This window comes from Betta splendens, chromosome 2 (assembly GCF_900634795.4).
Source record: "Betta splendens chromosome 2, fBetSpl5.4, whole genome shotgun sequence".
Classification (NCBI taxonomy): domain Eukaryota; kingdom Metazoa; phylum Chordata; class Actinopteri; order Anabantiformes; family Osphronemidae; genus Betta; species Betta splendens.
The window spans coordinates 8957519-9201311 of NC_040882.2; the positions used below are offsets into that span (position 1 = coordinate 8957519).

Below are 243793 nucleotides of genomic sequence, written 5' to 3' on the forward strand. Positions count from 1 at the left end.
AACAACCTTATCCATCCAGCTCTAATCTCCCCTCTGTCTGATAATCAAATGTCAGGCTACATTTGAAAAAGCTATCTGAGCAGGCGGGGTGTATAACACATGAACAGAGGGGATAATAGGAAAAGTTTGAAGTTTGTGGGGGGGCAGAGAGAGAAAATAAACAGGCAAGAGAATGAGGCCCAGCTGCTTATGACTACATTGGTCAGTTTCCTTTTACAGAGATGTGAATAATCCAAATCATATGGTCCTCTATTGTCTTGGACCTCAGAGGAAGAAGAAAGAAGTCATAGCCTCCATTGTTTAATCAACCTTTACCCAACTGAGTCACAGAAACAGTCGTATAAATCAGGATTTCTGCGGCTCTTTGTCCATTTAGTCTGTCTAAAGTAAACACCAGCTATCGTTATCACTGCAGCCTCTAAAGCTACACTCATTTATTTCTCCCTTCTGTGCTCCAGTCCTCCCTTCAGTCTCTAAATTGAAGAATTAATAATCCCCATGGCTGTTTTTTTGTGCATTGTGCACTGACAGAGCATTTTGTCTGGCCGGGAAGAAGAATGCAACTTTTCACCACGACATCAATGGCCGCTTTGGTGAAAGGGCTTCGTAATGATTGTCGGTTCCATTCACGCAGTCGTGTCATGTTGCAGCCAACTGGAAATGTTATTTCCATGTCTCTCCATGGCTTTGTGCTTCCAGGTTGCGGCTGCTTTTGCTTTTTTTTTTTTTTTTTTCAGAAACACCGCATAATTATCTCTGTTGTAATATGCTTTACGCCAGCGCCGCGGCGTCGGCGCCGCACCAGGCCGGACTTCCCCTGCTACCGAGGTAGCGGGGAGAGAAATGGCTCAGCTGGTGATAAGCAGTGTGTCAAGAAGTTTCCCGCAGCCCGAGGCGCACAGGGCAGGAGGAAGCGCCGCAACGCCTCCCCTTTTCTCCTCCACGGAGAGTTTCACTATGATGGGGGATATTTCTTTACGCTCGCCCGGAGGGGCCGAGGCCTCGCTCTGCCCTCTAACATACACTCCCACTCAATCTCCCTTCATCCCGTATGTATGAGTGTATGCATGTGAGAAATGGAGTCAGTGAGCGTGGGTGGGAAACGGTGTCTACGTGTGAGTAACCCTGCAAGCATGCGAGCATGTCTGTTTGGGAGACCAGCAGCTCCGCTTGCCTTCTCCCTGCACCCAGCCCCCGTGTGATAACTCCTTTCACAAAAAAGCCTATTAGAGAAATAGGGGCTCATGCCAACATTTATTTCTGCATAACCTCACACGCTAATATTTTTGCCCTTCTGTGTTTCATGGAGAAAACATCTCCCTTCAGGGCACAGGAATGGTGGGCAAAAAAAAGGTGGTGAAAGCCAAAGTACCGCTCGATATTTCTGCTTTCTTTCGTCCCTTGTTATGCTTTTTAGCCAGATTGATCCGAGCCCCGTAGCGCTCTCGTGGGTTGCTTCCGTTTTTTTTTGCCCGTGTGATTAAGCGCGGCGGTGTGAGCGAGCGAGCGCGGCATAGATTTTTGCATGTTTTCACGGTGCCGCGCGAGGGGTTTGGGTGCCGGGCGCCGGAGGGGCCGTGGAGGTGGTGGGGGGGGGGGCTCAGCATTTCAGTCAGGGTTTGGAAATCTGCGTGACAGCTGGGATTAGTGCGGCGGCGGCGGCGCAGAAAAGCGAGGCCGTGTGTTACCTGAAGGACGCGGGGCCCAGACTTCTGATCATGGACGCACACCCAGGCGAATGAAGACGCACGATAACACGTGTTTTTAACGGGCTTCGCCTTTATAACGCAGAAAAAAAAAAGTGCTTGGTCAGCTCGGCTTGGGCTGGAGTCTGGCTTGCAACCTTTGCCAGCTGGAGATTTTCCCTCAGCGGGTTCAGTCAGCGTTCGAGCAATGTAACGTAGCCAAAGCTCTGCTGCAGCAATCAAATCCTCAGCCTTATGCAGGCGCTCCATGTCTGAGGTGGCACTTTAATTCAGGATTTCATTTCAGGGGGAGTCCGGCCGCGTGCCAAATAGCTCTTACCTACAGGCTGCCAGCCGATTGATGTGAACTAAATGTAATAAAGGCTAGATGAAATATCAGGCCCATATCTCTAATGCAATCTGCCATCACCAAGCCCCAGGATGCTACGTAGTGATATACCAAGAGCCGGGGAGAGACGGAGAGGAGTAAGATGGAGATGATTTTCCCTCCCTCTTTTCTTTATTTCTGTTTCCCTCTCTCTCTTTGGCCTCATCATTCTCTATTCTCCCTTTCTTGATCCTACAACCCCCCCCCCCCCCCGCGTTCTTTCATTCCGCCTCTCATCTAGCCCAAGGAGGACGCGCTTTATTTTAACACACTTGAATTATGGAACAGGCGGAATCGCATACAGGCGCACCGCACAAACACACCAACACACCAACACACCCCATAAAACTGTAGTCATTCAGAAAAATCCAATTCTTTCCACCTTTGTGGGTTTTATTTTCTCACTTTTATTTGGTTATTTGTTATTGGATGTGGCCTGAGGTGGGAAGATTTAATGATATAACTTTATAACTTCACACACACAGAGCTTAGAGTCCCCTTGGCCTGTGACATGCCTCATCACAGTATTGAAAGGCGTCTGGCAGCACATACCAGCAGCTCTCCTGTGTGATATCATCCCCATGCCCGAAGGGGATGCCAAGAGGTGTGAGATCAATGTCCGTATTCTGCCTGTAATGGGAAATCAATAGATGATCAGCAGTGCCAGTGAGATAGAAACGGGGGTGATGGGGGGGACACAGACAGATGTGTTGCCAGAGGTCAAGAGCAAAGGCAGTTGTTCAGCTGTTTAGGGCAAGCTCATGGTCATCAGGGTCCAGTAGGCATGACTATTAAAGCTGCTGGTGCTGTAATGAATTTATAATAAGTAACAGGTGATAAGTAATAAGTGTAAAAACCCGTGCTAGCGCGATTACACGTTATGGTTTGGCCTCAGTAGCAGTTCTTCTCTGTATGTGAGGTTCCCCAGGCTGCGGACTTGTTAGCAGTGTGAAGTGGAGGATTTAAATGTGGGTAAAATCTCCATCGCACACATGCTGTACCGTATGTGGATAGAGGTTGATTAAGCCGCTTCCAGCCGGGGGCAGTGGGGTCACCGACCTAGCTCGGATAGCAGCGTCAGATCGATGCCACGCCAGAGGGTCTGGCTGTGGTCAGCGGTCTGGCCCCAGTCATCTGTAAGTATGAATGCGTGATGGGCAGCAGGAGGTAAGGCCTGAGACGACAGAACGCAGAGCCGTTTGTTTTTCGGCCTGGATTGGAGATGGCAGGAGCTGCGGATCTGCAGGGACTTTGCTCGCAGCATCTAGTTAATATTTCAGAGGCACTTACGGTTTATTAGAGTCCCTTTTGAGGGCGCGTGTGTGTGGAAGCGTGAGTATCTGGGTGTGTATCTAGTGTACGCCCTGCGCCTTACTTAATTTGTGCATCAGTCTCTGTCATTAAGATGAACAGAAGTGAAGTGGCAGAGGGTTTCTTCATTGTTTACCAAGATTGAGATCTTGTGGGTTCTTGTGTTTCTAGTGGGGAACATGGGGGAAACAAAGGAACACAAGAGGATGAAATTATTGCAGCATAAGGCATCGTGTGTCTGAATGCAGCCAAGTCCTGTTTGGTGATAGTGGAGGACAGCTGTTGTTCTTTTATTGGCATAAACAAACTAAATCAGATGACTGGGATGCACCCACAGCGAATTACGCTCTAATTTACTGTGCAGTTTTAACACGCGCAACGAGTGCTTTGTGTTTTTTGTATTCGGTTAAGTAAATGAAACACCATACCCCAGACTAGTAGTCACACACACACAGGCAGGTAAAAAAGATTGTAACAGGGCTTTGAAGTATGAACATCACTGAGTTAAAGGACCAGTGTTTGTAGGACGGCTAACTAACAAGAGATTAACACACAGCGTGTGCATGTGCAGTGCCGCCATGTTTCTGTGGGGGAGACACTGACGTGCGCAGGAAACACCCGTGGTCCCCTGCAAACGGCAAAGGTGTGAGAGGCAATTAGTTTCTGGCAGAGGGGTGGAGTGATATATGAGCGCGGAGGAAGAGAGGACATGTCTGGACTGGTGCTCAATTACAGGCCCTCATGGGTTTTTAGTTTCCTTAACCCCTCTCCCTTTGCTCCAGCTAGTCTCTATGGGGGAAATGGGGGGGGGGGGGGGGGGGGGGGGGGGGGGGGCACTGGGCAGACAGACTGCCAGACAGACAGAAAGATGGTGTCAGACACAGACAGAGTTTGGATCCAGAAAAACCCTAATGGAACCTGGAACCTGGGGGGGGGGCTTTATGCTTGAATGTGTGTCTGAGAGGCATGCCATGCAAATGTGTGTCTTCCCTGGTGCGGGTTTGTGCACGTGCAAATGATTTGTGTGTGTGTGTGTGTGTGTGTGTGTGTGTGTGTGTGTGTGTGTGTGTGTGTGTGTGTGTGTGTGTGTGTGTGTGTGTGTGTGTGTGTGTGCAATGTCCTGGAATGCGTTCAAGTGTGCGCTTGAGAGAGACAGACAGTGGGCTCTCACACGTCAGGCCCTCATGCATGTATTCATCAGAGCCCAGGGAGAGGCTGAGCGAACAGGTCAATAATCACATCTGAGGAACACTCACTCACTGACGCTAATCCATGACAGGAGAGAGCGAGACGGAGCGAAGGAGAGAGAGGGAGTGTAGAGCCCCACTCCAAAATCAATTAAAACCTAATTAGGCTCTCAGCTCTTTTACAGGCCTTTTATCCTTGGTGTTGGCGATACGACACTGTGTGTTTGTCCGTATCTGCTTGTACTCGAGTGCGTGTCTGCGCGCATTTGTTGGCACTGCCGGAGTGTGTGCGTTGCCTCTGAGCGTGTGTCAGTTACAGCCCTAAACAGGCGTGCTTAGGAGTAGCCGTGGCTCTCGCTGGCTCACCGTCGGAGCTCGCCACTAAAGCCCCCGCGATCGCCTCTGTAATGCGGGATTACAAGCAAGACATGTATAAGAGAATTGGACAGGAGCTCCTCCACTCGCTTGCACCACGTGCTTTTGGATGGATTTTCCTCATCCCCCAACTATCACATACCCAAACTCCTTGAATGCACCAGGGGGCTGTAGCATTTTAATGCTCACATACCTTCTTTTAAGGAGAATGGCATGTGTTTTTGAATAATTTTATATATTTGGTTTCATGCTGGTGCACAGCAATTTATGTCTGCATTTTCATAAACTCAGATTTGAGGAGGACATAAAATTAGGTATTACTTTTTCACCTTTAGATCGGAGTGTAAAGACACACATGCAACACCTGCTTTCTTAAAGTGAGATGGAATCGGCTGCTGTAGTTTATGTTTCTTGAAGAATAATCAAGCACAGCAGACTGTGGTGGTGCAGGCGTTGATGTGGTGACATGACGGGCTCATTGCAGCATTTTCACACTTTGATCCTCACCTGTGCGTGTACCACCCTGACCCAGATTAATGTGGTCGAGATTATCCCTCCATCAGCAGTCTTAGCTTGGATGCTTTGCATGGGAATCAATACGCTGCAGCAATGAGATAACCCCCCCAAAAAAGAGGCTTAGCGACTTTATTTAATCCAGGTTTTATTCCAAGGTGGGAGTACAAAGGCAGTCTTAGTGCTTAGGAACCACAGAGAAACACAGCCTGATGCTGACTGGTAAATCTCACCGTGACTGAATACTTTTGAAATACTTTGAGGAAAGAGTACAAAAAAATTGTTTGTCATTCGTCAGCAAGATGCCGACTTTACAAGAGGTGGAAAACCCAGAGAGCATCAAAGAGCCAGTCAGTAATTAGTGAGACAACAGAACCCCTGTTTTCTATTATTTGTTTGTTTTTGATTTGTTTTTTGACAGTTGCGTGTTTCGTTCACAAGCTAATTAAGACCAGCGTGCATGACTCGGTGCATCATGGGAGGTTTCCCTCCACGTAGCTGCGAGGCTCCTGCGGCGATGCAGTTTGTTACGCAGGCAATCACAATATGGGGGGGGGGGGGGCTGACGAGACTCTTGTTAGCATCATAGGCAAAGAGTGAGCGATGGATATTTTGGAGAAGAACGTTACAAGGATATTATTCCCTGTTGCGAAAGTTGAAATGCAACAAAAAGCATGAAAACCGGCAGATATACACACAAAGGCATGTCCACATAGTAAAGTGAGTAAAGATTATATTTAGCCTTTTTCGTGCCTAAACCTGTACTTAAGAACTGAGAGAGCGACAAACAAGAATTAAGAAATTCCAGTGTTGTCACAACTCTAAATGATTACCTTAAAATATGGCATCAGCCCCCAAGTACGGTCTGGCTCCTTTTTAATGATACCAACAATGCTACAGTGTCAATTATTTTGGGTCGTGCATAGAAGGACTGTGTTTTACAGTAAATACCAGCCTCCTTCACTCACTCGGAGGCCTTAAATACTCATAACATTGGAAGAACTCTCCGTGGAGCCGGCGTTGAGAGAGCCAGATTGCATTTCCACACATGCCGAGCAATTTCAGCGCAATAGAGTGTAAGATCTATTTAATCCTTCTGATAATAATGCAAATGTGCTTTAGGTTTAAAATAAACAAAAATCATTTCACTAGGCTCCTTCCTCTTTCTCGCCCGGTCTGTGCATGACGTGGACCTATCGGGCACAATTTGACTTGGCAAAATCAATGTTCATGTCTGTGAATACTTTCTTAGACAAACAATGACAAATTAGATCCTCCCCCGTGTGGTGCACCCAAATTAGCACATCAAACATCACCCGCAGGCAGCGAGGTGTGTGTCGCCTCTTTGTGAGTCTGTGCACTGCTGCATGTGTTTAGCAGCGTTGGAGGAATGAGACACAGGGCTATATGCGGATCAGCCAGGTGGACTCTTGCTCTCTCTCTGTCTCTCTGTCTCTCGCTTTCACAGACCTGCTAGTTAGGTATTCGCTTTTATTGCTCAGGGTCAGTTGGAAAGGTCAAGGGTCACAGTGCGGCGAGATCTAAAGCATGTGGTGTCTTCGGGTTTATTTATTCTAGTTTTGCTCTCTTACCCCGCCTCACACCCCCAAAGCTGTTAAATGCCCCCCCCCAGGCCACACGGCTTTATGTTTTCACGAGCTCCTCTTTCTATTTTTACACTTCATTAATGAACCCATTCAACTGTCTGTTGGCCTGCATCTTGCTCAGATGTCTTCTGTTTGATGCTTTCCTTCAGTTTGATGCCACAGGAATCTTGGGATGAACCAACGCCAACAAATTGCTATGAAGTCTTGCAGCAGAAATATTAGCTTAGCTTGTAGCCCCATGATTTCCATCTCTAACCATCTACTGCACAATGGCACTCAATATTTATTGTTGTTCTCCTCTTTCCAACCTTCAGGTACGACTTCATCGAGATCCGCGATGGAACCTCCGACAACGCCGACGTTCTGGGTCGACACTGCAGCAACATCGCGCCAGCGCCGATCATTTCGTCGGGCTCCTCCCTTCAGATCCGATTCGTCTCCGACTACGCCCACCAGGGGGCAGGCTTTTCTCTGCGCTATGAGATCTTCAAAACAGGTGAGCAGGCCCCATTAGGGTCATGGGACAACAAGGTCGCGTGTGATTGGTTGGTTTGTGTTCGGTCTACTTGCATAATGGTGGCAGCCAGTGTGATTTAACACTTGCTTTTACATCAGCAGCACAGCTAGCCAGGGTCTGTTTCTGATTATTGTGCAACCTGTATGGGAACATTACTGGACACCGAATCAAACGTTAGGCTCCGCTCTACATTTATGATTTTGTCACGTTAATCGTCCGAAACGTGCGATCACTCACCCCAACGCTCTCACAATGCTTTATATCTGCAGAGGCAAGCGCGTAAACAAAACTTGGAGAGAAGGGAAAAACAGACTAAACTACTTTCAAGCTGCCTGGAAGCATGTGAGGAATGCTTGTTTAATTGAAAGGATCTGCTTCCTCTGGAGAGACGAGGGCTGGGGAAGTGGGAGGCGGTGGTGGGATGATGGCGGGAGCTCCGAGGCAACTTGGAGTTGGACTTAAGGTTAAAGGTTTACGAGCAGAGGCGGATGCGGGGAGACTGATAGGGATGAGTTTGTGGCGAAATAGAATGTTTGTCGAGGTCGTCGAAGTGCGCGAGGTGCAGTGCACTGTGCAGGTGATGCTGAGTTGTGTGTGTTTGTAGGGGGAGAGGTGAAACGGTCAGGTGGCCTTGAGGCAGCTTAAGGATTTATGCCCAAATTAGTTATCCGCTGATTGTCTTCGCAGCGTCGACAACATTCTCGCAAGCCGGCGTTCATTTGAATTCAGATTGAAAAACGAAAACCCAATTTTGAGAACGAGCCGCAGATAAAAGTCGAAGCCTGGGTTTTTGGAGAAGAACAAACAAGCATTCTTTGTTAATTGGAAGGGAAATAATGCATGAGCAGCACAGCACGTTGGAGAGACATCACTGATTTTTGTTTGAAATGAATGTGACCCAGATTTGACGTTCATCTTCGTTACCAAGGCCACCAGCTCGAACCCCGACAATGTATTAGTGCAGATTGCATCTGTTTCACACACACAGACGCGCACGCGTGTGCAGACGGATTGAAGGCTGGCGGATGGGGGATGCGGTTGCCATGGCTTTAACAAGATCCCAGTATAAATTCAGGGGGTATAAGAGATTGTGTCACTGTGTGAGCACATGTAGGTGTCTGCTCGCAACATGTGTGGGTGGTTCCACTCAGCGTGTTCTGTGAGATCCTGTCTGTCTATCTGTCTGTCTGTATATATGTATGAGGAGGTGGACTGATGGGTGTTTGTGTGTGTGCAAGAGAGAGAGAGAGAGTGAGACACCGATGAAGAGAGACACCGATGGGAAAATGATTGGGGTGAAGTGAGATACAATGACACACGGGGGGCTGAGTCACAGAGTGAAAATGTATTCAGGATGCGTGATTGGGGCCATGTGTTAATTATGGCATTTCCAGCGCCTGCACGCTCTCTCGTCATAGCTGTTTGTCCTGGGCCGACAACTTCTGACGGGAACGCCGAGGTCCGAGCTGAGATGTGTTTATTTAGCAGAGTGGAAGTAATTACACCGCCATTACTTTGTGTCCCATAATAGAATCTAGTTGCATTTGTGTGAACATGATATTGCTTCATTTAAGCAGATTTGGATTTGGATTTCTGTTTGGATATGTGTAGGAGGGGTCTATTTGTGTGTGTGTGTGTGTGTGTGTGTGTGTGTGTGTGTGTGTGTGTGTGTGTGTGTGTGTGTGTGTGTGTGTGTGTGTGTGTGTGCTTAAAGGGGTGGCTCCCAGTAGAGATAGAAATCTCAGCCCACAGCTGGGAGATGTTTGTGTGTGCATGTGTCAGCTTCCTTCTCATCTTGAACACACCACAGCTTACAGTGCAGGCTGACCCCACCACACGGCCAGACAGTGTGTGTCTGCTGTGGGCTGTGTCTGTCTGTCTGTCTGTCTGTCTGTCTGTCTGTCTGTCTGTCTGTCTGTCTGTCTGTCTGTCTGTCTGTCTGTCCATAGGCACTTGGGTTATTTCTCACTACTATGATCTAATGGTACTGTAGCTTGTTTTTGTTTTGTTCATTCAACCCTATTACATAAGCAGTGACTGTAACAACTCCGGGGGGTTTGGAGTTGGACGAGCAATCTGTTTGTGTCACTGTGTGCGTCAGTGTGTGTTACAGCGCGTGCATAACGGAGTACAGTGCAGCGAAAGCTAATTATTTCCAGTAAGTAGGAGCAGACGCTGACCTTTGCCTCCACATCCATCCTGATGCTGCTCCACCCTTCAGCGCAACTCCAGAGGGGTTGCGAGGGTGCGTGATTGCCCCAAAACAACATCCCTCCACCTGCCCACCCGACCCACCCCCCATATGCACACACCCGCCTTAATCCTTCCGTACAGTCAAAGTGCACGGCTCCCATCCTCCCCCTTATTGTTGTGGCCTACTTTGCTCCTGCCCATGCGTGCTTAACCCTTCATTCGCCACCCCCCTCCCCCAATACCCCCCATCATACACTTTCCCTTACACGCGGTCACGTGCTGCTGACTCTGTTACCACGGCTACAGGGGGAAGACTTGCCAGCGAAGCCCCAGACTTGCCCGCTCCCCAAAGCCCACCACTAATGCAGCAGGGGGCAAACAACGTCGCAGCCAATCCTCAGTGAAGACGAGGCCGCGTGCACCCCAGGGCCGCGCTCCCCTTCGTGGTCGGTGGTGACCTCTACCGAGGCATCTGTGGGGTCGCGGTTGGAGCACAGCCTAGGGCACAGACTCCTCCCGAGCGCCAGTCATTACATTAGTCCCGTGTGTGTGTCCGACGCCATTGTGTTGATCGCAGGCCGACCCTCGCATCAGCGTCGCCTGTTACTGTATGGCTGATTGCCACGTGGTGTTTGTTCCCGAAACAGCCGCGTCTTCCCAACGTTGAAATTAAACTCGAGCAATTAACTGGCGAAGGTGAATTAAATTCATGAATAAATAAACTGTGTGCAACGCGTGTTAAAGACTGATCAGTGATGAGGAAAACATTCAGTCCCGCATCCCAGAATGAAATAATGGGGCACGATCAGCAGCCGCGTGAATGAGGTGCGTGAAACGTTGGAGCCGCTTGATCATTTTGATCGCGAACGGCGGGAGGCTTGTTGACGTGTGCTTTTCTGTGCTCGAGATTTGAAAAACTCCATGATTGCATTCCTTTCCACAGCACACAACGGCGGCGTCAGCGTGATACATGACTGAGGAGGAGCGTTGCACTCTAAATAAAGCCGCTCCAGACTGCGTCTCTCTGGATCTATGAAAGTGTCGAGTTGTGGCGCGCCGGGAATGTTGCTTTTCTTTACTTGGATCCTCTTGTTGTTTGCGATGTTGTTGTTTTTGTTTCTGCGGGGTTCCCCCATCACCCCCCCACAGCCCCACCCCCCTGCATTTGGTAGCACGCCGCCCATCACGCATGCATGCAGACCCCCCCCCACCTCCCAGTCGCCTCAGGAGAGACTTCCTTCAATGGCGGTGAGCTCAAACAGGGGTTACATGAGAGACCTGTGTGCGTCTGTGTACGAGGAACAGATGCATGTCAGAGCGATGCAGGCAGGTAGGGAGCAACGGGGGGGGGGATTGATGTGCCGCAGACACTTGCAGGAGCAGGGGTGAGCCCTCAGCTAAAGTGGCGTGCCGAGGACGGGGGCAGACAGACTGAGACAGCTGGAAGAGTGAATGAGCACAGACTCTGCACATCGCGGCTGAGGAACGAGGGATGAGGGAAGATGACGGGGGGGGGGGGTGCCCCGACACAACATGTGGAGCTGCTACTACAAGAGGCACTCATGTGCGAGTGTGTAGTGGTTTCTACCCAGCAACTCATCCCCTTACCCTGCTGCGTCACACACGCACACACACACACACACACACGCGCGTGCCATGACCTCCCCCTTGTTGCCAGCAGACAGCTCTTGCCAAATGGCAGCTCGCGGCGCGTCGCAGGCACCAACCAGGGGCCGAGACACGGGCCGACGGATGACGGAGGGAGGCGGCGAGGGGGACTTGTTTTCGGCGTGTTCACGTACTGTGAGCTAATGGGCGCTAACGAAAGAAGGAAGGTACTCATGCATACGAGCGCGCCGCACGCAAGTCTGAGGGCGCACGGGGCGCACGGTGTCGGCACGTGGCACAAAAACACCAGAGTGGTGGGTTTGGAGGCGATGGAGTCATGCTGTGATCGGATTGAAGGTTTGGGCAGCAGGACCGCAGACTGCTGCACTGTGACCCAGTAAGAAACAAGGCCACTGTGTTACTGGGTCTCACACATGCAGGGAAGCTGTCACACACCTTCAAAAACACACACACACACACACACACACACACACACACACACACACACACACACACACACACACACACACACACACAAAGAGGGGACACATACTGAGAGACAAGATATGCCAGCAGCAAAAGACACTCATGTGAGTAGCTTGAGAACATAAAAAGACATTCATGCAAAAACACACATACTGACACATGCCTCTTCCATGCTGCATAGTTGATTTACTGCTAATGGATGTGTCAATATGCACGTTGTGGCTTATGGATTCTGAGCATTTATGTGCGTTACAGTTTCCCTCCACAATCATCCACAAAAACACATTTAACAGAGGGGTGAGGTCAGCGGTTGTGGGGATAAGGAGATATCGCCCACAGCTTGCTGTAAATTACCATCATATTTCAACATATGCCTGTGTGTGTGTGTGTGTGTGTGTGTGTGTGTGTGTGTGTGTGTGTGTGTGTGTGTGTGTGTGTGTGTGTGTGTGTGTGTGTGTGTGTGTGCTCGCCTGTAGGCTCTGAGCATGAAAGCAGATGATCCATGGTAGTCAACATAAGAGGTTGTGTGCTGCTTTTAACATGTGGGGGAAGAGCCATACATTTGTGTCACAGCATCCACATTCAGTACACTGATACGTGTGCATTATATATGTGGTATGTGAGTAAACACTCTCTCTATTTATACATATGGTGTATATATAGACTTATAGCAAGGGGGAATGAAATATTTAAAATGGCTGTCATCACATTAAAGAAATGTAATATTAAAATGAAGAATGGGAAGCTGCTGGAGAAGCGGAACAACAAAGCATGAGAATCGCAGACAGTGCGTGTCTCCTGGCCCCCCCCCCCCTCTCTTCTTGCTGATTGGGGTCAGTTCTCTGCCATTAACCAAGTGTAGACAAGGGAGGGCCAGAGCAGCCAGTCGACCCCTCCACTTTTATAGGGCTGTCTGATAATAAGGACTGGTGCCTCGAAGGAATGCTGCCGAAGGAATGTGCCGTGCACACGTCTGTGCTCCTAAAAGCCGCTTTTATGAATATGTATCTGGTTATCAAACGCTGGCCGACACTTCCCCGAGACGGCGCAGTGCCGCTGGATGCGACCCCACTTTCCAACGTAGGCTTCTCCCGAGAGGCTCTTTAACCTGACCTTCCCTTCTGCTTTCCCGCACAGTCGAGGATGGGAAAGTCCCGAGCATGTACGTTTGTCAGTGTTCAGTGTCTCGGCAAAAGGAGAACGTAGGTTCGTACAGCAGGTTAGCGCTGTACAAGTCATTTCAGCCGTAGTGGAGCAGGAAAAAAAACGAGCGTCCAGAGCAAGTGCACTTATAAATAGCCACTGGATGAGCAGCGATTTGTGCTCTCTGTTGGTTCGGAAAGTCGCTACAGGCATGTCTGACATGGGGCATTAGGCAAAGATCAAAGATGAAGATGTTTATAGGCTTCATGTAAAGATAGGCATGTCCGAGGAGAATGGATGGAGGTTTGTGAATGACACCGTGTGTGTGTGTGTGTGTGTGTGTGTGTGTGTGTGTGTGTGTGTGTGTGTGTGTGTGTGTGTGTGTGTGTGTGTGTGTGTGTGTGTGTGTGTGTGTGTGTGTGTGTGTGTGTGTGTGTGCGGTGCTCTCATTGATGTGCCGGTCCATAAACACTTGGCCGTGACTCGGGCTCCCTCGCCGCAGCGCGGAGCGGTGGCTGATGGGTAGGCGATCCGAGGCACACAGCTGCCGCCTCTCAAGGTGAGCCGCCCAGGGCACATAAATCTGCATGGGCAATGAGGAGCCGCCGCAAAGGGCCCACTTAGAACCATTACACAGCGTTTGTGGAGCGTGCGGGCATGAGAGGCGGCGGGAGACGGGCGGAATGCAAAAAACGGATCGAGAGCGGGAGGATTTATTTGGAGAACGCGAGACGCGCACGTCCGGGCTCGTCGGACCCCACGGAACGTCTGAATCCCGCTCACGTGAGCCACGAGATGAGCCATTAGCCTGCTCGCGTGGCGTGATACGACGTTGGGCACGTCTGCTCGAGCGCTCGCTCACCGCGTGCTCCTCCTCCTCCGGTGGTCATGAGCCATGTGTGTTTGTTTGCCCCCACCGCCACCGCGGCGTGCTGTCAGTGACGAATGACTCTCCGAAACACCCTCTGCAAGTCATATGAGATATCCCCGTGTGATCGATTGCTTGTGCCTGTATCTTCGCCTAATATGACGCTTCATTCCTCTCTAAATATCCTCTCATCCCCCGTCTCCGCGCAGGGTCGGAGTTCTGCTTCCGCAACTTCACCAGCCCCACCGGCATGATCGAGTCGCCGGGCTTCCCGGACAAGTACCCCCACAATCTGGAGTGCTCCTACATGATCATCGCGCCGCCCCACATGGACATCACCCTCACGTTCCTGACCTTCGACCTGGAGAACGACCCCCTGCTGGTGGGGGAGGGCGACTGCAAGTACGACTGGCTGGACGTGTGGGACGGCCTGCCACAAGGTGAGAGGCGGCGCGCGCACAGGGAAAATTGATGTTTCTGTACACACACACACACACACACACACACACCAGTCCTCTATTTCCCGAGCAGCCGACATTCTCTTTGATGTAAGCAGCATTGCCTCAGAAGCCTTTACATAGAAGAAACATCATTTCACACAGGAATCCGAAAGTGCCCCGACACCCCCGAGGAGCAGGCCTTTCCCATGCCCCTCTTGCCTCTCCATAACAACACCCTTCATCACCCCCTTCACGTAGTCCCTCTCCTCCCTCCTTATCACCTAGCACTTCCTTCCTCTCCACAGCGAGTGAGAGTGACGACCGTGATGAATATCTCTTCGTACCAGTAGGCGTTGCTCAGCGTTTTGAAGTGAGGCCTATCGGCTGATCTGAGGAAGTACCATGGACAAACATTTGGAGATAGAATCAGAAGCCTTGATAGTGGCCAACACAGGGTTTGTAGCTGTAGCACTTATGTAAACCAACATTAGTAGGTGATTGATTCATGTTCCACTTTGTTCTTTTCCCCTCTCCTTTCCTCATCTTTGCCCTCTTTTTTAAGCATATGAAGCCGAGAACCGGGGATTTGCTCTAATTGTTCCGTTTTCATTTGCTAAAAAAGGGATGCAAGTAGACTTAAAATTCCAAATATAGCCTTGAATGCGGGAGCTTTGATAGCTAAAAACAGTTTATACCATTCAAACGTGACAATTAGGAGGAAATTAACGTATAACCCAGTTCCAGTGAGCCGAGTCCTGGGGCATGAAAAACGGGACGTGGAAACAAGAAGGGTGAAGGATTTGGTGTCTGGCGACGGAGCTACTCCCGAGACTACCGTAATCCCTGCTGGTGTGCGTGTGCGTTGATGTGTGTGTGCCGTGCTGCAGCTGATCCCAGTGCAGCTCGCATTAAGGCAGGGATTCCAGTGCCCCTGCTGGGCCCTGGCTGAGACACACACGGCAGATGGAGGGATGGACAAGAGGGAGATGTTAGAGGAATGACGGCAGGAAGAGGGTTGGAGGGGGGTGGGGGGTGTGGGTGGGGGGCACGCTGTGACTCATTAGACAACACTTACTGAAGTAGTCACTGAAAACCTGTCTTGTCCCTGGTGGTATTTCTAATAGAAATGACAGACTCGCTGGCAGAGAGACAACATCATATACAGTGGCAACAGAACAGAAGTATGACAGGAGAACAGCTTTTACCACAAACCTCAACACAACACGCGTGTTCATGCTCATGCTTGTGCGTCCGTGTCTGCAGTGGCGCCTCTGATTGGCCGGTACTGCGGGACCAAGATCCCGCCGGAGATCCAGTCGTCGTCGGGGCTGCTGTCCCTCTCCTTCCACACCGACATGGCCGTGGCCAAAGACGGCTTCTCGGCTCGCTACAACATGACGCACAAAGAGGTCACCGACTGTGAGTGTCGCGTAACCTGGACAGAGGATGCATTTGTACTGTGGGATGTGTTGCTGTGTTTGTGTCTATGTGTCCATCATCTCCCTTTCCTCACCTGCTGCTCCTTTTAGCCTCTCAATCTTTTCAGCCGTGCTGCTTTAATACTATTTCAATCACACCTCTCTCTCTCCTCTCTCCTGAGAGCATGATTCCTCAGAAGCAGACTCCTACTATTTTCCTTCAGAATATAAATTAACTTGACTTTAATTTAGCGCTGCTCACCTGTTGGGCTCCTTTCTGTCTCCCGGTAACCGTTTTCTGTCTGTATTTACTTTTCTGTCACTGTCTTCAACCTCTATAATAGGCTGCATGGATTATCTCATTTTGCCCTTTCCTCTTTTTTCTCTTCTATACAGTAGTCCATTCTCTGTCTCTACCGTGAACCCACAATAACAGACATAACGTTAACGCTCTGCTTTCTCCATTTTACAGCGTTCCACTGCAGCATGGCGCTCGGGATGGAGTCGGGGAAGATCAGCGACGACCAGATCAGCGCTTCCACGTCCTTCTACGACAACCGCTGGCTGCCGCGGCAGGCCCGCCTCAACAACGACGACAACGCCTGGACCCCCTCCGAGGACAGCAACAAGGAGTACATACAGGTGCCGCCTCCTTGACGCCGGGCGCATTTTTGTGCCGATGGTAGATTTCTCCATCCTGCTTCAACCTGGTTGAAAAGAAGACGAGGCAAAATGAACATATAAAAGCAATAACATAAAGACAAGTCTGGATTTGCATTACTGTTATTTACCAAGAAGATAAAATGTGGGGGATTAGTCTCAGTGATGCTGCTGCAGCGAGATGATGCATTGGCCAAAGCAACAGCACCTCGTGTACTGTAAGGAAACGGAGAACTGTAAACCGATGATAAGAAAGTGCTGCTGCACTCTCAATCTTTCTCGTGTCAGGAGCACACACACACACAAGCACGCACGCATGCACAAGTGCAGCAGAGAGGGGCAAAAAGCCCTTGATTGATGAAGGTGCTCTTCAGGATTGCATCCCCAACGCGGTGCCATTGATCTTTGCCTCCGCCGTTCCGCCCCTCGCACGCGTCAGTGCAGGGACCCGCGTATGGGTCTGCTGTCTGCATCGGCTCTGGGCGCCGTGATCCCCTCTAGCATCAACAGCCGCTCTATCCGTTTGTAATCTGCTCCGTTCCTGTTCCTTATTCAGGTCGACCTGCAGTTCCTCAAGGTTTTGACGGGCATCGCCACCCAGGGAGCGGTTTCCAAGGAGACTCAGAAATCCTACTATGTCACCACCTTCAAACTGGAGGTCAGCACCAACGGGGAGGACTGGATGGTGTACCGACACGGCAAGAACCACAGGGTAAGGTTCAAATACGCCCGCGCACACATGAAATGAGTCGGGACGAAACGGTGCATTCAAATGAACACACTATAAAGAGAGACAACGTGATGTAACAGTCAGAAAACACCCTGCAAGCGTCCCACAGCCATTTCCTTCAGTCAACCCCACTTCCAACCTTTACGCGGCCATCATGACACGTTCACCAACAACGGGAGCTGTTGTGTGCGACCAGCAGCCGTGTCAGCGAACGCAGCATTCCTGAGGGAGTCGTTCCCCTTTTAGGACTGTTTATGGACCTCGCTCATGACCCCTGTCATGAGGTGGAGAAGGAGGGAATGGGAAGGAGAGATGGTGATAGAGGAAAAAAAGAAAAAAGAGGAGGGGACGCTGACAAACAAGAACAATGGAGTCCTTTATGTGTCCTTATCTGGGCTTGCTATTCATCATCTCCCTCACACCAGCGCACACACAAACAGACACCTGGGGTTGTGAAACTCCTGGAGTCGCACCAGATGCAGCCTGAGCGGGTTTGGGAAGCCCTGTTTGGTGTAGTCCTCTAGGAGATTACGTACAGCTGTGAATGTACAGCTGTGGCGTCGGGTCCTCAGACTGCAGGGGATTCAAGCGCGGTCCCCCATATGTAGGTTAAGGCCGGCGTGGATTTCAAGCAAATATCGTAGAGAGACAAGGGCGGGGAGTTAATCCACGCACACTTCTAGTGCCCTCGCACACGGGAGCCCCCCCCTTCTGTGTGCCAGTGATTGGTTTGGGTGGGGCCAGTGGGGGGTATAGGATGTGGAGATTATTGAGCAAACCGGGGATTAGATTTAAAATGTCAACATCTGTGCAATTTATTAGACCCCCAGAGATCCCCTCTGTTCTCTCCACATACTCATCCACACAGAATCACAGACGCCCCCCCCCCCCATCTCTTTTTTTTTTTAAATAACCTCTGGCTGCTCTCTCTGTCTGCACTGCTGTGCGTTTGTGTGCATATGCATATGATGTGCGTGCCGCTCTGTCTGTACCATGTAATCTGAGTCCACTAAATTGTTTGGGCATAAAAAAAAAAGTGTTCAGACATGGATGCAGACAGATGCATTAACGGGCATCTGGGAGAGATGTTGCTTGTTCTAAGAGGGCTCGAAAATTTAAATTGGCTATGTTACAATGCACAAAGTCCAGGAGGACGATCAATAAGTGAAAAGAGCAGATTCGTGGTACGCAGCGTTCTTTTGAAGGCCGTGCTCTATATCGAAAGATTCAGTATGATTTCCTCAAAGCCCCACTCAAACTGGGAAATATTCATAGGAACTGACACACAAGATCAGCAGATATGTATGGACATGACTTGAACAAATGATTAAACATAACATTTGTTTTTAATGGTCATGAAGAATAGATGACAACGTTTACTTCACGCATGGATGAGGCTTTTAAAGTTATACTGAAAGTCCACAGGGATTTGTTGTGCATCCGCGGTCTCTGATGTATAATATAGAGGCAGAGCATCTCAGATTACTCAGATTAAATCTTTCTCTTTGTATTTTTGCCGACCACAGACAGTGACGGATGAACGGGATTCACAACCTGCAGTTACGGCTCGGGCCTCGTCTGACTTTATAATACTGAAACTGAATGGGTTTTAACTGCACTCATCGCTCTCCTCGCCAGCCGGCCAGGTTCCACTGCGGTCCCCGTGGGCTGCAGCCGAAGCTTCCATGACTGTTAATCCACCAGTCATGTCGTACAAACTCCCAGTTAGCCCCGTCCTAAACCCCCACCCCCCCACCCCCAAAGAGCCTTTAAGTGGTTAAGCTCAGTTCTTGTCAGGGGGTCCCATAATGACTGGGATTTGGTTCTTCTAATTGTCATTTAACAGTGAGCCTGAAGCTAACGTGGCTCTGGGAAAACGTGGCTCTGCACTGTTTAATACGCGTGTAGGAGGAAACTTGAGCCACGCGTGTTTCTCGTTGTATTAGATGCGAGTCACCTGTGTGTAAAAGACCCGGTTTAGAAAGGAGAGATCGGATCGCAGCAAACTGGCCCTGTGCACATGTATGGGCTTTTTTTTTTTTGGACACACTTTCACTTCACCTCATTACTTCATTCAGCTACAGACACGCGTGCACCCGAACAACACGAAACACACTCTGTGTCATCTGTCTTTGTGGAAAAATCCCATCAGCCCTAGCGCTAAGCAAGCGTTGTGTTAGCAAAAAGCTCTGTGAGGTTTCGCTAAATCTCCTCAACACACACACACACACACACTCACAACCACCAAATAACCTGGGAGAAGAAAAGCCCACACAGCGTTTTGGTGCTGCTCCTCCATCACTGTGTCAAACACTAAAAGGCTTTGTTTTTATCACACTCATTCTTCACACTAATACAGACATAACTCACATGTGCACAAAGACACGACGAGTAACAGTGGTACAAAATGTACGTCCTGTAGGTGTTTCAGCCTTAGCGCGCACACACACACACACTGCTTGTCCTTCTTGGAGCCAGTAGAAAAGAGCGGCCAGCTGGAACCAGTTCCTACTGTCAACATCTTCATACTGAGAGCAGGGGGGGTGATGTCTGAAGATGGGGAAGGAGGAGTGTAATGGACAAAGAACGAGACCGGGATCGACAGATGAAAAAAAAAATGTCTGGCAAAGGAATAATGTCTTGCACAGAGCCCCCAACATCTCCCCGTGGTGCCGTCAGCATGAAGGAAAACACTGGCAGAGGATGAAGACGTGTGGCGGAGAGCGGAACGGCGAGCGATTCGCTGCACGACCACTCACGCATCCAGACAGAGCAGTCGTCCAAGGTGCACGGCGGTTCTCTTTACTGGTCTCCATTTGCTGGTTTGCTTGGCTGGAATCTTTTCAGCGGAATGTTAACAATGCGTTACACACGCGGTGACCTGGTTCTGTAAAAAGGCCATCAATACTTAAAGAGCCTCCGTGCCCGTGTCCTGCCAGTGTCCACAGGAATGACCCTCAGTCTTACGCCGCGTGTGTACGGGGCGGTCTAGACTTCAAACGGGGGCTTCGTTATATTTTCATGACCCTCCGCACCAGGAGACGCAACATGACAACGTTAATTATTCAGCCCACCTCACATACGTGTCACGTGGTGGTGATGGGGGGGGCTCAGACACAGACACATAGGCCAGACGGGCGTTTAAAAGCATGCCAGTCGTCAGGCAGATTAGAGAGGTGGGCCAGATAACACACACACACACACACACACACACACACACACACACACACACACACACACACACACACGCTAGCTGCAGTTTGTCTATCCTCAATTGAAGGAAACCAGATTTCACTTAATGGTCCCCCAAGCAAGCTCATTCACCGTCAGCTAGTCACAGTGTAACCACACTATCAACACGTCGGTCAATGAGCAACCATCTGCCTCACCAAGGCCGTTGACCTTTAACCTGGGGGAGTAATGGGTCGGGGTCAAACCGGCGACCTTCCAGGTACCGCGACAATAGGTGGCGGGAGGTGAAGGCGATAGAACAACTTCTCATTGTCCCGGTCTGAGTCCCCCTCCATTCATCTTCAGCCCGCTCACATCCAGGAGACAAATGGAAGGAGCTACTTAAGAACCGATCTTTATTGAACAAATGGTTATTTTTATTTGTGTGCGTGATTCTCTGCTTTTATCCAGAGTAGACAATATTATAATGCTCCAGCTAATGGCCTTTTAGTCACGCGGGACGTTTTGTGCAGCACAACTTTTCTGGGAAGTTGTAATCGACTTTATAAACATTTTATACTACCACTAGTTATAGGTCTATGTATTCATAGTTTTCATTTTGAAAATCGTGACGTTTGTCAGTTAATGCACTTACAGCAAACGATAACTAGCAGGAGGCACTTTATAAAAGAAATAGTGAGAAAATCCCCTGTAGTTTTATTGTGTTTTACCTGATTATGAGAGCAGCACTTGAACGGACGACTTCCCGTTTCAGTGAATCTCTCTCTCTGTGTTTCACCACTCCCTGCATTCCTCGGCTCAGCTCTTTATTAAGTCATATCTGCCGCCGTTCATCCAAGCGTTTCGTCCGCTCTCCTCCTCCTCGCGGCCTGTTCTCACAGGGACTCCTCCCTCCCCACAGTCATTCCGCTTCATCTTCCCCCCGGCCCCCGCTGCGCAACATTCAGGAGTGGGGAGCATCGCATTAACTGTGATGCAGACCCTCTCTCTCTCCTGCCCGGCTCTGGGCGAGCGAGCGCGGGTGTCTCCATAACCCCCATAAGAGCCCACATCCACTGTTTGGCCTTGTCGGTAAACACGGCGGCCGTCTGTTCTCGATCCAGCCGCAGATACAGCGGGGACGGCCCCGCTTATCTGCTCAAACACTCACGCTGCTTTGTATTACCGTGTCAGCTCCACTTGATTAAATCAGGCCGTGCCAAAAATCAAATAAAACCCCTCGAGTCGGATTTTGAAGTCATATCATTTATATTCCCACTGGTTATGGAATTTCTGGAATATGTTTAGAGGCCTGTGCCAGAGGAGGGGAATTTTACAAATGGGTCACTTTACAATAGGATGGCGGCGTAATGGTTTCCACCTCTGAATGACACGCGACTGTTTATCACTTATGAACAACATTTTCGGAGGAGAAAAAAAGAAAACCCGCATAGGGGCGGTTTTCCACACATGATGGCGTGAATCTTCAGTTCAGAGGCTGTGATGGCATCCGCGGGTCGGCAGCGGCTCCTCTATCAGCCGACCCAGACAGACAGACAGGCCGGGGGTCTGTTAAGCGTCACTCGGTCCGTTATCTGTGTGTGTTTGCGTGCGGGCTCCTGTGGTTTCCTGTGTCTTTGTGTGTGTGGTTGTAGCTTCTAGCCACCGAGAGGAGGAAACACACGGGGGTGAGGGAGGACGCGTGCAAGGAAACCAACTGTATCGTCCTGAAGGTGTGAAGCCACAGACAGGGATGTGGAGGAAACCCTTTATAACTACAAACTATAAATGTGGGTCATGTCAGTCATTAAGCTTCCCCATCCCACACTCCTGCACATAATGGGATTCTTTTTTGCTGAAATCATGTAACTCGATCACCTCCGTCACCTCTGACCTCCGACCCCTGCGGCCCCGTCCCGCTGCTTGCAGGCACACGGAAGGAAGGGAGTGTTCACGGAGAAGCCAAGGTTGATGCGTTTGGCCGGACACCCCAGGAAGCGAATTTTCACTCGCATCCTGCCAACCTGGGCAGACTTCCTGCGTCTGATGGCCCATCGTGTTCGGCCATGTCGGGTCATGCCTCCCACGGCTTCCTACGGCCACCAGCATAGAGGAGACGAGTGAGCACCGAAGGCAGAGAGAGAGAGAGAGAGAGAGAGAGCTTCATCCATCGTCAGGTTTTCCCAGAATTCCAGTGCCAAACCTTTGACCCCAAAACACATCGACAGCTGCGATGGCTGACACCGGATCCGTGTTTGGGTTGTCTCCGCTTTGTCCGGTTCGCCACTGTGTGTGTGTAGCCAAGCGTCGCTGCGCCCTGTGGGTGGGTGTGGGGTAAAGGGTCGAGCGAGTGTGTGGGAAAAAGAGGGAGGGAGCGCCGGGCACTCCTCCAGGCACCGCGTCACCGCGCCTTCTCCTCGTCTCTCCCCAGGTCTTCCACGCAAACACCGACCCGTCCGAGGTGGTCCTGAACCGGGTCCCGCAGCCCGTCCTGGCCCGCTTCGTCCGCATCCGGCCCCAGTCTTGGAAGAACGGCATCGCCCTGCGCTTCGAGCTCTACGGATGCCAGATTACAGGTGCGAAATCCAAGAGAAAACCCAAACTCTTAATATTTTTAGCTTAGAAAAATATATTTATATATATGATGAAAACCAGGAACACACACACTTGCATATGTGTATGTACAGTAGGCTCTCTCCCACTCTCCCCTGGCTGTGTCTTAAACATAGCAAGCCTCAGGCTAATTAAAGGAAACTTTCTGTCCTTCCCACCAGCACCGTCTCCCTCTCTCTCTCTTTCGACACCCGCTTCTTCTCTGCGCTGGCTGTTTTCTGTCTCCAACTCCCCCAGCGCTACCTCTCATAGTTCGAGGGAGCGTTTCAGCGGGCCCTCTCTTCTTTGTGAGCCCTTCCACGCTGGGAAATGAGCGCCGGTCGAGCATTCGCGGCTCCTCGTTCGCTCTTACATCACGAGCCGTGATTCTCTGTCGCAGCTATTAGTTGTTATCGCGAAAGGTGCATCCACACACGGGCGCTTTCTAAATATAGCGGCTGACCTCAGAAGCACATGCTCCGTGTGAAACGTACACACACACACACACACACACGCACACACACACACACACACACACTCACACACTCTATCCTTTTATTCATTATTTACGACCTCGGCTTCTGCAGTGACATAACAGCATGAAACTTTGATCTGTGTTCTCTTAAACCGTCAGCAAAACTAACATCTTCCCATCTCCCTTCCTCCTGCCCTCTCTCACTTCCTCCGTGTCTCTCCCCACCTCCACCCCCCCTCCCCATAGTCTCTCACTCCTACGCCTCTCCATCTTTGCCTCTCCTGCTGTTTGTCTCCGTAGGAGTCGCATCTCTACATCATGCTCTCCTTCTCCCAGTCTCCCTGAACTGTCATCTTCTCATTTGCCCCCCCCCACACACACACACACACTCATTCTTCTCCTCTTCTTACCATCCCAGCTCCTCTTATTATTCCTTTTTATACCCTTAATCCTCATTCCTCACTCTCACACATTCCCCCAGCAGGTTACTCTCAACACTACTCAGCCATCCGTATCCCGATGGCTCCCGTTTACAAGTGCTTTTACGTACCAAACATTTGCTCCGTGAGCGAGTGAACATAAAATATGTGCAGCCTGCTGAACAGACCAGCTGTTGTATGGGATAGAACGACACAATACAGTGAACAACATATTTAAAGGCACTTAAATATTTGTGGGAGATGTGAAGTGCATGAATGCGAGGCAGGGATGTGTGCCCATTCAGCAGCAGACGCAACATATGCCGTTATCTCACTAATGGCAGCCTAATTGCATATTGGACATGAAGCAGTAGTGCTGTGCTGCACGTCTCCTCTCCCTCCCTCCCTCTCCTGTCTCTCACCTCTCCCTCCCTCGCTTGTTCCAGTCTAATGCTTGTTCGTATAGTCTTAATGCTTAGTAGCCAGTATTGCAATCCTGCGGTGCGGCTTAATAGCTCCCAGGTGGGAACGCGTGTAACCGTGCGAGTGTACGTTAGGTCGCTGCAGAAACGTCTCCATCAGCTCCGCTCCACCCCCGAGGTGAGGCTTGAATTAATCTTTGGCCCCCTCTGCGTTCCGCTCCAGATGCTCCGTGTTCAGACCTGCAGGGCCTGCTGTCCGGACTGCTGCCCGATGCCCAGATCTCCGCCTCCTCCAGCAGGGACATGGTGTGGAGCCCCGGGACGGCCCGTCTGGTGGCCAGTCGCTCTGGCTGGTTCCCCGCCCCCGCGCAGCCGCTGGCTGGAGAGGAGTGGCTACAGGTGCACCGGGGTTCTTTAATTGCATTAGTTAATGCTGCACACGGACCTGTGTTCGTGTGGTTCATCACAGTGCTTTAATGCCGTCTAATCCCTCCAGGTGGACCTGGGTTTACCCAAGACGGTGCGCGGCGTGATCACCCAGGGAGCGAGGGGAGGCGACGCAGGGAGCGGAGCCACCGCGGATAACCGGGCTTTTGTTAGGAAGTACAAAGTAGCGCACAGCGTCAATGGAAGAGACTGGAATTTCATCATGGACAGCAAGACCAGCCTGCCCAAGGTGAGCCAGGGCAGAGGGAGCGTAGCAGCGTCCCCACGCAGCCGCGCAGCCTTTCATTTGTGCGTTGTGTGCGTTGTGCGCAGATCTTCGAGGGGAACACGCACTACGACACGCCAGAGCTGCGTCACTTCGACGAGACGGTGGCCCAGTACGTCAGGCTGTACCCAGAGAGGTGGTCCCCGGCGGGGATCGGGATGAGGGTGGAGATCCTCGGCTGCGACCATCCCGGTAGGACATGATATGGATCATTTTTATATTTTGACGTCCATTGGGTTCCAGGTTGAACAGTGGCTGTCCCATCAGGACAGCGAGTGTGCAGTGAAAAACAATTGCTGCTGTGTATGTCTCACAGTTTTAGTTTTAGGTGGCACAGTGAAACCTTGACCCCGGAGGTTTGTGAGTTTGGATTCAGCTCTGGTGTTGTTTGACCTTGAGCATGCGTGCTGTGGTGCGATCGCTGCGTTAGCATCTGCAGGGAGGGAACAGGGCTCGGTTTACAGGCACGTGTGCCTGCAGAGGGAGCGGTAGGTTGTTCACTTTCTCGTTCGGTCTGTTATCCAGATGTGGGGCAGCGCTGCACACACACACACACACACACACACACACACACACACACAGACACACAGACACAGACACACACACACACACACACACACACACACACACACACACACACACACACACACACACATTCACCAGTCATGACTGATTACCACTCCCTCTGTGCATGGACAGGATGACTGGGCACACACGCACGCACACACACACACACACACACACACACACACACACACACACACACACCAAACAAACCACAAGAGAGTTCTACCAAGCGTTTACTCTACACTACACACACATCATGTCTCATGACTTCATTGAGGTGATTTACTGTGTTTCTCTGCGTTTGAATGGAGACAAAGTGCGCGGCTCCCTAGTTCATAGGAAATATGAAGAGTAGCACATCATCACGATCACCTTTTGCACTTGTCCAGACAAATTAAAACACGCTTTAGGACACACGGATAAAACGCTGCTTTTACAACATAACTGACAGTGATTAATGTGTACTGTCAGAGCACTTCCAGCCCACACCTGAGGTGGTTGTAGTCATTCAACACTGTTCAAACTAGCTGCTCACAACATCTACTATGCACATTGTTGTGTTTCACAAATGTTGCATTTATTATTATTGTATAGAAATAGTGCCCACACATGAGTTTATCTGTATCTATAGGAAAAGGAGCTTCTGAGGGTCACACATTGTTCACAGCCGTCCAAAACTCAGCAGGAATACTGGACTGCTGCTGACATCCTGTAAATCATTCTCTTCCTCCTCCACCCAAAATAGTCCCTTCTTTCTGTCTGTCCACCACTTTGAATGTCTTCACTGTTCTCGTCTCATTGTGTTTTTTTGCCCAGTGCATCTTGAACATAGCAGCAGCTGCTACAATGAAGCAGTTTAAGGTCTCTCCCCCAGCCTCCACACGGCTGCAGTTTTTTCTCATCCCACCCTGAGGCCCAGTGCGTGGGTCTGTAAATGTTTTTGTTCTTTTTTCATTTCCATGCCTCCTTCCCGCTCCTCACTTCCTCCTCTGTTACTCATCACTCGCACCTCTTTTCCACCGCTGTCGGTCCTGACTCCTTCTGTTTCCACTGTTTCATGCTCAGATGTCTCTCTCTCTCTTTCTCTCTCTCTCTCTCTCTCTCTCATACACACACACACACACACACACACACACACACACACACACACACACACACACACACACACACACACACACACACACACACACACACACACACACTGAGTGGCATGCTCCAAATATGAAAAATGGATGAGCTCAGGTAGGAAATTTTAGATACTGATGTGTAAAAATGCAAAATACCACCTCCTCCTTCTTCATTGTAGAGTCGTTCCAGTCGTAGGAGGACTGCAGAGTTCTCGGATGCACTGACACACCCTTTTTTTGGCAACATCCAGTAGATTTACAGTGGCTTTCTGCTTCCTTCCAGGTGCCAGTAAATCAGTTAATGTAGCAGAATGAACTACAAAGTGATTTTAAACAACCAGTGCGTGCGTGCGTGCGTGCGTGCGTGCGTGCGTGCGTGCGTGCGTGCGTGCGTGCGTGCGTGTGTGTGTGTGTTGTGGGGAGAGAGAGAGGGAATGAGAGACGGGGAGAGAGATCTGAGCACTCAGCATCACCCGACAGAATATAAAACAATGGCTGCTTGTCTTTCCCATCATGTCCCTTTGGTGTGTGTGTGTGTGTGTGTGTGTGTGTGTGTGTGTGTGTGTGTGTGTGTGTGTGTGTGTGTGTGTGCGCCTAGGACTGCCAAGCAGAGATTTACAGAAAGGCTTTCTACATAATTGAAAGATTTTTTTCTCCTCTCTGACATTTTGCTGAGTCAGGTTCTTTGGGAGTGAGCAGTGTCTTTCATATAGACGAGGCCGGCCCCACCTCCAGCGCGTGTGTTTTGGGGCATCTGGATGCTGAATAACGAGCATGCAGACACTCTGACCCCTCCGTATGTGTGTCTGCGCGTGTTAGGATGCGCAGCTGCATCGTGTACATTAGTGCGTCTCTCCATTATCTGTGCCGGCAGTTCCCCCAGGTCCGGTTCTAAGTGTCGGTGTCTCATCCTGTGCATGATTACGACTTGCATCATCACCTGCAGCAATAGACGCGTTATGTAAGGCAACACTGTGCTGCAGAGGGACCTTCCCTGCATTACAGGCCGGCTGCTGCACATACACAAGCCTGTGTGTGTATATTTGGCCCAGTCCTCGCAAACATCAAGGACGGGGCTTGGAGCAAGGTGGGCAGGCCGTATGCAGTCACACATATTTTCTCTCTGTCCAATATAAACATGTGCACGCACACAAATGTAAAAAGCTGGTCCCATTGCCCCTGACACTCCTGTCACACCCTGGAAAGGTCAACACATTTACACTGTGACAAGGCCTGACCTTTGAAAGCAGAGAGCGCTCGGGAGCTGGATTGAATCTTAATGGACTGGACTGTGTGTTTATATGTGTTTAGTTGTACTCACAAAGTGAGAGCGTGTGGGTCTGTCAGGCACCCACACAATGTTTAGGTGGTATGTTTTAACCTCTGGAATACGAGGTTAGACTACAATATGAAGGCAGCTAAAGGGGAAATGAATACGAACGAGCACGAGGGACGGAAGAATAAGTGAAGTGAGGACGGCACTTTTAGTCACTTACTGTAAAACTTGGGAGGAGAAGAGATTTGAGGAAGAAAGCTTGCTGGTGTTTTTTTTTTTTGCCCTCACCTTCCTGGTGGGCCGGCGCCGATAAGAGTCTCATTAGGTACTTAATGACTGGCATAAAGGACATGACATTAACGCTGGGTTAATGTCAGAAGCCATCACCAGCTGTGGCCGGCCCTTTCATGTCTGCCATTTCTCCAGCTGCGGCGCCGCCGCGCTCATTTCCACAGGAAGTTCCTTTAAGCCGATCAATTGCGTATCACGCCGAGTTTTTCGCCACTAATGCCTTTCGTATTCTGAAAATGGTAACGGTGGCCGCGCGGAGAGAGGAAAATGAACTGTAGGCGACTCTAGAATCAGAATCAGAGTTTAATGGCCAAGTCTAGTGTCGATAACAGCAGCAGAAATCCATACGAGTGTTTTGTACGGTAGATGTGTGCTCTTTGTGTTTCTCCTGCAGCTGATGAGCTCCGTCTGACATGAGATCATCAGATATCGGAGCCTCAGTGTTGTTTGGATAGGATTAAACCAGACGAAGCCGGGAGAGCTGACAAAGGAATATGAAATGCAATATGCTTAAAGAGCCGCATACGCGTTTAAATGATTGCTGATGTCAAATTAGAGCCGTGTGTTTGACTCCAGCGTGCTGAAATGTGACAATAACAAGTCACCGAGGTCGGTAATGATTTTTGTCGCCATGCGTATACAGACCCAAACTAAGAGAAGAGCGGCGAACGCCTTCTGTTCCCATGATAATTCACATGAAGCTTTGTTTGAGACGTGACCCAAACCTCTCTCCAACTCCCAAAACACACCCGGGTTCACTCATCTGCTCCTAATAACACGGGCTTTTCCCCACTTCACATTCCAAACTGCAGGCTGCTCCGCATGTGTGTGTTTGTGCTCACATGTGACGTCTTTTAATGAGCTAACTGTTAGCTTGTTTATTGCCTGGCGTGTTGTTAGTCTTTCCCTGTGATATATGTGCGTTCAAATACGCCACAATGGCCGACAGAAGATTGGACAGACTCCGTGTTTGTGCGTCCACGCCTCGAGTGGAGTGCACACGGTAGCTCACACACGCATCCACCGAGTGGGAGGCCGTGTGTGTGTGTGTGTGTGTGTGTGTGTGTGTGTGTGTGTGTGTGTGTGTGTGTGTGTCCTCCCTGACAGCCAGTGAGCAGTCCCAGAGTGTGATCACCCCGTTCAAGGTCGAGGGGAGTTTGTTGGACGCGTCCATCCATCAGCCTGCGTCTGTGTGCTGCATATCTGAGCCCGTGTGTGTGTCTTAGGCAGATACTGACGCCTGAGCTTCCAGACACAGCGTGACAGGGGCCCTCTAGGGTGCGCCGGGGCTATCGGTGGCTGCCGCCGCCTGTTTGCGGGGCGATCAAAGCGGGAGACGGGGTCCAGAGCCGCTTCCCTTACACTGGTGGTTCTAATGTGCACTTGAATTCCCCGTGCAGCTCTCGTTTGAGGATTGGAGCTTTGTTTCTTCTCTGATCTGAGTTCCTGGTGTGTTTGTGTTTCTGTAGAAACCTCCACGCCTGCAGACACCGTCGCTCCAACGGTGCCCGAGGACGCAGAAACGACCACGGTCCCCATAACGACCACAGGTGAGACCACACAACAGGGTGTGTTCTGTTCAATAGTGTGACATCACAGACTTCCTGCGGACTCAACTGACATGGCTGTGACTTCTTCCCTCCGCCTCTGCAGCAGCTACGTCCCCACCGGCAGTCAGCGCGTGTGACTTCGACCACGGCCTGTGCGGCTGGACCCACGACCCCAGCGCCCCTCTCTACTGGTCCCTGCACAGCCACGGTGAGCCTCCCCCATCGGTCATGCGATGCCGCCGCTGCTGTCGAGTTATCACTGTGATTCACGGCCGCTCCCGCGGAGCCTCTGTTTTCCTCCGAGGAGCCGGCTGTGGGCGTGATGGACAGTGACCCGCAACAAAGGGTGTAACGTTGAGATCTGGACGATTTCCCGAATCTCGGGTTTCAGCATCATGTTTGCGGCAAAGCCTTTACGCGTGACCCTGATCGCATCACGTTTGTGTGCTCCGCTTCAGTGAGTCTAGACAAAACGCTGTTTCGAGTCCTTTTCCTCAATTTAATTAAGATTTATTTAATTTAGGTATTTCTGAGCAAACTAGAGTGAAAGCGAACCGGGAAACAGACACAGAGAGGCTGAGGTATCACACGCGGCAGCTCTCTGTCTGCTCTGCCTGTGCGTCAAAATGTGTGACATGTCGGCAGGGAAGGGGTTAAGACCCAGGAGCTCCAATTAAGTGTGGAGCAGGAGATCCCAAAAGTGAGGCCGTATTCCCAGGGTCCCTTATTGCCCCTCCATTACTCGAGGCACATCCCAGTTGACGCCGTGCAGACTCCCATCTACTTAGACTCTCCTTGAAGAAATAATTATTCACTCTCCTTTCATACATAGCTGCGGATCACAAGTGCAGCTTCGGGTGAGTTATTAGGAGGCTGCCTGCTGGCTTTAAGCGGGGACTGTTTATAATTTTGCAAGGAACGAGATTGGTTGTCAGCTCGTCTCCTCCAAGCGGCCAGCGTTCCTCCACATGGAGAGAATTAAGCAGGGCTTGAGCGAAAGCGTCGACGCGCTCTCTGTTGTCAAGTACGTAACCTCACCTGGGTCGGGTTCAGCAGAAATCCTCCCGGCGCGTGACCCGTTCGGGTCGCCGCGGCCTCTGGCGGGGGGCCCTTCAAAGCGGCCTCTTTCATCGCGGCCGGACGGCGAAGGGCTGCACAGATTAGTCAGGTTGTGGCTTTCATGTATGCAGTATCATTTCCAGCTGTTTTGACACGCCACGCCAGCCTTTGATTTCTCCCGCAGAGGTCAAAGGTCGGGAATCTCAGCCGGCGCGGGATCATTATTTCACCGCTATCGCGTCACGGTTTAATCCTCTATAGGATTCCTCCTTCTCGTGTGACCCGGGGAACCCCGATCTCCTCACCTCCCGACCCCGGACCCGTAATAAAGCACAGAGGCATTACCAGCCACCGCACACTGTCACATTATTTGGCCTAATAAACCCCTGAAGTAAAAATGTGCTAACCAGGCATCATAGATCGTATCCTTGTTTGCTTCTCACTGCGGGAGACCGCTGCGAAATGGATTAATAATGCTCTGTTGTGCTGTGCATGGCGAGGCTGTGTCGATTATGAGCTGTCTGGCGAACAAGAGGCACAACAATGGGGGGTTCGCTGCAAGACGCCGCGCTCAGACACGAGGCAGATGGAGGAATCGGCAGCGCTCGCATTAAAATGAGTGATAAAGCGCCACGCGGAGGCACAAATACGCTTCGCTCGCAGGCGCGCGGACGCACGCGGGCGGCCGCAGGACGAGTGTGTGGACTCGCTCCGAGGGGCCGGGGGGACGAAACTGTCGCGCGGCGTCTGAAGTGTCACACGCACAGACCGACAGAGGGGAGCTGTCAAAGCGGGACGGAGGGTCGTCCCCGCAGACGCCGCCTGTCTGATCGGAGGGAGAGACGGCGCAGACGGACACGGGCGCAGCGAAAGGTTATCAGTCCAGTCGTTTCTGAGACGTGAGCAAAGCTGCGTTAAGAAAAACACACACACACACACACACACACACACGTGGTGATTTAATCCGTACTGGACGTTCTCCCATTAGACCCACTTGAGAAAGGCTTGACCGGGCGCCTCACAGGGTCCCTCATCATCTCACACATCATCTTACTTCCTCACAACACTTAGTGTCCACATCCACTTTTCAAAACATCCTTTCGTGTAAACAACTAAAGCGGCGTGCATTTATTGCCCATGTTTCCGCCAAGTCATTTACCTTGATAGGAGCGAGGAGGAATGGGCCCCGAGGGTTCTGGCTGGAGTTCTCGCCGCGCTGCGTGTGCGACTGACCTTCTGGCTGGACCCATTCTCCGGCGTGTTTATATTCGTCGTGTCCCCATTGTTTCGGCGCGGCCATTGTGCCGCGGGGATGCCGTTCCTGTTAACAAGCGCCGATCATGTTGGAAATGTCTCCCTGTGAGAAAACCCATTCTCCTCATGCGCTCGTGTGAATGCGCGCGTGTAAATCTTTGGGTTTGTGTGAGAGTGATGATGAATGACGATAGCCTTGACTGTGCACACGCACAGTGTGTTTACGTGCTCATTTAGCGCCCAACCAAGTCAGTTTAGCAGCTTCCGTTCTTTCAAAGAGCCCAGGTTGGTTTTCTATTGCCCCGAGGGCAGAAATGAAAACCCATTAACGCAGACTTTATTCACTTTCATTCTCCCGTAGCAAGCAGCAAACTCGAGGTTAAAACCAAAGCTTCGCAGCCTCTCATCTTGACGCGTCTCCCTCTCCTCCAGAGCTCAACAGCTACCTGTACGTGGACGCCAGCCTGAAGATGGAGCAGCAGCGGGCCCGGCTCGTGAGCCCCGTGGTGCCGGCGGAAACCGGGCCGCTGTGCCTCCTCTTCTCCTACCAGCTCTCGGGGGAGGCCCAAGGTCACCTGAAGGTCCTGCTGCGGGACGCTCACAACCAGGAGACCCTCATTTGGACGCTGAAGGACGATCAGGGCCCCGTGTGGAAGGAGGGTCGCACCATCCTGCCTCGCTCCCCTAAAGACTTCCAGGTAGTAATGCATGTCTGTTATCAAGCCCACGTAGCCGGAGATAAACTCTCTGTCACCTTAGGCCAGGTTTGACTTCAAAAGAAGCAAAACTAAGCCATGTTGTCTCTATTGGCCTCACTGTTTGGGGACGTGTGTGCATTTGTCAGAGACATCACAAGCAGTTAGCGCTGCAACTTTGAAATCACATGCGCCACATTAACTTTTTATCCTCTGTCTCCTCCTCCTCCGCCTGCTTGGCCCCGTTCTCCGTTTGCCTCCACCCCCCCGTCATCCTGCCCTCCGTCTTCCTCTTCCTCCTCGTCTTCTCATTCCACCGTTCCCTCCTCTTCCTCCCCTTCCTCCCGCCCCCGTTTCGGCTGCCGCAGGTTGTCATGGAGGGGTTCTTTGTGCACGGCACCAGAGGGCACATCTGGATCGACAACATCCACATGAGCTCCAGCACCCCTCTGAAGGAGTGTACACGTAAGTCCCACATGCACACACCCACTGTACTGTACACACACACACGTCCTTGCATTTTCCGAGACAACTCTTTGACTGACTTTGACATCAGTTTGACAAAAATTGTCTGGAAAAGTATTGAAAAATAAACAAATGCACACACACACACACACACACACACATAGACACACACAGAGACAAGGAGATGCATCAGTTTGACCCACCAGCTTCCTCATATCCTCTGTCAACACTATCTCCTTATCGCTCCCTCCATCAATCTGCCGTTCCCTCTATTTCCCTTTCACCTCCTTCATTTTAAGCCTCAAGGTCCTTGAGTAGCGACACACATAATGTGATAAACACACATAGAAACCTCCCAGTCCTCCCCGCATCCACTCATCCTCCCATCCCAGTTCAAGAGACAGCCTCTCCCACAAAGAGCCCACCGAATTCTTAGATGAAAGAAGGAAGGCGAGGGAGGGACAGCATTTACTCCTCTACAACAAAAAGAAAAGAAGAATGGGAAAAAACTAGGCCATAAACGCCCCGTGGGCCCCGGCGATGCTAATCTATGTTTCATTAGATTCCTCTTCTTCTCTTCCTCTCTCGCGCTCACTCCTATGTCGTATTTGTAAACAGAGCCCTTCCCGAGCCGTCAAAGGGAATTACTAGACAGGCTGTTTCCCAAGCAAGTTTGTGGGCGCCTGGTGTTAGCACAGCCTCAGCATCGCAGCCTCCTTAATCTGGCCCGAGCAGCAGCTTTGGAGAGGGTCTTAAACAGATCAGAGACCGGGCCGGGGGTTCGGAGCCAAAAACCTGCCTTCATGGCTTCTGACCGGCGTCCAGTGGGCTTTAGAGCTGGACCACAGTGTTTTAGGAGAGTGTGTGTGTGTGTGTCTGTGTTATTTTTAGTGTTTATACCTCTTGGTGTCAGATCAACTATTTTTGTGCGTGTGTGTGTGTGTGTGAGTCATGAGTCTTGAGTGAGTCAAAGCAGCCCAGCATTCGGAAGGTAGCGATGACAGCTGAGCCCCCTCCTTCCCCCCATGCTGCTGTGTTTCCTCCCACATCTCCTTTGCCGCTCCCAGAGCATGCTGGGACGTTCCTTATCACCCAAAGCAGTGGAGTTTTTTTCACAGTACGTTGGCGTTGGCGCCACAAGGCGCCAAGTCCCGAGTCACTTTCTCTCTTTCTTCCGTCCTTAACCACCCACTTCTCCCCCCTCCCACACACACACACTACAGTCTAACCCACACCGACATGAGACGCACACCCCGGGTTCTTTGTGTTTGCATTCCAGGGCAATCAAAGTGATGGTTCTGCTCTGTGCGTTTGCAGCAAACCAAAAAACCCCCTCAGCCCACTCCGGTTCAACTGGACGCCACAGATAAACAACTTGAAATACGTGAACTTTGCAATCGCGGACGCACACTCTCACACGTAGGCTGTGCACTCTCAGCGCAGCCCATCTCGAGTCCCAAACTCCCACAATGTACTCTGTTTGAAACTGCATTCAAGCAAAGGAGCTGGGTAAATGCCATAATTCACGTGAGCCATCAGAGGAATTAACTTAAATTTCCTCAGGAGGACTTTGATAGTGTTGTGACATTTCTGTGACATTTGGCTGACTTTTACCTCATATTTAAAGTTATCTAACAGCCCCTCCTCTCTCTCCTCCCTCTCCCCGTCCCCCATGTCCCCCACTCTCTCTCTCTGTCCTCCCAGAACCCTTCGCGGCGTTTTCACCAGAAAGTCCAGGTGAGTCTCACTCGGTGTGATGTCACTTCCTCTCTGGTCTTGCTCCCTTCCCCGTTGGTATGCAGTAGCCTGGGGTTTTTTTGCTTGGTGCCACTAAGTGGTCTGAACCGCTACTCAATCAGCCCCCATCAGCCCCTCGCACCGAGGCTGAGTCTGCTACAGCTGTGTGAATACACACGCATTAAACCAAAGCAGCAGCAAACAAAACCTCTCCCCAGCTAACGTCTGATTTATACAATTTAGCAAACTTGGAAAGTAGATTATTTCCTTGCGCTTTAGTTTTTACCTAGTCCGTCTCAGAGGAAACAAATGATTAGTCTCAACAGGGCAAAGGCAAGCGAAATCGCACACGTCACGGAGTCGGATATTTGAAAATAGCTACGTATTCTCATTTCTAGGCTGCCTGACAGCCTGGAGGCTTTTAAATAACTGTCTGCCTCATGAAAAATATTTAGCGCATCCTGGGGGACTCCATGAGACTGATGTTATTGTTTTGGCATCTCATAATGTCTTCCAATAAGATGAAAAAGTTGGAGGTTTCAGCACGAAACACAATGTGTGTGTGTGTGCGCGCGCGTGCTTTTCCACTCCTCCGTCTTCACACACGCTTGCACACAGTCTCTAACCTTTGACAAACACGAGCGAACACACACATTAATATCACCACACACACACGCACACACACAGCAGCGTCCCCAGTGAGAAGCAATCAGATAGAGTGACTGAGCAGCAGCGAGCACGGTGTCGCTCTCCTCTCCCTAACTCGGTTCTGTCTAATGAGTGTGGGCCGTGTGAAGTAGCAGGAGCACGCACCATTTCCCTCTGTAATTATGTGACACGGTCCAAAAATCAGGATGTATTCAGCTGTGCTTTACTTTGCCTAGTGCAATGTGACATTCCCTCGGTTTCGCAGCTCTCGTCAGGTTTTAATGATACATGTGGACTCTATTTTGTAGTTTTCTTATGTCTTTCGGGGTTGGTTTTTGTGTAGCAGCCTTGGATAGTGATGTAGAGGCTTCTTGGAAGGTGCTTAGTTGGTTCTTACCAAGAATTTGAGACGGGGGGTTCAAGCCAGGGGCAGCGGTATAGAGGATCTGAGGAGATAGTCTCCAAGGAGACAGGACTTGGCTTGAGGTGGAGAGGACTGGCCAGGAGGCTGATGCATGAGAAAAAAGAAAATGAAAAAGAGAACAGAGAACGGGATAAATTATGTACTCAAAACAAATCTGCCAAGTCGAGCCAGCTAAATAACAAATCCCAATCCAATATGGGCTCAGCGAGAGCTCTGGAACATTGGATTCCCATGTGGCGTCTGACTGATTCTTGCATGGTTCTGAGACTTTATCAGGGGGCTGTTGTGTGACTTCCTGTGCCAGTGCAAAAGAGGAAGAGGAAGCTTCTAATTCAATGTGTGTGGGTGCTTTTATAACTAATTATTTTGGCTTTCGTTTCACACCAAGTCATTCCACTGGAGCTTTGAAAAAAAATAAACAATTTTATTACATTTGATTGGATCAACCATTGGACAGGTTTCAAACCCAATCTTTCGATGGTCTTGGTGTGAAAATTTGTCCTCCAATTGATGCATTTTATATTCCTTTATTCTGTTTTTTTGGCCTTGGAGATTTATTTTGTTTCTTGCAACTGGCATGCTTGTGCATGCTCATACGAGGCGCACGCCTGCTGTTCATATGATGCAGATCAATAGGGATAGAAAATAGAGAATTCAATGTAGAACATAACCAAGTTCCACTCCTCTCTTTTCCCACTGGCCAATTACTCTGTATCTCTTCACCAGGGGGAGGCGTTCCTGTGCCTCCCTTGCCCATCCACTGGTATTACATAATGGCCGCCGGAGGCGCCCTCCTTCTCCTGGCTGTGGCCATCTTGGTCAGAGCCCTCTGTTGCTGCCGACAACACCTGGCCACCAAGAAGAGCCAGCTGTCAGTGACCTATCACAGCTCCTCGCAGTGTTTCCAGTATTCTAACTGGTCCTCCAGTATGGCTACCCCAGGGGTGGAGCCTGTCCTGACAGTGAGGTTGGACAGCCGGGACAGACATCGTACCCTCTGCTGAACGAAGCACTTAGCGGCATTGTGTTCGGCAGAGCGGGACGCCCACTTGTGATTTCGGTGGCGGAGTGTGTCGTGATGCTGCAGGATTGACCCAACATCCACTCCTTCCTTTAGTTTACAGTTACCAGGGTGATGGTGACACAGACCTAAACTGCCAAGAGGAAATTTGTAAAGAAGCACTGTGCTCTCTGCCTCCGATGGACGTGGCTTTGGTAGCTGTTTTCATCTTTGTTCCATTAAGGAGTTTGCTGTTGACATTTCACACTACGCTGCTCCTGGTGAGAGGACTGAAGAGTTATTTATCTGAACAGCCTGTTTCAGACCATTGAGTGCCGTCTGGCTCCTCGTAACCCCAACGGTCCTCTTGGAATGACCCCAGCACGGACAAGCACCCAGACATGTGTGGGCTGGGAGGAGGAGGAGGAGGTTAAGCCAGTTCTGTTGCAAGAGCCAGCCAGAGATGCCAAACCACAGGCTAAAACAAGACCCCAGAGACATAAGGAGCGTTGCAGCGTTGAGACAGAGAGGAGAAAACTGTTAGGCTGAGAGGCGTTCAGTGTGCGCTAGCTGTGGAAAGGATCTGGCAAGCCCCAGAAAATAAAGCTCTCGGTATCTCTGTAATAACAACACGAGATCGCCGCGATACGAGCCGCGCTAATCGCGAGGGAGACTAAATCCTTCCATTGTCCTTTTCAACGGAGCATGTGCACCTTTAAAAACAAAGGAATGCAAATCCATCATACTTAAAGTCCTGCATCGCAGATGGAGATAACCGGCTCGATTGATTGAACGCCTGCGTCTTCTGCTGATAAAGCCATCAGCGGCTGATGGATGCAGCCTTCCTCAGTGTTTAGTGTTTCATCTTGATTCTCTGTCGTAATAAAGCACGTCGTTCCACTCCCGCTTTATGTTTCGTGCCCCCTCCCAGTCCCGCTGTTCCTGTGCCGGCGTGGCCCAGATGACAGCCGCGGTGAGCCGAGGCCTTGTAGTGTTTTCAGTGTGAATATCTGCTTGTTGTTTTTCGGGGGGGGCGTTGTAAATAGACACAGCTGTCTGCCGTCACCACTTCGTTCTAGACTTAGACTCCTACAAATCCCACAATGCTGCTGTACCAGCTGGAAGCCATACGCGCGGTGCTCCGCTGCAAGTCTGCGGGATCCAGCGCGTAATAAGAACCAGAACAGTGCCGCCGCTATCGATGATCTGTCCTTCGGTGCCATAAGACGCCGCTAATGGCTGTTAGCAAAAGCATATTACACATATCGCACATGTAAAAGCCTATTTTAACTCGAAGACTCTCAAAACGCGAGACACAAATTGGCATCAATCATCCTCTAATCAGTCCGTACAGAGGAGCCAAGGCTTGACAGGAGCTCAGTTAATGCCCTGGATTGAACGAAATTGAGGGTTTCGCTCCGTGGCTTAACAGGTTGCGAATCCGCGGTGTGTCACAGCGGCAGAAATCCATCAGCTGCTCGCCCCACAGCCCGGCAGAACCCACCTCCATTTGTTGCCACAATTTAGAAGCTGCACTTTTCTCTCCGGAGTGTAAAATGTGTTTTTCTGGCACAGCCTCACAATGTGCTTTTAAATCAACATGGGGAGGGGGGACTGGTCACCCTGCTCGCTCCATCTCCACACCATTACGCTCCAAGCCCCTAATAGTTGTAATTAGTTAATGGACAGATAACATTTATTAAGGCTGCGCTAAGCACTTTTTCCCTCCCATCCGCCGCACCTCCGTCGCCCAATCCGCTGCCAACTCGAGTTGCCCTGGAAACAGCATTAATAACGCCATTGGCCGTCCAAGACCTCCAGATCTATACCCGCCGCGGTGCCAAGCAGCTACTCCCACTCCTGAACGCCTGCCAAGAGCCGAGAGCGCAAACACACTCGCACACACGACGCGCGGGAAGCGAAGAAGAAAAACCCTCGCCTAAAGTCCACTCGAGCTTCGGGGCCGCGGCAGCGCGCTAGTTTGAGCCGCACTCGTAATCTTCCCGTTCGCTCGCACACTTCTCGGCCCTCGGCCCACGCCTCCTGGCACTGGCAGCGAGGCGGAGGAGCCCCACTTCCCAACTGTTGACTTGCGTTGCCACTGGCGCATCCCTCCCGACAGTAACGGTGTCTATGATTTAACCAGTGATGATCACGGGTGATGTTAATGATCTGATGATATGTTTGCATTTTTACCCACATGGAATGAACAGTCTTATACCATCAGTATCTTATGTGATGACTGTGTGTGAAGAATGTAAAATAATGAGCTTTCTCTATAAATAAAGTCATATTTTTCTATTATTACACGGCCTGTGTGTGTGAATGGGTGTCGGGAGGATTCATTAATGCACAGTTGTGTGATTGGCTGAACAAGCTTGACGCTTACAGGCAGTGTTTCCTGTTCCTCTCTCCGGCAGTTAAAACGCCTAATGAGTTCGGAGACGGACGCCTCGTCAGCGGCAGAGACCCGTTGGGTGGAGGTAAGGCGCCCGCAACAGCCGCCATCCGTCGCCCTTTGTCGCTTTCGTGTCAACCCATCACATCTTTGCGTTCCCCACCCCCCCCCCCCCTCCCCCCCCCCCCCAACCCCACCCCCCCCCCCACCCCCCCCCCCCCCCCCCCCCCCCCCCCGTCACAGTGTTGCAGTTCCCCGAGTGGAACACGGCCTCCCCGTCGTCCGAGCCGCCGGTGACGCGCGTCTCGGAGAAGGACAACTCGTGGCTGTACACGCTGGACCCCATCCTGGTCACCATCATCGTCATGAGCTCGCTGGGCGTGCTGCTGGGCGCCGTCTGCACCGGCCTCCTCCTCTACTGCCCGTGCTCCATCGGCAGCCTGTCGTCGCGCTCCTCCACCACGCTGGAGAACTACAACTTCGAGCTGTACGACGGCCTCAAGCACAAGGTCAAGCTGAACCAGCAGCGCTGCTGCACGGAGGCGTGAGGCAGGGCGGCGAGCGGGACGCGGCCCGCTTTAATGAAAACCGCGCACCGTTTCATTTCCTTCAGTTCACTTTAGTGTCAGTTCGCTTCCTCGACGCCGCAGGTCCCCGGACGCGCGGGCTATGAGAAAGCCGCTCATAAGCTCGAATGAGACCTTGTTTCCTGTGCGGGAACACGGCGGCGTCCCGTGTTCGGCCGCTCGCGTGGCGGGGGCGCAGTTTCGCCGGGATGCCGGGCCTCAAAAACGAATATCTACACATATCAGCTATGACGTCCTGCTCCACCAAAGGAGAACTGTTTATAAATGCATCATAGATTCGTGCGAGCTCTAGTTTTAAACCTGGCTAATGTAAGCTACACTTATTGAGTCACAGCACATCGTGTGTGGACGGTGGTAGGTTAGGAACGTGCGTAGAAAGCGTCTTTTTTGCTCACACGTGAACACAGTGGCCTCTAACTTAGCTCCCTTTGTGTTTTTTCCTCCATCGCTGTCCATCAGCCTCCGTTATCCTGGAAAGTTCCTGAAAGTCTGTGGTATTTTTAGTCACCGCTGTCCCTTGAGTTTGTCTTTCTGCTCGGCCACTTTCTTTCTCTTTAATGTTTTCGTTCTGGCATATCGCCACTCTGTGACGGCAGATAAGTACAGTAGAGAGAATAGAGGGTGTATGTGTGTGTGTGTAGAGGTGGGGAGGGCGGGGGGCACGTTGTCACGTTCTCTTAACGCTGGGCAGAGTTATTGTTCGGCGTGGCTGTTGCTGGTTCCTGTCAAACAGAAGGTCACGTTTACATCGTGGCCAACGGGGAAAAGGTCAAGGACCTTTGGTCGGTGCAACCTATGGATTGCTGTTAAAGAGCAGACACTGAAAACTGCTAAGGGAAGAGAAACAGAGTGACAGAGCGGGCGAGAGACTAAGACAGAGCACTAAAAATCCCCAGTCTCTCTCTCTCTCTCCTTCGTACTCTCCGTCCTTCCAGGAGGACAAAAACCAAACGGGATCAAAAAAAAAAAAAAAAAAGCGAACGCCGAGCCAGGCACAGCTCCTCACTCCACTGACTGTGTGCCCAGATACAAACAAGCCTTAAAAGCAAAGTGTCCGCTGACGCGTTGCCAAAGGGACGCGAGGCGACACCGAGACCGGGGAGGAGGCATCCACCTTCCCCTCGTTTTACATGTGGACCTCATAAGCCATTGTTTAAAGGACCTACCCCACACTCCACCTTCACCGCGGCCGGCGGGCTAACGGCGGCCTGTCTCCCAAACTTTATCTCTGAATAGACTCATAAGCCACGAGAAGGAGCGGGTGAGACCCTCCCACACAACATACACACTTCACTTGTGTAGAAGAAATACACACCCTCACTTTCAGCTCCCACACACACACACGGAGGCCTGAGAGACTCGAATACACAGCCACTATTAAATCACTACACACACTTGTACACACACTCGCCGTCCCTCTGCGCCGAGGGCCGCTTCTCTGGCCCCCACTGACTCTTTTCAAAGTGCCTTGGAGCCTCGGGGGTCCAGCTTGCCTTTGGAGCCGGAATCAGACTCTTAATTTGACACTGACAGGGACAGTCGCAGCGCCCCCTTCTGCCTGGGAGGACCCAACACACACGAGGAAAAGGACCGCCTCCTCCTTTTTCGCACTGTTCGGACTGCTGTTGTTTGTTTTAAAGGGGTCTTTGTACAGAAATGCTCTTTTTATGATCGTTATTATAATTATTGTTATGATTATTTAATAAAGGATTTATACCATAAGTGCGGAAACAGCTGTTGGGAGTTTCTCACGGTGTCAGAACATCTTTGAGAAGAGATGGAACAAAAAAAAACTCCCTGTCCAAATATCCACAAACTTCATCTGAGTCAAACTTTCACTTTTAATTGCTGAAAGAATCCACACAGGGTTTCACACACACACACACAAGTTTTCCCTCATCTGTCACATACACACACACGTACATAATGTTGTGTTGCCAGTCTGCTACACTTGGCCTCTAATCTCCACATGATGTCCCATTAGTCCAGACCTCTGGTGGCCCTCATTTAAGAGCTCCAACATCAAAGCTTTGAAATGCCCGGCGTCTTAGCCACGCGCACACACACGCACAAACACACACACACACACACATACAAGACACATGCAATTACTCCGCTTCTCTTTACAGCTTGCTGAGTCTCCCACACAAGGTTCCATTTATCCACACAAGCCTTCCTCACCTAAATGTGAGTCCTGTTAGCACACACAGCACAGTTTCACATCCACAACGTGATTCCCTTGTACTCTTTGGGGTCTTGTGGCTGTTTGCGGTAAGGCGGCCCATCTGGTCCATAAAGGTGCCCGGGCAGAGCTTTCCGTGGCATGGAAGGAAAACGAGCGCGCTGACGTTAATGCATTCCTCAGTTTATGAGCGCCGCCGCCACGCGTTTTTCTGTCATCGGAGTTTGTTTAATAAAGCAACGTTGAACACAAGTTTGAGCTGGTGTGAGCCCGGTTCCACGCGCGTGTCGCGGCTGCGCCGCGGCGGCGGTGGCTGTTAGCGCGCTGAGGTCCGTGACACAGCCAGCCAATTATTGTATGCAGGGGGGGGGGAGAAGAAAACAGACAATCCCCAGTCCGCCGGAGGAGTGCGATGCCATCTGCTCACAGGTTTGATTGATCCCGGCAGAACAGTCACGACCACATCACACAAATGAACGCCGACAGGAAATTGCCAAAGGAGCCAGATTGTCATTGTTCCATACCGCCTCTTGTTTTTACAACCAAATTATTCCTAATTTCTTTTCCCCGTGAGTGTGTGTTGCCCAAATGTTGTGTTTTTTTTATCAGTCTGTAACGGCGCACCGCAGGGGCCCTTTTCCTTTAGCTGTCAGATCAGAGGGTTCTTTTGCCTCTGAAGCCGAGGCGGCCTTCAAAGACAAAGCGTTGGCGCCCTGTAAGTGGATAGGCCAGATTGTGGAGGGGGCTCATTTGAGGGTCGCACAACAGGAAGTGGCTAAAACACACGGCTAATTAATCAGGGGATTATGTAATCGCGATGGAAGATGGGGACAAACATGCAGCATGTTCTTCATCACAACTAAAAAGGAAACTTTGCCTGGTTTTCTAACTTCATCGTTTATTATGTCCTTGGCCTGTGACGTGCGCTAGCGACGTTTAGCTTCACGCGAGCGTCAAGCGCGTGCTGCTACACTGGTAATAAAGATAAGAAAACACAAGTCCCGACTTTGACTATTCCAAAAACCCTGTTCCAGTGACAGCTTGAAGAATTGAAGCACCTGGAGACTAAACTTTACGCGGGCTTTCAACAGGATCCAAGCGCTGTCGCAAACACTCGCGCTTCCATCTTTAAATATGTTTCATGCACACACACACACACGCACCGCACTGGGCACCCGCGCCCCAGCGGCCTTCCCGGGAAGGGGGCCCGCGTAATCTTGTCGGCCTGCCAGCGGTTCAAAGCACCTATATGGGTCAGAGCGGGGGGTGGGGGGTGGGAAGGGGCTCCGTGGCGACGCGCCTGCCAATGACGGCAGGCCCGGTGACGACGCATGCCAAAGCCTTGCATAAACAGCAGGCAGACCATCGCGCTCCCTTCCTCCGTGACACGATCATCAGCCAGAGGATACGGCCTACGAAAAACAAACACGCGGAGGAAGTGATTTGAATGAGAAATGGGTCAGGCTTCTTGTCATTGTGAAGCAGCACAGACAAAATTAACATGATTACATGATTGGAGGTCCTGGTCGGACCCCAAAACACTCTTCTGATGCTTTCGCGACCCCTGGCTCTACGTTGGGAGCCACCTGTTGCCTCCACTTGAGGAAACCAGTCATTCGTCATGGTGGGAGGCCTCTCGCACCAAGTGCTAACCATCTGTCTGGAGTGATTTAAGCTACTCGTTTTGTATCTACGGCCCCTGTTGTTTTGATGATCTATTACTCTGACATGAATATGATATATGTTTACTAGAATGTTTTGGAGCTTTATTTTGAATTTTGTGGTCAGTGTTTGTGTCAGTCTGGCCACAATATCCTTTTTTTGGCCCGTTTCTCTATGTAGAGTTTTTTATACTAAAATTTAGCATGTTCTAATTTACTCACATTCAAATAAATCAACCTAATACCATGTTTCATTTAACTTAAAATCCACTTTTAAACACTCAGCCAGCAATCATGCCTCTAAAACCGAGGAGGAGAGGGTGATAATTGCTCTGGTGTCTTAAGGATGAAGGGGAATCTGATGAGTTTCAGCGCTTTTAACACAACCCAGTTCTCAAAACAGATCAAATGTGTTGCGCGGAACCTTAATCACTATGAACTCCTGAACCGCGGAGGGAGAGAAACGCGGCTAAAAATGTATCTGTCAATCAGGAGCGAGGTAAAGCAGAGCCGCCGGTGGAGCCATCGTGCTTGACAGGTTGTCAGGATTCGAGCGCTCTTGGACAAAACATCTTAAAGCTTCTGTAATAATCTGTTCGATGCTGGCACCGTGGACAATTCTTTACTCCCAATCTGTCAAACGCTTTCAGCGAGACATGAGTTGCCAAGCCTGTTATTATCCGAACAAGCGTGTCAATAATAGAATGAAAAACAAAGTTGTATTTCATGAAAAGTGTTAATCAATTAACGACGAGAAAGGCTCGTTTTTTTTTTGTTTTGTTTTGTTTTTGTTTTGTTTTTTTTTTTTTTTAGAATGCAGCTGGAGCAAATTTCAGAAAGGAGCCAATAAACAGCTGCGCTCATCATGATTCACGTTTGCTGTCATTAAAGTGGATGGAAGGCAGAAAGGGAGAAATGGAAAAATCATCTGTCTGCCGCGTGAGGCTGCTGCTCTGCTTCAGTTTGTCAAGTAATTGAAATGGCCTCCTCATAGCTTTCTTTTCAAATTAGGCCTCTTTCATTATGTATTCCATTGAGGCAATAATCGAATTCAATTGCACTTTGAGACCCATCTGTTCCAAAATAAGTGATGATTCCACCCCTCCACAAAAAAAGGCACAGAATGAAGTAAAAACTCCAAAGAGATTTGCGCACAAATCTTTTTATTTGAATCGAATTAGCTCCACGAGCAGCGTGCGTTTAGGAAGCGGCTTTGTAGGAGCGGCCGCCTCATTCCGCCTTTGATGAGGCTGATGTCGGGAGAAACGCGGCGGTAAATCAAAAGGTAACAAAGGGAAGAATGGGAAGTCGTCGCCGTCTTAAAAAAGCTGCGCTGCAGATTAAAATCTGTCACTTGTTCATTTGCATAAAATGTTCTTTATTTGACGAAGACAAAGAGCAGATTCGGGGAGAGGAGCTGTGTGTATGTTGAGCGAGACCTTGACCTGCTGATTCAGTCGGTGACCTCCTGAGATGGAACCATTTGTCTTCAATCCAAATCTATCTTTCTCTCCACCTGGCACCACCTTCAACCAGAACCCCCACAGAAACACATCAGAGCTCAGAGACTTGAACCGACGTCTGGTTCTGGGATAAATAGATCCTGTGTTATAAATCCCACATTTACACCTACAGGTCAATTTAGTGGACGTTTGTCACGTAAGCGAGAAGCAGTGCGCCGGATTTCCGTTTTGTTGTTTTCCCTTTCCTCTGTTTACGCGAGCTGATTGTAAGCAGCGATGTGGCGGTGGAGACGGTGCCAGCGAGGCTGGTGTGAATGTGCAGCTTGAAGAGACGAGGTCTCTGTGTTTGGTTAATGTGGGCTGAGGCTCCGTGTATATCCTCAAATCCTCTGAGTGGGTCGCTGTTGTTGGTGCGGGTTATATTTTATGCCTTGTAGGAGGCAGGAATAGCAGAGCGTGTGTGTGTGTGTGTGTGTGTGTGTGTGTGTGTGTGTGTGTGTGTGTGTGTGTGTGTGTGTGTGTGTGTGTGTGTGTGTGTGTGTGTGTGGCGACATCCTTCCCTCTGTGATAGCGCAGCGCTCTGAGTAACTGCACTCAGGAGAGAGCGGATTTACAGCCTCATTCAACTGTGCTGAGCTCCAGTTAAACATCATTCAAGGCACCAACTTAGCAGTCGCTCTGTATTTTTCACCATCGCACCACACACACACACACACACACACATGCACACACATGCACCGACACCTTTTTTTTTTTTCAATGATGCAGACACACAAAGACGACGTCACACAGATTCATGGGACATTTGCAGCGCGGCGTTTTGGAGCTTTATCTCACTCCTCGCGGTTTTACCTGCGCTGTATTGTTTTTCACCTGAATTATTATATCGCAGAGGTGAATCTCGTGGCTGCACAGACCTGAAACCCACACGCTCCCACAGGCTTAAGCGCTCACTCACTATTTATACAGGGGTTTTAGAGTCAGAGAGAAATACGCCGTATCCATATGAAACGAAGGCCCCGCGTGCAGTGGGGGGAGGGGGGGGCTCCGCTCGCTTATCAGTCGCTCTCAAGCTACAGTTTGGGCCCTTGGAGACGTAACAGCATCAGGCCACTGGGACACGAGCCGAGTCGAGTAAACACGCGGCGGTGGAGTGAGCAGGCTGCACAAAAGGGGCCTCGCTCCCACGACCGTGAGCCCAGACACACGACCCAGCGTCGCAGTCTGTGCGTGCAGACGCCAACGAGCGACATCTGAATCCAGGGACGACTATCACATCATTAATAATAATCCCCATTTCTGAAACTGTTTGGACTTGGCGTCATCGTGGGATTATTTGTAACAGTAATAACCCTCAGGGGGTGGAACCGGGGGAGCGAGCGCCACCTGAACTCGGCCCTGAACGCACCTGGGGGCGGAGGAGGCGACAACAACGGTGGACTACGTATTAAACACTGCATTCTTAGTGGTGCTGAGAGTGTTGGGTGTTTTTGTAGCTGTACTTGTTAGTTAATCGTCTCTAACCATATTTGACTAGAGTCACTAGTTTCATATGGCTCTGTGTTTCCTCCTAAGCCTTCATGAAGTTCTGCATCTCACCATCACTGAAGTGGCTGCAGAGCAACAGCAACCCAATAGAAATGCTATGGGTTCATGTTTGTATTTGTACTTTAAAATAAATGTCTATGAATGAATACATTGTTGTTGTTGTTGTTGTTAATTTAACTGAACTGCAATATTTCTCAAATGTAAAAGTATTTAATGCCATAAAGTAAAGTTTATTTTGATCAACAAATTAGGTTGTGTAAAAAATAAACAACACTGTAGTTGTTGGTGTCCTCATAGTGTAAAACTCTAGTGTAAAAATGAACTCTAAGTGTTTGATGGACACTGCTAAAGTTACTGTACGCTGCAGCTTAACGTCGCGCGTGGGTGGCTGGCTGACCGCTGTCTCCATCACCTGTCGTTGTCATGGCAACCAGGCCAGTCGCGGGGACAGCGTGGGGGCGCCCTGGGCCCAGAGCGAGGTCGAGCTCGTACCTGCGACGTCTCCGCATCGAGCCGGTCGCCTCCCGGGTTCACGCAGAGGGCGCAGATTATGCGCGCAGACAAACACTTCCGCTCCACTCGTCACCGGCGTTCTCCAGCCGTTTGGGCCCCAGATAGGAATTTGTGTTGAATATTTTAATGGATGTGAGTCAGGAATCGTCCTGAAGCCTCATCTGGTGACACTGACTAAAAGGTTGCCAGTAACAAAACAGCTAACATATGGTGTGTGTGTGTGTGTGTGTGTGTGTGTGTGTGTGTGTGTGTGTGGTGGGGGGGGGGGCAATGCTTCCTGACACACTGTGTTCTGTTGTTTGCTACCAGGCTGGCTGGTAGCGAGCCAACATCTGGTGCTGGAAAGTAGCCTTTGACACAAAACACACATCACTGACAGCAGCATCAGTTCTTCATCAGCAAGAAAGCGCCCGCGGTGTTCTCACGCCCCCCCCCCATCCTAATTAGTAACCCAGCTCTATTTAACACCACCTGTGAGGACTCCTCTTCCTACTCCTCCTCCTCCTCCTCCTCCTGGAGGCGCCCCCCGCATACGATCAGCACGCGCCCATGATGGATGGCCTTCGTGCTCTCACTGATGCCCAGAAAGCGTTAATCCGTCTCCTTCCAGCCCGGAGGAAAGGGAGGCTCTTAAAGCTGACACTGTCCCCCTCCTGGCGAGCAGCCCCACAGCGCTGAGTCAAAGCCCCCCCCCCTCGTGTCGGGTCATTTACATCCATCCATCTCATCATTCCTCATCTTCACCATTTGTGCTTCACCACGGTTCTTTCTGTGCATCCTGCGTGTTCTGTAGTGTCACCGGGCTCGGGCCCGCTTGAATCAGACCCAGAAACCGGCATGAATCCCCTCCTCGCTCGTCCAGCGCGGCCAGCTTTGATCAAGAGAGAGCGTCAGAGGCTCCGAAGGTCAAACGCATCGACCCCACGACATTAGCAGGAGGAAACAAGGCGCTGGGTTCACTCATCACAATATTGTACCGTGAGTTCTGAGAGGCCACGTGCGTTGACGTGTTTTTTGCACCGGAGTCTGCGGCTTAAACAACAAAGTCCGCGTCTCTGCTGCTCAAAGTGTTTCCATCTCGGTGTGTTTGATGCCTGATAGCTTTCCGGCCCATTGGCCCTGGAGTGTGGGCTCAGTGTCTGCGCCGCCGCGTCCGTCTGTGACAGATTCGCCCACGCGCTTATCGATAGCGTTTATTATCTGGCGCGCGCCGTCTGTTTGTCTTCCCGTCTCCCCCCCCCTTTCCGCCCCCCCGCCTCTCGGCCCTCTCCCGCTCCCCGGCCTTCTCGCCCCGATCCGCCGCTCCGTGGCACCGAGCCGCTTTGTGTTTGTCAAGAGCGGTCTGACGGGAGATCCTATCGCTCCTTCTCCAGCAGGGAGACGTGTGGTGGTGGTGGTGGTGGTGGTGTGTGTGTGGTGGTGGTGGGGGGGGGGTTCGAGACACGATGGGACCAGTGGACAGCTCGCTTTAACGGGGCTTGAGCTCAAGGTCGAGGTCGAGGCCTGTGACCTGGCCAGACGTCTCGGTGTGCGCTTGTGTTCCAGGAAATGATCCGGTTTCATTTAAATATCCCTCTAATTTATTTCCTGGGGTCTGGATTGTGTGTGTTTTTTTATATAAATAGGAGCTGCGAGGTGATGGGAAGTGCTCCATTCACACAGCCGCTGCTCCGGCAGCGCAGGTAGCAGAGGTCGCCTGCCGCTGAGCCGGTGGAAGGAGCTGAACGCTGGAAGCCCGGGCCGTCAGCGCGCACGGCATCCAGCAGGGGCCAAGGCTTTATTGATCGCGCTTAGCGCTAATGAGATTGGACACAGCAGTCCCAACACCACCAGTTCAGTCTTTCCCACTAAATCAGCGGCTTAGATTGCGGCGCACATCTGTCTTATCCCCTCCCCGGCACTTTCCGGCGAACAAAGAAGGAGAAAAAAAAAAAAAAGGTGGGATTGTGGAAAAGCAAAGACGCACCTAAAGGACTTATAGGGCTCCGGCTGAGTCTGTGTGCTGAGGTAGAGGCTGCCACAAAAGGGGAGAGAGATGAGGGTTGTGATGGGCAGCCCGTCACATCCAGCCGGGGACAAAGGAGCAGGGTGACGAGCAGCTGACGGACACAAGGTCCATTTCCACTCGCACAAAGGAAGCGGGGAGATGAAGCAGATTAGCGCCTCTTTATGCCCATTGTGGAGCCTCTAAATGATAAGATTTAGCCCTTTTCCCATCTCAGCCCGTGTGTGTGAGTATGCGTGTGCTTACAGAAGACATCAAAGCTTGTTTTAATACACCCTCCATCACTACTTCCCCCTTTATCTCTTTTCATATGCACATTATGCTGTTTTATTTTCATGTGGAGTATTTTAATCATTAGTACAGAAAGGACTTTCAAGTCAATGTCCCCTTTTCAGCTAAACCCAAATTTAAAGTTTGATGGAAAAATATTTTTCAAATCCCCATCACTGTATTTTCTCTTTTTTTTAGTGAATGATGCACATTCACACCGTGCTGCCATGATGGTGTTAATTCAACGGCTTTCATAAGGCAGAAAAATAACACCCAGCTCGGAATCAGCAGCACAGCGCTACAAACCGATGCTGTGTTATCTCCGGGAGTAGATCTGAGTGTGTGGTCGCGGAGGCTTTGTTAACTGTGCGGTTCCTTCCTCCAGCCACATCTTTGTATTTAGCGCCATCTACTGGTCATCTTTGTATACTACTGGCTTGCGCTGTTTGCTTTAAATTGTACGCGTGTGGTGAATCAGCCTACAGATTAGACTATTATTCTAAATATACACAAGTAATGACGTAATGAGTGAAGTAATGCAAATGATTTAGGTTATCTACCCCTTTGAAAGTAAAAGTGAATTCACTAAAGTTTAGTTAGTGTAGTTCAGTTCCATGCTAATAGCATGACTGTGCAATTTGAATAAATTTAAAGCAACATTTCAATATTTTGATTTGTCTACGTAAAATAATATAGTAGATAGTATCAGAATTTAACTTAAAAGTAACTTAAGATATTGATATAGTATAATAGAATTTTAAATATAGAGAACTATGTCAATGTTGTGAGTTACTAAACCATTGTTTGCGTGGTTGAACTTTCCCCCATTGCCGCGTGTCCTTCACTGACCGGCCTGTGGGGGGCGCTGACGTTCCGGGCTCCAACCCAAACACTGCTGCGTGGAAGTGTCGATCGCCGAGTCATGGATAGCGGCGGTCAACAAGGGCGGTCACTTCAGCGGCGTCAGTGTGCACAGTCATCTGGAGCTGTTGGCGCCCCGTGTAACGTCGCTCAGACACAGATGGCAGCCGCGGCAACGCTGCGTTAGCGACACAGCTGCGTGTAGCCGAGCTAGCGGAGCTAACGGCTAGCGGGTGTTAGCAGGCGTAGCTTCGCGTGAGTTCAACTTGACAGCGGTATCAGGTAAGGGCGCAGGTGTAGTTCAACGCTAAAACGCAAGGCTAACAGCCTTGTGTTTATGGCCTGGACAGTACGTCGCCTTATTTGTGTCACTCGTGTGTTGTTTTGAGACCTAGTTTACACATATGTTGGTATATTTATCTAGCCAGGACCTACAGTAATGTCACAAACGAACCATGACTCAGCTAAATTTCTCAACCGGCTTCACCATGCCATAAAGGCGTGAGAGGAGTCGATTTGTTTGTGGAACATAGATTTGTTTTTTGTGCAGTGTTTGTCCCCTTTACTCGTTTCTAACGTTGTTTTCCTGATCTCGTCGCCTTCGTATCCAGCTGCAGCCATGGTGTTCATCCAGAGCTACTGCGAGTCCAACGCCTCCATCTCCCACACCTGGGTGGACGACGGCATCGCCCCCTGCTTCTTCTTCACGCTGGTGCCCACCACCCTGCTCGCCATGTGCTTCTTCCTCGGCGCCCTCCACTGCGTCTTCTACCAGAAGTTCGGCACGGCCATGGAGCCCAAGTTCGTGCCCCGCACGCGCCTCTATGGCTTCCAGCAGCTCGTCTCCGTCCTGCTCCTGGTCCAGTTCGCGAGCGGGGCCGTGTGGCGAGCTGCCAGCGGAGGGGAGCTGCCCGGCTATGTGGTGCTGTACGGCTGCTTCTCAGCGCTGAGCTGGGCCTGCGCCATAGGCCTCCTCAGGGTGGAGAGACGGAGGGTCCTAGTGATGGACCGGACGAGGGGCCACAGCGCGGTGCTGCTGCTGTTCTGGGCCGTGGCATTCGCCGCTGAGAACCTGGCGTTCGTCTCCTGGTACAGTCCTCACTGGTGGTGGAGTTTGGAGAACAACCAGCAGCAGGTGAGACGCGTGCATTTAGAGATAGTCACTGTGTGGAACCATTTCAGTTAGTGAGTAATTAACTGTTTTTAACTTTAATGTTGATGGTTTAAGTGATCAAGCTCTTGTTACGTCTCTCTGCCTGTTCATAATTCAAACGTTCAGACATTGTGTTGGAGATACGGTGGGTGTGTCTATGAGTCACTCCGTTTGATCCCATCCAACCTGTTCTGGCAAGAAATTTGGACAGACAATCTGCAAATCATACAACACGGCAGGCTGAATGAAAAGAACGTTTTTGCTGAGTCATTGCATGACTAGCCAGCTTTCAGGGTCTTGCTCCTCCTACACGCAGCCCCTTGCAACTTTGTTGTTATATAGTTGTGCAATTAGGAGTCTTTTAGTCTTATCAAACCTCTTTAAAGCACAAAACTAAATGTCAGGTGATTAGGTTACAATGACCAGATACCTTAGTCTAATTAATGTGGCCATTATATCATATAAAGCTGTGTTAGCAATGAATGAGCATTAAATGAACTCCTCTCCACTGATCCGTGCTGTTAAACTGTGATGTCGAGCCCGTATTGATCTGTTTTTAATTGCCTGTTAACCTCATCAGGTGCTGTTCGCCCTGTGGCTGATGCGCTACATCGGCACCGGGCTGCTCTTCTTCATTGGTCTCAAAGCCCCCGGGTTGCCACGGAAACCATACATGCTCCTCATCAACGAAGATGAGCGGGATGTGGAGAACAGTGGACAGGTAGTGCCGGAGAAACGGGTTGTGGGCAGTTGTAGCATGATGTCTACTCAAAAACACAAATTTATGTCAGGTGTTGAACACATATTTCTGTCCGTGTGTGTCAGAGTCTGCTGGGCAGCGCTGAAGAGAACCAGTCTACCTGGACCGGTTTCAGACAGAAGGTCCGTCTGCTTATTCCCTATATATGGCCACAAGGCAACCTCCCTCTCCAGCTGCTGGTGCTCTTCTGTTTGGGACTAGTCGGAGTCGAGAGGGCTATTAATGTGTTTGTACCTATTTACTACAAGAACATTGGTGAGTGACACGTTCTATTTTTACATTCCTAATAAAACAACGCTCATATGCTTGTGACTTTTAATTGTATTCCTTTGCTTCCGTCCCGTTCGCAGTGAATGAGCTGACTGACGGCAGCAGCTGGCACACGCTGGCCACCACCGTGTCTGTGTACGTGCTGCTCAAGTTCCTGCAGGGTGGAGGCGCAGGTGAGACCCGTGTGCGGTACTAGAGGTTTAAAACGCTGCTTCACCGCCTCACTTCCGATCGCTCGCGTCTTTGCCTTTTCCCAGGTGCCTCGGGGTTCATCAGCAACGTGCGCACCTTCCTGTGGATCAAAGTGCAGCAGTACACCGACCGCGTGGTTCAGGTGCGCCTGTTCGCACACCTGCACTCCCTCTCCCTGCGCTGGCACCTCAGCAGGAAGACGGGGGACGTGCTGAGGAGCATCGACCGTGGCACCTCCTCTATTAACAGCTTGCTGAGGTGAGATGATCCTGGGGGACAAATTCACAGGAACTTGACTTTCTAATAGACTGTAGCTATGCAAATGTATGTCTTCATTTATTCAGTAGTTTTATTTTCAAGCGAAAACTGATCGATATGTTTTTCCGCAGCTATATTGTGTTCAGCATCTTCCCAACCATTGCCGATATTGTCATTTCCATCATTTACTTCATCACTAATTTCAATGCCTGGTTTGGCCTTATCGTCTTTGTCTGCATGGCTTTATACCTCAGTAAGTAGCGCACTCTGTTCCTCTGAATTACATTTGTAACTTGTTTCATTAAACATATTCCAAGGCATTATGTGTCATTTTCCTTGAAAGACATCTGATTGCCTGTTAATGCTTTCACCAGGTCTGACCATCATTATCACTGAGTGGAGAACCAAATACAGACGACAAATGAATGAGCAGGACAACAAAGCTAAGTCCAAGGCTGTGGACTCCTTGTTAAACTTTGAGACGGTGCGATAACAATTAGTTGTCATGCTTACAGTGCTGCAAGTCCAGGATGCATACAAAAGTCAAACTTGGTCCCACTTATGTTTTTTTTCTTAATAGGTAAAATACTACAATGCAGAGAACTATGAGGTCGGCCGTTTTGAGGATGCTATCTTAAAATATCAGGTAAGTTAGAATAGAGAGAATGAAGAAGGGATTTTCTGCTGCGGTCTTAATGAATCTGCCTGCTCCTTTTAAATAAGAATGTCCTATGGCGTTTTCCTGTTTCTAGGTGGCCGAGTGGAAGACAAATGCGAGCCTGGCCTTTCTCAACCAGACACAGAACATCATTATCGGCTCAGGGCTTCTGGCCGGCTCTCTTCTCTGTGCCTACTTTGTGACAGAGGGAAAATTCCAGGTACTAGTCACATCATCACATTTGTAATATTTGATGCTGACCAAGCTGTGATGATGATCAGATTAAAAATAATGTTCTCAAATCCTAGGTTGGAGATTATGTTCTGTTTGGTACCTACATAATTCAGCTGTACACCCCCCTCAACTGGTTTGGGACATACTACAGGTAAAAAAGAAAAAGCAGCAGAAGCTTGGGTTTTCCTTTAAACCATTTGTTGTCATTTACTGACTCTTACAGTATTCTATATGCAGGGCCATCCAGAGGTCTTTCATTGACATGGAAAGCATGTTTAAAATATTTGAAGAACAGGAAGAGGTACATTTGAATCCGGCACTTTCACATCTAGCCCGCTATGACGGTCTGCATTTTAAATTGTCTCTGTTTGTGCTAATGCAGGTGAAGGATGAAGTAAATGCAGGGAATCTTCTGTACCAACAGGGAAAAGTGGAGTTTGAGAATGTTTACTTTAGCTACACAAGTGGGTGAGTTCCTGTTTAATTTAGCAACCTGGGCACGAGTATAAATGATAGATAAAGCTGGCAACTGAGTTTTAGCTACAGATCAGAGTTTTATAAGCCTCAGTATTTACATTCCTTTGTTTTCTACAGCAAGGAGATTCTTCAGGATGTTTCCTTCACTGTACTGCCAGGACAGACTGTCGCCTTGGTAGGACAGACTTCAGACCTCCGCCCACTGATACTACTTGTATTAATGCACTCTCTGTTTAAGCTGTATCAATGTTATTAATTGGTTTCCTCAGGTGGGTCCGTCGGGCTCTGGAAAGAGCACCATTATTCGACTGCTCTTCCGTTTCTATGACGTTCAGGGAGGTTGCATTCGAATCGATGGTCAGGATATATCTAAAGTAAGTGCTCTCAAGCAACAACCACAGTAACAACGTACAAAGCTTTTAATGTGTTTAAAGTTACACTCTGGATGCACTTTGGCTTTGTTATCCTTCATTAGGTGAAGCAGACTTCTCTACGATCTCATATCGGAGTCGTCCCCCAAGATACCGTCCTTTTCAATGACACCATCCAAAACAACATTCGCTACGGCCGCATCTCTGCTAGCGATACGGAGGTGGAGGAGGCAGCCATAGCTGCAGATATCCACGACAAAATATTGAACTTTCCTGATGGTAATGCATTTTCCTTCATTGGCCATTGCTTTATCTGTGTAGGTGGAGTAGAATACTTGGTCTTAATACTGTTTGTCGCTGGCAGGTTACGATACGCAGGTGGGTGAAAGAGGCCTGAAGCTGAGTGGAGGAGAGAAGCAGAGGGTGGCCATCGCCAGAACTATTCTAAAAGCACCACAGCTCATCCTGCTGGATGAGGTGAGATTAGTTTTAATAAAGGAGCAGTTTCACAAGCAGTGTTTTCACCCAGATGTGAACATATGGCTTTTGATGCATGAGAGTGTCAGCTTGCTCTGCTTTTACTTCAGAGGCTTTCATAAGTGTAGTGGGTATCCATTATTTAGCATTGACTAGTTAAACTAGTGCAGTTATTTACATGTTTATAACACGATGTCTTTCTCCAGGCCACATCTGCTCTAGACACACAAACTGAACGCAACATCCAGGCCTCTTTGACTAAAGTCTGTGCCAATCGAACAACAGTTGTTGTAGCTCACAGGTAAGAGATGCATGTCCTTGCACCCATTTTTTTGTTTTACTGTTAATTGGGCAAGTTAATTGATCTGATTAGCGCTTTAACCCTTGCCAACCCACAGGTTGTCCACCATAATCGGATCAGACCAGATTCTAGTTATCAGCAATGGGCGAATTGCTGAACGTGGACGGTAAGTTTGTCTTATTGCCCTGTTGTTCTGAACAACCACAAAGTATGCTCTTGAACTTTTTTCTCTCCTCTCCTAAAGACATGAGGAATTGTTGCTCAAGGGAGGCCTGTATGCAGACATGTGGATGAAACAACAGCAAGCCCATGACTCGGACTCCTCCTCAGACACAGAGTCCAAAGATCGCAAGTCTGAGAAGCTGCAGCCGCCATCAACGTCTTCAGGTCACCACCATGGCCACTGAATGTAATACAATCCTTTATTTTAAACACATTCTATGTTTTAATTTTAATTCTTTTGTAAAAACAGTACATAATTCCAGTGTGATTTACCTAACAACTGGACAAATTCTGTTAATTTTTTTCTTTTTCTTTTTTTCTCCAAATGAATGAGATAAGTTGTAGAAAAAAAGGAAATTGCTTTAATAAATGGAGGTGGTGCAAAGAGGAAGTGCAAAAAAAATGTCAAAAGTCGCACAAGTAACTACAGATAAATCAGACTGAGGTGAGCCATAATTATCTATAAAACAAAAAGAAACACATTGGGTTAAAAGCTGAAAAATAAAAAGTTACCTAGTTAGTACAGTTTTAGAAGCCTTTTTTTGTTCTTTTACGCGCTTCTGGTGTCTGTTTTATATTGATTGTTTGTTTTTTTTTTGTTTTTTTTTAATATTAAACCTTCACCAATCTCTGCGAGGTTTGGATGTTTGTTTAAAGAAAACCTATTTTTCCAATGCAAAGACGTGAAATGAGGAGTTGCAAGAAAAAGAGAATAAATAACACTAATCACAGCTTTAGCATTGAAACTTGTTAAAGAGGGCTATGCTTGTGATTCTGAGAGAAGAATAATGTAACTATGTGGCTTGTTTACTTTACAAGCTGTCAGGGATTATATTAAGCTTTGTGCTGTTTTGTATGATCTTGATTTCTGATTTGTCATTTTTGCTGTTATTTATATTTTTTTAGGTGTTTGTATATACTTATCATATTTGAGTGGGACGTATCGATTGTCTGATTTATATTTTAAAGCTATGAAAATAAATACAAAACACAGACTGACTGTCTGATTGGGTACATGGGTGGGATGGAACAACTACTACTGTTACTACTTCTATTATCTTTGATTCTGCTGTGTTCAAAGCGTCCACTTGGTAGAAGTATGCAATCATGTTGTGAAAGTAATTTATATTCATACTTAAATAAACTCACACTATTTCTGAACAATGGTTAATCTGTGTCTTGTACTCACTTTTTTAAGTTTTTTTATTTTTATTAATTTTTATTAAAATATACGTATTAAATTTCGTGTTAGATATATTGAATGCCACTAAATGCTAATTTAGATATCTGAAATAAAATTATGAATACTCAATCCTTAAATGTTAAAAAGGCTTGGCTTGCCTCGCGCTCATCTGTGACTAGCAGTAAACAGCAGAGGCTACGTCACTGAATGAGGTCAGCGCGCGCTGCTAGCTAGGTCTGTAGCTCGGCGAGGGGCTAACCTAGGCCAACCCAGTCGTTTTCCCAGCAATCCGCTGTCTGATGCTGGCTCTATAGTAAACATGGATTTCGACGCTTTGTTTAACGAGAAGTCGTTTCAGTTTTCGGACTTCCAGGAGTTCACGGTATGTGGTATTGCTAAGTCCGTGTCACATTACTACGGAAGCTAACGAGGAGCTAGCTTCAGGCAGCTAACTAGGTGACGTTTGTGCCAGCGTTAAGTTAGTTTCTTGTACTTGTGAACGAAAGTTATATTGTCTTGTTACCCTCACAATCAGTTTACCACTTGGAAATCAAAGTAGTTACCCTGAGTTACTGTTAGCTCCAATATTTGATGTTAACCTTTGTTGTTGTTTATTAGCTTTGGCTAATTTTACGCTCAAGCCAGAACTGACTTTACTCAGTACAGTTTTTAACAGTTTATGTATAACCCAAATAAAATAGTATTATATATTTTTGCGTTTTATCTAACTCTTTTGATGTTTTTGTCTTTACTTATGTAAACACTTTGTGTTAGCTAAGCCAACCTGGTTTTGTCAAATAAGGTGCTAATACTGCACTCAATGCTAATGGGTGGTAACGCGTTACTGTTTTCACAGTTTCTGCCTGGACACCAGAAGCTGACAGAACGAGTAAGAAAACGATTGTATTATGGCCTGGACAAAGACGTTTCTTTGGATGCCCTCTCCTGCCCTGTTACAGGTAGCTTACCTCTTAACTAAGAAACTGTACCTGTACAGACAAAACACAATACACAAATAACTGCCTTATGCTGCGTGGACGTCTCTGTTTGACTTAACATAAAGTCTTGGCAAAGTATGTTACACTTATTGGTATGTTGGCTCTAAATCTATGTACATTAAATACGCACTTTTGTTTTGTTGTTTTTTTCATATCTAGATATTGCTGTTGAATTCTTCCAGAAGTCTGCCCCAAGCCCAATCCGGAAGCTCCACAAGAAGTATGCTGCTCATGTTGCCAGGTTTGTGCTGTGCATCACACCTTTATACATACATACATACAAACAAACATACATGTACTGCCAATTATAAATGGATCTTATTGTCGCTTCAGGGAAGCTTGTATCTCTCCATGTGCCATGATGCTGGCCCTTGTTTACATCGAAAGGCTCAGACGTAGAAACCCTGAATACCTACAGAAGATATCTTCCTCTGACCTCTTCCTGATCTCAATGGTATGTGTTTAGTTCAGAGGTCATTCTAATTGTGCATGTGTGGGTTTAATTTCAGAATAGTCTAACACTTTTAACTCAAACCAGTTGAAGCCTGTTGATTTGTCAAATGCACTTGTGTCTTGTAATAGATGGTTGCCAGCAAATACCTGTATGATGAAGGAGAAGAAGAGGAGGTTTTCAATGATGAGTGGGGAGCAGCGGGAAAGCTCGACGTTCAAACTGTCAATAACCTGGAGATGAACTTCTTGAATGCCATTGTAAGTTCCATTCCATGTGTGTGCCATAAATATTCTTTTGTCCCACCTATTGTATTGTCCCTGGGTGCACGTGGCTGCCCACTGCTCCCCTAGGTCAAATGCAGAGACCAGTTACATTGACATTCATGTATATGTACAGTAATTGTGTAATGACAATAAAATAACTTTATGACTATATACTATGTCACATCTTCCAGGAGTGGAGCCTCTTCACGGAGCCAAATGACTTCTTTGACATACTAAGTCAAATGGAAACAAGGTAGTTTCTTCACCTTTTTCATTAATTCAAAAAGCAGTATATTAGTATTTTTAACTCTGGCCTGTGCTTTTTCAGCATTGCACAGCAGCAGGGGATAAAACGGGGCTGGTTCACCTACACTGACCTTTGTGTCCTACTCGAGCAATCAGCATGGAGTCAATCCCTTGCAGCCATTTACCAGCACTTTACCAAGGTAAGAAGGACATCTAAGTTTAGGGGAGCTGAGAGGTTGTTTGTGGTTTTGAGGCTTCAGGCTTAGTACATCTGATGATGTTTCTTTGTTTTTTCAGGTATCCTGTATGCTTGGCCTGGTCTATCTAACAAGTGTGGCTGGCCTTATTGCCACCAGCACTGTTCTGCACCAGCTCAGTCTCTCCAGGAGCGGCCAGTCCCTGCTTACACCACAAGCTGAGATTAGCCTCCCCCACCACCAGAATACCAACATAAACCAAGAAGCTTCTCCTGTAGCCCAGCGCCTTCCCTGTTGTGTCCTTGCCAACAAGAGTCTGAACCGTCAGACAAGCGTACACGGAAATGGGCAACACCACTCTCAAAACCCCTCGTCCGTTTCCTCAGAGACATCAGTGTCGTGTCTTTGGAGCTCTCTTCTTGCCTCAATTGGTCACATACATCCACAAACAACCTCTGAAGTGGAAACTTCTCAAGCCTGGTCTGCTGCCTCTTTTTTCTGTCCTGGCTGTCTTGCAACCCTTCCTCCTCTTCAATGTGGACTAAGAAACACCTCATCACTTTTCACTCCTGGCCCCCTTGATAATCATAATCATCATGCATTGTGGCTGGCATCCAACCCCCCTGAAGCCCCAGACTCGAGTCATAACTCTCACCTGGGGCAGTTTGTTCCTGTAAAGCTGGGCCCCTGTCATCCTAAGTCTATGCTACCTGTTGACAAAACCTACACTCTCTTTATGTCTGGCTAGAGACCGGCAAACATGGCTGCTGTTGACCTGCAGCAATAGTCTGGAAATTAAACCGGCACTCATGACTCATTTGCTGCTTGGTCATGTTTATTTACTTTTCCAGATCTAAAAAAACAGATAAAAGATTAAGAGGAATGAGGCACATTTCAGAGGGAGAGATTAGGAATTAGGAGGCATTTGCCAAAACCTTTTACTTAAGTTAAAGTTCAGTTCCTATATTAAAGCTTGTTTTTCCTGCAGAGAAGATCACAAGGAATTGATCAAGTCATTTGGTCTGTCCTCTTTGGCTGCAGCCAAATAGATTTGCTACCCGCAGTTACTGTTCAAAGGTTCAGATCTCAGCTGTCATTTGGTGGTGTGGGGTTGAGTTTTTACTATAGAGCGCTAGTATTAAAGCTGCTTGCTGTTGATGGTGTTGAAGGTGTGTGGCGGTTTAATGGTAGGTTGTGGGTGTGTGAGAACACAAGGCTTCACCAGTTTACTTTGCAAACAAAATCTTCTCTGTTAATTGTTGCTTAGAGTTACTTTTTTTTATTAATGCTTACAGAGGTCTGTACAAGACTTCCATCCCACACATTGCTACAAGCACTGACTTCACATGCCATTGTTACTGTTTGTCTTGGACAATGTTCTGCTTTATTTAAAAGAAAGGAAAACCATTCGAATGCAGACAGCAGTGTAATGCACGCACCCTTATACTTAAACTTCTCATATCTGGGTCATTTACAGTTTAGCTGAAATTTCTATTAATGGTCATTTCATGAATTTGATTAATTCTGAAATTTATATAATATCGCATAACCTTAAAGCACTTTTAATTTAAGATTATGTTTAGCGAGGCTAAGCTTTCCTCCCTACAGGAAGACGCTATGAGTGTTTGCTGGTTTTTGGTTGGGTGTTTTTGAAGTAAGCATAGTAAAGCAACATCTAATGTGAAAGGTGGATCGGTTTGTTGCTGTGGATTGATATTTGCACATCTGACTTAATGCAGTCATCATAGAATGAATGTCCATGGAGCAATGGAAGTAAAGTTCATGTTCTTAATACCAGAGATAATGTAAAGACTTCATTGTGTTGTTTTTTTTTTCTTACAAACACAGCTACACATAGTCCCCAGGACATTTACTTTGTAAATATATGTCTCACAAATTGCTCTAGGATTTGGATTTGATACACTTTGGAGCAAAAAGTCCTTTTAATTTTGTAAATCCTGTAAGATGCTTGTAAAAACCACAGAAAAGGATCATTAATAAAGAAAACTGCATTTCGTTGTCGCATTGTCGCTATTCACTCAAAATAACCTGGTACAAGTAATAACACTTTCATACAATTAGACCAAATGGCTACTTGATCTTTAAATTGGCATAAGTTTGCGCTATTTAATTTCAAACATAGGTGAAATCCACCCTCTCTTTGGACCAAAAAAATGATACAAGACATTTTCTCTCACCACTCCTGTGGTAGGAGATGGGCTCCTCTGGCACATGAAGCTAAGGGAAGCTCAAGGATGGTCAGGTTATGCAGGGACCAGAGGCAGCCGCCTGATTTTGGCTGAAGCTGTAGTGTCCCTCCCCCCTTGAGCCATTGCCAGCCCCTCCACCCCTCCTCTGCACCCCTGGCTTGACACCATTTGAGAGCTCCTAATATAGACCCAGTTGCTCCGTGGGAAAGGGTAGCTAAGACCTAAGCAAACTCGCTGCATTGAGAGTGGTTCTTTCATGGACCCTCGACAGAGTAATGGAGCCTCCTACGCAGGTTGGAATCTACAGTATACATTTATGAGTTTAAGTTGCTATTTGAGCCAAGGGGGAAAATGCCTTTTTGACATTTTCGTAGAGACGTTGTGTTGCTGTGTTGCAGGTGTCATTCCCAGGAAAGAAGGAGGAGATGCAAAAACAAGGTAGGCTCACATTAATCAACACGGTTGGGAGCGTACGCAGACGTGGGTGCACGCGTGCGGTACAGACAGTGTGTGATTCCTCCCAGAGGCAGATGCCACGGTCTACATGAATTTCATGAAGAGTCACTGCTGCTACGATGCCATTCCAGTCAGCTGTAAGCTGGTCATATTTGACACAACGCTGCAGGTGAGAGAGCTGCTATGACAGCAAAGCATGTAAGTAGCTCATATATCCATTGATGAACACGTGAATTCCTCTGCTCGTAAAGGTTAAAAAAGCCTTTTTTGCCCTGGTGGCAAACGGCTTGCGGGCTGCGCCCCTGTGGGACAGCAAGCTGCAGAGATTTGTGGGTAAGACAAACGATTATCGGCGTAATTGTGGTGAATCACTGTGAATTCTTCTAATGGTAATACGAATGATTTTCTGCCACAGGTATGCTGACTATTACAGACTTCATCAACATCCTCCATTGTTATTACAAGTCCCCCATGGTGAGCTCGAAGGCACCACATTTAGTTCACCATAATTATTCGGGGAGTTTGTTTCTGGCTATTTTAAGATCACACAGACTATTCAAGGAGTCGCAGACATAAAAATAGGACTGTTCGATGAATTCTCCATCTTTGTAGATGCCACAACCATCGCAATATTTCATTTTGCTCTGCGCTTCGTGCGGATTTGTTGACTCATTCCTTGTTATTGTGTTGTCGCCCTCTGAAGGTTCAGATGTATGAGCTGGAGAGCCACAAGATTGAGACATGGAGAGGTGATTCATTTCAAAGTAAATAAGCAACACAAACCACTGGAGTTATTACCGTGCACACATCTCCACACCTTCTCCTCATCACAGCCTCCCCTCTTACTCCCTCCAGATGTGTACTTGCAGTATTCCAAGCGATCCCTCATTAGCATTTCTCCAGATGCCAGGTGACTTCACGATCATTCCACTTATTATTATCTTTCACTGCAACAAATCCTCATAACATTTTCTCCTTTTCAGCCTCTTCGACGCCATCTATTCCTTGCTCAGGTATAAGATCCACAGGTTGCCCGTCATCGATCCGGACTCTGGAAACGTCCTGCACATTCTGACCCACAAAAGGATCCTCAAGTTCCTCCATATATTTGTGAGTGAATGTTTGCCACATGTGCGGTTTCACGTTCAAGCCTGTGACACCGACGTCCCTCTGCTGTCACTTTTTAGGGAAGGAAAGTCCCCAAGCCTGCGTTTGTTCAGCGGCAGATCCAGGAGCTGGGGATCGGAACGTTCAGGAACATCGCCACTGTCCAGCTGACGGCGTCGCTCTATGACGCCCTCTCTATATTTGTAGAAAGACGGGTGTCTGCACTACCAGTTGTGGATGGAGAAGGTGGAAAAAAGCATACTTGTTATTTATACTTTTTTTTGTTATGCATCACTGGTAATTACAGCAACCAACCAAATGTATTTCAGGCAAAGTGGTGGCCCTCTACTCAAGATTTGACGTGATTGTAAGTTCTAAGAGGATTTCTGATGCCTTTTGCTTTTTTTTTCTTGCATTCTTGCTGATTTGTTCTTTGTAGCTTAATATCTCTCTTTGCTCCCTGGAAGAATATAGCAGCCCAGAAGACGTACAACAATCTGGACATGATGATGGAGGAAGCCATTCGCCGGCGGACTTGTTTTGTTGAGGGTGTAATTAAGTGCTACCCTGATGAAACCTTGGAAACTATTATAGATCGCATAGTCAAAGCTGAGGTAAGTACTGGCCTCAAAGATTAAAAGACAACGTCAGATTAGAGACATTCAAAGTCTGCTTGCCTTGTGCTTTTACTGAATATCCCAGGTCCATCGGCTGGTCTTGGTTGACAGGGCTGACATGGTGAAGGGCATCATCTCTCTGTCTGACCTCCTGCAGGCCATGGTCTTAACCCCTGCAGGTATTGACGCCCTTTTGTCCTAGTAGCGGGAACAGAAAGATCCTGCGTGGGCTTGAATCGTGGCCCTGAACCGAGGCCGGAACATGCATCAGATGCTTGATATTCCTCTGCTTTTAGCTCCAGGCCCCACTCTTGTACATAAACACAAAGACTTTCATTCATGTTTCCAGAACTCATGATGTGATCTAAATGACCACAAGAGGAAAGGAGAAATTCCTGTGTGTGCTACTGTTTATGTTAATACTACAGTAATGGACAGCGATTTGACCTTCACGATGTGATACACAGGTCTTGAGCGCAGTTTCCATACTGGCTGCATTTGATCAAATTGATCAATACATGTTTACTCAATACTGTATAAACATTTATATCAAAACATTCTAGTGCCTGTATTTTTATTGTGTATAATAAGAAATATATTTTTTGAATATAGAATAGAATGGGACTTCAATAACCACACACACCGGTGAACAACCAGGGCTCTGACATTGAGACTGTGGACACATTTAAATACTTGAGTGTCCATGTAGACAATAAACTGGATTGGTCAAACAACACAGACTCTCTGTATAAACAGGGCCAGAGTCCCCTCCACCTGCTGAGGAGACTGAGGTCCTTTGGTGTGTGCAGACAGCTGCTAAGGACTTTCTATGACACTGTGGTGGCCTCAGTAGTCCTGTATGGAGTTGTATGGATGGTGTGCTGGGCGGGGGGCAGTACAGGCAGAGACAGGAAGAGACTCAACAAGCTGGTTAAGACAGCCGGCTCTGTCCTGGGCTGCACACTGGAGTCCATGGAGGAGGTGGTGGACAGAAGGATCCATCATGGAGAACGCCTCCACCCCCTGCACCACACTGTAGAGGCTCTGAGCACAATACAGCACTGCAGTGACTTACAATGTGTAATTACACGGTGTACTCCTCTGTTGTTGTATAATTACCAATACCTCATTTTCAACCATTCATTTGTCATCCTTTAACGCTATATATATGCACAATATGCTTTTCTAAGTTTAAATTCACATAATACCTTGTTTTATGCACAGTTAAATATTGTTGTTCTTCTATCCTGTTTTGTCCAATGTATATTGCTGCTGCAAACAAAAGAATATCTCCATGTGGGATAAATAAAGTCATATCCTATGTGTGTTAAAATATGGCCTGTATGAGAACAACTTGGAAGAGTTTCCATGCGGAACTAGATATATTTGCCTTTACGCTTCCTCGGTGCAGCCGCTGTTAAAACCACAAGGTGGCATCATCGGGCTTCATCCCCTTCATACGGTAAACAAGGAAACACGTGACCCTATTTTTTCTCTTTCGTGACAGGCCCAGAGATCCGTCCGCCCATCTGTCATTGGGTTGTAAAGTTTGCGACAAACATCAAGACTGCTGCCGGAAATTGAAATAGCAGTTTTAGTAAAGAAAGTCACTCGGCGTTTTTATATTAAGTGTGATCATTTATTTTAAAGTCTGAGACATTTTGTGCATGAGCCCTATAATTGGACCTTTATTGTTTATTTGAATTATTATTAGTAGTATTAGCATGTTGTAGCTATTTAAGTTCGTACATTGTGGTTAATCTCTCTTATTTTGAAGGCTGCAACAGGAAGCGTTACCTTTCTACGTTTGTAGAGCTTGACGATCTTTCCATATACCCCGTGCTTTCCAAAACAACATAAACTGGGGGAAACATGGCGAGCGGAGAGGAGGCCAGAGCACGGCCCTCGGCCACCTCCTCTTCGGTCGGACTGGAGGCACTCTTCCCCGCCGAGACCTCGGAGCAGGCCGGCGGCGACGGCAACCCGGAGCTCGTCCGCCTGCGGGAGCGTCTTCAGGGCTGGCTATCGCAGTACGAGTCCCTGCTGCTGTGGGTGCAGCGGCTGCTGGTGTGGGAGAGGCCGCTGCACAGCATCTCCGCCGCCTTGACTCTCAACACGTTATTCTGGTAAACGTCGCGGCCGCGTCCGGTCGCGCCCGCTGCGTGTGTAGGGCGCATCGTCGGGTGCTAGCGCGCTAACAGCCGCGTAGGGGGACGTCACGTCCAGTTAGCTAATCCCACGTCTTTAGCGGATTGCTAACGTGCCTTGCAGCCGCTTTAAACGTGATTGCGGAACGGGACACTTGGCTTCTAGCTTCGAATCCTGTCGGGAAACGCGCCGTGGCGCCGTCAAAAGCGGTTGTTACAGCCGCTAGCTTGTGTCGAGCCGCATCCAAACACGCACGGAGTGGCCCGGGCCTTGTCAAGCAGCAGTCACTGACACACTGCCGCTCTGTCCTGCCCCTCACTCAACCAGGAACCTGACATGCACATGTGTTTACTCAGTCTAATTTCAACGCCAGCTTCCTGATCTCATGCCAATATTACTGTACTACTGTGCTCCATGTGCGTGTGTTGAGCTGTCGCCGTTTGTCTTTGCGTGACCACAGGCTCCTGTCCTCCACCTCCCTGCGGCCTCTCTTCTTGCTGAGTGTCTCCCTGCTGGGACTGATGCTGCTGGAGAGATGGAAGCCCAAGTTGCCCGTCGTTGCTGGTAATGGTACGTCACGTCAGTGAAATCTGCTCCCAAGGCTTTGTCACTCAGCGCCCGAGCAAATGCTCAGTGTTGCTGGGCCAGTTCAATGATACTTTTGTGTAGGATGCGGTCTGAGCAGAGGCACGCAGGGCTGGAAAAGCCAAGAAACTCTGCTGAAAGTCAGCATTGTGTTATCCTTATGCGTGGGTTTGTGCATATTTGATTTCCAGAACACCACCACAGTGCCACTCTAGTACTACTAGTAGTACTACATAGTACAAAGTACTCTCATTACAGTCTGTGTCCTAGTAGATGTGACAAAATGATCCATTTGTTTTACATGTACGATCACAATCTGCTGCTAACTATGTGTTTCATCTACTGCAGTTCAACATGCAGAGTCTCACCCTGTGCAAAGGTGTGTATTATGTTTTAGTCCTGCCTCTTGTGGGGTAATTTTCTGATTTGTGAGCACATGTTTAGTGTAAGCACATGTTAAATGCCATTGGTATTTTCCTCAAAAATGACACCATGTTATTAGAACTCATCCCCAGCGCGTTTCTCCTTCCCCGTTACTGTGAACATAGGATATGGAATTCTGCAAACAGTGGAATACTTTAAGTACGTATGTACATTGTGTTTTACACGAGTGTGTGTGTGTGTGTGTGCGCGCGCGTGTGTGTGTGTGTGTGTGTGTGTGTGTGTGTGTGTGTGTGTGTGTGTGTGTGTGTGTGCGCGTGCGTGTGTGTGCGTGCATGCATTCTTTTGCTTGCATACAGTGACACAATGAGTGTGGAGCAGCGTCTGCTCAGTGTCCCTGAACTCAGCCACCACCTGGCAGAGAGCTACCTGACCTGCTGCCTGTACCTGCAGGAGATGTTGCAATACAAACGACAGAACCACGGCAAAGTAAATGCACTTTAACTCCCACTATTAAAAGTACAGATGTTTTTTATACATCACAGACTGCACAAAAGTAGGATTATGATGTACAGGTTAAACAACCTGGTTTCTCTTCTGGCTGGTCAAGGAAAATCACAGGGAGAATATTTTGCAGGTTGCTGAATTGTTTATTATGAGCAAATGATGGGAATAGAGAATGTATCTCTCAGGTTATTATCTATACTAATTTAAGCAATTAAGAAAAAACGATAGCTAGATCTCTCCTGGAAACTCAATAAATTCACACATTTGTCAACAAAATGAAGAGCAATCTTCAGAAAAGTAGCTTGATAATGGAGAATAAGTTTCTATGGAAACTAGGCTGGGTTTAATTGGTCCTACTTTGGTGCAACCAAGTCTGGGATAAATTCAAGCAGAACACCAGATACAGTAGATCTTGACTTATCTCTTTCAGTACCTTGTTTTTGTGCAACATCCCTCTCGGGCCTAATCCACAGTGTCAGCTCACATGCAGGTCGCTGATGCAGATAGAGTGGACTGAATTCATTCTTAAAGATAATGCACAAAAAATAAATCCTCTGTAAAGTTTATTACACATGCATTAGTGCCACCTTCACTTCCTCCTCCTGTACCCTTAAACCTAAAGGTGTCAAAGCCAAATTTTCCCTGCTGTTTCCTCAGTTCTGTGCAATGATGTGCAGTGGCTGTTTTGTGCTCGCCGTGGTCGGACATTATGTACCAGGAATCATGATTTCCTATATTATAGGTGAGTCATTATAGTTCTGTTGTAATGTTGTCCAGAAGATACTGTAATGTTTTTAAGTTGGAGGATATTTATACATTAGCATTGTGCATTTGAACCATCCTACTTGTGCTGTTGTTGTTGTTTTCCGCTGCGCACCCCTCCAGTCTTGAGTGTGCTTTTGTGGCCTCTGGTGGTGTACCATGAGCTCATCCAGAGGATGTACACGGGCCTGGAGCCAATCCTGATGAAACTGGACTACAGCATGAAGGGAGACACCGAGCACCGCAAGCACGACAAGAGGAGTGAGTGCTATTGTGTGTCACCTTCGCAGGCCATAGACTGAAGCCTCATTCAGGCTTGTAACATTAATGCAAGACTTTGAGGTTTGACTTAATGTGGATAAAAATAGTTTTTGTCAAATCACCTGTGGCATAACGGCGTAAATGAAGCCATGTTGAATGTCAAGGTTATGTCATTAGTAGTTCCTCTGGTTCAGTGTGATATTTAATAGTGTGCATGTGTACCTTAACAGAAATGAAGAAAGAGGTGGAGGAGGGTGACGAGCCAAGGGCTGAAACTGAAAGTGAGAGCGAGGAGGAGCTGTCGTGCTTTGCTCCAACGGTAAACACACACACACACAGTAAATCTCGGTCTACCTTGAACTGCTGCAAACAATAAGGCTTTAGTTCAAAACCATCAGAGGAAGCAGCTGTGTGGTTAAATGCACATTTTTGCACAGGTAAATGATACACCACTAATTTCTACTGCTGGGTGTGAAACTCCAGAACCGTTTGTTCAGTAATTTTAGTGTTGATCTTTTGTCAGATGTCTACACCTACAGAGCTGAGTACCAGTGATTTCTGTGGATGCTGTAAATTGCCACTAGTGATGCTAACATCTATTTTAAATGCACAAGAGAACTGTGGTGGTTACAGGTTGGTTCGTCTGTGTGGGTTTGTTGCTTTGCTGTCTAGGTGGATGTGAAAACCACAGCTCTGGCGATGGCCATCACAGACTCAGAGCTGTCTGACGAGGAGGCGTCCATCCTGGAGAGCGGAGGGTTCTCAGTATCCAGAGCCACCACTCCTCAACTCACCGACATGTCTGAAGGTAGATGTCACTTACATCACTTATTCTTCATTACACAGCTAAACTTCAATGGAGTCGTTTTATTTCCGCCTCATCTACTACAGATCTAGACCAGCAGAGTTTACACAGTGATCCAGAAGAGTCCTACCTGCGGGATCTCCCTGAGTTCCCCTCAGTTGAGGAGTTCCCGTCCATCGAGCACAGCCTGCTTCACTTTCCTTTGCGAAACACCACCCAGGTAGACGGAGCACAAGCCAGTGCACAATCAGAGGGGGAGCAGTTGAGCCCCACCAGCCTCCTCATCCAGCACTTGGCGTCACCCCTCCACTTTGTGAACACACACTTCAACGGACATGGACGTTTACCAGGGGGTGAGGGGGGGGCTGTGCCAGTGCTGGGTGCAGGGCAAGAAGCGGGCCGGTCGAGGGGAGCGAGGGAGCCTGCAGGGATCCAGGGTGCCCAGCGATCCTTGGAGGCCTTGAGCGAGGAGATCGTGAGCACGGCCATCTCCACTGTGGTGCAGAACACTCTGTCTGCCCTGCTCCGCTCGAGCGACGCCAGCGAGGAGCCCACCCTGGATGAGTTCCTTCCTACTGAAAATCCACTGGGCGCTTCGGAAACCTCCATCCAACCCGCAGGTACCGCTGCTAACACTACAGTTACCACAATAGGCACGCTGGGGACTGACGAGGACGTGGATGAGGCCATCACAACGGAAAGCGGCGCGGGCGAGGAGATGCCTGACGACACATTAGTTCCGACTGAGGAAGAGGACTTTGAGCTCCTGGACCAAAGTGAACTGGAGCAGGTTTATGAGGGACTGGAGCCCAGCTCTGATAGACAGGTGGTGGGAGGAGCTTTAGACACACCTCCGTCCCCTCATCAATCACAATCATAGCTTCTCTGTTGCTCCCCCTTTTGTCCAAACCTCCAACTGTTTTGTTTTTATTTCTGTATTAGAACGACATTATATCCTTCATACTTCTATACACAAAACATTTATCAAAGAGTTTGATGTCTGATACTGTTGGTTGGTGATTGTGTGGCAGATGGTTGAAATTACTCTACTTTCAAAGCCTCACATTACTGTTAAGGAAGAGTTGGAATATACTATTAATATATGCTATAAATTATTTAATTTAATGGTCCATTGATGAAACTTTATTTTTGATCTGAGAGGGAGTTTAAAAAGTAAATGTCGTCCCTTTAGTTGCCCAATATTGTTGAATGTTAAGTGTATTAATGCTGACACCACGGACGTCCAAGTTAAAAATATAGTAACAAGTTCCCAGAGTTAGACTTTAACAATAGTATTAGCCTTCACTTTATCCTTTCCTCTAAAGGTTACAGCTCTGACATAAGCATTCAGTGATTTAGTGGTCTTTCACTTGTTGCCTGGATATGGAAACTTAATCTCTTGACATTGTTGGATGTTAACAGGTAGTAGATTTTCACCCATGCACACAAGTGACTTTAATGTGAGAAACCTTCCCCAGCTTTCCTCTCTGTGATTTGACAAGTGCAAAGATACTTTAATTTCTTACACTCATATGTACTGACTTTGATAACAGGCTTCTCGTGACTTGGACTCGCCCATTCTGAAATATTTGTACATGTACAGTCATCACTTGGATATGTGTATTTAGCAAGTAACCCTCCTTGTGCCACGATGAAATCCATGCATGCCACGATTCACGCATGTATTTACCGTGATCAGGAAAGACGTGTTACTTTTCCTACTTTCCGAGAGACGTGTTTAATTGTTCAACATCTGGCTGCTGCTGATGTTGATGAAGTGACCCTTCATGACACTGTGTGCGTCAGGGTTTTTGCTTTTGTAAGTCAGCCACTCAGCCTCCAGAACTCAGGGTTGGGTTGTACAAATCAAAATAACATTGCAGAATATGTGTCCATTTCCTGACCTGTTGTAGTGCACTGCATTTGTACTAACCTATTTTTTTTCTCTCCAGTTAATGCCTCCTTGTGTATAGTCTAGAAATGTTAAACAGGACCGTGTACATTCTGCATGTTAGAAAAAATGGACAAAAAAAACAACAGCACTCGGTTTCTCCTTGTCAAATGACAAAGTACTGCACAATTTATGAAGAAAAAGATTGAATGAGGTTAAGGAGCCCATTCAATTGCGTATTGTTTAATATTTAATCACTAGGATGAATAAAAGTTTTGTTGTTTCTTCATTTTTAAGATACTTCCCAGCTGTAAATGGAAAATGTGTGGCCAGCAATGTCGAGCATATTAACAGACTAGTTTGTGTATGGTAATAGTGTGTTTTATGCTTAAAATATAGCTACATGGACTATATATATATATAAAACAATTACTGAACTGTCCAATTTTAAAAAAGGAATATATTTTCTAATTTCTTCTTTTTCCATAAAGAGCTCAGTTTGATCTTTTACATCTAACAAAACTCTGTAACATCTACGGACAACTTTGACAAAGCGGGAAAGATTTGTCATCTAACCATCAAAGTATCGTTGCAATTCCAAATGTGAACGTGAGAGAATAAAAGAAAAAACTGAAACAAATGGAAGGTGTGTGCTTGACATTTATCTCAATTACCTCTTTATTGATTTAAAGTCTTTAACTGGACAGGGCCGTGCCATCTGTAAACTCATCTTGTCATCTGTTTTATCTGTTGGTAATAGTAATGTCATCTGCTCTTCTTTCCTGGGGGAAAAAGCAAACTTTTAGTGCCATTAAAAGTTTTTTGGGAGCACAGTATGCCTTAACAGCATATTGTAACTGCATTTGGTTGTTTTTGTAACTTCACATACCTGCAAGATTTCAGAAGCAGAAAGCTGAAGTCTCTCCTTCAGTCCATCTCCAACAGTCACATCGAGCAGTGTCGACCATTTACCATGTGTGAAAGTTACTGGAACTGAGAAGATGATGCCATCTGGGAGATCGTAGTAGCCTGCAAAAAGCCAAAACAATCACGTTCACAAAATAAGCTCATATTTAGGCACGAGCCCCTTACTTTTTAAAAGCTTGGGTTGTTAATACTGCCAACTAAACCCTCTGATGGTATTTTGCCACATATTGTTCTTCATTGTGTTTGAACCTGGGCAGAGCACTCCCACAGAGAAGATGTCATCTGGACTGCAGGTGCCGTTCCAAGCTTTTAGGATAGTGAGGATCCCGTTGGCTGTAGACATGGCAGCTGTGTGGGACAGTTTGGAAGCAACAGCTGCACGCTGACAGCGGACCAGGTCTTGGAAGTCGGTTCCCAACCATTTCCTGGAAAGGATATGGAGATTATTGTTTCTTTGGTGTATTTCCAGCACAGGATGTTTATCACCGCAGTGCTCACATTTGTTGTGCAACCAACATTGGCACAGGGTGAAGTCACAGCAGGATAAAGCTTAGTTGGCAGTTTTGTAATCTGATGTGCACCAGACTTTATTAGTGTTTAGCCTGCCATACAGGCATGGTGGACCTGAATATAATGAATCATCAAAGTAGATATATTAGGTCAAGGCATTCAAAATCTCAATCTCTAAAAAGACTCACCAAAGCTTCAGAAGTAGGATGAAGGAAAGAACACTGTCATATCAATAAATGCTGAGATAATATTTGCCTCTGAAACAAACCTGTCATGGAGAATCTTTAAAACTGACTGGCTGAAGAATGATGGCCCTTTGATTGGCCCATTATAGTTGAAAACCTTCGCCCTCTGCAGGTCTGCATAGAAAGTGCCACTGATGTTCCCCCACACAATCACGTCCTTTACATCTAAAGAAGACATGTTTTTATTTTAGAAAAGTGTAAAAAAGCAAAGCAGCTCTGCAGAAACCTTGCAGGTGTACCTGATGCTCTCACTTTCAGCTTCTTTGCAAGTATCGCCCTGGCCATATTCTCCAGCTGAGTTGCCATGGTGACAAACCGGCGACTGTCAGTGAGATGCGCCTTCTCCACAAGAAGCGAGCACTTTAAATTGACAAATGAGTCACCGGCCACAATCACCTTCACATCCTTCTTGGCTCTTGTATCGATCAGTTCTCCGTACTCTTTATAACACTCTTTCATTTTGTTTAATTTCCTCTCCCCGTGGCACTCGTCCTCTGCGTCCTTGCCATCACACCACTCATCCAGCAGGAGGATGACATCTGCTTCTAGGAAGGCTAGCTCCAGATCTGTGTGAATGGTCACCTGCAAAATATATATAGGTGTTCTTATCTTGTTTTGATAAAACAAAATGTTTTTATTCAAGAAAAAACTCTTATACGTGATGTAGCAGAGGGAGAGCCAAATCCTCTGTCTCCATCTTCAGCCCCTTCAGTTCCTCCTCATCCCCCTCCACCTCCAGCATGTGGAGGATAATCGCAGTGTGAGGAAACACCTCAGCAGAGAGCAGATTGGGGATTAAAATGTGGCAGGTTGGGTTGAGAGCACTGGAAAGGTACGACCCATTAGCTGACACATATAGAATGCCTTGAAAAGTTTCCAGAAATCTATATAGCTTATCAGAGCAACCCACCCACTGATCCATATGTGAAGGGCGTTGATGTGACTATTATGGTGCTGCTGCTGCTCCTTGATGAAGTTCACCCTGGTCTCGAGGTTTTCAGCTGAAACGCTTAACATGGTTTCTGTAGGCATGTCTGATGTGATGCTGTAATACTCCTAATCAACCAACAAGTAAAAACATCTGCATGTTAGAGTTCAAAGTTAGAATTATTAACTATACCATAATAATAATTGTATTATTACCTATTATTACCTTGGCTTAGCTTACCTGACAGTGCTCAAGGAAGTCGCTAAAGCCACCTATGAGCATCCTTTTCCCCCCTTGTTCCAACAGCTCTCTCCAAATCAATGGGGACTTGTCGTGTTTCCAGCCATTTAATACGCAAGTGGCCTCCAGCCATTTCTATTTCAGGCCGCAGAGATGTTATGGTGACAACAGATGACACGTACAGTAGAAATTAAACAGATCAAATTAGAAATGTACCTTCCATTCATCTGGGAGGATGCATATTTTACGGATCTTGAAGTTTGGCAGAGAGAGCTGCAGCGCGTCTGCTAACAGTTCCGCTTTGGCATAATAAGGGCAGTCGGCTTTTCCTGCAAGAGGAGAAAAAAAAATCAAAATTGAGAGTTTTAATAGCTAACTGAATAATTAAAGATGAAAGCCACAGTCAAAATTTACCTGCAAGCACAAATTTTGCCATTGTTTCTGGCACAATAACGTTTGTTGCTAGGAGACCGAGGTTGTTACGCTTATTTGATCCCGTGTAGAAAACACAAGAAAAATAACAATATGTGTCATTAAAAGGTCAGGGTTGACCTTAATAAAAATACCAAAACATAATATGGTATTAATATGTCGTATTCACAATAATTGTTGTTTGTAATTAGGTTTATGTTTGACAGGATATGTCGTAGTCGTACTATGTTGTCAGGGGACCAAAGATGGCGGCGCACACAGCGCCACCAGCGTGCGACAGTGCTAGCGTAAGTTGGTCTAGCTAAAACAATATACTACTTCTGCAGTTACGGTACTTGGGGGACTCGGCTTTTATGTCAACGTTTACATTGTCAGGCAGGTGCTTTATGTTACTTTGGTACAGTTTGTGTGATTAAATTAATGATGTAGGTGCATCATTAGCTAATCGCATCTAACACAAGCTAGCTGGTGTTTTGATTGAAGAAGACAGTCTGTTGACCTTGTTGGCCTCTGGCATTTTTAATAAATACCTACGCAAGTGTCTAAATATTTGGCGAGTAGCCTCGTTCTCTGTAGTGAGACAGTTGTGAAAGATCACACACTCTTTTGGATACTAAATAAATAGAAAATAATGTCAGTCTGGGTGGCTGAAGAAGCCATGAGATGCGCTCTGCGCTTCTGCAGCCGCAAGTTTCTATGGCAATCGCGCTTTCCCGTGAAGCCAGCAGCCACCCAAAACTCATCTTCTCTTTGTAAAAGGCTGACACACACCTGGGACATAGGGAGAAGCCACTCGTGCCTGGCAATAAGTTTAGCCAGTTCAGTGCAATTTTACTCACAAGGCAGAATTCACAATGATGAGGTGAAGGAGAAGGATCTCTCCTCTGCACCAGCAGAGTCTTCACTGTTCAGCTCGACCATCTCAGGGCAGACACCTAGGCAATCCCCCTTCGTGGCAGAGCTGCAGAAATGTTGCTCCCCATCAGATGTGTTGGACCTCACCTGCAAATACGCACCCACAATTAAGCAGATCAGCAGTTGCCTGAACCACATGTGGTCCACCAGTAAGAAGATGTCAGATGAGCAGCTGCGCTATGAGCGCCAGCTGATGTTTGAGCATCCTGCATTTGAGACACTACTGCAGAAGGCCATGAAAAGTGCATGGCTAATGGACAATGATTGTCTGGTCCACTCTCTCTTGAGCATGGTCAACCTAGGTGTGCCTCAACAAAGCCGCGTGGTTCAAACATTGCTCCAAACCTGCCAGGTAAACAAAGCTCAATAACAGGATCAGTACATGGGCGTTTTTGTGGTGACATTATTCAAGTTTTGTGCCTTACTAACAGGAGAAGATGAATAACTTTGATGAGAAGAGCCTGTCCATCTTGGCAACCTGTCTGGAAAAAATGAATGACAGCCCCAGCGTTGGGGCACTTAAACATGGCACGAGGTACACAAAGATTTTCAGAATTTGTGAAATGTACAAAACAGTCATCTGACTTTTATGTCTGTGACCTAGACTAATTGTTGAGGCCCGTCTTCCTGGCATCCAGTCTGTATTGGCTCTCCAGACTATGATGCGTTTGTTGGGGAAAGATGTACCTCTGGACCTTAAGAAAAAACTAGAGGTCAGTTACAGATTCATGAATTCAACATTACATAGGTGTATTTCACCTCTGAATACATAACCCAAGAAATGTTTTGTGTGTTTATTCTTCAGAGAAAAGCTTTGTCAATGACTGGCCAGTTCAGCCTTCCCAACACCCAGTATATGATCTCCACTATGGCCACAATGGGTTTCTATTCCAGACCACTGCTGGAGGTCTGCAGTAAAACCATCACAGGTAAAATAATTGTCTTGGGAATTTGTGAACGTTCATAAAATACTTCCTATGGGGTATAATATGGCCACAAAAAACATACAGAATTATGTAAATATTGGGATATTATAACCTGTAGGATTTGGAAAAAGGCTCTAAAGTTATATTTCTCAACACTCTGCTAGAAAACCTCCAGTGGATCCCCTTTAACATATTGTATAAAGTGCTGCAGTCATGTAAAGAGCTGCACTACAGAGATTTAAACATGCTCACTGGAGTATCGAACTACATCGCCTCCACACTGGATGTATGGACCAATAAACAGGTACAAGAACACATACTGTATTTGTATTTATACCGGACTCAAATCTTCCTGCTTGACTTTAAAACCTATACTGCTTTGTTTTTTTCAGCTCCTCTTCTTGCTGTCCATGTTCGAGAAGTTTTTGTTCTGTCCCACTGCCTTAATGGACGCATTTGCTGAGAAAGTAGTGTCCGATCCAAACGTCCTGACATTTAAGCACCTCCTTTGTGTTCTGAGGGTGTACTCTTCTCTCAACTATGATCTGCATCACCGGAGAGAGACGTAGGTCACTCTTACTCTGTGCCAGAGTAATTTACACGCAATTTACTATCTAACTACCATAATGAAGGACAGAATTAGTTAGGATGATTGAGCAGTACACTTCCACAAACATAGCATGTGGAAAAACCTATCAGTGGCAGAAAACAGGTTGTGTTCTTTGTCAGAAGAACATTTGTGTATGAGTGTATATGGCCATATTTGTTTTTTCTTCTTGCTACAGGTTTTTGGACAGTGTCAGCCAGGTCCTAGATTCCTATCTTCACAAACTGTCTGCATTTGAGTTGCTGAAGTCTGTTTATTTTCTATGTCTATTGGGCCACTTCCCCTCTGCACCGCTGGAGAAGCTCCTGCAGAGTAGTACAGTGGAACAGATAAACAGTAGTGGTAAGATAATGAACACACACACATTGTTGTCTTTAGTCATTTTTATGTCTGAGCCATCTTTGCTTTCTGTGTTTCCTCTCAGCATCAAAGAGTCGGAATAATCAGCAAAGAATGCTTCGGACAGTGGACTTGTGCCTCCATCTTGATCTCTGTCAGCCCTTGACTGTTCCTTCACTGGGTAACACTGAATCCAGTATTCCATCAGTCAACCCTCAGCTTTCACAAGGACTACAGACTGTGTTAGGGGAGCAGGCAGACACAATGCTACAGGAAATGGTGATGGTGGAGGACTTCTACCTTATAGGTAATGAATATTTTTCTGCTATATTGTGCTTGTGCAACCTTTTTTAATATTACATTGTTAACCCAAAACAAGAAGCTACAAGAAGAAAACTATTTCAGTTTATTTTGAATTTGAGCTACGTTCTCATTTTGATTGTCAGATGCTGTGATAACCAAGCCTGTGCCCAACCAGAGCGACGCAAGCAGGTGCGCAGAGAAAGAGCTTTCTCCAGCAGAGAGCAGTCAAAGGTAAAGCGACAGCATTGGTTTGCAATCGATGACGTGACCAGACTTCGTTCACTAACTGGCAGCGCAGTGCTGCCTTTCGGTTTTGTTTATAAAATGTTTGTGACTTCTGGTTATATTATGTGCCAGGTGCAGAGGATGTTCATTTTTTTGTTCTCATAGTGAGGGTGATTACGCACATCTGATTCTGCAATTTGTAATGCATCAAAAAACGCTTGCACATCATATCTACACTTTGAACTGTGGCAGGAGTACTATAAAAAGTGGAACTTACCATAAATTATACTTATACAGTGAGCACAGATGTTTACTTGGATTTAAAACTAAGTGATAACTGAGAAAGTCTGCTGAAACTTTCAGTCACATAATGTAACATCTAATATTAGCAATAATTAGCATTTATATATGTTTAATTATTTTTAACAAAGTGATATTTATTTTTTTAATAGTAGTCTGCTTGAGGTTGTGTAGCTTTCATAACTGAGGGTGCATGTTACCAGCTTCCGAGGCAGTATGCAAAACTACGCAAACTTTCTCTTATTATCTGTATACATACATATCTGAATTTATGCTCAGTTCTAAATTATGAAAAGTGATATTTCTGCTAAATTCTAAAACTTCATCAGTGTAGCGACTAAAATTGTTGCGTTTTGATGTTGAATAGAAACTTAATTGTGCTCAAATCAGCAATAATTGAATAGAGCTGAGTCTGCTCTGACTGAGGTTTTGTCACTGTTTTTTCCTCCGTGCTGTCTCTTTTATCTTGTCATTGACCTTTATTCATAGCTGAGAAATGCATTTCTCAAAATTTTAGAATCGCAATCGTTTGCGCACCACCCTCCGGTTTTTGCTACGGTACGTCCAAACCCCGTGGTCCCTTAGCGGTCAAGATCCGGCATCTAAAGATCCTGGGATACACCCCTGTCCTGGTGAGACTCTCTAAAACCATATTAATGTTTCCGATTCTATATATCATTTATTTGAAATGATTATTAAAGCTTATCTGCATGACCTTCACATCTTCCACTGCTCATGCTCTCAGTCATAAGTATTTATTTTAATTTGACTCATTCAGTTTGGTTTCATAGCAAACTGAATGAGTCAATGTCATCATACAGAGGTTTAAAATACTCAGATCAGGATGAAAACATAAAGGTAGCATGAATGTATAACCCACTTCCAGTACAGACAGTCTCATACGTTCTTCCTCTAAGTAGAGAAGCATCAGTTGAGTGCCTCCCTGTTCCCATTCTACAGATTACGGAGCAGGATCTGCGATCTGAGGAGCACAGGACAAAGTTCCTCAGGGGATTGATTTTTCCAGAACAGCACAGATCCAATACAGAGGGGAGAGATCCAACACATGAACTGGGATCTTGAGGACATTTGCCTGCAATCATCTTGCTACTTAAGTCTTTGTCCACAACAGAGATATAAATATATAAAATGAATCGAGGCCTGTATTGGAAGAAAATGCAGCAGGCTTAAATATTCAATCTGCAAGATGTAAATAAAACAACACTGATGAAGATCTCTTAATCTTTCTTCTTGTGTAATTAAACTGTGAAAGTAGCTGCAGAAGTTGTGTTTTCGGTGGAGGAGGGGAATTTTTTTCATCATAAACATTATGATAAAAGGGTATTGTTTTGAATCCTTCCAGTCCCCAGCGGGGACCGAGCGCCACCAGACGCACCGTGCCAACCTTGATGCTGCGTGTGGCAGTGAACGAGCAAAGGCCCCGGTGCCCGAATGAAACTTGCAGTAGCTGCAGCGGAACTGCAAGGTGAGCAAGGTAGCGGTGGCGTCGCTTTGAAGCAGCTATGTTTGCAGAAAGCACGAGAAAAGGGGGGGGACGTAGAGGGAGGATGACAGGAAACGATGCAGATTGTTATCGTCTGAAGTGTTCGCCTTTCCTTGCTGGGTGTCTGTGAAAGGACACTGTCTCATGTTTCTGTTCGTGTGGAAATACGGCTGCACGGCGTGCGATGAGAACGAGCAGCGTGGTGTCTTTCGAACTTCCTTTTCACTGATTTCCTTAAGGCCCCTTACTGGCTCGTGTTGGGTTTTCACCATTTTAATGTTGTGGTCGCAGCTCTAGATGTTATCACACACATCTGCAATCTGAATGAACCCTTTGTGGTTAAATCCCCTCATTGAGACATCACCTTCTGTTTCGACCACAGACATAGGGGTTCCAGTGTGTGTGTGTGTGTGTGTGTGTGTGTGAGAGAGAGAGAGACAGAGACGCAGGAAACCAGAAATCAATTTTTTTAATTTATTTTTATAAAGCCACAACTTTTTTTATTAAATGAACTGCTACTTCCGCTGTGTAAACACAAAACATGGACTTAACTAAACCGCACACAAATTAATAGTATTCTCTGAAAATTCTCAGTCTTCCAAGTGAAGTTGTTTGAAGGTTGAGTCTCGTCAACTGGACCTCTTCTTTTTAGTAGAAACGTTTCACCACCAGTCCAATTACTCTCTAAGCTACGACGGGGAGCCCCTTCTGTTTACGTCTAAGCTACTGGGGAGAGCTGTGCAAAAGGGCCGATGGCGCGTGGCCATCAGATGTATCGAGGCATGGGGTTCTGGACGCCTCTCTTCTTGAAGCCCCGTGGAGCTCTGGGTTTGGTGTTCATGTAGTCGCTCTGGGAGTCCAACGTCTTCAGCTTCCTCTGCAAGGTCAACGCCAACAACAGAATGACTGCATGTTTGCCTTTAGGAGTTGGATGTTTATTTACAGTTTATTTCAGTTCATTCATGTGGGATGGATTCAAAGTTAATTAATCATTTAGATTTGACTGTTTATGTAATTATATCTTAACAAGAACTGTTTCAGAACCTTCCATAAATTTTCCCTTCATCCGCATGAGTATGATCTAAAACATTATCAGATTTTCACATGCTAATACCAAAACCTGGTGGCAGAGGTGGTAGAAGTACATGGGAGGGTGCTTACCTAAAATATACTGCACTGCAAGCGCAAGTAAAATGTACTTTAAAACATCTATACGAGAAACTTATTCATCTATATTAAAATGTTGAATTTTATGCTTTTAATAAAAAAAGTTTAGTTCAAATGTTTTATCAACTTTAAAAAGAGTAAAAATACAGTTATTTAAAAAGACCAAAGACTAAAGATCTTATTAGTAGTAGAGGCTGCTGCTCTATTTGCAATGCCAAGCAGTGGATTTCTAATTGAGAGTGGTGGAAATTTTTCATAAAGAAGCAGATGAGAGAGTTGTCCTTTTGTGCGATTTATTGAAATAATAAAGAAAATAAAAATAATGGGGAAAGCAAATAAAAAGCATGGATGTTGATCGTGCATATCAACAAACCAAAAACCAGCTGGGGAGATCAGTGCACAGACCACGAAAGTGTGATGCAAAGAGCCCACAATCCCCAAGTTGCTTCTGCCTTTTAGCTTCTCTGTCCGACTACGGTAGAATGTCTTTCTAACCCAATCAAATTACATGCACCATCTCCTCCCTGTCGCAGTGTGTGTGAAGATATTTACATTCTCCTGCATTGCTGACGTGCAACTATCTGTGAGAAAGGAGCACCAAGTCTCAACAGACAGAGACACAACTCCCCGACCTTGGGTTTGGGAGCTAGAGTTGAGAGTCTATTAGGCAGAGACAACCATTGAACAATGTAGGTGAAATGTCAAATGCATACAGTAAGACAAACCATAAGATATTAATTGCAGAACATAAGTCATAAATCATATAATAACTGCATAGAAATAAGGAAGAGACATTTTTTGCCATAACACTCCCCCCTTTTGATTACACATTAATCAAACCATAAAAGAATAAAAATTGTCAACATCATATTCTGTAATAATAAAAGATCCTTGCAAATGAAACAATAAGGGTATTAACTCATCAAGATTCAAAATACACCTTCACATAAAATGCAAGTAACTTGGGACAAAAGGTTCGGAGCTGTTTTTGGTGGGTAGTTATACAAGAATAACCTCTGTATTGGCATGTGAAGAAAATAAGCCAATAGTCATATTTGTATCATATTATATTTTGTGGTCAGATAGCCTAAGACCATTGTCAAAGTCATTAAGTGAATTAGAGTTGGGGTTTTTCAACATAGTGCATTGTGTCATTTGATACGAGAGTGTTGCTGAGGTCGCACGCATTATAAGACCTCTAACCAGTGGGATAACTTTCAGATCTTTAATTGGTCTAGAATAAATACGAGAATCGGGGATTAAACCCGAATGATGATGCATATTTCCGCTTGTGTTGTCTTTCATCTGTAGATGAAGGATAAAAACTAATTGTAGCAGTGAATAAAGTGATTGTGAGCAAATTAAACACCAAATCAACTTTAGGATATTTAAACTCAGTTTTGTGAATTATGTGAAATTTTCTCATTCAAAAGTATTGTGTAAAGTTACATGGAAACATCAAATGATAAAGGCAACAATCCAAGTAACATAAAATGAAGTCTAACACAACATGATCACAATTGATGTCTTGTAACAATCTGCTTCGTCCTGTTGAACAGTAGCGTTAGATTGTTTCCAACCTGTGTGTTGAAGTATTGACAGTTCGTTGGGGTTCTTCAGGTTGTGATCAGCTGATCACAGAGACACTTGGGGTTCGTTATCACCGTCAGGTTTCCTCCCAATGTCGTCTGAGTCACTGTCACTCCCGTGATGTGAAGAGTCTACACGTCGTCCAGCGTCGGCAACTCAAGGCTGCTGGTGTGTGTGTTTTCTCAGGAGCGTGTGTGTAGATGTATGGTCTGATAGTGTGATTCACCGGCGCAGCTTCAGGCTTGGCTCACACCTTTAGCTGAACGGTCAACGCAGCCTCGCCTCAGTGCGTGTGTAAGCACAGCGAGGGTCGTCCTTCACAGTTCTTTTCGTAAGTGGTGGTTTTCTCCGTGTGGTGTAGATGTAGATGGAGGGTCGTCTGTTGGATCCGGGACCTTCCTGCAGTAGATGGAGTGGATCCAAGTCACTCTTTCTGCGATCTTTACAGCCGTGTGGGTCGTCCGAAGGACCTGGAAGGGGCCTCACCACCGTTTTGAGTCCCAGTGCTTCCTCCTTAAGTCCTTAACGATCACCCAGTCTCCTGGTTGGATGGTGTAGTGGTCCTGTCGCCTGTTTTAACCTGTTGGGAAATCTGAATTGTGGGGAAAAAGTGTTTGGGCGGCACGGCTGCCATCAGGCCCAAACCAGACTCCATGGCTACAGGTGGAACCATTCGTCAGCCAGAGTCTGCGTTCCTGTGAGGTAGAAAATGTTTAAAGCACAGGGAGATGAGGAAGGAAAGGATAGAGAGAGTTAGAGAGGAAACAAGGATGAGGAGAGGAAACGCACCTTCGCAGCAGCGTCTGCAGCTGCATGTCGGCAGCAACAAAGTTGTCAATGATGTTGTGAGTGGGACAGTTACAAACAGCATTAGCTGTAGGCAGCAGGACAGCGTCCAGCAAAGCAGAACCTTATCATGATGTGAGATAGGTTTGCAATCAGACTTCAAAAGCTTCCTATGCTTCCACAGTGAACCAAAGTGTCACAAGCGTCTGTGGAGTCTGTGTAGATGGTAACAGACTCTCCTTCTGCTAGTTTACCAGCTTCAGTCAACGCAATCAACTCTGCAGCCTGAGCAGAGTAGTGTCTTAGCAAAGAGCCAGACTTCAAGACGATCTCTTGATAGTAACGTTCAGCATGTTGATCAAGGTGGTGTTGCATTTAAGCCGTCGGGCTGTGGAAAGATGGGATGATTTATGTTCCAAAAGAATCAAAGTATGAGGACAAAAGAACAGAAGTCGTACAACCTGATTTCTCATCCACTGTTTGAGTGAAAGGTCGCGTAGGGTCAGATCAGGAAGACCCAAAGTAGGAGTCGACTGAAGAGCAAGCATGAGGTCGGTGAACGTTGTTCAGCCTCAGACGTCCACGTGAGACAAGAAGTGGACGATGAAGACGTCTGCATCAGAACCCTGAGTGGGGCCTCAGAGAAGGTAAAGTTAGGAACGAAAGTCCTACAATAAGAACAAAGACCTAGAAAAGACATCAGCTGTTTATACGTGCACGGTTTAGGCAGGTTTCAAATTGCTTTGACTCTGTTGGGTGAGATGGATTTGCCATCAGCTGTAATTACAATGACCCAGAAAAATAAATTTTGTCTGAACTAACTGTAACTTAGACAGGCTCTCTTTGTGGCCTGTAGCATCCAATGTTTCAGTAGCTTAGTGGTGTCTGCAGTAATGCCATCTATGGCTCCTTTAAGAGGGTGTTGTTGTTTACATCATGGTCTGTGGTCAGATTTAGGTGTGATGACCACTGGTTCACATCCTCTGATCAAACCTACATCATGTCTGTGTGTGAGTCACAGGGAAGCAGTGCTTCCTGTAAGGCTGAGCCTCCACCCTGTTGTTATCTGTTCACGAAAGGACCCACGTCCTGTCATCTGTCTCCATCATGTTTTCACAGAGGGACGTGTGGAACTGTAGAATAAACATCAAAAATCTTTTTGTTCGTTAGTAAAAGAAATCGCAAGCGCAGACCTGTGTTCATCCCAATAGAGGGAAGTTGAGGTCAGTTTGAGTGTGTGTGTGTGAAATCATAACTCTTCAAACCTCTCATCAGGACCAGAAGACACGTGCTGTACAGGACAGGTCAGATGCATCTCTGGAGGTCGTATCACATGGAAACAAGCTGTGATGCAGCCTGTGTGAGGGCCTCAGTTACAGCCCCCCCTCAGCAGCCAATGATAAGAGCACAGCTGAGCTGAAGTTAACACCAACAAAAGAGGGATTATTTAGAATGTAGATGTAACCTGCACTCCGTCTGGAGTGGAAATCAATCAAATACCTAAACTACACGAGATCTCTTCCTAAAAATTTAACTGGGCATAAGTTTGAAAGCAAAAATGAATGTTAAGGTGTCTTGCTGTCAGGTGTTGCACAAGACAGTAAAAGAATAAGTTTTTAATAGTTTAATAGTCTGGTACATACAGTAATTATTATTACTTCTCTCTAATAGTCGTCTTCCCTTTAATAGTCATTAATAGTCTGTTTCAGTCAGTTTCAGTCTTCCTATGGTCTGTTTTTTTTTTTGTTTTTTTTCTACAGTCTGGCCAGACAAACCTATAGTGTGCACAAATATTTTTAGAAACATGGAGGATTTTATTACTGAATTTGTTGCAAGTTAAAATAGTTTAAACCCATCAGACTGCAAAGTCATGCAGCAGTTGTCATTTAGCTGTTTGTCATCATTTTAAAATCACTCTGTGGGATGTTTTGAGCAGAAAGCGATTCTTCATTGCGAGCAGATAAGCATGAACATGAATTCGAGCGTGTATCAGCTGTAAGCGTGTTTCTTCATTGCGTGTGTGGAAATGTGTGTGTGTGTTTGTTTGCGGTACCGTCTTCTGTGTCACATGAAAAGGAACCGTCACCTTCCTCCTTCCCCAACCATCAGTCTGATGTGAGCGCCAGTGGGTGAAGCCTTTCGCTTGTCCTTTGGGACAGTGTTATGGGAAAAATTGTCTCTTCCTTATTTTTATGTGTCTTCCTTATTTCTATGCATTTCTATGCAGTTATTATATGATTTATGACTTATGTTCTGCAATTAATATCTTATGTTTTGTCTTACTGTATGCATTTGACATTTCACCAACATTGTTCAATGGTTGTCTCTGCCTGATAGACTCTCAACTCTAGCTCCCAAACCCAAGGTCGGGGAGTTGTGTCTCTGTCTGTTGAGACTTGGTGCTCCTTTCTCACAGATAGTTGGATGTCAGCGATGCAGGTGTGAGAAAGTAAAAATCTTCACACACACTGCGACAGGGAGGAGATGGTGCATGTAATTTGATTGGGTTGGAAAGACATTCCACCCTAGTCGGACAGAGAAGCTAAAAGGCAGAAGCAACTTGAGGATCGTGGGCTCTTTGCATCACACCTTCGTGGTGTGTGCACTGATCTCCCCAGCTGGTTTTTGGTTTGTTGATGTGCACGATCAACATCCATGCTTTTTATTTGCTTTCCCCATTATTTTTATTTTCTTTATTATTTCAATAAATCACACAAAAGGACAACTCTCTCTCATCTACTTCTTTAAGGAAAATTTCCACCACAGACAGTTGTTCCTCGATGACAGACCTTTCCTGGATCCTCGCATGCAGCTCTATTGGGCCGATCACGTCTGAAGCCTCTCCTGTTGTTTCAACCAGTGTCTGTGTCAGAGCATGTTTTCTCTGCTGTTGCTCTGTCCTTGTTTTCCTTTGCTGATTGTCATAAGCAGGTGTCTGTATGAGACACACACGCTTGTACGACACTTTCACGGCTTCTGAAGCTTCAGAGACAGTCCTTTCCTGCTGGTGCAGGGCTTGTAGTAGCTGGTTCATCTGATGAGCCCAGAACGTGATGGCTGCAGACGTTGTGGGAGTCGCTGAGGCCTCCATGCTGTGGTCTGTGTCCTCCAGCTGCTGTGGTGTCAGAGCTTCCACCCTGTTCTGGTTGTTGGTCGGCGCTTCTTCTCCTTCGGTTCTTCTGCTGATGGTGGGAAAGGAGTCCAGATCCGGATTTACCCTCATCGCGCTCAGTTCAGCATTAGGACAAAGAGCAGAAACAATGGGAGCATTTGCTTTTGACAAATGTGTATGTGTGTGTTTGGCAGAGTGCAAACAATTCTTCCCCAGAGTTGTTATCTCCTTTTTTTTGTTACTTTCATCTCTCTTCTGTTTCTTTTAGGGGTTTAGTTTCAAAAGTCTTTAGTACTTTGTTTCAATAAGGTGCGTATGTCCTTTTACACTAAGCGATTCTCCTTTTGAACCCATAAGCAGTTTCCCACTCATGGAAACATGAAACACACTAATAACCATATTTACTTTTTACTTTAATTACCTTTAGTTTTGTACGGTTTCTGTCTGGTGGTGAAGACTCAAATTGCCCCGAACCCGTCTTTCAGAGTTCAGCGGTTTCCTGCCTTAGATTTTTTGTGTGTTCCGGCCGGAACCTTCCCAAAATGCCTTTTTATCGGACGTCTCCGTAAAAAGGGAACCAACCTGATCTGGCGACAGAGCCATTCCCAAAGTATTTCCTCAACGTTAGGCCCCTCTAGGCCCGGGTCCCTCGTATCTTGAAAATACTTCACTCTGCAAACGCACTCCATCTTTCAGAAGCCGTCTTTTATACTCAGTCCCCCACGTGTGGACCACGCACAGATCCAAAAACCATGTCTGTATCCTCAGTATAGACGAAAGCTCGGTTCCACGAGCCAACCCTTAGCAACCGACGTCTCACCACCCAGAGCAGACTTTCACCTAATTAAGAACATGTATTATTGGGATTTTTTTTTCTTCTTCTCGATCTAATTCATTTTTCCTAATCAAATTTAGTGTTTTAACCAAATAGAAGATTTCTTTTCTTTTTTTTTCAAGCAATTGAAATGTTTCAGCTAAATTAAAAATAAAAGTTCCAATCTTTTTGTTTTTCCCAAATCAAAGGAATCTCTCTCACCGGTCGAGCCAAGTTAAGATTTGAGTTTGAATCTGAGTTCGTGGATCTCGTCAGAGGCGATCCAGACGGGTGAGCAGTCCTCCCAGCTCTGAATGTCTGTAGAGGTTTGGAGGCTGAGCGACCCTAGTCCTCAGGACTATCGTCCCTGGTCACACCGTCCAGACGACCTGCCGCAGGATCCTGTTCGTGACGCCAATTTCTGTGGTGGAAATTTTCCATAAAGAAGCAGATGAGAGAGTTGTCCTTTTGTGTGATTTATTGAAATAATAAAGAAAATAAAAATAATGGGGAAAGCAAATAAAAAGCATGGATGTTGATCGTGCACATCAACAAACCAAAAACCAGCTGGGGAGATCAGTGCACACACCACGAAGGTGTGATGCAAAGAGCCCACGATCCTAAAGTTGCTTCTGCCTTTTAGCTTCTCTGTCCGACAAGGGTGGAATGTCTTTCTAACCCAATCAAATTACATGCACCATCTCCTTCCTGTCGCAGTGTGTGTGAAGATATTTACATTCTCACACCTGCATTGCTGACGTCCAACTATCTATGAGAAAGGAGCACCAAGTCTCAACAGACAGAGACACAACTCCCTGACCTTGGGTTTGGGAGCTAGAGTTGAGAGTCTATCAGGCAGAGACAACCATTGAACAATGTTGGTGAAATGTCAAATGCATACAGTAAGACAAAACATAAGATATTAATTGCAGAACATAAGTCATAAATCATATAATAACTGCATAGAAATAAGGAAGAGACAATTTTTGCCATAACATTGACAGATACCTTGTACTGAACTACTATGCATGACTATATCTCCTTAACATGTATATTAATAAGCAATTGAGATAAAAAAAAGTCTAGAAAGCTGATGTTATGGCAGCAGTAGCTTCCTCCTGGCAGCTCTGTCATGAGCATCGTTGTTCAGCTGATGCTCAGTTGTTCAGAGAGGCCTTTGGTTCCCTGGATCTTATCCCGCTGGCCGCCACCACTGATGCTGGCGTTGAATGTTCTCCATTTTTAGACTGTCTGCCTGACAGACGACTGTGCCTCTTGTGCTCATTCCCTCACTTTCACAGCCACTGGGTATCTTTATATAGGGAGGAGGAAAAATGACTTTCCCCTGACATAAAGCTTAGTTGGCAGTTTTGTAATCTGATGTGCACCAGACTTTATTAGTGTTTAGCCTGCCATACAGGCATGGTGGACCTGAATATAATGAATCATCAAAGTAGATATATTAGGTCAAGGCATTCAAAATCTCAATCTCTAAAAAGACTCACCAAAGCTTCAGAAGTAGGATGAAGGAAAGAACACTGTCATATCAATAAATGCTGAGATAATATTTGCCTCTGAAACAAACCTGTCATGGAGAATCTTTAAAACTGACTGGCTGAAGAATGATGGCCCTTTGATTGGCCCATTATAGTTGAAAACCTTCGCCCTCTGCAGGTCTGCATAGAAAGTGCCACTGATGTTCCCCCACACAATCACGTCCTTTACATCTAAAGAAGACATGTTTTTATTTTAGAAAAGTGTAAAAAAGCAAAGCAGCTCTGCAGAAACCTTGCAGGTGTACCTGATGCTCTCACTTTCAGCTTCTTTGCAAGTATCGCCCTGGCCATATTCTCCAGCTGAGTTGCCATGGTGACAAACCGGCGACTGTCAGTGAGATGCGCCTTCTCCACAAGAAGCGAGCACTTTAAATTGACAAATGAGTCACCGGCCACAATCACCTTCACATCCTTCTTGGCTCTTGTATCGATCAGTTCTCCGTACTCTTTATAACACTCTTTCATTTTGTTTAATTTCCTCTCCCCGTGGCACTCGTCCTCTGCGTCCTTGCCATCACACCACTCATCCAGCAGGAGGATGACATCTGCTTCTAGGAAGGCTAGCTCCAGATCTGTGTGAATGGTCACCTGCAAAATATATATAGGTGTTCTTATCTTGTTTTGATAAAACAAAATGTTTTTATTCAAGAAAAAACTCTTATACGTGATGTAGCAGAGGGAGAGCCAAATCCTCTGTCTCCATCTTCAGCCCCTTCAGTTCCTCCTCATCCCCCTCCACCTCCAGCATGTGGAGGATAATCGCAGTAGTGTGAGGAAACACCTCAGCAGAGAGCAGATTGGGGATTAAAATGTGGCAGGTTGGGTTGAGAGCACTGGAAAGGTACGACCCATTAGCTGACACATATAGAATGCCTTGAAAAGTTTCCAGAAATCTATATAGCTTATCAGAGCAACCCACCCACTGATCCATATGTGAAGGGCGTTGATGTGACTATTATGGTGCTGCTGCTGCTCCTTGATGAAGTTCACCCTGGTCTCGAGGTTTTCAGCTGAAACGCTTAACATGGTTTCTGTAGGCATGTCTGATGTGATGCTGTAATACTCCTAATCAACCAACAAGTAAAAACATCTGCATGTTAGAGTTCAAAGTTAGAATTATTAACTATACCATAATAATAATTGTATTATTACCTATTATTACCTTGGCTTAGCTTACCTGACAGTGCTCAAGGAAGTCGCTAAAGCCACCTATGAGCATCCCTTTCCCCCCTTGTTCCAACAGCTCTCTCCAAATCAATGGGGACTTGTCGTGTTTCCAGCCATTTAATACGCAAGTGGCCTCCAGCCATTTCTATTTCAGGCCGCAGAGATGTTATGGTGACAACAGATGACACGTACAGTAGAAATTAAACAGATCAAATTAGAAATGTACCTTCCATTCATCTGGGAGGATGCATATTTTACGGATCTTGAAGTTTGGCAGAGAGAGCTGCAGCGCGTCTGCTAACAGTTCCGCTTTGGCATAATAAGGGCAGTCGGCTTTTCCTGCAAGAGGAGAAAAAAAAATCAAAATTGAGAGTTTTAATAGCTAACTGAATAATTAAAGATGAAAACCACAGTCAAAATTTACCTGCAAGCACAAATTTTGCCATTGTTTCTGGCACAATAACGTTTGTTGCTAGGAGACCGAGGTTGTTACGCTTATTTGATCCCGTGTAGAAAACACAAGAAAAATAACAATATGTGTCATTAAAAGGTCAGGGTTGACCTTAATAAAAATACCAAAACATAATATGGTATTAATATGTCGTATTCACAATAATTGTTGTTTGTAATTAGGTTTATGTTTGACAGGATATGTCGTAGTCGTACTATGTTGTCAGGGGACCAAAGATGGCGGCGCACACAGCGCCACCAGCGTGCGACAGTGCTAGCGTAAGTTGGTCTAGCTAAAACAATATACTACTTCTGCAGTTACGGTACTTGGGGGACTCGGCTTTTATGTCAACGTTTACATTGTCAGGCAGGTGCTTTATGTTACTTTGGTACAGTTTGTGTGATTAAATTAATGATGTAGGTGCATCATTAGCTAATCGCATCTAACACAAGCTAGCTGGTGTTTTGATTGAAGAAGACAGTCTGTTGACCTTGTTGGCCTCTGGCATTTTTAATAAATACCTACGCAAGTGTCTAAATATTTGGCGAGTAGCCTCGTTCTCTGTAGTGAGACAGTTGTGAAAGATCACACACTCTTTTGGATACTAAATAAATAGAAAATAATGTCAGTCTGGGTGGCTGAAGAAGCCATGAGATGCGCTCTGCGCTTCTGCAGCCGCAAGTTTCTATGGCAATCGCGCTTTCCCGTGAAGCCAGCAGCCACCCAAAACTCATCTTCTCTTTGTAAAAGGCTGACACACACCTGGGACATAGGGAGAAGCCACTCGTGCCTGGCAATAGGTTTAGCCAGTTCAGTGCAATTTTACTCACAAGGCAGAATTCACAATGATGAGGTGAAGGAGAAGGATCTCTCCTCTGCACCAGCAGAGTCTTCACTGTCCAGCTCGACCATCTCAGGGCAGACACCTAGGCAATCCCCCTTCGTGGCAGAGCTGCAGAAATGTTGCTCCCCATCAGATGTGTTGGACCTCACCTGCAAATACGCACCCACAATTAAGCAGATCAGCAGTTGCCTGAACCACATGTGGTCCACCAGTAAGAAGATGTCAGATGAGCAGCTGCGCTATGAGCGCCAGCTGATGTTTGAGCATCCTGCATTTGAGACACTACTGCAGAAGGCCATGAAAAGTGCATGGCTAATGGACAATGATTGTCTGGTCCACTCTCTCTTGAGCATGGTCAACCTAGGTGTGCCTCAACAAAGCCGCGTGGTTCAAACATTGCTCCAAACCTGCCAGGTAAACAAAGCTCAATAACAGGATCAGTACATGGGCGTTTTTGTGGTGACATTATTCAAGTTTTGTGCCTTACTAACAGGAGAAGATGAATAACTTTGATGAGAAGAGCCTGTCCATCTTGGCAACCTGTCTGGAAAAAATGAATGACAGCCCCAGCGTTGGGGCACTTAAACATGGCATGAGGTACACAAAGATTTTCAGAATTTGTGAAATGTACAAAACAGTCATCTGACTTTTATGTCTGTGACCTAGACTAATTGTTGAGGCCCGTCTTCCTGGCATCCAGTCTGTATTGGCTCTCCAGACTATGATGCGTTTGTTGGGGAAAGATGTACCTCTGGACCTTAAGAAAAAACTAGAGGTCAGTTACAGATTCATGAATTCAACATTACATAGGTGTATTTCACCTCTGAATACATAACCCAAGAAATGTTTTGTGTGTTTATTCTTCAGAGAAAAGCTTTGTCAATGACTGGCCAGTTCAGCCTTCCCAACACCCAGTATATGATCTCCACTATGGCCACAATGGGTTTCTATTCCAGACCACTGCTGGAGGTCTGCAGTAAAACCATCACAGGTAAAATAATTGTCTTGGGAATTTGTGAACGTTCATAAAATACTTCCTATGGGGTATAATATGGCCACAAAAAACATACAGAATTATGTAAATATTGGGATATTATAACCTGTAGGATTTGGAAAAAGGCTCTAAAGTTATATTTCTCAACACTCTGCTAGAAAACCTCCATGGGACCCCCTTTAACATATTGTATAAAGTGCTGCAGTCATGTAAAGAGCTGCACTACAGAGATTTAAACATGCTCACTGGAGTATCGAACTACATCGCCTCCACACTGGATATATGGACCAATAAACAGGTACAAGAACACATACTGTATTTGTATTTATACCGGACTCAAATCTTCCTGCTTGACTTTAAAACCTATACTGCTTTGTTTTTTTCAGCTCCTCTTCTTGCTGTCCATGTTCGAGAAGTTTTTGTTCTGTCCCACTGCCTTAATGGACGCATTTGCTGAGAAAGTAGTGTCCGATCCAAACGTCCTGACATTTAAGCACCTCCTTTGTGTTCTGAGGGTGTACTCTTCTCTCAACTATGATCTGCATCACCGGAGAGAGACGTAGGTCACTCTTACTCTGTGCCAGAGTAATTTACACGCAATTTACTATCTAACTACCATAATGAAGGACAGAATTAGTTAGGATGATTGAGCAGTACACTTCCACAAACATAGCATGTGGAAAAACCTATCAGTGGCAGAAAACAGGTTGTGTTCTTTGTCAGAAGAACATTTGTGTATGAGTGTATATGGCCATATTTGTTTTTTCTTCTTGCTACAGGTTTTTGGACAGTGTCAGCCAGGTCCTAGATTCCTATCTTCACAAACTGTCTGCATTTGAGTTGCTGAAGTCTGTTTATTTTCTATGTCTATTGGGCCACTTCCCCTCTGCACCGCTGGAGAAGCTCCTGCAGAGTAGTACAGTGGAACAGATAAACAGTAGTGGTAAGATAATGAACACACACACATTGTTGTCTTTAGTCATTTTTATGTCTGAGCCATCTTTGCTTTCTGTGTTTCCTCTCAGCATCAAAGAGTCGGAATAATCAGCAAAGAATGCTTCGGACAGTGGACTTGTGCCTCCATCTTGATCTCTGTCAGCCCTTGACTGTTCCTTCACTGGGTAACACTGAATCCAGTATTCCATCAGTCAACCCTCAGCTTTCACAAGGACTACAGACTGTGTTAGGGGAGCAGGCAGACACAATGCTACAGGAAATGGTGATGGTGGAGGACTTCTACCTTATAGGTAATGAATATTTTTCTGCTATATTGTGCTTGTGCAACCTTTTTTAATATTACATTGTTAACCCAAAACAAGAAGCTACAAGAAGAAAACTATTTCAGTTTATTTTGAATTTGAGCTACGTTCTCATTTTGATTGTCAGATGCTGTGATAACCAAGCCTGTGCCCAACCAGAGCGACGCAAGCAGGTGCGCAGAGAAAGAGCTTTCTCCAGCAGAGAGCAGTCAAAGGTAAAGCGACAGCATTGGTTTGCAATCGATGACGTGACCAGACTTCGTTCACTAACTGGCAGCGCAGTGCTGCCTTTCGGTTTTGTTTATAAAATGTTTGTGACTTCTGGTTATATTATGTGCCAGGTGCAGAGGATGTTCATTTTTTGTTCTCATAGTGAGGGTGATTACGCACATCTGATTCTGCAATTTGTAATGCATCAAAAAACGCTTGCACATCATATCTACACTTTGAACTGTGGCAGGAGTACTATAAAAAGTGGAACTTACCATAAATTATACTTATACAGTGAGCACAGATGTTTACTTGGATTTAAAACTAAGTGATAACTGAGAAAGTCTGCTGAAACTTTCAGTCACATAATGTAACATCTAATATTAGCAATAATTAGCATTTATATATGTTTAATTATTTTTAACAAAGTGATATTTATTTTTTTAATAGTAGTCTGCTTGAGGTTGTGTAGCTTTCATAACTGAGGGTGCATGTTACCAGCTTCCGAGGCAGTATGCAAAACTACGCAAACTTTCTCTTATTATCTGTATACATACATATCTGAATTTATGCTCAGTTCTAAATTATGAAAAGTGATATTTCTGCTAAATTCTAAAACTTCATCAGTGTAGCGACTAAAATTGTTGCGTTTTGATGTTGAATAGAAACTTAATTGTGCTCAAATCAGCAATAATTGAATAGAGCTGAGTCTGCTCTGACTGAGGTTTTGTCACTGTTTTTTCCTCCGTGCTGTCTCTTTTATCTTGTCATTGACCTTTATTCATAGCTGAGAAATGCATTTCTCAAAATTTTAGAATCGCAATCGTTTGCGCACCACCCTCCGGTTTTTGCTACGGTACGTCCAAACCCCGTGGTCCCTTAGCGGTCAAGATCCGGCATCTAAAGATCCTGGGATACACCCCTGTCCTGGTGAGACTCTCTAAAACCATATTAATGTTTCCGATTCTATATATCATTTATTTGAAATGATTATTAAAGCTTATCTGCATGACCTTCACATCTTCCACTGCTCATGCTCTCAGTCATAAGTATTTATTTTAATTTGACTCATTCAGTTTGGTTTCATAGCAAACTGAATGAGTCAATGTCATCATACAGAGGTTTAAAATACTCAGATCAGGATGAAAACATAAAGGTAGCATGAATGTATAACCCACTTCCAGTACAGACAGTCTCATACGTTCTTCCTCTAAGTAGAGAAGCATCAGTTGAGTGCCTCCCTGTTCCCATTCTACAGATTACGGAGCAGGATCTGCGATCTGAGGAGCACAGGACAAAGTTCCTCAGGGGATTGATTTTTCCAGAACAGCACAGATCCAATACAGAGGGGAGAGATCCAACACATGAACTGGGATCTTGAGGACATTTGCCTGCAATCATCTTGCTACTTAAGTCTTTGTCCACAACAGAGATATAAATATATAAAATGAATCGAGGCCTGTATTGGAAGAAAATGCAGCAGGCTTAAATATTCAATCTGCAAGATGTAAATAAAACAACACTGATGAAGATCTCTTAATCTTTCTTCTTGTGTAATTAAACTGTGAAAGTAGCTGCAGAAGTTGTGTTTTCGGTGGAGGAGGGGAATTTTTTTCATCATAAACATAATGATAAAAGGGTATTGTTTTGAATCCTTCCAGTCCCCAGCGGGGACCGAGCGCCACCAGACGCACCGTGCCAACCTTGATGCTGCGTGTGGCAGTGAACGAGCAAAGGCCCCGGTGCCCGAATGAAACTTGCAGTAGCTGCAGCGGAGCTGCAAGGTGAGCAAGGTAGCGGTGGCGTCGCTTTGAAGCAGCTATGTTTGCAGAAAGCACGAGAAAAGGGGGGGGACGTAGAGGGAGGATGACAGGAAACGATGCAGATTGTTATCGTCTGAAGTGTTCGCCTTTCCTTGCTGGGTGTCTGTGAAAGGACACTGTCTCATGTTTCTGTTCGTGTGGAAATACGGCTGCACGGCGTGCGATGAGAACGAGCAGCGTGGTGTCTTTCGAACTTCCTTTTCACTGATTTCCTTAAGGCCCCTTACTGGCTCGTGTTGGGTTTTCACCATTTTAATGTTGTGGTCGCAGCTCTAGATGTTATCACACACATCTGCAATCTGAATGAACCCTTTGTGGTTAAATCCCCTCATTGAGACACCACCTTCTGTTTCGACCACAGACATAGGGGTTCCAGTGTGTGTGTGTGTGTGTGTGTGTGTGTGTGTGAGAGAGAGAGAGAGAGACAGAGACGCAGGAAACCAGAAATCAATTTTTTTAATTTATTTTTATAAAGCCACAACTTTTTTTATTAAATGAACTGCTACTTCCGCTGTGTAAACACAAAACATGGACTTAACTAAACCGCACACAAATTAATAGTATTCTCTGAAAATTCTCAGTCTTCCAAGTGAAGTTGTTTGAAGGTTGAGTCTCGTCAACTGGACCTCTTCTTTTTAGTAGAAACGTTTCACCACCAGTCCAATTACTCTCTAAGCTACGACGGGGAGCCCCTTCTGTTTACGTCTAAGCTACTGGGGAGAGCTGTGCAAAAGGGCCGATGGCGCGTGGCCATCAGATGTATCGAGGCATGGGGTTCTGGACGCCTCTCTTCTTGAAGCCCCGTGGAGCTCTGGGTTTGGTGTTCATGTAGTCGCTCTGGGAGTCCAACGTCTTCAGCTTCCTCTGCAAGGTCAACGCCAACAACAGAATGACTGCATGTTTGCCTTTAGGAGTTGGATGTTTATTTACAGTTTATTTCAGTTCATTCATGTGGGATGGATTCAAAGTTAATTAATCATTTAGATTTGACTGTTTATGTAATTATATCTTAACAAGAACTGTTTCAGAACCTTCCATAAATTTTCCCTTCATCTGCATGAGTATGATCTAAAACATTATCAGATTTTCACATGCTAATACCAAAACCTGGTGGCAGAGGTGGTAGAAGTACATGGGAGGGTGCTTACCTAAAATATACTGCACTGCAAGCGCAAGTAAAATGTACTTTAAAACATCTATACAAAAAACTTATTCATCTATATTAAAATGTTGAATTTTATGCTTTTGATAAAAAAAGTTTAGTTCAAATGTTTTATCAACTTTATAAAGAGTAAAAATACAGTTATTTAAAAAGACTAAAGATCTTATTAGTAGTAGAGGCTGCTGCTCTATCTGCAATGCCAAGCAGTGGATTTCTAATTGACAGATACCTTGTACTGAACTACTATGCATGACTATATCTCCTTAACATGTATATTAATAAGCAATTGAGATAAAAAAAAGTCTAGAAAGCTGATGTTATGGCAGCAGTAGCTTCCTCCTGGCAGCTCTGTCATGAGCATCGTTGTTCAGCTGATGCTCAGTTGTTCAGAGAGGCCTTTGGTTCCCTGGATCTTATCCCGCTGGCCGCCACCACTGATGCTGGCGTTGAATGTTCTCCATTTTTAGACTGTCTGCCTGACAGACGACTGTGCCTCTTGTGCTCATTCCCTCACTTTAATGATCTGTAAAATTTTACTCTTTTTTTTGTTTTAATTCACAAATCAGCGAATGTGTTTTTCCCTGTAAAGAACTGTTAGAGAAGAACTATAGTTGTGTTTGATAGATGATGCTCTTACCCAATAGACAAGAGCAATGATGGTGAGAGTTACACTGTAGATAATGAAGACGGAAACAGCCACAATCCAAATCCAGGGCAATTCCGGTTTTCGATTTTGATCAGTCTTGTACTGGAGTTCTAGAAAACATATCATTTGGTATTTATTAAGTATTTCACATGCTGAACATTAAAACCTCTTTGGAGTATTTACCTTCCGCAAGTACCTACCTACAACATGGACCTGTACTTCACTGGGTATCTTTTTATAGGGAGGAGGAAAAATGACTTTCCCCTTACATTTGTAGATTCCTTGGCTGTGGTTAGTGAGGACGAAGCTGATGGACAGAGGTTGTGTTTCATGCATAATCACATTGTCTTTTGATTGTGTGCAGTCCAGGCCAGTGCCATCAGAGGTTTTATTGCATTGGGTGGTGGACATTAGCGCATCGTCCTTAAAGAGGTCGAATGCCTTGATCTCGCCGTCCACGTTCGGGCACGGCACGTGCACCTCCCCGCCGGCTTCGCGGACGGCTTCCAGCGTCCCTGGGGAGACAGGTTGATTCACTCCATGAAGCGGACAGCGATTGGGCAGCAGCTTCTTGCAGCAACACGGGTTTCTGCCATGCGATCCCTCTAAGCGCCACGCGTGGAACGCCGCTACGTGTCGCTTCACGGTAACGCGCCCCCGCGGCTTCGAAAACAGCACATCTAAGCACCTTTCTGCTCTGTTAGGCAGCCCTGCGTGAAAAGCGGAGCACGCCGTTGCCACGCGAGCGGATTTCTTGAGTCAGCCGCCGACTGACTCACACTCAGCGCTGCGGTGCGCTGAAATGAAAGCGTCCCGTGTGACGAGCGAGTGGCGGCTCCTCACACTTCTGCCGTATTCACGCAAAACTGCGAGCGTGGCGTGGCGTGGCGGGACGACACAGCCTGCAGTGATACCGGTGGTTCGGCCTAGGACAGAGCTGTAGCTGCAGCAAACAACGCCAGCGGGTGGTTTTACAGTGCTCACGCTCAGGTTTTACAGCCCACTATAGAGGGTGCTAACCCCAGTGTTTATAAATGAAACCAAACGTTCCCTCCTTCACCAAGAAATCGCTATTTACTACTAACTTAGCTGTGTGTACAATTGCATGTGTCGTTTCTGGCAAAACTACTAACCACCACCTGAGCCGCTCTGAGCCGGGCCTCGTGTGAGCCAGTGAACCTTACCTTTGCAGACGCAGGTGCCGTGAGACAGAGCGGCCTCGGACACCGAGCAGCACAGGAGGACCACGAACCTCCAGCAGAGACCCATCTTGACTGCACTCACAACCCGAGTGAACGTGCCGCCGGCGGAATGAAGCGCCTCGAGGCCGTCCCTCATCGCACCATCGCTGCCTCGGATGGATGACGTTGGGTTCGAGGGCGCGACTGCGGCGAAGCGAGACGCGCTCCTCCGGTGCGATCAAAACCCTCTGGTTCCGTGCCTACGTTCTCGAGCGCGTCCTCGACGTGAAGCACTCCCACGGCGCTGCGGCGACTGAGCAGAGCACACCCTCCTCAGAGGGAAAACATCCTGTGGCAGAAAACACCGAGCGAAGTTTCCGCTCTCCCAGAGTGTGTGACCTTTTGAGGCCGTAGATTTACGGTAGAAGTAAAAGAATAGTTCTCTGTTCTTATTGACACAGGGTTTTGTGTTTCAGATCCTCTTCACTTGTGTTAGTTCTGTAATAGAAATCTTGTGTTTGTCCCATTTGCGCCCCAGCAACAGGTAGTATGAAAGTGTGCACAATAAATCATAATGGAAATTTTATGAATGAGTGAGCGAGTGGGCGCCAAGGACCTAAATTTAGTGTTTTTGAAGCTGCTGCACTTTTGGCACATTGTGGTTTTATACGGTAGAACATGAGGGAAGTGCACACATGTGCTTGATAGAACTATAAAAAACCCACTCTTCATAAAAAAAAAACAGTGTGTACCAAATATACTTTATTTGAAGAGGGCAGTAATAGTCAAAAGTTGCACTAAACGTGCAGGTAATGTGAGCTACAAATGATAAGACATTCCATTGTGTAGCTGTATGTGTGTGTTGCGGACGGTGGCCAGAAGTGCACTGACCCTGTGTGGGTACCTGAACGTGGGGATACGTACACACTGAGCTGGCAGGAAGTGAGATGTGCGTGTGGTTGAGGCCAAAAGAACTGACTGGCACAGAAAATCAGTTTAGGAGAAGTGAGTAAGAGACTGTCTCCACGTTGCATGACTCACCTGCACATAGATACAGGCACGGGTGAGAACACCCAGAATGCACTGAGTTCTGGGTGGAAACAGCAGCTTGTGCAGGAGCAAAACCACGTTTTTAACCAATAAATGGAATCATCGCCATCAACTACAAAAAAAGCAAAACAAAAGCAAAAGTGTAGTACCCTCTGTTGTCCACTAGGTGGCAACAAAGCATTTATATTCGCCCAGCCTGTTGCTGGCAAACAAGTTTTCCATGAGAACAGATATTCACAGTTCTTACTATGCTTCGTCGCTTTATTCCTGTTTTACAGTGGCTCGCTGCCCTATCGCCGGGATTAAGGGTCAAATGGTGAGGGAAAATGTTTACTGACAGATGAAATTGGGATTATAGCGTTTCCAAAATGTCCGTGCTTCTATTAAATAGATGAGGGGGGTGATGTCGGCTTTGTAATACCATGTGTCCATATGGGTAACGCACAATAATCTCCTAATCTGGAACATGTTCCTTCTGTCCCCCGGTGGCGGCGGCTTTATGTGACCATCAGAGTGGGGGTACTTCACGGATCTTAAAATGCCTTCTTTGAGTCAAAAAACGCATGATGAAAATATTATTATTGGCCAGGGGGAAGAGCTACTGGATGCTGATGCTGCCTTCACAGTTGATGCAGCCCTTTGATCTTAAAACCTTTAGAATATGCATAAAATTAAATATATATATATAAACATTTAGATTCTATGGAGAGAGACAATTGATCATCGAAAGACATTCATATTCATACGTTTTATTTTAGAAAATAATAAGTAGAGTATGTGCCTTTTTGTTTAAGTTTTGGGCTGAAAAACATCGATGAGCAAAGTTCTTTCTTTTCAGTTATTCAGCAGCAAATTAGGTAAAACGTGTCAGTTGATCCAGTAATTCAAAGCAGCGGTTTATATTTTATTTAACAGTGTCTGTCAGGCAGTGGGGTCGTTCTACTCGGCGATCAAGTGCAGAATTTTCCCGACCGGCCGCGAAGGCAGCAGCATGGATCCTGGGCTGGACAGGAAACGACGGAGACGCGCAGCGTGTCTCCTCGGCAGCTCCGGGAGAAGAATGGGAACGGGACCGAGGCTCGTGTCGTGTAGAGGCGGCGGCGTGTGAGAACATGAGAACGGGACCCGGTTTCAGCCGAACGCTTCTTTAAAACGCACCATTCTACCAAAACGTTGGAGGAGTTTTCCCGTTTTTCCCGGAGGACACGGATATTTGCTCCCATTGAAGAACGCAGGGGAAGAGGAGCCTCTTTGTGACTGGCTTTTTTCACCGTAAGTGCCCTTTTTCCCACTACCCGGTCATGTTTTACATTTTGCCCCACTCGCCGTCATTTCGATGAAAAAGAGTCACGCGTTACACACACACACACACACACACGTTAGTTTGTTTGTGCCGTACACAGTTGGCAGCTCATCCCGAACCGCGTCCCCGGGAAATGAAGACGACGGGACCGGCAGCAATGAGCGTCTGTCTGTACAAGTCAAACGCCGCTCAACCACGACACGCTGACTGTGGTGTTTGTCAGCTAACGGGCTTTTTTGTACGCGTCAGGTTGTTTGAATGGGGGGCTCGTTGAGTGCCCCCCCCCCCCCTCCGCCTGAACGATCCCTTTCTTGGGAGAAAGGGTGTGCAGCGTTCGGGCCGACTGGGAAAAGAGCCGCCGCTTTCATGGGAGTGACACTCGTGCGTGCGCTTAACCGCGAGGCGCGTTGAGCGGTTAATGTTTCCAGGGATGGTCGGCGGCCGTTTGCGGCCGTCTCCTGCCGCGCCGCACGCGTTCCCAGCCGGATTCTCCTCCATCCTTCGCGTCCAGCGCAACAGTGGTGTAGAGTCTCCACCCTGTTTAGCGGTCGGCTAAGGAGCCTAATGGCCGATGGTTTTGTTGCTCCAGTGTTTTATAGGGTTTCGGTGAAAGGTGAAGCTCTTTCATTTGAGCCTGTAATAAGCGTGAAACGCGTGTCCGTGCGCGTTGCCGAGGACGGCGTCGCCTCGTTGTTGGAGCGTGCTGCACTGCAGCTCACGGACACCGTTTTAATTCCCTTTGTTGGATGACGCCGCTGGCACCGCGTTGGTTAACATGTAGCCACTTCAACCGGCGGCCAGAAGCAGTGACTGTGTGTGTGTGTGTGTGTGTGTGTCCAGAGGGAGACTTAGAGAGGGCCCAGATGTGAGAGAACAGAAGGGTAAATGCACGTTTTAGTCTCCAAATGGCCAAAGGATGGAGGAACGAGCCTCCCACCAGCGGCCGAGCTGCTTGGAAAGACAATGACCCTCCACTGACCACAGGGTTCAAAGGTCACCTCTATGGAAGCTGCGTGCCGTCTGGCTGGCTACCATCTGTGTGTGTGTGTGTGTGTGTGTGTGTGTGTGTGTGTGTTATTTACACTACCGAAGGCCAGGTGAGGACAGTTGTTATAATCTGTTCAGTTTAGGGGGCGACTGCAAACACAGTGTGCTCCAAAAACGGCCACAAAGAAGCCACTTGGCTGCTATTTGTCCCCGCGGCAGCTTCATAATAGAGCGTCTGCGTCCTTAAGGCACGCTTGATTTGCATTTGCAAAGCCCCAGACTCGGAGCGCGTTACTGGGCGCGAGTAGAGACGGCGCGACCCATTTGCTTACAGTGCAGTTAATGGGGTTGAAAAGAGCTCCGAGCAGATGCCTCTGAGCTCAGCGTGTTCCGGCAAATAGCGGGAGTTCAGGGTCCGGTTGCAGCTAATGTCCAGTCAGACGCAGAAGACGAGCTGGAAGTCCCACTGATGTGTTTTGTTAGTTTCTCCGGGCATTGTTTCTCAGAATCATGCTTCCTGTCCTGTGTCCTATTGTTGTAAATGTGCTTCATGAGACATTAATCATCAGCTGAGTCTATCAAATGGAGGGTTTGAACATATTTAGGGTCATTTCTTTGGGGGTGGGGGGGGGTCTGATTTGTCATCTTAGCAGTACAGCTCCTCAGCTTAAAACAGGATAAATGGCAAAACATCTCTGGTGCACATGTAGACATCTTTAAAATAATACATTACCTCATGTAAGGGGAAGATACAAGACATTTACTCAGTGGGTTTAATTATCCTGAAGTCGTCTGTGTAATAAAAAGGCTCAGTCGTGGATATAATTTCCAGCCACTGAGGTAAACCATATGTTAGAGGAGTAGTGTCATTTCACTGCCTCCACTTGAAAACACGTGTGTGTAGTTTTTCACTGTCGGCTCTCCTTTCTTAAGGCTTTTGAGAAGTAAACCCACGCAGAGAGCGAGGGTAAATATATGTATTTCAGGAGCTTAAACTGCATGAGCAGGAACATGGGAGTGTCATTCATCCACTCATGTCTGCTTTTGTCAGAAGAGGGGAGGAAGAGAAGGCCTCTCATCGCTGTGCTGCTGCCGTCCTCTCCTTTTTTTGCTTTGGATGTAGTTGATTAGATGAGAAAAACAGTTGTCAGATACATTTTGGACTTGAGGAATGATCCTCAGAGAGATTTGAAAGCTATTCTTGGTGCGTGTGCATGTGCGTTAGCGTCTTCATTCTACTGGCTGTGTCTTCGCCTGTTGCCGGGGCCACGTCTGACCTCTGCCCATCCATCCACCGACGCCCCCCCCGGCGTCAGATATGTCTGCACAAAAGCTCCAAAGAGGAGCCTGGCGAAGGTGGCCGGTGTAAGCTTACGCGGGTCGCGTTACAGCCGGGGGTGCCGGTAGGTGGAGGGGAGGGAGGGAGGGGTCGGTCAGGATGGCACTTCAAACGGAGTCTGCGGCGCTGCCTGACGGAGCGCCGGAGGGGCCAGCGCTACCCCATATTCCCACACTGATAGGAGGTGCCGCAGCTTTGGGTCGGGCACCACCACCCTCAATGCCAAGGTTGTCCCCTTCCACCGAGGAGTGAAGCCCCCCCCCCCAAATCCTCTACGGGGCCTTGTTCTGGTAACATTTATCTGACCTTTGGTGACAGCTGCCCCTGCCATTTGGAAACAAATGGTGGACCTCCAAACCTCGGCTGCTCCAGATAGCCGGCGTGCCTTCCTGTTGGCCTTTCCATACTTGCATATCAGCTCCCTCTCTGGCAGGAAATCGATTGTCTATGATGATGAACGCGTGTTTGACAAGGAAATGATACAACCTGAAAAAACGCACTCTTTGTTCGCCCCCCGCCCACGCACCCATTACAAGGTGCGTCCCATCCGCCACCGGCCTCGCTCGCGATCGGAGCAGGCAGAACGAGGGCACGCTCCCCTGCGTTCGGGGCGGCGCTGGGCTCGAGCAGGTGCACTCGAGTGCACACACGCCGCTGTGAAGGCGAGCGAAGACGTGAACGCTTGGGAACGAGCTGCGGCCGGATCTCCGGCACCGAGTTTGGTCTCGGATCTGTGGCACCGGGTGAGCCGCTACTCCTGCAGCATCGGGACTGGGTCAGTCCTGATGGGACCCAACCTCTTAAAGGGAAAGTCCGCTGTGGTTTGATATTCATCGACAGTTGCACAAGTTTGGTTGGCCTTTATAAACAAAACTGGGATGAAAGTTGTCATTCGTCTGACCCGTCTTCCTGTATTTCACTCCGTTCACTCATCAGTTGTCCCTTTGTTCGTCGTCGCTGTACACGTTTAAGCAGCTTATGCGGCTTTTCATCTGTGTGACTTTGACAGTGGCAGGTGGCTGGTTCTCACTGCTAACCCCCTCCACATTACAGTTAGCGCCTTCGGTTCAGTGTTGGTGACGGGGGCTGGTGTCAGAAACCTGCTGCCTCGATTGTTGTTGGTGTTTTGTGCCGTGCAGACAAGCAAGAACACCTGTGAAGGCCAAAACGGGCCTCGAGGCCTCTCCTTAAGTTAAGTCACACGCGCAGCTGGGTGATCGCCGTGAAACTGATCTTAACATCCAAGCTCAGGAAAGGGAATCTCATCCCAGTGGGAATTCTCAACTGGAATTCCTGCAGCCACATCAGATATGGAGGAGGGGGATTTATGAGGGGGTGTTTTTCTTTTTAACCCAGTGCAGGAGTCAGGACTCGGGTTGATGGATGGACGGCATGTGGAGCGGGGCTTTGGCTTCGCCAGCGCACTGAATGCGCACGGCGAGCAGCAGAACCCCGGGGTAATATTAAGCGTGCAGGAAGCGCTAACTCATGGAAATATAAAGGTGCTGTGCGCCAGCTTTGGCTGCAGTGAAGGAAATACGCTTTATTGACGGAGACAGTGACGTATGATCCGTGGATGTGGAGTATGTGGACTTGTGTTTTCGCTGTGACTCTCGCATGCGATATTTATGAGTTGCCAATTGAATTGAATTGGTTTCAATTGTCCAGGTTTGCCTGTGTTCGTCTGCAACATGGCGGCACGCACACACAAACGTACTAAGCGTGCCTAGCCATGACCTCTGGGTTACATTAGTCCAAATCCAGCGAGAGTTCGGGTTTGTAGGGCACTGACAAAAGCCGTGTTGTGGGCGAAGCGAGGAATGCGATCGCAGGGCTCCTTCCCGGTCGTCGTCTGGGAGGTTAGCATCACATTGTGTCTGGGATGTCATATTTGTGTGTGTGGTTACTAAAGCAGTGGCATATGTGTGAATCATTGTAGGAAACAAACCTCTTGACACGCAGGAAATGGATTCCAGACCCGGAGTTATCTCTCCGACTTGTTGCTCCTCCATCGCTGTGTGCGTGTGCAAGGTGAAAACAGGCTCAGCCCTCCATTATTTAAACCATCAGCTGTTTCAGGTGTTGAGCCACAAAGTAGAAGCACAACAAACAAACCTGGGACTCCAAAGGCTTGTTTTCTCATTAAATATGTACTCTAGCCTACCCCCCCACACACACTGATCTTCCACTGCGCTCTCAGCCGCTGTCATCAAAGTTAAGCCAGCTCACGTCAGTTATAAAGCAGATACGCTAACCAGTGCACTGAAACCTTTGGTTAAAAAGCAGCCTCCTGTTTGTCATGGGGCCCGGTCAGTGCATGAGCCAACACTGGTGGCTATGCTACTGAGCTGGCTGCCAAAAAAGAGTGGGGCGAGGACAGAGGTGTCGAACGGGGAGGATTTTCTGAAAGTAAACTACAGCTGATGTCATGAGAAACGCGGCGGCCTGGGAACGCGGGCGTCATTCCTCGATTCGCCCCGCGTCCTCCAGCCGGCCGGTGCGAGTGTCGCTCTTGGCTCAGAGCGAGTGCTCCACATTTACTGTACGGGCTGCTGTTGGCAGGCTCCAGGGTTCATACGGGACACTGATGGAACGCGAGACTCCACAGTGACCTACAACGGCGGGCGGAATGCATCCGAGCTCGCCGCAGTAGTAAAAAGTGGATTGACACGTTTTGTGAGAGAATCCCTTGACGGTCAGTCAAAGCCGCGGGTTTAATCTCACAGAATCGTGCTCCGTGTGTGTTTTTGTGATTGTGCGTGGGGCAAATCTCATTGACTAATACCTTTGGTGGCCCCGAGCCCCTGTTGAATGGGTTAACTTAGAGGCTGAGTAGCTTGCTAATCTCTCTCCGCTCCGCTGATCTTTACTCTCTGGCGATTCCCGATTATTCCGGCCCACGTGCCACACAGACAGGCAGCTCAGCCACTGAGTCGGGATCTGCCCCCCTGAGTTCGGCACCGCGGCCAACTTTCAGGCTGGCGGCGGCTCACCAGCATCTTCTCGCTGCTGTTGGTGAAGCCCATAGAGCGATTAAAGGGGGCGAAACAGTGCCAGCGAGTAGTGAGGTTTCTCCGTAAGCTGATCATACCCTGCTAATGACGAGGCCTGAGGGCTGTACGCGCGGATTTCTTCTGGAGTCAAAAGGATTATTTCCATTCCAGCACGAGGAGCGGATCCAAATGTGGACCAACGCAAGAAGCGTGCGCTTGTGCGACTGTACATTCGTGTTGCGTTAACCCATAAACCACAGCCGCATCCAGCGAGCCTCCACCTCCGAGCAGATTCCACTGGCCATTGTGGGAACATTCCTGACGCAGCATTATTCCATAATTCCCACCATGTGTGGGGTTTTTTTTCCGGAGCCAAGTGCTCATTGCACAGACCGTGGGGAGAAGATCAGCTCCTTGTAATCACAGCCAGACTTGTGTGTGTGTGATTTCATGTTTGTGTGTGAACAGCAGAAGTAGCCTACAAATGATAGAGGACCATCTCTCCAATAACACCTTTGGTCATGGGTTGAAGCAGGCTGCAGGTTTATGCCCATCGAAGTCTCTCTTCGTCATTTGTTCGGTTTTCTCTGATGTGTGAAAGGCCCACGTGTTTACTCGGGTCAATGTTTCTTCTGGATGAGTCGATGGAACTGTTTGGAGAGCGGGCCCCACCATGTTGGGGGTAATGATCATGCGGGACTTATTTCTGTACGATGACGGCGCACGTCCTAAAAGCAAACGATTCCTATTGACCTGTGCGCTGTGTTGCACTTGACTTGGATCCACTGATCAATACTAATGCACCTTTCCCAGTGAGCATGGGCCCATCAATCAGCTGACTAATGGCCCCCCTCGGTGCCCTCCGGGGGCACCGCTGAGGCCTCGCCCTCGTTGTGGAACCAGATTAAGACGCTGTCGGCCATTTCTGATCGATATATCTCGCAGCTGTCGTCGCGCTGGTCAGTAAATGGCCTTTGATTCACTGGAGTTCCTCCCCCCTCGTAGTACATCATGCTTCCAGATGCCGGTGCTCCGTCATGACGCACGTCCGTGAGGTGTTTGTCTGATTTTCAGCAGGTGTGGTTAAGAACGGTTTACCGGTGAACAGCTGGATGCATGTTGTTGTGATGTCAAGCTGTGAGCGAGCTTTATGATCGCACCACCGCAGATCTGATGCATCTGAGGCTGCGGTGGGATGTTTGTAGTGCTGGATTATGTTTGACTATGAAGTTCCTTCCTGGTGTTTGGTCCAAGTAGTTTAGTCTCTGTCGCAGCGAAATCTAAATTAAAGGGTTTCATGAATATAATTAAAACTCTTCCACCATGATTTCCACGAATGCAGTCTTGTGTATCAACTGATGTACAATAACAGCACAGTTGCACAGACAGGTCTGTTTTCCGTCACAGCAGCCTCTTTGTTTTCACGGCTCTGCGTATAAAATCTGAACTCCTCTAATGTTAAACAGGCTGCATTTGCTAAATCAGGACTCAGTTGGATTCATACAGCGTTTGGTCACTTTCTTTTATTCTAAGACTTCTTACTTGTGGTTGGTTTTGAAGTAATTGGGGACACTGAGGATTAAAGTCCAGTCACTCGAGCTGGAACAAAGAGCGAGTGTAGTGGCTTGTGCGGCGCTTGTTTTAATGTGGTGTAAAGCCGTTTTACAGTATTGCGTATTGACAGACCTGCACATTTAGCTCTGCCTGACGCATGTTTACTCATTTGCTTTGCTTCCGCTGTAACAATTCGGTCTCTCTGTTCCTGCTGCGACACCGCTTGCCCTCCTTCTCACTTCCTGCCCCGACAGGAAATGAGCTGCCCCGGAGGATTTCTGTTAATGGGGGGGGTGGACGGACAAGGACACACCTGTGTCCACGCCACAGAGGCGGCTGTGTTTCAGCGTCAAAGTGGGCCACAAAAAAGTCTGTTGAAACCAACCAGCACCTCACACTTTGATTGTGTTGCTAGTGGTAGGTTGTGTGTTGCACGGAAAATGTGACGCTAACTTCTCGGAAAGCACAGTTGGGTTTTAATTGCTCAACGAAGTTGTTGGACACGAACATTTAATTTCTGCGGCTTTTTTTAATCCTAGGACTTGAGAAATGTCTTCCAGTGTTTAATCCCACACAACCGTTGCCTTCATCGCGAGCCGCTCATGTTTTGCATGTGTTCTGGGCCTTTGTTTCAGCACCCGAGCAGCTGCCCGCCGGCTCCGCTGCTGTTGTGACTGCACCAACTGTGACGGCCGCAGCTGCACGGGCCCATGTGTCGCTGGCCCCACCTGTTCCTCGGCCCGGTGTTGACTGAGTGACATCACGCGTCCGCCGTGAGCAAATTACACACTGGCCGGTGCAGCGCTGGTGGTGCTGGGGGGTGACCTGTAATCTGAGAGGGCAACTGTGTGTTTTAGAGACGCTGCAGTCGCCCTGTTACTGCGAGAACGCACACTCTTTTTTTGGTGTGTAGAAAAAAACGAAGCAGCAGCTGGGGCCGGGGAGAAAGAGCCAAAGCATCAGCTGCCTGCATTTGTCTCTATAGACACCCTGTGGTGTCACAGTTAGCTCTGATGTTATATGCCGACATGTCTGCGTTGTGTTTCGTGGACGGGCTTTGATTCCACTTCCAGTTGGTTCCAGGTGATTACGCCCGTGCCAGTCTGAGTCAGCACTTGGTGTGGACGAGAGGATGACTCGCCGAAATGTTAAAACGCTGGTCAGCACTGTTGAGCCCACTGAGTCACCCGTGATCCGCTAGTAAGGTGTGAGTTTCCCCTCTGAGTCACGCTGTGAAATGATCGGCCTGTGGCCGCGGCCGTGCTTATTATGGTTGGGGGCGAAAGGCTTTGCGGGTCTCCGAAAGCTGTACCGTCACATCGTTAATCTGGCAGTAACGACGAAGAGGGTTCATAACGAAGCAGAACTGCACTTGATTGCTTTCAGAGCTTTGCGATAAGTGTCTTTCTGGCTGTGCGCGTCATAATGTCTGTGCTTAGTTAAGTCTCTCACTCGAGCACCCTCCGTAGTTAATCCTCTGCCTTCTTCTGCTGGTGCTGTGCTTCAGCTGCCGGCTTCCACGGATCCCCGTTTTTCCCTGCAGTGCAGCAAGAGCAAACGCGACCAGTCCATAGTTTTAGTCCTGGATAATAGACCCTAAATCATATTTGATGGCTTTTCTTGTTTCGCTTCTGTTTGCAGGCGGGATAAAAGCCCAGTGGCCGCGCTGAGTGGCAGTTTCATCCGACCTTTAACCTCAGTAGGAAGGAAAGAAAGCCACTTCAGAGGTAAGAGTTCCTGTAAGTCAAACTGAGTAAGTGGTGCCTTTGCTGCTTCCTTTGAGTAGTTTAAACTAACTTCCTCGTTAAAGTGCCGTGTTATTATGACACAAGCACTACGGCAACGAGCTGCTAGGAAAGTCATATTTAAGGTGGTCTCAGTGCTGGTTTTTCTGTAACAGCTCTGACAAGCATGAGCTGAAGTAAGAAATCACTTGTCATGTCTCCCCTTTACTTCTTTAGTGAGTGGACTTCCCAGCTGACGGTGCGGATCAGTGCATTTGTTGTTTGCTGTAAAGTTAAAAAAAGGTAAATCCCTAGTTGCTGGAGTGTGAAGAGGAAGACAGCAGCCTCACACCCCCACCCCTGTCCCCGACCAAAGCCTCAGATAGACGGCCTTGTAAATCAAAGCCAAATGAAAGGGGAGTCAGCCCTCTGAAGACCGTGTCAGGGGGGAGTCTGTTTCGCCCAAGGAGATAATTCCTGACTAAAATGGAACCATGTGACGAAAGAAGCTGTGATGTTTAGGAAGAGATGCTGCTTTTTTCTGGCACTGTCACAATGAATTTGATTACCAGACTCAAAGTTTTCACTGATGTTGTACATTGTTATTTGGTGCAGTGAGAGCTAATGGGTAACGGTAGCTTAGCGCGTGTCACGCGGGATACACGGTGCAGGTCTTAAAAAGGCACGTGGATCTCAGAGTTGTAGCCGAGACTGCGCTACTCCTCTTGACTGCTCCGAGAAGCCTTAGGCGCATCGGGGATGCTCAGATGTCAGTGTAGCTCACAGGAACGTGACGTGTCATGCGTCTGCGAGACGGTTGCCTTGACAACTGTTTCATCGTACACCGAAGGGTCTCAAAATGGACTGTCCTTGAAACGATCCACCCATGTGTTGAAGACATGCAAGTTGTCGCCGCAGAGCCTGGGAAATGACACTGTGTGTGTGTGTGTGTGTGTGTGTGTGTGTGTGTGTGTGTGTGTGTGTGTGTGTGTGTGTGTGTGTGTGTGTGTGTGTGTGTGTGTGTGTGTGTGTGTGTGTGTGTGTGTGTGTGCATTCCACATTTGAGAGGTTGCAGTATTGGCACATTAGGAATGCTGGAGGAGGTATGGCAGGAAAAGAGACTAGGATACACAGATACTGTACAAACGGTGGGACCCAATCAGCAGGCAGAGAAGATGTATGGTTCACTCATGGGTTCTCCATCTGTGTGTTGCTTGTATACTAGGTGGTTCCCACTGCTCTGTGTTCCCTAACAGGTGGCAGATGTAAACCAAACAACAAAGGATGGTTAAAAATATGGCATCGCCGTCATTTGATTATGGATGGAGACAATAAAGGGAGGGACTCATTCATATTGGACTTTTATATAAGCAGATTTTTTTTCAACCTATTTACGTATGTTCCAGCTCACTGCACCAGAGGAAAACATCAGTTGAAAGTTTCCTTCCCGGCTCTGCAGCTTGTTTTCTAACTGTGGGTCATGCATCTTCTTAAGCCGTGGTTGTTTTTCATGTCTGGCTGGTTCGTCTCAGCAGTCTGACTCTGATCTCTGCTGCTGCAGTGCTGCATCGTGTTCAAGTGTGTGTGTGTTTCTGACCCCACTGCACCAGACCACCTGAGCCCCTGTGCGCTCGGGTGTATTTATATATATGTCCGCGTATATGTATGTGTGGCTGTAACCCAATCTCCCGAGGGCAGGGACAAGACTATTGATTTCACTTCTGGACTGATGCCCTGGAGAAAAGCGGGGAAGCTGACACATCCTGTACGCGAGGAACAGCGAGCGAGAGTCGGAGGGCGGGCGACACTCGGTACAGACGAGAACAGACCGACGCAAGCGTGTGCCTGATTTCCACCCAGACAGACCGACTGCTTCACTGCCGTCTCAAAGCCTCGTTAAGTGGAGACGCGCATCAGCCTAACCCTCTGTGATCGTACCAATGCACTGCAGGCTGGGATGTGCTCCGGCCACATCAATATGTTAGCCACTACTCCGAGGACAGGCTCACATTGAAGCCTTTGTCACGGCGACCTGTCACGCCTGCCCGTGTGTTGCCATAGCAGCAGAGTAAATGCGGAGCAGCTGACGGTCGGCGCTCGCGCCTCCTGCCCACCACTGTGACGGTGCATTTTTGTGCGCCCGCCCTCTCCTTCCCCGTCTCCGCTCATCCTCCCCGTCTTTTCCTCCCACCCGGGCTCCCTCTCCATCTGTCCTCCTCTGACGGCCCCCCCATCTCCTCCCCAGCCCCTCCTTTCTAATTGGCTGTATGAGCCTGAGAGGCTCACTGTGTCATGCTGCGCTTCACTGTGTGTGTGTGTGTGTGTGTGTGTGTGTGTGTGTGTGTGTGTGTGTGTGTGTGTGTGTGTGTGTGTGTGTGTGTGTGTGTGTGTGTGTGTGTGTGTTGGAGGATGCTCTGCTCGCTCGCTGTTGGTCGTGCTTGACTAATGACACTGGAGCAGCCGTTTTGGCCATCAGGCCCTCCCCTTTTATTCACAACCTAATCGCCGGCTCCCTCCTTTCATTATTGTACCTATCCATCAACCCCCCCCCCTGACTATCACTCCCCCGCTTCCTCGTTGACTTGTTAACCATCTGATCTCCCTTCACCATCAGTCACTGGTCCTAATGGTCCAACACGTATTCAGTTATCTGCAGAAGCGATGGAAAAAGTTCAGGATCTCTTTATATAAAGGTTAAATAATTGTGTAATGACTGCAGGTGGATTTTTACTTTGCCCAAATGTGGCTGAACCGCCCTGCGACATTATGTCATCTTCACCGTCGGACACCCGTGGCTGACCACACCCAGCTGGACTTTAAACATGGGAGCGGCCGCTCGGCTACTGTCCAAAGAGCTCTCCTGCTGACGCTGCCAGTGTCTGAGTGACGTTAGTTAGGGAGTCAGCGGGTGAAGAAAGGCGGCGTGGGAGCAGAGACAAGCAGACGAGTGTCGACTGCTCCGTAAACATTAACCTGGAAACACCAGTGCACAATTAAAACGTGAGCGTGTTTGTTTTATGTGGAACCAGGAGCTGCCGTTCGGACTTTGTTTGCTCCTGACACACGTGACGTGCCGTGAGCTGCTTCGATGTGACACAGGATGTCATTAAGACGTCTCGGCACTCGGGTTGTCTGTGCGTGTTTCACAGCCCGGGTTTCCAGGCTGCGCGGCCTGTGATGACAATCAGACACATGTATGTGTAAGAGGTGATTCATGGTCTGTCGGGCTGGAAACGCGGCTCGCGCCAGATGGGTCGATGTGGAGGAGCGGAGGAGGATAATTGATGTTTTATGTATTTTAAAATGCAGCAGAATTATCTCTCTAACACATGTAAACACACATGACATCGTCTTATCTTCCATTTAACAGTGGTTAAAAGGAAAATGACCATATATTTGTATTTTATGTGCAAAATGATCTTTTTATGAGACGTAATTTCGGTTACAGCTGCTGGATTTTAACAAGGAAGCCGGTCACCGGAGACCGCACATGCAAATATTAGTTAGTTCGCCACAGTGCAGCGACGAACAGCAGGTTTGCTGATTTGGAGATATCGTACAGCGTGGTAAAGGCTGCCTGCTGGCCTCAATCAAAAACAGCCCCTCATAAAAGCCCTGTCATCTGACTTCATCCTGAAAAACACGCACACAGCTCTGTTTCTCGGACGCAGAGTCAATCAGCAGCGTTTAGACGGGGGGGTGGTGACACATTGTCGGCTCATTGCTATTCTCAGCCTAAGTGACTTTATTTGGAGCTATTCCTAGTTCTGTATGGTAAACGCCGCACTCGTTCCCACTTGTTTGAGCTCCTGGAGGCTCTTGACACTGTGAGCGTCTGTGACCCACTAAGCCTTTTTTTGCAGCGAGGCAGCGCCGCGCTGCAGCTCCTAAGACTTCAGTGAGTTTTGATAATTACTGTTTTCCAGCCCCGGTGCCCAGTAATTTCTGCTCTCGTTCCTCTCAGCCTTGGCTCTTTGGCGCGATCGTGTGATTCGTCTGGGGGAAGAGGTGTCGGACGTTTCCATGAAGTTATTTTTGTAAAGATAATTTGAGAGAAAAGCGACGCAGCCATGAGGGGAAGATGGATGTGGAGGTTTGGGTGTAAGTCACCATTTTTCCGAGGCGGGTTTGATGAGAAGCGAAGAGCTAATGCTTGGTTATATTCACCTCCTCCGTCTTTGTTGCGCGCGCGCACACACACACACACACATACACACACACACACACACACACACACACACACACACACACACACACACACACACTCATGTCTAGGTGGAGTTTTTGGTCCAAAAATAGTCTATTTAGAAACGCTTAATGGAAACATTCACTTAGTCAGAGGATCTGGCCACAGGAGTGTTTACACAGCTAAGGTCATACTCCACACGCCAGTCCTCCCATTTCCCGTGTGATTGAAATGTGAAAGGATTTAATTGTGGCCCAGAACGTTGGATTGTGCGTTTTGCCATCTGAACGTCAGCTTCGGGAACAGGTGGCGCTCACACGGCCCAGTAGAAGGCGGGTTTCCTGTCTGTTGTGTATGGAGCCAGGGAGCCGTTGTGTGTTTTCACAGAAATGAGTTCAGCGGGATTGTTTGTTGACCAGCATGGAAGAGTACAGCATGCAAATGTGGGCATTTCCAAGATTAAGGCGTGAATTCTGAGTTTTCGCATCTGTTTTGGTGTTATTACATTCGGATTCATACCCAGCTACTACATGAACCAATCTGCTGTTGTACTGCGAGCAAAAGTCTACAGTCTGACTAGTTATGAGGTTTTGGTTTCTTACTTTTAAGTTAAGCTGCTTCTGTAGCTACAAGCAGAATATTATTGCTTTGTTCATATGTATTTTACTGCAAACCAAATGCAGAACCGTTCCTTGTCCTTTCATGCAAACTGAATTAAGGCGTCAGCTGCAGAGACCTATTCTAACCTATGATGTCATCACTTTCCCTTTTTCCTTATCACACCCAAACGCTTGTGTGGCTTACTGTCTCGCTCTCCAGCAGCTTTTGCTGCTCTCATTATCTTTTCTAATTTTGCCCTAAGGAAGAGGGGAAGGTGTCAACTTTCTTTGGAGCCAAGTATCATCTCAGGTTCTCATATGCTCCGTTTGCGTGTCGCTCTCTCCCTCATGCCAAAGATATGCAGCTCACGATTAGGCTGGACTGTTACGCTTGACCTGGACTCAGGCTCGTCCAAGTGGAGCTCATCCCAAATATTTGGAGCAGGATTTATGTGCTGTAACTAAACCTGGTGTGTTTCTGTAACTAACCCTAATCCAGAGTTTGGCAAGACTGAAAATAGGCCTGGCATCAGTCACCTCCAGTTGTGTCCACTTGAACCAATGCACTGGCAGGTTTCTGCATGATTATTCAGACCTGCTTTTATAGAAGTGTGTAGTGTAATATTTTTTAGTATATAGAGTGGTAAGTATAGTTTTTGTAGTGTGGGGATATTTAGGAGTGGATGTAAAACTATTTCAGACACTCTCCTCCTCCTCTTTGTATGCGACTTATCATCTAGTCTCCGTGCTGCTCTCTTTTCAATCCTCTTGACACGCTCTGATATGAACGACTTTCGAGTCTAAAGATAGTCTTGTCCTCCCTTTTCTCCACCACCACCTCTTCATCCTCCTCAGCTCCGGATGCTCGCTGGGCTGTTTTGGATTTGGAGACATTCGTTTAACCAGAGCACAGTTCTCATCTCCCCTTTCACCAGCAGTGCAGCAGCATAAGAGGCTACTGAACGTGTTTGCACGGTAGAGCTGAGGGACACTTTACTGGTAAGGCCTTTGACCTCTGACCTTTCACCCTGGAAACTCTGAGGCCGCCCAGCAGTCACAGGAGACAGATGAGTGCTGGTCATGGTCTGACAAGAGAGGGACCGTGCAGGATCAGGAGGGGGAGAGAGGCCACGGCTGGTGTTTGGTTTGCAGTGAGGCCTGTTGGGGTGAACACACACACACACACACACACACACACTTTCTCCTGTTCCTGCTCCTCCTGGGTCAGGCTCCATAAGCTTAAAAGCAGGGCCTCAGGTGGTAATTCACTTAAACCTGCAGCAGCATCTGCTATTAGCTCTTTGATTCCATTAAAAAGACCACAGCGCAGCTTCATTCAGAGCGCTGTGTTTTTGTTTGTTTGCACTTCATCTCTTCTCAGATTTTTATTCCGTATAGATTTAATTCTTTGTATGTACCAGGACCACAGGCTGATTGCTGTTTAAACACAGCTGTTAAACCGTATTTCCGCACCGCAGAGCTCTGGCTAACACAATGCAGAGTCATTTGATTTTAGTCATCTCCGCTTCCTGTCTGCCTCCAGCTAGCTGTAATATTAAGCCCTTGCAGCGCAGATACACAACGTTGCTAATGCTGAGGGAAACCCCAGACACTGAACAAAGGTCTCCTTGCATAATATGAGTCTTTATGAGTCAGACCACGAAGTCAGACCACATATAATTCCTTTGTTGTCCTGTGCAAACTTGGCCATTAAGGCTGACTCTGATTCAGATTCTGATTCTGATTCTGATTTGGTGGTGGTATGATACAGTGCAGAACATGGGGACAAACCCTTTCTGCTTTATTGGTAAACCGATGGGTTGTCATTGAGGACACAGAGGGAGAATAGAAAGGTCCCTCCCTCCATCCACGTCTCCCCTCTGTCCCCAGTAAGTGACACACAAACTGGAGGACAGCTGGCGTTTCCTGTCAAGAAACCAGCCACGGGGGAGATGGGGAATTCAGCACATCCCGGCCATTTCCTGTCCTGACTTCCACATGCATTCACAAGTGCTCTGGATGGATTACACGGACACACACACGCACGCATTTGAACTAGGATGTTTTTGTTTACATACTTGGACTCCGTCTTTGCTCTCATCAAGACGACAAGCGCCCCGTGTTTGATGCGCTTGCCAAAGCCGGAAGCCATCCATCATCCGTACTGTAATGTGAGCACACACCGACATTAGATGGGAAGCTGGAGCTACTGTAGGACTATTTGCACATACAGCGACTTAACTGTGTGTGTATCATTAACTGACTGCTTTTTCTCTAGCGGCTGCTATCATATTTGTTTGCTTTGCCAGCCTTTACTAGTTTATGGCATCTACTACCACTTTAATGACCCACTCTAATCAGCTTTTAACAGCAAAGAATGACTTTCGCATTACTTTTCGACTGTTTTAATATAATCGTAAAAGATAGACACATTAAGCTACACCATCGAAAGAACAGGGGTCAAGAGCGGGGTTAATCCTTTGGTGTGGACTGTGACTAACATAAAGGAATGACACACCCCAGAAAACAGACTATTCCCTTTGATCGCCTTCACATGGGCTCGGCTGATCACGCATCTCATCCAGAGGGAGACCTGCTCCCTGCAGCTGCTCGCCAGGTGCAGCTCCTCCTCGACTTGCCGGTGCCTCCGTCGCACTTGACGCGCGCATCACCGGATTAGACGGCATTCTTGCTCGCTGCGCTCTGGCATGTGTGGGTGTTCAGAGTCTCACATTACCCGAGCAGGAGGACGAAGAAGCCGCTCCACTGCCCAAACTGACCTAGAATCGATGCGTAGAGGCAGAGAGGAACATTGGCGTGCTAGAGACCGGCGCCATTTTCTCACTCCTTATGAAGACTGTTGTCAAAAATCCTTATTTAGAAGCAAAAAGATGGGTTCTTTGTGTTTGTTCAAGTATTTGTTGAAGATCCCAAATATACGTGGTTGATTTTGTCAAGTTGCTGCTGCATCTACTGCTCGTTTGACTTCATCATTGAAGTGCCGGTTTTCGTGTTTTATTCTATAGGAGCTGCTGGAATAAAGTCAAGCGGTGCAAATATTGTTAGTTTGCAGTTGCACCACTTGCTCCTATGTCCAGTAGAGGGAGCTCTATCATAAGCTTTTGAATGAAGGGAGGCTGGTTGTGGGGCCAGGCTGCACACAGGGCACACACTATATATGCTGCTAATACCACTGGCTGGTGTGGGTCATTGGTTTGATTGACGTCTTCTCCATTGGATTAGAGATTCACTGCAACTGTTGTGGCATGAGGCAGGATCATAGCTTGTTGCATGTCTCTGGTTCCGTAGCTGGGTGCAGAGTTGTAGGGTGTGTCAGCGCTGAGCAGCACACCAGACACTACAGGGCATTCCGCCCATTAGACTGCACAGGGTGCCCGCTAGGGGTCCGTGAGCAGTCGTCATGGTAACAAGCAGTGAGGTTGGCATGAGCGGAGCTGAATTTTTTTCCCTTTCTTTAGATCATCCCTGCTGTGTGGGTGTTATCTGATAGCATGTGAGTTTATGTAGACCCGTCAGTCCCTCATTTGCTGTGTCCTGTTTGTTTGCCTGTGTGCACAGATGGAGCAGGTATCAGACGATGAGCTGGACCATGGAGCAGAGGAGGACAGCGATAAGGAGGACCAGGACTTGGACAAGATGTTTGGAGCCTGGCTGGGAGAGCTGGACAAGCTCACACAGGTTGCCACACACACACATACAAACAGACACACGAACGCACAGCAGGGATTTTTGGTTACGCTGATGCAGACTCGCACAGGTAGAAGAAAAGGGAAGTGGCTGTATCCATAGCAACCATAACACTGCTAATACCCTCTCCCTGTACTGTATCCTAGCAACTCCCCTCCCACCACCGTCACCGCTGTATGTGTGTTCGTGCAGGTCTGTCAGTAATGACTCTATCAGGTAGATGTGGTTGCTCGGATGCTGTGCTACGACTGCGACAGCAGACCGTGTGTGATGTTTTATTTTTGCGTACGTGCACTGAACATTTTGCTTTTCTGTGCAGAGTCTGGATGATGGCAGGCCACAGAAAACACTGCAGAAGCCTCCTCTAAGGCAGGAGACAAACATAGCCAACTTCTCCTACCGCTTCTCCATGTATAACATAAATGGTGAGATGGAATGACAACGTCAGAAAGAATAATTGACCCCAACCCCTTCACCCCCGACACACACACACACACACACACACACACCACACCCTACGCTGATCTCCTGTTTTGCCCCATCCCTGCTCTTCGCAGAGGCGTTGAACCAGGGAGAAACCGTAGACCTGGATGCCCTGATGGCCGACCTGTGCTCCATCGAGCAGGAGCTCAGCACCATTTCCAAAACCAACTCCACTCCCCGTGGCCAGAGCAAAGGCCCGCAGAGCGGCCCCGGCGGGCGCAGCGCCAGCGTCAAGCATACGGGCACGAGTGGAGGGGGAAGCAGCGGAGGTAGACCCACTGAACGCTGTTTATTTATGACAGACAGAAAATTCTCCATTTTCTGGATTTGACATCACATCCCACTATCTGTAATATTTTTATTCCTATGTGCCTCTTTCAACAGGAAGCACAAATAGCAGCACCCGCGCATCGCCAGCCAACACGGTACGAGGCGGCAGCGTCAACAGCCGCCCCGCAGCCTCGAACATCTCCCTGGATGACATCACCTCTCAGCTGGAGAAGGCCTCCCTCAGCATGGACGAGGCGGCCCGCCAGACCACCTCCTCCTCCTCGTCCTCCTCCTCGTCCTCGTTCACATCCACCACGCTTCGCCGGCCCTCGACCGGCTCATCGGGCAGCGGCCAGCACCGGAGGACAGGCTCCGTGGGCACGGTCAGTGAGCAGGAAGCGCCGTCGCAGAGGTCCAGCGTGAACTCGGCGTGTGCCTCCGCGTCCAGCATGGACTCCCTGGACATTGACAAAGTAATGACGGGAGGCGAGGGGGAGGCCCAGAGCAGCCCGAGCACACAACAAAACCAGACCAGCACGGAGGTACACAGCAACACGAGAACACACAAACACACCCCATGTCCCCCACGATGGTTCACTTCTGCCACTAAGGCCATGAGGGGGATTAGGTTTGACAATCCAAACTCTGAATGAAGCTAAATTGACCAGTCCTGCATGTATAACAACACAGCATGATGTTTGACAGAACCTGCATGGCTGAAGTGCATCTAGACACAATCCACAATATATCCTGCTTATTGTGCATTGGCTGATGTTTATGAATACATTGTAATCGCTTATGAATGGTTACAATGTTGTCATCTGTCGTTTCCAAATTTCTTTATTAACTCACCCAGCACGCTGCTCCCTAACACAAGCAAATCTGTGTTCAAGCTGTTTCAGGAGGGACGACATGTGAATATTTTTGGGTCAAATATTTGTCGTACAAGTGTTTCAGTTCTGAGGAAACCCGAATTACACGTTAACACCACATCTCGCATGTGCCCCCCGTCTGCCTGCCTATGTTCACATGACTTGTGTTTGCATCCTTTCCTGCACCCGTGGTCTCTGTCCACACGCACCCCCCCCTCGCCTGCACCTCCCTGACCCCTCCCAGCATGTCACACTGAGGCGGGCCAACGGTAAGCCGGCCAGGCGGCAGCTTGACTTCACCTCTCGGGAAGGTGAAGTGGATCGGGCCACTGTAAGTGCTTGTGTGTGAGCTCGCATGTGTGCATGAATGCCTTCAGGGGATTTGTCCATGTAAGGATGCGTTCCAGTTCAAGCGCCACACAAGGCTAATTAATACCTATTAACTGAACTGTGTCCATGTAACAATGTGCATTTTCAGTATAGCCGTGTTTGTTTGTATTGCAAAAAAAAAAGAAGAATTGTACCCAAAATATACTGTACTATGTATTCACACACTCCAGGGTAAGTTTGCTCTACGGTGCCTCTCATGATCATCGCTTGTTCACCCACAGCTGCAGCTAATGAACACCACAACTGCTGAGCGCTTCACTCATGGAGCCTTCTCTTGCTTCCACGCTTCTATATATTTTAAAAAAAGACACAACACCTGCGATTAATAAGCCAAAAACAATCACCTGCCACTGACTCCTCTGTATTTTTGTCTCTTCCTCTGCTCTCTCTCTCTTTATTATCATTCATCCAAGCACTCGTATCTGGACCGAGAAACCTCGCTCATTCTGAAAAGCATAGCTGGAAAGCCTTCTCACCTCCTGACCAAGGTGACTCCTCATATACTCTGCCTTCTCGTGTGCGTGCGTGTGTGTGTCGCTCCCATCTCCTGCTTTGCATGTCCTTCAGTGGAAAAATTCATCATAACAATCAACAGCTGCTTGCAGTCAGACTAAATTATTTGCTTGGTTTAATCAAGTGTCAAAGATCGTTTTTCATGTGCTGGGGACGCACCACGCCGTCTCCCACTGGAATGCACAAATACAAATCAAGGAGCGAGAACTCTGATGTTCCAAGAAAGAAAATAGCAGAATGGATTTTTCCACTTATTGTAGCGTGACTACATGCAAGTGGAAAGTTCCTACATGGTTCCACACTTTGGCGTGTTCCTTTTTTACTTCTAGGCTTTTTGTTTGTTTCTCGATGGAGCTAGCTGTTCATTTGCACTTTGCTTACATTAAGAAATTAGGAAGTTTGGTTGTTAAAGGTTAACAATAATAGTTGCAGCTTTTCTCAGTTTGATACCACAAATTAAATATCTCCATGTAGCCTTGAATCACATATCTTCAAATATCGGCTGTGTGCGTGTGTTATTGGTAAAACACAATCTGTTTCACTGTACAGAAGAAACCCTTGCACCATTCGGCTTCCGTGCGAGTCTCATGCTGATCAGACGTGTGCAGATTTGTGGTTCGGAGTTGGCAGACGTTGATTGTGATTTATCACAATTGCAGAGCAAAACAGTATGAGACAAACCACCAACTTTTCATGTGCTAAAAAGCCTCAAAGAATTAAGTCACTTTTAGGACTTCGAATAAAAGGCAGCAGCAGTGAAATTAAATATTGATAAACCCGTTCAGCGGTTGGTGGGGCTGGTGGACTCCTGCGGCCAAAAGCTTGGACGGCAGATACAAAACAATGAAAGTAATTCTTTGCATTCCTATTGGCATAATGGCATCTAGACACTCCATCTATCCGGGTTGGCTAAGAGCATTTGAACGGTTCCACTGAAGGGGGATTAGGTGGCTGGCCTGCGGCGTACAGGCTGCGAGGGAGTTCACGTATTAGCGTTACACGTCTCCTCCGCAGCCGCGATCGCCTCCACTCGCACACTCCCTCTCGCTCCTCGCTTGCAAATTGGAATGGTGAATGAGCGCAGGATGCTTGGGAACAGGCTCGGAGCGAGAGAGTGGGAAGACATCAAAGGGAGAGGGTGCCGGGGTTCTTTCGCTTCCTCCCCGGGCTAGACAGAAGACTTTTTTACAACTGGCTCTGGTGGAGCTGTGGGGAGAAGGTGGAAGGGAAAATGGCTGTGGAAGAGGAATCCGGCTAATGTCTAATAAAAGAGCTGTGGGTCTCATGGTGAGAGGGAATAATGGAGGGGAGAGGGCGATGTGGATGGGGTTACGCACGCTGCGCCTCAGATTGACTCTGGACTATAATCTGCACAGCCTCTGCGGTCTTTCCTGCCGGGTCTCTTACTCGCAGACTAGCTAAAAGCCTGCCATTACGTGTTGGCCAAACACAGACTTGGCTTTAAAGCATTAATGTGTATGTGCCTCGGAGCTGGTCATGTGGAAAAGGTAGTCTGGGTCAAGAAAGGGGGGGTTCTTAAGATAAGATGCTTGGGGAGCATCTTAACAGCGCCACAGTCCCCACTTCGTTCGAACACACACACGTGTGCATGCATACATTTAAATTTGCAGCAACTCAGCATCTTATTCACCTGAATGTCCCCCTGTCCATCCATGTCACTGGAGTTTAACATCAGGTTACCGTGTCCCCTCTGTCCCCATTGGTTAAAATGGGTCGAGGGTCCTGGAAGTGGCACTCGCTGGTTGGCTGAACTGTCACTCCACTACTTTTATGGGGATTATACTCTATCGATTGGGCACGCTCCCAAAACCTTGCATCTGTTGGAGAGCGAGAGATGGGAGGAGGATGCGAGATGAGGGGGTGGAAGCGGGAGGGGGGGAGGGGCTCCGTCGTCCCCGCTGTCTCACTTAGGGTTTCAGTCAGGTTGCGATCTCGCGCTTGGCTGCATGTGTCGGCGTGCCGGCGAACCCGCGCCGTCACCGCAAGCGGCCGCTCCACGCAGCCTCCGCGACCTGGCTGCTGTCGGGCGCGTGTGAGTGACGGGGGACGTGGACGTGGACGCGAGGCTCGTCCAGCGAGGATCGTGGTGGAATAACTTTTTGTTGAGGCAGTCGCCTGCGGTGAAAGTGGGGAGAACATTCATTGTTCAAGCTTTTTTGTTTTTGGTGAAGACAATCCAGACCACTTTTTTTTTTCTCCCCTTTTTAATGATATGCTTTTTAATTTTTTTTAAGTGAGATCTTCGTAGGACATTGCCGTGTCCTCTAATCAAAGACACTGAGGCTTTCGGAACTGATCCTACACTCATCCGCAGCCTCTCGCCCTTCGGGGATCTTCTACTATTGTTTCCCTTCTGCTGTATAGCGAGATCAAAGGAAGCCGCTGCAGCTCCTTGCGAATCCAACACGGACCCATAGGTTGCGAACGGAGCGCCATATTCAAGGGGAACCCCAGAACCACGGCGCTGCACAGCTGATTTAACGCCGCAACGTTTTGTTTTTTGACGCAATATTCACACACGTTTGGGGAGAAAAATTTAAAAAAGGCGACCACTCACGCACGTGGAGGCGTCCACAACCTCCGCAATGGAGGTGATGGCGTCCTGTTGGCGCGGGCAGGTAAGAGCCACCCGAAGCCAAGTGGGGTTTGGATGTGACACCCGAGGCCTGTGCATGTAAACTGTTCGGACGGCTTCTGACTATTTAATGAAGGTGTATGTGTGTGTATGTGCACGCCTGCCTGATGTCTTACTCCTGCCAGGGGAATCTTGAAAGACACGGGTGACGGGGGTGAGGCGAAGGAAATGAACCCGCCGATCTGCCTCTTGGTTGGTTTGGTGCACGTCACGGCTGTGTTAACCGTGCTCTCCTGTGTCCGTCTAGGAGGAGCAAGCTGCCAAACTGAAGGCGGAGAAGATCCGAGTCGCCCTGGAGAAAATCAAGGAGGCGCAGGTCAAAAAGGTACGTCACGCCCGTGGTCGCGCACGGCTGTGCGATGCCTCGCGTCTCATTTAGCTCCCTCCCGTGCCGTGGCGTTCGCTGCGAGCTGCGGCTCTTTGTGAACTTCACTCACAGTGAGGCGATGAAGCGCTCAGAAAATAGGTCAATGCAGCGTTTGATTGTGTGTGTGTGTGTGTGTGTGTGTGTGTGTGTGTGTGTGTGTGTGTGTGTGTGTGTGTGTGTGTGTGTGTGTGTGTGTGTGTGTGTGTGTGTGTGTGTGTGTGAGGATCTGCTGGGGAGGGAATCGGAAAGAGGCTTCAAAGAGCGAGAAAAAAAAAAAAGAATCTGGTGTGCGCTTCCAGACAATGCAGACACATTTCACAGGAAGCGTCTTATTGAAAGCCTCCGACCAAACAAGTGCAGATTTTTGGTCAACAACTGCGGCTCACGGCTCCAATGACAGCCAAGGCATGAGCTTGTGTGTCCACTGGGATGTCTGTGGTTCTCCACAGAACCCCTCCAACTGTCTCTGTGAGTGAGAGCGATGCCTTTTAGCAGAATGGCGTTCTTTTCATACTCTGAATAGTTAAGACCCAGCAGAGCTGCAACAAACAGTGGCGGACTTCACCCCGCCAACTGAATGCATTGTGACCCGCTGAGGAGTTGCATAAAGGCCGTGACTGAAGCAGCTGCTGTGATGCGCTAAATTATTAGTGCCGTGCTAGTCAGCATTTTCTACATCAAACTATGCCTCAAGCGTTAATAAATTCAGCGTATGTGACGTTTGAACGCGATTGAGCGCATGAATCAGGACCTTCCCTCGTGGGATTGCTTGGGTTTAGTTTTTTTTTTTTTCTGCCAGACGAAGAGATTTTCGGGGTCTCTCCTGTGACAAATGTAGGTCAGACCCATGTCTCCCTGCTCTCCCGGCGTTCTTATTTGTCCAAGTCGATTCAATCCACTGTGGCCACTTGCTGATCAGATGTCGGGTTCTAGTAGGAGGGGACGAGCAGGGGGTCAAGGAATTGAGTTTTCTTTGGCTTCACACCAGGACCGGTCTTATGTAGGCCACCACTGATTGAGGCTGGGTTTGGCCACACGTATGTCTGCTTGTCACATTTAACTTCAAGAGGACGCTTGTTTGGATTTTAGTTCTGTGACCAATGAAGACATTAGTAGGAAAATATATGATTTAATATGCATATGACCTCATTTCATCCCCCCACTACACTGGACCATTATACTGATTCAGATTCTGGGTCAAGGTTTGAGAGGCGCTGCTGCAAAAACATTCTGGCATGACCAGTTGAGGGTATTGCTCTTTTGGTCAAGCTGCCTGTCAGCTGATAAGTGATGATAATCATCTGTTTGACCCTATAGAATAGTGGCTTCGTGCCACTGCATGTGCAGGCTACTATAATATAATTTAAAGTCCTAGCAGCAGCAATGAATAAAAGCCTAACTAGGTCAATTGTACTCACAATGACTGTAACGGATTGCTTTTCCATAGGTGATGAATGTGGTGGGCAGTAGAAAATGAATGTGAATCACAATAACATGTGTTTAGCCTAAAATAGATTTGTTATTAAACCTGCATCAGTCATAAACAATGAATAAAATCAAATCATCCTGCTTCCTCCCCTCCTCCTCCTCCTCAGCTGGTGATCAGGGTCCACATGTCGGACGAGAGCTCCAAGACCATGATGGTGGACGAGCGGCAGACGGTCAGGCAGGTGCTGGACAGCCTGCTGGACAAGTCGCACTGTGGCTACAGCCCCGACTGGTCTCTGGTGGAAACCATCACTGAGTTACAGATGGGTAAGAGTGCAGCGCAGACAGGTCCCACCGCATCTGACTCACGTTTGTTAAGCTTTTAGTCCCCACAGCATTTGCATATTGCATGGAGGGGGGAATAATGAACACAGTGTGGTGGCGATGGAACGATGTAGGTGTCGGCATGTGCTGTATAATCACCACTGAATCAGTCACGACTTATTGTGGCTTCAGGCAACTTTCTAGGTTTACAGTTAAAGGATTTGCCCCGCCTTAAAAACAGAAAACAGAAAACTCTGGAGGGAGGAAAACAAAGTGCACATGTTCATATCAGCAGAAAAAACTGCACATGTTGCATATTATCTCCATTCCTCCTCCGTCATCTCCTCTCATCTTTCCCTCAGAGCGTATTTTTGAAGATCATGAGAACTTGGTGGAGAATCTGCTGAACTGGACCCGGGACAGCCACAACAAGCTGATGTTCATCGAGCGCATTGAGAAATATGCCCTTTTTAAGAACCCACAGGTGAGCGTCCAGTCCGATCCACGCTGCTCAGTAGCTTCCTTCTCATTCAGTGTGTAAATGCCAACAGCATGTGCCTTACACACAAACGCATTGTTTATGCATGCTCGGCGCCAGAGCGCGAACAAGGCAGCGTGTTTGTGTAGCAGAGCTGGAAGTAGGTCAAAGCTCTAAAGCGAGTAAAGGTGAATAATTGATGTAACGTAAGATGAGGTGAGCTGCTGACTCTACAACACCCCCCCCCTTTGTGTCGTACTCTCATCACTGTTTGTTCATTTCCAGAACTACTTGTTGGGGCGGAAGGAGACATCAGAAATGGCTGACAGGAATAAAGAAGCTCTATTAGAAGTGAGAGCACGACATCAGTCTTTGTATTTCCGCCGATCTGAATCATTAGATCACTTCTAATATACGACTTTGGACCCATGTGTCTGCGCAGGAGTGTTTTTGCGGCGGCTCGGTGTCTGTGCCAGAGATTGAGGGTGTCCTGTGGCTCAAAGAGGATGGGAAGAAATCATGGAAGAAGCGCTACTTCCTCCTCAGGGCTTCGGGGATCTACTACGTCCCAAAGGGCAAAGCCAAGGTCAGTGAGACTTTGCACCGTGCACCCAGTCTACAAAGAATTGTGGATGGGGGTTATGAGAACCGCATTCAGATCCCCTGCCTGCTGGTGTTTTCCTGTTTTCCACCAACGCACCAATTTTTTTTCCACATTTTTGCACAGGCAGTTCAAGCGTGTCTGTAATTACCATCAAACTCATGTACATAAAACCTTGACTACTTTGAGACTGCGTTCCCATAGCATCATTATTTCAAGAGAATAAATAATTATACTAAAATGTGTGCTTGAGTGAGTTGGTTCTGTGCATCACAGATTATTCTCTGAACATGAGTATGCAATAAAGAGAGGAAGACTCTTTATTGCATATTCATGTTCAGAAAGAAAGCGTTTTTGGTTTTATATAAATCACCAGTATGTCAGAGGCATAAAACTACTAGATTATATAGAACCATCGGCCCTGTGTTAAGTTAATTATGCCTCGATGCGTGCTGTGTTCACGGTGTCTCCCTCTCTGCAGGCGTCCAGAGACCTCGTGTGCTTCCTGCAGTTGGATCACGTCAACGTCTACTACGGCCAGGACTACCGCAGCAAATACAAGGCTCCTACTGACTACTGCCTGGCCCTGAAGGTGAAGCCCTACTGCTAGATCTGGTGTCTGAATGCGAATTCAATGGAAAAATAGAAGAAAGAACTGCGAAATGCAAACAATTACAGAAATATGCAGAGGAACCTGACAAGTTCAGCAAATGTCATTAGCCTGACATTAAAGCATACCTTGTATTGGCGAGTAATAAAATGATCTTCTTGCAGCATCCACAAATCCAGAAGAAGTCCCAGTACATCAAGTACCTGTGCTGTGATGACGTCAGGACCCTGCATCAGTGGGTGAACGGAATTCGCATTGCCAAGGTTCGTCTCAGGTTCCTGTGTTGAACCTGTTGAGTCGATGTTAAATGTATAGAAACTGATTTCATGGGGTGGAGGAGTTTTACCTTGTATGTTTGTGATGTAGTATGGGAAGCAGCTGTATGGTAACTACCAGGAGGCCATGAAGAGGACAGAGGCAGCCTATGACTGGTCCTCCCTCTCCACCTCCAGCCTCCGATCAGGCTCCAGCTCAGCCAGCATACCAGGTTAGTCATGATGCCAATGCCAAGCACATAATGGAATGTGGTACATGGCTAAGTACGTGTGTGTCACACGTACAGAAAGGCTTAGTAACCTTTGTGTCGCATTCATCAGAGTCCCAGTCCAATCACTCTGGCCACTCTGACAGTGGAGTGGACACAGGCTCGTCTCACGGCCGGTCACAGAGTGTCGTGAGCTCCATTTTTTCCGAGGCCTGGAAGAGAGGCACCCAGATGGAGGAGAACTCAAAGGTACGGCTTCCTTTCAAACACTGCCACGGCCTCGTTTTACTGTTACAACACTTGCTTCGGTGAGCTCAAAGACGGTGTCGTTCCTGCAGATGAAAATGGAGGCGTCCAGAGGGGCCACTCTGCCGCACGGCTCCCACGGCCACAGGCACCACAGCCACCATTCGGTCGACCAACTGGCCCTGACGCCGTCCCCCCAGCCGATGGTGCAGCCCCAGCCTCACCCGCACCAGCAGCACCCGCCACGGCCTCAGTCCCAGCCCCAGCCTCACCAGCAGCACCAGCACCAGCCCCTGATGCAGGCCCCGCAACAGCTCCCCCCACACGCTCAGCTGCTGCAGACGCAGTATCTCCAACAGCACCCGCCACAGTCTCAGCTGCCGCCTCAGAGTCTCCAACAGCACCCTCCACACGCCCAGCCACACCAACAGGTCCCATCAGTGCAGCCCCACACACCGCCGCATCCGCAGCACCAGCAGCTGCCGCCGCCGCAGCCTCCGTCTCCCCAGCAGACCACCCCGCCGCTCCCCCAGTCGCCTCAGCGCCCTCAGCCGCCGCCGCAGACCCTCGGCCAACACGACCACGGGCCCCAGCAGGCGGCCCCTCCACCCCCGCCGCCTCCTCCCCCTCCGCCACCACCGCCGCCCCCGGTTCAGATGGTTTCCCACCACTCGCCGGCTCTCACCATGTACAAGTACAGCACAATCACCCGGCTGCAGAACCAGAACCAGGCTGCCAACCAGCATAGGTTCCCCAGTCACCTCCCCGCAACAGCTCAGCAAGTTCTACCCACATCTCTGACGCCACCCGCAGCTCAGGTGCCCGTCAAACCCAATGTGAATCACATCGCGGCAAGGACTAATGTCCCGCCTCCGCCTCCGCCTCCCCCTCCCCCATCTATGCCAACCCCTGGATCAGCCATGGCTGTGTTGAAGCTGGGCCCTCCAAGCCCTGCTACCCTGCACGCCTTCATTCCTCCACCCCCATTGTATCCACCGGCTCCTAGGACCAATGGAGTAACATTTCCTCCCCCGCCTCCTCCCCCGCCACCCCCACCCGCACCCACTCCTATGAGCCAGCCTGTTCATCACAACGGGCTCAAGCAGGCACTGAAGGAAAGGTTTCCCAGCCCGCCACGAGACCTCCTGCCTCTAACTGGGGACCTTGAGGAGTCCCCACCTCCAGCCCCTGCTCCACCGCCCCCACCTCCTCCACCTCCACCCCCGCCCCCACCTCCTCCGCCTCCACAGCAGTTCCCGGTGCCACAGCAATTCCCGCCACCGCCACCAGCACCGCCTAAAACCTTTAACCCAGGCTTTCTCCCTCATGCTGTCCTCAAGCCCGTGTCACCGGTCACTCCATTTCCTCCCGCCCCACCTTCTGCTGACATGAGTGGGCCCGCACCACCCCCACCCCCACCCCCTCCTCCACCTGCACCCCTCAAGAAGCAGTTCAGCCTCCAGGCAGGCCACACCTCCAGTCCACCACCTCCAACTCTGCCCAAGCAACACAGTCTGTCCAAGCCCCCACCCATTTCTACAGGAGCCCCTCCCACTATGTCCCTGGTGAAGCAGCTAGCGAGTCAATTTCCAGGAGCTTCATCCCAAGGAGCCAATCATACAGAGAACCCCAAAGCTCCCCTCTCCCCACCTGCAGTAAAGACCAAACCGAGATGGCAGCCTGGCGGTGGCCCACAACTACAGTCTCCAGAGTTCCCCCCTCCTCCTCAGGAGACCAACGCTGGATTCCCTGCCCCTCCGCCGCCGCCTCCTCCTCCACCTCCCCCAGCACCTGTCACAGGTCCAATGCCACCTCCCCCCCCCCTTCCTCCTGGAAACCTGGGCTCCCCCATTAAGAGGTCACCCTCTGGCTCCTTCAGTTTGGGAGGCAAAAAACCTCCACCCACCCCACAGAGGAACTCCAGCATCAAGTCAAACTCATCAGCCTCCTATGAGGAATCCAGGAGAAACTTACTCAGCAAATTTGCTCCTCAGAGCAACACGCCACCGTCCTCCCCCATTTCCTCCTCCACTGCATCTCCCTCCAAGGACCAGTCAGCAGGACCCCCTGCTCCCCCTAAACCAGGCAAGCTCAACCTGAACAACCTGCCCTTGGCACTCCAGGGCAAAGTGAATCAAGTGAAGCAAACGGGTGGCGAGTTCCCATCACCACCACCACCTGACTGTGCCTACTTCCCGCCTCCTCCCCCGGCCTCCGACCTCTTCCCCCCTCCTCCACCTCCAGGTAGTGACACCCATAACGGAGGCCCTCCTAGGGTGGCCGTGGTCAACCCCCAACCGCAGGCTCCTCCTCCTCCACCACCTGTCTCCCTCGTCAGCAATTCAACATGGGGAAAGAGTTCCTTGAAAAAGACCCCTCCACCCACACTCGGTCGGCGTAATAACACCACCCCAGAGCCCCTTCCGCTTTCACCACCTCCACCTACCTCCCCAAAGGGCAGCTCCGGTCAGCCTAATTTCCTGGAGGATCTGAACCGGACACTAAAGCGAAAATCTGTGGGTCGCCAGGGTTCTTCCAACTCTACTGGTCTCACTGGAAAGCTGGACCCAGCAGGGACCATGGATGACATGGCACTGCCTCCACCTCCCCCTGAGTTGCTCCTTGATCAAGGGAAGCAAAGCAACGGAGGAAACGGTGGCTACGTGTCCGGTAACATCTCAGGCTATGCAACGCTAAGACGAGGACCACCGCCCGCACCGCCCAAACGGGGTGACGGCACCAAACTTACTGGAGAGTGTTGAACTTAGAGATCAGGACACACTGAAGAGGAATGGACAATGAAAGGATATACGCAAGTGAAGATTTAAAAGTGGACTAAGAGGGACTTTCTGAATACCTTCTAGCTACTTTGGTCACAGTGTATATACTAAACAGCCCAACCAGACCGTGCTCAATTAATGCTTGCTCATTTTTGTATTTTTTAACATGCTTGACTTTCTGGATCTGTGAGGTTTACAACAACAGGACGATTAAAACCGGAGCAAACAGGTTTGAGGTCACAGAAAGAGCAAGATGGTTTAAATGATATCTGCCGCTGCTGTGGATTAAATAACACGGTTCTCTATGGTAAACCCCACCCCTCTGGTAAAACGGGCAGATTTAAATAAACTCTAAGGAAAATTGTGCAAATGTTACCGGATCCAGGTCTGAGCCAAATCACGTCCCCGCTTGTATCCGCCATATACTGTATTTGTGCCACGTACTGGAGACAAAAAAGGCATTGGGATCTTTCTGCTTTGGTACTGCATGGACTCATGTAACAACAAGCTGTAAAACACGAAGCTGTTCCAGTGTGTGTGCATGTGTGAGAGAGAAACCAAGACTGAATATACATACATGCCATGTCTGCTCGCATGTGTGTGTGATTGTACGATGGTGAAGTATTTAATCATTAGTAGAAGGCCTTTGTGGAGAGTTTTGCTTTACTATGAAATTATTTAATGATTGATAAATGGAAGGATTCTTTTTTTTTTTAAAAAAAAAAGCTGGTCAACAAAATCTAAAGGAACAAAACATGAAGGCACAAAGGAATGTATATGGGAATAAAAACATGAAGGTTATGGTTCTGTAACCGTTAAAAATGTATGTTGTCGTCTCCATGGTCTCAAGACTGTTTCACCACTTGGCAAATGCAAATCAGAAGAAAGCCTTATTCCCCAAGTCTTGCACAGAGTTCAAGCAGAGAGGAGAGTTCTTCCAAAGTGTCAGCAGAGCATGGACTGTGCGACTGGAAAGAAAACGTACTTTTTTGTTTTATTTAATGCAAACATGTAGTGGACTTCTGTAAATGAGAAGAAGTGTTTTGGTGTATCTCCATGGACTGCGTGTGTTCCCTGTGTGTTGGCTTGATTTTTGGACCTTGTTCTTTTATTTGTCTATGTACAGTTGCGGCTGCTGCTTCTTTCTTTGTCCCAGCCGTCTTTTTTTTTTTTAAGTCACATGGTCTCACAATCCAGGAAATAGTGCAGCGATGGATTACAGCCATGTGATGTGTAATAAAAACATAGCCTTGTCTTGTTAATGTACAGAGCATTGAATCATGTAGTAACCGCAATCTGACTGGCATAAGACTGAATGTCGCTTTTAATTTTGTGTGTCGATCTTGTTCCTTGATGGTGCCATTACTGCTTCAGCCCTTCGTACACAGGGTTTAGTCCTGATTTTGTCTCTCCAGAGTGGATCATGAAGGGTTTTTAATTTCTAGATGATATGCCTTCTTTTTTCCGGGTGCTACTCTAACCTTCAGAGAACCCAGTCTATACAACCCCATGTGTATCAGGATGACATGTCATTTATAAGATAGATTTAGTCTGGAAATGTGTAGACCATTATATCCAGCTTATCATGGACAAACCTCAGTGGTGCTTGGTTTCAAACCCTCATTAACATGCTCTTTTCTCGTCCTCAGCCGCGGTGGTGTCACCTCCACTTGTAGGCAGCGTGCCGTTTCTTATGAGTACAGTATGTAAGTTATTTATGTGCTGATGTGAACAAGTGGGGCTTAAATGACATGAAGACAAATGTTTGCAGATAAGAGTCAATGTGTCCTCTTGCATATAGATTGAAATCCCAATATAAATGTTGAAATCAGACTTGCGATTGTGTCAGAGTGATCATTTGTTTGGTTAGGTAGAAAAACCTGTACTTGTCATTTATTCATTCATTCACGTCAAGGCCACTTCACGAGCACTGGGAAAAGTGGAAACTACTTTTTATTTTAAGTGGACCTCGGATCCCCTCCAGTGGCTTTATCCTGCTCTACAAGGCATCTTAATGTTGAATACTACATTAAATGAATATGTTTTAATCTGTGGTTCAGGCGTATAAATATAACCAAATACATATCAGAAAAAATGGAATAAGACGAATACATTTAACATTTACCTGTTTAATTCAAGTGTGATGTCTGATCAGCATCAAAATGAGGTCTTGAACGAGGTGAATCCTCACTCAAGGAAGTCGCTGAAAGTGTCTCCTCTGGGTCGGACCTCCACTGTCTGGCTGTGGAACAAGCCGCCATGTTGGACAGGTGTAGGAGTTCCAGCAGGAGCTGGGCCTGAAAGTTCAGTGTGGGGTCACACTCATGAGGGTTTACTAAAAAACTCAGACACGGCTTACTGCTAAGGTTTTACTGAAAGTCCTACCTCTGTTCACAACTGGATTATTGAACTGACGTTGTCCTTTTGAGATTATCTGTAAAATCAAATCCTCATGGTTATTGACAGACAGCACATCTATTATACTGCTGCTAATGTTACTTGAATTTCTAGTGTTTATTCAAATAACATGAATAAATTAATTAAATAATTCTTTTATGAAGTTACCTCTTCGCTGGACTCTTCGCTGGACTCTTCGCTGGAGCTGCTGTTGTGGCTGCATCCCACAGAGATCACGTGGACTGTGGTGGCGGTCATTCTCAGCCGACTAGAGCAGGAAAAGGAGGGCTGCAGCAAAGCAAGGAAAGGACATGATGCTAGCGTATTTGTGATCTCTAGTTATTTTTTATTTATCTAGTTTCAGCTATTGCCCTGGCAGGTCAGCCCTATTTGCTATATTTACTGTTTGTTGTAGCACAACACCCATTTAAATATTCCAAGGTTATATGTTTATTATGTTTTGTTTTTTTTATCCCAGGTGACCATGAACATCTCACCACAAAGAAGCCAGGTTTGAAGGCACACGTCTGCGGGTCGATCCTGGAAGTCTTTGCGCACTCGGTTTCTTTAACCTCAAACATCAGCAGCAGGTCGGCTGTGTCATGGCCCATAGGAAAGACCTGGCGTTCATTTGTTTCATGTCATGATCACATGAACACATGAGCTGAATTGAAAATTCATTCCTTCTAAAGAAAAACTCACCTTTTTAATGTAACCTTGAGTCACTCGGTACAGATGTTTCACATTGTCCCCAGAGTTGATCTGAGCCAGAGCTACTCCAAGTACCCTGTCTGCCATGGACTGCAGCTCAGAGTAATTCACTGGGATGCCTGTGGGGTCCGAGCAGATGGATGTGAGTGACAGTCACTTCAGACAGCCTTTATGAGCCTTTATTTATCACTCACCTGAGCATCCCAGAGACTGCAGCAGGGCCAAGAGAAGCACGCATGACTTCATCCTGACTAGCACCACACTGAAATGATCCAGTACTTTAATAACCTTCCTTTGAATCTATCCAGCTTTTGTCCTGACATACTTTTGCACCACCCCCTACCCTCAATAACCTTAAAAACAACCTCCCTCTCTCGTCTGTGCAGCTTCCTGTTTGCAGGAGCTCCTAACCTTTGCTCAGCACTATTGATCTCAGTGTGATGTGCCAAATTAAACAATGCCCATGAAAATGAGTAATACCATTGCTGGAGGTGAAGCACCATCTATTACCTTTGAGAATAATCTTTCAAATAAATGTACAGTGGACTTCCTGATGTCCATTTGTAGCAGAACCTTTCAAGTCAGTGTTTACTGAAAACCCAACTAGTGTTTCTTTAAAACATCCTGACATTCTGAAGTACTTCAGCACTAATGAAGAGAATTTTTGAACTGACTGTATGAAGCTGGTGAGGTGTGATTAACCAATAGAGCTGCAACACAGGAAACAAACAGATTCACGTGAATAGATAAAAAATGTTTTTTTCTGTGTGTGACTTTGCAATAGCTTTTCTCTTCTCTCACATCTTGTCCTCTCCCAGAGCCCATTTCAACACCAGGCCAGTTTCAATCTTTATAACATTTATTATCAATATGAAAAATAAGTATATCATGTTAAATATATTTTAGTACATACAAGGTTTGATTTTCTATTTTTCACAATTATTCCATCTCTAAACAAAAGTGAAACAAATAACAGTACATGCTACACCGGAGCAAAGGTGTCACCTATGTAGAAGACACTTTTCTCACAAAGGCCAACTGCACCATTCACAATCAGCACATTTGGAGAAACAGGAATATACAGAAAAGGAATTTAAAAAAAGTCTTGTTATCATCGTTCAAGTGTTCCCATCAGAGGCTCCATAGCAGCAAGGAAGCAGGCTTCAAACTCCTCGTCTGAGAAGCGAACCACTGACTGACGGGCAATGCGCCTGATCTGCAACCGGCTGGTGGAGGACAGAGCCAAGATCCGCTCCATCGCTTCTGCATAGCTGTACTCGTCGTCCGCCAGAAAGCCCGTTTGGCCCCCCTCAAAGGGCACCACAATGTCCAGCTTGGGCCCACCAGACTTGTGGGCTAGGATGATCTTCCCTGCTGCCATGCACTCCACAACGCCTAGGTGGAGGGAGGGGGGGGGGCATAATGATGCACTCTTAAAAAGCATTTAAATATACATTTAACAATAGTTCAAATGATTACCTATTCCAAAATGTTCGTTCCACATGGTATGCAGTCCGATGGTGGCATCCCCCAACTCTTTCTTCAGCTCCACAAAGGATATGTTGAGCTTAAACTCCACCCTATCAGATATGCCCAGCTCATGGCACAGCCCCCTCAGCATTAGCACCCGCTCCTCATCATCCTGGTTCCTGCATCCGCCAATCAGAACCAGCCTCACTGTCTCCCTGTTCCTCTGCTCCAGCAGCCTCTTGAAAGCTCTGATCTGCAGCCGGTGGTCCTTCTCGGGCCTGAACTGCCCGATAGAAACAATGGAGTGGCACTTTCTGTCCCCGTCCTCAACCAGCGGGATGTCCAGGAAGGCACTGACGTCGCAGGGAGGGTAGACCACGGTAGTGCGGTTGGGGGCACGCCACAGCGACAGGATATGATCGAGGGTCCAGGAGGAGTTGACCATGATGAGGTCACTGCAGGAGCCCGCCATGCCGTAGAGCAGAGCGAACATGCAGTAGTAGACCACCTTGCAGGCACTCAGGAACAAGCTGTTGGAGACGTAGTCTGGGTTGTTGAACCTAAAACATTGAGAATTTGTTTAACAGTGGGTGCGAGCATGATACTGCACCCATCAAAGTCACTCCTGCTTGCACAGAGGGAGATACGAACTATCATTCTAACATTCAGTGAGCGTTGAAATTGAGTTGAAATGGCTCATTGAGAAGACTGTATTGGAACAAACAGTAAGTACCTGGGGTTCCTCTCTCTCACCACAGACAGCATGTCAGTGCTGATGGTGGGGTAGTGAACATAACTCCCCACGCTACAGCCCCCCAGGAATCGGAATAGTGGCAGAGTGAAGGCGTAGCCCATGGAATCGATGTAGAGATCCGGGACAAACTCGGTCAGCGCCTCCCATCCCAGGAAGACGGAGCCCACGCTCTGTCCAAGCAGAGTGAAGTGAGGAAACAGGCCGGGCTCCACAAGCAGCCGGTGGCTCAGGAACACGAACTGAACCGGCCGAGGCAGCACGATGTTGAAACGCCGGCGTGCTCCATCCAGAATCTGCTGTCCCGTCACACCCAGGTCCCCCGTGTACACCACGAAGTTGACATCCGCATACCTATTAACATTAAGATTAAGTCACCTTTTCATATATTTGGGGAGTTCTGAGTGGATCTATAAGTAGTAGCCACGGTACCTGTTCTGCAGTGCCCTGATAGCACACCAGAGCACCCTCTCTCCCCCTCCACCAGCATTGCAGTACGGGTGGAAGAAGGCCACCGCCGGGCGGCCGTCTCTCGCCCAGCGCGCGCTCCTGTTGCTCTGCAGCCAGAAACGCACCGCGAGCACCAGCAGGAGCAGGACGGCGAGCAGCAGCAAACACAGAAACAGCAGGGGCAGCAGCAGCTTCCACAGCAATCTGGAGCATTCAGAAACAAAATGCGTGAATGACAGAGGGAAGCAAAAGTAGGTTTAAAAGCCGCAAAGACATCAGAGTAACCAAGCTGTTGGAGTATTACAGTATACGCGATAAAGGAAGTGGACGTGCAATTTGGCCATTTATGAACGGAAGACAACAATAACGACTGCGCTTTCATTGTAGCTACATAATTTTAAAAAATCTTGTTGAGTTAAGGATTAGTAGCGACGAATCGCCTTGTTGATCGCAAACCTTTTACGAGTTTAATTGTTCAGCAAAATCCATCTTACAATGAATTAAAACAAGCTAACCGTGGCTTCAGGGTCGGCTTTTAAAATGCTCTCGGCTGAGTAAAGGATGCCCGGGGACCTGTCATAACCTACCTCGTTAATTCACACAAATAATAGACCAGCTCGTCGTGGCCTGACATCTTGTAAACACGTTTAACAACACATCATCTGCCAGCATGTCGCTTTCCTGCTGTGTGCGTCCGCGCAGCGCCACCTGCAGGCGGGGAGGGATGACTGCAGTGCGTCCCCCACCAGCAGCCAGACGGCAAATCGTGGCGTTTACATCAGTTTAAATCTACGTAAAAGCAAATCACTGAATTTAGAATACATAAATATATATAGAGCCCCACTAATATGCCAAAGTACGTCCTATTAGCTATGTCATATGATGATCTATGCCCTAAAAGCAAAGTTTACCTTCTAAATAAACACCGTACCAATCAATATTGCCTCTCTGCTTGTATGCCTTCAACAGGTTTCTGCCATTTTCACTCTGAATCCTGACATTATGAAGACTCTTCTGATTTTGTTTGTTGTCATTTTTTCCAACAGGGGACACTGCACAGAATCACAGTAAGTTGATGCGTTGAATTTATCAAGTAATCTAAGGTGTATTAACTGGTTTTAAAGGAGAAACCTTACTGGTGTACAGTGTGTTTTGTGGAACCCTAACTATAAACCAAAAGATAAGTGATAAATACTAATTTCGTAGTTTGGATCACAGCATTTTACAATCCCCATAGATTCGTGTTACACTGACTCCGTCACAGGTGAAAGCACTGTGTCTTATTTGCTTATGATTCTTATGCATCATTCATGGTGACAATGTATGTTCAATATCTGTCTTTTTTCTGTATTTATTCAGGGACCAAGTGCTATCAATCGTGCCAAAAACACAAGAGCAAGTAGACATTGTGAAGAATGTATCTACTAGATATGAGGTAGACATGACAGTTTTCTTCCCGTATTTGTTTTTCCATGTGCTAATCAATATCTAACATTATTTCTCTCAGACAGTATTGTGGCAGCCTGTTTCACCTCACTACATCAAAGAAGAAAGCCAAGTCCATTTGTTTGTTACAGCAAACAGTTCAAAGACTGTCAAGGATCTGCTGCAGAAACACTCTATAACTCATAAGTATGCTGCCTCCCTGATTATTCAGATATATAGTAGAGGTTATTTATTATATTATATTATGTAGAAGTTTAAGGTCATTATTTTTCTTTCATTCAAATAAATGTCCTTTAGGGTTTCGCTTGCTAACGTTAATGAGTTGATTGAAATGCAGACGAGGATAAACAGCACAGACCCAAGAGCCAGCTCGACTTTCTATCACAAATATCATAGGCTGGAGGAGGTATTGACTATTAGTTTTCACTAATTGTCTGGCACTGGACTGTGAAGACAGACATATTCCAGTTCACACCCAAACCGCTGTTTGCATTGCAGATCTACGACTGGATAAACAGGACCTCACAGGACAACCCCAGCGTGGTCAAAGTCATTCTCATTGGCTCCTCGTTCGAAAAGCGACCACTCTATGTTCTAAAGGTACAGATGACAACTGCTGAAGTAATAATCAATGAATGAGACAAGTGTTGTTCGCTTTTCTCTTTTTTACATACTGGTTCAGTCGGGGCTTTCAGTGTTTATACAGGACACTGATGAGTTTAAAAAATGTTGAACTCATCCTTTAAATCTAACATCCTGTACTTGATTCATCTTTCTCAGCTGTCTCTAAATAATATGCCAAATAAGAAAGCCATGTGGATCGACTGTGGGATACATGCCAGAGAGTGGATCTCTCCTGCGTTCTGCCTATGGTTTGTGCGTTATGTGAGTATAATTAAACTGAATGGAAGGGTGACAGTGAAAGGGAACATTTGTGTTTCTGTCTTCTACAAAATCGTTTGTTCTGTGTCCCGCAGTCGCTGTCATATTACCAACAACACCAGGACATTACTAACATCCTAAACAGCATGGATGTGTACGTCCTGCCTGTCATGAACCCAGATGGATACCACTACACATGGACAAAAGTAAGAACACGCAGAACAGGGGTTTCATTTTGATCAAAGTGAATTTTTGCAGTTGGGGTCTTTTTTGCACAAGCAGAACAGGATGTGGAGAAAGAATCGGTCCATCAGCGACACCAGCTCCTGCGTCGGAGTCGACCTCAATAGAAACTTTGATGCCAACTGGTGCAGTAAGTCCTTCTAGTGATCATATATATTGATCAAAGGTCTCAACCAATAACACTGTCTGTAAAATCACCCTGTCCTCCACAGCGCAAGGAGCGTCACCCGAGCCCTGCTCCGAGATCTACTGCGGCGCCTTCCCTGAGTCAGAACCAGAGTCGCAGGCTGTGGCTGACTTCCTGCGCAGTCACAAGGATTCCGTTCAGCTCTACTTCAGCATCCACTCGTATTCTCAGTTGCTGCTCTTCCCGTATTCCTGCTACCTAGATGAAATAGAAAACCACAGAGAGCTGGTGAGGGCTGTGGACTGATCAGTAAAACACCAGTTTACATCTGTATGACATTTGTGTTCATGTCTTCTGTTCAAGTCTGAGATGGCCAAAGAAGCTGCTGAGAAAATACAAAAAAATTATAAAAACACCTACAAACATGGTGCTGGGGCCAAAGCGATATGTAAGTAGTTGTTCCTGTTTTTAACCACAGCTGGTTTGGTTACACATAAGTGGCTTTCTCTGTTCTCCAGACCTGGCTCCTGGTGGTTCTGATGATTGGGCGTACATCCATGGCATCAAATACTCGTTCACGTTTGAGCTTCAGGACCGTGGCCAGTACGGCTTCCTTCTGCCTCCGTTTCTGATTTCCAAAGCCTGCAATGAGGCTCTGACTGCTGTAAAGTCTATTGCTCTCAGGGTTGTGGAGAAAACACAAGAGGAGAGAAATTCACCTTCAGTCTCCTAAGCTGTTACTGTATGTATGCAGGAAAGGTTGAACATTTAACATTTAAAACTGTTATTATGAATGAGGCCTGTCATTTTGTATATCTTATGCAGACGTACAGACATAATAATTAAACAGATTGAAGTTACAGTTCATGTGTTACTGAATTATGTGTTACTGAATTATGCGTTACGTGTTGAGGTTCATATAAAAACAGAAGATGAACAAAATAATGCAAACGTTTCTAGGCAATTTTATTTTGACTTGCCCTGGTAACTTGTTCTGGTGAATAGATTTCTGCACAACAGTATATGAGAATACTCGTTAATGTCTGTAGGATGGTGGTCATCATCATCATCATCATCGTTATGAACTTATTAGCACTAATAATAACCTCATATCACCTTTATTATTATCGCTATTATTAGAAATTGGGTTGCTATTCGTTTTTTTTATTCAAACGAAACAGTGAAAGTGAAGTCAGACACTGTGTTCAAAGCTTCGCTTACGGTATGAACTTTCCAACATAAATCCCCAGCGCAGCAAGCTTCCCAAATCTTAACTAAATACTCGTTGCTGTGACAATATTCATATTTTGCTGATAAAAAATAAAAGAGACAAGAAGCAAAATAAATGACCAGAATAAAACGTACAGGAATCCGAAATCCGTACTTTTCTTTTCGGCGGTCGGCAGTAAAGCCAGGTCGAACCGTGTCCACCACCATAGAAGAAGAACGGAAGCTATGATGCGCACTCTCCGCCAATATGAAGGCACCCGGGGCAGTTTCTGCCTTTGATTTTAAAGAATAAGCCTCGTTATTTCTCCAGGTGCTAAAACCACCAACTGGACTAAAGTAGATGCGACACCGAATAAATATCTTGGGTGAGATACCAGGTGTTTGGCTGCATCATGTATGGAGGGGCTGTGAAGTGACGGTGGCTCATAGGCCCCTCGCTGAGATGCAGCACGAATTTATTAGCGCTTGACTAACTTTAGCATTAGCCTCTAGTTACTTGTGTCTGTCCGGTGTGTTCGTGATTATATAGCTACAAATTTTAATAGCATATGCACACGTATGAGTGTAAGACATTTAAACAAAACCAATAAAGTTATGCAGCGAGTTAACGTTAGCTTAGAACTTTGGTTAACCTCAAGCTAGCACGTTGGACTGCTAACCAAAGTTAGCGCAGAGCAGCGGCACTGACAACAACAGAGCAGGGTATTTGCATATGTTTATGTTTCGGATGCGCGGCCACTGGCAGGCAAACGAAGGCTGTGAGAAGCCCAACATACAGTCCAGTCTTTGAGTGAGGTGCTTAGATTGAAGTCGGCGTCTGAAGCGCACTTGGAGAGCGCTAAAGCCCCGAGCTTTGTGAGTGAATACGGGTCTCATTCACTCACAATCAATGAATGAATGAATTTGGCTTGCAGGTCACTCAATTAGTTTTTAAAGTTATTCTAATGAAATCGTGCTTATGTGCAAGGCTTCTATGAATGTAGATTGCTTACTGTGTTTTTTTTGGATTGATCTTACTTTCAGTCCTGCAGAATGTCCAAGATCAGGCGGAAGGTAACAGTGGAGAATTCAAAAACCATATCTGACAGCAGCAGCACCACTACTAGCAGCACCAGCAACCCCGCCGCCCCCTCCCGCAGGCCCAGTGTGTTTGAAAGACTTGGACCCAGCACTGGGAGTAATGCTGCTGAGGTATGCCTATCCTAATCACAAAATATTTACATGCCACTATCATTGGAGTCTCTTGTTCTGAAGGTGGAACATTCACGGCCTACTTTTATATTTAGCTACGGAATTAACTGTGTTCTGGAATATTTCCTTGTTTATGTCAAAGTATTCTGCATTCTGGAGAACTGGTATAACCTTTTTGTGTTATATTTTAAACCTAATGCACTGTAATAATTATTATTTCTGTATAATTTTTCTGTTTTTTTTTTTTGCAGAGCCACTGTAGAAATTGGCTGAAGACTGGTAATTGCAGCTACGGCAGCACTTGTCGCTACACACATGGAACTCAGCCACGAGGCAAAGGATTTAGCTTTAGTCGGTAAATAGTTTTATTGAAGATTTAATTTGTTTTGATCAGAAATGAAGTAGTCGCTTTAGGGATATGATTTTTCAAGTGTTTACCAAAGTCTTCCCAAATATACAATATTGCATTTATGTTTGTGTTTGCCTAATGGAACAGGTCAACAGAGAGACCCACAGGTGATCTGCGGGAGAGGATGAAAAATAAAAGACAGGATGTTGACCCAGAAAACCTAAAACGAGACTTAGACGAGCCTACATCCCCCACAACTAGAGTGAGTCTTTGCGCATTTAGTAATTTTTTTAACCTAGAGAGAAGATTTATGGTGATACCCCAGCAAAGAGTTTGAATAATAGTAAAAAATATCTTTGTAGTTTTCTGTAATACAGCAATTATTGTCTACATGATAAAAGACATTGTGAAATGTGATGGGTGATATACTTGTAATTTTAATATGTGTATATGAACATCTACAGCAGAGAGACTCCTCCAGAGGCAGACACAGGGAGAAGGAGGATATCAAAATTACAAAGGAGCGCACCCCAGCCAGTGAAGAAGAGCCCACAGAGTGGGAAACCAATCGTGAAGGTTTAAGATTTGTCTATTAATTTTTTGGGGGGGCAGGTGCTCAAATGAACATAGTGAACTAAAGAATAGTTAAATTAGTGACAAGATGCATTTTGTAGATGCTTGTGTGTTTTGGTTCACTTTTAGACTCAGATCTTGGTGATTACGACTACGAGCTATCTCTAGAAATGAAGCGTCAGAAGATTCAGCGCGAGCTGATGAAACTGGAGCAGGAGAATTTAGAAAAGAGAGAGGAAATTGTCATCAAAAAAGATGAGACCACCACCAAAACAAGAACCACTGTTTTGCCGAAGGTAAGACAACACAGTTGACATAGGTCTGTCAGACAAAGTTGGGTAATATTTGAGTATTCAGTCTTGTGTTAACTGCCCTCTCAATATTTATTTACTCTAAAAGTTATCAATCTTATAATTTTTTTTCCTCAGGTGTCTCCTGAGCATTTAAGCTCCAAAGGTTCGCCGTCATCTAAGAAATCCAATGGATCCCCAAAACACAAAAGTGGAACCAAATGTGGAGGCAAAGGACTAGGCTCTGGAAAGAAGGAAAAGAAAACACTGGTGACCACCTCACCCATTTCAGAAACTGTCAGGTAGGAGACTACAGATGTTAAGTGATACTTGGTGTGAAGCCATGCCAGTTCAATATATTACTGGCTTTTGTATTTGATGGTAACGTGTTGCATTGTTATGTTTCCATATTACAATCAGGCCTTCAAAAAGTGGTCATGGTAAAAAGAAAGGGCCCCGTACACCCAGTCCTCCTCCTCCAGTTCCTCTAGACCTTCCTGTGACTGGGAAGAAACACAAGGGCAAGCATAAAAACAAGGAGAAGTCTGAGGAGAAACAGAAAGAAGGGAAAGATCGTGGACGAGACATAGAGAAACATAAAGAGAAGAAGGAAAAACGCAGGTAAATACAGACAGACTATACAACATATGATTATACTGTATGTTTACATTAAATTATTAAGATTACAACTTGATCAATAGTCAGCAGCGCAAACAGAATTCTACAATATCAATCATTCATCATTGCCTTTAGGGACCGATCGGACAGTTCCCACAAGGCCAAGCGATCAGTCACATCAGAAGAGCGTTCTGGTAGCGTGTCGTCTCCCTCCAGGGCTGCATCGCCCTCAGCCAGGAAGAAGTCACCATCTCCTAAAGTTTCATCACATAAGACCTCTACACTGGACTCTCCTCCTCGCAGGTTAGTGTATACAGTAAACAATTTGTAAGTCAACCATATCTGCCTCAACACTCACTACAATTATTAAACCTTTTATTTATTTATTTATTTTTTTTTTTAAATCATTACACTGGACATGATCCCTATCACTATCACTGCAGGTCTACCTCTCCTCCACGACACCTGCGTAGCCCCACACCTCCCCGCCATCACTCGCCTTCTTCCCACTCGGGTTCTTCTGCCCAGCAGCATTCTCCATCTCCCCGACGGCGCCGCTCATCCTCTCCCACCTACCGGCGGAGTGCTCCAGCCTCCAACTCCTCCCCTCAGAGCTCTAGGCGCTCCCGATCACCCCCTGCCTCCCACGACAACTCCTCACCTCACCGCCGATCTGACCGATCAAGTCCCAGCCGGCGCCACTCCAGGGATCGCGAAAGGAGTCGTGGTGACAGAGAGAGGAGTCCACTTATTCAGGAACGCAAACATGATCGCAGAGATGGTACTTTTCTCTCCATATTATTCCTTTATATCACACATCATGGTATCAAAACTACCCAATATGTTTAGTTATTTTGTCAAATGCAGTCACCATTCCAATACATTCTTTATTGCTTGCAGTTGACTAAGTTACTTTTAGTAGTGTTTTTTTATGACTACTAAGTTGTTAGTGGGTGTGTTGATCACTTTGTAAACTGTGTATTCTTTGCAAACAGATAGTCGAAGCAAGAGAGAGAAAGACAGCATCCGCAACGAGCGGGACTATGACTCTGAACAGGTCTCCTCACGGGACACACGGGATGACAGGGACAGCAGAGACACCAGAGATGCTCGTGATCGACGAGATGCACGCGATCGGGGGAGGGAATCAATCCGAGAGTCTCGTGATCACAGAGACAATAGGGATGTAAAAGACTGCAGAGAGAGCAAGACAGAGATCCGCTCCAGTAGAGAGTCCCTGGAGCGGCGTGATCGGGAACGAGAGAGAGAGAGGGAGAAAGAGCGGGACAAGGACAGAGAGCGGGAGAAGGAAAGGGATAGGGCTGAATCCTACAGGAAGGAGGAACTAGTGCAGGACGATAGGAGTTATGGGAGAGGTCATGGACGTGAAGATAGTGGCAGGACAGACAGAACTGAGAGGAATGGACGAGGTAGAGGACGTTCTAATGAGACCACTGAAAAAGGTAAGCGCTGATGTCACCTTGAGTTTTTTTTTTTATTTGTAGCCCTCTTAACATAAAGGAGTGTATTAGGTGATGTTGACAGCTGTGCCTATTTGTTCTTTTAATTTTTAAGTAATTGCTCTTTTTTTTGTCCGTCTTCTTTTAGGCTCAAACAGGAACTCCAGGGGGTCTCAGCTGGAAAGTAGTCATGATAATTGGGAGTCACGGAGCAGTGCTGCACGTGATCGAAGTGTGGAGAGGAGCACAGATCGCAGTGCTACTGAAAGAAGCTCAGACAGGGGCTCAGACCGAGATCGCTACGAGAGTGATAGAAGAGGAGAGCAGACTAGGGACTCTTCCTATGACAGGAGAGGAGGTCACGCAGAACGTGATCGCAGAGACAACCGCGACAGAGGTGAGAGATTTTTTTTTTTTTTTCCAACTGGCATCTATTCTGAAATTTGGCCAAAAGAAATGACAAAATATGTGTCTGACAAAACTACATTTTTCTTTTCCTTTTCCAGTTTCTCCAAATAGACACCAGGGGAGGTCAGAGGAGTGTGAGAGGGAGGAAAGACGGGAGGATCGCAGGGCAGACAGAATAGATGAAAGGCGGGACGACCGGACCCGTGACCGGGAACGAGAGAGAGACAGGGAGCGAGAGAGGGAGAAAGAGAAGGACCGAGAGCGCGAAAGGGAAAAAGAACGAGAGAAGGAGAGGGAGGCTGAGAGGGAGCGGGTCAGGGAGCGAGAGCGGGAACGAGAGAGGGAAAGGGAACGGGAGAGGGAGCGTGAAGAGCGAGAAAGGGAGCGAGAGGAACGAGACAGGGAGAGGAAGGAGCGAGAGAGGGAGAGAGAGCGGGAGAGGGAGCGAGAGAGGGAACAGCGGGACAGGCAGCGGGAATGGGAGGAGCGAGAGAGAGGGAGGGAGGACAGGCGGGAGAGAAGGGAAGAGAGCAGAGACGATCGGCCTGTTCGAGACACCCGGGATGATCGAAAGATAAGGTTTGTGTCTGATTTTTACCATTCATTTTACCATTATTTATTTATTATTTACCATTTATTTGAGGTGGTTTCTTGAAGGGAAGCATCTTGTTACATTGTAGTTCAAAAAATAAATTCTCCAATACATCTACATTTTAGATTACTATTCTTTTTCCTCCCATCCTTTGTCACTTGTAGCCGTAAGAGGCAACGGGTGGAGAGCAGCCCGAGCCCCCGGCCCTCACCTAAGCGAGCTGCACGGGACCTGAGTCCAGCTGACAGCGATGGTTACAACAGCGCAGAAGACAAAAGTGAGCGCCCGATTGGCCGAGGACAGGCCAAGCTCCACTCTCAACCCCTCCTCCCCAGCCCAGTGTGTCCGCCTCCATCTGACAGTAGGGAAATTCTTTTTGAAAGGACACACTCCTATTTAATGGGGAATGCACCGCTTTTACTTCAAATGAAAATATACACTGTTTGCTGTTTGAAGTGTATTTGGTATAACTTGTAAATTAGTTAAGTTTTCATTGCATACATTCTGGTGTTGACTGTCCACTGTATAACAAATTAATTGATACACATGCTATTTATTTGTGTGCCTTTTTTTGACTTGAAGTTTTAAAATAAGTTATTAATTAAGTACTAAGTCTGGTTGTCTTGCTGTTCTGTGTAAATGTGCAGGCAGCGATAAGCATCGTCTGCTGAGCCAAGTGGTGCGGCCCCAGGAGCCATTGCTACGTTCTCCATCACGAGCTGCTCTGCCAGAAGACAAGCACTCGCACTGGAAGGATGAGGAACGCCGAGGAGCAGGGGACAAACGGGAAACGCGCAGCCGTCACGAGGATTTCGATCCTCGGGGAGAACGTAGCAGAGGTGGTGATCGACGAGGAGACCACCTTTCAGACACTCCGCCCGATCCCCGTAGTAGAGGCAGAGACCAGCGGGAATCCACTCCTCCTCCTCCTCCTTCAGCACTTCCTGGGTGTGGTGATGATAGAGAGATCGCTGGTGCCCCGACACATGAGGAGGGCAAGAAGAAGACAAAGGCACAGAAGAAGGGGCTCAAGAAGGGTCGTAAGGAAGAGGAGGTTGGTGGTGGAAACCGCTTGGCTGCAGCATCAGACCGCTTCAACCCCGAACCCCCCATTGGGGCTTCAGCAGATGTTCCTTCAAGCTTGCACTCTCCCAGGAAAGTAACAAAGAAAAAGGCACTGGATCGAAAAAGAAAACGGTCACGGGGAGAATCTGATGTGTCTGAGGATGAGACCTCAGCTCCTCAGCCACACGGTAAGAGGAAGAGAGGTCCCAGGACTCCTCCACCCTCAATGAGACCTGATCATCGTGTTACTGGAGGCAGCACAGAACTTTCACCACTGTCTAAGGTAGACAATTTCAGTGACTGGTCAGATGAGGAAGTCACAGAGCGGGGAGGGCCCGTAGAAACACAAAGTTCCCTGTCCCTTGCTGAGAGGGTTCCTGCTGAGCCTCTGAGGAGAGGTGGTGTCCCCAGGGTGGGCAGGGACAGGGAGAGGTGCAACCCTCCTTCCATTGCCCCTCTGCTTTCTCAGGATCCACCGATGCTGTTGCAGACTCTGACTCCACAGCCACTTATGTCCAAGTCCCTGCTACGCAAGCCTCCCCCCGAGCAGACACGCAGCAGCAGCATGGGGAGCAACCAGAGCCGCACATCATCCAGACGCCCACGATCGCCCTCCATTGAGTCGGCCCACCGAGATGACCCCCAGGGCCAGCGATCCCGGCGAGGCAGACTACAGGGCACCAACTCCCGTGACAGAGAACGAGAAAGGGAGAGAGAGAGGCCAGTTGGGAATGACCCCCCAGGAGCAGAGAGGAAGTCTCGAATTGACCAGTTGAGGAGAGGAGAGCCCAGTCGCAGCACTTCATCAGGTAAATGCATGAGGAGAGAGAGTGTTAATTTTTTTGAGGAGCTGTACACAAGTTTACAAAAACAACTTCCAACTCATTTCACATGTACTCATGTACCTTCTCCCTTTCTTCCAGACCGTCAGGATTCTCGCAGCCACAGCTCCAGGCGGAGTTCTCCTGACTCTGAGAGACAAGCCAGGTCCCGTGCTGGCTCCTACGACAGTCGAGAACGGGAAAGAGACAGAGAACCGTTTGAGCGGGAACGAGACAGAGACCGAAAAGATATGCGACCTCAGCAGCAGCAGCAGCAGCAACAGCAGCAACAGTCCTTGCTCCTTCAGCAGCCCCTACAGCAACAGAGAGACTGGGAGCCTGAACCTAGAGACTGGCCAAGCCGGGGTCGTGAGCCTTTGCTGATGCGTCCTGGCCGTGAACCTCTTTTGAGGGAGCGGGACATCAGAGACCGGGAGCGCTTGCTCCCAGAGGGATTCATCCAGCAGCACGAACGGGAGCGAGATAGAGAGCGAGAAAGGGACCGTGAGAGAGACGGCAGAATTGAAAGAGTTGGCGATCGCGACAGGGAGAGGTTGATGTTGATGGACCTACCACTGCACGGAGACCCCAGAGGTCCAGGACGGGGAGAACTGAGGGCTGAAATGAGAGGAGACATGCGAGGGGACATGATGAGGCAAGATAGAAGTGAGTATGAGCCACTGCTGCCAAGAGAAGCTTTCAGCCCTCCAGAGCCTGAGAAACCAACAAACAGTCACCATCTGATCGGAGATCAACAGGACCTTGAGAAAGCAGACAGCATTGATGGTAAAAAAGACAAAACAATGAGTTTGTTGTTGCACCTATTTTAGGTTGTCAAACTGTAATTAAACAATTGTGTTCACAGGTGATGATGATGGCAAGGAAGATGATGGCCAGTCTGCTGCATCAGTGGGAGAAGAATATGAACCAATCAGTGATGATGAGCTAGATGAAATACTTGCTGACAGCCAGAAGAAGGAGGATCAACAGGATGATGAGAAAATATCAGGTACCTGGAAAAACCTCATGCAGACCCGTTGTTTTTGTCTATGCATAACTGGAATAGACAATTCTGAACGTTTGATTTGTTTTATCATGCAGCAGCAAAATTACCATTGCATACATTTTTGACTGTGTCCTGGCAGGTCCTCTTGATGTGATTGACGTGGACTGGTCGAGCCTGATGCCCAAACAGAAGCAGGAGCCTCGGGCAGCAGGAGCGGCGCTGCTCCGGTTCACGCCAGGGGCTGTGCTTCTCAGGGCGGGCATCAGCAAGCGACTTGCTGGCGCTGAGCTCATGGAGCAAGTCAAAGAGGTGTGCAAGTCTGAGCTGGATGACCCCAAAGGTGACTGTCTTAAATTCATCAAACCATAAAATCACGTTCCCATAATGTTTGTGTTTTTGTTTTTTTTGTTTTTTAATCACAGTTTATATTGTGATGCTGTATGCCTTCATATTTATTGTTTTGTGATTTCTTTATCTAAAGCTCTCTTTCATCTTCATCTTTCTTTCCAGATGCTGACAAATTGTTTGAGCATGACCTGGGAGCCCTGAACATGGCAGCCCTTAACAGGCGAGTGGAGAGGGCAGGTTTAATGAGCAACCTGGGGCTGTGCTGCAAGGCCCTGTGTGCCCGAAGGGACTTTGCCATCCGCCGGCAACTCTTAAAAAATGACAAGGTAGACATAGCTTGAGTCACTCTCATAGGCAATATTGGCCCTGGGCTTCCTCACGAGAGAGGAGAAATGCATTCATATGTCTTCTTTTACAGGGTCTAACAAAACAGTACCCTGCTACGCCGGTGGTAGACAACGACCTTCTGCAGATGAGCATGCGGCTCTTCAGAAGGACCATGGCTGGCCAGCCTCTAGCTCCAGAACGGTCAGACAGCGTGTCAGCAGCTGCGGCTGAAGTTGCTGCACCTAGCAGCAGTAAGCTGAGCTCAGCACAGCCTGAGGTGTGTGTCTCCTGAGACAAGTGAGCCTAAAGGTTCTAAGGTTCATTTACTACGTCTAGCCTCTAATTTTTCATTGCCCTGTTTTATTTCATTGTATACATATCCTTTTTAGTAATGACAAAAAAAAATATTACAGCAAAATGTGAATTTCTCCGCAACGCTTAACATGTTTTGGATGATCTGCAAGTGTTGTGCCATAGACTACTGGACATTCTAGCCTATGGAAGTGTGTAATGAACCGTGTATGGGGAAACAAAACGCACCTAAAATGACGTCCTGTTTTGTTGTGCGTTAGTGTTTTAGAGCAACTTTTTAATTCTTAAAATTTCACATGCCTAACAAAGTTCAGATAACTGTTTTTTTTTGGTTTTCGTTCATTGTACATTGGTTGTTACAAATGTGCATTAAAATTGTTAGATGCTGATTTTGTAATGGGTCCTTTGCTTTGTATTAAGTGACTGCTCAGCCTTCAAACACTGTAATAGCTGATGTTATTGCCATTTGTGTTTACATGTACATTTGCATTATCAGCATTTGCAGAGATGTGTTACTGACCACACAAATACCTTGCATGGACTTCAATGTTTCTCATTTAAAAAAAAAAAAAAAAGCACTGCCAAACTATTCCTCTGTTGAATGTAATATTTTACATATGTTAGTTGGAGAACATTATTGATATCTTTTTTGTATTTCCTTTGAATAGTTTGGCAATGTCTACCTGAAATGAACTGAAGAGTTCAGAGCACTCGATATTGCAGCTCACCAGATCATCACCACTTCCATGTGGAACTTCTCTTATGTTCACCAGCCTGAATCATCCCAAAAGGAGCCAACTTTTTGCCCTTAGGAAAAGACACTAGACTGCTTAAATTAAAAAGAAGCTGTGACTAATTTGAACTTCACTATGGTTGCGCATCCAATGACTTGTACAGGTGGATAAACTGGAAGCCCTGGGATGTGGTTGTAATATTTTGTTCAACATGATACTTGAAAGGAGGAGTTTGTGCATATTTATTGCTGGGACACATGTTCAATGGACAAATAAGCTTGTTGCACTTAACACCTTGAGAAAAGACTAAGGATCAAAGCTCTGAGTTAATAGAACACCTACCAACCATTCTACTGTGATCTGCAGCATAAATGACATTACAGACACAAAAGAACTGGGATATGATGATGTAGCTCCCTGTCTTTGATTGTGACTACAACATTATGATGTAGAGGAACACTTTCTTTTATTTATTGCTTTTCTCTTAGGTCCATAGGAAATGTTGACATTGTGATTTCAAGTTTAACATTGTATTTTACTGTAAAATAAATGCCGAATGATATTTTAAGTTGCTGACATTTTGGCAAATAACAACTGGAGGCCTGGTTATGTTGTCAATGAGGTAAGTGTTAAATGTACTATAAACATTTTTTCTAGCTGTATTGGTAGACTATAAGGAATTTAGTCTCTTATAATTTGTGTTCAGGGTTTAATGAACACTGACATAAAAAACAGAGCAGCTCTAAATTCTACTTTTATTTTAAACTAGTTCAACATCTATAAGGATCCTGTAAAGAATGTGTCCATGTGGAGAATAGAGCTCTTTAACATAAATACTATTCATTTAATTATTTGCCCACACTTTGTACTTACTGATAATGCAAATATGCACATTTTTTAAACCTTGTTTTACTAGTTTGTGAAAATGCATTTTCGCTTACTTAAGTGCGTTTTCTTAACACTAACAGGCAATATTATTTTGCCAGATAATTTTATCAATGCGAATATGAATGGCTCTGAATCTGTAGTACAATACGTGTTAACAGGCTGAGAACCTTCGTTTGTACAATTGTTTCTATCGGATATAATTTAGAAAGGACTGGTTTCCTTTACCCACAATCCTCCACGTTTGGTCCGTCCTTCCGACTTCCGTCTCAACTCTGAGTCGATGTGAGTATTCTCTTCGGAAATTGTATTTGTACAATCTAACGCCATCCTACTTCATTAAAGCTTTATATTTCCCCATAGTCCATATTAACGTTTATGCTGTCAATATTTTGCGTTGAATATGAGTGTTTTGACGTAGTAAAATATGCTGAAAGTCGATTATAAGCGGGGAAAGATTACCCTCCGCGTCACGTAGCCAGAGTTGTTCCTGGGTTGTGTAGCGGCTGTATTAGGTTATAGAGCTGCAAATATTAAAGCACCGATATTGGTTTTGTTTGATACGCTTAAGTGTGTTGTGTTTTCTGCTTTACTACACATGTTAGCTGCGCAAATTACCGGCGTCTCATGCTAACCTTTTGGTTATTCGTGTAAGCTCAACTAAAGCTCGTTTACAAATATATGGTCGTTACTGTTGCCAATTCCCAATTAATCTTTAGAGCAATGTTTAATCTCGTCTTTAACGTTCAAATGATCAACGAGTAACCGAACTCTTTTTTTTTTTTTTTTTAGATGGCCCCAACAAAGAAAGGTGAGAAAAAGAAGGGGCGTTCAGCCATCAACGAGGTGGTCACCAGAGAGTACACCATCAATATCCATAAGCGCATCCATGGAGTGTGAGTAATGCAAACACAGCAGGCTTTGGGTGTTGTGCAGATCAGATAGTGTTTAATTGACTCTCGTCAGATTATTTGCTCCACAATGTTTGTGTAAAACGAAACTCGCAGCAAATGCTTTATGACTGGCTGAAATTCTTGAAATTGACACCATACAGGAGTTTCAAGAAGAGGGCTCCCCGTGCCATCAAGGAAATTCGCAAGTTTGCCGTGAAGGAAATGGGAACTCCTGATGTGCGCATTGACACTCGCCTGAACAAGGCAGTGTGGAGCAAGGGTGTCAGGTGAGATGATGTGCCATTAATACGCTTGTTCTAGTGGAAATGCATTACTGTCTTCATCGGCCTTTTAGATTTTTGACCAGTCCTTAATGGATGTACTTGTACAATCTAGAAAAGCAAGCCCACTAGTTAAACTACTCTTTCTCACTGTATTCCCTGTGCTTCTTGATGCAGCAGTGTTTTGTATGGGATAATATGCAAGTCTTTTCTCATGTGGTCATTGCTTTTTTTTTTCTTTTTTTTTGTCAATTCTTACTGAATTGTGTATATACATAAAATCTCAAATTCTGTAGTTCTTGGCCTACCTACAATAATTCCTATATTGATGGTTTGTTGTTGGGGAAAAAAAATCTTGTTTAAAAGAAAACAATCTAATGTTGTAATTATACAACTTAATTATACAACTCATAAACTGGAACATCCTCCAAATAAAATGTTTGGAGAGGAACTAATTTAAAGGCACGTTATTGAGTGCTGTGAATAGTGTTAGCAAGGAAGGGAGAGAAACTGATGACAGACTTAGGGTTGGAGAAATTGAGTTTGGCGAAAGTCAATTTTTCAAAACTTGTTCCAAATATCCCCTGTAGTTATAAATCTTATATATTTTGTTACAAGAAGGTGTGTGTGTGTGTGTGTGTGTGTGTGTGTGTGTGTGTGTGTGTGTGTGTGTGTGTGTGTGTGTGTGTGTGTGTGTGTGTGTGTGTGTGTGGTTTAATACAGCTTACTTGATATTGGGGGAATGACACATTTGCTATGTTGATTCTCCAATCAAGTATCATGTAGCTGGGTTTTAGAGAAGATAACCATCATGCATGTTGTGCAGGAACGTGCCGTACAGGATGCGTGTGCGGCTGTCCAGGAAACGTAATGAGGATGAGGACTCTCCCAACAAACTGTACACCCTGGTCACATATGTTCCAGTCACCACGTGCAAAGGTACTCTGTCAATAGAGAAGGTCTTTAAATTACTAAAGCAAAAAAGACATTGGATTGATTTTATTTATTTTTTTCTCCTCACAGGTCTGCAGACAGTCAATGTTGATGAGAACTAAATTGTCCCCTCTGCGAGTGGAATAAATGACACAAAAGTTGATCTTGTCTTTGTTTTTCTTTTTACACCAAGTTCTGCTGGGTTGAATTTGTGTCGAGTTAAATTTGCACACAATCCTTTTTAATATTTTCATGCGATTAGTTAAAATGAGTTTGTATTTAATTTATTTACAGGTTGTCAAATCAGGTGTTCAATATACATTTCAAAAACTTGGAATCAAAACCAGAATCAATTGCATTTGTCACGTACCGTGTCTGTTTAGTTATGCTAAGCATTTGCTTTGATGATTTGATGGCTGGATAAGAAATAAACTGAGTGAAAATAGTGCAGTAGGAGATTTTAACCCTTTAATTTTAAATAACAATGCAAGTGGATCAGCAGATGTATAAAGGCAGGAGCATGATGCAGAACATGGGCAGCGCAAGATAGTGGTATTTAAGAATCCAACAACAGACAGAAAAAAGCTGTTAATATGATGTGAGGTTCCAATCCAAATGCCTTGTGAGGGAGGTGCAGGTCACATAATTAAAATATCTTTAAAAAGTTGTTTTTTATACTAATGCTTTTCAAAAAGTGAAGCTTGTATATTCATTCATTGCACACAGGCGGCTATATTTCAAATGTTTATTTCTTTTAATTGTGATGATTATAGTTGACAACTAATGAAAACCCCAAATTCAGTATCTCAGAAAATTTGAATATTACTTAATACCAATACAAAGAGGATTTTTAGAAATCTTGGCTAACTGAGAAGTATGAGCATGTCCAGCACTCGGCTCTTTTTGCCTGTATTATTGCAGCAATGCGGTGGTGGGGGGGTATGGAGTTGATCAGTCTGTGTTACTGCTCAGGTGTTATTAGAGCCTATGTTTCTCTGACAGGTTCAGCCCGTCTGCATTGTTGGGTCTGGTATGCTGTACACTTCACAATAACCTAGAGGTTTTGGGGTTTTTGGGGTCAGGGGTGTTTGCTGGCCAAGTAAGAACAGGGATCCTATGGTCCTTAAAGCAGGCACTGGTAGCTTTGGCACCATGTGCAAGTGGACAATGCAAGCTGCATCTCTATAGAGTTCATCTAAAACCTCCTGGTAAACGACTGTGAACTTGGACCTCAAAACACAGTGGACCCACCCTAGCAGATGACATTGCACCCCAAACCATCGCTGACTGGAAACTTTACACTGGACCTTAGGCAGAGACAGGAAGAGACTCAACAGGCTGGTTCAGAAAGCCAACTCTGTCCTGTGCTGCATACTGGAGTCCATGGAGGAGGTGGTCAACAGAAGGATCCAACATAGAGAACGCCTCCACCCCCTCCAGCACACTGTAAAGGCTCTGAGCAGCTCCTTCAGCACCACACTGTTACACCCACAGTGCAGGAAGGAGCACTACCGCAGGTCATTCCTCCCTACAGCCATCACACTCTACAACATAACACTGTGACACTACAAATACACTGCACACTCACTTTTATTTGCTGTGTTATTACAATATCTATATTACCACCAATGTGGAAAAAACGCAACCTCATAATCTACAATGTATAGTAATTATGATGTGCAATACTGCCATAAACATACATGTGCAAAACACCATATATAAATGTTGTAAAGATGCTCTTTCTATTTTCAGTTTTTCTCTAGTGCCTTGTTTATGTTTTTTGCACATTTTAATAGCGTTTTTTCTCTATCTTGTTTCTGTCTGTTGTTTTTGTTAAAATTTTATATGCCTGCTGCAAACAAAGAAATTTCCCCATCGTGGGATTAATAGTTTGATCTAATGGTTTAGAGCGAATGACAGCCTTTCTGTGACAGTGACAGAAAATAATCATCCTGAAATAATTGTGCATTGGTCATTTATTTTTGGTAATTTTTTTGCCGGGGAGTTTTGTTTTGTCTGATATGTTTTTTTAACTGAGTTCAGCTTCTCTGGGATTTATGACTACAAGCAAGCAGATTGTGAAAAACATTTTGCAATGTATCTCATATATGTAATTGCTAAATTCGTTATTCACAATGTGGCGGCACGGTGGTGCGGTGGGTAGCACCGCCTCACAGCCAGAAGGTTCTGGGTTCGATTCCCGGAGGCTTTCTGTGTGGAGTTTGCACGTTCTCTCCGTGTTTGCGTGGGTTCCTCCCACAGTCCAAAGACGTGGCATTAGGTTGATTGGCTTCTCTCCAGACAACCATTCATTTACGCACTCACACTGAACACTGTGTGTCTGTCTATGTGTTGCCCTACGGGCGACCTCTCGCGGGGGTGTTGGAGCCTCCGCCCGTAGGCTCCAACACCCCCGTGACCCCGCATTAGGGAGTAAGCGGTTAAGAAAATGGATGGATGGATATTCACAATGTGCCAATAAACTTTCAACAAATCTTCCCATCTTTAACGGCATACATATCGCTGTGTGCGTTGGCCCCACCTCGCCGTCAGGGGGCGCTGGCTGCTTCCCTCTGTTTATCGGATGCAGCGTTAAAGAGCTGACGCTATGGCATCAGTAATTTGTTCCAGAGTTTACCCAACTGTGAAGTAGTTGTAACTCGGTGTCAAGGTAAAACACAGTGTTATTGTGTTGCAGTGTCGGACTGTGCGTGTTCAATGAGTCAACCTCAATGCGAAGACCCGTAGGGTTGTTATCTGGCTAGTGGTCGACAGGTGTGGCTAGCTGCTGGGCTAAGGGACTTACACGTCGTCTGTGCTCAACACAGTCACTATTAATGTTGCCTAAAGTAGCGACTGATTAGCAGACCATTTTATGAATGAGCTCTTGTCTATGTATGTTATAATTTTAGGAGCCAGTCGTAGCGGCGTCTCCATCTGACGCGCGTAAAGCTAATTACGCTGCAGCTGAACGGTGATGTCAGTGTTAGCATTGAGGTTAGCAGGGTCTGCAGCCATTTCAGCTAACCTGTCAGCTCGCAGCTCCAGTCCTCCAGTTGCTGTGTTTTCATGGCCGTCGGCTTTTCCATGAAGCCATGCGCCACTACTGGCTGCTCCTCGGGGCTTGCGGCTGGGTGCTGCTCATCCTGATAATTTTCACCAAGTTATTCAACTTCAGAAGCGTAGATGGTGAGCTGGTACTTATTTGACAGCTACAGGAAGTTGGCCGCACCGGTGAAACCGATTACTCACTGTACTTGTCATTTTCAGATTATGGGAGGAGGATCATCGGACAGAGTGGGACAGTGCCTGTGACCAAGATGGTTAAACCCGTCCTTGTTTCCAGTTCAGACAAACCTACTCCAAAGCCACCAGCCTCGGTGACTAATGCATCTCATTGTTGTTTGACTTCATTCAAAACAAAGTCATTATATTCACCTTTTATACCGTTTTTGTTCTGTCTGTCTCAGCCCACAGTTGCTCCAACAGAGGCCGCCTGGCAGTCAGTCATTGACAAGAGAATCCAGCTGCTCTCTGCTGTGTGTAAGAACGGAAGCCTCACAAATCTGACTCATGTCTCCATCAACAAGTTTGTCCTGGACCGCATCTTTGTCTGCGACAAACATAGGATCTTGTTTTGCCAGACGCCCAAAGTGGGCAACACTCAATGGAAGAAGGTTCTCATTGTTCTCAATGGTCAGTATGGGTTCGGTGAAAGCTTTTACAGAAATAGGTAAGTAATACTTTATGGTTAATTAGCTTGTGTCAATTGTGTGTTTGGCAGGAGCATTCTCCACTGTGGAGGACATCCCAGAAAACCTTGTTCATGATCATGAGAAAAATGGCCTACCGCGCCTCTCATCATTCACACCACAGGAAATAACTCACAGGTAACAAATGTGGATGTCCTAATGTATCTCATATTCACAGCAGCACTGGAGTTAACCTGCCATGCTGCGCAACAATAGCAAAGTGATCTAATTCAAATAATGATGAAATTCCTCTGTTTCTTTACAGATTGAGCACCTACTTCAAGTTTTTCATTGTAAGAGATCCGTTCGAGCGCCACATTTCTGCATTCAAGGACAAGTTTGTGAAAAATCCTCGCTTCGAGCCTTGGTACAAGCACGACATTGCTCCGGCCATCATCCGCAAGTACCGGAAGAACCAACGTAACAGCGACCTCACTGCCTCCGGCCTGCACTTCGAGGACTTTGTGCGTTACCTGGGCGACGCAGAAGGGCGTCGGCGCATGGACCGGCAGTTCGGCGAGCACATCATCCACTGGGTGACGTACGCAGAGCTGTGCGCGCCGTGTGAGATACACTACAGCGTGGTGGGCCACCATGAGACGCTGGAGAAAGACGCCCCCTACATCCTCAAAGCAGCAAACATAGACCAGCTGGTGTCCTACCCAGCCATTCCTCCAGGCATCACCCACTATAACAGGACCAAGGTGGAGCACTATTTCTCAGGCATCAGCAAGCGAGACATTAAGCGTCTGTACGAACGTTACCAGGGTGACTTCCAGCTCTTTGGCTACCAAAGCCCAGACTTTCTACTGAACAAAACTATAAATGATCCTAAAAATATTAAATCGTCTCAACATCTTTGATTTACAAAGACGGGTGTATTGTAGCTCACTGTGCGCCGCACACAAACCTCAAAGGCTTGTATGCAGCAGATGGCGCACTGCAATGGCTCTGATTGTTTTAGACACTTTTTGGTGTAACTATCAAGTTGTTGCTAGGACTAACAAGTACTGCCTAATGTATTTAACTGTGCTTTCTTGAGGGGTAGAGCTGTAACTGGCAAATGATGTGAAGCTCTAGTGCAATGAGGAGATGAGGCAGGTTGCCCCAAAATAAACAAGTACATGCAACACAGAGGATTTAGCAATGAAAAAAATCTTATTTTGTTGATGGTGTGGAGTCGAAGGTTCATTTTACAGCTCAACTACTGGTGGAGAACAAGTTATGAACCAATATTTATTGTTTGTCTGAGATCCTCGTTTCAAAAATGTACTGAGCAATACTGGTACGAAGTTGCATGAGCAATATCAAAACGGTCAAATACTGAACTTAATAATAAACGAAGGCGTTGCTCGTGTTCCCATTCATACTGTAGCTTTTGCTTTGGGTGTTCTGCCTTTTTTACTCCATACGTCCAGCTGTTATTGCACTAGGAGCGTCAAAGGGTGTTGGCACTGATTTATGAAATTTTACTTTTTTTTTTTTTTTAAATGTGTGTATATGTTCTTAACCTGACTTGCAACTCAACATTTGTACTACGTGTTGTTATTTATATTATTAACCTGCAGAATGTCTGAGTTGTAGGACGGCACTGTCTTTTGAGTGAGTGGTTTTCATAGGGTGACGAGAGCAATTGGTAATAAACTCCAATGCGAAATCAACGGACTGTTTCTCACAAAGGATTCTTTTTTTCAAATCTTTGTGCAAGTTCCATTTCTGTTTTTATATATGCAGAATTAATTTCTTGCAATAGCTTTTAGATATCATTCGATGTAGGTCTTCTACAAGAGTATGTAGATGTAGAAACTCGCCCACTGGTCGGTCCAGAGTCACTCAGACCCACATTCTCCTCTTGCTCCACATTCTCTAATCCCCACACTCCTCATCTGTGACATTTAGGCCTGAAGCTAAAAATGGATGCCTTTCTCTTTTGCGCCTCTATTTTATGTTATATGAAAACATCGTCCAATCTTCTAGAGTATGTGCCATGTGCTACGTCCTTACAATCTGTTAAAGGCTCGGCCTGGCTTTTGTGGTTTGGTAGGGACCATTTAAAGACTTCCTAAACATACTGCCATTGTTTTGAATTGTGGTTTTCTTGGGCTCCAGCTCTATTGCACAGCTTTCACTTTGAGCTAAACCTATAATGTGAGCGGACACACAAAGACAAACAAACCTTTTTTTTTTATGGCGTAATGACAGCCAGTGACTTTGGTGTTTTGATTTCATTTTCAGATTTCGTACGTGAATTTGTATTATAGAAAGACTAATAATCGCTTTAAATGTGTATTATTTGTGAACATACTTGTTTGGTTTCATATCGTCTGTCCTATCAGTTGGCCAAAGCTCCAATCCTCCCTTTGTCTCCCCTTGTGTCTCTGACACTCACCATATGATTGTGTCTGCCCCCCCACCACCATGTGACTTGTGGCAGGGGGCATTCACAGCCAGGAGTGTGATAATCCCACAGCTGCACAGCAGAAAGGGTCTAGGTGGGGGAGGGAGAGTTGGTGGGGTGGCGTGCGCACCAGAAAGGCTTACGTCAACTCAAACGCAGTCACGCAGCGGCAGCATGGCCGCCTCCACGGCCAACTGCCATTTTGCTCCAGGTGATGCATAGCACAGTAAACACTGTGCTAACATGCAGCCACACTTTCATGTATTTTTTACTTCCATGTCTTTTGGTGCTGTGCAGCCTGCAGAGTCAGTATTAAAATAAAGATTAAAACCACAAACACTGGTCTGCAGTGATGACGTTGTGCATCTGCGGCTCTTCAGCTGTACCTGGTGTAGGAGAGGCAGCGTAGCAGTGAAGCAATCTGCTGGCAGGCGGTCCCGGCATGTGTTCAATTAGCGTGTCGCTGGCAATCATCGTCAGGTTGCTGCGGTGTGCAAGCAGGGAGTTAGCGCCGCAGCTACCTTTGACCTTTAATGAAGATGGGGAAACTGGGCAGGTTCACCTCTGTTACTTGCAACAAAATCCATATCCAACTGAGATTAAACACCACATCTGGCATTGATTTATTGGTTTTGAAATGAGACAAACCCTCTGATGTCATTGATGCTGTTCATTATTACATGGTGCAATTACATGTTGTCTATATTTAGATGGAACTGGATTGTTAAAGGCATTCATTAACTACTGACTGACTTTACCATACATTAAGAGATCATACGTTTAGTATGGTGCTTTTTTATGTGCATTGTTTTTCAGAGGCGTCCTTCCATCTCTAATCAGGATAATACACTGCAATTACTAATATCTGTAAGAGCTTTGCCATGAAGCTTGTGTATACTAATGCAAGATATCAATAAGAATATATACATGAAATCACAATGAGACCCACTCATCTAGCATTAATCCCTAAACAAAGGAGAAACCCTCGCCAGTTAATAAGACTCAGTCTATTGTTCTATATTCTTTTGCATGAATAAGGTCGTGTCTGCACTGAAATCACCTAGCTTGACCCTAAAAATGGAAGCGACTTGGCTTGGATTTGAAAGTAAAATGTCTCTCGACGACAAACGTTTTTCATCACAGCCTTTTTCCAGATGACACTACAACCTATGTTTTTCTTTTGTAGGATGAGGAGGAGGAAATTAAACTGGAGATCAATATGCTGAAGAAATACTCTCACCACAGAAACATAGCCACCTACTACGGTGCTTTCATTAAGAAGAGCCCCCCGGGACATGATGACCAGCTATGGGTAAGTCCTTTAAATCTGTTCAGGAGATTAACGGTGTGGGGGTATGCTTTTACTTCTCCATTTAGGGTTATTGTTCTAGGTTGTTTAATTTTTTATGCTGTCTTTCATTTGTGTCTGTTGTGTGACTGTTTAGTAATGCTAAACATTTGCTTTGATGATTTGATGACTGGATAAGAAATAAACTGAGTGAAAATAGTGCAGTAGGAGATTTTAACCCTTTAATTTTAAATAACAATGCAAGTGGATCAGCAGATGTATAAAGGCAGGAGCATGATGCAGAACATGGGCAGCGCAAGATAGTGGTATTTAAGAATCCAACGGCAGACAGAAAGAAGCTGTTAATATGTGAGGTTCCAATCCAAATTCCTTGTGAGGGAGGTGCAGGTCACATAATCAAAATATCTTTAAAAAGTTGTTTTTTATACTAATGCTTTTCAAAAAGTGAAGCTTGTATATTCATTCATTGAACACAGGCGGCTATATTTCAAATGTTTATTTCTTTTTATTGTGATGATTATAGTTGACAACTAATGAAAACCCCAAATTCAGTATCTCAGAAAATTTGAATATTACTTAATACCAATACAAAGAGGATTTTTAGAAATCTTGGCTAACTGAGAAGTATGAGCATGTCCAGCACTCGGCTCTTTTTGCCTGTATTATTGCAGCAATGCGGTGGTGGGGGGGTATGGAGTTGATCAGTCTGTGTTACTGCTCAGGTCTTATTAGAGCCTATGTTTCTCTGACAGGTTCAGCCCGTCTGCATTGTTGGGTCTGGTATGCTGTACACTTCACAATAACCTAGAGGTTTTGGGGTTTTTGGGGTCAGGGGTGTTTGCTGGCCAAGTAAGAACAGGAATCCTATGGTCCTTAAAGCAGGCACTGGTAGCTTTGGCACCATGTGCAAGTGGACAATGCAAGCTGCATCTCTATAGAGTTCATCTAAAACCTCCTGGTAAACGACTGTGAACTTGGACCTCAGAAAACACAGTGGACCCACCCTAGCAGATGACATCGCACCCCAAACCATCACTGACTGGAAACTTTACACTGGACCTCAAGCAGCGTGGATTCTGTGCCTCTCCTCTCTACTTCCAGTTGACAGTTACAACCACAATTAAAAGGAATAAACATTTAGAAGATACCAGTCTGTGTGTAATGAATGAATATAATATACACGTTTCACTTTTTGAATGAAATTAGTAAAATAAATCAACATTTTGATGATATTATAATTATATGACCAGCACCTGTATGTATGGTTTAGAGTTAATCACCAGTGGCTACACTTACTGGCTTTTTGTGATAATTTTCTTGTATTTGGCAGAGACACATGTAGCTGAAAGGCAGTGGTGGCCACTAATTTGTCAAAGTCTGCAGTAATGACAGATTTCTCTCATGTGGTTCTGTGTCATTTTAATGGGCAGTAATTGGTAAACAGGGGGGTCAGCTGCTAAGGACTTTCTATGACAGTGGTGGCCTCAGTAGTCCTGTATGGAGTTGTGTGCTGGGGGGGCAGTACAGGCAGAAACAGGAAGAGACTCAACAGGCTGGTTCAGAAAGCCAACTCTGTCCTGTGCTGCATACTGGAGTCCATGGAGGAGGTGGTCAACAGAAGGATCCAACATAGAGAACGCCTCCACCCCCTCCAGCACACGGTAAAGGCTCTGAGCAGCTCCTTCAGCACCACACTGTTACACCCACAGTGCAGGAAGGAGCGCTACTGCAGGTCATTCCTCCCTACAGCCATCACACTCTACAACATAACACTGTGACACTACAAATACACTGCACACTCACTTTTATTTGCTGTGTTATTACAATAACTATATTACCACCAATGTGAAAAAACCGCAATCTACAATGTATAGTAATTATGATGTGCAATACTGCCATAAACATACATGTGCAAAACACCATATATAAATGTTGTAAAGATGCTCTTTCTATTTTCAGTTTTTCTCTAGTGCCTTGTTTATGGTTTTTTGCACATTTTAATAGCGTTTTTTCTCTATCTTGTTTCTGTCTGTTGTTTTTGTTAAAATTTTATATGCCTGCTGCAAACAAAGAAATTTCCCCATCGTGGGATTAATAGTTTGATCTAATGGTTTAGAGCGAATGACAGCCTTTCTGTGACAGTGACAGAAAATAATCATCCTGAAATAATTGTGCATTGGTCATTTATTTTTGGTAATTTTTTTGCCGGGGAGTTTTGTTTTGTCTGATATGTTTTTTTAACTGAGTTCAGCTTCTCTGGGATTTATGACTATAAGCAAGCCGATTGTGAAAAACATTTTGCAATGTATCTCATATATATAATTGCTAAATTCGATATTCACAATGTGCCAATAAACTTTCAACAGATCTTCCCATCTTTAACGGCATACATATCGCTGTGTGCCAGAGCTCGTGCGTTGGCCCCACCTCGCCGCCAGGGGGCGCTGGCTGCGTCCCTCTATCGAGTATGAAAAACGGATGCAGCGTTAAAGAGCTGACGCTATGGCATCAGTAATTTGTTCCAGAGTTTACCCAACTGTGAAGTAGTTGTAACTCGGTGTCAAGGTAAGACACAGTGTTATTGTGTTGCAGTGTCGGACTGTGTGTGTTCAATGAGTCAACCTCAATGCGAAGACCCGTAGGGTTGTTATCTGGCTAGTGGTCGACAGGTGTGGCTAGCTGCTGGGCTAAGGGACTTACACGTCGTCTGTGCTCAACACAGTCACTATTAATGTTGCCTAAAGTAGCGACTGATTAGCAGACCATTTTATGGATGAGCTCTTGTCTATGTATGTTATAATTTTAGGAGCCAGTCGTAGCGGCGTCTCCATCTGACGCGCGTAAAGCTAATTACGCTGCAGCTGAACGGTGATGTCAGTGTTAGCATTGAGGTTAGCAGAGTCTGCAGCTATTTCAGCTAACTTGTCAGCTCGCAGCTCCAGTCCCTCCGTCTGTGTGTCCAGGTCCGAGCGTTGCTGTGTTTTTTATGGCCGTCGGCTTTTCCATGAAGCCATGCGCCACTACTGGCTGCTCCTCGGGGCTTGCGGCTGGGTGCTGCTCATCCAGATGATCGTCACCAAGTTAATCAACTTCAGAAGCGTAGATGGTGAGCTGGTACTAATTTGACAGCTACAGGAAGTTGGCCGCACCGGTGAAACCGATTACTCACTGTACTTGTCATTTTCAGATTATGGGAGGAGGATCATCGGACAGAGTGGGACAGTGCCTGTGACCAAGATGGTTAAACCCGTCCTTGTTTCCAGTTCAGACAAACCTGCTCCAAAGCCACCACAAAGTCATTATATTCACCTTTTATACCGTTTTTGTTCTGTCTGTCTCAGCCCACAGTTGCTCCAACAGAGGCCGCCTGGCAGTCAGTCGTTGACAAGAGAATCCAGCTGCTCTCTGCTGTGTGTAAGAACGGAAGCCTCACAAATCTGACTCATGTCTCCATCAACAAGTTTGTCCTGGACCGCATCTTTGTCTGCGACAAACATAGGATCTTGTTTTGCCAGACGCCCAAAGTGGGCAACACTCAATGGAAGAAGGTTCTCATTGTTCTCAATGGTCAGTATGGGTTCGGTGAAAGCTTTTACAGAAATAGGTAAATAACACTTTATGGTTAATTAGCTTGTGTCAATTGTGTGTTTGGCAGGAGCATTCTCCACTGTGGAGGACATCCCAGAAAACCTTGTTCATGATCATGAGAAAAATGGCCTACCGCGCCTCTCATCATTCACACCACAGGAAATAACTCACAGGTAACAAATGTGGATGTCCTAATGTATCTCATATTCACAGCAGCACTGGAGTTAACCTGCCATGCTGTGCAACAATAGCAAAGTGATCTAATTCAAATAATGATGAAATTCCTCTGTTTCTTTACAGATTGAGCACCTACTTCAAGTTTTTCATTGTAAGAGATCCGTTCGAGCGCCTCATTTCTGAATTCAAGGACAAGTTTGTGAAAAATCCTCGCTTCGAGCCTTGGTACAAGCACGACATTGCTCCGGCCATCATCCGCAAGTACCGGAAGAACCAACGTAACAGCGACCTCACTGCCTCCGGCCTGCACTTCGAGGACTTTGTGCGTTACCTGGGCGACGCAGAAGGGCGTCGACGCATGGACCGGCAGTTCGGCGAGCACATCATCCACTGGGTGACGTACGCAGAGCTGTGCGCGCCGTGTGAGATACACTACAGCGTGGTGGGCCACTATGAGACGCTGGAGAAAGACGCCCCCTACATCCTCAAAGCAGCAAACATAGACCAGCTGGTGTCCTACCCAGCCATTCCTCCAGGCATCACCCACTATAACAGGACCAAGGTGGAGCACTATTTCTCAGGCATCAGCAAGCGAGACATTAAGCGTCTGTACGAACGTTACCAGGGTGACTTCCAGCTCTTTGGCTACCAAAGCCCAGACTTTCTACTGAACAAAACTATAAATGATCCTAAAAATATTAAATCGTCTCAACATCTTTGATTTACAAAGACGGGTGTATTGTAGCTCACTGTGCGCCGCACACAAACCTCAAAGGCTTGTATGCAGCAGATGGCGCACTGCAATGGCTCTGATTGTTTTAGACACTTTTTGGTGTAACTATCAAGTTGTTGCTAGGACTAACAAGTACTGCCTAATGTATTTAACTGTGCTTTCTTGAGGGGTAGAGCTGTAACTGGCAAATGATGTGAAGCTCTAGTGCAATGAGGAGATGAGGCAGGTTGCCCCAAAATAAACAAGTACATGCAACACAGAGGATTTAGCAATGAAAAAAATCTTATTTTGTTGATGGTGTGGAGTCGAAGGTTCATTTTACAGCTCAACTACTGGTGGAGAACAAGTTATGAACCAATATTTATTGTTTGTCTGAGATCCTCGTTTCAAAAATGTACTGAGCAATACTGGTACAAAGTTGCATGAGCAATATCAAAACGGTCAAATACTGAACTTAATAATAAACGAAGGCGTTGCTCGTGTTCCCATTCATACTGTAGCTTTTGCTTTGGGTGTTCTGCCTTTTTTACTCCATACGTCCAGCTGTTATTGCACTAGGAGCGTCAAAGGGTGTTGGCACTGATTTATGAAATTTTACTTTTTTTTTTTTTTTAAATGTGTGTATATGTTCTTAACCTGACTTGCAACTCAACATTTGTACTACGTGTTGTTATTTATATTATTAACCTGCAGAATGTCTGAGTTGTAGGACGGCACTGTCTTTTGAGTGAGTGGTTTTCATAGGGTGACGAGAGCAATTGGTAATAAACTCCAATGCGAAATCAACGGACTGTTTCTCACAAAGGATTCTTTTTTTCAAATCTTTGTGCAAGTTCCATTTCTGTTTTTATATATGCAGAATTAATTTCTTGCAATAGCTTTTAGATATCATTCGAATTAGGTCTTCTACAATAGTATGTAGATGTGCTTACGTGTTCTTGCAGTAACACCATATGGCCATAGGGTGGCGGTAAAGCATTTAAAGCAGCGTCTGCATAGGAAGCCACTAAACGTGAACCCTTAGTACTAAATGTCAACACATGACTGTTAAAGGGACATTTGAACCGTGGGAATGAGGGCAAAACAGTGACTTCACACGTCAGCCAGCGTTTCGAGGCAACGAAGAGTGGAATTAATGGAATTTTCCACTCTGTCATCACTACAAGCTTACCTGCGAATGGATTTAAGTTGATTTACAGAGCTTAGGCATTAGTTAAGTGTTAAGTGCCCCGAGTTAAGGCTCTGTCCTGGCCTGCTTGTTTATGTGACTCTCCACGATGCCTGGCTGCTTATCTCATCCCGTCTGACTGGTTCATCCTGCCCCCTCATTTGAATGATTGGATGAAGTTTGCTTAAACCGCAGCTCAGCTTTGTGTGGAAAGAAACGCAGTGGACCTGCTTCTGTTAACATACCATTTTAAAGTACTATTATTAAGGAGACGGTGGTTTTTGAGAATGATACACAGTTGACTCTATACAAAACAATTTAACTGTTACATTTGCTCATTTACAGAGTATTGAGCAGAACCACCTCTGGGTCACTGTTGGTTAGCTTTAAGAATTTAGTATCCTGTACAATGCATTGATCTGTTGTGACAGGAAGCTGACGTCTTAGACAAAATACACACAACCTGCTTGAAATGTTTAGGGATGTTATATAAAGGAAGCAATCACTAATAAAAACTAGTTAATAGTCTTGTAAAGAGAACACAACCAGAATGTGTAAACAAAAAAATAAAGCAATCGGCTGATTAACTGCGGTTCTTTAGACCAGATTGGAAAGCCTCTCACACTGGCTTGAGCATTAGTGCTTTGTGTCCGATGCTGCCGCCCAGACTCCCCTGTGGAGTCCACTGCACTAACATACACAGCATCACTCGGAGATTGCTCACTTGCCACACCCAAGATTTCCAATATTGACACTGAAGTCTCACATGCGCATGTCCACAAGGATGCTCCGTGGTCCGCAGTTTATCGCAGCTGATTGTTTTAAGTGGTAAACAGGCAAACGAGTTGTCAGACGTGTATGTGTGGACAGGGCTCTTAAATCATGCTCGGATCCGAGCTTGATTTGTTAAGGTTCAGCCCTTTTCTTTTTGTGCGAAGCCAACCGGCTTCCTGTGTTTGTGCAGGTTGCAATCACAACTGCGTCAAGTCAGACTTCAACAGGGGGGATAAAAGCGGAAACTAGGCGCATTTACTTTCAACATAAAAGAAACACTGCCAAAAAATCAATCAATCAAGCTACAAAAGTGGCTTATATTAATTTTACTGTGTTATTTTTCTGTTTTGTGTATGTAGTTATATGTAGGGCAATAATTATATTATTGTCTGTATGAATGTGCAGTTGTGCATGTTTGAAATAGGAACATTTAAGCAACATTTGGATCGAACTGGTATTGGCATTAAGTGTTGACATTTATAAGCCGTGAAACAATTAATGGAATACACTTTGAATTAATGAGTTATTAGGCTCTAAATTCGGCACTTATTTTAAATCGCGCGTGATTTTTTCCTGTGTAGCCCTTATTTTTATGTCGGTGTCGACAATCGGAACCTTTATGTTGAAACCCCCCGCCGGAAGCCAGACTTCCCAGGCCCTCTTGACTCCAGCAGCACGAGCTGGGAGAGAGCGATCAGGGAGTCCGCCGCTGCCACCTCAACATGGAGTAGCGACATCCCAGGCGTTCGGTGCTAGAAGAGCGGCTCCCACAGAGAGGACCAGGCGACGGCTCGTATCGCTACCACCGGCCGAGGGCCCCGCACATGATACAGCAGCAACCGCCTTTTGTAGACGCGACGGAACGCTCGGCTCCCCCGTTGAAAGATGGCGAACGACTCTCCAGCTAAAAGTCTAGTAGACATCGACTTGGCTTCATTGCGGGTGAGTGCCGCCGAACCGAGCCGCCGGCTCGCGCCGCCCGCTTGTTTTGCTAACTTTCACCCCACTCCGCTCGACGAAACGCCTCTCGCCCGGGCCGACGCGGGCCGGTTGGGGGCGTCCGGCCGCGCGGTGGCCCTGCTCGGCGGAGCCGCGCCGCCGAGAATGACCGTTGAGCCGTAGCGAGGTGTTGCCACTGTCTGCTTTTCCTTTGTTCGAGGTGCTTTTGGCACGAAGGGGAGACCGGGGCGCAACAGCTGGCTCACGCCGGGGCGACGCGGCCGCGACACGGGCGAATTATACCTGCACGTTTCATTCACCTGCGACGCCTTTCTGTCTGCTTCCTTCCAGGATCCCGCTGGGATATTCGAATTGGTGGAGGTGGTTGGAAACGGCACCTATGGACAAGTATACAAGGTTGGTGGAGGCGCAGACCTCGGCCTGTCCTATTTTCACACCGGAGGCTCTGCAGAGTCTTTGTGTTTTCTCCTGTTACTCAGCTTTGTTTTTGATCGTATGAAAAAAAAAAAATCCCAATGAAAAGCCACGTTGGTGATGTCTCCCCCAGACCTCACCACAGACACTGGAGTAAAATGGAACAGAAAGCTGTAATAATGGAGTTATGCCTATTAATGTTGGTCTGTTTTGGTGTCAGTCTGCTCATAGTCTGGCTGATTTGCTCCTAATTGTTCAGTGAATCAGACAGTCTGATGCATCACACGGTGTCTTACATCACCCCCCCCCCCCCTTCCGTGAGAAAGGTAGCTGGGGAGGCGAGGATGGACCAGACTCATCCTGCTGACCTCACGTCTCTGTCTGCCGCTCATCATTTCGTAACCGGGCCGACTCTCCCAACCCGTTCGAACGGGGCTCCTCCAGCTCCGTGGCTGGGAATCCCACTCTCGGGGCCATCTGCTCTCGGTGTCACGTTTCTCTGTTGGAAAATGTAACATTGGGGCCGTTGAAAGATGCTCCCAAGGCGGCGGCGTGCACGTGCTGGAGTCTCAAAGGTGTTGGCGGTTATAGTGGAGAGTCGCCCGCCCGTCCTGAGCTGATGTGTTGTTATTGCAAACAGTGAGCCGGTAGCGGCTCCATTTTGTTGCCCACTAATAGATGACATTCCCACTGTGTATGTAAAGCACAGAACAGGCAGCTAATAGGCTAGCAGGGAAAGCAGAAGCACTCAATTTGCTTGAGCGCTAAGCAGCGAGCTAAGCTGAGTATTTAATTCTGATGGCCCACAGTGCTCCAGTGACCTGCATTCAATCCCCCAGTGCACTGAACTCCCAGGATATACAGAGCACACCCGTACGCGTGCACGTGATCGCCCCATCTAAATGACAGGCCGAGTGTAAGGATGAGTGTCATTAGGAAGTGTGATGCTCGCGTGGTATCTTCTTACCAGATGGTTTGTAGTTGGGCGTATGGGACGGAGAATTATCTTTTCTGCCTCTCTTTTTTTTTTTTTTTTTTTTTTTGTCCTCTTAATCTGCCGCTCCACTCGCTGTCCACTGCTAATTCTATTTGCGAGCGCCGCCGCGCAGGAACGGCGCTCGCACAAGAGAGGGCTGTCAGATTAGCCAGCGGTCGACACAAAGGCACAGTGGAAATCGCCTGCAAGACTTGGCTTACTCCAGCCTGCAGCTTCCCCTCAATCAGCCGCCTATCAGTGCGTCGCCTGTCATGTAAGCCAGCCGAACGGGCCCGCGGCCCGCGAGCATGTGCCGTGGTGGGGGGGTATGACTGCGGCCGCCGCTGGCAGCAGAGCAGCTGTCCAGTTTGGGACAGAACCTGCCCACCACTCTCACAAAGCTGAGTTTGTGGCCTCACTCTTTTTTTTTCTTTTGGGGTCTCTTCAGCCCGACGGTCAGTTGGATCCACAAAAAGGAGGCGTTTGTCTGCAGGGTTTCAAACCCCAACCGCTGGAATAATGACAACAGCCCCCCAGCTGAAAACGGGGTGGGGTTCCTTCTCCCCTCTGAGGCCTTTTCTGCTTTGTCAGGAGCTTGGTCACAGTTTAAAAAGCCCCCGACACAATGTGACCGGGCTTCTTTGATTTGTTGTGACTTTTGATTCCTTTCACACGTTTCTCTTTGGCTGTTTATTGTTAGTTGGCGCACTATAGGAAGCTGAATGTCTCGTCTCTGACAAGTATGAAATTAGCAACATAACTCAGCTGTAAAGGTGCAGTTTTTCCACTTCTTTTTCCTACCTTTTTTTTGTATAACTAAATATAATGCAACCATCAATCAACTGTAGACGACATTTAGATTTCCATCAAGCATTAATAATGAAGAGACTTTTTTTATGTTGGTAATGCTAAGAATTTGCTTCAGTTTAAAATGAAACAGTTTGTGGCTGTTTTTTTTAGTCGGTCTGATCGCTTTTGAAGCCATTTGTTCCAAACGGCTCCGCTTTAAAAATCATAACGTTAGAATGTTTTTACACCATTTTAATTTAAGCAAATGTTGTAAAACACGTAAATTGTATATTTCCCAAAGCAGCTTTCTAATAAACCATTGTTGTTTTGGTTACAGTATTGAAACCGGTAATTCTCGCATGAAAACATTCAAGCGCCACCTGCCGTGATGAACACCTGCAGCTGTTGGCCGCTGATAAGATACGCTGTATGGTTTTCCTGCCGCGTAGTGTTTTGTGCAAGTCCACATTTCAGCCGGAGCAGAAGTGCAATGTCAAGGTTTTTGTAGCCTTGCTGTTCTGCTGGCGCTGCCGTTGCCTGTAATCTGGCCTCTCTCCAGGGGCAATGTCAGAAAACCCAGCATAGCAAGAATTAAACTGATGGCCAGAATGACTGAATGTTGGAGCTAATGAAAAAGCCAGAGTTTTGAGTGATTTTAGCTTCAGTGAGTTGGTTTATAGTAATGAAAGATTTACATATATACAGAGTGACCACTGTAAACAGGATTATCAACAGAAGAACTGGGTTTGCTAAAAACTAGACCATAAAGACAATTTATACCAATGTTTAAACTTTAGGTTTCTTTTGCGCAACTCATTCCAGGGTCATTAGTTATTTTAAAACGATGCATTCATATCCACACTCTGTGAAAGCATTTATCTTGCAGTGCACGGGGCGATTATGAGTTTCTCCCCCTCCTTCAGTCTTTATCAGTTGGCACTGAACCAGCTATTCTCTGTAGACACTCTCTAAGGTGCCTTGCTCTGGATATAGGATTAAGAAAAAAAGCAGAGCGTAATGATAACACGGAGAAAAACATAATTCTTCTGAATAGCGTGCGGGGCATGCAGGGGAGAATTCCCTGCGCTCTACAGAATAGCCATATATAGTCAGGCCTGAGGCATCAGGGCCCCCGCTGACCTGCCTCCCTCCTAGGCATCCATAGGGTGTGGCAATGCTGTGCCCACCACTATTTTCATATCCGCATGTCTCCGAGCTCCATTCGCGTGCAGGCGTGTTCATCTAGTAGATAAGTTGAATTTATGACCCTAATGGCTCAAGGCTCGCTGACTACCACTAGCTAGGTTAAAATGCCAAAGGATGGCTTGTTATGAGTAGCTTTTTTTTAATTGGACATTTTTTCGGGTGTGTTCAAATATAAAGACAAGCCAACAATTAGTAAACTGATTGAGGAGCGTTTTTTTTGCTTGTCGTGCTTTAAGCTCAGCAGCTCCTCCTATGTGAGCCCTGTCCTCCAGCTTCTCCCTTTGTTTTCTCCTGGAAACTTGGGGCCAGCCTCGCCCCTGCCTTCAGGACAAGAAGCTCTGTCCTCAGGGGGGCTTTGTATGCCTGACGGGCACACGGGGTGGGAGCTGCTGCTGAAGAGGCGCAGAACCGCTTGTGCAACCTGTTAAATGCCTACTACTGCCATATGGCATTGGGAGAGTGGGGCTCCTACCTCAGGGCAGTGGTGCCTGGTTAAAGCAGCTAGGTGTTTTGAATGTTTGTGCAGCGATGTTGAAACGGAGGATTGTGGGTTTTATAAGCAGGCTGGTCCTGGATTTATTCATGCCACTGCAAGTAAGATGAAGGTTCTCACACGGAGAGGCAGATTGAAGATGCTCTGTAGGCACATTAGCCACAGATGAGGGGCAAGGTTCTGTCAGACTTCAGTTTATCCTTACTGGCCCTGCCACTGCTGCCTGTGGGGTATTGATAATCATAGATTATCTGCCAAAATCAAACTCGTAGGTAACACAAGATGTGAAAGCACTTGATTAATGTAACATTAATTTGTTCTTATTAATGGTTAAAAAAAACACATTTGCTTATCTTTGCCATGCAGGTTTGAGGATTTGATGCTTTAGAGTGAGTATGCAGGGGCTTCAGACTCTTGCTTGGACTAAAGGAGATGTTTTTACATGTCACACTTCAACTATAAGATGACCTTTTGAAATTTTTATAGGCAATTAGATGAAGGCGCTTATGAACGAAGGAGGAAGCCACAAAACCACACTGATATATTTTTCACACCTCCTTTTTACAATTACTAGCAAGCAGTCTGGCACGACGTGTAAATTGATTATTGATTTTTTTTGTTTCCACTGTGATTAACAGCAGAACTTTGGTAAAGCTGTAATATTGATGATTATCCCGGCAATAAAAGACACGTGAGCCTGGCTGCAGATTGGCCTAGCAGTTTGTGGATGCTGAACTCATCAGCCACTGTGCTGCATGGACTCGCTCTCTCTGTAATTGATACACTAGTTCAGCAAGCAGGCGTGTTAATTCACCCACTAGGCTGTTTTTGAACAGTTGCAAGGTTTGATGTGTGAACCGTTTTTTAACTCACTCTGTCAAAGGCCCGAGTTTTGAGAGAAGACACTCTTCTTCTTTGTAGCCTCTCTAGCTGACACAGCATGCATCTCTCTTGTCCCAGTCTCCCCCACAGTGACCCTCTCCCTAATGGATGTCACAAGACTCGCAGCCTCCTCTGACTGGCTACGCTGTTTGAACAAAACTCCCTGTGTCTGTCGGTCTGTGTGTGTGTGTGTGTATATGTGTGTATATGTGTGTGTGGCTCATTAAGCCACCTCATTTGAGCCTTTTGGGGTTGAGATGAGACACAAAGGCGCTGGCAGACCAGACACCCTTTCACTTGTCTTCCTCTGCTGCTTTTACTTAGCTCTCCTCTCTCGAAGATCTCAATTACCCTAAGAAATTTCTTACAGCAAATGCGCGGCAAGTAACTTGTATTATACGGATGAAATACGTCAAACTCAGCATATTTGCTTAAAGTGGAGAAACCATTAGCTACTCAGTAAAGTTGTCCTTTTTTGTTTTTATTTTGACACTTTAATACTGTTGAAATGTTAATTCCTGCCAAGTCATGCGGAAAGGCTCCACTGTGAATCTCTAATGCCTTATAACAGCCAACTACTGCACTATGATCAATAGGTGCCCCATCACATCAACAATTTCAGCCTCCTGTTCAGCTTTCTCTGCGTGCTTGCTCGTGCATTCTCCTCTTCCTGTTTCATACTGCTCTCGCCCCAGCTCCTCTCCTCATTTCTCTCGCTGAAGACCGTCACATGTCCTCTTTGCCACTTCCATCCTTACATATCTCGGAAAATGGTGGCACGCCGAGTCAGTGGATCTGTGTATGTGCATGTGTGGGAATTGGGTCAGTGTGCTGGTATGCAGCAGCAGCATAAAGTGATAAAGCACAGAAAGGCGGAGGCAACGCATAGCTCTGGATGCTGTGTGATGCTGTTTGTAGCTGATTGATGATTTCTTTGCCCAGCAGTTATGTGATGTGTAATGCCTGTGCATAGAAAGAGCCCCTGAATTGAACTCATGCTACTTGAATTGTGTTTCTCTAGTGTACTTGGAGTTTGTAAGCTGCTCTTCGTCTCCCTGCCAGTTCAAATGTCACCTTAGGTCTTTATATAACCCTGGGTGGGGGTCCATCCATCTCTTATTGCCATTTCTCCACCACCTAACGCATCACTACACACTCTCATCAGTAACCTTTTGAAGAACCGGACCATGGCTTCCAGCTGTTTTCTACTTCCCATGCTATGTGAGCTAATAATGTCAAGGCCAGTTTGTTTTGCACCTCCACGCTTCGTTTCAGCACTCTGCTCCACAACGCCAGCACATGTTGGCCTGTTTAGGACGCCAGCCAGCTTTTAGAAATGGCTGCAGCGTGTGATTGATCTGCATTAATGCAAGAAAATGTAGGGAGGGAGCGGTGCTTTGTGTTGTAGCATGGATGCAGTGAAAATTGCATGAGAAATGGTACTCCCTCTTTGTCCGCACTTATTCTGTGGTAGGACCACTAACGATACTGCTGAGCACATCCACCCTAAAACATGACTCACCAAATCCTGATCTTGTGCAACTGTTTATAAAGGATGTACAATACAAAATCTCTATCCCACGGACCATGAAACACTGGGACACATGAGGTGTATTTTCCTTAACAGGCACCGTTTCTACTGAAATAATACACAAGAAGTTCATGTTCTACATATACTTATGTCAGTAGTGAATGGAGCAGCCTTTGAATTAAATTTCTAACAGTGTCTCACCAGCTTTGTTTATTGAGCCCTCATAAAATAGTGTATTTTGTTTTAGGGCAGATTTTAACTCTGTTTCTGGCTCTAAGTGCAGTAAGTCATTCAGTGGTTTAGTGCTGAACTGGAGACAGGCCAGCAGAACATCTGGCCATGGTTAAGAGGAGCTGTGATGGAGGAGTGGAGTGGAGAGGGGGCCAGGGAGGCTTGAGTGATAACTCAGTGCCTCAGATAACCCTCCACAGCCACACCTAGCCGGCTGCTTCAGGGGGCCCGCGAGGGCCCAGCCGTAGCCCTCCTGTGATTGTGTCTGTGTCACCGAAGAAAATGTACTAAATCTAATCATCAGCACTTGTGTTATTGATTAAGTCTGTTTGGATGTTTGTTTGTATGTTTTCCCTGAGTATGTTGTGGTGGTGTTACAAAGAGACAGATTAATAATTCATTTTAAAAGCTCAGATAAGTTTTGGGTATGTTGCCCTGTCAGTGCTGATGCGCCCAGTAAACAAACTAAATATTTCTGTTTTTGATATTTATTGCTAAGTTTAAATTGGAAGCAGCAGCAGAGTCGCTGTTTACTGTCCTCCCTCTTCATACGACCCCATGCCAAGTGCTTTAAATTAGTTTTTACATTTCCATCACTAAAAATCCAGGAACTGCTGGTGATTTGTGGGTTTTATTATACAGATTCAAACTATCTTGTACGATAGTTCTAACTAAAAAACTACAGTAAAGTGTGTGTGCTTCATTGGCTGGTTAATTTGTATAGTATATTGAAAATATTTGTGTTTTGTAAATACTCTGCTCAAAGGTCTTGTTTGCATCAGGCCAATAATCCCCCCAAGATTTGCTGTTGTCCAAACTAGATTTACAGCTACAGATATTTTAATAGATGCTTTATTGGCTGTGTAAAATGCTGTATCTATAAATGGAGAAAAGAAGCCTTTCAAGCGCCTAATTTATCGTCGCTTCGAGAATACGCAACTTAGAAAACTGCTCGATGTGATGTTGACTTTGGCTTTCTGTCTGATGTTGTTGCCAGGTTTTGCTAAAATAACCTAGTGTATTGTAGATTTTTAGGCTCTTTACATCATAACATTCCCAAAAAATTTTCATTACTCATCCTAACTTTGTGTAATCATGTTATTTTGAAGTGTCAACATGCAATAACCTTGTGGCCCATCTCCGCCCATAAGACGAGAGACTTTTCACTTTATACACCATAAATTCTTTGAATTTGAAAATGTGGAATCATGGCAAAACAAAACAAATGTCCACATGTATCCAAACCACATTGTTAAGTCACCAGTAAACCACAAGTGGTTTCAGGTTCCCACACATACTCAAAGCAGTCAAATTTAAATTAGTGAGTAGATTAAGATTAAACAGCTTTGGTTTATTTAACTAAAAAAGGAGCTTAATGTCATTGTTGGGAAGTTCTCTGGAATGAAAAACAAGCTCTGGCTCACAATCAAGTTATTGTATAAGTGAGCTGTTGTGTCATTAAATGAGTTACTAAAGCAGAGACAGAATAGGCGTTATAGGCCTATTTAAATTTCTGTTGGCGCGTTAGTGATTATCACAGAGACAAACCTGTCATCTGATACTGACATTCAAGTGTGACGCCTGTCGGGATGTGCAGGTGCAACGTCTACACCTACATTATGGGTGTGGGATTGAGAGATTTATGAAGAATTGCCCCCGGTCAAAACTGGAAAAGGTGACAACAGTGAGTCAGTGTTGACTGTTTTGGTTTGTAGCTACGAACAAAATGATCCGTTCTATAGATTATTGAGCTTGCAGTTTGTCGTCCTTTCTCAGAAATTACACGTCTAACAAACTGCAGTGTTGCGCAAGTGCAGATCATTTAACATTCACAATGCATTTAATAGTGTAGATTTTATAATACTGGATGAAAAAACGGACAACTTATTGGGCTCCTTCTTTTATTCTGTCTGTTGCTTTAAAGACACTGTGATCAAGTGAACTGACTGAGACTTGAGTCACCAAGCTTTATCCATAATGTTTGTTTTAATGCTCTGTTTGTATAAAGTTAATCAATGTTAGTCACAACCGGACTGAGGCCAGAGCAGCAAACTCCCCACATATCTTTAAATTGGCTACTTTATTGCAAACAGAGGAAGAATATATAATTTAATAAAAACACTAAAAAATCTTATGAATGCCAGTTCACTTTTCACTGACTGTCCGTTCTTATTTAGAGACATGGGGTGCACAAAGCAGGCTTCATGGGTGCTAGCAGCAAGCATGTGGATCTAACCTTCATATTGTCAGCTTCAATGGCTGTGTTTACTGTGGCAACCCCTGGGATCAAAGTGGAGAGGATTAGAGGACTGTGGTATGCACTGGTGATGGGACGCTCATACAGCAGATCGATGTATGTGCTGCTGCAGTGACCAGCAAATGGAGGCTCACTACCACTGCCGTATGGCTCCAGAGAAGAAGGGGAGTGCCCGTACCCATTTGAGCCAGTTCCCAAAAATTGGCCCAAATGTTTTATCTTTGAGACTTTGGGCTGAGAAGGAGGCCTCTGTTTCAAATCCTTGTTTATGTAAGGAGTGGTCATGGGGTGCAGACAAGTCTGGGAATGTTGGCTCTCTATCACTTGGGAATAATACACTCATCTGTGGCTTGTGCTGTATATAGTAAATTCATGTGTGTCTTGAGAAATTTAGTGTTGGGAAGAAATAAACAGTTGATTTTAGCCGATTTGTGAAATATGAACTAGCAGCAGTGGTTAAGTTAGTTGAGCAAGTATTATAGTTATTACATTCAGGATGGTAACTAACACATTGGCTTTGCTGATTTGCCTGTGTTGTCATGAAAGTGATTGATTGTATCTTTAAAATGTCTGAAGATGAATTATTGAAGTTTCCATAGTTTAATAATCATCCAGCTGAATCATTAGCCATGAGGTGTGAAAGCTTATGCCTTTTTGTTTCTTTACAGGGACGACATGTCAAGACGGGACAGTTGGCGGCCATTAAGGTCATGGACGTCACAGAGGTAAGTCTGGCCTATTTATTATTTTAGGGTGAACTTTGCATTGGACATCAGTAATGACAACAAGTGTTGGCTGAATAGCTAAACAATGGTGTTCCTTGAACATTAAACACAGCTCATGGGGGAACATTACCCCTTTGATATAGCTCATTCTTTGCTTGCATTGTCTAGTAAATATTAGGATCGCACATTTCAGCAGATCTGATGAAATAGCTTCGTGTTTCCAGAGGGGGAAAAAAAGCTCTGCCCTGTAATGAGTTCTCCCTGCTGCTGGCAGGGGAAAGGGTAAAGGATGCTTTGAGTGAAATGCGTCATTTAGCGGCCAGCGGGCTGCCTTCAGCTGTGGGAGGTCCTGTTTGCAGATGGGGAAGCACACAACTCTCCATGAACACACACACAAAGCAGAGGGTTTCAGAGTAGACATGAAGGCCAAGAGGGGGCAACCGCCCACACGCCATGATAAGGATGCAGGAATGGGGGCGATGGTGGGAGCTTAGTTTGTGTATTGTTCATAACGTAATGACATTCACAAGAAAGCTGCTGAATGTCAAAGTTGTCACTTCACTTATACTTATAATATGCCTTCGCGGTTAGCCAGAGGCAGCCAGTGCATGTCCGGACATGCACTGCCACTCCTCTCCTGTCAATCGCCTACATCATAATGAATCATGAACACACAGAGCTGTGATCGTGACCATTACAAAGAGATTTCGCAACTGCTTCCTGTTGTGTGACATACACTAGGTGTGTCATGTAGGCATACATGAACTCACAGGAGTTTGTGCTGCTGTTGGGTTGACCTCAAGTAAGGCAGGTTCATAACTGTACCAATAGAGGAGCCTGTGAAAATAGGTTATGCAGTTCACCCAGGGCACCTGTATCAGTAAACAACACTGACTGACAGGTGTGTGTCTGTGCGTGCGTGTGCGTGCGTGTGTGTCTGGAGGGCTAGCCTCTGCTAGTAAACGGCCCAGGCAACTATCATAACATCACATGAATCCGCAGCTAAACCTGATTTTCAAAAGCTGTACACAGCCGAGTGAGTCATTATTTATTACCTTTCCCATAAAGTCACACGTTTTACTGGCAGGCAGGTCTGTCTCACCAGGTGAATTTAGTGTTGTGTCGATGTCACACAGTCCAGTGGCTGCACTTTGTTACATGATGTTGGAACAAAACTCAAATAAACATACAGTTACTCAGTTTTAACTGTCATTTTCTAGTTCTCTGCTTCATCTTTGCTTTAAAACTCGCCCGCTGGCCGGTCCAGAGTCACTCAGACCCACATTCTCCTCCTCGCTCCACATTCTCTAATCCCCACACTCCTCATCTGTGACATTTAGGCCTGAAGCTAAAATGGATGCCTTTCTCTTTTGCGCCTCTATTTTATGTTATATGAAAACATCGTCCAATCTTCTAGAGTATGTGCCATGTGCTACGTCCTTACAATCTGTTAAAGGCTCGGCCTGGCTTTTGTGGTTTGGTAGGGACCATTTAAAGACTTCCTAAACATACTGCCATTGTTTTGAATTGTGGTTTTCTTGTGCTCCAGCTCTATTGCACAGCTTTCACTTTGAGCTAAACCTATAATGTGAGCGGACACACAAAGACAAACAAACCTTTTTTTTTTTTTTATGGCGTAATGACAGCCAGTGACTTTGGTGTTTTGATTTTGTTTTAGTATCTTCTTAGAGTTCATTTTCAGATTTCGTACGTGAATTTGTATTATAGAAAGACTAATAATCGCTTTAAATGTGTATTATTTGTGAACATACTTGTTTGGTTTCATATCGTCTGTCCTATCAGTTGGCCAAAGCTCCAATCCTCCCTTTGTCTCCCCTTGTGTCTCTGACACTCTTCACCATATGATTGTGTCTGCCCCCCCACCACCACCATGTGACTTGTGGCAGGGGGCATTCACAGCCAGGAGTGTGATAATCCCACAGCTGCACAGCAGAAAGGGTCTAGGTGGGGGAGGGAGAGTTGGTGGGGTGGCGTGCGCACCAGAAAGGCTTACGTCAACTCAAACGCAGTCACGCAGCGGCAGCATGGCCGCCTCCACGGCCAACTGCCATTTTGCTCCAGGTGATGCATAGCACAGTAAACACTGTGCTAACATGCAGCCACACTTCCATGTATTTTTCACTTCCATGTCTTTTGGTGCTGTGCAGCCTGCAGAGTCAGTATTAAAATAAAGATTAAAACCACAAACACTGGTCTGCAGTGATGACGTTGTGCATCTGCGGCTCTTCAGCTGTACCTGGTGTAGGAGAGGCAGCGTAGCAGTGAAGCAATCTGCTGGCAGGCGGTCCCGGCATGTGTTCAATTAGCGTGTCGCTGGCAATCATCGTCAGGTTGCTGCGGTGTGCAAGCAGGGAGTTAGCGCCGCAGCTACCTTTGACCTTTAATGAAGATGGGGAAACTGGGCAGGTTCACCTCTGTTACTTGCAACAAAATCCATATCCAACTGAGATTAAACACCACATCTGGCATTGATTTATTGGTTTTGAAATGAGACAAACCCTCTGATGTCATTGATGCTGTTCATTATTACATGGTGCAATTACATGTTGTCTATATTTAGATGGAACTGGATTGTTAAAGGCATTCATTAACTACTGACTGACTTTACCATACATTAAGAGATCATACGTTTAGTATGGTGCTTTTTTATGTGCATTGTTTTTCAGAGGCGTCCTTCCATCTCTAATCAGGAAAATATACACTGCAATTACTAATATCTGTAAGAGCTTTGATGAAGCTTGTGTATACTAATGCAAGATATCAATAAGAATATATACATGAAATCACAATGAGACCCACTCATCTAGCATTAATCCCTAAACAAAGGAGAAACCGTCGCCAGTTAATAAGACTCAGTCTATTGTTCTATATTCTTTTGCATGAATAAGGTCGTGTCTGCACTGAAATCACCTAGCTTGACCCTAAAAATGGAAGCGACTTGGCTTAGATTTGAAAGTAAAATGTCTCTCGACGACAAACGTTTTTCATCACAGCCTTTTTCCAGATGACACTACAACCTATGTTTTTCTTTTGTAGGATGAGGAGGAGGAAATTAAACTGGAGATCAATATGCTGAAGAAATACTCTCACCACAGAAACATAGCCACCTACTACGGTGCTTTCATTAAGAAGAGCCCCCCGGGACATGATGACCAGCTATGGGTAAGTCCTTTAAATCTGTTCAGGAGATTAACGGTGTGGGGGTATGCTTTTACTTCTCCTGTTCTCTTGTTCTAGGTTGTTTAATTTTTTATGCTGTCTTTCATTTGTGTCTGTTGTGTAGTTGGTGATGGAGTTCTGTGGCGCTGGTTCGATCACAGACCTGGTGAAGAACACCAAAGGGAACCAGCTGAAGGAAGACTGGATCGCCTACATCTCTAGAGAGATTCTCAGAGTGAGCTTTTTCTCCTCTCCTCTCTGCTCCTCCTTTTTTCCTCCTCAGTCACTCATGTTCTGTGTTTCTCTCCTTTTCATCCTTAGGGTTTGGCCCACTTACATGCCCATCACGTCATCCACCGTGACATTAAGGGCCAGAATGTCCTGCTCACTGAAAATGCAGAAGTCAAACTAGGCGAGCACATTAAGTTTCTAATAAAATTAACTTAAACTGGAATAAAGCATACCAACTACAATGTTAACTATGGGTATCTAATTTTTCTCCAGTGGACTTTGGGGTCAGTGCTCAGTTGGATCGAACAGTGGGGAGGAGAAATACCTTTATTGGCACTCCTTACTGGATGGCCCCTGAGGTCATTGCTTGTGACGAGAACCCAGATGCTACATACGATTACAGAGTAAGAGCCTGCACAGAAGTCACTTTAGCAGTTGCATTGGACCTGCGAACGCCCTGATTTGCCTAAGGTCGTGCTCGTGTTTTGGTTAAAGGGTGTCATGTTCTTTTGCAGAGTGATTTATGGTCTTGTGGTATCACAGCTATTGAGATGGCCGAAGGAGCACCACGTAAGTCCCAGTGTATATTAGTCTTATCTATCAGCAAGAATGTGAAAGACGGAACTGATGCTGTGTTTGGATCTTCTTTCAGCACTTTGCGACATGCACCCAATGCGTGCGCTCTTCCTCATTCCAAGAAACCCTCCTCCAAGGCTCAAGTCCAAAAAATGGTGAGTAACATCAACAAATGTGCACATCTGAGTCAGTCAAATATTTTATCTTTAGATTTCCTGCTTGGCCTCCTCATGCATTCTCTATGGCACCCCTTGGTTTGATAGCTGACTTTGGATCAGACAGTCACAGAGGACTGCATCCAGAGCTCTGCCTTGTCCTCTGTGTTTTACTGTCAAGCTCAACATCTGTGGTACACCTGCTCTGGCAGGCCCAGCCCCTCCTGGCATGTAGTGCAGGCCTGTGCTGGACACGCACCAAGTCAAGCCTCTTTTTTTTTTCTGTAGAACGAATATGAATCTTCTCTTTTCTTAAACACAACGATAGAAACATTTATCATTACAGGGTCTCGTATTAAACAATGGTTCCTTCAAAATTATAGATTAATGTCAAAGCAATGCATAGATTTCACAATTTTCACCATTTCACTTGTTTAATTAGCAGGGAGCGGTTATTGGCAGCAGGTGCTACGGTGATGACAATTTAATTGAGCTGTGGCTCATATTTCATGGCTTCTCTTTGATAATGTGATGTGATTTGGTTCAATACTGCCTGTCTACAAGCAGCTGAGGAACCAGAGGCTGTTAGGAAGTCTTGGTAGTACTGATGGACTCAGAAATTGTTTCCACAAATGTCCTTGGCTGTGCCCTCCGTGTGTGGCCCAACAGTTTATCTGGCTCCCACTGACTTTTATATATCATGCTCTCAGTCTCCGTTCTCTTTCATTCCCATAGGTCCAAAAAGTTTTTCAGCTTTATTGAGAGCAGCTTGGTGAAGAACTACACACAGCGACCCCCAACAGAGCAGCTGCTGAAACATCCTTTCATCCGGGATCAGCCCAACGAAAGGCAAGTCCGCATACAGCTCAAAGACCACATCGACCGGACCAAGAAGAAGAGGGGAGAGAAAGGTGTGTGTGTCTGTTTCTTCATCTGATAATGTGTTTTTTGTTACAGTAAATGTGAAGTCTACAATAGATACTCGTAGGTAAAATATGATGTGTGATTCTGAGCCCTATTCATCTTTCTATATACAGATGAGACAGAGTATGAGTACAGCGGTAGTGAGGAGGAGGAAGAGGATCCCCCAGAGCAGGAGGGAGAGCCCAGGTATTATGATGTACATCTCAGGTGTGACCACACACCACAGGAAATGTCTTAAATGAATCCCAGTCTAATCATCTTTACAATTTTCTCCTGCCATCCAGCTCCATTGTCAACGTGCCAGGTGAGTCAACTCTGCGCCGCGATTTCATCCGCCTGCAGCAGGAGAACAAGGAGCGATCTGAGGCACTCCGTCGGCAGCAGCTCCTCCAGGAGCAGCAGCTCCGGGAGCAGGAGGAGTACAAGCGTCAACTACTGGCCGAGAGGCAGAAACGCATTGAGCAGCAAAAGGAGCAGAGGAGGCGGCTGGAGGAGGTAAGATGATTCTTTGTGTTTTGCTTGGTCACAGATCTCCCAGTCGGACTTATAAGATTGACTGCTGCGAATTGCCGCTCACGGTTCCAATAGCAACAGCGGCGAGAACGCGAGATGAGGAGGCAACAGGAGCGCGAGCAGCGTCGCCGCGAGCAAGAGGAGAAGAGGCGAATCGAAGAGATGGATCGTAGACGTAAAGAGGAGGAGGAGCGTCGGCGGGCCGAGGATGAGAAGAGGAGGAACGACCGCGAACAGGTCTGCTTAAATAAATGCACTCATTCGTCTGTGTTGCCAAGATGTCCTAGCCAGTTATGACTAAAGAGATAAGGCATGTAGATTACATTTACAGCTGTCTGATTGACAGGAGTACATCAGGCGTCAGCTGGAAGAGGAGCAGAGACACCTGGAGATGCTGCAGGAGCAGCTCCTCCGTGAACAGGCCATGCTGCTGGTCAGTCAAGTACACACATTTAGCCTCAGGCTCAGAACAATGTCTTTCTCTCATCTCAGCAGGACGTCGTACAGTTGTTACATTAAAATACAGCACATTGTTTGACATCACAGTAACCTGTTCACCCAAGCACTAAAGGAGGCTTCATTTCAAACCATGATGTGTTTTGCTGAAATACTTTGATGCTTTGAAATGATATAGTATTAGTATTATAATATGAATTATTGTTTTGTACATTTTCCATTTGGATTCATTTGTTTTATTACATTGTTTCTACATTTTCATTATATTTTATGTTAGTAATGAAATTTAGAAAAGCGTGCTCATGATCAAAGGTTCAAAACGCACTGCCAAGGAAACACTGCTGAACCATGTTTAAAGGCTTTAAACGATAAAAGTCAGCCTGAGTTTATCCTGCCGACACTTCTCACCACCTTGAATCAACCCCACACTCTGCAATAGGAGTTCAAGTGGCGGGAGCTCGAGGAGCAGCGCAAGGCAGAGCGACTCCATCAGCGCCTGCAGCAGGAGCAGGCCTACCTGCTGTCGCTCCAGCATGAATCCAAGCAGCAGCCTGGAGACAGGACCAAAGTCCCCTCAGACCATAGCAAACCCCCGCAGACCTCCGCCCTGCCCCCTGACAGAGCCATTACGGCAACCCCGCATGCTCAGGTTCTTGACAGTGTTGTTTCTGTGGCCAAAGGCTCCCACGAGTCCTCCGGAGCCTCTCAGACATTCCCCTCAGACAACGTTAAATCCCAGGCAGCTGTGCCACAGAAGACTGACTCTGATGAAACCTGTCCGAGCCAGCTCACTAATTCCCCTAGCCCCCCTCAGCCTGAAACCCTCAGTGACTCTAAAACCTCCCAGGCAGAACCATTGGACCTCAATAGGCCTGCTGTGTCTGTCAGTCATCCTCCTCAGCCTATCGGAGAGGTGAACGTCCTCCTCAGCGCCGCCTGCTCCTCTGCCTGCTTTCTCTACCTTCCTTCTGCTTGTCTTTACACAGCTTCAGTAATTCTGATGACACAGGGGTTTTCTTTAGTCCAGAATGTTGGTTTGGAACAATAAGTAAGGTTCTTCTGTTTACTCGTAGCAATAGACTTCATTCATAGTTTGTCAGGATGGCTGCTTCCTTCACCAGTGATGGGAGTTTTATCTTGGATCAACCTGTGAAATCCTACATTATGGCTGTTTTGACTGTGTGTGTGTGGCGTGGGCCATTGCATGTGGATGGCTGAGGCCCAAACTAACATGCAGAACACCTAAGCGGTTTGTCACTTCATCAACGGAGCTGTACTGTGTTATTAACAATGATCTTTTCTTCCATTACATTCAGGGATGTGTCTGTATGGCTGCGTCAAATGGGCTTAAAGCATGTTCAGTATTTTCACTGGTTGTCCTTGTCGGCCACATGAAAAGGGGCTGTAATGTCAGAAGTCACATGGAGATGGGAACCGTTCTAAATGAAATGCTGTTTTGGTACTTCACAAGTGGTTCCCTGCGACTTTATTTTAGTTATATTTCGGTCATTAAAACATTTCTCCTGAACATTAATTCCATCTTTTTGTCTTGTCCCTGACTCAGGCTGATGAGCGCTACCGTAAGAACATCCAGGGTTCTCCTCAGACCGCCCCTCCTCCCAAGCAGCCACCTCTGCCTCCCCGCTCCTCTGAATCATTCTCCAACGGTGGCTCCTCCTCAGAGGCTGCTGCCATGCACCGGCCCATGGAGCCTCAGGTGCTTCCTCACTAATAATTTTCACTTTTCTGCTGTTGCTTCGTTCCCTCCTCACTGTTACTTTGCTGTTTGACAACACGAAAATCTACGGTGGTGTTTAACTCTTGAACACGTGTTTTAGCCTATATCTCTCTTTGGATGCGGATGGAAGATGACTATTTTTTTTCTACATACATGAAATATGGCATCTACAAATTTATTTTATTTATTTTCAAATGAGCCTTATGTTTGACCAAAGAGATGTATACAAAAGCACTTCATCTTTACAAAATGAGGAAAACCTTATTCTACATAACTACCTGCATTTTTTTAAAAGATCTGTAATTGAAGGATTTAAAAGAATGCAGGGTAATAATAAAAAAAAGCTCTGCATAAAAATGAAATGAGTTTACAAAATGTATGCATCAATATAAACCACAAATTAGCACAATATTACATTTATATAATCTTTATAATGAGCAACTGGTCTAAGCAAGAAGACTATTGGATAGAAAGTAAAATGTTGTCAATAAAAAACGCAAGTCTACTAAACAGAGCCGTTGGGAAAAACATAACCTGGATGAATGATGATGCCCTTTTAAGAGTAACAATCTCATGAGAGTGGTAATTGTCTCTATTCTCTAGCATGTGCTCTTTAAAGCCCAGTTAAACACACGTCTGTCATGTTGTGTGTATGCATGTGTTTGTGTATATATCTCAGCACATGTATGTGAAAGGCCACTTGCATCTTCCCTTGTGTCTCACCTGTGTTGTCTGTTTGTTTCACCTCCCTTCTTCCTCCTCTTGTCTCCTCCTCCTACCTCGCTCCAAAAGGTCCAGTGGTCCCACTTGGCTGCTCTAAAGAGCAGCAACAGCGCCGCCCCCTCTCCTCCTCCTCCTCCTCCACCCGTGGTCTCCCGCTCCCAGTCCTTCAGTGAGCCCGGCGGCGTGACCACTAGCTTTGCACAACTCCACCTGCGTTCCCAGGACCCCCACCATCACCATCACCACCCATCACCTGCACGCACTGACCCACAGCCCCATCCTCCCCTACACCACCCTCAGGCCCAGACTAGGGCTGAGCACCAGGCCATCAATGAAGAGGTGCCTCCCAAGGTATGACGTTGATGATGGCCACCCTCTCCCAGATCTTGTATACTCCCCCAAACTTTTCATTGATCTCATGCCAGTTACTTCACTCACCACCTGTCTACTACTTCTGCCCTTTTGTGACCAGTCTCATAATTCACCACTGTTACAATAATGAACTAATTAAGGCTTTAATAATAATCAATCAATCAATATTCAGCAAACTTTTGTACCTGAAATGTAATTTATAACAAATGCTGATGATTTAATAACAGTTCAATGTGGAAGTGTGTCTTTAGGTATGACTCTGGATGGTATCCAGTAGGCTTTAATTCAAATATAGATGGCATTGTGTGAGAGCCTATGCGTCTCCTCCAGGTGCCAGTTAGGACAACATCCCGGTCTCCAGTGCTGTCACGTCGCGAGTCCCCTCTGCCATCGCAGCCCAGCAACCAGGGAGGACAAAGGAATGCTAGCAGGTGAGTAAAGAGCTGTGGGAAGCATCTTTGTAAAATGTCAGTATTGAAAGGATTTGAAAAAAACACAAATGAAGAGCTAAGTGTTGCTGTTGTGGGTAATTAGTGTGATGTTTGCCTTGTGACAGTAACTTGGACCAGCGTCCGCTGTGGGACCGGGTGGAGAAGCTGCAGCCTCGGCCAGGCAGCGGCAGCTCCTCTGGCTCCTCCAACTCCAGCTCACAGGCCGGTTCTGGGGACCGCTTCAGGCCACGCTGTGAGTCTCCTGGTACTGCACTCGGCCTCATTACACCAACTCCTCTAACAGCGTATTAGTACATTATGTGTATTACTCTAATAACACCATTGGACACTACGCTGCCATTGTGCAGTTGAGGATCTTTTCAGAAGGAAGCTTTTTTTTGCTCATTTCTGTCCCCCCCCCCCAACGCTACTTTCCTTTTGTTCTCTCCAAGCTTCCTCTAAATCTGAAGGATCCCCTCTCCAGCGGCCCGAGAACGTTACCAAAAAACAGGATGAAAAGAACCTCGCCAGGCCCACTCGACCAGCTGTAAGTTCACAAGTGCTGATTGAACTTTTCTTGATGCTAAATGGGCGGAATCTTTTCTCTATTTGTGTGTTTTTTCAATCCTCTGATACTAATTTTTTCACCACCTGGTGTGTGCAACCTCTCATGAATCCAATGGGTCGTAATTGTTGGGGAACCTCTTAGGGTGATGTGGTAAGCCTATTAAATGAGATTACATAATTACACCTCTGCTATGCTTGCACCATTACCCCCCCTCACTGCATTATGTGATACAGGTTTGTGATTAATGCAGTAACTCACTGTAGTTGTGTCTGGTTACACCTCCTTCTGCCTGTGATGTGTTTGTCTCCTGCTGGCATCTTTCCATATGCCTGCATGGTTCTTTCTGAATTTGTTGTTTGTCATCAACAAAAGGAGCGGCACAAGAAGGGTTAACCCTCAGCAGCTTCCTTCAGCCTGGATTTGAATGCGACCACATTAGAATGCAAACACACTCTCCCTGTACATGTCAGAATTCGCCCTAATCTCACCTGGCTTTGCTGTTTGATAAACTGTGGCCCATTTGCTTTGTTGAACATTTCAGTGAAGTGATGGAACTCCTCCCTGTGTTGCTTGTCACTAACCTTACAAGACTGCAGACATTACGAAGAACAGTGTGTGGCAGCATAGTGTAACGATTGCAAAAGAACGATTCCTCACTGGGTTATTTGAATTTTGATGTTGAACTGGGACCTGTATCCTAGGGCCCTGAATGCTCTGATTGTCTAGAATATGAGAACGTTTCTAAACCTATTCTAGGCAAACTGAGCTTTGTTAACATCTTGATTTTGTCCTTCTAAAACTTGACCGTTCCTTCCAGGACCTGACTGCTCTGGCCAAGGAGCTCCGTGCGGTAGACGACGTGCGACCTCCACATAAGGTCATCGAGTACTCCTCCTCAAGCGAGGAATCGGGCACCACTGACGAGGAGGACGATGAGGAGGTGGACCAGGAGGCTGGGGACGAGTCCACTTCAGGAACCGAGGACTCCAGGGCTGGGTAAGTGGAACGGTGTTGTGATGTCTGTTGCCTCCTCCTCGTGTTTGATGTTGAAACTCTGTACGAAGTGTTGCATAAGCCGGCTACATGACTGTTAATGTTGTTGCAACCATCAACAATCCCTGTGGCTTCTGCAGGAGGCTAAGTAACGGGGAGACAGAATCTGCCAAGACCATGCTGGTTGAGGACTCGGAAAGCGACCAAGCCTCGACACCTTCGAAGGATGGCACCCTGGTCATTAGACAGGTAGGACATGGGCGCAGGAATCCGAACATTCAAAGTTCCCGCAAAAACATACATTTGCTTATTGTTGATAGAAACCTCCTTTTTGTTTGTGTTCAGTGTTAATTCAGTCTATGCGCTCTTTTATTTTCGGGGTCCTTATACCCATCCTTGTTTAATTTTTTAATGTTGCCTCACATTTTACATGCACCAATGAAGAAGCTATTAAGTCAGATTATTAGACATTAGGCAATCAGTGGTGGTCTTCAACGATGAATTGAAAGAGGCTGCCGATTAGCAGCCACGCAAGCAGCTGCTCCTTCGCTCCACCTGTTGCTCCAGCCCACGTGTGCGCCTGTTCTTGCTTCCAGAGCACCATTGACATAAAGCGGTTGGTCAGTCTCTCATCCTCATCCTCTTCCTCGGCTGGCTTCGGTCAGCCCCAGCCCCCCATCTACAGCCTGCCAGAGAAAAATGGCTTTTCAGGCCGCATACATCACCTGCCAGACCTTATCCAGCAGAGCCATCACCCCCCCTCCTCCTCCTCCACGACCATCCCTTCCTCCTCCTCCTCTTCTTCCTCCCTCCCCTCTTCATCTAGCCATGCCAGTCCTGCCGTATCCCCACAGAACTCCCTGGACAAACTCATTGCCATAGAGGTATGTCACCCTCACCTCAGCGGGACCAACCTCAGGGGAATGGATGGGAGCAGTGTACAGGCTTAGACATGCTGCAAATATTTGTTTTATTAAAGTTAAAACTAACATGGTTCATGATTTCAATATCACTTTAGCTCACTCAGCTTGTCTCCTGAGCTGTAAAGGTAGATAAAACAAACATTTGCAGATGTTCTCTGACTCAGGATTATTCATCAAAGTCTGTTCATACGCCTCCATCCAATCCCTGATTGTTGGGTCTGAGCTCCTCTGTGTGACCGCCTGGCTTCACGCTCGCTCCTCTCTGCCCCCTTCTGGCTTGGCTGACACCTGGTTTGAATCTTCGGGGGCTCTGCTCTTTTCCCTCTCGCAATTCACTGCAAATGCACTGTGTCGCCACCAACTCCCGGTGGTGGAACCCTTTCATGGCATGGACGAAACTAAAACTTGAGCTTCTTGGGGTGATCTGCAAATCCTAAGTAGCACATTGTCACTTTAGTGATGGGTGATGGCATGTCTGGGCATTGACACGCATTGACACGATGGCTTGTAGGGGTTTAGTGTTTAACCGATTTTCGTGTGTTATTACAGATTCCTGCTTCTTATATTATTATTCTTAATAACTGTGTTCCACATCTTTGGTGTTGAAATAAAAACCTCTTCTTCTTTGGATTACATCTTGTATCTCATGTTGTTTTGTCGCCTACAAAATAAACAACTAACTTTATTGCATGCCATCTGCTTCTGTGGAGTTGGAAGTAATTTGCCAGTTTTGTATTTCCATTTGTTTGTGCAGAATAATCCACCCAATAATTGTTTTATAGGCCGCCTGAAGGCTGATGGTTATTGTAGTTTGAATCAACAGCAAAGTGGCAAACGTGTAACAAATGTTAGTCTTAAAACAAAGAATTAAATAAAAAAATCGGGCATTTGGAATTATGACAGTGCCACAGATCTGTTTTCATTGTACTCCATTATTTAGAAACAAATTGTATTAATTCTCTTCCAGTCCCAGTCAGAGACCAACTCCATTTCCAAACACAAGTCATCCTCATCCTTTACTCCGTTCATTGACCCGCGCCTCCTCCAGATCTCCCCATCCAGTGGCAGCTCTCTCAACAACATGGGTAAGTTAATGCCTGAGGGAAGGCAATAAAGGAAAGGAAAAAGGCATGTGCAGCACTCAATTTACATAATAGGTTGAAAGATGATGTCAGCCTACTCAAGAAAGATAAATCACAAAGATAAAAACAAAGGAGATGTTTGGTTGTTAGTTTGACAGTATGGTGACTTACCAGCCTGACTGGTCTTTGTTTTTCTCCCTCCAGCTGGATTTGGGCAGGATGGGCGACTTGCAGACCCGCTGAGGGTCGATCCGTCCCGTAAAGGCTCCGTGGTCAACGTCAACCCAGTCAACACGCGCCCACCGAGCGACACTCCAGAGATTCGCAAGTACAAGAAGCGGTTCAACTCTGAGATCCTGTGTGCTGCGCTCTGGGGTACGTTAACGTTGATATCGTTGCATGCAAGCGCTTGTAGGGTGCTGTGGCCAGTTGAATCCAGAGTGTTGTTCATGTTCATGTTTGCCTGTGATGATTCCAGGGGTGAACCTGCTGGTGGGGACAGAGAGTGGTCTGATGCTGCTGGACCGAAGTGGTCAGGGAAAGGTCTACCCCCTTATTAACCGAAGACGCATCCAACAGATGGACGTCCTGGAGGGACTCAATGTCCTGGTCACTATATCAGGTACACCAGAGCAAAACGAAAACCAGTTGTAAGGTTTTTGTTCTTATCTTTGTGCAGTGCACCTTTGTGACGGGCGGCTCCTCCTCTTGCAGGTAAAAAGAACAAACTGCGAGTGTATTACTTGTCGTGGCTCAGAAACAAGATTTTGCACAACGACCCTGAGGTGGAGAAGAAGCAGGGCTGGGTTAACGTGGGCGACCTGGAGGGCTGCGTTCACTACAAAGTCGGTACGTTCCAGACTGAACAAATAGTTAAACTGCGCCCTGCAGTATTAGGGTGATCTGAGATGACTCACTTCCCCCTTTGATTCCAGTAAAGTACGAGAGGATTAAGTTCCTGGTGCTGGCCTTGAAGAACTCTGTGGAGGTGTATGCTTGGGCACCCAAACCCTACCACAAATTTATGGCCTTTAAGGTAAGAGCTGCTTTAGCTTGAGGGGGGGGGGTGCAAATGTTACTGTTCCACTCCATCTGCTTGACCCGTGTTTCAGTCTTTCGGTGACCTGGTGCACAAACCTCTGCTGGTGGACCTGACCGTGGAGGAAGGACAGAGGTTAAAGGTCATCTATGGCTCCTGCTCAGGCTTCCATGCTGTGGACGTGGACTCTGGTGCTGTCTACGACATCTACCTGCCCACGCATGTAAGAGCTCAGCAGAGCGTTGAATCGCTCCCCGCTTTGTTCTGTCCTCTTCTGTCTACTAATTGTGCGTCCGTCCACTTCTTCAGATCCAGACCAGCATTCAGTGCCACGCCATCATCATCCTGCCCAACACGGACGGCATTGAGCTGCTGGTGTGTTATGAGGACGAGGGCGTCTATGTCAACACCTACGGTCGCATCACGAAGGACGTGGTGCTGCAGTGGGGAGAGATGCCAACTTCAGTGGGTAAGTGGGTAATCAACTCAGCAGGACTGTCGTTTAATGTGTGCAACACACCAGTGATACACACTGTCATCTGTGTATGTGTTTGTGTGTGTGTGTGTGTAGCCTACATTAGGTCAAACCAGATCATGGGCTGGGGTGAGAAGGCCATAGAGATCCGCTCTGTGGAGACGGGACACTTGGACGGCGTCTTCATGCACAAGAGAGCTCAGAGACTCAAGTTCCTTTGCGAGAGGAATGATAAGGTGAGAATCTGCATTTTCAGCCTCTTTTTTTAAAAATTGTATTTCCTCTGTGCATTTATTTCATATATTATCTTGAAATCTCTCAGGTTTTCTTTGCATCTGTGCGAGCTGGAGGTGCCAGCCAGGTGTACTTCATGACCCTGGGGCGCACCTCCCTCATGAGCTGGTAGCCGACGTCCTGCCGCTCCCAAACCTGATGACCAGACCTAAGCAGTGACCAAAATGCCACGACTGTGACTATGAACAACTATGATGACGACAATAACAGCTTCCTCTCACCTGCCCGGGCAAACGAAACCACAGATCGGACTGTAATGATGAAGTAAGCGAGGGATGGGTGTGTACTTGGAGGCAGGGAGCTGGGTTCTGTCACAGTTCACTGAGAATACTAATAACGTATACTACAGCGACAGAAATCCTCTGAGCCTTTCTCACCACGCCCTCATGACCAACCTTTGAGCCAATCCCCTCCTCCTCGTCCTGCAGGGGGTCGTGGGATCTGTTGCCTGTCGATGATAATTATGTGTCATAGTAAAACTCTGCATCCTGTTTTGTGTGTGAACGGAGGAGACGCCGAGCATGTGACAAAGTGTATAATCTGAAGGGAAGCTCACCGGCTAAACACGGCTGTTACTCTTATTATAGAAGTATACTGCACTGTATGTGCCACACTTGAGAGTAGCTGTGCTTAGTTGAGGTAAAATTCACTCATATCCCCAGCGTGACAGTTTCCCACGTCAAGCAAGTCATCACATCCACAGTTTTCCCCCAGTTACCAATGCTTTACTCGTAAATCTGCCTGAGTCTTCACTTTTTTGCCTTCTCCTCCAAAGTGAAGATTTTTTAAGGGACCTTCTTGATGTATGATTAAACACAGGGTACTGGACATCGGCGTGTACATATGTAGGCTTCGTACCTTCCTGGGGTTAAACAGACACTCTTTCCACTTTTAACCACATTGCCTCACGTCAGGTTGAGTCCAGCAGAGGTAGCCCTGCTAACGATAGCATGTTGCTTTGATTTGACGTTATCGACTAATGTAGCCCCGGTTTCATACACTGTATATTTTCTATGACTTGCTGTACATTAATAAAGCATAAACACACAGGACAAAGCCGTGGATGAGCTTTAAAGGATTTTTTACTGGTCGGTATCACATTGACAACACACACAAGTAGACCTAGAAATACGAGCTCCATCCCCATGATGTTTGATTTCTAGGTGGGTTCTTCCTTCAACATCACTGATAAGTAGGACTAGCGCAAACTGTGAATTAGACATGCAGAAGTACAGTAGCAGGTGGCCATTAACATAGCATGGAGGTGACCAGGCAGACGTGAGAGTAAGGGAATGAAGGCAGCGTGCTTAGATGTGGCATAAATGAGCTTTGAAATCCATACTCATCAGCTGATGTATGATGTTTATCACAAATCACCAGACTACCGGCTTAAGCTTGATGGTGTGCTAAAAAGCTGCCCTAGACTGGGCCAACGTCTTCTGACGAACGATGACACATGGACTTTGCGTATTATAGGGACACTTTATTCTGAAGCAGACATGTAATTCAATATTGGACCTTTTTGATGTTTTGGGTTTCAGACCGTTTATCCGGTTCAGTTTGAGCTGAAGAGACGACTACACAACGTAACTAGGCCGTGACACTTCACGTTAGGTTTAACTTCATTGTTGAAATAGGGAATCCATCCTGCAGCTGTGTGTGAGTGTGAGTGAGAGAGAGTGTTTGTGAGTGTGTGTGTGTGTGAGCGGGTGTGAGAAAACTTGACAACGGGACTCAAATCTGCCAGGCTTTACTTGCTTCACCTGAACTTGACTCTTCAATGCCGCTCTCAGTAAGGAGGGTGCCTTCACTTCACTGTCTAAGATGGGGAATGCCACAGAACACAATACTGAGATGATTCTCGATAATCACAAAAAACGAATCACGTTCTAATATAGCAGTGTTACGAAACCGCTTCAGACGGCGTGAATGAAGCAGCATTTTCTTTTTAACTCGGACTTAGTTTTTAGTCTTGTTTTCTGCAACTTTTATTATGTAACCTTTCAGATAAGTATGCGACTGCAGTGGTTTTGAAATTGTAATGCACACCTTATGTTGAAAATGTTTACAGAAGCAATTGTTTTGTTCAACCAATGTGCATCAATATGAATATTTATGGTTTATTTTGAGGGCAGTTTCCCCCCGTTTTGTATTTTGTATTCCCTTTTTGTACTATCATTTAGACATTTGTGTACAGGAATAATCAACTTTTGTTCACGTTACAAATTACACAAGTCAAGAGTGTGATTTCACTGATTCCTCTGCATCGTGCACCGTGTGCCCCTGGCTGCGTGGCCGCGTGGATGATGTATCGTCTTCCACCCAGGTGCCAGGTGACATGTTTCCTCTCAAGCGTCTCTCTGCCATGCCTCTCTAATTTATGTCCTATCTGTGTGTACTATGGGAATTACTGTATTTTCCTGAAGTCTTTTTTTTCCATTGAATAAAATCTGAAGTAATTTACATTGTTGTGCCATTTATTTTGTAGTTTGAAGGTTATTACACAAGATGCAAACATTAGGAGACATTATCATAAACATTTCCATAGTGAACTGTATTTGGTTTCTACTTTTCCATACTGAAAAGTATCAAACTAAAAAGTACTTTCATAGAGTTTGTCATTTCCTAGATGGTTGGGTTGATAATTCATTTCGTTTATTTATAACAGTTTTCATTCTCCTCTTTATGCTTTTGGAGGCCTTTGTTTATTTGTTTCAGCAATTCATGTGGCAGAGACAAAACAAAAATATGGTTGCTCTTATGGATCATTTGTAAAGTTAGAGAGAAGCAATGAGCTACGTTTTCTACACGAACATGAACGAATGCGTCTAAATTAAATTGATACGTACATAAATTAAGCAGAACTGTTTCCTAGTATACGTCTTCGTGTATAAATGCAGCAAAAACACACTTGCCGTTGCGGAGGTTCACCACAAGGTGGCGCCTCTGTGCCTTTCACCGCCCATCCCACTTCTTGAGACTTTCAAAGGTGGCTAGTAAATTGCCCCACTATACGTCACAGTTTAATTTCCGGTTTACAGCGAATGTGCAACACTACGTTTAACAATAATAATACGCACGTTAACTTGAGCTTTAATAAAGTAAACTAGACTAGTACATTAAAGCTCAACGCGAGGCCAATTCAAACGTTACTTTCTGAAGCATATTTTGATTTCTGAGAGCCGTGAACTACTCCCCTGGTTTTATTTTGAAACGCCGCCCGAGCGGGAACCGGCTCGACGCTATTTTCTAGCTTGACGCCGTTCGACTGGGTCACGCTGCAACATAGCCGGATGTTTTGCGACGCCAGCCTGCGATGGGAAGCAGCGTTTGCTGGTTTTCTCGCGAAGCTGAACGTGCGGCTCCAGCGGCTCTAGGTGAGAGGACCAGGTGGTCCCCCCCACAAACACCCCCCAAAAACAAAAACAAAAAAAAAAAAAGAAAAAAAAAAAAACCCCCCCCCCCCCCCCCCCCCCCCCCCCCCCCCCCCCCCGCACCGCCCCGCACGCGGCGTCTGCCCGTAACCGTAGCCGAGCCGCAGAGACGGCGCGGGTGGACGCTGCAGGCGGGTCGTGACGGTGTGGCTTTGCGGTGACCGTGCACGCCCCTGCGCGCGCCCCCTCCAGCAGCCATCATCCACTTTGTGGCCACCGGAGCCGCTCAACGGGCGGCGGTCGCTGACCTCGGCGTGCCGGTGATGGGCGCGTTCCGGCGGGAGGCTGCGGAGGGGGCGGCGCAGGCCCGCGAGGAACCCGAGCGTCCGCGGGGTTGTCGGCGCTCTGGTGGACGCACGCAGCGCGAGCGTCAGCTGTTGCGTGCGAGGTTCGCGTCTTCGGGAAAACAGCTGACTGCAGCGTGGAGCGCAGGACGAGTCCCAGCAGCTGTCTGACCTCATCCCGGGAGGCTTTTACGTTAATCCCCTCCTTAAAGTTTCAACTTACGCCTTTCTGGGACAAAAGGCTGAAATCTAATCATCTGTAAATGTGGTTGTATTCTGGTCTTGGAGCGTGTGCTGCTGCAGCAGTGACTCCATAAAGGCATCAGCGGCTCCCGCTTCCAGGCACCAGTATTGATCTGGAGGTTGCGCTGAGGTCACTCATGGTGTCCTGACCTGATGCATGGCGGTTGCGTTGCGTTGCTGGTGTCTTCAGAGGCGGGAGGTCAGAGGTCACCAGGCCCAAAGCTCTCCTGCTGTTGATCCAGTGGTTGGTCTGAACCTGCCAGGTGGACCCGTGGCGGCCACCAGAGCCAGCGGCAGCTTTGTTGGGCCTCGTCTGCCTCCAACGGTAGAGCCGTCGGCCCGCGGCAGTCGTTGGGATCAGCTCCCAGCTGTTTGTGGGGACAGATGGTCCACGGAGCGCGTTCGGATACGCGGCAGTGGCGCGGCTGTTGTTTCGCCCTCGTGTGACTCAGGCCAGTTACGTTTCGGTTGAGTTTTGCTTGGCAGGTCGACCTAAAACAAACACACACACACACACACACACACACACACACACACACACACACATGACTGTGGTTTGATTTCAGACCAAGATCAGTTTTTTTCCTGGTTCCTTCGTAGTTCATTTTATTAGGGACAGCTGTTGAGTCCTATTCAATTTAATAGTCACTAACTGTAATGTAGAAGTTTTTATCTCTTCGAAATGACTGCATGCTCATTATTGAGGTCTTGTGGGTGAAGGAGTCATACTGGAGTGAATTACATTAGGTGATGAGTTTAATGTTTTGGCCGTATTTTAACTTTCTGTCCCGCATGAGTGCGTGTGTGATCGTGTAGCTCATCAGATATAAATGCTGGTGATGTGAATGCATGCGGATCCTTCATTTAGCAAAATAACCGCGATTCTGCATAATGTCACAGAAAGCCCTGATTTGTGCTTCCGAGTCATCTGCCCTAAGTGTGCCGCAACAATGGGGAGCAGGTCCCCTCCCCACACTCATTACCACATAAAACTTATTGATGCCCCCCCTTCAGCCAGGCCACACTCTCCTCTTTCCTCCTGCACTCTCTTAAAGGCCACACTAGTCTTTCAGCGCCTTTCTTTGGGCTGACCCCCCCACACACACACACACACACACACACTCTCCACTATCCCGACACAAAGGGAGGAGAGTGACTGAGGAGCTCCGTAGCCAGGTGTTTCCCATTGCTGCCCTGGGCTGTAATGGCCCCAGTCCTCACACTGCAGCTGCCCTCCCCGGCCTCTCATTGTGTGGCTCCATTGTTGGGCCGCCCACCCCCTCGTTGATTCATCGGCCACACAGGGGAAGCCCATTCAGGCTCGCTAGAGTGTGTGTGTGTGTGTGTGTGTGTGTGTGTGTGTGTGTGTGTGTGTGTGTGTGTGTGTGTGTGTGTGTGTGTGTGTGTGTACGTTGCGTACGCGTGCCTCGGGGAAGCTGGGTGTTGCAGGCAGTCACCCCCCCCCCCCAGCGCCCCAGTGCGAGTGCGCTGCGCTCCGATTGGTGGAGGAGCCGTCGCTCTAAACGAGGGCTGGCAGACATTGTTGATCCATCTGTTCTGCCACTCATTGTCCAACGTCGCTGCTCCTGGAGCGGAGACAACGGCTCCGAGGAGCGAGGCTGGAGTCGGATGCAAACATCAGGATCCGACTGCTCCGGGAACTTTGGAACTCCTTTACTCATTTCTTCATGAAGTGCTTTCCAGGCTGTTTTTCACTATGTGGACATTACTTTTTTTAACCTTTTAAGACCTGGTAAGTGCGATATGAGTCTGAGGCACCACACGTCTGCAAGTAGCCACATACTTCTGCTTTGCTTTGAAATTCCTTTCGTGCTGCCGTTTGGATCTAGTTCCTGGCCCAGTCTCACTGAGGTGATGCACAGGCTGCTGCTCCACACGTCAGTGGACCAGTTCAGTAACAAGTGTCCTGGTGTGCAGCTGCGCTCTAAAGACACTGTGCAGCACCAGCCTGCACTTTGTGTAGCTGTGTGGAGTGGAAAAGTGAATTTGTGTTGACGTGGAACTCGACGTCGGGGGGATGGGGCCCGGTTTGAGGGGATTTAGTGAGGAGGGAGGTGGCAAAAAGTAACCTTGTTGTAATCTGGGTCATTGAGACTGAAGGAGGAGAAATGTGCACTGGGTGAAGTATATTTGTGAGTCTGCACCTATAGCCATGTGTGTGTGTGTCACTGGCTGCTGCGTCTCTCTTCAGTCTCTCTGCAGTCAGTGACACACTGATGTGTGTGTGTGTGTGTGTGTGTGTGTGTGTGTGTGTGTGTGTGTGTGTGTTTGAGAGAGAGAAGGGGAGACACCAGTTGCAAGTGTCGCTCAGCAGACATCTGTTACCCTGCAGGGAAAACATAGCGCGCCATCTAGATGACCCGGCATCACACACACACACACACACACACACACACACACACACACACACACACACACACTGGCACAACTATAAGAGTAATAAAGTTTATTATCTGTAAATGTAAATATATTTTTTAAACATATCCTTACAATGATGGAAGTGGACACAAACTTTGAAATGCACACAAAAACACATCCACAATAGAACCCAGTAACCTACCGCCAGACGGCACCCCCACACCCCCACCATCAAACCCCCTCTGTCCCCCACTGCACACACTCACACAAAGCGCTGTAAGGACTGTGTTACATATTCATTACTACCTCTATGAAAGCTGTGTGTGTGTGTGTGTGTGTGTGTGTGTGTGTGTGTGTGTGTGTGTGTGTGTGTGTGTGTGTGTGTGTGTGTGTGTGTGTGTGTGTGTGTGTGTGCGACTGACGTTTGAAAGATGCACCCGCTCAGCTCCGGAGGTCTGGAGGAGGTGCGAAGAGGCCGTTGATCCGTTGAAACCGGACTCGATTCCGACGGTTCCTGAACGTGTTCCTTTTTTTAGCAACGCACACGTTTAATAGGCTTAACATCAGTACACGGGCTTCACGCAGCTCCAGTGGGTTAGAAACAAATGATGGACGCCACACAGTAGCAGGACGTTAGAATCATCAACATTTGATGAGTAAGTAAGTGTTTGTCCCTCTTTTCCAGGCAAAGAAAATGTTAATGGAAAGAAAAATCTGTAGAATAACTTAACTAATAAACATGTATCAGTTTGGCTGCAGCTCAGTTTAACCCAACAACACCTCATAGACTTTGGCATTTTTTTTCTAATGATCTTAATGAATGCACCAGCTCAGAGTCACTGAATAAACACTAGAGTCTCACTTCCAGCCTGTATACGTTCTTTGCATGACTCCTGTGCATTCGCCTGTTTCTGTAAACTCCCTTTGATTCTTTCAGTACCGTTTTCCCTCCTCCTCATTCACAACGCGAGTGAAACGCAGCAGCTGCGGTCGAAGTTACTTTTTAACTTAATGTAGCACGTTGTCGCGTGTTCAAACCCACCAAGAACCCACATTCAGCCTAAAGGACCGCTGTGGTGCTGCTGAGTCAGTGTGTTTGTCGTGTCGTCCCGTCCACGCGGGGGTTAACGAGCGACCGGGTCGCGGAGACGCTTCGCTGGTACCGGTCCGGAGCGACGAGCCCGTAAAACGCTCCGAGCAGCCGCGCGGGTCGCTTCGCGCGGACGCGTGTGCGCGCCGTCACCGCCCACCGTGTGCGACGCCGCGCACCGGGTCCCAGTCGCTCCTGCGCCCATTGTTGTCGTGGCGACGGGGCTGGGCTGCGAGCGAGGCACACTTGATGCACCCCCCCCCCCCCCCCCATCAGATGTGTGCGCGCCTCTGCCTCGGCGTCTGGAGGAGAGAATGCTTCCAGCAGCTGTAGCTTAGCAACTGTAGCTCGGCCATGTTGCTAGGCAGCCCTTTTTCATAAAATGCGCACTGCCGCCGCCGCCCCCCCTCCTGCCCGTAACCCCCCCCCCCTCCTCGGCTCTCCCACCCCGCATCTCTAAGTCACTTCCCCTTTTTCATCCTTGTTGTGTCTGGATGACGTTGCTGTGTGGGAGATGCTGAAGCCCCAACGCGGCGGCACGTTTCCATTGTGCTAATATTGTTTCCAGGTGCAAAAAAAAAGAAACAAACATCTAGATATTATAAATAACATTTAATGTAGCGTTTTTAGATAAGAATAAATGTAGATAAGAATAGAATAAATGTTTCTGCTAAACCCATGACACCAAACTCATGATCCCTCGTTTTTTAGGTTCCTGAATGCAACATGATTAACCTCAGAGCCCCCAACCCCAAAGAAGCATATGGACCCTAATTAGCACATAACGTGGGGGGTTGGGTCCACCAGCCCCTCGTCTAACGGTTTGGTGTCTTTTAATTCGCCCTCTGTTCCCTCCTAGATTTATGTGCTGTGGCGTGGCCCCGTAAACATCACACGGGCCAGTCTGACAAAAAAAAAAGAGCGGGAGTCCATTAATTAGATTGAGGGGCCCCACCGGCTCTTTGTGTCGGAGTCCCATCAACCGGTCGGCTGAGACGGCGTCCACATCAGCGTCGGGGCGGGAAGAGCTAATGCAGACGCTCGTTTCCCTAGATGCAAATTCTCACCTCACAAATAATTTTCCCGGCATTTCACTGGACAGATGGTTTCTGTAGAAGACGCGATTTTCATATTTCACCTTAATATCAGAGTAAGTAGGGATTTACCCATTTTTCCTTTCCACTGCTGTGTGTGTGTGTATTAGAGGGAAATGTTGAATATTCAAATGTTGTGCTCAGTTACAGCTGTGTTTCATTGTCACCCAGCTGATTCTGCTAATTGCTGACCCTAATTCACTGATCTGAGCTGTCTGACCCCGAGTCTCACGTTTCCCGTGTCTTTAGGAACCAATGAGTGGCGCTGTGTGAGGGCGCCGCCGTCAGCCCGCTGTGCTGGATGTCTGTGACACATCCATGGGCCAGAAGGACCATGTGGAGGCAGGCGCAGACCACATCCTGGAGCTGGGGCTGGATTTGGAGTATCTCCACGTAGCGGGGGCCGACCGGCAGGCCGGCGGCGCCGACGGGCCCCCTGCTATGGAGGAGCAGGGGGACACCTGCGCCGCTGCGTCCGACAAGGAGCGGGAGCCAGCGCAGCCCACCGGGTCCACCCTCACCCCCGGCCCGGACCCCGACGGCGGAGAGGGAGGCCCGGCCCACAGTAAGAACACCCACCAGCCGCTTTGTCGGACCCAGTGCGTTGACTTGGGGACCGAGGGGCCCCCTGAGCCCCCGTCCGAGCCCCCATCGGGGCCAGACCTCGCCGGCCCAGTCCGGTCCCCGCCCAGCTCGCCGTGTAAGCAGCCCTCCGAGGCGGGGGGGAAGCAGTACCAGGCCAAGCTGGACTTTGCCTTGAAGCTGGGCTACGCCGAGGAGACGGTGCGACTGGTGCTGTCCAAGCTGGGCCCCAACACGCTCATCAACGACATACTGGGCGAGCTGGTCAAGCTGGGCACCAAGGCGGACGGCGAGCAGCCGACCGCATCTCTGGCCTCCACGTCCTCCTCGTCGTCGTCGTCGTCGTCCTGCGGCTGCTCGGAGCTGCTGGAGCAGCGGTCGGACTCGCCCGGGCCGTCGGACCCGCCGTGCGACCAGGACAACCTGCGGCCGATCGTGGTGGACGGCAGCAACGTGGCCATGAGGTGAGCAGCAGGGAGAACGTGTCACGCAGCTCTGTCGTCCATAAACGGATTCAACCCCATCACGTAATTGTACTGTGTCTTGTAGCCATGGCAACAAGGAAGTGTTTTCATGCCAGGGCATCCAGCTGGCGGTGGACTGGTTCCTGGAGCGCGGCCATCATGACATCACGGTGTTCGTACCTGCGTGGAGGAAGGAGCAGTCCCGCCCCGACGCTCCTATAACAGGTTGGTACCAGAATCCGCCCGGCGGAGGCGAAACGGGGCCCGCTCTGACCCCCCCCCCCCCCGCACACAGATCAGGAGATCCTGCGGCGCCTGGAGAAGGAGAAGATCCTGGTGTTCACCCCCTCGCGGCGCGTCCAGGGCCGCCGCGTGGTCTGCTACGACGACCGCTTCATCGTCAAGCTGGCGTACGAGTCGGACGGCATCATCGTCTCCAACGACAACTACCGGGACCTGGCCAACGAGAAGCCCGAGTGGAAGAAGTTCGTGGACGAGCGGCTGCTCATGTACTCCTTCGTCAACGACAAGTGAGTGAGCGGCGGATTTATGTCTGGTTTCTTAACTGGGTCACGAGTTTGGAGCAGCTGTGCATAACCTCGGGTCCTCCGTTTGCTAGATTCATGCCTCCGGACGACCCCCTGGGGCGCCACGGCCCCAGCTTGGACAACTTCCTGAGGAAACGTCCCGTCGTGCCTGAGCAGAAGAAGCAGCCTTGTCCGTACGGTGAGAACGCACACGTTACATCAGAGTACGACCTTTAACCCACGGGGCTCATTCAGCAGAGACACGTGGTCTAGAAACAGACTAACGTGTGATCAGGTCTTTAAACAGATCTGACTTTTTTGTTTATAGTAGAATTACCATGTGTCTGACCGCCAGAGAGAACAAAAGACTCTGCACATGTCCACATTTTGCATTTAGTTCCCTCACCTGCTGTACAGGAGCCTGCGGGCGCTCTCGCCATCTGTGATGGATGAGTTTGAACAATTTCAAACCAAGGCAGTTCTGTGAAGTGAAGAATCTCGATTAAAACTGGGATTTAAAGGCGTTGCAGCCTGTAGACACACACACAATGGAGAAAATTAAAACCCACGCGCATAACTGTGCACATGCTTACCATGGAGTGAAAATGAAACCTCCTCTGTCCTCCAGGAAAGAAGTGCACTTACGGCCACAAGTGTAAGTACTACCACCCAGAGCGAGGCGCTCAGCCTCAGCGCGCCGTGGCCGACGAGCTGCGAGCCAGCGCCAAGACCTGCGTCAACGCAAAGCCCCAGGGCGACTCCGGGCTGGTGAAGAGCCACAGCGTGCCGGCGGGCAGCATCGAGGCCAAGAAGGGAGCCCCCAAACGCCAGTCGGACCCCAGCATCCGGGCCCTGTCGTACAGCGACGCCGAGGAGAAGCTGGCGAAGGGGAGTCCCTGCGGTGGCGGCGCGGCCGTGCCCCCCGCCCCAGGAGGCCCCCCCCCCGCTCTGAGCCTGCCGCAGGAGCCGCAGCCCAGGGCGCCCACCCCCCACGGCCTGCTGCCCGCCCCCGGCCACGAGCTCTACCCCCACTGCGAGTCCCCGGACCTCAACTACTACTCGGTGACGCGCGCCTACTCGGGGCTGAGCCTCTCCTCCCGCCGCAGCCCCGACGGCCGCTTCCCCGGCGACGCCGACCTGCGCCTGGGCTCCATGGGCTCGGCGGGCTCCGAGTGCGGCAGCGAGAGCAGCGCCAGCTGCAGCGGCAGCAGCTGCGACTCGTACGGCGAGCGGCCGTGCCCCGGCTGCCCCCCGGAGCCCCCGCCGGACGACGGCGCGCTCTACGGCCGGCCGTACGGCCTCCACGGCGCCGGCGCCACCGCCCACGAGCTGTGCGGCCTCCACGCCGCCGACTACGCCCCGCACGGCCACGCCCCCAGCACGCACAGTTACCACCGGGGGCAGGGCTGCATCCACGACCCGCCGCCCGACGCCGCCGTGAAGCGGCCCCTCTACCCCCTCCCCCCTCACCTCCAGCACCAGCCGCTCGCCTCGCGCTCCAGCTGCCCCGGCGACTACCACTCGCTGGCGCAGGCGAGCCCGCACCCCCCCGGCTCCCCCGTGGGCCGCTGCCTGGCCCCCACGCGGGCCGAGAGCGCGTCGGACTCGCACCTGTACGAGCACCTGTCCGCGGCACACCGCCACCACCGGCCCAAGGCCCTGCCCGGCTGGGACTCGTACTACAGGCAGCCGCCGGTGCCGCTGGCCCATTACGAGCCGTCGGCCTATCAGAGCCTGCCCGACACGCGCCACTCGTCCTGGCACGCCCCCCCCTGGGGACAGGAGGCGTTCGCCCAGCACCACTCCTCCCACCCGGCCCTCCACCCCTCCCCCACCCATTACATGAGCCACCCGCCTCCTCTGGGCCACCCGCCTCACCCGTACGGCTCCCACCTCATCGTGCCCTCCCATCCCCCTCCCCCTCCTCCCCCCTCCTCCTACCTGCCGCAACACGCCGAGTCCCCCGCGCACGGTCGCTACGGCGACGCCAGGGAGAAGGTGTACGTCAACCTGTGCAACATCTTCCCCCCTGAGCTGGTGAGCCGCGTGATGGCGAGGAGCCCTCACGTCACGGACCCCCAGCAGCTGGCGGCCGCCATCCTGGCAGAGAAAGCCCAGGCCGGCTACTGAGGAGCGTGCCTCGAAACACTGCAGTGTTTTTGCAGTCGTTGGGGAGGCAATGCTTCAGATGCTGAAGATAATCCAAATCCAGCTGTGACTAACTAAAGCAACGCCACATAATGTGGTTCTGCAGCTGCTCTGTTCTTATTTATTTAGTCTCTCGTGTATCTGCCACGTGTGTTGGATTCTTAAGGCACTTAACAGCCAAATCATAACACAGCCTGGTGTCGCAACAGATATGAGCGCTACCTTAGGGAATATGCACTGTACTTACTCCTTCAGTTAGCTCTTGCATGTATGTAGCACCGGATACATGGGACTCGATTTCTAACCTCCTTCAACGTGTCTGGTTTTAAAGTTTTCCTGTGAAAAAGTTCGTTATTCGTTGTCTGGTAAAATCCTCGATATCCTGTGACTGTTTCAAACCACAACTTGACCAAGGCCTGTGTATTATATTAACCTGTGTGTGTGACCGTGTGTGTGGGTTTGCTCCCATGCTGGTATAAATAGGTGTCTGAAAGAAGGTCGTCTCGTTTGCGTCGCCATCAGTTCTTGGTCAGAGTTGTAGCTGTAGAGATGGGTGACCCTGTCGTGTGTACCTTAGTTTTAGTAAGGGACATCTCTCTCTTTCTCTCTCTCTCTCTCTCTCACTCTCTCTCTCTCTCTCTCTCTCTCTCTCTCTCTCTCTCTCTCTCTCTTTCTATCTACTCTCTCTCTCTCGCTCTCTGGCCCTTTATTTTGGGTCGACTCTGGCTTCTGCTACAGACCGGGCACACGTCAGCGTCGGCCAACGGAACCGTGCGTAGTGTAAATATATTTAATGGAGCCCCCCTGCTGTGCTTTTGGCTGCCGACCACCGTCCTCTGTAGCAGATCCCAGCCGAGTCCGCGCTAGACAGAGAAAAACCTTGTTTGATACAAATTGTATCATTAACTAAGTCGCTGACGTTGTAAACAGTCCATGGACGTCCTGAGCAGCATTCACCAAACACTATACAATAAGTGCTTCAACAACACTTCCGCCCGAGATGTTCCATGTTTTACGCTTTGACTATTCTTCATGTATCTCACTGAAGGAGTTGTCCGCCTACTGTGTTTAGGCATCGCAGCGTCTTTTTCTGTGCCTTCGGGTTTGAAGCTAGCTTATTTTCTACAGGAGTTAATGTGTGCATGGGCAGCCTTCTGTGTTCAAGAGCATAGAATTATTGATTCGTCAAGTACCTCTCTAGAACGGCATGGTGGCTGCTCCAGGATTGAACGCCCTGCTCTGATCAGCGTCAGTGGACAAGTGTTAAAGGAGATATTTTATAGCTGGGTCAGTCCCGTATCGCCTGGCAGCCATTTTGAACAACCGGTCAGAAATGCTGGACGCGTAGCTTTAAACCTGCCCGCTTTTCCAGACTCTTGAGTTCAAAATGGCCGCCAAACAACTACCGTGTACAGAGCGAGCTTGTCGCACACGTCACCTCAAGCGCGCTGTACACAGAACCCCCCCCTTCCCGGTTTTCTTTTCCCGTCCGGCCGGCGTGTGACTTTGTACAAGTACATGAACAGTTGTACGATAACACGTGAACCTTTGTGTATTGAAGAAGCGCCTTCTCTCTGGCCTCCTGGCACCGTGTGTCAGCGGGGCCCCTGAGCGTGGGCCCAAAGTAATGCCTCTTCATGGCATTGTGCTTATGACACATCCAATACTCTGAACTATGTTCAGCTAACTGTTATGCATGTTTTGATTGGTTTCGCTCCGTGTACATATGTGTCGCTGTCCTGCTAGCTGTCGATGCTTGTACCATAAGCTGGTTTGCGTTCGGCTTGTTCCTTTTAGTTTCATGTGTTAGTACGGATGTCAGTGTAGCTCCCTTTGTTAACTTATAGAATGAAGTCAAGTGGTAATATTCATCTGTTTTCTAATAACGGCCTAACGCAGACTCCAGTGAGCTTGTTTTGGAACGAGCCCTTCGCTTGTAAGTGCACTAATGGAAGTCATTCATTCTGATTGCTGTGCTGTACTTACCACTGTGCTCTAGTGAGATGTTTGAAATATTGATATTTTTCCACTAGAATAATAACGTAACTGATTCTTGTACCATTCTCTGCTGTAACAGTGATTGTTCAATAAAGATGCTATAAAACATCTGTTTTTTGTTGTCATTGTAGTAATAAGGACAGACTTGTTTATGAGGATGTAAAAATACATTGATATGTATTAAAAAGTAATTTCATTACTACAGAAAACATTTACCTTGAACAGGCATATTGAGTATTATCCAGTTTGCAAAAGAACTCTTATTCCATTTATTGGAATATTGTGCAGATATATATAGACTGTTTTATTGTGTATTGTACGATATATATTTTTTATTTTGCACAAAGGCAAATGCTTACGAAGTTCAAAGCATCATCATTTTACTTGACCTCTTGCTGGCAAAGACTAACTAAACAGGTTTTATATGCACATTTGAAAAGTAAGTTCTAGAGAGTAGGTGTTCCAGAAGGTGAAACTCTCCAAAACTCTAACTCTGAAATTGTTCATTCCAATTAAACATTTTACACCCAAAGGTTTGTATGTAGAGATGCAGATTCACTAACACTTTTCTAGCCTCTATTGGAACAGCAGTGGCATCCCCAGAAAATGTTCAATGGCATACCAAATTGGGCTTCTAATGATCAGATTGAGCTTAGCGGATGGCTTTCAGTGCATGCTCCTTGACTCTTCTCCATTAAAACAACAATCATCATCATCACTTTACTTTTACCTCAATTTTGAGAAACAAACATTTTGAAAAAACGCAGCGCACATTATTTTTTTGTAAATTGACATGCAATCAGTGTACTTTCTTACAGATTCCAAAAAAATTTTTTTTAAATTTTATTTATTATATCCTATTGCTTATTGTCAACTGCTTCTTCTACTTCTTTTTCTGTCAAAGCACTAAACCCCGTGTGGGACATTATTGCCCACACGTTTTCTCCTCATTTAATAATTTGCTTATGATTGATTTGGGTTTTGTTTTGTATTTATTTATTTATGATTTGTATTTATCCATTGATTGAACATGCCTGTAAGGTGTGTATGCACTGGATGTCAGTCGAGCTTCTCTGGGGTGGCCAGCAATTTTTCAGAGGGGGCCATGGCCACCCCTTGGGGGCGCCACTGTGAAACAGACATTTTTGTTTAGCTTAAATAGTTAAAAGGTTGTAGTGAAGCAAATTAAGTAAAACCATCTAAACCATTAAGTGATTTTCAGGAGAGCCTTTTGAAATTGAACAACTTGGATGTCTAATCAGTTAAATTGGCCACGAGTGGACTCCAGTCAAGGATAATTAAACTGAAGAGACCCAGGCACAAGTTGAATTTAAACCCTTTTGATAATAAATTAAAATGAAATGTAATTTTCCATGTTTAATCTATGTGGAGAAAAACAAAATGTTTAATCTATAAACTATATTTTATAGACGCCATTAAATAGACATAATGGGAAGATAATATTTAAAATTCAAATCAATGCTTGTAGTGCTCCCTGCTGTTCAAGATGCAAGGTAGAAAAAAATGGAAAATATATAAGTTACACTTCCAAATGCTGGTTGATCATTATAGTTCTGCAACATTATTTAACCAATACAAGACAAAAGGGGTTAGATTGGTCCAGGCATTTCCAATCGTGGTCCTTCAGGGCTGAAGTCCTGCTTGTTTCCCACTATTCCTTGAATGCCTATTGCTGATTTCCAACTGTGCCAATGAGAAGGGGGAAATGCAGTGTTGATGAGAAAACGACGAGGCCCTGATGACTGGGGTTTAACACCTCTGTCTGAAACATTGTGAGTTTATAGATCAAATGATTAAACAAGGAAAAGTCTAAAAGGAGCAGATGTACAAAGAAGCATATAGATTAAAGTTCTAGTAAATCCTATTAATTAATTATAAACTGAATTATTTATCATATAATGATGAGTCAAAGTGTGTTTAAAATTTAAAATTCTTTTATTTGCGAACCAATGAAATAGACTGAAACCCATTTGTTTCTATCTCAAAGTATATACTATGATGAACATGAGAAAACCAGAAGAATAAATGCGAAACATGACAGCTGGCGCCAGAGCAGGTATCATGACAGGTGCTGCGTTTCACTGGAGGGGACAGACAAGCCAACACCATCCTGGTGGAGCTCGATAGACGCTCGACAGCTTGTGTGGGAGAGTGTGGAAATGTCAGGAGGAGACTGCTGCTCCAGTGAGGCTGCCCAGCACAGAGATGCTGATTTAGGGACTGAATACAACACTAAGAGCTGGAAGCACAGGATCATTTTAATTCACCTGCTATGGCAAAGCAACGCTAACTATGGACATGAAAAAAAAAAATCAACACAAAAGGCAGCTTTTAGGGTCTTGTTTCAAACAAGTGCTTTAGCTTCCAAACACAAAACATAAAAAAAACCATCAACCTAAACCAGCTGTCGCATTTAGCATAACAAATAATAGCATAAACAGTTTTTAACATATTGTTAATAGTACAAAAAACAAATGCTTAATGTGCACTTGGTTCAGAAATGCACCCTGAAACCTATTTTAACCCCACAACAGGCTTGATCACTTGTTGTCTGAATGCAAAAAAGATTTTAATTGGCCCGTTTACTTTTTTTACTGGAGAGAGATTTGAAGTGTAGTCACAACAAAGCTCCAACCTCCAGGTCTCTGTCCCCCAAAGCCCCCTGAATCTCTACTGTACAGTTTCAGATGACGCTAAAGGCAATTTAGATTCAATTCATAGCTCAGGACCAAAACAAGCATCACTATATCGATATGTGCAGCATTACTAAATATATATTTCTTTCAAACAAAACAATCACCGAAGATCATTTGAGCCAGCCTAGGAGCAGGAAGAGACCACCAAATTAACCTAATTTAAAAAGGTGAAAACTAACAAAACGCTCAACTCAGGTAAGCGACACCGAGCCTGCCCATGGGTTGCCCACAGTAAACGTCATCATCTTTCTTTGAGGGGGAGGGAAGCAGCACCCTGAGTGTTTGACTGTCAGCCACCACTACTAACATTACTGAGGTAGAGAATCGTCCCACGTGCAGGACCGATGTTTTCATAAGCTCCCCAGCCAGAGAGGTGCCAGGCCTCCGCTTCTACACCTCAACACATTTATGTACAAACATGTGCACTCTATTACACAGAAACAACATGGACACTCTCCTCCTCTGTCTGCTCCTCCATCCAATTACTGTCCTGGGCTCCTTTGTGAGCTGGTAGGCAGAGAAAACCATCTATGGTGACTGGGAATGAAACACTGGGATGCAACTGGAAAACATGCACACAGAAACACATCTACACAACTACCAATTAGCTTACCTGATGCCTTTGAGTGGGCAATAGTTTGGTGGCACAAGCTCGTTGCATGTGATGCCATCACCTTTTCAGGTAGAAAACACACTTTCCCTTTGTTACCTTTGCTACATTCATACATTTTGACAGGTCTGGGTGGCTCTTTTCCATGCAAGGGTCAAATTTTCAAAAGTCTGCATTATTGCTAATCTTAATGGTCAGCTTCAAATGCAAAATACTAGATAGTGGTATTATTTATTAAACTATTAATTTAATACATCACCTTTGTGCTTTTAAAGAGAGATGCTAAGAGGTTTAGCCTGTGATATGTTCTGAAATGATGTTGACGTAACAGCGCTTTAACACTGAATGAAACTAGTGACCTCATATGCCCATATTGCTTTTTCAGAGCTTGGGACTGGATCCAGTTGACAGAAAACTAAATATACGGATACTGTCAGCAAAGAGTAGATGGGAAAAAAAAAACAATCATGTGAAATACCAAAGCTTCGCATACAAGTTGTTAAGCGTTAATTTCTATGGCCGTTTTTTACTTAAAATAAAAATATTCAATTTCCTCCATTTTGGATTCAGTCATGTAGGATTTGCTGCTCCATGAGATTTGCTTGTTCAACTGTTCCGTATGAGAAAGACGACAGAGAGCGAACATGTGGGGAGGGACTTTGGCAAAGTTTGACCAGCTGTTTTCTTCACACTGCCTGCTTGACTGGGGCTCACTTGAAGAAAGTCGGCAGCATTTCTTGTCCTTAACAAATTGCGCATCAGGGAGGGGGGTAAGTTCAGGAAAGAGACCCCTGAGTGACGGTGGACTGAGGGGGGAAGGTGCCATTCTCACATGGACTCAAACTCGTCGATGCGCTGCTTCGTGTTGCCCTGTCGGATCTGGCGCAGCGTTTTGTATTTGTCTCGGCCGGCTTTCACGTTTTCGGCGTGCAGCACGTCGTTCTGTGTCTTCTTGGTTTCGTCTCTGGCGTCGGCCAACTCTGTACTTAAGGTCTGAGAGATGAAAAAAAAAAGCAGAAGAACAGGACAGTTATTCAAAACAGGTAGAAAAATAAAGCAAAACACAAAGAAAAAGTAAAGAGGTGAGGAATAGAAAAAAAGAGACGGAGGGAAGATGTGCCACAATTATTTCATAGCTTCTGGCTACTTGTTCACTGAAAGAACACATCCTTCCAGTGAAGTGCAACAGCTGATGCTATTTTAAACCATAGCAGAGTCTACAACACAGGTCTGGTCATGTCCTCACATTTGCAGCACCAACACCAACTTACCGATGAAGTGGAGGCACAGGCCCGTAGTACAATATTATCATTTGTTTGATTGTATGAATTCATGATTTATGCTTGGCTGATGATTGTGTTCCATAGCTTCAGTGCAGAGTTCTGGCCTATACAGTAGCCCAGCGTATATTACAAAGGCCGCAGATCTATCCAAGGTTATGCCAAATATGAGTTGGCTTGATAACATCAAGCTGATTTGTTAATTACCTGTACTTGTACTTTAAGCCAGGCTACAGTCTAAGCCAGCAAATCTACTCCTGTTGAAGCAGGAGTTCAAAAGACGGACAGAGGAGTGCAGTATGCCTTATCTTACCCTTATTTGCCATAGCTTGCCTGGTCTTTCGTCTTTGCAACAAAACTGCTGTCAGAAGATATGATCTCATTGTTACTTTTGTCGAGAGACAACTCGGTTTGGGTTTTTGACTGAATTAACAGAGTTGTTTTATAGGTTAAACGATAAAATAAATTGTTGATTTGAATTTTGAAGTCTATTCTTAAAGGGTTTCAGGCATTTTAGCTGGAGCTTGTTCCACCCAAGGATGTATGAATGATTGTAATGTCAGCTTCATTTGGGTTGAAATTTCCCAAGGGTCTATGTGTATGTCCCCAACCTCGCTCAAAAGGCCCTCCTCTCTCTTTCTCACCTGCAACTGAATCTTGACCCTTTCGTTCTTCTGAGCCTCTGTGATGCGCGCTTCTTCACTGCGGAGGTCGACCTGGCTGACGCCCTCGTTGGAGAGCTCCTCGCTAGCCTCTGCATGGTTCTCATCCTGCTCATCATGGTCGCTCTCCCCATGGCTGACCAGAGGAGCCGTCATTGCAGTCTTCAGCTCTTCCTTGGTCTTTTCCAAGTCCTCTTGTGCAGATAAAGCCTGGGGGCGGTGAAACAAGGACAGAATACACAATGCAGGCAACAGAAAATTAGACTAGGAAACATTTGATATTCACCCTGGGCAGAGTATAAAACAAATACTTGCAACTCCAACTATTTGCAGTGTCTCAGCCATTGCAAGATTTCCAGGTGTTTGGTGAAATTACATTGATCAGCGTTTGATCAAAGTTTGTGATCAGAAGTGCTGTACCTTGTGCTGCCATTCATTGGCCTCATCCTCCTTCTTTTTCTTGGCATCCTCCAGAAGAGCAATCTTGGCTGTGAATTCAGCCAGTTCAGTAGCCTGAGATAAAAAGAGAGATCCAGTATTACACATGCATTTGAGCTTGCAGACAATTTATATCACGCCACACAGTCCTATTGTATAGATTTGCTTTAATGTGCCACAGAGGACCAGCTCACAGCATTAGTAACGGGTACACACCAGTTGCTCCTGGTTCTTCTGCTGATCTGCAGCCTGCTTGGCCAACTCTGCTTTGGCCTCCTCTGCTGTTTGCCTCTCTCTCTCCAGCCTCTCGGCCTCCTCCCTTGCTTTCTTCCTTTCCTGCTCCAGCTCCATGGCGCGACGGGTCTGTTCCTCAAGCTCTGATGGAGATTGCAAAAACATTAAATAGGACATCTACCTTATATAAAACTTAAGTGTGTTTTGTTATCAACTCATGATCTCAGGTTAATTGTGACTCAAAACAAATAATTTACCTCTCTGAGCCTTCATGGTCTGTTCTTCAATCTGTCTTAGTCTCTCCATGAGCTCTTCCTTCTCACGCTCGATCCTCTCCTTTTCTTTCTCTGCAAGCTCCCGTTTCTTTTTCTCATTCTCCAACTGGGCCCTGACATGTGCAACAGTACTTGTTACTTAGTCATTTGTTACAAAAGTCATAATTTAGGCAACAGTAAGCAATAATTGTAATGCTATAGAGAGTCAGAGCATGTTTGACAAGGGTGCCCTCTAGTGGAACCTTAAATGGGCAACAAGTCAATTTATATTTTGGCTCTTTTGTCAAATGACAAAACATTCGTGAAATTTGGCAGCAGAACACTAATCAGTTATTTGTGTAAACAACAATTCTGTTTCAACACTTAACAGTTAATGCTATTTCACAAATCAAGTGTATGTATCCAGTACCTCTCCATCTGTTTATGATGCTTCTCCTCCCGAGCTTGAGCTTTCATCTGCTGCACCTCAATGGTGTCAGGCTTTCTCCTTCGCATGTACAACTCGTGGTTACCCATACACAATGCTAGGACACGCTTGTTGATGCGCAGCCGCGGCGCATAGAACACAAAGTCCTGTGTGTGTAAAGCAGAAGGGGAAATGGTTTCTGTTTTGTTCAAATGGCGTGCTTCGATTTCATTTTCAGACATCTGACACTCACGGGTGCTTTCTTGTCAATAGGTTTGATGACAAATTTCTTGTCATTGAAAGCAATGTTTCGAATTTCACTCCAAGGAAATCCAATCTTTGGTGTCAACCTGGAAGAATATTTCAAATAATGGTTATTTTTAACATGCACACAAGTTACCAATTACTGAACACATACAGTACATGCTCCTACGAAGTACATTAGCCCAATTATTTGCTTGTGTGTGTCGGCCTTACTTGTCTTCATATTCATAAATGTTGAGGCCAAGGGCATCCACCCCCAGCCACAGCTGTGTGCCCTTTTTGTTTTTGATCTGAAAGTAGTTGACTCCATACATCTCCAAGTCTTGAGCAATTTTAAGATATTCCATCATCGAGTCCTCTCTGAAGAAGAAGAGGAAAAGCAGGAAGAGTCAGAGGACTTTACATATTAGAAACATAAAATCAACACATCCAAATGCATATTCGCTCAAATGATTAACTTTTGTTTCCTGTGGAGGGTGTAATAGAGAAGGTTTGACACACACCTGAGCATTCCTCTGTGTTCTTCATGCCAAGTCTGTATCCTGTCCTCCCACTGCTCTTTGGTCAGCTTGTGCTGCTCCAGGACTCTGTGCACAAACACACAAGGACTTTAATTTCAAACTGCATGGAATTGGTTTCTCAGAAACTTCCTAACAGAGAACAATAACACATTCCTAGTATCAACAGATCTGGTGTGAGTACACAAGAGTGGCACCTCCCACAGTGTAGGTAGGAGTGTGATTACTTTGGCTCACAGCAGAGCCATATGCCGCAACTCGTAACATATTTTGTGTGTGTACCTCTGAGGCAGCAGTCTGTCGTGCGTAAGGTAGCCTGGTTTGTGCACATCTTTGATGTAGTCTCCGTACTTGGCCTGGACAGCATATGACGCCAGTAAGACGGCCGTCTCTGGGGGGCAGTAGTTCTCATCGTTCAGGATCGCCTCCTTTACCTGGAAGAACAAGAGGGAGTATAGCTATTTAACTGACACTTTGAACTTACGTACATTTGCAAACTAAGCAGTTAAGAATTGAGAATGTGTGGACAACTATCTAATTTACAATTCTGAAATGACAATAGATGTGAATTGGCTGCTTGTTCGTCCGCTGTCCAGCCTTCCATCATCCAGACAAAAATTATATAGTTGAAAGTTGTGCATATGCATGTACAATAAGCACAGTGAAAGTTAAGATGAGAGAAATGTTAAACAAATCATGCTCAAACAGAAAATGTGTCAAATTAAGAGCAGAGGATGACCAAGTGCAATTAAAACAGGTCTCTTTAACTCGGTTTATTTTAAGCATGTAACCTAAATATTATTAGGCTTAGGTATTACTATTAGGTTTGTATCATTATTAAGTGATAAATTAGCTGTTTTTCTTCATAACAACAACAACAACAACAACAACATAACAGACCTGCAGGAAGAAAAGTTTCTGGGTGATCTCCTGAATCAGCTCTTCAGAGACATCCTCTGGGAAAAACTTAGCTCTGAACTTGAACTGGAGTGGGTTCTCTTTCTTCACATCCTGCTGGGTGACCTAGGATAAAAAAGGTAATTCATCCACGTATTAGCGGGTCATGAACTTCAGCTTTTGGATAAAGCTGCCTGTCTGTAAATAATTCAATTATGCAGCATAGGTCAGACTGTAAGACACCAGGCACAATACCCATTAAGAGACTTAGATGAACATCACAGCCCAAAACAAGTCTAGGGGCCTATAATTTACATTCAATATGTTTATCAGGAGTCGCCTCTCTGTTGTGTCAAACAACCAATGCTGAACTGGCCTGTAAATTAATGTGTGTTTAAAAGAAATACCTGGAACACAGAAGAACTTGTAGGCAAATTCCAAATACTGACATTGAATAAAACAACCAGATGTAGCGTAAATAAAACAAACGATCATGATAAATATTGAAGTTCTCTATTCAGCACGACGGAAAGGTAGAGAACATGAAATTATAGGATGAAAAGCATGAAATTAAAGTGTAATTCATTGTGAGTTTGTATGGCTCATGGTTGAATGATGAGAGGAAAAGCAAACACTGACCTTCTTATTGAGTTTAAGCCAGGTCAGGTAACCTTTACTGTCCATATACTGCAGGCCGAAGAACCAGACCTCACGCAAACCCACTGTCTTCACAACCTGAATAAAAAACACAAGTCAACACAAGTCGTGCTGTGAAGCTCATTATAAATTATATACGACAGTTCATTTGACATTTTACAACCTAATGTCTTTTCACATGAAACTGGTTAAGACAGAATGTCATGCTGAAGAGCTCTCAGACATGAATAGAAACAAAAACAAAAAACCACAAGCCCCTTATACATTTTTGCATTCAGTCTAGAAATGTGTGGGGTCAGATTTAAAATGAGAGGGGGATACAAAGAACTATTGGCCACATCTCTAAAATGGCGTGTGTAGAAATTATTATCAAAAACGATCAATCTATCTTAATTAAATCAGGAGCCCCTAATACCCAAAGGCTGATTAAGCTGAAATAACACTATTTCCTACTCACCTGGTCAAAGAGTTGTTTTCCTGTGGTATTGGGCTGGATGGCAAACTCCAGCTCTGCATCCATGGTGGTCACACGGACGTTGATCTATAAAGCAAAAAGTTCTGTCATATTACCATTAAACAAACATTCTACATAGTGCCATCACAGGAAGCACTACTATAATTTTTTTTTTAATTTTGTTTACTTTATCTCGATTAAAGGGTTGACAAATCTCTCTGAGTTTCAGTAAAACTACTAACTTTGCTGTAATAAAGATACTCAGGAGGCACGTTGAGAGAGTGAAAGTGGCCAGTGGTTGAACCACTGTGTCTCTCTTTAATTTCTGCTCATTCCATCCTGAACTGCCAGAGTAAGCAGCCTACTACCGCTTGGAGCAAAGAATAAAGCGCAATGAAATCGACATCGGCTGCTCACGGTTTATCAGCATAGGTCATAGGCCCAGAAGCAGCTGAAAGCACTGAACAGAGAGGGATTGCCTTTTCAGGCACCTAACATTCTTCCTGTCACACCTACGTGCACACTGAGCTAAGTGGTGGTTAAAAACATCAGAAGAGACACAGATAAAAGCACATAGTACCGAAGGAAGGCTACAAGCGCAACGCGAGAGCCTGTAATTACAAAGTTTAGCAAGAGCAACAGGATGAGAAAAAAAAAGAAAAGCGAGGGGGAGAGCACAACAGGAAGCGAGAGATGATCTGCGGTGTGCTCTCATTCAGATTAAGTTACAGCAAGGTTAAAGCAGATGAGACAACCATGTAAAATGGAGGGAAAGAAATGAACAGAAAGCAGAAACTGAGGCAACCATCTTTACTTTCCCTCTGTGCAATTATACACAAAACCTCAGCTGAGCTTACTTTGCATTCCTCACCCCACTAATTTCTAAGTCATCCCTCATGTCTGTATTCCTCGTTCCCTCCTATCCCTGTAATGAATAATCCATGAAACTTGTCTCTATACCACACACAGAATGACACAGAGCTGGGACCATAGTGCATCAGCCTCTTTTTATTGACTTTTTAGAAAAATCTCTCCAACTATATTGGATGTACACTTGTCCATGCTTTACACTACTAAAAAGGTGATGCGTTTTTCTTAAATCAGTGACATTATTTTCTTGTTACCAATTGTGAAGTTGTGTGTATGCACCAACAATGCGGAAAGAGTTAATATTTTAGATTTTTAGTGATGATACAAATTAAAACTTCTATTGGCATGAATACACTTCAAGCCCCAATAAGTTGCAGGAGGGAATCCAAGATGCTTAATGAACATGACCCTACATGCACATCTAAAACAGAATGACTAACATCCAGTAACATCCGACAATATTACAACACAGCCCTGTCAGCATTTTTTAAAGGATACAAAATTTTGTTACTTAGCAGAACATTAGAGCCTTCTAACTTGGAAACCCAGCTTAGGACTCTGGGTGGAAACACAAAGAACACATAGATAAAGATTTACATTAAATCGGAAAATGAACCATTAAAGGCAGCAAATGAATGAAGAAAATGTATTATAGACCAACAAAGTGGCCGCTCCCTGTTTCACACTATATTTTCAGTGAACAGGAAAAGACTGAACAAATTAGCTGAGGCAGGAAGTGTTGACTCCTCTTCCCCTCTCTTCATATGATATAAAATGTGCTACAATAACTACTGCAATGTGAATGTGCACATGACATTTAAAAGAAATTAACCTTTCTGAAGTATTTTAAAAAAAAAGGTATTTATGTGACTTATGTGCTACATGTTCTAACACTGAACAGTGATGCAATCCTCACACCAGTTAGCACACGAGCAGTAGAAGTGTGGAGGATAATGTTATAACCTGTAGAGTTTTTGGTCCTCAGTGATGTGAATTAAACAGAATTGAACTTAAAGTAACGTGTAAACTTGTGTAATATGGCTTCACATTTGGAACAAAGCCACATCAAAAGACACTTTTTCTTATTCCTTCAACAAGAATAAAGTATTTCTGTGGGTATTGAGATAAGTGACCCCACTGCCTTAAAAGACGTGGAGAATGTATTGATGAGCTGCCATTTTCAAGTGACTGCTCTAATCCACTCCCTCTCCTGTATTTGTGTGGTTATTAGCAATCAGCTGTGACAGAGACAATCTTTTTGCTACATGTGTACGTGTGTGTCTGTGAAAACACAGTGAACCCAGAGCAAAGAGATGGAATCTTGTAAGGACCAGACGGCCAGTTAATCCTCTCTCTCCTGCAGAGAGAGGGGGAGGAGAAGAGGGACAACAACATACCGAGGCACTGACGGAGCTAATCGCACACCCCGACAACTGAGAAGTCTCCAAGGAGTGACTTTTGCAAGCCCGTCCTTATACGACACTGTCTGCCTGGTGACATCAGACAGTCTTGGAAACGACCGTTCTTAATGAACTGATTAGCTCAAAAAGATAAAAATTAGCCAAGCAGTACACTTCTAAAACAAAGACATACTTTGTGAGTCATCTGATGCTTTTGCAGGTAGAGGCATGACACTATCTGCAAATTCAGGTGTGTTAGTTTTACCACCATTAGATAGGAAAAGAAGAGTGAGTCATTAAAAGCAGCAGGCAAAACCAAGACTAATGTAACAATGAAGTCCACTGGAAGCGACTGAATTACAGTTTAGGCTAGTAGGATCATTTTAGAAGCAGAGCACCTAAAGATGTCTGTCCTACAGCAGATTTCACTGCAACAGTGTTTTTGCAGACATAACAGACACTCTTTAATTGCTGTCGTACCACTTATTAGCACCAGTATTTCTGAAAACTTCATATTTGCAATTGAAAAAAGCATTTGTCCTTCTAAATTGACATTCCTTTTAATATTCTTTCACTTTCTCTCTCTCGTTATTTACTTAAAACAAGTGATAAAGATTTTGTGTAGGAGTAAAGCCAATATCACTTATGTGCAGCATTGTAATTTAAATCTTAAATAGTGAATACGTTGCAGATTTGACCTTATGTAAGAGTGGAAAATAAATGTGCCAGACAACGTGGGTAACTATGTGCTCATCTGTGGCTGAGGCACAATGGCAGCCAATGAAGACAACAACAGAAAGTTACTTTTTTTTGTTTGTTCTTCCTTATCTTTCATTCATTATGACATTGTCTCCCACTTTAATGTGTAGTGTCATCATACAAACCTCAAAATTAAGTAGTGCTTATGTTTTAAAACCTATTTTGAGTGATGTTATGGAGGACAAAAAGTATTGTCCCGAGTATCAATATGTTGTCATGTCCAAGAACTATCACTTCCTCCTTTCTCTCTCTTGAGGTGCCATTTGAGGATGTTTCTAAATCCCCCCTCTACATTTCAGTTGCAAGATGACTTCTCACTCAGACGAGTCCCTTGTTAAATGTGCAGCTGTGTAGTTACTGTAAGCTGTTTAGAAGAGCTTTATAGAGAGAGGTCTTAAGACACACACACCAATCGGTAGAGCTGCTAATCAGGCCTGCTAGGTTCTGAGCAGCTGTCTGTACCTCTGATTAACCCCCCTGCAGGGTGAGGCAGGCCTTGGAGGGAGGGGAGGAATAGTAGGGGGAGTGAGAACAAATGGGAATCACCACTATACAGACACAAACATTCCTCCATTGGGAGAAAGGGATTGTAAAATCTGTGTGAGAAACATGTCATAAGAGAACAAAAACAATATACCTGTGGATGCCAGCTGACTGTTGTACAGAGAGTGATTTTACAAGATACACTTGAGAAATCAAAAGAGGAAACTTAGGACCATACCTATTCTTGATTATGGGCCTAGCTTTTGTATTGTTCATTGGTCGAATGGTCAAACAAAACTGGCAAACAGCACAAGCCCTGCAACTCCTCCCTTCCCATAATCTCAGCTTCCCTCCCTCTTAAAATTCCTATGAGTGTCTCCTGAGCACTACAAATAATTCATATTTTCCTGACCACTCTCCTGATTTCCTTGTTCTCAAAATAGTCCTTCCTTCCCCGACAGTCTCTTCACATCTTCACCTCGCTGTTGTTGTTTCAAAGACACAGGATGTTGATATCACCCAGTCGGCAATATACATAGAGGTCAGCCAGGGGTCTGTTGTCACCCACCTTACGATTACCCTCCCCATAGCTCACCACTTGTGTGCACACTTAAAGACGCGAGGTTGATGTAGGTGTGGAATATGATGTCAGGAGACGAGAATCAGCACATTAACTTGTTTTATAGCAGAAACATTCTCAACCTAGTGAGCTGGTGCTTTGACAAATCACTTGTTTTATTGCAAGAACTGGCAGGGCTCTCCACTTTAAACCTAACAGGATGTGCACAATCCTTGTGTTGTTGCATTTTAAAAAGACTCAAAAGAGCCTGAAACGAACTCCACATCATGCCTGCTTGCTTAAATGTTTTTCTTATGCCAGATGAATACCGAGATATATAAAACCTGTTCCAAATTCTTTTATGCCTGTTGACAAGATTTCATTCTTTGGCACCCATCCCAGAGAAGGTCATGTCAGATGGGCCCTGCGCTCGTTTCCTCTGTTTATTATGGCAGTACCTCTCTGCGACAGGCTGCATGTTCACTGATATTTTTTGTCTGTGACAGAGATGTTACGCTTTGCAGAAAAGCAACTGTCCACTGTCCTAGAAGCTGTTTTTTGGGATGATGCCCCAATGGAGACAAGAAGGGCAAGTAGACGACATCAGACCATGTCTGTTGTTCTTCTTTTGCTTCTCAACGCTGCCACATACCAACACACAGGCTCACAAAAGCAGACAAGAGAAATGCAACACACTGAAGCAACCTCGAACCGCTTTGTCTTCACAAATCGGTTTATGCAGCATGACACCAGTGGTAATCAGCTGCCATGAGGGGAGTGCATCAAATTGTGCTTTTTTTTGGCACTGTTCACATCCTAGGACTCTGGCATTCTCTCCACCCTTTAAGAAACAATAGCAGCAGTGTTGCAGTTGCGGGGCCCGTGGGCCTGGCAGTTCACTTCACACTCTGGCTGTTGTTTGTTTGAAAGAGGAGTATGAGGAGTGGGAGCAGCCATGGGGATGAAGCTGCCACATACCAGACTCCTCAAATGTAGCTACAGGCAGCACAAGTGACAACTGTTAGGACAACTAGGAATAAGCTTTAAATAATCAATTCATACAAGGAGACTAGACAGGAAAAAGCAGCTTTCATGTTTACAATATACCACAAGCTACTGCTTTATAGGCCTACAACTTGTAGAGTCCCTCGCTCAGTGTTTTTACCTTGTTTCTTCCCCTAACACAGCAGCTCTGTAGGTCTCTGTTGCACACTCGATAAAAGTAAACAATATTCTCCTTTCGTTCTCTTACCGGTTTTGGCATCTTTACTTCCCTTTCTCCTCACGAGAGAGAATTGAAAGGATAAATCCGTCAGACCACAGGCAACACACACGATCTGAAAGTGAAATGCAGCATTTAACCATCAGGTAGACATTAAAGATGGGTGGGAAAAACAAGATCACAAACTTCCAGCATTCACACACGTTTTGGTAAATGTACTTTGAGCAACTACTGCAATGAGTTATAGAAGGCATTACTTTAAACATAAAAACTGGGGTATTTGAAACTGAAACTCAAGGTAAGAGTTATGCAGTGACTCATGGAAGAATGTCAAAAGATCACCATTCATTACTTATCAGAATAGAATACCACATACCTGACATGACATTTGCACCCCCCCCCCATTGACATCTCATTCATTCTAGTGCTTCATCTTAGATTTAACTTGATTTACCTAATTCTTACCCCACACACCACCTACCTCACATTAATCATATACATGATATTACTTGAAACTTGCTCTGTGTAGTGCATTTTTTCTGCTACATACAACATCACCAGTAATGGGTCACATGTATGTTTGCTTCGAACTTCAAAATCAGTCTGAGCCAAACGATTCTGGACTTGTTTCCCTCACTACTGCTAATATTATGGTTCTGGACTCTGCCCGAGTCCAGAACAATAATATTTATACTAAAACTAAAAGTAATGGGTCATATCAGTGGAAATTTTGTAAAAGGCCAATATCAATGGCCAGTCAGGAATAAATGGTCGACAGAAACGCTGCTTGTTTAAAGATAAGTATATTAGATAGTACCGCTAAACATGTAGGTTGTGAGTTTACGTTAGCATCGTTACGCTGCTCCAAACGAAGACGAGCCCACTTGTAGCTCGTGAGCAATTAGTTGCTTAGCTAGTTTGGCTATTTGCCCGCCGAGAGACGGCTTCCTGTGTGTTGTAATTCCACCCAAACGCCATTTGATCAAACTGCGGCTTATCGTATTTACAGCAACGCTAGCGGTTACCTGACTCTTTAATTTACACCCTTCGCAAAGTCGAGGGCGACCCGCGGAGAGGCTGACATCTCCAAGCTAGCGGTGACTGTTAGTGGGTGTAGTCTAAATAACGGGACGCTCGAGCCTCCCCCACGCGCGTAACCTCAACTTACATGTCAAGTTCGGAAGCCGTGGAAATGTTGGACATTCATTCACGAGACGTGTCATTAACGACAAAAAAGGCGTAGTTTACGAGGCCACGGCGCGTTTACATGTCGAAACATGAACACAACTTCGCACAAGTCACTGATTATACGGTGTCGAAGCGTAAACTGGCCGAGCACGAGGACATCCGCTATGGCATCAAACTTGCGGAGAAGCTCATCTTTTTAGGGAGAGGCGACTCACCGGGAGGCGGAGGGGGACGAAGTGGGTCTTCAAAATGACAACCGAGCCTGAAACCCTTGACTCCGACGCGATGTCCGCGCTTAGAAAACGGTCCAGTTGCTCCTGGCGCTTATGAGTCCCGCTGTTCACCGAAACAAATTACCGCGAACATAGAAACACCGTTAGAGGCTCCTCAGCCATAAGGCGATTTGGGGTGTCACTGTCGAGCCAGCCGGAATTAAACGCCGCTGCTTCCGCTCGACACGTACAAAATAAAAGTCGTGCGCAAAAGTAGAAAGACGACTCTTAGATATTATAATGCAAGGTTTTGCTGTCACCGTGAAAACGATCACGTGAAGTTAAGAAAGCGCTGTAACAAACAGTTACTGCAATCGAGAAATCAAAAAAATGCTTGTTAGGGCTATTTGCAGTCCTAGCTTACTTATATAACAGCGCTACTAATGTTATGCTGTTACGCATTAACGCGTTTGCAAAATATTATATTGTGTTTGCATGTGCTTTAACCTTTTACCAAATTAAAGCACATTTTAATTTTTTATTTTTTTTTATTTTTTATGTCTGGGTTCCGGTCTTGTGCTTAGTGTGTCACAAACTTGACACGAGTAGCGGGGGATGTACAATATGGCTGTCAGAAGAAGAAGAATGGTCGCAAGTTGTGCGTGGGGCAGACATCCTGTCATGAAGTGCGAGGGGAGGCCTGGTTTTTACTACAGTGCCTCTGAACTGTTAACAACCAAGGGCACTCACACTCAAACATTTAATATTGCACAATCCATCTGAATTTTAAAAAAGGCTTCTGGTCTTTAGCTTTTTGCATGTGTTAGATCAGTGTTAGAGCTCCCCACTCTGGACCTCGTAGTAGACTGCATTAGGCCGATTCCGAAGTTTGGTCAACATTGAATAGAACCCAAGGCAACCAAACTGTAATGCACGATTATTAGATGTTTCCTTTTCAAATTGGTGTGAACTGAATCAATCATTAAAATATCTCCCTCTCTGTAGATAATTGTCAAGGTTTCCTACATACAGTAAATGTAAAGCACTCATTATCCCCTGTCACAAACCCATGTTTAAAAGAATCAGACCTGTATTTCTGTATAAAATCCCCGAACACAAAATGCCCACACTGATCAAAAACTATTTAAAGCTTTAAACAGCCAAGTGACAAAAATGAAACACCAAAATACATAAATTTAATTTATCACAAAAAATAAAAATAGATCATAAATCAACAGAAGATGAGTCTGTTAATCTGAAATGTGGGACAGGACAAGTGTGGTGCACTTTTGTTTTAGTGTTTTTGTTTGGCTGTGCATCTGTCAAACCAATGAATTGTGAAAAGAACGGCTTGGTGCAACATAGACTATACAGACGAACAAAATAAAACGGGACTATTGATTTAAGGATAATATAAAGACGATGTGAGAACATCTTTAATATTTTTATTGAGCTCAGAGAAAAAAACACAACAAAGTGATTTTAAGTGAATATGGCAATATACTGTACATGTATGTGCAGTTCAAACTGAATATAGTCAAAATACACCTCATACATAAAATATGTCGTATTAATATTTGAGTGAGTATGGAAATATATAGTATATATTTTTAATTTTACTTAAATTGTAAATAATCTTGACTCTGCTCTTGTTTTGTACTGCTGCTGCAACATGGAAATTTCTCCATTGTGGGACGAATAATGGTCTGCCTTATCTTAAATGTTTTGTTGAATATAGAGAAAATAAAACTCAAAACAAAAATAAAAAGATATATACATACGGTATACAGGATTTAAATCATAAATATAAAGGCAGCACTGCAGATCACCACTAAAAATCTTCTCTTACCTCAGACAATAATCTTAGTGCTGCTGGAAAATATCACTGAGATTAAAGGGAGAACATTATGGTGGTTTACATCAGATAGAGTCAATTTTTTACAATATATAAATCCATTATATTTAAGAATATATTATATACTATATGATATATTATATCTTCTACTTCGATGCACAGAAATGTTAGTTACAGACTTCCACAGGTTTCTGTGCCTGAACCCACTCTAACTTCATCTCTCGTCCCATCTCTCACTCAGGTCTCTCTGAAGCACTATTAGAAATATGTCAATCCATTCCTATACAGGTGACACCCAGCTATATTTATTTATAAAACACGATGAAACAGGAAGTCAATTACAAACAGATGTATCAGAGATGTGTTATCTGACTATAGATTACAAGTGATGCTTAAAAAATGTTACTGGACTACTACTACTTTTGCTTTTGCTCTTTTAAACAACTTTAACACCTTATTGCAGCCCTGTGCCTGTACTCTGACAGGCAACAAGCCAATACTCAAATTAAACGTTAATAAATGAAATGGACAGATATACCCACTGAAATACAATAAGTAATAGGTAAGCAATAAGTAGATACACAAATTACACGTGTTTAAAAGGAATTGGACAGAGTACACACTAAAATACTGTACATTGAACATGTTTTTTCTGACAGAAGGCTTTTCAGGACTAAACTGTACTTACTCTAACATCTAACAGAGCTGCTGAAGAATTATGCCACCAGACTCCGAGCCCAGCATGAAGAGGCTCAGTGAATGTGGTGTTGAAGGTGTGAAGGTGGATCAGTTTGTCAGAGGAGACTCTGTAGAAGGACAGAGAACCAGCAAGATAGTCCACATACACTGCTACTCGACCAGAGGAGGCGGAGGGGCGGAGAAATGACTGATCATTGTTGTGCAAAGCACAGTAACCCCCTTCAGAGCATCTCAGAGCCCAGGACTGCTTATTCCTTCCAAACCCAGAACTATCACCACGTCCTGACCGCTCAATTCCCGTGTAGCTTACTGACACATAAACCAGCCCGTTCCACTCAACCTCCCAGTAACAGCGACCAGTCAGACCATTACTACACAGCAACTGAAACTGCCAATCAAATCTCTGAGGGTGATCAGGATACGGCTGAATCTCCTTCAGTTGTGTGACCTTCCTGTTGTCATCAGACAGTTTGAGGCGTTTGTTCACTGTGTCTGTGTTGATTGTGAGTTGACAGAAATCTGATGACGAGAACAAGACACCATCAAACTGCAGTTAGTAATCTATCATCAGTTTGATGATGACAGATGGCGTCAATGATGTAATAGTTTGAAGTTGGTTGAATGTTGCAGCCTTGTTTTCATCAATTTAATAAAACACACTTACACTTCTTTAGACCTGGTCTCAACCATCGATCTCCACCAGGCTCCACACTGAAAGAAGGAGGGAGACCAGTACATGGAAACATGAACATTACACAACTGTCATACACACTGTTGCAAACTGTTAAAACATACTGAATCTACATTGTAGCACTTTTAATGTAAAGACAATTTTAAACATCCAACCAATCACTAATAATTTTTTCTCCTGTATGGTGCTGCTTCTGCTGATGCAGTAGTTCTCTTCATACCTGATAGTTTTTAGTCTGTAGTTTGGATTCTTAAGTAAAGCAGACAGCTTCTTCACCCCCGAGTCGTCTGCATGGTTGTATCTCAGGTCCAGCTCTCTTAGATGGTAGGCGTTGTAGCTCAGAGCAGAGGCCAGAGAATCATAACCTTTTTCTGTGATCAGACAGCCTGACAGCCTGCAGACACACAAACCAATACACATGGATGATACTTGGAGCATATTGCTGTGTGACAATCTGAGTGGGCTGTAGGCCAGAAGGATTCATTCAATAGCAGGAAATGTAATCTAAATAATTATTGGTAGTGTGGTGATGAGCACTGCTTCCTCAAAGAAACCACCGGCACCTTAGCATGTCTTTATTTGACTGCATGTCATGTCTGAAGATTCTAAACTGTCTCTACTGTATATGTGGTACTGTGATGAACTAGCAACTTGTCTGAGATGAACTTGCCTGGATACAAACTCTCAGTTTTAAATGTATGGACCTCAAGACAAACAGATTGTTGAAGCATGATCCAATGAGTCGATCTATATTAGATATTTAGCTGAAATGTGTATATTTTCATTTCACATAGTTTTTGCGTACTGTACAAACTAACATATTTTCAGTGTCCAAATGGTGTAGACTAATTCAAATTAAAGTCATTACAGTAACAGACAAAACGTCTTGTTTTTCAAATTCTTCAATTTGTCAGAAAGTTGATATTTCTACTACTGTATGTCTACTAGGTCACAGTTGGTAATAACAGTTTTAGTTGGAGAAATACATTAGGAGATGGTCTGAATATTTTGGATACTAAATTTAGCATCAAATGCACTAAATTTAAAACAAGTGGAGGAGACTACACAAATATACATAATGTGTGAATCCAAGTCAAGTCAACTTTTATCATTGTTTTTGTTTAACATGATTTATGCTTCACCTCTATTAAGTTGCGTGGTGTAAAATAAAAAACATTATGGTTTTGGAAAAAATAAATTAATTTAAGTGTTTGATTCATAGGGAAATGTCACAATATCACTCCTGTCTCTTCCTAGAAACAAACTTTACACAACAACAGGAGAGAATTTTATCACATCAATCCACTTGATAAAATCTGACCTGAGAATCCTTAGTTTGCAGTTTAGACTCTTCAGTCCAGCAGACAACAGCTTCACTCCTGAATCATGTAGATCGTTGTTACTTAGGTCCAGTTCTCTCAAACTAGACAACTGGGAGCTGAGAAGTGAAGCCAGAGCTTCACAGCTTCTTTCTGAGAGGTTACAGCCACTCAGTCTGACGGAGAAAGAAAAAAGGAAACAGTTTACTCATGAACAATTTATGTTTTTTTTTACTTTTGCCATTTAAAATGTATACATCTTAAAACCCTTTATGGGTAATTCTACATCAAGAACTGTGATATTGCTCAGTATAGTGTAGCTGGGGCCCCAACACTGGAGCCAGGCCTGGGGTTGGGACTCAAATGCAAACATTGGGCCTCTCCTCACAGAGCCTGGTGGGGCACAGCCAATCCATCCATGTCCTTCCTTCCTTCCTTCCTTCCTCGCGGTGGGACCCCTAGGCAATCCCAGGCCAGCCGAGAGACATAGTCTCTCTAGCATGTCCTGGGTCTTCCTTGGGGCCTCGTACTGGTGGGACATGCCTCCCCAGGGAGGCGTCCAGGAGGCATCCGAACCAAATGCCTGAGCCTCCTCAACTGGCTCCTCTCGATGTGGAGGAGCAGCGACTCTACTCCGAGCTCCTCCTGAGTGATAGAGCTCCTCACCTAATCTCTAAGGAAGCGCCCAGCCACCCTATGGAGGAAGCTCATTTCGGCCGCTTGTATCCGTGATCTTGCCCTTTCGCTCATGACCCAAAGCTCATGACCATAGGTGAGGGTAGGAACGTAGATTGACCGGTAAATTGAGAGCTTTGCCTTTCGTCTCAGCTCCCTCTTCACCACGACGGACCGATACACCGACCGCATTACTGCAGCCGCCGCACCGATCTGCCTGTCAATCTCACGCTCCTTCCTTCCCTCACTCGTGAACAAGACCCCAAGATACTTGAACTCCTCCACTTGAGGCAGGAACTCTCCTCCAACCTGGAGAGAGCAAACCACCTTTTTCCGGTCGAGAACCATGGCCTCAGATTTGGAGGAACTGATTTTCATCCCAGCCGCTTCACACTCAGCTGCAAACTGCACCAGCGCACGCTGAAGGTCCTGGCCCGATGAAGCCAACAGGACATCATCATCTGCAAAAAGCACAGATGCTATCCTGTGGTCCCCAAACCAGACCCCTTCCGGCCCCTGTCTTCGCCTAGAAATTCTGTCCATAAAAATAATGAACAGAACAGTTTTGTCTTGCACCGGGAACAGGTCAGACTTACTGTCAATGCGAACCAAGCTCCTGCTTCGGTTGTACAGAGACCAAACAGCCCTTAGCAAAGAGCCTTGGACTCTATACTCCTGGAGCACCCCCCACAGGATGCCACGAGGGACGCGGTCGAATTCCTTCTCCAGGTCCACAAAACACATGTAGACTGGCTGGGCAAATTCCCACAAACCCTCAAGCACCCTGCTGAGGGTATAGACCCACAAGTCAACCAGACCTGATAGGACTCCTTCTTCAGCTTGATGGCGTCCACCACCGGGTTTGGGGATTACCACCACGACAGGCACCGGAGACCCTGCGTCCACAGCTCCGATGGTTGACAATGGAGGCGGAGAACATGGTCCACTCAGACTCTATGTCTCTAACCTCCCTCGGAATCTGGTTGAAGCTCTCCCAGAGGCGTGAGTTAAAGGTCTGTCTGACAGAGGGTTCTGCCAGACATTCCCAACAGACCCTCACGATACATTTAGGCCTGCTTGACCCAGGTGGTTTACACCAAAGGTTTTGTAAGGGATCAGGCTGAAAGCAGCTAAAAATGAATGTATTCATTAACCAACCTCAGAGTGTATTATACTTACTCAGCTTTCTTGGAGTGTTTTAAAATTGGCAGCAGCCTCAGAAGAGCCTCCTCTGAAGCAGAGTATTTCTGCAGATCAAACACGTCCAGATTCTCCTCCGATGACATTAGGACGAAGAGCAGAGCTGAAAGCTGAGCAGGAGAATACTCATCTGGGAAGAATCCTCTTGATTTTAGGTACTGTTGGATCTTCTCCACCAAAGAACAGTCATTCAGTTCATTCATACAGTTGACCAAGTTCAAGCTTCGTGCTGCAGACAGAGTCGGACTGAGTTTGTCTTTTATATACTGAACTATTTGCTGCTTGGTCTCAGGGAGACATTCAACCTGTGTCATCAGACCACGTAGAAGCTTCTGATTGTCTTGTAGAGAAAGACCCAGGAGAAAATTGAGGAATAGGTCCAGGTGTCCATTTGGACTCTGTAAAGCCTTGTCCACAGCGTTCGTGTAGAAATGCATCACTGCTGATCCTTTTGGTTGAGACGTGTGGGATGGTGATGGTTCTGACAGCAGGTTGACTCCAGAGTTGATGAAGGTCAGATGGACATGAAGAGCAGCCAGAAACTCCTGAACACTCAGATGGACGAAGCAGAAAACCTTGTCCTGGTACAGTCCTCTCTCCTCTATAAAGATCTGTGTGAACACTCCTGAGTAAATTGAGGCTGCTCTGATATCGATGCCACACTCTGTCAGGTCTGACTCATAGAAGATCAGGTTTCCTTTCTGCAGCTGCTCAAAAGCCAGTTTTCCCACAGAATCAATCATCTTCCTGCTCTCTGGACTCCAGTGTGGATCTATCTCAGCTCCACCATCATACTTTATGTTCTTTACTTTGGTCTGAACCACCAGGAAGTGGATGTACATCTCAGTCAGGGTCCTGGGCAGCTCTCCTCCCTCTCTGGTTTTCATCACATCCTCCAGAACCGTAGCAGTGATCCAGCAGAAGACTGGGATGTGGCACATGATGTGGAGGCTTCGTGACGACTTTATAAGAGAAATGATTGTTGTGGCCTGCTCCTCATCTGTGAACCTCTTCATGAAGTACTCGTCCTTCTGTGGGTCAGTGAACCCTCTGACCTCTGTCACCAGGTCAACACAGCCAGGAGGGATCTGATTGGCTGCTGCAGGTCGTGTGGTGATCCAGAGGCGAGCAGAGGGAAGCAGGTTCCCCCTGATCAGGTTTGTCAGCAGCACATCCACTGAGGTGGACTCTGTGACATCAGTCAGGGTTTTAGTCTTGTTGAAGTCCAGAGGAAGTCGACACTCATCCAGACCGTCCAAGATGAAAACAACCTTTAACTCTTCAAACCTGCAGATTCCTTCTTCTTTGGGTTCAGTGAAGAAGTAATGAACAAGTTTCATCAAGCTGAACTTTTGCTCTTTCAGCACATTCAGCTCTCTGAAGGTGAATGGAAATATGAAGTGTATGTCCTGGTTGGCTTTGTCTTCAGCCCAGTCCAGAGTGAACTTCTGTGTTAGGACTGTTTTCCCAATTCCAGCCACTCCCTTTGTCATCACTGTTCTGATGGCTCCATGTCTTCCAGCTGAGCCTTTAAAGATGTCTTCTGGTCTGATGATTGTTTTTCCTCTGTTTCGCGTCTTTGAAGCTGTTTCAATCTGTCTGACCTCATGTTCATTGTTGACCTCTCCAGTCTCTCCCTCTGTGATGTAGAGCTCTGTGTAGATCTGGTTCAGAAGGGTTGGGTTTCCTGCTTTAGCGATGCCTTCAAACACACACTGGAACCTATTCTTTAGGTCAGATTTTAGTAGAGACTGGCACATGACAGTCGATTCTGAAAGAAATTAATCAAAATAAACACATAGAAACAACAGATAATTTTTTTGAAAAATGCTTGTATCTCTTTCTTTAAGGACAATTGTCATACTGCTCTGCAGACAGTCAGCCATCTCCTCCTGCTTCATCCTCCTCAGGAAGTTCATTGTGATCTTCAGACACGCCTCTCTGCTGCTCCTCCTCTGCTCTTCGTCTTCACCATCCAACTCCTCCTCATCCTCCATCTGACTCTCTAAGCATTCTGGACAATCTTGACTCAGAACCTTCTGGATTTTCTTCAGCTCCTTCTTCACAAACGCGACAATGTTTTCCTCCAGCAGCTGGAACAGAAACTATATGAATAACATGATCCAACCAAATAAAAACAACTAAGCCAAACATTAGATGTTAAACAGTCTAAACAGTGCAGCGTGGAGATTAGTGCCATTACAGTGGTACATGTACAAACCACAAATACGGAGTCCAGGTGTGTGTAATGCTGCTGGGCAGACTGACCACTGGGAATCTCTGAGCTTTCATGGTCACCTCTGGAGATAAACAGAGATGACCACATTAGAGCCCAGACAGTAGAGATTGTTTAATTCCATGATCTAAATTCAGGACTTTGTCTAAAAGATGTGAATAGGTTAAAGGAACCTATTCTAACATTGCTAATTCTTCAACTCAGCAATTTTCTCAGGGCATCTACTTTATAATATTATGTATATGTTGTTAATAATAAAATCAATAATACATTTTATGTTTTACCAACTAGTTACTTAAGGTAGAAATATTTCATGATTGTTATTTAATATCCATTTTTCTGCAAATCAGCTTGCTTAGTATTCGTTAACATTTGACCCCTCATCTAATAGGCTTCATCTGTTCCACCTTAATAAGAAAGCATCTTTCAGTGGAGTCATTACATCATTTCACCTTGACATGATTGCCTCCTTTGGCACATTCATCATCATCATCGATCTAAACACAGTAAGACCAGGGATGTCTGTGTTGAATTACTGTGATCGTGTCATCTGTGGCTGTAGTGGATCACATTCATTTAGCTAAATGCTATGTTGAAGTTGAAAGTAGACATCTTAGTGTGAATGTGTGGTTTATTTATTATATATATGAAATATGTAAAAGCAAAACTAGAAAAATTAAACAACATTCCATTTTTTCAAGTTACCCCTTTATAGAAGAAAGTCTTTTAAAATCAATGGCAACATCTCTTGACAAGTTGCTTTCTTGATAAGACACACAACTTGGTTCAGGTCCAGGAGCATCTGGTCTCTGACGGATCCTGACAGAGAACAACCAAGATAATGGTCACATACACATGCATGCAGTGATTCATGGTAACATTTCAGAACATTTAAATTGTGTTGGAAACAAGAGTAAAAGCAGGAAAGAATGAAGTTACTCTGTTTTTCCCCCACAAGTTAAAGTGACAAGACAGATTTATATAGATAAAATATTTGTAAAAACAAATTATAGAAAAATTAAACAAGTTGCTTTAACCATCTACTGTTGTGACATTCAGCCTCTGCGCCGCTAGAGGCACTCCTGGGACTTTTGGTGGGTCTGTGTTTGAGTTTAATTTCCTGTGTAATTAGTTGACCCACCTGTTTGGTTTGTGTATTTAAGGGATGTTTTTTGTTTGACACATTGCTGGTGTGTACTCTCGGTGTAGTTGGATGCTACCCCGTTGTTACGTTGAGGAGAGCTGTTGATGCAAAGGAGTTTTGGTTTTGTTTATGTCCTGACACAAACCAACAGGTGGGTCAACTAATTACACAGGAAATTAAACTCAAACACAGACCCACCAAAAGTCCCAGGAGCGCCTCTAGCGGCGCGGAGGCTGAATGTCACAACTGTAAACAGTGAAACTGAATTAGGCACATTTAAAATTTAATTTTGCTCACCTCTTTATATTAGCACGTCCTTTAAAATCAATAGCAACATCTCTTGATAAGTTGCTTTCTTGATAGGACACACAGCTTGGTTCAGGTCCAGGGGAATCTGTTCTCTGATGGATCCTGACAGTAAACAATCGAGATAAAGGTCACACTTTGAAAAATACATCTCTCATTATCTAATTCATGATAATAGTGCAGTGACAATCATGAGTTCCACATTTTACCCCTGAACGTTGCTCTGGTTCCCTGTCGTTCTTCTCCTTTTTGTTTTCGAGGGGCCCTCTTCTTCACTGTCCTCACTCGGATTCATGTTGCTGAATTCACACTCAACTCACTTTCTACCTTCAGGTTGAGAAGAAACACAAATCATAAATCCACTCATCAACTGAAATCAACCTTTTTACCATTTTTACTGATATCAGCTGCAGCCATCAGCTGTTCTATTGAAGTTCAGTCACTAGATGGAGACATGCAGCAGGATAGTTTACAGTCTAGATAGGTAGTGACAGTTACAATATTAGCGATATGACCATACATGTATACCTTTCTACTACCCTACACCAACTGGAAATAACAGATTTAATGCAGTTGAGTATTGATTATTTGCATTGGGTGTTACTTACGGTATATGTGGAAGTACAGTAATTAGGGTTAAATGTCAGTTTAAAATGTTAACATGTGACATTTTCTATGCTCCTCAGGTTTATGAATTAAAAAAAAATAATCCATAAAGTGAGATTGTAAAAACGAATAATCTTTTACCGATTACTGAAGTCACGTGACCCACAGTATTTTCCTTGTTTACTTGAGACATTTCGCTTATTTTCTAAATATCATTGCATTTATTTTAACTGCATATAAACGCAAACACCTAAGCTCTTCGGTACAAACAGAACAATGACTCATTGCAGACAGTCGCAGTTGTTTTGCAGTATCAGTATCAAACATGACGCAGGACGGGAAACGCTGCTGCACAGAGCTAGTGCACGCTGAACCATTAGTGGTTGGTCTGAGCAACAACGATAAAACACATGAAAACTAACTAAAAATTGTTCAAGAGTATAATATTAATACGCAACTTTACCTTAAACTGCAGAGTAGACGGACAAAACAATGTACGTCACATTCCAACTAAAGTGAAACTAAATGGGCGGAGGGGGTGGAGTCAGTGGCTGGATATAAACAAGAAAGTGGAACTGTACACTTCAAAAAGAGTTAGACTTGGGGAAGGAAGGGAGATCCGTGAGTCACTGTCATTTATCTTCACATATTGGTCTTGATTATAAGTGTAAACCTGTTAGAACACATGATCCCTAAAGGTCAATAAGTCTGTTTAAATATTAGTTTCACTTTTAATGCTTACACTGTATAACCAGTTTAATTGCTTTACTGTTCAGTTCATCAGTAAAATGAAAATAACATTTAAAATAGTTTTGCCAAACCAACAGAATAGAACTAATAACATTTTTGTTATTGTTAATTAACACACAGCTACAATGGCTGACAAGGTTATAGTTAAGACGTTTGTTTTTGGAAAAACACAGTAGAAAAACCTTTTCCCTAAACATGCTTATGACACGTACACACATTATTGGTTTTGCTGAATACATTGATTCCGTAACAAGTGACTCCAAGTCAGAAGGTGTAGAGTAGTATTTAAATGTTCACACCTCACACACCATGTTCACACAACTAAGGGTGCTCTCCTCTGCCAAGCCTTGTATGAAAGCAAATAGTTCTGCAAATAAGTTCATGGAGAATATGCATCTCCTGATTAACAACCATGTCATAGCTACTGGATTAACCGTTATGACCTGAGTCAGGTAGTTTCAACTGATGAAATCTTTTGGATGAGATATGAATTATCTACTTAAAACTAGCCCCATTGTTAGACACGTAATGACACAGCATCTGGGGAAAGCACTGATCCAATTTATCATTCCCGGTGTTTTGTTTGGACCTTTGTTTTGGTCTGGTCTGTTGAGGGGGCTTATGTATAATTAATAAAAATCTGAACTGCTTTATCTACTGTACAATACATGCCATCCAGGTATGCTGGCGCCTATAGCATGTCATGTCATGACACACACACACACACACACACACACACACACACACACACACACACACACACACACACACACACACACACACACACACACACACACACACACACACACACACAGTCAAAATGCCCCCAGGCTGCATCCTTTTGAACTTTAACATGGCTACAAAAAATGTGCTTAAATGTAGAAAAAGGAAAACATCACAAATACTGTACATATAGACAGTGATAAAAAATATATAATCTTTTATGTTTTATAAAACCCATGTTAAACATACAACTTGATGATTTCCTGCTTACTCACTGAAAACAACTTTGCAACAAGCTTTCAATATTTCCATCCTATAATAATCATAGAAAACGTGTGTGAGTGAGAGATGGACATGTACAGAATGAACTTAATGGGTTAACAGTGAAAAGAAGCAACTCTCAATACTACTACACTCTACACAGAGACACAGAGGAACCAGACCATAATGAAAACCCGGGATAAAGAGGATCAGTGAACGTGGTGTTGAAGGTGTACAGGTGGATCAGTTTGTCAGAGGAGACTCTGTAAAAGGACAGAGAACCAGCAGGACAGTCCACATACACTGCTACTCTGTTAGACACAGGGAAGGAGAGGGATGTTTCCCTGTTACGGTGACAGACAGAGTATCCAGCGTCATCAGAGCAGTCCAGACTCCAAGAATCACTGTTCCTTCCAAACCAACAGACGTCTTTGTCTCCTCTCCTTCTGATTCGTCTGTAACTCACTGATACATAAACGTCTCCTCTCCACTCGACCTCCCAGTAACGGCGACCGGTCAAACCATCACTACAAAGCAGCTGCCACAGAACGAATCTGTCTGGATGATCAGGATATGACAGATCCTCTTTCACACGGGTCACTGTGCAGTCGTCATCAGACAGTCTAAGGCACCTATTTAGTGTGTTTGTGTCAATTGTGAGTTGACAGAAATCTGTAGGAGAGAACAAGGTATTATTCTTCACAGCTGCAGTTAATGATCCGTCATCAGTTTGATGATAGCTCACAACTGGTGATGTGACAGCTTCAAAATGGCTGAAGATTCCTACATCGATCTATTTAAAAACGCACTTACACTTCTTAAGACCTGGTTTCAACCACTGGACTCCAGCAGGTTCCACACTGAGAAGAGGGAATAACAATTATATGGGGAAAGCACTGATCCAATTTATCATTCCCGGTGTTTTGTTTGGACCTTTGTTTTGGTCTGGTCTGTTGAGGGGGCTTATGTATAATTAATAAAAATCTGAACTGCTTTATCTACTGTACAATACATGCCATCCAGGTATGCTGGCGCCTATAGCATGTCATGTCATGACACACACACACACACACACACACACACACACACAGGGATGCTTCAGCTGCAGTTTAAACCTCACAGGAACAAGGAAACTATATCTTGCTATAAGGTTGACTGACATGATTTTAAAGCAGCACAAGAACGTTTTCTGGCTGTCACATCCACATTGTCATGTTCTACATTATCATGTACATACTGAATTGTTACAGTACAACATCCCTACTTCCTCCTCATCAGAAACTCTCTACAGGGCTCTCCATACCTGAGAGTGTCCAGTCTCCAGTGTGGATCCTCTAGTCCAGCAGACAACATCTCCACTCCCGAGTCTCCTGGATGGTTGTAGCTCAGGTCCAGTTCTCTCAGATGGGAGGGGTTGGAGGTCAGAGCGGAGGCCAGAGAAGCACAGCCTTCCTCTGTGATCATACAACCTGACAGCCTGCAGAACAATAGACAGAAGACAGTTTGAATCCATATCTCAAATTAGAACAAATCAAATAACAAATATATGCCAAATATTTGTAAAAGGTTTTTACGTTTTAACTAAAAACATCAATTAAATCACAAGTATGACAGTAAGGGTGATGGCTTTCTCTTCCAATGGCAACAGTCCTCATTGTTGCTGGATGAAGATCAATATCCAGGAAGTGCAGTCTTTAACAGGCCACATAAATGCAGTGGGTAGCAACAGAAACATAAAACCTGTGCTTGCTGTTTGAGTCTCATCACCCACTACAGCACAAGATAGAAGCCATCAGGACAAAGCAGAGAACATTTCAACTTCCAATCCAAAAGCCGTCTAAAACAGATTCTGATCTCTGTGACTACCCCAGGTGGACCTTTAACAAAGCTGTGTCCTAGACGAATGGGAAGAACCTGGGAAATCCTTCCATGGCCATTTTTTTCTGAAAAACCTGGAAGAATTTTGGGAAAGCACCATATATGGGTCTCCTTCAAACCCACTAAATGGCATAAAGTCATCCGCTCAGCAACATAGTGTATTGCAGCACTGCAGCATAGAGTTCCCAGAGCTGTATGGATGTGTTCAGCACAGCAGGACCCAGTAACAGCAGAGTCCAAAATTAAAGATCAGAGAAACCTCAAATGCACGCGTAAACTCCAGCCAACTTTCCTAAAACCCATGAACAACATGAATTGGTATCCATCCATCCACCTTCAACTGCTTACTGTATACAGGGCCGGGTCATGGGGGCAGCAGTCTAAGCAGAGAGCTCCAGACATCCGGCATTCCCAGGACGTAGTCCGCCCAGCGTGTCCTGGGTCTTCCCCAGGGCCTTCTACCGGTGGGCCATGCCCGGGACATCTCCCCCGGGAGGCGTCCAGGAGGCACACGAACCAGATGCCTGAGCCTCCTCAGCTGGCTTCTCTCGATATGGAGGAGCACTGACTCTACTTCGAGCTCCTCCCGGGTGACCGAGCTCCTCGCCCCATCTCTAAAGGTGCGTAGATACTTGAACTCCTCCACTTGGGGAAAAAGGTCTCCTCCAACCTAGACAGCGCAAACCACCTTTTTCCTGTCGAGAACCATGGCCTCAAACTTGGAGAAAATGACCCTCATCCCAGATAGGTAAAACTTGCTCAGTTCAGAGTGAGGAAGGCAAATGAGACTGTATGCGCATGAAGAAATCCTCACCTCAGACATTCCAGTTGACAGTGTGGACTCTTCAGTCCAGCAGACAGAGGATTCACTCCTAAATCCTGCAGGTCGTTGTTACTCAGGTCAAGTTCTCTTAGACTACATGTTTGAGAGCTGAGGACTGAGGACAGAGCTCCACAACTTGTGTCTGACAGGTTACACAACTTCAGTCTAAAGACAGAGAAATTAAGATAAAAATTACTGTTAATGAGTCATCTGTAACATTATTGCTAAATGACCTGAAATCATAAAAAAAACTATTACTGAATCTTTTTTTGCAGCTGATTGTCAATCCATTTGTATCCATTTTGATCATTTTATGTTTGACCCTTCTAGTCATCAAATGGAAAAGGTAGAATTACTCATACTGTACATAACACGATACAGCGTGTGCTAAAATGACACCACTGATTTGAGAATGTTTATGATTATGACATTTAGATCATCATGATGTTAGAAAGCTTGAAATGTTTCTGGATCTCATGTAACTACTGTAACTTGACCTGACCTAAGAGTTTCCAGTTGACAGTGTGGACTCTCAAGTCCAACAGCCAACAGCTTCACTCCTGAATCCTGCAGGTCGTTGTTACTCAGGTCCAGTTCTCTCAGACTAGAGAACTGAAAGCTGAGAACTGAGGACAGAGATTCACAGATTGTCCCGGACAGGTTGCAGCCACTCAGTCTGAAAGACAGGGATGAATTTAACAAGAGTCTTAATACAATAAAAGACAAAATACAATGTAGTATGTTGTTGTTTTAGTACAGAACTCATTTATTAGTGATAAATACAAAATCTTTTCACTTACACAACTCTCTTGGAGACTTTGACCACTCCAAGCACAAACATGAGATCCTCCTCTGAGAAGCATAAAGAGTATCTTAGTGGATCAAACACGTCCAGTTCGCTTCCTGTTGACACTAACATGAAGAGCAGAGCAGACCACTGAGCCAGAGAGAACTCATCTGAGAGAATTCCTGATTCCAGGAACTGTTGGATCCCCTCCACTAGAGAACAATCATTCAGTTCATTTAGACAGTGGAACAAGTTGATGCTTTTGACTGCAGAGGCAGTCTCTTCGATTTTCTCTTTGATGTATTTGACGGTGTCCTGAGTGGTCTGTGAGCTATTTTCTGTCATAGTCATCAGACCTTGTAGTAGGGTCTGATTGACTGGTAGGGACAGTCCCAGGAGGAAGCGGAGGAACAGGTCCAGGTGTCCATTTTGACTACATAAGGCTGTGTCCACTGCTGTCTGATAGAAGAGACTCTCTGCAGATTGTGGTTCACATTCATTTTTGTGGTCAAACCAATATTCATCAATATCAGAATCTTCATTGGATTCAAAATCAAAAATATCAATGACATATGATGATGTTGGTTGTTGTTGTGACAGCAGGTTGACTCCAGAGCTGATGAAGGTCAGATGGACATGAAGAGCAGCCAGAAACTCCTGAACACTTAGATGGACGAAGCAGAACACCCTGTCCTGGTACAGTCCTTTCTCCTCTTTAAAGATCTGTGTGAACACTCCTGAGTAAACTGAGGCTTCTCTGATATCGATGCCACACTCTGTCAGGTCTGACTCATAAAAGATCAGGTTTCCTTTTTGCAGCTGCTCAAAAGCCAGTTTTCCCAGTGAGTCAATCATCTTCTTGCTCTCTGGACTCCAATGTGGATCTATCTCAGCTCCACCATCATACTTGATGTTCTTCACTGTGGTCTGAACCACCAGGAAGTAGATGTACATCTCAGTCAGGGTCCTGGGCAGCTCTCCTCCCTCTCTGGTTTTCAACACATCCTCCAGAACCGTAGCAGTGATCCAGCAGAAGACTGGGATGTGGCACATGATGTGGAGGCTTCGTGACGTCTTGATGTGGGAGATGATGGTTGTGGCCTGCTCCTCATCTGTGAACCTCTTCCTGAAGTACTCGTCCTTCTGTGGGTCAGTGAACCCTCTGACCTCTGTCACCATGGCAACACAGCCAGGAGGGATCTGATTGGCTGCTGCAGGTCGTGTGGTGATCCAGAGGCGAGCAGAGGGAAGCAGGTTCCCCCTGATCAGGTTTGTCAGCAGCACATCCACTGAGGTGGACTCTGTGACATCAGTCAGGGTTTTAGTCTTGTTGAAGTCCAGAGGAAGTCGACACTCATCCAGACCGTCCAAGATGAAAACAACCTTTAACTCTTCAAACCTGCAGATTCCTTCTTCTTTGGGTTCAGTGAAGAAGTAATGAACAAGTTTCATCAAGCTGAACTTTTGCTCTTTCAGCACATTCAGCTCTCTGAAGGTGAATGGAAATATGAAGTGTATGTCCTGGTTGGCTTTGTCTTCAGCCCAGTCCAGAGTGAACTTCTGTGTTAGGACTGTTTTCCCAATTCCAGCCACTCCCTTTGTCATCACTGTTCTGATGGCTCCATGTCTTCCAGCTGAGCCTTTAAAGATGTCTTCTGGTCTGATGATTGTTTCTCCTCTGTTTCGCATCCTTGAAGCTGTTTCAATCTGTCTGACCTCATGTTCATTGTTGACCTCTCCAGTCTCTCCCTCTGTGATGTAGAGCTCTGTGTAGATCTGGTTCAGAAGGGTTGGGTTTCCTGCTTTAGCGATGCCTTCAAACACACACTGGAACTTATTCTTTAGGTTAGATTTAAGTTTACGCTGACAAACCGCAGCAGGACCTCCTGGTTAAAATAAAATAGGCATTCAGTCTTCCAAATAAATGCATTAAACAAATTATTGTACACATTGAACTATTAAGAAATGTCTTGTGACTTCATGATGTTTGATGTTGAGAGAAAATCCTCTTACTGCTCTGCAGAAAGTCAGCCATCTCCTCCTGATTCATCCACCTCAGGAAGTTCACTGTGATCTTCAGAAACGCGTCGCTGGTGCTCCTCCTCTGCTCTTCGTCCTCACCATACAACACCTCCTCATCCTCCATCTGACTCTCTAAGCATTCTGGGTAATCTTGACTCAGAACCTTCTGGATCTTCTTCAGCTCCTTCTTTACAAAAGTGACAATATTTTCCTCCAGCAGCTGAAACTATATGAATGACATGATCCAACTAAAAACGTGGAGTCAAAAAGCAGATCCATCTTAAACACACGGACAATCCACTGGTCTAAAAGTGCAGCATGGAGAGTATTGTCACTGCAATATCAGTAGTTGTACAGACCATAAATGTGGAGTCCATGTGTGTCTGGTGCTTCTGGGTAGGCTCTGAGCTCTCCTGGTTCACTCTGTGCAAAAATATAGCATTAGTTTGCTTAAACAAAGACTCACAGAAGATAATGGTCATTTGAGCTAGAGGTCCGGTTACAGCATTTGTTTTAATGCACATACAATGTTCACCTGACTGCTAATTAACATATCAAGATCAGTGTGTCAGACAGAGGGAGATCAGTAGCTTTGTTTTAAGCTTGGTATGGTAAAGAGTTTTACCATGGGAACTTCCCTCAACACGACATGAGACAGAGTAAGTCAAAAAACAAAAGATTTAAGGATCAACAGCTGGCTGTGACCTGAAGAACTGCATAGACAGATAACTGCACCCCTCAGAACAGTAACACTCAGGTAACCATTCTTACTGGTTTGATTATTAAAACCACGGTAAACAAAAAAAACACAACTGAACACTGGACTAAAACCATGCTCAAATATCATACCCCACTGGTCAGTGTTTCTGATAAGCATTAATCTCTTACCTCTGATAGTAGTGTTGTCTACCTTTAGAGTACAGAGGATCTCTTATATGTTTTGTGATGGTTTGTGCTTGTTTACGTTTCCTCCTGAAAAAAACAATGATCAGTATTGAACCACTTAGATGTTGTAGAACACTTAGTAAAGAACATTCACCCCACGGACTATTTCTTCCTGTTTTATAAAACATTACAACCTGGGTTGACGTACAACAAGCAGACAACAAGAGAAAATATGAAACTCATGCCTGGTGTTTTACTGTAGCGACCCAGGACTAGCTAACAAGCTAGCTACTGTAGTAGGCCAGGTGCATGCTGGGAGAATGCAGGTGGTCTTTGGTTTTAAATAGTTGGTGTGATTGACATAATTTACCTCTTCACAGCATGTTTAAAATCAATCAAGCGAGGATTTGAGCCATCACTCCTGCAGGACACATAGCTGGGTTCAGGTTCAGGACCAGGACGTTTAAAATCAATCAAGCGAGGATTTGAGTCATCACTCCTGCAGGACACATAGCTGGGTTCAGGTTCAGCTTCAGGACCAGGGTCGGATCCAGTGGAGGCTGGACTCGGATCCATCCTGGCAAACAGATAAGAAGATCAAAGTGGCGGAAATGCTCCAGTTTCCTGCTGTAGTTGTGTTTTCAAAACCTCTGTGACGTTTACAATTTGGTACCAGACTAAGACTAAATATATCATTTATTACGGTGCAGATGTTTTCCAGCATCGGTGTGTCAAACAGTGGGGGCCAGGGGCTCATCCTCGCAGGTTGATGCAGGCTGCACGGAGCTACACTACACTATTATGGGCTGCTTGGTCTTAACAACAACGATAAACCAGTAGGAGTAAGACATTAACACGTTGTTTTACCTTAAACTGTATCGAAGCGTGGACGAAGAAAATAACGCGTCACATTTTTACAAAAGTGAAACTAAACTGCAGGCGGAGGAGGAGGAGGAAGTGGGCGGAGTCAATACAAGAGACGACAGACCCTTCATAATAGTTGATCTGGAGCCCAATACTTTGGAAAAACATTCCGTATTTATTTAAGTGGACAAACAAGTACTTATATTTATATAGATGTATCTGCTCTGGCCCATAATCTCCCGGACATCTCCTGGTTCACGACACACACAATCATAGTGTATATTCCCACCCACAGTCTCTCCTTCCTCCAGGTGCCTCACATTCTGATGTTTTATTGAACCCCTGCCGCTATGAGACTGCATCAGATCAGATCAGTGCTTCTGAAAGTTAAAGTCAATCATAATGGTCACGTATGTGAAGAGCTGCAGCTTCAGTCTAGTGGACCGGCGGCAAAAGTAGGTCAGCTGATGGGCAGCTTCCTCTGCTCCAGACAGCTGTCACAGATATGAAACCAGAGCCAGTCAGTGGAGGAGCAGCTCATGTTTTACAGGAACTACTGTAGTAAAATCTCATTAAACTATGACCAGTCATCTAAATATATTTTATTTATTAGGAATATTAATCTAGGTGTAACATTGAGCTTCATAAACCTCATTTGACTCATGATTCTCAGTCATCCAGGGGAGGCTGCAAATGAGCTGACGGAGAAATGATCGGAGGATTTGCTGCTCTCCATAGCTCCATAGACTCCAGGGCAACAATATGTTTTACTGAGATGCGCTTCACGTCATTCACAATGACTGTTACAAACCATATGTGCTGATGCTGTCGTGGTGACAGCAATCAGATGAGAATTGGCAATAGTCAGTAGGAGAGAGCTGCCGTTGGCCTCTAGAGGGCGCACATCACTCATTCTTTTTATTTATCATTGAACATTCAACTGCTTGTGCTTTTCCACCCCACAATGTCCCAGATATTTTTGTTGTGGATTTAAAAAGTGAAGTAAAACTCAGTCACCAGAAAAATAACTGCCAAACTCTGAATAAAATAATGCTCAACAAAAGTATCACAAATGCACGTGGAGTCAAAACAAGCGAACACCCACTCATTTTGGGGGTCTGTGTAGACAGGTGAGCGTCCCTTTCATTGTGACCAGGGCCATGAAGATGGAACCTGATGAATACGGAGTCTTTCAGGCAGGAAACTGCCTCGGTGAGGTTAATTACCGGTAGGTGGGCGGAGGCGGAGCTGTTTCGTCTCTGGGGTGAACGGAGGTAACGCAGGTAAAAACGCTCACGCAAGTTAGTGTCAATTACAGTGTGCGCTCTAGTTAAACGTTTGCACAGTTAACGCTGGCCTCTGAAACACGCTGCAGTGAGAGCTAAACGAGAGCAATGAGCCCTCAGAGTTTATTTACAACCGTGGAGGGAACCATTCTAATGATCTATAATTACGGCGAATTCGGTTCATCGGTTAAATTTGCCCGTTTTATTCAATTAAAAGTACACACGTATTTAATGATAAGTCGATTTTAAAAAGAATTAAGATGGTTCATGACTCCCTGTGATCTGACGTCGGCCGATGTGTAATTTATTGTTTGACCAATCGGAATTAGCTTTGAATGAACGTAGAGAAAAATGATGTACTTTTGTATTTTTTTTACATCACCTTAGCTTTACTTCCCTAAAGCGCAGAAGAATATTGTGTTTTTCCAACTCCACATTCTTTTTGCAGTCTTGTCTGGTAGCTGGTGGGTAACGTCGCCCCACGTAAACCGCTATATTAGATTCACAGCCCACACATTTCTACCTTTTAATGTTCCCCTTTTATGTTGTCGCA

General features: G+C 46.3%; 23 protein-coding genes across 58 annotated transcripts in view; 15 read left to right on the forward strand and 8 right to left on the reverse strand.

Moving 5' to 3' along the window:
• The window catches only part of nrp2a (neuropilin 2a), a 51138-nt gene extending 9418 nt beyond the window's left edge, over positions 1–41720 (forward strand). For 2 of the 4 annotated variants that reach the window (XM_029174650.3, XM_055503957.1), the window contains exons 3-18: positions 7381–7562; positions 14091–14321; positions 15585–15740; positions 16212–16381; positions 16956–17111; positions 22732–22876; positions 24432–24607; positions 24705–24884; positions 24968–25112; positions 29651–29731; positions 29835–29939; positions 32477–32742; positions 33108–33204; positions 34909–34941; positions 39434–39496; positions 39655–41720. In XM_029174650.3, coding sequence (XP_029030483.1) covers positions 7381–7562; positions 14091–14321; positions 15585–15740; positions 16212–16381; positions 16956–17111; positions 22732–22876; positions 24432–24607; positions 24705–24884; positions 24968–25112; positions 29651–29731; positions 29835–29939; positions 32477–32742; positions 33108–33204; positions 34909–34941; positions 39434–39496; positions 39655–39959 — 2491 coding nt within the window. In that variant the 3' untranslated portion in view covers positions 39960–41720. Of the gene's footprint in view, positions 1–7380; positions 7563–14090; positions 14322–15584; positions 15741–16211; positions 16382–16955; positions 17112–22731; positions 22877–24431; positions 24608–24704; positions 24885–24967; positions 25113–29650; positions 29732–29834; positions 29940–32476; positions 32743–33107; positions 33205–34908; positions 34942–36739; positions 39321–39433; positions 39497–39654 lie in introns of those variants that run through there. The other 2 variants (XM_029174661.3, XM_041074054.2) reach the window with 2 other exon arrangements.
• Positions 41721–50507: 8787 nt separating this feature from the next.
• Positions 50508–57045, forward strand: abcb6a (ATP-binding cassette, sub-family B (MDR/TAP), member 6a). The gene is made up of 20 exons (XM_029132283.3): positions 50508–50783; positions 51113–51636; positions 52235–52375; positions 52480–52669; positions 52765–52857; positions 52942–53134; positions 53266–53387; positions 53509–53618; positions 53715–53780; positions 53887–54012; positions 54101–54177; positions 54264–54327; positions 54409–54494; positions 54621–54678; positions 54773–54877; positions 54979–55153; positions 55239–55351; positions 55558–55652; positions 55750–55818; positions 55897–57045. Exons 2-20 carry the CDS (start codon positions 51121–51123, stop codon positions 56057–56059), a joined length of 2562 nt encoding a protein of 853 aa, XP_028988116.1. The 5' UTR covers positions 50508–50783; positions 51113–51120; the 3' UTR covers positions 56060–57045.
• Positions 57046–57236: 191 nt separating this feature from the next.
• On the forward strand, positions 57237–61231 carry cnppd1 (cyclin Pas1/PHO80 domain containing 1). Its single transcript, XM_029132298.3, has 8 exons — positions 57237–57439; positions 57914–58016; positions 58215–58296; positions 58389–58509; positions 58638–58766; positions 58964–59025; positions 59101–59218; positions 59316–61231. The coding sequence occupies exons 1-8, from the start codon at positions 57377–57379 to the stop codon at positions 59961–59963; spliced, it is 1326 nt and encodes a 441-aa protein (XP_028988131.1). The 5' UTR covers positions 57237–57376; the 3' UTR covers positions 59964–61231.
• Positions 61232–61583: 352 nt separating this feature from the next.
• On the forward strand, positions 61584–64339 carry prkag3a (protein kinase, AMP-activated, gamma 3a non-catalytic subunit). Of its 2 annotated transcripts, none has more exons than XM_029132310.3 (12): positions 61584–61718; positions 61824–61863; positions 61950–62050; positions 62133–62214; positions 62297–62355; positions 62585–62645; positions 62737–62791; positions 62865–62991; positions 63069–63234; positions 63318–63355; positions 63456–63602; positions 63691–64339. In XM_029132310.3, exons 1-12 carry the CDS (start codon positions 61701–61703, stop codon positions 63805–63807), a joined length of 1011 nt encoding a protein of 336 aa, XP_028988143.1. In that variant the 5' UTR covers positions 61584–61700; the 3' UTR covers positions 63808–64339. The 2 variants fall into 2 exon arrangements, with proteins under 2 accessions (XP_028988143.1, XP_028988151.1); XM_029132318.3 differs by having other exon boundaries at positions 62585–62630.
• Positions 64340–65289: 950 nt separating this feature from the next.
• Positions 65290–71585, forward strand: retreg2 (reticulophagy regulator family member 2). The gene is made up of 9 exons (XM_029174549.3): positions 65290–65731; positions 66214–66323; positions 66687–66717; positions 67079–67208; positions 67884–67968; positions 68112–68249; positions 68480–68568; positions 68922–69057; positions 69141–71585. The coding sequence occupies exons 1-9, from the start codon at positions 65478–65480 to the stop codon at positions 69932–69934; spliced, it is 1767 nt and encodes a 588-aa protein (XP_029030382.1). The 5' UTR covers positions 65290–65477; the 3' UTR covers positions 69935–71585.
• Positions 71586–71587: 2 nt separating this feature from the next.
• mdh1b (malate dehydrogenase 1B, NAD (soluble)) lies at positions 71588–74365 on the reverse strand. Its single transcript, XM_029174563.3, has 10 exons — positions 74210–74365; positions 74012–74124; positions 73796–73930; positions 73538–73683; positions 73286–73451; positions 72867–73209; positions 72651–72792; positions 72122–72297; positions 71835–71974; positions 71588–71727 (listed from the first exon to the last, which is right to left on the reverse strand). Exons 1-10 carry the CDS (start codon positions 74229–74231, stop codon positions 71689–71691), a joined length of 1422 nt encoding a protein of 473 aa, XP_029030396.1. The 5' UTR covers positions 74232–74365; the 3' UTR covers positions 71588–71688.
• Positions 74366–74446: 81 nt separating this feature from the next.
• LOC114869972 (FAST kinase domain-containing protein 2, mitochondrial-like) lies at positions 74447–79076 on the forward strand. The gene is made up of 11 exons (XM_029174537.3): positions 74447–75494; positions 75574–75677; positions 75747–75855; positions 75948–76071; positions 76233–76372; positions 76461–76633; positions 76854–77017; positions 77100–77321; positions 77461–77548; positions 78360–78474; positions 78803–79076. The coding sequence occupies exons 1-11, from the start codon at positions 74859–74861 to the stop codon at positions 78923–78925; spliced, it is 1998 nt and encodes a 665-aa protein (XP_029030370.1). The 5' UTR covers positions 74447–74858; the 3' UTR covers positions 78926–79076.
• Positions 79077–79799: 723 nt separating this feature from the next.
• On the reverse strand, positions 79800–90118 carry LOC114870000 (putative malate dehydrogenase 1B). Of its 8 annotated transcripts, none has more exons than XR_008696190.1 (9): positions 89963–90118; positions 89765–89877; positions 89549–89683; positions 89291–89436; positions 89036–89204; positions 88617–88959; positions 88401–88542; positions 82893–85037; positions 79800–82798 (listed from the first exon to the last, which is right to left on the reverse strand). XR_008696190.1 is itself a non-coding variant. In XM_029174593.2 (8 exons), the coding sequence occupies exons 1-8, from the start codon at positions 89982–89984 to the stop codon at positions 84995–84997; spliced, it is 1113 nt and encodes a 370-aa protein (XP_029030426.1). In that variant the 5' UTR covers positions 89985–90118; the 3' UTR covers positions 79800–84994. The 8 variants fall into 8 exon arrangements, 6 of the variants coding, with proteins under 6 accessions (XP_029030426.1, XP_055369052.1, XP_029030444.1 ...); XR_008696189.1 differs by having other exon boundaries at positions 79800–82502; positions 82590–85037; XM_029174593.2 differs by having other exon boundaries at positions 79800–85037.
• A 79-nt stretch (positions 90119–90197) lies between these two features.
• fastkd2 (FAST kinase domains 2) lies at positions 90198–94828 on the forward strand. The gene is made up of 11 exons (XM_029174575.3): positions 90198–91247; positions 91327–91430; positions 91500–91608; positions 91701–91824; positions 91986–92125; positions 92214–92386; positions 92607–92770; positions 92853–93074; positions 93214–93301; positions 94112–94226; positions 94555–94828. The coding sequence occupies exons 1-11, from the start codon at positions 90612–90614 to the stop codon at positions 94675–94677; spliced, it is 1998 nt and encodes a 665-aa protein (XP_029030408.1). The 5' UTR covers positions 90198–90611; the 3' UTR covers positions 94678–94828.
• A 731-nt stretch (positions 94829–95559) lies between these two features.
• On the reverse strand, positions 95560–98510 carry si:dkey-1h24.6 (uncharacterized). The gene is made up of 4 exons (XM_029174637.3): positions 98112–98510; positions 97128–97442; positions 96919–97037; positions 95560–95983 (listed from the first exon to the last, which is right to left on the reverse strand). Exons 1-4 carry the CDS (start codon positions 98263–98265, stop codon positions 95873–95875), a joined length of 699 nt encoding a protein of 232 aa, XP_029030470.1. The 5' UTR covers positions 98266–98510; the 3' UTR covers positions 95560–95872.
• Positions 98511–100135: 1625 nt separating this feature from the next.
• On the forward strand, positions 100136–131886 carry raph1b (Ras association (RalGDS/AF-6) and pleckstrin homology domains 1b). 5 transcript variants are annotated; one of them, XM_029174799.3, is made up of 18 exons: positions 100136–100430; positions 108976–109073; positions 117423–117542; positions 117871–117976; positions 118109–118303; positions 118419–118846; positions 119421–119507; positions 119980–120054; positions 122983–123060; positions 124698–124857; positions 125217–125338; positions 125618–125683; positions 125775–125918; positions 126415–126525; positions 126708–126806; positions 126910–127030; positions 127140–127276; positions 127366–131886. In XM_029174799.3, exons 3-18 carry the CDS (start codon positions 117423–117425, stop codon positions 130033–130035), a joined length of 4719 nt encoding a protein of 1572 aa, XP_029030632.1. In that variant the 5' UTR covers positions 100136–100430; positions 108976–109073; the 3' UTR covers positions 130036–131886. The 5 variants fall into 5 exon arrangements, with proteins under 5 accessions (XP_029030632.1, XP_029030631.1, XP_029030633.1 ...); XM_029174798.3 differs by having other exon boundaries at positions 108976–109061; XM_029174800.3 differs by lacking the exon at positions 119421–119507 and having other exon boundaries at positions 100137–100430; positions 108976–109061.
• A 53-nt stretch (positions 131887–131939) lies between these two features.
• On the reverse strand, positions 131940–133422 carry spp2 (secreted phosphoprotein 2). The gene is made up of 6 exons (XM_029174806.3): positions 133356–133422; positions 133153–133280; positions 132948–133070; positions 132619–132738; positions 132439–132487; positions 131940–132350 (listed from the first exon to the last, which is right to left on the reverse strand). Exons 1-6 carry the CDS (start codon positions 133405–133407, stop codon positions 132241–132243), a joined length of 582 nt encoding a protein of 193 aa, XP_029030639.1. The 5' UTR covers positions 133408–133422; the 3' UTR covers positions 131940–132240.
• A 580-nt stretch (positions 133423–134002) lies between these two features.
• Positions 134003–136575, reverse strand: alg11 (ALG11 alpha-1,2-mannosyltransferase). Its single transcript, XM_029174804.3, has 5 exons — positions 136420–136575; positions 135815–136036; positions 135365–135736; positions 134641–135191; positions 134003–134556 (listed from the first exon to the last, which is right to left on the reverse strand). The coding sequence occupies exons 1-5, from the start codon at positions 136464–136466 to the stop codon at positions 134273–134275; spliced, it is 1476 nt and encodes a 491-aa protein (XP_029030637.1). The 5' UTR covers positions 136467–136575; the 3' UTR covers positions 134003–134272.
• On the forward strand, positions 135972–139392 carry cpb2 (carboxypeptidase B2 (plasma)). The gene is made up of 12 exons (XM_029174805.3): positions 135972–136083; positions 136802–136899; positions 137192–137267; positions 137340–137464; positions 137576–137684; positions 137777–137878; positions 138059–138163; positions 138256–138366; positions 138443–138533; positions 138616–138818; positions 138894–138978; positions 139049–139392. The coding sequence occupies exons 2-12, from the start codon at positions 136835–136837 to the stop codon at positions 139261–139263; spliced, it is 1287 nt and encodes a 428-aa protein (XP_029030638.1). The 5' UTR covers positions 135972–136083; positions 136802–136834; the 3' UTR covers positions 139264–139392.
• Positions 139393–139961: 569 nt separating this feature from the next.
• On the forward strand, positions 139962–149509 carry zc3h13 (zinc finger CCCH-type containing 13). Of its 3 annotated transcripts, none has more exons than XM_029131614.3 (20): positions 139962–140125; positions 140784–140951; positions 141203–141306; positions 141448–141562; positions 141765–141876; positions 142003–142169; positions 142302–142465; positions 142584–142784; positions 142917–143084; positions 143225–143562; positions 143777–144244; positions 144390–144638; positions 144748–145228; positions 145406–145602; positions 145889–147115; positions 147230–147913; positions 147993–148136; positions 148273–148473; positions 148644–148807; positions 148900–149509. In XM_029131614.3, exons 2-20 carry the CDS (start codon positions 140793–140795, stop codon positions 149098–149100), a joined length of 5544 nt encoding a protein of 1847 aa, XP_028987447.1. In that variant the 5' UTR covers positions 139962–140125; positions 140784–140792; the 3' UTR covers positions 149101–149509. The 3 variants fall into 3 exon arrangements, with proteins under 3 accessions (XP_028987447.1, XP_028987464.1, XP_028987456.1); XM_029131631.3 differs by having other exon boundaries at positions 145406–145518; XM_029131623.3 differs by lacking the exon at positions 139962–140125 and adding an exon at positions 140236–140615.
• A 1377-nt stretch (positions 149510–150886) lies between these two features.
• Positions 150887–153009, forward strand: rpl31 (ribosomal protein L31). Its single transcript, XM_029131644.3, has 5 exons — positions 150887–151024; positions 151532–151635; positions 151794–151919; positions 152740–152852; positions 152937–153009. The coding sequence occupies exons 2-5, from the start codon at positions 151532–151534 to the stop codon at positions 152966–152968; spliced, it is 375 nt and encodes a 124-aa protein (XP_028987477.1). The 5' UTR covers positions 150887–151024; the 3' UTR covers positions 152969–153009.
• A 2370-nt stretch (positions 153010–155379) lies between these two features.
• On the forward strand, positions 155380–158259 carry LOC114847379 (carbohydrate sulfotransferase 10-like). Of its 2 annotated transcripts, none has more exons than XM_029137047.3 (5): positions 155380–155517; positions 156117–156226; positions 156317–156542; positions 156631–156736; positions 156864–158259. In XM_029137047.3, the coding sequence occupies exons 2-5, from the start codon at positions 156167–156169 to the stop codon at positions 157459–157461; spliced, it is 990 nt and encodes a 329-aa protein (XP_028992880.1). In that variant the 5' UTR covers positions 155380–155517; positions 156117–156166; the 3' UTR covers positions 157462–158259. The 2 variants fall into 2 exon arrangements, with proteins under 2 accessions (XP_028992880.1, XP_028992860.1); XM_029137027.2 differs by having other exon boundaries at positions 155400–156035.
• A 4452-nt stretch (positions 158260–162711) lies between these two features.
• Positions 162712–165589, forward strand: LOC114847370 (carbohydrate sulfotransferase 10-like). The gene is made up of 6 exons (XM_029137014.3): positions 162712–162870; positions 163269–163411; positions 163493–163545; positions 163647–163872; positions 163961–164066; positions 164194–165589. The coding sequence occupies exons 2-6, from the start codon at positions 163318–163320 to the stop codon at positions 164789–164791; spliced, it is 1077 nt and encodes a 358-aa protein (XP_028992847.1). The 5' UTR covers positions 162712–162870; positions 163269–163317; the 3' UTR covers positions 164792–165589.
• Positions 165590–167388: 1799 nt separating this feature from the next.
• On the forward strand, positions 167389–194345 carry LOC114843225 (mitogen-activated protein kinase kinase kinase kinase 4-like). 8 transcript variants are annotated; one of them, XM_029129585.2, is made up of 32 exons: positions 167389–167687; positions 168036–168101; positions 177153–177209; positions 180267–180392; positions 180514–180624; positions 180711–180801; positions 180894–181024; positions 181136–181190; positions 181273–181351; positions 182087–182262; positions 182389–182461; positions 182560–182770; positions 182864–183025; positions 183135–183221; positions 183684–184157; positions 184809–184961; positions 185775–186056; positions 186408–186508; positions 186634–186773; positions 186961–187055; positions 187894–188072; positions 188210–188318; positions 188666–188953; positions 189960–190077; positions 190279–190449; positions 190553–190696; positions 190789–190923; positions 191010–191110; positions 191187–191336; positions 191423–191582; positions 191685–191824; positions 191911–194345. In XM_029129585.2, exons 1-32 carry the CDS (start codon positions 167631–167633, stop codon positions 191992–191994), a joined length of 4506 nt encoding a protein of 1501 aa, XP_028985418.1. In that variant the 5' UTR covers positions 167389–167630; the 3' UTR covers positions 191995–194345. The 8 variants fall into 8 exon arrangements, with proteins under 8 accessions (XP_028985418.1, XP_028985427.1, XP_055362780.1 ...); XM_029129594.3 differs by having other exon boundaries at positions 167390–167687; positions 186634–186761; XM_055506805.1 differs by lacking the exon at positions 188666–188953 and having other exon boundaries at positions 167390–167687.
• Positions 194346–197359: 3014 nt separating this feature from the next.
• LOC114849892 (ribonuclease ZC3H12A-like) lies at positions 197360–206235 on the forward strand. Of its 4 annotated transcripts, none has more exons than XM_041069684.2 (6): positions 197360–197596; positions 200656–201452; positions 201538–201677; positions 201748–201982; positions 202072–202178; positions 202608–206235. In XM_041069684.2, exons 2-6 carry the CDS (start codon positions 200725–200727, stop codon positions 204107–204109), a joined length of 2712 nt encoding a protein of 903 aa, XP_040925618.1. In that variant the 5' UTR covers positions 197360–197596; positions 200656–200724; the 3' UTR covers positions 204110–206235. The 4 variants fall into 4 exon arrangements, with proteins under 4 accessions (XP_040925618.1, XP_028997537.1, XP_028997545.1 ...); XM_029141704.3 differs by lacking the exon at positions 197360–197596 and adding an exon at positions 198763–198878; XM_029141712.3 differs by lacking the exon at positions 197360–197596 and adding an exon at positions 199731–200462.
• Positions 206236–208062: 1827 nt separating this feature from the next.
• On the reverse strand, positions 208063–222451 carry LOC114869949 (radixin-like). Of its 4 annotated transcripts, none has more exons than XM_029174503.3 (15): positions 222234–222451; positions 220861–220945; positions 215541–215624; positions 215066–215161; positions 214430–214552; positions 213812–213963; positions 213515–213598; positions 213225–213371; positions 213001–213097; positions 212751–212914; positions 212324–212454; positions 212049–212209; positions 211815–211907; positions 211377–211604; positions 208063–210445 (listed from the first exon to the last, which is right to left on the reverse strand). In XM_029174503.3, exons 2-15 carry the CDS (start codon positions 220870–220872, stop codon positions 210281–210283), a joined length of 1737 nt encoding a protein of 578 aa, XP_029030336.1. In that variant the 5' UTR covers positions 220873–220945; positions 222234–222451; the 3' UTR covers positions 208063–210280. The 4 variants fall into 4 exon arrangements, with proteins under 4 accessions (XP_029030336.1, XP_029030350.1, XP_029030342.1 ...); XM_029174517.3 differs by lacking the exon at positions 222234–222451 and adding an exon at positions 221999–222159; XM_029174509.3 differs by lacking the exon at positions 222234–222451 and adding an exon at positions 221856–221975.
• A 1208-nt stretch (positions 222452–223659) lies between these two features.
• Positions 223660–233519, reverse strand: LOC129602887 (NLR family CARD domain-containing protein 3-like). 4 transcript variants are annotated; one of them, XM_029174493.3, is made up of 11 exons: positions 233425–233519; positions 232565–232678; positions 232347–232460; positions 231611–231724; positions 230891–230969; positions 230534–230762; positions 228649–230440; positions 226797–226970; positions 225696–225869; positions 225449–225495; positions 223660–225303 (listed from the first exon to the last, which is right to left on the reverse strand). In XM_029174493.3, exons 2-11 carry the CDS (start codon positions 232648–232650, stop codon positions 224759–224761), a joined length of 3354 nt encoding a protein of 1117 aa, XP_029030326.1. In that variant the 5' UTR covers positions 232651–232678; positions 233425–233519; the 3' UTR covers positions 223660–224758. The 4 variants fall into 4 exon arrangements, with proteins under 4 accessions (XP_029030326.1, XP_029030318.1, XP_055362942.1 ...); XM_029174485.3 differs by having other exon boundaries at positions 232565–232682; positions 233425–233512; XM_055506967.1 differs by lacking the exon at positions 232347–232460 and having other exon boundaries at positions 232565–232682; positions 233425–233512.
• A 908-nt stretch (positions 233520–234427) lies between these two features.
• Positions 234428–242066, reverse strand: LOC114869908 (protein NLRC3-like). 2 transcript variants are annotated; one of them, XM_029174462.2, is made up of 11 exons: positions 241958–242066; positions 241461–241667; positions 241094–241177; positions 240565–240628; positions 240197–240431; positions 238197–240069; positions 237899–238072; positions 237388–237561; positions 235999–236172; positions 235509–235555; positions 234428–235367 (listed from the first exon to the last, which is right to left on the reverse strand). In XM_029174462.2, exons 2-11 carry the CDS (start codon positions 241664–241666, stop codon positions 234844–234846), a joined length of 3555 nt encoding a protein of 1184 aa, XP_029030295.1. In that variant the 5' UTR covers position 241667; positions 241958–242066; the 3' UTR covers positions 234428–234843. The 2 variants fall into 2 exon arrangements, with proteins under 2 accessions (XP_029030295.1, XP_029030308.1); XM_029174475.3 differs by lacking the exons at positions 234428–235367; positions 235509–235555; positions 235999–236172 and adding an exon at positions 236711–237268.
• Between the last annotated feature and the right edge of the window lie 1727 nt (positions 242067–243793).

Bases quoted from the DNA above. Each gene is read 5' to 3' on its own strand.
- alg11 (XM_029174804.3), bottom strand. From the start codon at position 136,466: ATGTCAGGCCACGACGAGCTGGTCTATTATTTGTGTGAATTAACGAG. The intron at 136,037-136,419 runs GTAGGTTATGAC...TGAATGCTCCAG, and splicing joins TATTTGTGTGAATTAACGAG to ATTGCTGTGGAAGCTGCTGC. The intron at 134,557-134,640 runs GTAATCATTTGA...CCCTCCACCTAG, and splicing joins GAACGAACATTTTGGAATAG to GCGTTGTGGAGTGCATGGCA.
- LOC114869908 (XM_029174462.2), bottom strand. From the start codon at position 241,666: ATGGATCCGAGTCCAGCCTCCACTGGATCCGACCCTGGTCCTGAAGCT. The intron at 240,629-241,093 runs GTAAGAGATTAA...ATTTTTGCACAG, and splicing joins AGACAACACTACTATCAGAG to AGTGAACCAGGAGAGCTCAG. The intron at 237,562-237,898 runs GTCAGGTCAAGT...CTCTGTCTTTAG, and splicing joins TGTCAACTGGAAACTCTTAG to ACTGAAGTTGTGTAACCTGT.
- LOC114870000 (XM_055513077.1), bottom strand. From the start codon at position 89,984: ATGGCAAAATTTGTGCTTGCAG. The intron at 88,543-88,616 runs GTACACCTGCAA...TGTCTTCTTTAG, and splicing joins GCTGAAAGTGAGAGCATCAG to ATGTAAAGGACGTGATTGTG. The intron at 87,237-88,400 runs GTTTGTTTCAGA...TTTCCACCACAG, and splicing joins TTAAAGATTCTCCATGACAG to AAATTGGCGTCACGAACAGG.
- LOC114849892 (XM_041069684.2), top strand. From the start codon at position 200,725: ATGGGCCAGAAGGACCATGTGGAGGCAGGCGCAGACCACATCCTGGAG. The intron at 201,453-201,537 runs GTGAGCAGCAGG...TGTGTCTTGTAG, and splicing joins GGCAGCAACGTGGCCATGAG to CCATGGCAACAAGGAAGTGT. The intron at 201,678-201,747 runs GTTGGTACCAGA...CCCCGCACACAG, and splicing joins CCCCGACGCTCCTATAACAG to ATCAGGAGATCCTGCGGCGC.
- LOC114869949 (XM_029174503.3), bottom strand. The intron at 215,162-215,540 runs GTGAGTAGGAAA...TTTTTTATTCAG, and splicing joins GAAAACAACTCTTTGACCAG to GTTGTGAAGACAGTGGGTTT. The intron at 214,553-215,065 runs GTCAGTGTTTGC...TTTTTATCCTAG, and splicing joins GGCTTAAACTCAATAAGAAG to GTCACCCAGCAGGATGTGAA.
- fastkd2 (XM_029174575.3), top strand. From the start codon at position 90,612: ATGTCAGTCTGGGTGGCTGAAGAAGCCATGAGATGCGCTCTGCGCTTC. The intron at 91,825-91,985 runs GTAAAATAATTG...ACACTCTGCTAG, and splicing joins CTGCAGTAAAACCATCACAG to AAAACCTCCATGGGACCCCC. The intron at 92,387-92,606 runs GTAGGTCACTCT...TTCTTGCTACAG, and splicing joins CTGCATCACCGGAGAGAGAC to GTTTTTGGACAGTGTCAGCC.
- abcb6a (XM_029132283.3), top strand. From the start codon at position 51,121: ATGGTGTTCATCCAGAGCTACTGCGAGTCCAACGCCTCCATCTCCCAC. The intron at 52,376-52,479 runs GTAGTGCCGGAG...CGTGTGTGTCAG, and splicing joins ATGTGGAGAACAGTGGACAG to AGTCTGCTGGGCAGCGCTGA. The intron at 54,328-54,408 runs GTACATTTGAAT...GTGCTAATGCAG, and splicing joins TATTTGAAGAACAGGAAGAG to GTGAAGGATGAAGTAAATGC.
- LOC129602887 (XM_029174493.3), bottom strand. From the start codon at position 232,650: ATGAATCCGAGTGAGGACAGTGAAGAAGAGGGCCCCTCGAAAACAAAA. The intron at 232,461-232,564 runs GTAAAATGTGGA...GTTTACTGTCAG, and splicing joins AACCAGAGCAACGTTCAGGG to GATCCATCAGAGAACAGATT. The intron at 226,971-228,648 runs GTAAGTATAATA...TTTCTCCGTCAG, and splicing joins AAACACTCCAAGAAAGCTGA to ACTGAGTGGCTGTAACCTCT.
- zc3h13 (XM_029131614.3), top strand. From the start codon at position 140,793: ATGTCCAAGATCAGGCGGAAGGTAACAGTGGAGAATTCAAAAACCATA. The intron at 141,563-141,764 runs GTGAGTCTTTGC...GAACATCTACAG, and splicing joins CTACATCCCCCACAACTAGA to CAGAGAGACTCCTCCAGAGG. The intron at 144,245-144,389 runs GTAAGCGCTGAT...GTCTTCTTTTAG, and splicing joins TAATGAGACCACTGAAAAAG to GCTCAAACAGGAACTCCAGG.
- rpl31 (XM_029131644.3), top strand. From the start codon at position 151,532: ATGGCCCCAACAAAGAAAGGTGAGAAAAAGAAGGGGCGTTCAGCCATC. The intron at 151,636-151,793 runs GTGAGTAATGCA...GACACCATACAG, and splicing joins CATAAGCGCATCCATGGAGT to GAGTTTCAAGAAGAGGGCTC. The intron at 152,853-152,936 runs GTACTCTGTCAA...TTCTCCTCACAG, and splicing joins TCCAGTCACCACGTGCAAAG to GTCTGCAGACAGTCAATGTT.
- mdh1b (XM_029174563.3), bottom strand. From the start codon at position 74,231: ATGGCAAAATTTGTGCTTGCAG. The intron at 73,684-73,795 runs GTAAGCTAAGCC...TTGGTTGATTAG, and splicing joins ACTTCCTTGAGCACTGTCAG to GAGTATTACAGCATCACATC. The intron at 73,452-73,537 runs GTGGGTTGCTCT...GTACCTTTCCAG, and splicing joins CTTCACATATGGATCAGTGG to TGCTCTCAACCCAACCTGCC.
- LOC114869972 (XM_029174537.3), top strand. From the start codon at position 74,859: ATGTCAGTCTGGGTGGCTGAAGAAGCCATGAGATGCGCTCTGCGCTTC. The intron at 75,495-75,573 runs GTAAACAAAGCT...CCTTACTAACAG, and splicing joins CATTGCTCCAAACCTGCCAG to GAGAAGATGAATAACTTTGA. The intron at 77,322-77,460 runs GTAATGAATATT...TTTGATTGTCAG, and splicing joins GGAGGACTTCTACCTTATAG to ATGCTGTGATAACCAAGCCT.
- retreg2 (XM_029174549.3), top strand. From the start codon at position 65,478: ATGGCGAGCGGAGAGGAGGCCAGAGCACGGCCCTCGGCCACCTCCTCT. The intron at 66,718-67,078 runs GTGTGTATTATG...GCTTGCATACAG, and splicing joins GAGTCTCACCCTGTGCAAAG to TGACACAATGAGTGTGGAGC. The intron at 67,209-67,883 runs GTAAATGCACTT...CTGTTTCCTCAG, and splicing joins AACGACAGAACCACGGCAAA to TTCTGTGCAATGATGTGCAG.
- cnppd1 (XM_029132298.3), top strand. From the start codon at position 57,377: ATGGATTTCGACGCTTTGTTTAACGAGAAGTCGTTTCAGTTTTCGGAC. The intron at 58,510-58,637 runs GTATGTGTTTAG...GTCTTGTAATAG, and splicing joins ACCTCTTCCTGATCTCAATG to ATGGTTGCCAGCAAATACCT. The intron at 59,219-59,315 runs GTAAGAAGGACA...TTGTTTTTTCAG, and splicing joins TTTACCAGCACTTTACCAAG to GTATCCTGTATGCTTGGCCT.
- raph1b (XM_029174799.3), top strand. From the start codon at position 117,423: ATGGAGCAGGTATCAGACGATGAGCTGGACCATGGAGCAGAGGAGGAC. The intron at 118,304-118,418 runs GTAGACCCACTG...CTCTTTCAACAG, and splicing joins TGGAGGGGGAAGCAGCGGAG to GAAGCACAAATAGCAGCACC. The intron at 125,339-125,617 runs GTGAGCGTCCAG...GTTCATTTCCAG, and splicing joins CCCTTTTTAAGAACCCACAG to AACTACTTGTTGGGGCGGAA.
- prkag3a (XM_029132310.3), top strand. The intron at 62,215-62,296 runs GTAAGACAAACG...TTTCTGCCACAG, and splicing joins CAAGCTGCAGAGATTTGTGG to GTATGCTGACTATTACAGAC. The intron at 62,356-62,584 runs GTGAGCTCGAAG...CGCCCTCTGAAG, and splicing joins GTTATTACAAGTCCCCCATG to GTTCAGATGTATGAGCTGGA.
- LOC114843225 (XM_029129585.2), top strand. From the start codon at position 167,631: ATGGCGAACGACTCTCCAGCTAAAAGTCTAGTAGACATCGACTTGGCT. The intron at 182,462-182,559 runs GTATTATGATGT...CCTGCCATCCAG, and splicing joins GAGCAGGAGGGAGAGCCCAG to CTCCATTGTCAACGTGCCAG. The intron at 191,583-191,684 runs GTAAGTGGGTAA...GTGTGTGTGTAG, and splicing joins AGAGATGCCAACTTCAGTGG to CCTACATTAGGTCAAACCAG.
- LOC114847379 (XM_029137027.2), top strand. From the start codon at position 155,942: ATGCGCCACTACTGGCTGCTCCTCGGGGCTTGCGGCTGGGTGCTGCTC. The intron at 156,036-156,116 runs GTGAGCTGGTAC...TGTCATTTTCAG, and splicing joins CAACTTCAGAAGCGTAGATG to ATTATGGGAGGAGGATCATC. The intron at 156,543-156,630 runs GTCAGTATGGGT...TGTGTTTGGCAG, and splicing joins GGTTCTCATTGTTCTCAATG to GAGCATTCTCCACTGTGGAG.
- spp2 (XM_029174806.3), bottom strand. From the start codon at position 133,407: ATGAAGTCATGCGTGCTTCTCTTGGCCCTGCTGCAGTCTCTGGGATGC. The intron at 132,739-132,947 runs GTGAGATGTTCA...GCTTTGCTGCAG, and splicing joins TCAAACCTGGCTTCTTTGTG to CCCTCCTTTTCCTGCTCTAG. The intron at 132,351-132,438 runs GTAGGACTTTCA...CTGAACTTTCAG, and splicing joins TAATCCAGTTGTGAACAGAG to GCCCAGCTCCTGCTGGAACT.
- LOC114847370 (XM_029137014.3), top strand. From the start codon at position 163,318: ATGCGCCACTACTGGCTGCTCCTCGGGGCTTGCGGCTGGGTGCTGCTC. The intron at 163,546-163,646 runs GTTAAACCCGTC...TGTCTGTCTCAG, and splicing joins CAGTGCCTGTGACCAAGATG to CCCACAGTTGCTCCAACAGA. The intron at 163,873-163,960 runs GTCAGTATGGGT...TGTGTTTGGCAG, and splicing joins GGTTCTCATTGTTCTCAATG to GAGCATTCTCCACTGTGGAG.
- cpb2 (XM_029174805.3), top strand. From the start codon at position 136,835: ATGAAGACTCTTCTGATTTTGTTTGTTGTCATTTTTTCCAACAGGGGA. The intron at 137,685-137,776 runs GTATTGACTATT...TTTGCATTGCAG, and splicing joins AATATCATAGGCTGGAGGAG to ATCTACGACTGGATAAACAG. The intron at 137,879-138,058 runs GTACAGATGACA...CATCTTTCTCAG, and splicing joins GACCACTCTATGTTCTAAAG to CTGTCTCTAAATAATATGCC.
- si:dkey-1h24.6 (XM_029174637.3), bottom strand. From the start codon at position 98,265: ATGAGGGACGGCCTCGAGGCGCTTCATTCCGCCGGCGGCACGTTCACT. The intron at 97,038-97,127 runs GTAGGTACTTGC...TATGTTTTCTAG, and splicing joins AGTACAGGTCCATGTTGTAG to AACTCCAGTACAAGACTGAT. The intron at 95,984-96,918 runs GTAAGAGCATCA...TTGACCTTGCAG, and splicing joins TCATTGCTCTTGTCTATTGG to AGGAAGCTGAAGACGTTGGA.